The sequence below is a fragment of the Diabrotica virgifera genome, chromosome 2 (genome assembly GCF_917563875.1).
Source record: "Diabrotica virgifera virgifera chromosome 2, PGI_DIABVI_V3a".
NCBI classification, from domain to species: Eukaryota; Metazoa; Arthropoda; class Insecta; order Coleoptera; family Chrysomelidae; genus Diabrotica; species Diabrotica virgifera.
The window spans coordinates 2,889,231-3,137,553 of record NC_065444.1 but is presented as its reverse complement, the minus strand read 5'-3'; the positions used below and the strand labels follow the sequence as shown (position 1 = coordinate 3,137,553).

At 33.0% G+C, this 248,323-nt stretch overlaps 3 protein-coding genes across 5 annotated transcripts; 2 read left to right on the top strand and 1 right to left on the bottom strand.

Annotated features, from left to right (window-relative positions):
- Nucleotides 1-5,280: 5,280 nt before the first annotated feature.
- On the top strand, nt 5,281-140,602 carry LOC114328077 (mucin-22). Of its 3 annotated transcripts, none has more exons than XR_007696050.1 (4): nt 5,281-5,437; nt 11,807-12,000; nt 17,987-21,960; nt 140,478-140,602. XR_007696050.1 is itself a non-coding variant. In XM_050642373.1 (4 exons), the coding sequence occupies exons 2-3, from the start codon at nt 11,814-11,816 to the stop codon at nt 21,454-21,456; spliced, it is 3,657 nt and encodes a 1,218-aa protein (XP_050498330.1). In that variant the 5' UTR covers nt 5,281-5,437; nt 11,807-11,813; the 3' UTR covers nt 21,457-21,502; nt 140,068-140,216. The 3 variants fall into 3 exon arrangements, 2 of the variants coding, with proteins under 2 accessions (XP_050498330.1, XP_028132631.1); XM_050642373.1 differs by lacking the exon at nt 140,478-140,602 and adding an exon at nt 140,068-140,216 and having other exon boundaries at nt 17,987-21,502; XM_028276830.2 differs by lacking the exon at nt 140,478-140,602 and having other exon boundaries at nt 17,987-28,516.
- LOC114328078 (enhancer of split mbeta protein-like) lies at nt 33,789-34,909 on the bottom strand. The gene has a single exon (XM_028276831.2). The coding sequence runs from the start codon at nt 34,876-34,878 to the stop codon at nt 34,282-34,284; it is 597 nt and encodes a 198-aa protein (XP_028132632.2). The 5' UTR covers nt 34,879-34,909; the 3' UTR covers nt 33,789-34,281.
- Nucleotides 140,603-220,678: 80,076 nt separating the features above from the next.
- LOC114328079 (uncharacterized) lies at nt 220,679-223,555 on the top strand. Its single transcript, XM_028276832.1, has 2 exons — nt 220,679-220,903; nt 221,295-223,555. Exons 1-2 carry the CDS (start codon nt 220,826-220,828, stop codon nt 221,517-221,519), a joined length of 303 nt encoding a protein of 100 aa, XP_028132633.1. The 5' UTR covers nt 220,679-220,825; the 3' UTR covers nt 221,520-223,555.
- Nucleotides 223,556-248,323: the final 24,768 nt, after the last annotated feature.

Below are 248,323 nucleotides of genomic sequence, written 5' to 3'. Positions count from 1 at the left end.
CACAGGGCCCCCGCTACCATATGTGCAAAGTGTGCAATGCACACGAGCGCCACCCTTTAGGGGCGCCAAAAACCAGGGTCAAAAATTGCAAAAAATTTGCAAAAAAAAAACAAACAAAAATAATTTTAAAATAAAAATTGAGAAATTAAATAGGATTAGGTATAAATACACACGAAATGTTATTAATATATCATCCAGTTACTGCTGATTCCTATTTGCGAGAACATGTCAGAAGTCAGGCAATAGTTTCTTGATTTTTTCTGTTCAAACATGAATAATGCCTGGAACAATATAAAAGCGATGCATTTCCAGAGGAGTTTTTAAACCGGTTAGTTCACTGGACCATGCAACAAGTGCATAAAAACAAGTAATTAAGTAATCCAACCAATAATTTCAAGAAATTCGTGTTCAAGCGAAAGAAGTAGAAAAATTTAAAACAAAACTGTTTGATTATCAACTATAAACACCGGGATGATACTCCCTCATGATCCAAAAACCGTCATTAAAATTAGTTTTTTCTTAACAGTTACAGATCAAACTTTAAGCTTTCTAAAAAACCAATTTTGACTTATGTAGGTATTTACATATGCTAATATTTTCGGATTTTTTGGCGACATATACAAATTAAGTGACAGAGATCTTTTAAAACATTGTTAAAGTTGTTTTCATTACCTGATGATATGATACTGACTCCTTAAGAGTGTAGGCGCAAAATTTCGTGCCAATGTTTTTTAAATACATACATTCATTTTTTTCAAATTCTCAGAAAAATAAGTATTTTTGAAAAATTTAAACGCAGAATGAAAGATTACTTAATTACTGAGGGCCGAAAGTCCTTAAAAACTTCTATGTTTATTTTAATAAGTTACAGGAGTGACAAAAAAGAGAAGATTGAGTGTGGTTTTTAATTTCAAATATCTAATTCAAAAGAAACTTTTTGTTTATTCTGACTTAGTTTATTCTTTCGGCCTTCGGTAATAATGTAAATTCTGCGTTTAACTTTTCAAAAAAACTTATTAGTTTTTTCAGGATTCGACAAAAATGAATGCTAGATAAAAGGCATTATATTTAATTTTGATTCAGAGATCATTATTATCTTTCTATGGACCATTTCGAACTCTTTTGTTCTCATCAGGAAAGCAACTGTAATGATGCTCTACAGCAACAGTTGCTTTCCTGATGAGAACAAAAGAGTTGGACGAAATGGTCCATAGAAAGATGGTAATGATCTCTGAATCGAAATTAAATATAATGCCTTTTATCTACCCACCGTTTTTACTCACGTATCGAGTACTAGGAAGCAGATTTGTTGATCTTTACCTCGGTGAATTGATATGTTGTGGAGTGCAACTATGTAGACTCCCCATGTCTTTACATTCATCACCCTTTTCCTTGCAATTTTTAGAAGGATGGGAATAGGTATAAGAGAGAATCTGTTTCCGAACTAAGAAATCCAAAGATTTTATTATTTTTAAACATTTATTTGTTTGAAAATGGAGTCTTTTGCGTTTCGACATTTTGTTAAAAATGAATGCATTTAAAAATCATAGTCTCGAAATTTTTCGCCTAAGCTCTTTAGTATTTTACAATATATTATATTTGAAAACAATTTAATCTCCAACCTTCTAAATGTAACCATTTCACTAATAGACCCGGGCGGATCTGTAAAAATATTAGTACATTTGGACGTTAAGAGGTGACTCAAATTTTTTTGCAGAAATTGCTTGAAAATAAATCAATAATAATATTTGAGTTATCCTCCCTCTCAAAAAGGTCCGGAACATTGTTTAACTAATCAAAATGTCAAAAAATTAAGGAAAAATTCGATTTATTTCTTCGTTTTTTGATTATAACTTTAAAAGTATTCATTTCCAAGAAAACTTGTGCTGACATAAAAGTTGCGTAATTAAATTTCCTACAATATAGAATTGGTTAAAAATTCAAAAATTAGTCACCCTTGTTGTAAAATAGCAATAATTACGAAACAACCATACAAAAACAAGTATTAGCATTTTACGTTTTTCAACCATTTATGCTACACTTAGGGACCTTCATATTTCAACCAGAAAACCTTCATGATACAGTAAAACAATACTGTAAATTTCATTAAGATAGGTTCAATAGATTTTGCAAAATAAATTTTGAAATCCAGCTTTCACAAAAATAATTCATTTTTTCAGAATGTTACAGAACTGAAAGTAAAGCAGATAGCAAGTTGAAATTTTTTCTGCTTATAGAAGTGTACTGTACCTTTTATTTTCAATTTTGAAAAATTAAAATCGATTAACACCACAGCGTCAGGATTTTTTTTAAATAAACATTAATTATTGGTGCTACGCGCAGGACAGCGGATAGTTTGCTCTGATTGGGCATTCCAATGACCTTTGATAATGATTGATACATTTTAATTTTTATTACATTTCGATATAAATAAATAAATTTGTTTATTGCAAAATAAAAACACATACTTTATCCTTTGAAATAACACTTTTATTAGCAAAAACTTTCTTTGTTCATATATTTTGACTAAGAGAATAAAAGTTTATTATTTTTAAACATATGCAATTGTTTAAACAATATTTCACAAACAATAATAAAATTAGTTTGATTTCTGTGGAATTAAAATATTAAAATAAAACAAAATATAGAGTAAGAAAATAATATATTAGATAAAGATTGGAAGAAATTTTGGTGGAAATAAACTTGTGTGAATCGAACACCGCTGTCCTGCGCGTAGCTCCAAAAATTAATGTTTATTTAAAAAATTTCCTGACGCCGTTGTAATTAATCGATTTTAATTTTGAAAATTGCAAATGAAAGGTACGGTACACTTCTATAAGCAAAAAAATTTTCAACTTGCTATCTGCTTTATTTTCAGTCCTGTAACATTTTGAAAAAATGAATTTTTTTTGCGAAAGCTGGATTGCAAAATATTTATTTTGCAAAATCTATTAAACCGATCTTAATGAAATTTACAGTATTGTTTTATTGTATCATAAAGTTTTTCTGAGTAAAATATGAAGGTCCTAAGTGCAGCATAAATTGTTGAAAAACGTAAAATGCGAATACTTGTTTTTGTATGGTTTTTTTTGCAATTATTGCTATTTTGCAACAAGGGTGACTATTTTTTAAATTTTTAACCAATTCTATATTATAGTAAATTTAATTACGCAACTTTTATGTCAGTACAACTTTTCTCGGAAATGAATATTTTTAAAGTTATAATCAAGAAACCAAGAAAAAAATCGAATTTTTCCTTCATTTTTTTGACATTTTGATTATTTAAACAATGTTCCGGACCTTTTTAAGAGGGAGGATAACTCAAATATTATTATTTGATTTATTTTCAAGCAATTTCTGCAAAAAAATTTGATTCACCTCTCAACGTCCATCTCAAAACAGATCCGCCCTGGACTATAAGAATTCTTTTGACATTGTCTGTATCTGTAGCTTCTGGCAAGCGATGTTTTTCAAAGTATAATCATTAAAAATTATTTAAGATCGACAATGTTTCAAGAAAGTTTGTCTGGGCTAGCCATATTAGCAATTGAACAAGAAATTTTTTATGGTAAAAATATTAGCTACGAAATTAATGAATTTTCAACAGCAAAGTCTCGGAAAGTATCGCTACTACAGTAGTTATTTTTTAGCTATCGTTTTGATTTTATGAGGAAGTTAGCTAGGTATTTTTTATCAGAAGTATCTGCATATTTTTTTAAATATCTAAGTATATATAGAAAGTCTACTTATACAGTGCTAGTCAAAAGTCCGTACCCCCCTCGTATCTTTTGAACGGTTATACCTATAATAGTAAAATTTGAAGGGAGGAAATAAGCAGACGTAAGCTTCTTAACTAGTCATGACAGGTGACGTAATAGTGACAGATGACTTTACAGCGCCACTGTGACAGATAATTTTAAATGAGACCTTATGGCAAGTAATACCTCGTTTGAAAGGTATTGAAAATACCTATTCAGTCATACTAATTTTGTTTGAGTTTAAGCTAATTTTGATGAATAAATGAAATAATATAAGATTGTAGTTTTGCATTTAATTAATAAAAAATCAAAATTCCGCCTATGATTACTTGTCAAAAAGGTTGACGTTGACGTAGAAACTACTAGAGAATTGAAAAACTTCAACTTTTTTGACAAAAAATCCATAGGCGGACATTTGAATTTTTATTGATTAAATGCGAAACTACAATATTATATTGATTTAATTGATCCACCAAAATCAAAATCAACTTAAGCCCAAAAAAATTAGTATGACTGAATAGGTATTTTGAATACCTTTCAAACGATGTATCACTTGCCATAAGGTCCCATTTAAAATTATCGGTCACAGTGGCTCTGTAACGTCATCTGTCACTATTACGTCACCTGTCATGACTAGTTAAGAAGCTTACGTCCGTTTATTTCCCCCCTCCAAATTTCACTATTATAGGTATAACCGTTCAAAAAATAAGAGGGGGGGGTACGGACTTTTGACTAGCACTGTATTATGTAGGTAGACATTACGCAATATTTCTGTTCCTAAAAAAGTCTACTAATGTGATTTGTAGTTTTCGTTTATTTTCTAGTATTTATAAACAACGCAAACATGTCCGTACCCCATTTGTTTAGTAAATGCTTTAAAATGGGTGTGAACAAGAATTTATTTTGTTATGATTTTATTCTGTTTGTTTCATTTTGATATTTTATTCTACAAATAATTATGACTTATATTCAAAAAAAATAAATAAAAAATCATGAACCAAAATGCATTAAGGGGCGCCAAAATCCTTTTTTGCACACAGGCGCCAACAGCCCTTACGAGGGCCCTGGTCCGACACGTATAACATGACATGTCAAATGACAGAAGTTATGTTGGCGATAAATAGGAGTCGGATTTTTGCATGAGAGTTTAATGAAAGCGTAACAAATCAATTGGAAGTTCTGTCCGACAAAATACATGGGACGTTTTCGCAGTATGACGTTCGAAACCTGTAACCTGTTCCATAATTAAAACTTCCCCTGTTCCAGTGTTCTTTTACATCAAAGTTTGTCCGACTAGACACCGTTAAGCTATTAATAAACTTTTTTTGTTGTACGCGGAATCTAGGCCTATTATCGAAAAATAAATATCAAAAGATTTTTTAAAATACACTAAGTTGTTTAAATAAAAACGAATTATACAATAAGTACACTCTTCTAAAACGATGAATTATCTTTTTAGGTAAGGCCGGCTTCCCTTTTTTCAAGGTTCAAATAACAAGAAAAATCGATAAGAATACTTTTAAGTAAACATTGCATGGAAGGCCAAATGCGAATACACAGAACTGTTTCTTTCTAGTTTGGAAATTTCTATTTTATTACCTAGCTTAATCTCCAAATAGATTAATTTTGTGAAATAAACTTATTTAACTAGTGACAGTTTATGTGAATGGAAGGTTCTGGTAAGTCTTTGTTTTTACACACCTTTTTTTGAACTGGTTTGTCCTTTTTTTAGGACAATGTGTGGTTTTTGTTTTTAATGGATGAAAACTACCCTCTTCTACCTAAAATAAAAAATTGCAGATTTATGCTAAATTTTAATCACGTTTAAGTATGTTAAATAAAGTCTTATTTATAATATATAATTAGTTTGCAACCCTTAAAAAACTACCCTTTAATCATCTAATAATGCATCTAATAATGCATAAATAAAAACTTGCGTGCATTAAGTTCCCTTAATTTTCCTAAATAGTGGTTTTATTGGGTTAATTTGTTTGTATGTGGTTTAAGTTTCATCTCAACTAATATATTTTTATGTTTTAACAATTTTTTCTTTAATTTTGGACTTTGTTAGGGGGAGAAATAATCCTTCTCCCTTCCCGTAGATCCGCTACTGATTGAAATTAATTTAATTTCCACAGTTTAATTTAGCAACGGTTACATATTTTCAACTCTTATAAACTACCCCTAGATTGAAATTTTAAATGCATTTATTCATTCATGAAAAACCACCCTTCATAGAGTAGCTAATGCAGGGGTCACCAATTAGGGCACCGCGGTCTGCATCCGGACCGTGAGCTAGTTTTGTGCGGACCGTCAATAAATTCAGAATATACCTAGTGTTTGGCAATTTTGAAAATTTTTGGCCATGAAATTGTGTACTATGTTTGGCTAAACTTATGTGTGCGAATCCGCTTTATCAAGAATGAACTTTATTAAAACTCAGTAGTATCTTAACAGATCAATATCTCAACTCCCTAATGAGACTCAGTTGCACTAAACTCACTCCAAACTTCAGACAGGTTGTACCTAAAAAAATGTCATTTTTCTCTCTGATAATTTAATTTTGTAAAAATGTTTCCCCCTTATTGTTATACTTACTAATCATTAATTTTGAAATTAAGTAAGCTGTAATATAAAATTGTCATGTGAATTTTTTTATATTCATTTCCTCTCTACTATATGTTAAGTAGGAGTACTTTTCAGATGTCAATTTAATTAAAATAATTTTCAGATTTAATAAGTTTGCAACAAACACCTTGCATTGAAACTAATGTAGAAAAGATAACATGTTAATTAGCATTTTGTACTATGATTATTTATTTTAAATTCCTCAGTTTCATTTCTACAAAATTGAAGATGTCTAAAAACTTCATTAGCATTGAAAATATAATTTCCTAATTTTTAAAATATTCTCAGTAACAATTTACGACACTGCTGTTTTCAAAAGATACTGATAATAACATCAAAACAATACACAATGAATTTATATTTTATTTATTGTACCAGGAAAACTTACAGAAAAGTATGCAGTAACCAAAAAACAATCAAATAGTATTAGTTTTCCTTTCCAAATTAGTCCATGTGTGAGGCCACTTTCGTATAAAAAATGTTTCTGACTCGATTTCTTGCAAAAATGTCCCCTTTAAACAAATCGGAAGGGTGCCGGGTGAAACAATTTTTTAAGCAAATTCAAAATTACTTGTTTGCCTCGGAAAAATGTATTTTTAGGTTTCTTGGGTAATTATAAATAATAAAGGCCTATTGTCATATTTCTGAAAAGTTGATATTTTTCGAGTTATAAGCGATTTAAAATCTGAAAAATGCGAAAATATGCATTTGCGATGCTTGAAAACGCAAAAATTTCGCCCGGCACCCTTCTGATTTGTTGATAGGGGATATTTTTTAACAAGAATCCACAAAGAAACCGAATCAGAACAGTCAGACACAGGCAGCATAAATCCGGACCCCGGAAGTGTCATAGGTTTTCGAAACGGACCCTCAGGGAAACTAATTGGTGACCCCTGACCTATAAAAATTGTTTCCTATAATTTCAAATTGAACAATGTTGTTAGTACAATCATTCAAAATCTCCTGATTTTTAATAATATTATTCCTCAAATATTTCGTTCTTTCAACCCCTAAAAAAATCCCCTTTCTTATAAAATATGGTAGAAAAAAAATTTAATCTACTACAGTAGATAAAATTCAAAAATGTATATTTTGTGTACCTATCATTATTAAAAACCAAATAGAGACGTATTTATTTCGACGTCTTTTTCTTGATGTGTGACGAATGTTGGCGATCATCATCGCCAGCAGAGCGAAAAAGCTGCGCAGATGTGTTGAACCAGGCTCTGAGATTTTTCAACCAGTATGTCCTTCTTCTTCCTGGGCCCCGCTTTTTTCTTGAAGGATGGCTTGTTGCAAAGCTTTTACCCTTAATTTTACCTTGCATTATGAACCTTAATATCTCATATTTCGCACCTCTGATAATGTGGCCTAAATATTCCGGCTTTCTTGTTTTTATGTTCTTTATCATCTCGCACCTCTCTTATTTAGCATCTCTGCATTTGTAACTCGTTGGATCCGTGCTATTTTCAAAATCCTTATATAGTACCAGATCTCAAATGCTTCCAACTTTATATTGTCTACTTTCCATTCCATACAACAAAGTCAAGAACACGTATCATCTTAAGGCTCTTTTCCTCAGCTCCAGAGGAATGTCTCGATTAACAAACATGTTTTCATTTTTATAAATGCTTGTCTTGCAATTTCAATGCGTGTCCTGATTTCTCTACCCTGGTCATTGTTTTCATTTACCCAGGTTTCCAGATATTTGTAGTTATTCACTCTTTCTACTTGTTTTCACTCGATATCTAGCCTTCGCTGTGCAGATTGAATAACAATGGAGACAACACGCAACCCTGTCTAACACCTCTTCTGATTTCTGTCGTTTCTGTTTCGACATTTTCGATTTTAATCATTTATTACAGTCGAGATATTATTTCGACTATCCACATTCTTTTCTTTTAAATGTTCTATGAGTTTCTGATGTCGTACTCTATCAAAAGCCTTTTGATAATCGATAAAGCAGACATAGAGATCCTGGTTCATATCTAGTCGTCTTTCATTTGCATTTGAAATGCATTTGAAGAATTTAAATTAATGGATCTGGTAATGGGATTACGATTACTTGAATTATGTAGTTAGAGACACAACATACTCTACCAGACTACCAGAGTTTGTTTTTGTTAGTTTTAAGAGATCTAGCGTTATACTAAAGAAGCTTAAGATTTCGATTAAAAGTCTTTTTATCGATTTATTATATTTATTTATTTTAATAAATATTGGCGATATCATTTTAAAGCCTTCTACTTTAAAATGTATAATATACGTCTGAATTGCCAATATAAATGAGTCAGATTAAATAAATTATTAAAAGAATTTTTTTTACCTAGCAACATTTTTGTTTATTTTAGTAGTATTTTGTATTTTGACAACGAAACCCGATTTGGGCTTCGAAACGTTAATAAAATTATTTTTTCAATTTAATTGTGGCTTATTTCCCATCTAAATAGTTAATTATAAAAATGCCACAAGGAAATTGCTTCAGAACAACTTTATAGATATTAGGTCTGGATCCCGCGTATGAAAAAAAAGTTGATTAATAGCAAGCTGAAAATTTGTTAATAGCTTATGGGTGTCTAGTCGGACAAACTTTGATATATGGGAACACTTGAACAGGAGAAGTTTTTATTGTGGAACAGGTTAAAAATTTGGAACGGTCACACCACGAAAACGGCACATTTATTTTGTCCGACCGAACAGACTTAAACTCTTCGAACAGATATTAAACTCTCATGCAAAAATCAGACTGCTATTTATCACCAAATGGGCGTTTTAATGAGTGGAACATGTAGAATATGTAAAATGACAGGAATTATGACAGGTGATAAATAGCAGTCTGATTTTTGTGTGAGAGTTTAATCTCTGTTCGGAGAGTATAAGTCTGTTCTGTCGGACAAAATAAATGTGCCGTTGCCGTGGTGTGACCGTTCCAAATTTTTAACCTGTTCCACAATTAAAACTGCCCCTGTTCCATTGTTCCCATATATCAAAGTTTATCCGACTAGACACCATTAAGCTATTAACAAATTTTCAGCTTGCTATTAATCAACTTTTTTTTCATACGCGGGATCCAGACCTATATACTTTCAGACTCTATTCCTTCAAAATTTACTTGATAATAAAATCAAAAAACAAAAAAAAACAAGATAATTATACCACTTTTATTATGAATCTAAATTTTATTTTTATATGTACTTGGTTTATAGATACATATACTGCAGTCACTGAAGGTTTTCAGCTCCGATTTCGTTTAACCTCCATCGATTTTCATGAAAATTGGTCAGTAATTAGAGGATACCTCATGGAACAAAGGTGACATGATGCCAACTTGCGCTTTTACCCTGGGGGTGGATGCCACCCCTTCTCGGGGGTGAAAATTATTTTATTAAAAATAATACCATGTCATTAAAGGGACAAATTGTAAGCAATATTTGTTATATAAAGTTAAAATAAATCAACACTTTTTGAGTTATTAACCCGGGAGTAGTCGCGCTCACTTCTGTAACGTGAATAGTCGCGTGTTAGATTATATCTCACAATATGAATTTAAATACGAATTTACAACAAATTTTTATTTTATAGTATTTTTATTTACTTGTTATGTTAGAAATATCATTTCTAACAATTATTAAAGCTAATTGGCACTTCCCAAAGCTATAAATTCCACAAAAAGAAGAATAAAAACAAATTAAAAAAAATAAAAAAAAATCCTACTCATTACTACACCCTTCCTCGAGGCACTTTTTTAAAAATTGCATCAAATTATCGCGAAAAAGGATAAAATGTAATATTCTATCTAACGGCGCAACTACACGCGGGTTAAAGACCAAAAATTTTATTTTTTCGTAAAAAAAATGCATGTTTTGAATCGGTTTTTCACGTATACATCAAAAACTATAAGCTTTTACAAAAAAGGTATTATTACTGAAATTGAACATAATAAAAAACTGAATATATTCCTACACATAAAGAACTAAACTAATGTTAGTTCAAAGTGAGTTATTGGCAATTGAATGTGTATTTTTTTCGACGAGTACTCAAATCTAAGTATTCAAGCTTAAATAACGGGAAAACGATGCAATGTATAAAATATTCCTGCTAAACATTTGTCAAAGTACTTCAGAATACCTATCAAATGAGCTTCAGAACAAGGTAATAGCGTCAAAATTAAGCAAGTTATAAGACAATAAAAGAACCGTTTCGAATTTTTTAGGAAAAAGTGAAAAATTAAACATACGCCATTTCCACAAGAATTAAAATGTGTTGTAATCCTTACAAGAACTTCTTTATATTAGTATAAGTAATGTTTTTGATAATTTTGACCTGTTTAGAATGCATATTGTTGAAAAAAAGATATAATTTAAAAAAATCATACTTTTTAAAATTATTGTAATTTTCATATTCTCTTGATAATAACTTTAAAAATACTCAATATACGTAAAAAATTATATATAACCAAATTTTAGTTTTTTCTATGCCAAATATTTTACCTGGTATAATATTTCTATAGGGTAAAAAATAACCGAGATAGAAACGATTAAATCTTAAATTTTGCTGTGAGAACCATGCAACCGGGGTCATTTAACCTTTTAATTTTAAAAAAGTAAGGGGTTTAAAAGATTAGCTTCAACGTGCTTAATTAGCATTTGAAATTAACTTTCAAATAGTTTTTAGATAAACCTGATATCGCAAACACGAACGGAGTTATTAAAAAAAAACAATAACATTTTTTGGAAAAATTTTTAAAAGATAAATTTTGAAAAAAATTTGGTGCACAAATTTTAACGCTATCAACATGTTCGGGGGCTCATTTGATAGACATTTTTAAGTACTTTGACAAATGTTCAATAAGTTTATGTTATAAAATGCATCAATTTCCCGTTATTTCAGCTTGAATACTTAGAGTTTTTTACTCACCGAAAAAAATATACATTCAATTACCTGTAACTCACTTTTAGTTAACATTAAAAGGTTTTTCTAGTAAGGGGTTTATTTCGTTTTTTATTAGCTTCAATTTTGATAATTATAACTTTTACTTAGAAACTTACACTTTTTGAGTTATTGATGAAAAATTGGTTAAAAACATGCATTTTTCTCAAGAAAAATTAAAATCTTTGATCTTTAATAACTCAAAAAGTTTTGATTTATTTTAATAATTGTATATAACAAATTTTGCTTGAAATTTGTCCCTCTATCGAATTATTGGGTTATGTTTAATAAAATAATTTTCACCCCTTAGAAGAGGTGGCATCCACCTCCAGGGTAAAAGCACAAGTTGGGACCATGTCACCTTTGTTCCTTGAGATATCCTCTAACCACTCACCAATTTTCATGCAAATCGATGGAGGTTCAACGAAAGCGGAGGTAATAGCTCATATGCACCTTCAGTGACTCCACTAATATATTTTTTTATTTTTTAGATCTGAAATGGAAACGATGATTAAAACAATATATTTCTTTCTACTATTCGTTTTTGTTAATACACAATGGCAGCAGTATTATTATAAATGGAATGGAGATCACTTTGATATTATTGCCTCGGATAAATATGTAAAGAATTATCGAAAGATTCAAGCTCCAAAGTCTTATAGAATAGGACACAATCAACGTGGAGGTAAGTAGAACTTTATACACTGTAGAAACCACTTAGTTTTTGAAGTTATACTTCTTAAGGCACGAGGGTGAAATTTTACATTCCCTGGCGCATGCGCACACCGCAGTATGTTGTTTGTTGCTAAATCATCCAATTTATGTATGTATCAGTGCAACTAAGGTTTAAAAATAATATAAATTAGTGTTTTTAGTAAATATATTTATTATAATTTTTGTGTCTTTGGATTTGTCTTCCTTGGGAGTAAGATAATAAGTATTTTAAACATTTTTATATTTAATACTTCACTTGATCTATTTGTATCGTCGTTTGTAATTACGTCCCAGAAGCCGTAAAAACAAAACCCTGATGGGTTATTGGTAGAGCATTTGACTACTAACGCGTCGGTCCCGGGTTCAAATCCTGACACAGACGATTGTTATCCTTTTTTTATTTTTTTTTTTTTGGTGTTGTTTTAATAAAAAATTATTTTTTGAAGGTGGTAATATCAAAATTAGTATAGTGGTAATATAAAAATAAAATACAAATAAACTATTATAGTATATTGTGCAACAAGTGCAGAAAGGTACTAATTTCTCACGAGTTTAAAAAGTTGCGGTACGAGCGCAAGCGATTGCCGCAATTCAAACGAGTGAGAAATTACCTTTCTGCACGTGTTTCACACTATACTTTTTCTACAAGCACAGTTTTTCCTAAAAATAAAAATCACAATTTCCAAACGACGATTAATTATAATAGGTACCTATGTGATAAATTTTAAACTGTATTTAATTAATACCTACTAATCAATTTAAATTCCTTATACCTAAATAAATTGCACAGAAATCAGTTAAAAAATTAATGCACTGCCTTAATTTGTTTAAATTTAAACAATTATTACACATTATTGACATTTTATTTATGCAGTCACGGATTTACACAAAACCTACTTCATTCGACGTCTCTTGCACAGGTTGCTAAATCCTTATTGGTTATTTGATAATTATAAAATGTTTAATAAGAATAAAATTGTAAAATAAAACAGTTGTAACATCCATAATTTAGTTTATATGCTATAGTTAAATATAATAATTGTCTTATAGGTTATATATTTGTCTAAAGTTTAACCACGGATGTAAACAGAATATAACGTTACTCAGAATGCGGTAGTCCACGGATGTAAACAGAATATAACGTTACTCAGAATGAGGTAGTCAACTGTGCAGAAAAGAACTTTGCGGCACAGATACGTCACTTTGCGGCACAGAAACGTCACTTTTCTGCACACTAATGTCAAATATCTTATACTGTGAGAAAATATCAAGTTTGCTAACATAAAACCGTGCAGAAAAGTGCACTTTGAATAGTGGTTGTAGAAAAAGTATATTTATTTTATTGAAATCATATAATAGAAGTATAACTTCTTACGTGTGTACAAAGTACACACACATCCTTTCTTTTATAACTATGTTTATTTATAATCCACATCATAACAGAATATTAAGAAAATGAAGAGACATCCAATGATCATCATCATCAGCAATGGCGTTACAACTCTTCGTGAGTCTTTGCTGTGTTTACTATTGCCTTCTATGTTTGTTGGTCCTGTGCCACTAATTCCCATTGTCGCACTCCCATTTTCTCTAGATCTTCTTTGACTGCATATTTCCACCTTTTTCTAGGCCGCCCTACAGACCTTCTTCCATCTGGCCTTTCCCAGAACACATTGTTTATAAGGCGTTTGTCGTTACTGCGTATCACATGCCCTGCCCATCTAAGTCTATTAGCCTTTATATCTGACTAGATTTCCCTTTCCGAATAGAGACTTTAACTCGTTATTGTATGTATTTGCACCTCCATTCGTTTGTCACGCTGTCTCTGCAAGTGCGATATATTATTTGAAGGATTTTACGTTCCCACACCAGCAATTTATTTACTTCTCTTTTTGTTAGCGTCCATGTTTTGCTTCCATACGCGACTGCTGGTAGTATTATGGTCTTATATATCTGGGTTTTTGCACCTCGTTAAAGAGGTTTTGACTTCATTAGATGTTGCATTGCAAAGAAAGATCTGTTTCTTGCGATTATTCGCATTTTAACTTATCGCTCTATTTTGTTGTCATTTATGATTGTTGCTCCTAGATATTTAAATTCTTAAACCACTTCGAAGTTATGATCGTTTGAGACGACCATATATTTTGTTTTGTCTTCATTTATTTTTAGACCGATGTTTAATGCAGCTTCTTCAAAGCTCGAGAAAATATCCTTAACTTCCAATGTTGATAGTGCCACTGCGTCGACGTCATCGGCAAAGGCGTGTATGATTTTTGCTCCCCGAGCAGTTATGTCTGGTTTGATTTTTGGATAAATTTTTCGCATGACATCTTCTAAGGCTAGGTTGAACAACTATGGGAACAACAGATCTCCCTGTCAGTCCAGAATTTACGCAGAAAGCATATGATATTTTCCCCTCTATTCTAAGTTGAGCAAAGTACCTACACATATTTGTGTTACCGCATGCGCAGTTAGTTTCTTAGGTACGCCTAGCACGATCATTTCCTTCTATAATGTTGCACGATTAATTTAATCATATGAACCACGATACAACAATGGAATGGAGACCATGGACAGGAAAGAGAGCAAGAGGACGACCCCAGATGAGATGGGGAGACGACATTAAAAAGATCGGAGGAACGCACTGGAAACAGAAAGCACTAAACAGAAGCGAATGGAGGAAACTGGGGGAAGCCTATGTTCAAAACTGGACGAATTAAAGGGCAAAAGAAGAAGAAACCTGTTTGAAATCTATAAAGTGGTGAGACATCCAATGATGTCTCATCTGAATCCACTTTGGTTTAGTTTTGAAACAGATCTTCCAGGGTCAGGTTCTATCCAGTCTCCTTGTAGCAGGACCATTGCTGAATGGTTCCCTTACTAACTCATTTTCGTGGTGAATGGTACGTTCATTTTGTGACTACATGGCTCGATGGATTTCTTCTCTCTGAAAATTGTAGTGTAGTAAGTTGTAGTGAAGTGTTTGATTACTTACTTACCATGGTACATCCACTATTGATCTTAGCACTTTAAACTAAAATCTTCGGATGATATTCAGCGACGTTGATTTTTCACAGCTCCATAGGTGTAGTTCCTAGTGCCAGATAGGTTTGAGTATGGTTTGTATAAAAGAATTTTGTTTTGAATGTTGAGTTTTGATATTGGTTTCGCCAATACATTTGCCGGAACTTTGAGTTGTCTTATTTTGGTGTGGATATATGTCTTTCAAGTGAGACGTTGGTCAAAATGGAGGCCAAGATACCTAGGCGTTTGTTACTGTTGGTATTCGTACATTGTCCATTCTTAAAGGTGGGCATGTGTTGAAGCGGTTGATTAATGTTAGTTGAATTGATTTTATATTAATGTTAGTTGAATATTAGTCTCTGGTATATCGGCCGTGTAGAATGCAGTGGCGGCTCGTGGTTTTAGGGACAGAGTCGGCAAGGTTTTGTCTCCTCAGATAGGTATGTCATCTAATTAAAAGGCTTCAATTTCATAGGAGATTTTTGGTTTTTGTTTATTTTTATTTTTTTTTTATTTTTTTTGCTTTTTTTTTTGTTTTTTCCTATAAATTTAGAACCTAAACCTGTTTATAAATTAACTTTAGTCTATGTTGTTTCGAAGTAGCAAAATGGGTTATAACGTCATTGTAAAATAATTTATTATTGTTTTGGAGAGGTTTTAAAAGTCTTTTTCTATTGACATTTGAGACAAGCTTGACATTATCTCTTGTTTCATGGTGTTTCGACAATACGTTTTGACTCTTTTGAGACAAGAGAAATCCCGTTCATTTGATGCAGAATTTGCCCACATTTGAGAACAATAATTTAATAATTTCGGGAACAGTTTGTTATACCTAACGAATTGCAGTACCTATATAAAATTATATATATTTTGTAACTTATCCCACCTTCCGAAAGTATTTGAATCAGCATATAAAATTTCATTTTCTTATTTTATTTGATTAAAGAATGATGGATAACTTTAATGAACTTGTCTAATAAATATTTTGAAAATTCTTTGGCGTAACTTTTAAATTTTGAATCCTCAGAGAGGTGAGTAAATAGGGTGTAATAGTTTTAACTTTTGCCTGGAGTCCATACAATTCACCGGATATCAAGGCAGCGCCGTCATAACTTTGCCTTACCAATTTATTTTTGATATCAAAAAATTTTAATCTGTCCTTTAAAACACCAAAAATATATTCTGTCTTATGGCATCTACTCACGTTTGAAAACCTAAAAATTTCTAATAAATATTACACGTAACGCGTATCGAAGAACAATTGATAATTGTGAATGACATGTTACCTCTATCAGTAGTTTCGTCTACTTCTACAGAAAAGGATCATAATGTAACTACTAATTGATTCTTTCATTCTGCGCTGTTTTAGGTACGCCGCTAAATCTCTTCGAGACAGAAAGTAAATTAGAAAATTCCAGATCGGATTTGTTAAACAATTTTATTTGTTCTCAATAATTAACTTGATTTAACGAATGCTCCGATTCATTCTGTCCCCTAAATGGCAATTCCTGGCAACTTAAAAAAACTACAATATCAATAATTAAACGACGTAAAACTACTTAATTTCATAGTTTCACCCCGGGCGCGCTAGCAAGGTACGTGGCTAGGTACGTGCCTTGCTGCCGTTTGCAGATTAGTATCTGCCGGACTTATCGGCCAATATTCCATAGCTTCTTATTACAAGCAAATCGTCAATCTGGGGACGGCTTGCCGAAGCGGGCCTATCGCAATAGGGTGCATGGCTATAGGATCATTAATTTGAAAAGTATCTTACGCACAGCGCACAGGGTTCACTTAAATTATCGGAACGATCGAATTCCTTTAAAAACAATGAATAGAATTTAGTGTATTATCTCACAGATATTTTTTTTATTTCACAGAAACGAATATCATCAACTCTGATTAAATTAAATATTTAAAAAAATCTATAATGTGTCCATAAATGTGTGCTGCCACTGGTAGAATGAGAAAAGCAGCGGCCCGAAAACAATACCCTGTTGAGATTGGAAGTCGATAGTACAGAGGTTGGATGGTTGGTCATTGATTTTTACAGAGAAATGTCTTTGATATGAAGGATTTGAGTAGGAGGGAATAGTTACTGGATAGTGATATTTTTACTTTGTAAAGCAGGCCTCTGTGCCAGACTTTGTCAAATACTTGTGAGATGTCTAGGAATAAAGCGTTGCAGTATTTCTTTTCTTTAAGACTTTTTGATATTTACGAAACAACTTACGGAATACAATTTTTTAAGTCCTTATTTTAAAGAATTATAAGAAACGTTTAGACCCATCAACTTTGGCGACTAATATCATAAATTTTGCCTTAGGAGCATCCATTTCTCTTCCTCTCGTGTTGAAGCAATTAACTCTTGAATGCCCTGGAGATATTGCATAGGATATCAGTTGTCACTGTATCTGATTTTCAGTCCAAAGTCTTTATCGTGAAAACTCTGTTTGAAGAAGAGATCAAGCATTCTCCTCAGCTGATATAGAATGCATATCTGTCTGACGCATTTTTAAACGTACCTTTCGTCGCTAAATCTCCCATCGACTTGTATAACTGCTTGCTGCTTCTAATACATGTATTCTATGATACTTAGGTCTATACATACCATCAACACATTAATAAAATCTACCATAAATGCTTTTGATTCTTAATATGTTTCAAAGTATTCCATGCTGTACCCTATCAAAAGCATTTTCGTAATCGATGAAAGCCATATCTATTAAATCTTTACGGTGGTCGCGGCATTTTTGGACAAGTAGATTTAAACCAAAAAGTGCCTATCACTATGTACTTAGCGCATTACTAAATCAAAACTGGGTTTCATGTAGGTCTTTTTTGCAATGACTTATACATAAACGATCATTTTTATAATTATAAATATATTATTCGCTTTATAAATATTATTAAACTATTTTATAAATTTTTAGATCGCCCCGGTAGATGTATAGCTGCTCAATTCTACTGCAGTCAACCATACTCCTTACAAGATACTAACCAGTTCGAATGTGAGACAGACTATCAGTGCCCAACACCCTTTAAATGTTGCAAAGTCAAGTGTTTTCTACATAAAATTTGTCAACCCAGTATTGAAGAACAAGAAACTCCTGATCCTAATTCACCGGCATCTCCAGAAGAAATAAAGAAAACAACAGAAATTACAACAGCGCAATCAACGACATCAACATTCACATCCTTTAATACCGAAGATATAACTGCAACGTCAACAATCACAGAAGAAATATCTACAGACACAACGAGAACTGAAGTAACAACACAACAAACTGATTCGACAACTTCCTCAACAGAGGGTGAAGAAACAACTACAGTTTCTACTACTTTAAGTCGTGAAACTTCTACCGAAACTATGAAAACCGAAGTAACAACCAAACAAACTGATTCGTCAACTTCCCCAACAGAGACTGAAGAAACCACTACACATTCTACCACTTCAAGTCCTGAAACTTTCACCAAAACTATGAAAAGTTCAACTCCAACAGTGGAAATAACAACTATCACAGTGACAACACAACAAAATGACATTAAAACTTCACCAGAAAAGGAAGAAACTTCGTCAGTTTCTGATACTCCAAGTACTGAAACGTCTTCGGATACTTCGGAAATACAAACTTCTTTGACAGTGATAACAACTACCACAACCACACAGGAACCTGATCTTAAAACGACGTCAGAAAAAGTACATTCTACATATTCTAATACTGTAAGTAGCGAAATTGCTACTGAAAAGTCCGAAACGCAAACTTCGTCGATAACTCCTACAGCAACACAGCAACCTAGTCTTACAACATCAGAAAAAGAAGATAACTCTACAGATTCTAATACTGAAACGACTACTCAAAATTTGGAAACAAACAGTGCTTCAACGAAAATAACAGAGCAAACTTCTTCTAAAGATTTGGAAACAGATTCGTCAACAGTCGGCAGTACAGATAGAGTCACTAAACAGACTGAAGCCACAACAACAACTGATAAAACTAGTTCAACTTCGAGTGTTCATACAAGCCCTGAGCAACTGGAAACAGACACTACTCAACACCAAGAGCAGTCAACCGTGACAACAGAAAATAAGGACATATTGACTTCAATCACTACTAGCAATAATGGTGAAGCAACAGATCTCCCACCAGTACAAATGAGACGCACCACAAAACAAGATGAAATTACTACTACAAAGAGTTCAACAGAGTCTGTTATTTCAGAGAGTCTGAAGACAAGAGAACCTCCTGAGGAATTAAATCAAAAAGACTATAAAACAAAAGCACCAACAACAACTATTACACAAAGACCATCTAAAGGACAAACGGTGACAACTTCTACAACAGAGATAAGTTTAACCGAGGCAAAAACAACTGAATCTAAAGCAATAACAAAATCCACCAGCAGAATTATTGATAACGAAGAAGGTAGTGGAGGTATTGACGAGCATAATGGTAGTGGAGACAGTGATTATGAGGAAAGTGACAAAACAGACACTGGTAACGAAAAAAACAAAGTTAAGGGTAGCGGCGATGAAAATCGTGATGGCAATGAAAATGGCACTTCCGAATTTTCTTTCAGTGAAGAAGAGGACGGTAACGATTCTAACAAGGAATCATCCAGCACACAAACAAATACAGAACATGCTAAAGACACGACCACAACTTTTACAGCAGGCGTAACGCCAGACTTAAGCTCAACAGAGAAGAAAACAACCGGATCTAAAGCAACAACAGACGCCACCAGCGAAAATAATATTGATAACGAAGAAGGAGATATTGACGAAGAAAATGGTAGTGGAGACATTGATAATGAAGAAAGAGACAAAACAAATACTGACAACGGGACCAATAAAATTGAGAGTAGAGGTGATAAAAATGCTGACGACGAAAATGACAGTTATGAATATCCTTTTAGTGAAGAGGAGGACGGTGATGATTCTAACGAAGAATTATCTAGCACGAAGAAAACAGAAAATCCTAAAGAAAATACTAGTACCAAACCTTCAACAACACAGCCTACAACTACTACAAATAAATCACAAGCAAGCTCAGACGCAAAGAAATTTACTAAACAAAGTGCGGAAGTAACTAAACAATCTACGCAAGCGACTACACCAACTACAAAGGCAACCACTATAAACATTGAAGCAACACAAAAGGTTAAAATTGATGAAATTAATGGGGATAGTAAAAAAGAGGGAAACCTTGATGAATCTGAAGAAGAATCATCTAAAAAAGGTACGGAAGGAGATACAGGAAAAAAAGTAATGGAAAGTAGTAGATCCTCTACAGAAAAACAAGCTGCTCAACCTGCTAGTGCAGACACTACTGAAGCAACTCTACAAACTATTGGAGGAACTATACAATCTACTAAAGAATCGACACAAACTGTGGAAGAAATTGTACAAAGTACGAAAGCTACTACACAGACTCAGACTAGTATAGCAACCCCTATAGAACATAAACCAACAGAAACGAATGCTCCGAATAGTGATAAAACGGTAAGCAATGGAGAAAGCAAAGAAACCAACAAAGAATATAGTTATGATAAGGAACGTGAAAATATAAAAATGGATAACCAAAACAAAGAAATTGACCGTAGTGGTGACGATAATGGTGAAGACAAGAAAAATGATAGCTCGGATGGAAAACGTGGCGACTTTGAAAAGGAATTTTCTAAAAAAGAAGTAGAAGAAGATAATACAGGAAAAAATATATCCTTAAACAAAACAACAGGAAATCTTGAAAAAATTACTGAGACTAAACCCTCAACCATAGAACCTATAACAGAGACCATTAATAATAAGTCCCAGACAAGCTCAGAAGCAAATAGATTGACACAAGAAGATACGGAAGTAACCAGACAAACTGCTAAGGTGACTATACAAACTACAAAATTAACTACAGAAATTGAGGAGATAAGGAAGACAACTATGCAAACTATGAAAACAACCTCCGCAGACAGTGATGCAACACAGGCGAGTACTGTTAATGTTGCTAAAGATTCGACAAAAAAACCTACAGCAGAAAGTAGTAGTCACACGCCAATAACAATGGCTAACAAAGTTAGAGTAACTCCAAAATCTACAAAAGCAGAATCCACTGAAAGCCAAAAAGAAGCTGTTACTGAGAATGCACTCAATAGTGACGATGAAGATGGCAGTGGAGATCATGCATATGACGATGATGAAGATAATGATTATGAAGATAATGATGATGATGAGGATGATGAAGATAACGATGATGAAAATAATGATGAAGATAATGGCGATGAAGATGATTATGAAGATAATGATGATGAAGATACAGACGACAAAGAATACGAAAATTATGAACATGATGAGGACGATACTGAGGAAGATTCTAAAAATGAAGATTATAATAGTATATTACATACCTAGCGGGAAAGTACTCTATTTCAGCCGAGCGGCAAGGTAGTTTACCGAGGTGCGAAGCAACGAGGTAAACTACAGACGCGAGGGTAGAATGAGTTCCCGCGAGGTTTATATACTATTTTACTCACAATCGGTTAGTAGTTTATGGATTTCTAATACTCACAATCTACCAATAATAATTTCGTTTCAAATATCTGTATCCATTTTCATTATGTGATAAGATGAATTATTTTAAGTAACCTGTGAGATCGTTGCTAGGTAACAAAACAAGTTTGTTGAATCTGACATTTAGGCGATACACGACGCCATTAATTGTACATATAATCAAATTGTGTTTATTTTACAAAAATGTCTGATAGTGAATTTGAATGTACGCCACCAGAACTGCGGGTAGCTGCAGAGAGAGCTACTGAAGGAATAATTCCTGAAAAAAATGTTATTACGAAGTCTGTCACTATTTACATTCTTTCTAAACCATCTTTTAATCAAAAATGACATTGACATTTGCAGGTAGAAAAGTGACAGTTGCTAGCCGGGAAAGTACTTGCCCGCCTAGCTGGGAAAGTAAAGTAAGTAATAAGTCGCTTCCTGATTACTTCAAAGGTTAGAAATCCATAAATTACTAACCGATTGTGAGTAAAGATAGTTTACCAAATAAAAATAAGAAAGAAGGAAAAAAAGCCAATCAAAAAGGATAATATCATTTGAGTAAATTTTTGGAATTTTTTTAGTGTTCCTTGCCAGATTTAACCTGACAAGACTATATAGATAAAATGATTTTAGAATCCAAAATACTAATTTTCGAAATTATTTCTTCTTGTTTACGTTATTCTCCTATCGTAGATTGGGTATCAACAAGGCTATTCAATCTTTGTTTACAGCTGTCTATAAAATAGTTTGTTTGTGATGCAACCAAACCGCTCAGATTTCTCATACAGAATCATTCTTCTGCAGCCCGGATTCCTTCGTCCTTTAATCTTTTCCTGCATTATATTTTGCTGAAATCTCTATTTTTGTCCCCGCATTAGATGGCTCCAGTATTTTAATTGGCTCTAAGTATTACTCCTGGCCTTTTGTCCTTTCGCTGTACCTAATATTTCTTTATTTTTGACTCGGTCAAAACTTATTCTTAATATTCGTCGGTAACACCACATCTCATAACTCTCACTGTTATTTATATTGTTCTGTTTCTGTACAAGGGAACAAATCCTGAACCTGAGACAACTCATTGAAAAGTCTAGAGAATTTCAAGTACCTATGATTATATGCTTCGTTGACTACCAAAGGGTGTTTGATTGTGTAAGCTGGATAAATCTGTGGTCAATTTTAATAGAAATGGGCGCACCAATGCACCTGGACACACTTATTAAAAATCTGTACCAGTCCAACATAGCGACAGTACGACTAGATCATAAGTTCTCAAACCAATTCAAGACCGAGAGGGGTGTGAGACAAGGATGCGTGTTGTCTCCTAACTTATTTAACATTTATGGTGAACATGGCATGAGGATGGTTTTAAAAGGATGGGCCGGTGGAGTAACAGTAGCTGGTAGGAAAATCTCCAATTTAAGATTTGCTGATGACACTACACTTATAGCAGCAAATGAGCAAGAAATGTTTGATCTCCTGCGAAGAGTTGAGTACGAAAGCAATAAAGTTAATCTAAAAATCAATAAAGCTAAGACAAAAATAATGGTGGTCGACAGATTCGACACTATTCAATTGACTAACATGTTACAAGAATACCAGATAATAAACACCTTTGGCTATCTCGGGTCTAGTATAACTAAAGATGGTAACTGTGAAGCAGAAGTTCGGAGACGTATTGGTATGGCAAAAAATGCGATGAGTCGCCTAACTAAAGTTTGGAAAGACAGATCTATCTCTCAAAATATCAAGATGAGACTGGTGAATGCCCTTGTATTCTCAATATTTCTATACGGAACAGAGACTTGGACTCTTCGCGCATGCGAGCGCCAAAAAATTGATGCCTTTGAGATGTGGTGCTGGAGACGAATGCTGCGCATACCTTGGACAGCTCATAGGACAAACAGTTCCATTCTAAACCAACTCAAGATTAAAATAAGGCTGTCCACGATATGTCTGCAACGAATACTGCAATTCTTTGGTCACGTGGTTCACAGAGGTGACGACAGTTTGGAGAGATTAATTGTTTCTGGAAACGTTCCGGGGAGAAGATCAAGAGGACGATCACCAACTAGATGGTCCGACCAAATAAATAATTCAGCTGAAAACTCATTCTGCGAAGCTCTTAGAGCAGCTGAAGATAGAGACCAATGGAGAAACATTGTTAGGAATATTGGAAGGAATCACGATCCTCAGTAATGGGGAAACGACAAGAGAGAGAGTTTGAGAGTCCATGCTTCCACGCCAGACACATGTTTAGAATACATCTTGGTTTAATATGTCATTTGAGGTTATTCTCTTCTTTCTGGGCTGCCTTGTTTTTTCTTCTTCTTATTATGATGCCTATCCCTATCCACTAGGGATTTTGGTGACTATTAAAGCTATTTTCGCTTTATTTGCCGCTGCTCTGAATAGTGCAATGGTAGATAATGAAAACCACTTTTCATACTCTCCACATTAACAGTTTATAATTTTTTACTCCTCCACTGTATGCTGTTTATAAGTTGGATCATAAAACTTAGATTTTCATTTTAAGAATCCGTTCGATTTTCAGCTCTTGTTAATAAAAAATAAAAATACGGTTTAAAAAAAATGATATCTTATTTTTCCTATTGGTGATAGACGGTTCTGTTGTTTTTTGGAAAGGATGTGTTTTCAGCAGATTTTCATTGAGCCTACTTACAGGCGTGTGAAATAAAGAATATTACAGTTATTATAAATGTTTATAAGCTAAAAAGTCAGCTCTTTCATCTTTCAAAAAGTCATCTTTCAAACTGTTTTTTTAATAACAAATTTTTAAAAAATGATTTTTTTAAAATACCTAAACAATGAAACCTGGAATCGCTTTCCGGGATAAACAAATTGAATATCTTGTAAACTAGTTTATTTTAAAATTTAGCACACTGTAATGTAGACCTTATATTCACAACTTAAAAAATATATTACCTCCCTCATGAGACTTATTTATTCAGTTATTCATATTCATGTCGAATAGGATAGCTTTTCGGATAATTCGGGAGGGGGTGTTTCGTAAATAGGGGAGGTTTCTAAACTTTGGTGCGTCCGACAACTACTGAAGTACCCTTAAAAATATGTCGGACAATATTAGTAGTAAATTGTAAGTATTTTTTATCAAACAATCTTGCAAAAAAAATCATCATTTATGACTCTATAGTGCGGCCCCCATATGGGCGCAAAAATCAACTGATGACAGAGTCATAAAATTTATACCCTTACAGCTGATCTTTGTACGATTGTATGATAAAAATATTAACAATAACTGGTAATATTGTTCGACTAATTTTTAATGGTACTCCAGTGTCAGTTGTCAGACGCGGCGTTATCGAAATGCCTCCCACTTTTTCAGGTAAATATTTTCATACATTTTTTTTTAACTCCTTTATTCTGCAATCTATCAGTAATGACAATAAGCGTCTTTGTTGATAAATGATTATGACATGTACAGGATGCTCCATTAAGCACCCTGTTTTATAATGTAGCTATTGCTAACTTTGTGGCATTACCTCTAATATTTACAATATGTTATTATTTACAAAGATATGTACATTACTAATTACTTAAACCTATTAATTAAGTCTCTTGGTTTGAATTTTTTTAATCTTCTTTCTTCATGTTCATGTAAGTCTTCAAACAACCGCTTGGCTAACTCGTTAGGATGTTCAGACACTCTTTCGCGATATGTTGCACTATATTCACTTATCACCTCTTGTACTGTTGGAACTGCTAAGTCTCGTTGCATCACGTAGTTGGGTACGTAGTATGGAGCATGAAGAATCAGCCTTATCGTCTTGTTTTGGAACCTCTGTATTATATTTAGGTTGCTATTAGAAGCTGCTCCTCAGAGCTGGATACCGTAGGTCCAAATGGGCTTTATAATGGCTTTGTAGACCAGTAGTTTGTTTTCTAGAGACAACTTCGAGTTTCTGCCGATAATCCAATATAGACGGCTTAGTTTTAGTCCTAACTGTTTGCGTTTAGTGAAAATATGTTTTAGCCATGTTAGTCTTCTGTCTAGGTGGATTCCCAAGTATTTTACATCTTCGGCTTGAGGTAAATTGTTGTTGTTAAGTTGTACTGGTGGGCAAGTTTCTTTACGGAGTGTAAATGTTACATGTGTTGATTTTAGTTCGTTAGCTTTCATGCGCCATTTCGACAGCCATTTTTGTATCTTGTTAAGGCAGATTTGAAGTTGTCTTGATGCCATCTTTGGGTCTTCGTGTGAAGAAAGAGCTGCTATATCGTCCGCAAATGTGGCTATTGTAACCATCGGTGTATTAGGAAGATCACTTGTGTACAACAAATAGGTCCGAGTACACTGCCCTGTGGTACCCCTGATTTTATGGCGTTCAGAGAAGAGTATTCTTGGTTTTGTCTAACAAGGCAGTGTCTATTGGTTAGGTATGATTTTAGTAACAGGAAGTGGGGATATGGAAGTAGCTTCTTAATTTTGTAGAAGAGTCCAATATGCCAAACTTTATCGAATGCTTGTGACATATCAATAAATGCAGCAGAACAATAACGTTTTTGTTGGAAGTCATCGTTAATCTTGTTAACTATTCTATGTACTTGTTCGATAGTGCCATGTTTGTTTCGGAATCCAAATTGGTAGTCTGGAATTAAGTGCGTCATTTCTGTTATCGACTTCAGCTTTTTGACGTATATTTTCTCGAAAATTTTGGAGATAGTTGGTAGCAAGCTAATAGGTCGATAACTTCTTCTAATTTTTTGCCTGGTTTAGGGATCATTATTATTTGTGCTACTTTCCAGATCTTTGGGTAGTACCCTAGTTTGAGGACGGCATTGAAGATATATGTTAGTAATTTAAAGCATTTGGGTGTTGATTCCTGAAGCACTTTTCCTGTGATAAGATCATATCCTGGTGCTTTTTTAATGTCAAGTTCATTCATTATTATATTTCTGGTTTCACTTACTAGAATTTTTTTACAGGCAGGTCCATTTGGAAAATTTTTCATACATGAAATGCGTCCGTTTCGTTAATCATTTAGGCTGATATTTTGTCTATTTAATCTCTGTATAATGACACAATGTTGCCAAATCATAATTTAAATAGGTACTATCTACCTATTTTTATAATTGGTAGTTGGTAGTTATACCAAAGAATATTATATACTCTCAGGTCTCAGAAGGTCTATATTCTTTCTTTTTACATTTTATTTTAAAAAAATGTTGGCCAAAGATACGGTAAAACGGTGGACATGTACTAAAAAACCTGCAAAACATTTGTGAAAACACAGGGATGTGAAAATACGATAGTTGAATCAATATTAGGTCATAACCACGAGAAGTTTACAATAGAAAAGCCGTAAGCAATTCAATAAAAAGAGCAGCCGTGAAAGATCTCAACGAAAAACCAATGAAGCTCATCTGTAAAGAACTTATGAAGCCAAATATAGAGACATTTACTAACAATGATATCAATAGGGTGAGACAAAATTTGTATTATGCTAGAACCACTTATTCTTTAATTAAGCCTCCCAAATATATATCTGAATTTCATAAAGCTCTTGATCCATCTTCTATTATTACAAATAGAAACGAAAATTTTATAATTAAAAATGACAAAGATAAATCGTATTGTTATATTAATGTTTTTCAAATCTTTGTTTTCTTTCGCCTGTTTCCAATTGGTATGTTGACGGAACTTTTGAATACTGTCCTCGTTTTTTCACTCAATTGTTTAGTATACATGGCTTAAAAAATGGACAAAATATAACCTCGCTTTTAGATATATCATAGAAGAATGTTTTAAAATTAATTGTCCTGTATCCGCTACTAAAGTAATAACTTCAGACTTTGAAATTTCCATTCATAATAGTGTGCTGTAATTGTCTTTTTACGCGGTTGACTCTACTATTTTATTTATTTATATTTTTAGGCACTAATTTTAATTTAAATAAAGGAAGACTTACTTATATTATTTTATTTACATCACTTATTTATTTTAATAATTACAAATAACACCAACTAACACATCTAATTTATTTACAAACTCAAATTTATGATTTAATTAACTAAACATAATAATTCCGATAACTAATAAATACATTTCATATCTTCGATTCGAATACATTAACTTACGCGACGCGCTTCGATGAATGAATGACTGGCCTGTGCTCGAATCTCGGTTCTATATATACTTCGGCAGCGGTCGTCTTGAATTCCATGGTCGAGGCTCGTAACGCCGAGAAGCTTCGGGAAGAAATAGGCCAATTCGTGAGCGGACTAAATAGTGTCACAATAGTATCTATCCGTATGACATTTCCTGAAGCAGATCTTATTGGATGTCGTTTTCATTTGGGTCAGGCATGGTATAGAAAGGTTCAATCACTGGGCTTAGCTTCAGAATACCAGAAAAGTGGTGTTGGCTTAACTGAAATTACGCATTTTCTAATTTATATTTTTGCTCTTTGATTCTGACATCCTCAAGATGTTAGCGATTTTTTTGCTATAGATTTGGCAGAAATTAAACTAGTCGATGCAAGGGTGACCCAGTTTTGTGATTATCTTATTGATAATTACATATCTGAAAATTCGACATTTCCTCCACATCTTTGGGCTGAGCACTCTCTTCATCCTTACAAAGAACCACAAACGTATGCGAAAGTTTTCATTCCAAGTATAATTTTTCTTGTTACTGCCGTCATCCTAACATTAATAATTTTGTTGATATAATTTTACAATTTCAAATATACCTATACCTACATTAAAATGAATAATTGTGTTTTGACACCAAAAAAAATGTTGCGGAAAGTACAGCAAAAATAAATTTTCTAAATAAAAAAATTTTAGATTTAAGAAAATAAAAAATAAATAGATTAGAATTTGTCAAAGTAGTATGTTTTGTGATGTTACTTTTAATAAATCTATAAAATACTTATTATGTTTTTGTATTTTTTGTCAAATTATTAATAGTGCAGTCACTGAAGGTTTTCACCTCCGATTTCGTTGAACCTCCATCGATTTTCATGAAAATTGGTGAGTAATTAGAGGATACCTCAAGGAACAAAGGTGACATGATGCCAATTTGCGTTTTTACCCTGGGGGTGGATGCTACCCCTTCTCGGGGGTGAAAATTATTTTATTAAAAATAATACCATAAGTCGATAGAGGGACAAATTATGCAAAATTTGTTATATAAAGTTATTAAAATAAATCAACACTTTTTGAGTTATTAAAGACCAAAAATTTTATTTTTTCGTAAAAAAATGCATGTTTTAAATCGGTTTTTCACGTATAAATCAAAAACTATAAGCTTTTACAAAAAAGTTTTTATTACTGAAATAAATTGAAGATACTAAAAAATTTAATACACTCCTCATATAAAGAACTAAACTAATAATAGTTCAAAGTGAGTTATTGGCAATTGAATGTATATTTTTTTCGACGAGTACTCAAATCTAAGTATTCAAGCTTAAATAACGGGAAAACTTTGCAATGTATAAAATATTCCTGCTAAACATTTGCCGAAGTACTTCGGAATACCTATCAAATGAGCTTCAGAACAAGGAATAGCGTCAAAATTAAGCAAGTTATAATGAAAATAAAAGAACCGTTTCGAATTTTTTAGGAAAAAGTGAAACATAAAACATACGCCATTTCCACAAAAATTAAAATTTATAGTAATCCTTACAAGAACTTCTTTATATTAGCATAAGTAATGTTTTCGATGATTTTGACCGGTTTAGAATGCATATTTTTGAAAAAAGATATAATTTAAAAAAATCATGATTTTTAAAATTATTGTAATTCTCATATTCTTTTGACTATTTCACTCATCTTAAAATTTTCACATAATCTGACCAATCACAAACCAAATTCTGATTGGTCTATCAGCTTCGTGTTTTCAACGACGTAACCATGGATACCGATCGCAAAACAAAGTTTGACGTTTGCCAAAAAAATTATTGTAGCTGTATACGTCAAAATGAGTCGTTTCGGTGGTACTTCAAACGAAGTTATAAACCAAAACATTGAAGAAAATATACCGAGTAACACAAGAAAATCTAAATCTTATATATGGAGACAATTTATGATGTTCTGTGTGGATCGCAACTACAAATTAGATGCAGAAAATAACAACGAAAGACTAGCATTCATTCTAAAAGACTGGGCCTTCAACATGCGAAAAATTGATGGTAGTGATTACAAGGAGAGTGTTATTAAAACCATATGGAACACTACTGCAAAATTGGTACAAGAAAAATATTTCTGTGAGTATCAGAGACATATTGATCCCTTCAAAGATATAACCTTCAAGGAAGCGAGAGCGGCTCGTGATAGTAATAGAAAATTGTTGCAAACTGTACCCGATAAAAGGAAAATGAGTTCTGTCGCTATGACTTCGGATGAATATAAAAATATGTGCTTACAATGGGACGAAGACACGCCAGAGGGACTCCAAAAGAAGTTTTTTCATATAACTGCCGTAGAATTAGCTTGGAGAGGTAACGAAGCAAGTTTTTCCATGTTACATTTTTTCAATGAAGAGACTAACAACAAAAGCTTTTTAACAAACAGAATTGCATATAACCCGATATTCTCCAAAACCCGCCAAGGTGGTGATAAAAACTGTGCAGATAATAAATGGCTTACTCAAAATTTGAAGAATCCTGAAATGTGTCCTGTGAGATTATACCGGAAACTTATATCGAAAAGGGAAACTATTACCAATAATGATAGACTTTTTCTGACTGTGAATGGCAAGTGGAATAAATATAATGATAGTAATTAGTACAAGAATTGTCCTATTGGTATTAGTACAATATCCAAATGGACAAAAATGTCTGCAGAAAAGATAGGATTAGACACAAAAAAGTGAAAATAACGAATCACTCTAATCGTGCCACTGCAGTTAGTCAGTTACTACAATCTGGCGTTAGTGAACAACAAGCTATGAAAATTACTGGACATGGAAGTTCGAACTCGATGAAACCGTATTTACATCTTAGTGCCGAACATCATCAGAACATAGTGAATACTTTTAGGAATACTCCAAGTACATCAAGTAATAATAGCAACAATACATTGTATCCACCTAATAACGGTCATACTATTCAAAATTTTTACCATTGCACCGTTTATAATAATTATAGTCGAGAATAATGTATTTTTTCGTGTACAAATTATTTATTGTTATAGGTAAAAAATAATTATAACAAATTATTTATAGTTATAATAAATAGAAAGAAGACTAAGTTTTCACTCTAATGGCATATAAAACAACATAATGCTTACATACCACCAAACATGGTTATTCATTTTTGATTTATAATAAATATTTCATGATTATGACTAATTGTGAATTAATTAAAAAATGGGTAGATTTAGGTTACCTAGATCAAATGTATTATTATTAAATTCCTTCCTCTCATTCTACTGAATTTTTGACCTATCACTTTGTTCGTGAAATAGTCTAATAAAATACCACTCGTGATTTAATTTATCTTATAAGTCTGTTTTTTATTTCTAAACTTAACTGAGTTGCTGAAAGAAAACACCACTCGTCCTACGGACTCGTGGTGTTTTCAAGCAACTCAGTTTCGTTTAGAAGTAAATCGACAGACTTATCGCGAAAATTGAATCACTAGTGGTATTACTATTTACTCCAAAAATACTTATTATACGTAAAAAATTATATTTAACCAAATTTTAGTTTTTTCTGTGCCAAATATTTTACCTGTTTTGCTAATTCTATAGTGTAAAAAATAACCGAGACAGAAACGTTTAAATCTTAATTTTGCTGTGGGGACCATTCATGTTGTGGGGGCAACCGGGGTTATTTAACCTTTTATTTTTAAAAAAGTAAGGGGTTTAAAAGATTAGGTTCAACGTGCTTAAATAGCACTTGGAATTAACTTTCAAACAGTTTTTAGACGAACCTGATATCGTAAACAAAAATGGAGTTATTGAAAAAAACAATAACATTTTTTGGAAAAATTTTTAAAAGATAAATTTTGAAAAAATTTTAGAGCATAAATTTTAACGCTATCAACATGTTCGGGGCTCATTTAATATATATTTTTAAGTACTTTGACAAATGTTTAATAAGTTTATGTTATAAAATGCATAAATTTCCCGTTATTTCAGCTTGAATACTTAAGAGTTTTTTACTCGCTGAAAAAAATATACATTCAATTACCTATAACTCACTTTTAGTCAACACTAAAAGGTTTTTGTAGTAAGGAGTTTATTTCGTTTTTTATTAGCTTCAATTTTGATAATAATAACTTTTTTGTAAAAACTTACACTTTTTGATTTATTGATGAAAAATTGGTTAAAAACATGCATTTTTCTCAAGAAAAATTAAAATCGTTGATCTTTAATAACTCAAAAAGTTTTGATTTATTTTAATAACTTTATATAACAAATTTTGCTAGAAATTTGTCCCTCTATCGAATTTTGGGGTTATTTTTAATAAAATAATTTTCTCCCCCAAGAAGGGGTGGCATTCACCCCCAAGAAGGGGTGGCATTCACCCCCAAGAAGGGGTGGCATCCACCCCAGGGTAAAAGCGCAAGTTGGCACCATGTCACCTTTGTTCCTTGAGATATCCTCTAACCACTCACCAATTTTCATGCAAATCGATGGAGGTTCAACAAAATCGGAGGTAATAGCTCATATCCACCTTCAGTGACTCCACTATAATAACAAAAAATAATGGTTATAACCTATATATAATGGTTATAAAACTAATTATATTGTACAAGTTAGTTGAAATTTATAAATACTGCCTAGTGTCAATAATGTTTAATACATAGAGGTTGAAAATAAAATAAATTAAATAACAAAATACCAATTTTCACAAAAATTTAAAAAAGGACGAAGATGTGGCAACGTCGCACCTTCACATAGAGATTAGATGCATGTAATTTATTTAGAGCTCGGGAGGCAATTCGTATGTAACCATTTTAGCGACAGGTAAGAAACCCCTCTTCGGGAGGCATTTCTTATGTGGCCGTCAGACGCACCAAAGTTTAGAAACCTCTATATTTACGAAAAGCTCCCCTGCCGAAAATTTTCCGTATTAGCAAAGTTTTCCGACTCGAATAGTTTATGAATAACTTAATAGAAAAAGTCTCATAAGGGACTTAAAATTTTTTTTTAATGGGGTAGGCGCAAAATCTTGTTTTAATGCTATTTAAATGCATTTATTTTTTTCGAATATAGAGAAAACTAATAGTATTTTTGAAAATTTTAACGCAGAATGGAAGATTACATTATTACCGAAGGCCGAAAGTCCCGGAAAACTTCTGTATGTTGATTTTTTGAGTTAAAGGGTTGAAAAAAAAATTAGTATGATTTTTAACTTCAAATATTTCATTCAAAAGAAACTTTTTTTTTATTCTAAGGGACTTTTAGCCCTCGGTAATAAAGTAATTTTTCATTCTTCGTTTACATTTTTCAAAAATATTTATTAATTTTCTCAGGATTCGAAAAAAATTAATCCATTTAAATAACATTGGACCAAGATTTTGCGCCTATTCCCTTAAGTGTGGGCCCAAGAGCTAATAGCTCAGTAACTGCCATAATTTGGAGTAGATATATTACATGTCATTATGCAAAAAAAAACAACGTTATTAACATTTATAAATTACTACAAAATAAGGTTTTTTTTGCAATTATCGTCAAATGTTTATGTAAATATTTTAATTTGGAAATTTTCAAAATTAAAGAACTTTTGATGATCTACAACTTTTATTTGAACCATTTTCTATAAAATGTATAAGAAATATAGGCAAAAAATATTTTTTTAGTTTTTAAGATTGTTAAAAAAACAAAGCAAAATTAGGTGTACGTCTTCACCGATTTTACATCAGCTACCCTCATATATTGTACCTTTTATAAACTTCAAATACCTGTAAAGATTTTTATAGTTTTTTTTTCGTCCTTGACTGGGGTAAACTGTTAAAGGACGTTCTATGATGACTTGATGACCACTATCCTCTGATGTGCTAAGGAATGGTCAGCCGTATTATATTCCGTTTAAAAAAGATTGATAGCACAGCTTTTATGATACAGTTCATTTGCATTTTATGCTGTGTGTCATAAAAACTATGCTATCAATAATTTTCAAACGGAGTATAGACAGAAAACTCCCTGTAGATATTATGTATAAATAAATTAAGAAGGAGGAAGTAAAAAAGCAGATGTTTAAGTAAAAATTATTTTATTTTAATCAAATACAACTACTACAAATTGGATTTAGTTCTACAGAGTTTATTTAAACTAATATTGCCACTTTTTTAAAATAATTTGCTTTTTCTCTAATCTAAATCCAACTTTAACAATTATTGTATGTCAACTGAGATATGTAACAATATAACCTGGCTTCTTCTTACTACTATTATCACAGAATTAAAGCTAGAAGTACAATACTCATCAAAGCAAATATTCAAACAAAAAAAATCAGTATTTCTGTTTGTATTCAAGAACAAAATTTGATGGTGCTATTATTACGAAAAAAAGGAAGACAAATAGATATAAAGGCTATCTGGAAATATTTGTTAAAATATCGTTATTGTAAGTTAATATTGTAACAAATTTTCTATTGATAAAAGAATTATTTTTAAGAATTAAGAAACTACTAAGCTACTTACAAAAAATCACAAACGTCACTACACTAACATAAACATAACAGTCTTTTCACCAGGGCCTCCACATTGAAGCTTGCGAAGGTGTAGAACACTTCAACTTTGAGGTAGGAGAGCCTTGGGGGGATCCACACTTCTGGGAATACTGGATATTGAAGTTATGAGACACGTAATCCAGTTGCCTCACACAAGCTCCCAGATGTTGTAGCAATTTTCTCCCAGCTGAAGGATCTATGATATCAGAAGGTGTTGTGATAAATTGAGTAACTTCCTGAGCACATTGAGTAAAGCCAGCTCTAAATCGATCAGCGTAAGACTGTTCAGGTGGTAGTACTAGCTGGTGGTGGCTCTTGAGGTTGTGTAAATGCCTCACTGTTAGTTCTAAGATATCAGCTTTTTCTAACTTTGAAACATTTTCTCCGTCGTTTTGAAGCGCTGTCACCATCAACTCTTTCAACTCGTCTAAACATCGGTTAATCCTGGCTCTTCTTTTTCGCTCTAACATCGGTTTCATCACTTTGCGGTACTGGTACGTTCTTGAGATGGGTTCTTCGTTTAACTCACTGGTGGTATATGCCACCGGCGCCATTGTGTGTAACACGTTTCGCGAGCACTCTGTAAAAAAACGACTGTCGAACCTCGATGGCATCAAACTTAAGAATGAAGTTTTGTTTTGAAGCTTTAGTTTTATAAGGATGTTCCTGGTTAGGAGAATGAGAGTGGGGCAGGTTGCATTGTATGAATGAATGGCTAGAGTTTGACCGCAGGGCCGGTCTTACGCTAGAGAATATATTTTACTGAACGTGTACATAAACAGAAAATTTAAAGTTGCTTATTTCTGTTAATATCTTTATTAATCTTAAATAATTACATAAATGTGAAACAGTAGAATGTAAGCAAAAACCTTTATAAAAGTTAACATAATATTTCTTGAAAAAATAAAAGGTTTAAAAAGTTCAAAAAAGTTCAAAAATTTGAAAAATTGTAGGATATCGGAAATGGTAGGTTAGTGTTTATAGACTTCCACAAAGTGTTTGACTCGGTAGAACTAGATAATTAGGCCTGGATCCCGCGTACCAAAAAAAAGTTGATTACTAGCAAGCTGAAAATTTATTAATAGCTTAACGGTGTCTAATCGGACAAACTTTGATATACGGGAACACTGGAACAGGAGAAGTTTTAATTGTGGAACAGTTTAAAAATTTGGAACGTCAGATTACGAAAACGCCCCATGTATTTTGTCGGATAGAACTTCCAATTGATGTGTTACCGTTTCATTAAACTATCATGCAAAAATCAGACTGCTATTTATCACCAATATAATTCCTGTCATTTGACATGTTCTTCGTGTTGAACTCATTAAAATTCCCAGTTGGTGATGGTGATAAACACCGGTCTGATTTTTGCATGAGAGTTTAATGAAATGGTAACAAATCAATTGAAAGTTATGTCCGACAAAATACATGGAACGTTTTCGTAGTCTGACGTTCCAAAGTTCCACAATTAAAACTTCCCCTGTTCCAGTGTTCCCATACATCAAAGTTTGTCCGAATAGGCACCGTTAAGCTATTAACAAAATTTCATCTTGCTATTACAGTAGAACGTCGATAATCCGGACGTCAAAAATCCGGACCGTCAATAATCCGGATTTGTATCTAGCAAAAATATCTGATTCCTTTAAAATAAATTAAGAACTTAGGTGCGAAAACGAACCTCTACCGCAGTTCAAAAATATTTTACACATTTTTTAAAAGCCCAAATAATGTCTGATGTGTTTTACTGTACACATGCTGCTATTATAAATTAATTACAATACAGTGTTTAAACATAAAAAAAATGTTTTGATTAATTTCACCTCTATTTTTAGACACTTTACTGTACAAGAGAAAACATACAATTTTAAAACGTTTGTTGTACTTTAATGTGTATACTGGCTTTTTTTAGGTAATTTCGATATTCCGGATAATTTGATAATCCGGATGGGGTCCGGTCCCAACTAATCCGGATTATTGACGTTCTACTGTACTTTCTTTTGGTACGTGGGATACAGGTCTAATACAGTCGGAAAAATGAAAGAATACCCATGAACGAACATATAAAACACGCTGTATTTTCCTGTCACCGTGTCACAAAGAAAATTGCCCAGCGCAAGTACATGTAATAATAATTATTACATAATGTACTTGCGCTGGCCAATTTGTTGTATGACACGGTGACAGGAAAATACAGCGTGTTTTATATGTTCGTTCATGGGTATTCTTTCATTTTTTCTGCTGTAGTTATTTATGTACCAAGTAGGGCTTACAATACCGGGATTCCGGGATCCCGTATACCGGGATACCGGACGATTTTTGTCCGGTATTCGATACCGGTATTTAAAATAAAAATACCGGTATTTCGGTATTAGCTTAATTTATAAAAAGTGAATTGATGCACAATAAACTTAAACTCTAAAATATTTTCTGCTATTACAAGAAATTATTTTTGAAGATTAACAAACAATATCATTGTAAAAAATATTTATTAAACACGTTTATTACACATACAAGTCAAGTAGAGCGCTTTCTAAAAGCGTTAATGTCGTTAATTTAAGGCGAAGGGTTATATCAGTTTTACAACCAAATTATTAAATCTCGTCAACAAATGAGTTACATAAAAATTCTTAAATATTTAAAATTAGACTACTTTATTTTATAAAAGCTGTAAGATTTATTAATCAGAATGGTTTTTACATTTTCAGATCTATTTTTCATTTATTTTTTGTGTATTGTGGTGTATAAATTAGGCTCACTTATTTTCTGAATTATTTATAATAATTGAAAATATATAGCGGTCTAGATACATAGTAATCTATATTAAATATACAAATACTGTATGTCACAGTAAGTTAATCTTTGTAATTAATATACAGGGTGTCCCGGAAAATAGTGCGTTCCTTAAAGGTATAGGTAGAGGGCATCGTGTAGAACAAAAAACTCTTATAACATTTTTTTCTAAATTCAACCGTTTGACCAAAAAACTATAAAACATTTTGGAACGCAAATTCAAATCTGGCAACTCTGTGAAGTACAAAAATCTAAACGTAAATAGTCCCATGTTTAGTAAACAGATAATTTGGAAGAATCCTGTTTAGTGTCAACGCCGAAAATGTTTTTGAATCGTGTGTTCATGAGTAATATTATGATATTATGTTGTTTATTTATGGCAGATCAATAAATGGAGAGGCATAAGTAATACCTACTAAAATTCTTTCAAAATGTTTTGCTGGAAGTGCATGTTACCTACTCTATGAGTTCATGTGTTCGGAAAAGTGGTGGTTCAGTTAAAATATGTGTTTTCATCTTAAAATATGTAAGTATAATTCGTTTAAAATTATGCCATATTTCAACTACATTTTAAAAAAAATTATAGTAAACAAAAATAGTAAGTATTAGGTTGGATTATTTTAAATACTGTAAGACACAAACGAGTTCTTATTCACCAGTGCGTAACATGTTGCCAGATTATTTAATTTTCTGAAGATTAAAATTCAGGTATATGGAAACCAATGTAATCTTTTTTTTTGGAAACAGTTAACTTTAGAAAAAAATGGTATAGGACTTTTTTGTTCTAAATTGTGTATTCTATATATACCTTAAAGGAACGCACTATTTTCCGGGACACCCTGTATTTTAAAGTTAAATTAATTTACAAAGAGCAAATTTTATTAGTAAAAGTACTACCCTATCATATGCTAAATTCATCCTAGAATCAAATATATAGTTTTTCTATTTGCACATTTTTTTGTATCCATCTATTCCTACTCTCTATGTAATCTTATAAACAACATTTACTCATTTCAAAACAAAATTTAATAGGTTTCATAAATATTATTTAATAACAAGTCAATATACCAACTGTGGATAGTATAAACATAACGTGTATATTTTTTATTCATAATACCGGGTTTTAATACCGGGACCCCGGTATTTGAAATTTTAAATACCAAATAACGGTATTGAGATTTTGGCTCGGTATTGTAAGCCCTAGTACCAAGTCAGTAAAGTTACTCTTTATCGAACGAGTCTGATATTATGAGCCGAGCGAGCGTAGCGAGCAAGGCGAATAACAGACGAGTTTGATAAAGAATCTTTACTGTCGTGGTGCATAAAAAATTTTATCACATTTTATATTGCTTTTAACACTTAGGTACTTACAATTTACAATTTAAGAACTTTTTAAATTTTAAACGTCATAATAATTTCATGACAGTGATAACAGATAACTTTTGCAAGATGGTTGCTTTCGATTTTTAATCGATAGTAATTAATATTGAATAATTACTAAATCGGTAGTTTTAATTTACTTTATATGAATATAATTGCAAAATTCTACATAATTTCACTTTTTGACATAAATTTAATTGATAATATCGCAAATTGTGTACAATATTTTTAAATAACTAAAGTAAATAAATTGTAAGTTACTCAAATAAATAATCGATTACTGCCATCGACCACTTACATTCAATCTCGATTAATCGCGGCAGGTAAAGTAAAATTTTTCTTTCAGTACAATAAAGTGTTACTTTACTGCCGCAAATGAGGGCAGATGAGCACAATAATGAATGACTTTAGTGATGGTTGGCGATAAATGTAATTATTAAAACATTAAATGAAAGTTGCATTGATAGCCGTTATTCCAGAATACTATTATAGAAATCCTACACACGTCATTAAAGTTATACGAACAATCTTCTTTTGGTACCTATTCGTTTCGAATATTGGCGATCATTCTGGCTACAATTATTTTATTAACTGATGCTTTAAATAATAGATTAGTTGTTGTTCTGGAAAACCAGTTCCTTAGGTTTTTTAACCACGATATTCTTCTTCTTCCAAGTCCCCGCTTTCCGAATACTTTACCTTGAAGGATTATTTTTAGTAATAGTAATCTGTATTTAGTGCCATTTCTCATTATGTGTCCGAGGTATTCTAACTTTCTCCTTTTATTCGTATACATCACTTCTCTTTCTTTACCCATTCTTTGTAGTACAGTCTCGTTAGTTATCTTGTCCGTCCTCCGTCCATGATATCCTTAGGATTCGCCTATATAGCCACATCTCGAAGGCTTCAAGTTGTTAATTTTTTACGTAATCTTAAGTCGTGATGAATCTTTGTAGTTTTTTTTATTTCTGTATATTTATCACTGTAGTTTTGTGTCTGTCCACATTCCTATTTTTGTATGGGCTTCATTTCTCCATTAGCTATAGCAGCTCAGCCGTCATTCATGTCGTCTTAGTTTTGTCGGTATTATGTTTATTCAAAGACTCTTGAGTTGGAATCGTTATGTTACACTGTTTTCTTTTGTGGTAAGCTGTTTTTTCTTCAGCCGTTAATACTCATTATTGTAGAGAGTTTTATAAGAAAACGAATTTTTTGTGTATTTGGAGGGGGGATTCCATTTTACTTAAACGGACTGCAAATTAATGGATTATACTCTGATCTGATACCATGTGTTAACCCAGATATATTTTTGCCAAGTTGATGGAATTACGGAATCTCTTGTTGACTGTTATAATATATTCTATTTGATTTCTCATAAACATTCCTTTAGTACCTGCAGCGCATACACGAGTAACTGGTAATCAGATTGATGATAGTTTTGCTAAAAATTCAGTTAATACTCTTTGATAGGGAGAGCACCATTTTGCGGTATAACACAAAATAGCATAATGGACGATGTTAAAAAATAGGCGTTTGTATGATTACACATGGAGTTGGACGTTTGGCATTAAAATTGGGCAAGATTTTAGAAGCAGCAGAGATACTAACATTGCGAAAAAATATGAGGAAGAAATACTGTAAGCCAAACTATTGCCGAGTATCAGAGAATTATTTGAAAAGACTTCTCAACAATGCTTTCTACTAGCAGGATGCAGTGCCCTTTCATGCAACCAAGACTGTTACGTTATGGTTGAGAAACAATGGGATCACTATTTTGCCTTGACCTGGAAATAGTCTCGATTTAAATCCAATAGAAATATGATCACACTAATGTTCTAGTATCACGATGGAAGCCACTATTCAAAACTGATTTTAAGTTATTACACCAAAAAATTTCGTATCATAAATTCCATGCCTTGCAGAATCGAGTATTTATCCCAGTAGATACTAATTTTAGACAAAGAAATGGGATATGTGCTTGTCGTCCTTTTGGGCTCTCTGATTCATTTATTGCGGAGAATCAGTCCGCTGTTGTTTTTTTTATTATTATAGCAGCGTGTGTGACTTGGCCCTGTCTACAATTTTCCTCCATTCTTTCCGGTCCTTACAGCGCTCCTTCCAATTGTAGATTCTTATCTTCTTTATGTCTCCCAAGACTTGATCTCTCCATCTTGTTTTGAGTCTTTCCTTTGGTCTCTTTGTTGTTGGTCTCCAGCCAGTTATTCGCTTTAGCGTAGAGTCTGGGTTAGCTCTTTCTGTGTGTCCCAGCCACCTGAGCCTTTGCGCGTTCACGAACTTGATTATGTCTTCGCCCTGGATGACTTCTTTAATTTCTTCATTGGTTAATCTTCTAAATTCGCCTACACTTAATCCTCACCGGTCCCATTATTCGTCGAATTATCTTTTTCTCTAAGATTTCTAACCTCATTTCATCTTTTTGTGTTAGGCACATCGTCTCTGCACCAAAGGTGATCACTGGCCTGATTGCAGTATTATAAATTTTTAATTTGGTTGTCTTACTAATGTGCTTTTTTTTCAAGAATTTTTGGTAGTTCTAGTAGGTTTTATTACCCAGTAGGATGCGTTCATTTATTTCATCCGTTCTATCATTTCTGCCATTCACCATCACTCCCAAGTATTTGAAACGGTGTGCTCTTTCAAATGCATATGCACCACGCTTAATTTCTTTCTCGATGTTCGTATTCTCTCTTGAACACTTGAGGTATTTCGTTTTGCTTTGGTTTATTACTAGCCCTCTCTTCTTTGCTTCTTTATCTAGTATTAATATTATATTCTGCAGGGTTTTTAAATCTCTAGTAATCAGTGCAATATCGTCTGCATACGCTATCAGTTGGGCTAAAGATTCGATAATCGTTCCCATAATTTTGGCTGCTCTTACTGCCCCCTCTATGGCAATGTTAAATAATGTTGTTGACAGGGAGTCTCCCTGTCTGACACCTACCTCCATTTGTACTTCATCTGACGGGCCTTCCCTTGTTAAGATTCGTGCCTTGGATTCTTTCAGTGTCATTTTCGTGAGACTTACTAGTTTTTCTTGAATGCGTAGTTGACTCATATCCTTAATTAGCTCCTCCCTTATTACACTGTCAAATGCTTGCTTGTAGTCAATAAACAGTATATGTAGATCTATTCCGTGCTCGTAACCTTTTTCGATGATTTGCGTTACAATGTGTATTGCATCTATTGTTGACTTACCTTCTCTGAATCCATGTTGGTATTCACCTATTTTTGTTCTCGTTTCTTTTTCTATTCTTTGTCTGATCAAATTAGTTAATTTGTGTAATAATTTTGTACATTGTATTTAATAGCGTACATTTTTAGCGTATTTAAAAGCTTTTTTAATTTAACAAAAAGCAAATAGACTGACAAAATAATACTTATGGCGACTTAATAACACGGTATGGCGAAACCGACAAATTAACACTAAGATGAAGTCAAGAATTTATAAGGTCAATGTAAGATCAATAATGACAAATGCATCAGAATCAAGACCCGATACAGCTACAACACAACGACTACTAGAAACGGCAGGGATGAGATGGAAAGATAAATGAAGAAATTAAAAGACAATGTAACGTACAGTGTATAAACTGATAGACACTAAATAGAAAAAATAATGGAATAACCATATAACTAGAATGGGCGATTGAAGTATCGGCAACAAGAGATAAATCACCAATCGGTAGAAATATCGGCCGACGATGAAAGAGCAAGAAGAAGAAGAAATGCTAATTTTCTTCATAATAACCAGTGTTATTGAATTTTTTTAACATCTACTAAAAGCTAATGGTTGATGTTTGATTTTAACATTTTTAGAGGGAATAATCTTGTATCTAAATAAAATTGTTTATGTGAAAAAGAGGAATGCTGCTAACTAAAACTAAAAATTTTGCAAGTTTCCAGAATTGTGGCCGCTAGTTTATTTTATAAATAATTGCTCCATTGGCTCGTGCTTCAAATCGTATCCAAAACCGGCTCTGTAGCTTGATGCAATTTGAAGTTTGTCCCTCTGTGTTGAATGTAGAGGACTTTTATGAAATGAAAAGGGTGCACTGCTTTATTATGTAGCGATACGGGTGCTGAGCGTGTGACTCGTACTATGGGAATTTTATTTTTTTTTCCCATGCCCATGAAGAGAATGAAGGCAGGTTGCTTGGAGCGCGTAACTGTTTTGGGGGTTTTTTATAGAATGGTCGAATCGAATAATAAAAATTTACGGTTTCCTGTTGCCACTTAAGTAGGTATACGTTTAATTTTTGTTGGCAATTTTTTTATTTGACTTTTTATATATCGCACCCTCAGTGCAAGACTGCGGTAACTCAAAATTTTATGAAAATTAAGTAATCATGGAATTCGATTGTAAACATGCATATACATCCCATGTAAAACTTTAGTAACTTTCAAATGCTTAATGGGCTAAATATTACAACAACAACAACAACAGTTTAACTATTTTGCGTTTTTGAACATAAGTTCCGTGCAAAACTGTTGTAACTCTAATGTAACAGAGTTACAACAGTGTTGCACGGAACATTGCAACGGATTCGAGAACAAGCAATAACAAGCAATGAAAAAAGTAAGATATTTGTTATTTTAATATCTATATCTGTGGTGTTTAATTTTAATATACAACGCGTCTACGTAATCCATTAACGGCTGAGACAATAAACAAAGATTTTCGAGACCAATCTATTCATGTAAATTTTATGTCCTTTGTGTGATATTATATTTATTTTCCATAAGATGTGTGCGATGTCGTTTGACCATAATGTATTTGTTAGATTGGATTAAAACCACATAAATTAAGACTAATTATTTACGACCAAAAAGTATTTTTTCTCATGAAAGGAAAAACAGTTATCTTAAAACTTGTGTATTGACAATACTGAGAGGTCAAAAATATCTATTCTCAGAAAACTTGCCAAAGAACAGCCAAACATTCAAATGGTCAAAAAGAAAGATTTGGTATACTTATGCCATTCGGGTATGATACCAGAAGCCCACCATAGTTTTTATAAAAATATTTTGGCACACAATGATGTACGAGAAGAGGACAACAACTACGGTAAAACCTGTCAGCAACGGCCACTAAAAATGCAAGAACTATTGACCGATATAGAAAGGTGGCCGGTATTGCCAGTTTTTGTAGTCTAGATATACATAATTGTTTTGGGGAATTTTTAAACTGGCCGTTAGTACAGGTGGCCGATGTTGGCAGGTGGCCGGTAACACAGGTTTTACTGTAAAAGTAAATGTGCCTACACTTTTTACAATTTTCTCCGTGCAAAACTGTTGTAACTTTGAAATTCTAATACTAAATGTGTAGTGATTAACAATTTTTTCCGTGCAAAAGTGTTGTAACTTTGAAATTCCTAATTTTTTTTGCATTAATATTATTTTATTTAAATTTCTATTTTTGGTTAATGTAATATAGGCTGAAAATCATGCAAAATCATAATCAAATGTTAATTTTTCTTAAAACTTGTGTGTTATTTCACCGATATTAGCACGAAAATAAACAAAATCGTCTTTATCTCGAAACTTACTTATTTTGACTTACTGCAGTCTTGCACTGAGGGTGCGATATGTTACAGTTCAAGTTGATTCTCAGTTAGAGTTGACTCAACTTTTATTAGTTGAAGTACACTCTTCCTAATTCTTGTTAGTGAAAGTAGATCGCGGGAAAAAGAGAATCAACTCTTACTAGCTTGAGTTGACTATTCCTGGATCGATTCAGTAAATGTAGAATCTCACCTACTTTTTTGATATGAGTGTGCATCTCTTTTGACTGTTTTGACTGTTTCAACTACTTATCACGATTTGAACATACCCAATAACATTTTATTTCTAGAATCGATTGTTTTTGTTTCTGTTGTGAAAGAATACACTCTTACTAAATAGAGATGTTGAAAAAGTATGTATTCGTTACAAAGTAGTCGTTACTTACGAATACCGAAAGTAATGATTACTATACAGAGAGGCAAATCGTTACTTTGATTACTTTGATTACTCTGATTACTTCGTTACTTCGTATTAATCGTATCAGAGCGAGTACCGACTATTATATCTACTTTGATTATTTCGTACCAATCGTATCGAAGCGAGTTACGGACAGGACCAGTATTTTACGAGTGTTATCGAATATCTTTATCGGTATGAAGCGTTTTAAAGGTGTGAGAGTGAGGACTGAGAAATACGATTCTGGATAGGATTACCGGTACTCAAATACACAAGTAACAAAGGTAATAATAGTAATTAAAGTAACGAATACTGTAAATGATTACTTTATACAAAAGTAACGATTTGTAACGAATACTCGAAAATAACTATAATCAACATCACTATTACTAAATAGCATTAGGAAGAGTATACATTTTCTAGTTGGAGTTTACTTTAACTCACACCGAAAGGTAGACGAGTTATGGATTAAGTAAGTAAGGAAATGTTGAATAAAAATCTTCATGTTATATTTAAAATCAACTTTTACTAAAACCAGCCGATTAAGTTGAGACGAACTAGGAATAGTCAACTCCAGCAGGATAAGGGACCGTTCAAGTATTACATAACGCAGGTTGGGGGGGGGGGTCAAAAATCTTAAAAAATTGCGTTACGTAATAGTTAAACGCTCATTACAGTGCGTTACGTAGGGGAGTAGGTGGGTCAAAAATCTTCAAAAATCGCGTTACGTAATACTTGAACGCTCCCTAATCAACTTAAACTGTAACATATCGATGGTGAAAGTTTCCAACCTCCTATGTCAATTTTTGGATATTTTGTTCTGTTACCCTCCTCTGCGATTTTAGGATCCCGACTACAAATAATGACAAAATTAAAAGTGCGAATTTTGTGCTGGAATTTGGTATGTGGGGTTAGAATATTATTTGGAACAACTTGTTCAAATAACTTTTTGCGATATCTCTAACGCGAAGCAAAATAGAAAAGTAAATAAAACAGTGTAGCGTGAGTAAAAAATTTATGGGGAGGTCTGACCTCCTCTGACGAGCCGCCACTGCATCTATAAGCCGATTAATGAAATAACGACATAGGAGCTTGTAAACAGTAAAAATACATATTTCTCTTTAATTTAGGGTAACAAAACAAAATAGCCAAAAATTGGCATAGGAGGTTGGGAAATTTCACCATCGATATATACCATTTTAACTATTACTCCAGGGAAATAAACAAATAAAGACCCTATTCCGGACTTTCAATTATCCGGGTATCTGACAATCTTTTTAGTTATTGTAAACCTATAAGAACAAACCCACCCGTTTCCTGCCAAGCGTTCGGAATCGTTTTTTAATTATTAATAATTTCGTGCAAAACACGCGATTTTTTCGATTTTTTGTACCCCATAAAACGGCTAAATAGTTGATATAAAATTACAAAATTAGATTCGTACTACATTGAAAAAGTTTCAAAATGGAGACTTTTGAAAAGTTAAAAAATCAATTTGTTGTTCCGCAAACCACCAATAATGTAAAATCGTTATTTGTTCATGTACATTTTAACTATTATTAAAATGAACCTATAACTTTGATATTTCACCCAAAGTTGGTTACTCAACAAACCCTCAAAATTTCAGAACAATCCACTAATTAGTTTAAATGTTATTCTATTTGTTTATCCCAGTGACCTTATTTTTGCAATAAATTATTTGAAAATAATGAAGATACGGTAAATCTACGCACATCAAATGAAAGTTTACCAGACGTATTATCCAAGAAAAGCTAGGAATGGCCAAAAATCACGAAGAAGATCCCCAACAAGAAGCTAGATCGACCAAATTACAGGATTATACAAAAGGCCTATGCATGAGTTAAAAGAAATGACCAGAAACAGAGATCTTTGGACTTGAAAACGGACAATACATGACATCACGTCGACCACTACACTCCCTCCGGGGGGTCAGGACTGAAGAGAGAGATATATCCATTATATCACTACAACAACAGACCTCGAATTCCCCAGACTTTTTGTCCATCAGAACTTGTTTCCGTTTATTCTCATTTTCTTTCTCTTTAATTCGCCAGTCTCCTATCATTACTTTAACTGCATCATACTATCGTTTATTCTTATTTCGACGCCCCCATCGAACAAGATTGTAACTCATTTTTAACGAGTTTACAGGAGAGGCAAAAAACGAAAACATGAATTTTTAAAAATTTGTAGCGAAATGATTAAACTCTTTAACTACACTAATGTGCAGTGGCGCACCCAGGGGGGTTTTGGGGGTTAAAACTTCTCCCAGAGCATATAACAAAGATATATAGGGTGTCCCAAAAGTAGTGGAACGGTCGAATATTTCGCGAACTAAATATCGGATCGAAAAACTGAAAAATACGTGTCCAATCATTTTCAAAAATCTATCCAATGACATCAAACACCAACCCCCGTTACACCCCCTGGAGGTGGGGTCGGGGGTAACTTTAAAATCTCAAATGGAAACCCCTAGTTTTTCTTGCAGATTTTAATTCGTTACGTAAAAGTAAGTAACTTTTATTCAAGACATTTTTTCGAACTGTGGATAGATGGCGCTATAATTGGAAAAAACGATTTATCCTGATACCATAGGTAAATTATAGAAACTGTCTAATATCTCGAGAAATACACTTCCAAATGAGAAACTAAAATAGAGGTTTTTAATATTTTTCGAAAACCTATCGATAAACGCCACCATGGCCCTCCAAGCCACCCCCTGGAGGTGGGCTGGGGGGTAAATTTAAAATCTTAAATAGCAACCCCCACTTTTTATTGCAGATTCGATTTCGTCATGAAAAATTAAGCAACATTTATTCGAAACATTTTTTAAAATTGCTGATAGATGGCGCTAATAAATCGTATTTTGCCAATTAAAGCGCCATCTATCAACAATTCTAAAAAATGTTTCGAATAAATGTTGCTTAATTTTTCATGACAAATCCGAATCTGTAATAAAAAGTGGGGGTTGCTATTTAAGATTTTAAAGTTACCCCCAACCCCACCTCCAGTGGGTGGGTTGGAGGGTCATGTTTGGTGTTTGTCGATAGGTTTTCAAAAAATATTAAAAACCTCTTTTTTAGTTTCTCATTTGGAAGTGTATTTCTCGAGATATTAGACCGTTTCTATAATTTACCTATGGTATCAGGATAAATCGTTTTTCCCAATTATAGCGCAATCTATCCACAGTCTGAAAAAATGTCTTGAATAAAAGTTGCTTACTTTTACGTAACGAATCCCAATCTGCAAGAAAAACTAGGGGTTTCCATTTGAGATTTTAAAGTTACCCCCACCCCACCTCCAGGGGGTGTAGTGGAGGTTGGTGTTTAATGTCATTGGATAGATTTTTGAAAATGATTAAATACGTATTTTTCAGTTTTTCGATCCGATGTTTAGTTCGCGAAATATTCGACCGTTCCACTACTTTTGGGACACTCTGTATAAAGAATAGTAATAAACCACTAAAACCGCCTAAACCTTTAACTTTTTTAAAATAAGACGGATCGTTATGAAACCTTTTGCATTCGATTCGGGAGAGCTTTAGGGAAATTCTTTAATACTTGGCATGAATAATTACAAATGTGAATTGCATTCTTGTAGGCGGAAAATCCATTTTCCAAAGTGCATTTCAAAGTGTTTACACAATAAAAATTCAAAACTTGGAAAATAATCATGAGAATGAGTTTAATTTTCATATTCGGAGGATATTGAGGTCGCTAAACAGGAATATAGGGTCGGCGAAGCTGTAAGAGGTACCTGGTGCCAGGAATCTACGCCATCTCTAGGAGTTTTATAAAAATTCGTTATTGAAAATAATTTATTATCTCGGAGTTTTAAGATCGCTGAACAAGAATATTGCAATGAAGATGCTGTGTGCCCTGTATCTACGTGGTCTCTGGGAATTGTATGAAAATTCGTAATAAAATTTGTTGCAACTTGTTATTCCGGGGTTTTTAAGGTAACTAAGAGTTTTAATCATATACTCGAGGTTCTGGCATCTTTATATCTTAAAAAATTATTATTAATAGTGAAAAAAAATTTCGAATTATTTTTTTTTTCATAATTTTCGCTCTGAACTAAAATAGCTTACTGTTATTGTTATTCACAGTTGAATTTTATAACGAATTTCTATAAAACTCCAGAAGACGAAGTAGAGTCCGCGCACCAGGTAACTCATACTCATACAGCATCCTCCATGCAATATTTATTGCAAAACTCCAGGAGATAATATAGATATCGGGCACCAAGTACCTCGTACAGCATCGTCGAAGCAATATTCGGGTTCAGCGACCTCGAACACCTCGGAATAATAAGTTTCAATGATTTTCATAATGTATTTCCATAAAACTCCAGGAGACGACGTGCCTATTGGGATACCGGGCACCAGGTACCTCTTACAGGTTCGCCGAACCCATATTCCTGTTTAGCAACCTCAAAACCCCCGAGTATAAAAATATAACTCATTTCCATGATTATTTCATTCATAGGAGATTCTGACCAATAGGAAGCTACAGAAATAAAAATTAAAGTAATAATTTTTGATAATATCCCGCCGTCAAGTATATTACGTCAGATGCCCTTCGTTGCTATGAAAAAATACATTCAGTGACATTAATGACAATTATAAAAGTTATAAAAGTGATGACTTTCAACCGTCAAATATTTATAACAACTGTGTGTTTAACTGTAATAATTTGTACTTACATAAATAAATTACAATAAAATTTTGGTTTTGAACAGTTTTATTCATGAAATAATCGCAGCAAATTGCACTCGATCTCTAAAATTATTATCGAGTTGTTTCCCTCGTGCCACTTTGACATAATTTCACACCCCTTCGGGTCGTGAAATTAAAACTGTCAAAGTGTCACTCGAAAAAAATTCGATAATTTTAGAGCTCTTGTGCAATTACTACTGATTATTTTCTGAGTTGTAAATTTTTATTTTTTGACACTTTAAGAAGCACTTTGGAAATAGTTATTTGTGAAACAGTTCGTGAAGTATGCTTTTTGCGAACGCACGCGATGTTTAGAGCACGAGCGACAACGGAGCGAGTGCTATACATCGCGTAAGTTCGCAAAAAATACTTCACGTACTGCTATCTATAATAACAGTTTTCACTATACAATGTATTTATCTACTCTATGTCATATTATGTATAAGTTTTTAGTTTGTGAAAACTGTCATTATAGATAGCAGTGCGTGAAGTAACAATGTATTTTAAATGGGATTTACTTTTTCGCACTGGTTTTTGACACACTTTTATATAACAAAATACCCTTAACTTTCGCGTTGTCATGGTGATGACAATATGCGTTGTCATGGTAATGAGCAATAAATTACAACAAAAGTTTAACAACCATTTTACACTCTCCGTGTTAATTATTTTTCCCGTTTAACTCTTAAAAGGTTGTATGTTTTGAGTTATTTGCAATATAGCTAGAAGAAAATTAGTTTTTATGGTATATTTAAACAAAATATCAACTCACAGTTTACACAATTTTAATTGGAAATTATAAATTTTACAATAACATTAATATTCTATCACTATGAAAAATAATGGTATAAAATATCTCAAATTTTTTGCATTCTTATTGCGTATCTGTAAATATTTAATTTTAAACCATTTTACTTTATTACTTTACTCTTTTACTATCTACATACTTCAAACTTAACATGTGTGTCCTTAAATAGGTTAAAATTTAGAATCTGTTTCTGATTTATTTTAGTTACGGATTTAGGCTTGCCTGATGCTTTGGCATATCGTATCATGGTTATCCATAGGTGTGGAGCATATTATACGACTTAATATTTTTCGATTTTTCTATAAGGGCATGCATTCAATCACCCTCGTTTTGTGAATGTGCCATTTCAAAAAAATACTCAAAAAATGTTATGCTCAAAAAATGTGTAATGTTAATATTAAACTTTTTCACTGCATAGAAGTACGTAGCAAACAGTATATACTTATTATGTCCACCGCAACTATCAAAAAGGAAAAAAAGTCCGTAGATTCTTTTTTACTTTTATTTCGATAAATTGACTTATGAGATGCACCATATGTTTGAATCCTTTATAAATTTAACTGAACTGAAAACTGAACTATACTGAAAATACCGTGGACGGCTATGCTGACAAATGTGGCAGTCCTTAAGAGAGCAAATGCTACCCGCGAGCTGCTTGATAACATCAAATATAGAAAGATGGCCTATTTTGGACACGTAGTAGGGGGAGACCGGTATAATATTCTTCAACTTATTATGATGGGTAAAATCGAAGGACGCAGAGGAATTGGTAGAAAGCAGGCCTCTTGGTTGAAGAATATCCGGGAGTGGACAGGAATAAAGAAAGCAGAACACCTATTTAGAATAGCTCGAGACAGAGACAGTTTCGCCATGTTAATCGCCCACGTCAAGGGGACTTGATAGGGCACGTTAAGAAGAAGATAAATTTAACATACGTGCAACAAAGTTATAACTCATTTAAAAACCTTGGTAATCGTCAACTATAAAGAAGGTAAATATTTAAAATAGGGAGTATCCAGTGTTACTGCCTTTTTCACGCTAGAATGGCACACCTAAGTTAAAATACACCTTTTGTCAATAAAGTATTAGCCAAACTATTGAGAATTAAACTATGTCGGTTATATTGACGTGTGCGCAATTTTTTGCTGAATTCGCCTTTTGTGTTGAAATCTGAAAAAAGATGAAACTTGAGTTACAACCTTGTTCGATGGGAGTGTCGATTTATCCTACCCTTGTTTGTCTATCTCCTTCTCCCACTTTTGAGCTACCCTTGCTGTAACATTCTTATCGTGACGCATATATCTTATTCTTTTTCGCATAATATAATCTTTTGTCTAATTTTAGGTATTCGATATGAGTAGAGTATTCCTATCTTATAGCTTGTGTAACAAATAAGTAAGAAACTGCACCATTACCTATAATGCTACACTATAATATAATGATGGTCCTAAAGTGTAGACAAAAAGAAAATACCTTGAACCATTATTCATCCTTCTCTTCCTAAGTGCCTTCTCCATTGAGGTTGGTGATCAATATGGCAAATTCCTCTCTGTTCTGGGCTTGATGAATTAAGTCGTTTCTTGTTGTGTCATGTCGGTCCAATCTCTTATGTTTCGTTGCCAAGATTTTATATTTCTTCCTATACCCCTTTTACCTTTTGATCTTGCCTTCGAATATTAGCTGGAGCTGCTCAAATTCCCTATGGCGCATTATGTGTCCTAGGTATGACCATAATTCATAATAATTAAGATTTATTATAATTTTTTGCTCTTTATAATTTTTTATGCAAGACTAGGTAAATTAATACACATTTTTCTTACTGTCTTATCTCTATTAATAATATCGTGAGGTTTCTGTTGCAAAAAGATTGCCGACACATGGGAAGTGGATTCCGTGTATGATCCCATGAATATTAATTTACAGAACTGGATATTTTTAATGGCTTAACACGTCTTCTTTTTCAACAAAAGACGACAGGCTCCTAATAATATGTAATACATATTTAGTATTCTTATAAAATGATGACAAGAAATGTTTTTACTCACCTAAAAAAGAAGACATTATTATACCTAGCCGTTGATCCCAGGTCAAGAATTTTTTTGGTATATTACTTCTATTTTAAATATTATGTTTATGGTTTTAATTGGTTTACTCAAAGGAAACGAAATTAAAACGACTACTCCAAAAAAAATCAACTTTGTGCAAGAGAACTGAAAATAGACTTAAGAGTTAGGCGGACAAGGTGTTATATTTTCTCGACTCTGCTTTACGGGATAGAAGCATGGATACTTAACGCGTCGACTGTGGGTGTAGAAGAATCCTGAAGATATCATGGACCGAGCATGTAACCAACAACGAAGTCATGAGAAGAGTCAACAAAAGAATGGAAATATTGGAAACCATCAAGACACGAGAGCTGCAATTCCTTGGGCATGTTATGCGTAATGAGACTCTCATTATGAGAGATACTTCAGTTAATTATACAAGGGAAAATCCAGGGCAAGAGAAGTGTAGGAAGGACAAAAGTCTCATGGTTGCGTAACTTGAGTGAATGGTACGTATGCATATCAACTGAACTATTCAGTCAGAGCAGCAGCATCTAAGACCAGAATAGCCGTGATGATTGCCAATCTCCGTCGCGGAGATAGCACGTAGTGAAGAGAAGACAATAATTGGTATAATGAAAACCACATCTTTAATTACCTACGTTTGACAAGTGTGTGGTTGAAAAAATTGGTTGTGGGTGATGTTATTACATAGTTGTATGTATATCACATATATGTGTGTTCGAATATTGTGTGTTGCAATACATATAATGTATTGTGCATGAGATTATCGATGATTTGTTCTTCGCCTTACTTTAATCCGCTATTGTTGGTGTGTTCTTGCTGTTGACTTCTTCTTTAAGTATTACTTAAAGATACTAAGATACTAAGCCTGCAGCATTCTGCTGATGGGTTCTTTAAGTAGGGTAAGTGGTGCTTCTTTGACTTTTCTCTTTTTCATGTCTGTTTGTTTCATGATTATTGATGAATCCTACTGCTGTCATACGACCCGTAGTGATGTATGGTAGAGAAACGTGGACGAAAACAAATGCAAACGAAGAGCGACTACATATTAAGGAAAGAAGAATCCTAAAGAAGATCTTTGGGTCTATGTTTGATGAAGCAGCAGGACAATATAGGATAAGAACAATATAGAAAAAGACCTCGAAGGACCAGACGCTAACATAATAAAAGAAATAAATTCCAGAAGACTCCAATGGGCAGGACACCTCAGCAAACGCTCTGAAGAAAGAATAGTAAGACTGGTATGGGAACAAGTTCCAATTGGAAGAAAAGCAACGGGACCTTAAAGCTATGGGCGTGGAGAATTGGATGGAGATTACGCAAGACAGAGATCAATGTAGGCGTGTGGCCGAGTCGCCTAAAACCCAAGAAGGGTTGTAACGCCACGGAGTATTTTAATTACTTCACTTGCCACTGTCCGGTCCAGTGCAATGGTTGGAATCCGTTTAGTTCCGTTTCCTACCATGTGATTACCTTTCATGTTTCTCTCTTAACTCTTTGGATTGATACCCTACTAATTAGTGTTTGGGTCTTCGGCGGTTTTAGAATGGTTTCTTAGTTCGTTGGAGATTCCATACGATCCTTACCTCTTTGCTTTCTCAGTATAGGAACTTTTCGGATACAAATGTAGGGATGTTCGCAGTCCCCCTTATAATCTGTTAATCTAAGTGCAGAAAAATTACTTTTGTAACTTGCAGACGAGATTTTTTGGTACCTATCTTCTGCGCAAAACATACTCCGTTAAGTTACCAGTTGAAAGGAAATTAAATTCACCTTAAAGTGGTGTAATACTTGATTTACTTCCCATTTAAAAGTATAAGAGGAACCTTTATTCTTCCTAAGTGGAGATGGCGCCGAAGTAATACTTAAAACATCAATAGATATAAAAAAGCTAACTGGATAAGATGGGCAGGTCATTTATTAAGAACAAAGGAAGACACTATGTCATAGTGTTCAAGACTGTGTTTTTTGAGAGACCTTCTCCTCCTAAGTGCCTTCTCTTCTGAGGTTGGCGATCAATATGGCAAATTTCGTTCTGTTCTGGGCTTGATGAATTAAGTCCTTCACTGTTGTGTGGGTTCAATCTCTGATGTTTCAGAGCCAGGATTTTTTCTTTCTTCCTATACCCCTTTTACCTTCGATTTTGCCTTCTAACATTACCTGGAGCTGCTCAAATTCCCTATGGTGCATTATGTGTCCTAGATATGACGTCTTTCCAATTTTGATTGTATTGATCAGATGAGGACGTGTGTTCAATATTTCCAGTACTTCTTCATTCGCAGTTCTGCTGGTCCAGCCTATTCTTAGCATTCGGCGGTGCATCCACATTTCGAATGAATTCAGCTTGTTGACGTCATACTGTTTTAATGTCCAGGTCTCACAGCCATATAGTAATAGGGACCACACATAACACTTTAGTGTTCTCAATCTTATTGTGACTGAAAGCTTGGGGTTTGAGAGACCAGACAGTCGAATATCAGTAGGTTGTCCCAGAAAAAGATGAAAGAGAGGAAAAGAGGGGTTGAACCTTGATGACTAAAGAATATTCATTAAAAGTCTCGCCGTAGAAACAAAATTGACCTTTCCTTTTATGTTACCTACATTGTTCACCCTGTATATTTACAAACAGTCTCTTTAAGAGTGATCAATTAATGAATGCAAAACGTTGAAATTGATAATATCTGTCGTTGTGTCTGAGAAGAAAAGGCGGTCTCGATTTACATAAAAAAGATTCAGCGCTGGCTGGCTTGAAGAAGAAACAGAAAAGTCGAAGAGTATAATATAAGAGAGGAAGCGGCATACATTAGCATTATAATTAATTCGCATTTGAACCAACGATATAAATTAACGGCGACATATATGTTTATAATTGGAAAATCGTGGAATCGTAACATGGACACATCTTGTTCTCACGGTAAGATATGGAGGACATTGACGTACTTTGACGAAGTAAAAAATCATCGAAGAAGAGAAATTTTTACTTCTGTTTTAATAAAAAAAAATTATTTTTTTGGACGAAGATTGGGAAGTAGCACTGTAGTTTTCACTTTTAAGGAAGTCCCTCAGTAAAAATCAATAATTTAGATTTGATAGTATGTAGTCTTCTTCTTTTTCTTTAATCAGGCGAGACTCATTAGTCTCTAGTACTAGTACTTGATCGTAAGGCCTTTGTACCATATCTTGTTTCTTTCCTTAAATGTTAATTAGTTCTTTAGCCTCAACAAAAGCCAACAGTTTTCGTATTGGTGGATCTCTTCTGGTTCAAACCTTAGTTAGCCAGTGAATTCCTGACTCACATCACTTAGCATATTTATCATCAATGGCACTACAACTCTTCGTGAGTTTTTGCAGCGTTTACTATTGCCTTCCATGTTTGTCGGTCCTGTGCCACTAATTCCCATTGTTGCACTGTCATTTTCTCTAGATCTTCTTTGACTGCATCTTTCCACCTTTTTCTAGACCGCCCTACAGACCTTCTTCCATCTGGCCTTTCCCAGAACACATTGTTTATAAGGCGTTTGTCGTTACTGCGTATCACATGCCCTGCCCATCTGAGTCTATTGGCCTTTAATATGTCTGACTAGATTTTCTTTTCCGAATAGAGACTCTAGCTCGTTATTGTATCTGCGCCTCAAATCGTTTGTCACGCTGTCTCTGCAAGGGCCGTATATCATTCGAAGGATTTTACGTTCCCACACCAGCACCACTTAGCATATTGCAATGGCATAATATGTGTATTGCAGTCTCTCATTCACCTTATCTAGTTTGTATGGGTGGTTTCTTAAACGGCAATATCCAGTCAACATTTCAGTGACCGTTTTGATCTCTCGTTTATTGAGGTTCATCAAATTCTTCGAGTTTTTTTATCAATATCCTAGATTAAATTTTTTAGTCTGGATTTGCCCTTCAGTGGCTCTCCATTTCTTTTCCATTCCTGAATCTCGTTTTTCGTAGCATCTTTAGAGATGTCACAGAAAGGTTCTGGATCTTTAAAGGTTTCTTTCAAACCTTGTTTTGACAACATATCTGCTCGTTCATTCCCATGCTTCCCTTCATGATCCGGTACCCATAATAAAGACACTTTATTGTCGTTTGCTAAATCTTTGTAATCTTTTAAGGACATTGACGTACTTTGACGGAGTAAAAAATCTAAGAAGAGAAATTTTTGCTTCTCTTTTAATAAAAAAATTATTTTTTGGACGAAGATTGGAAACTAGCACTGTAGTTTTCACTTTTAAGGAAGCCCCTTGGTAGAAGTCGATCAGTTAGATGTGATAAAGCTTAGTTTAAAAGGTTGATTGCTTTTCTACCCCTTGGTACTACTTTGATGTTGGTTAGTTCGTTTTCAATCCATGGTATTCTAATTACTCTACCAAATGTTTGAATAATTATTTGATTTAGAAAGCACCTATCTCGAACGTCTATTCTCAAAATTGGAGAATATTGGAATTCTGAATGTCATATAAACTGTAGCAAACTGAACGTAGATACCAATGGTATAAACGAGCACTATGGTTGACTGAAACATTGTCTACTGGAACCATGAAAAGAGTAATGGATGAATGACGAGGTAAAGTTGTGCAAGCAAACTAAGAGAGTCGTTAATATTCAGCTCATCGGGGTACCTCCTATTGATGGAAATGTGTACTTTAAATAAACAAGGCATTATGGACATAAAGTAAAAATTGATGAAAGAGGGGACCTGGAAAACATTGAACTTCAGAAGAAATAATATTACAGATAATAGGATAGGATAGGATAAGATTTTCCTTCTGCTTCAATGATGTCTCTAGTCACTCTAATGGTATGTGGAGGTCCATTATTATGCACGAAAATTAAATTTTCTCCTGTTGCACCTCTCCAGAGCCTAACTACAGGTTATCAACATACCTGTGAGCAGTTAACGTTGATTGGATGAAAATTAAAGGAGTTTTTTTACGGATCACAATTCCTCTCCATAACATTACACTTCCCCTTTTATATTTATGAACAGATCTAACAGTTTTCGTTCTTGGTTGTCTTTCTCGACCTCTAAGTACACGATTTCGTGGGTCATCTGATTTTACACAATCCCTGACTTTTTCTGAAAATAGCACATTTTATCAATTGCTAATGTTACAGTTTTGGTGGTGAAGACACCAATTTAGACGATCAATCTTGTGCTGCCTAGATAACTCGGGAACCCATAACTGTCTCCTGCTGTATACTTCTTGGCACGAACTCTTCTTCTTATCGTTTCAACTGAAACAGTTACACCTGTAGCTTCCAAAAGCTACCTTTGGAGCTGCTGGTGAGAAATGATTGGGTGTCTTCCAGCTGATTGGACAATTAAACGATCGTGGCGAGCCGTTATTACTTTTTGGCCACTTCCCATTCTTTTTTGAGCTTTCCTATTTCCTGTTCCATAGGTTTTAGACAGAACGCCCTGTGTTACATCTAACTCTGCAGCTATGTCCCTCTGAGAACATTACTTGCTCTACAAGACCAATAGTCCTTCCCCGTTGTAGGTTCTATAACCCCACATGAGGCATATTTTTGTTTTTGGACGCAAAAGTTAGTTTATTTATTTTCGTTTAATTTGCAACTCAAGCAAATAACCTACATGGTACCGAGCTGTACTATCTGATTGTCTTATCGATTTGTTTATTTTCAATAAATACCTTTATTCTTCGCAATAATAACAAGTTTTTTTAAAAGAAATAAATATTGTTTTGAAAAACATGGTGATTCCATATAAGTTTGGGTGTGTGTGTGTGTATTATGTTATAGTCAAAGCCCGAATTTCAGGCACTCCTAGGTTTGACTAGGCAATCCTCAGGTCTGACTGACGGTCTTATTCAAAGCCAGAAATAAATTAAAGTTTCGGCCTTTGACTAGTCAAACATAGGAGAGACTAATTTGGTCAGGCAAAGGTCGAAATTTAATTTTATGAAATCGGAGTTTGACTAGTCAAACCCCGATCAGCTATTAAAATTTCGTAATTAGTTAGATTAGGTTTAGTAAAACGACATTTTTTAATTTTAATGTTTATTACTTTTATATTATCGTAATTAAAATACAAAATTTAGTATTTATTCTCACATGTTGAGGCATTATGGCATTTAGAAATGCACAATACGTTGGATCTTTTACACTTACATAATTTTGAAGAGCATTTCTTATTGCAATAGCAATTTATAAAGCCTTGTCCTCCAAATTTAGAATCTTTTGTACTAATTTCTCTTAGAGGCAGCTTAACGCCTGGCTGGAACATCTTTGAAATTCAGAAAATTCTCTGTGCATTCTCTTATTTGATTTCTTGAAAAAAAAATATTCATTGTTCCGTATTTCGTACCAATTCTATATAAACCGTCAATTGTTTTATCTTGTATGATACCCAAAATATTTCGAGCATCTCCTTTGGCTCTATCAAAGCTGGGTATGGGTATTGTTACAGTTTTTCCGATCGAAATTGGAGGTAATTTTTTTTTTTCACTTAATTGTTTCATAGACTTAGCCTGGGCATAAAGACCTTCAATCGCATTTCCTTTATTGGAGATGCTCGAAATCCGAGGAGATGCTCGAAATATTTTGGGTATCATACAAGATAAAGCAATTGACGGTTTATATAGTTATTACGAAATACGGAACAATAAACACACTTTTTTCAAGAAATCAAATAAAAGAATTCAATGGAAATTTTCTTAATTTCGAAGATGTTCCAGACGTTAAGCTGTCTCTAAGAGAAATTAGTACAAAAGAATCTAAATTTCGAGGACAAGGATTTATTACTGCAATAAAAAATGCTCTTCAAAATTATGTAAGTGTAAAAGGTCTAACATATTGTGCATGTCTAATTACCATAATGCCTCAACATGTGAGTGTAAACACTATTTTTTTTAATTTTAATTACGACAATATAAAAATAATATAAACTAATTTTAATAGGAAAGGAGCCACAACTTTACTAAAAAAAATATTTTATTAACGTTTAGGCGTCCACATCGGATGTCGTTGTTAAAATACAAAAAAAATAATAATGAAATAAACAAAAATGTTGTTGGTTAGTAAAAAATTCTTCTAATAATTTATTTAATCTGACTCATTTACATCGGCAATTCAGACATATTATATATACATTTTAAAGTAGAAGACTACAACTATAATTTTACTTGAATAATAGGAAACAACTAGTTAGAGCAAATGATACTGACTCTAATCTCAAAAACATTGTATGTGGAGTACCACAAGGTTCAGTATTGGGTCCTCTACTGTTCCTTATCTTTATAAATGACATCACTAACTTAAAAATCGATGGAAAAATTTTTCTTTTTGCTGCTGACACCAGTATCACTTGGAGCAACTCAACTATTGCATCTCTTCATGCAACTATAACTTCTGATTTGCTTACGATAAAAACCTGGTCTGACTCTAATTTACTCTCTTTTAACGTGGATAAGACAGTAGCATTATCCTATAAAAGTGCTCTTCAACCCCTGCTTGTTAATAACAGCCAGATCTCTACCGTTGATTCTGTAAAATTTCTTGGTATTTTTTTAGACAGCAACCTCAAATGGTCCCTTCATATCGATTTGTTAAGTAAGAAACTCGCCTCAGCCTGCTATGCTATAAGATCTGTTTCGAAAGAACTCAATTTAGCATCTTCTAAACTAACATATTTTTCATTGTTCGAGTCTCATCTTCGATATGGTCTTCCCTTTTGGGGTTCTAGTACAGCTGCCCAATTAGATGTTATTTTTAAATTACAAAAAAGAGCAATAAGGTATCTGTTTGGCCGCAGAAGAACAACACATTGCAGAAGTTACTTCAAAGATCACAGGATTCTAACACTACCTTCTTTATATATTTTAGAAACTGTTTGCTTAATTCGTAAACACATGCATGTCTTTCCAGCAAGGCTTCATCATGACTACACCAGAAATTCAAATTTTGATGTCTATTTACCGATCCCGTCCTCTGAGTTAGTAAAGAAATCTATATTATATTCCGCAAAAAAACTATACAACCATCTTGCTTTACAACTCAAATCTGCAACATCTTTCCCCAAGTTCCGTAAAATGACAAAAGCTCATCTATCTAAAAGACCATATTATTCAGTAGAAGAGTTTCTTAATGACTAACTAAAAAATTACAGTAATGTAGTAACCAAACTTATCTATTTGGGTGTCACATGCAACAGCTTAAACTTATTAGTTCCTATGTCTATAGTCTATAGTTTACTTTGTTGTATGTTCACTTTGCAATTTCTATAAATTATTGCAATATATCGACTTTGTTTTTTTTTTCTTTACTTTATTAACTTATATTTTGTATTTTTGTATTTTTTTATATTGACGATTTATCAAATTTCGGAAAATTGTATATGTTATTGTTATTGTTAGATATTATTTATTTATTTTTTATGACTTTATATTAAGCTTTGTCCATAAAATTTGTATAATTTTCAGTGACAATAAAGCATATTTCTATTCTATTCTATAGACCTGAGGATTGCCTAGTCAAACCTAGGAGTGCCTGAAATTCGGGCTTTGACTATAACATATATATCAAACAAATAAATTCAATCGAATTAAAGAAGAATTAACTACGCCGATGGCGGAAGCTCATGTCAGATGCAGAATAACGGTGGACGCGTAGGAGAACTAAAAGATTTAATCCTTGTAATCATTAACCATCGGAAAAATAAATATAACACATCTCCTCTTCCAAGTTACAACTTAAAACTGCTACGTTTTATTGCTCGAACATTAAGTTCGAGTTCCCATAGAAACTGGAAGCTACACTTAATTTTGATAAATTAATTGCATAATTGATTGCCATATGATTTTTTGGGAAAATAACTTGAACGTTTAGCAATAAAATATGCTATAAAATGAACCCAGAAGCCATAACTTATCATCGGACTAATTTACACTGTTAGTGATGTGTGTCGGTAACAAATTTTAGTAAATTTGTCTCGGTCATTGTGTTCTGCATGACAAAAAAATATATAGATGAACTAAAACTAAGATATTTTTCATGAAGATCAAGATAAAGGTAATGTTGGACGTCCGACCATCAAGTTTAATCATAAGAAAGTACCCTAGTGTATATACAGCATAATATATTATACAGATTGTAAGAAAGTCTTTGACAACATTGATCATTGCTGTTACTAGTTGCAATGGGAATATGAAGCTCTACATTTTGATTCCTAAAATCATATCTATTGGATTGGGTGTTGATGGTAAAGGTAAATAAATACTTCTAACAGATATACGGCTACTTCAGGAGTAGCACAATGTAGTAACTTTGGCCTTCTTCTATCTACATTGATTATAAACCCCCTCCAACTATCATTCTGATTCTGAATTATTAGATTTAGTGCAGTCACTGAAGGTGGATATGAGCTATTACCTCCGATTTCGTTGAACCTCCATCGATTTGCATGAAAATTGGTGAGTGATTAGAGGATATCTCAAGGAACAAAGGTGACATTGTGCAAACTTGCGCTTTTACCCTGAGGGTGGATGCCACCCCTCCTCGGGGGTGAAAATTATTTTATTAAAAATAACCCCACAATTCGATAACGGGACAAATTATAAGCAAAATTTGTTATATAAAGTTATTAAAATAAATAAAAACTTTTTGAGTTATTAAAGATCAAAAATTTTAATTTTTCGTGAGAAAAATGCATGTTTTTAACCGATTTTTCATAAATAACTCAAAAACTATAAGTTTTTACAAAAAAGTTATTATTGTCAAAATTGAGGCTAATAAAAAATCAAATAAATTCCTTACTAGAAAAACCTTTCTATGTTAACTAAAAGTAAGTTATAGGTAGTTGAAGGTATATTTCTTTCGTCGAGTACCCAAATCTAAGTATTCAAGCTTAAATACCGGCAAAATGATGCATTTTATAACATAAACTTATTAAACATTTGTCAAAGTTCATAGAAATATCTATCAAATAAGCCCTCGAACAAGTTGATAGCATTAAAATTTATGCACCAAAAATGTTTCAAAATGTATCGTTTAAAAATTTTTCCAAAAAATGTAATTGTTTTTTTTTTTTGTAAATAACTTCATTAATTTTTAAGATATCAGGTTTACCTATAATCTAATTAAAATTTGATTCCAAGAGCTATTAAAAAACGTCAAAATTAGTCTTTTAAACCTCTCACTTTTTTAACAATAAAGGTTAAATGGCCCCGGTTACATGGTTCTCGCAGCAAAATTGAAATTTTAAACGTTTCTATCTCGGTTATTTTTTACTCTACGGAAATAATAAAATTGGTGAAGTATTTGGAACAAAAAAACTAAATTTTAGTTATATACAGGGTGCTTCATCTTATTCGCCTCGGTCTCTGTACGGAAAACCACTTGATATTTTAAAAAAATTTCTTCACAGAAATATACAGGGCCTTTAATACTACAACCTAAAAATAATGTGAATTATACAGGGTGTTCCAAAAAAGAGTGGTATATCAAAGTTATATTTTTTCTTATGGAATGTCCTATATCTGATGACATTATTAAATTGACCTTAAAAAATAAGCTATACTTTCATAAGGGTTCCCTATACCTAAATACAGGGTGTTTTGATTTATTTCGATTTTTATAAAAATGTAAGGTTTTAGAGAAAAATAAATATCTACGAATCTAAGAAGCAGTAACAAATTCTTTCTTGGATCTTAATAATAGACTATTTAGCATACTTAAACAGATGCTTATTGCAACAAAATTTCTTACAGGGTGGTCAAAATATGAGATTGTTCTATTAACAAATTCAAGCTGTAATAACTTATTTATTTTAAATGGAACACCCTGTATCTTACTAGTCTATCGCGCAGAAAATTTACTTAGCTTTCAATTCTTATTAGGGTTTCCTATACCTATCTTTTTACAGGGTGGTCAAAATATTAGATTGTTCTATTAACAAATTTAAGCTGTAATAACTTACTTATTTTAAATGGAACACATCCGATTATGGATTTGCAGATTGAGAACATTTTGATTACTCAGAATTTTTGTATTCACCATTGGCGTGCATACGGGTAATATTATCGGTCATAATACCCGTGTCCGCGCCAATGGTGAATATAAAATTATTAATTGTATGTCACAAAATGTGCAATAACTACGTCTTAAAGCCCACCAAATTTGATTTGCATATCTCAACTGGTTTTAAAGCAATAAATAAATCGTCAGTTTGTTAAAAGAAATTGAACATCCCGTATCTCGGAAACGAAGCGTTTGCGGACATATGATTATAAAGCAAATTGTCATTATTTTATCATGTAAAATTATCCCTTAAAGTTTGTCGCACATATTTAGAAACACCCTGTACTGATGACGAACATGGCCAGTTGTTAAAGTACCTAACTGTTTTATTATCCAACATAAGCGAATCAATCGAAAGACAAAATGTTAAGAAAACCTGAGGCTATAGTTGGGTTTGAATTTCGGTATTTTATAAATGCTAGAATAGTCCAGAGAGTGATGCGAACTTTGAGAAAAAAAAAACACATTTTGATTGGTACACCCTGTATATAATGACAGTTTGACTGTCCAGCAACAACATTATTACAGCGATATTGTCAATGAATAAGGCTATAACGTGGTTAAAAAATCACTTAAATCGGACAACAGGTATAGGAAATTCGAAACATCAAAAATGACCAAATTTTTAGTGGATCGATTTTTTTGCACCGCAGTGTAGTTGAATTTGCTGATTTCTGAGTACTTATATAGTTTAGTTTGCCGAATGCTGCCCATGCTAACTTTCTTCTTCGTCTTTTTATTGCTTCCGTTTAAATTTCCCTATTTAGTATTATTTTTTGTCCTAAGTATATATGTATATTATAATATTCTTTAACTTTTTCTATAACTTTGTCGTTTATTATTGTCACGGTTTCTTCGGAGTGCATGACTTTTGTTTTGTTTAACAAACGACAAATCACGTATTAAAACAAATATAAAGAAAAAAGTTTTGGACGGAAAAGTGACCGTTAGGCTTTACTTTCAGACTTTTCGTCCTTCGTTGCCCACAAGAATCCTTATAAAGTCCAAACAATGAATGACAATCGAAAATTTGACACCGTTTCAAATCGTAGTGCCAACCCTTATAAAATCTAAAATCGTATATTATACCGTAAAAGCGTGTGACGTCACGTTTGAGCGGCGGCAGTTCTAGCGGGCGTCCGGCCCGCGCCAACAAGAAACAAAACACGAGCTTGGCCGTGAGCCGTGAGCCGAACCCGCACGGCACGGCACGGCTGACTTGGCGTGGCGTGGCGCGGCATAGGGTTCCCGTTCGTGGGACTCAAGATTGAGAACGTTCCCACGAGTGCTTCTATTTACAGAATAGATGCCTTTACACATACACACACGCACCACCTGGACAGAGTAGTAGTAGTAGAATACACCGAGAAACGAATCGCGATACCTATTATTCTTTTACTTACTTACAACTTGATGACAATATTAGGGTAAGCTGAAGACATAAAGAGGAGTTCAATTTTTATACGATAAAACATCACATTACAATAATTTCATTTATGAGTGTATATAATGTACCTATAATTATTATTAAACGCTTTTCTTTACTTCAATAGTTTGCATCAAATCTTTGGACGTTAATTTGACTGACTTTTCTTCAATGCAAATGAATGAAAATTTGCAGATACAGTCGACTCGCGTTAATTCAAACCTGCGATAATTCGAACTTCTCTATAATTCAAAGTTATCACGAGTTCCCTACAAAATCTCTTTATATTTCGAACTAAATCAATACATTTTGATGCACTTGGTAATTCGAACGAAAAAAAAAATCATTGCTATATAACAAAACGACGCGTTAATTCGAACTTATCGGCGTCCAGCACTCGACAATTCAAAGTTGCAGAGAGAAAGATGCGGAAAGATTGTAGTAAGTAGTTTTCTGCACTTTTTCTTCTGTACTTTCTTTTTCTGTACCTGCTTCAAAAAATCCGGTTTCTTAAAAGAAGATCAGGAAAATCTTCCAATACTTATGGATGATGAAGAACCAGCAATAGAACCATTAGTTGACATCAGCGGTGTGAGTTTTTCTGACTTTGTTCAAATAGATGAAGATGTTTTTGTCTCAGGTTCACTAACCGATGGCGAAATTTTATCTGCGACAGATACGAATGAAAAAAGTAACGATGAATATGAGTACGATACATAAGAACCTTTGGCAGAGGTGTCAGTTAAGGAAGCAAGATCCTCATTCGATACCTTACAAACCTTCTGTCTACAAAACGAAAGTGATGAAAAAGCATTTCAGGCACTTTTTTCTCTTAAAAAAATTATTGAGCACTCGGGAGCAGCAGCAATGTGCTTTGAAGCAAACCAGTATAATACAGTTCTTTCGAAAGATTGAATTCACATCATAAATACATACATGTATGTACACGAATGTACCTCTAAACTTTTGTCATCGTTATAGAATAGCAGTTAATAAATATTAATTGATCAACACTTAAGAGGAAACAGTAGCGATCAACAGGTAGCGAAAACGCGTTCCAAGATTGCGGCTGTAATTTTGAATATTTTTTCGAGATATTTGGCACACGTATTCGTAATATAATAAAGAATGGTGGTACAGAGCCCAATTTGAAAAATATATTAATATGTGGAAATTACTCTGTAATTAAATAAAATATTAAAAAAACAAGCCTGTACCGCCATTAAGAAGAACAAAAAAATACACTTTCTTCAAATAAACTTTTTTATCCGATGCCTAGATTTTGTGTCATTTTGGAACTACTAATGAAATAAAACATTTTAGTAGTTCCAAAATGACACAAAATCTAGGCATCGGATTTAAAAATTTATTTGAAGAAAGTGTATTTTTTTGTTCTTATTAATGGCGGTACAGGCTCGTTTTTTTAATATTGTATTTAATTAAAGAGTAATTTCCACATATTAATATGTTTTTCAAATTGGGCTCTGTACCGCCATTCTTTATTATATTACGAATACGTGTGCCAAATATCTCGAAAAAATATTCAAAATTACAGCTACAATCTTGGAACGCGTTTTTGCTACCTGTTGATCGCTACTGTATCACCTTAATAATTCGAAGATTTATTTATTTTCTCTCACAAATTTCGAACCATGTGATATTTCAAACACTCAATAATTCGTAATATTTTAAGAGTCCCTCGAGTTTCGAATTAACGAGAGTCGACTGTATATGCATTCGCGGGACCAATACACGAATAGTCAATAAAAAAATTTTATGTTTAATAATTGTTTAAACAAAAAAAAACGATTTTAATAGAAAATGCTTAAATTATCTTGTTTTTTTACAATGTAGAAACTTAATACTTTTGCCGATTGTAGCTAATGATATGAACTATACATAATTTCACTTTTTACGTTAATTGTTTACGTTATGCTTCATAAATAAACAATAAAGTTTCAAATTTTGAACGCTCATATATTTATAAAAAAGGCCCATTAAATATGTGATAAAGATACGGCTTTATAAAAGCGTAAACATCGTGAATACGAGGGGTGATACATAACTTTTGAAACTATGTGTATTTTCCTGAATCTTCTTTATAGGTCACACTTCACCCCCGTACATCAACACAGGCCTCACCATATCTTGTACATCTTTCCTTTCAGTCCTTCCCTGATTTTTCGATCACAGAGTACCCTGCTCATTCGCTTCCAGTTAAACCAACCAGCTGTAGCCTGTGGTCAATTTCTCGATCAAATGCGATGTTTTCAACTACCTACATATTCAGTCAGAAAAATGCATAGGCCGATTTTAACTTAATAACTTTTTTGAGTGTATACTAATAAGTTAGCTTCTTCTTGTGCATAAGGTACACCGGCAAGTGATTGGGCAAATATTAGGTTATATTTGTTTATGTGCCACTGATGCGATAGCAGTAAGATGATAATAAGGCATAAAAAAATGTTAAATATTTTTTGGAAATGGCGTGGGCCATATAGGTAGCTTTTAATATTACATACACAAACAAAGTAAGAAAAGTATGTTTTTAAAAATTCACGAGATATTATTGTAGGTAGTGTATCTATCATATTCTGCAAACCTGTCCAAATGGTAATAAATACCGGGGAAACCCAGTAAAACATAAAACCAGGTGGGCTTAAAAAAATATTAAATGAGACAAAAATTCCCCGCATATTAATACAGCACAAGTAGGCCAGGCCAATAAGACAAAAATATACAGTTATCACAAGGAAAAATTCCTGTACTGGCTGTATACCATAAATCACAAAAAATAAAAGCCTCCTTTTCGGAATCAATATTCCATCATCAGTGTTATCACAGGTTTACATGCTTTAAGCCACCAAAATGTTCAGGTAAAAACCCTTAAATTGATTTTAAACAGTTGGGGTTACATATGTTATCTGATTTTGAAGGATGTTAAGTGGATTAACCCCTGGCATCACATGACATCAACCATATTGGTTGGAAAATTGTAGGTAGAACCTTACATGGGAGAGTTGTCACCTAAACTCTGCCATGTAAGGTTCTACCTACAATTTTCCAACCAATATGGTTGATGTCATGTGATGCCAGGGGTTAATCCGGAAATATTTTTAACATCTTTCAAAATCAGATAACATAATGTAACCCCAAGTGTTTAAAATCAATTTAAGGGTTTTTACCCGTACATTTTGGTGGCTTAAAGCATGTAAACCTGTGATAACACTGATGATGGAATATTGATTCTGAAAACGTTTTGTGATACAGCCCTTTTTAGGGATTTTAAATACATATAATTTTTACAAAATAAGGTTTTTATTTTTTTTTAAATATACAGTGTTCTTGACACTTCAACAGCCAGGGTACTGAAGCATTTTTTCGACAGGTAATACCTATAAGAACAAACTGTAACTATTTCCTACGTAGGATCTGGCGGCCATTTTTCTTTATAAACAATTTAGTGCCAAAAAATGGCCTTTTCCCCTTTTTATTCAAATTACTGGAAAATAGTAAGACTTATGGTTTTCTTAGCACAGACATTTTCGAGAGAATAGAAAAAGTTTCAAAATGGCCTATTTCAAAAAAATTAATTTCGCAATAACTATTGTAAAAATAAGTATAGAGCTTTTAAAATTTTGACAAATGAGGGTTCTTTGGTGCTTAATATGTGACAAATTGTTAAAATGTTATTCAAATTGTTTATCCCAGTGAGCTTTTTTTGCAATAACATAAGTCAGAAAATAATAATGTTAGAACCATTCTACAGGTGTCAAATGAAAGAGCATGAACTAAACTTTGAAATTGGTTTAAAAAAAGTGAATAAGCAATGCATTTATTAGTAATAAATAAGTATGCAAAAGTATCGTCAATTTTTCCTTTTTTGAATCCTTTAAACTTTTTGAATAACTTTTTTCAAAAAAATATATTTTTTACCGTTTTTAGGTGCACAACTACCAAGTAATGTTATTTATATGATGATTGATAAGAAATTGTAATAAATATATATAATTTATTATATAAAAAAATACAAAACTTTATAAGGAAAAATTGAACATACTTTTGCGTAATTATTTATTAGTAATAAATGCATTTTATTTTCACTGTTTTTAAACTAATTTAAAAGTTTAGTTCGTACTCTTTCATTTGACACCTGTGGAATGGTTCTAACGTCATTTTCTTCTGACTTATGTTATTGCAATAAAAAGCTCTCTGGGATAAACAATTTAAATAAAATTTAAACAATTGAATGAATCGCTTTGAAATTTTTGTCACATATTAAGCACCAAAGAATCCTCATTTGACAAAAATTTCAAATTTCTATACTTATTTTTACAATAGTTATTGCAAAATTAATTTTTTTGAAATTTCGACTTTTTTCTCAATTATATTAACAATAAATAAGTGTATTAAACTTTGTAATACGCCATTTTAAAGCTTTTTCCATTCTCTCGAAGATGTTTGTACTAAGAAAACCAAAGTTAATTGTTTACATTAATTTTCAAAAAAAAAGGAAAAAGACCGTTTTTAGTAAATAAATTGTTTATAAATAAAAATGGCCGCCAGATCCTACGCAGGAAATAGTTACAATTTGTTCTTATAGGTATTACCTGTCGAACAAACGCTTCAGTACCCTGACTGTTGAAGTGTCATGGAAAAAACCTTATTACCCTGGACTAAAGATTTTATATCTTATATCTGCCGACGATAAATGCCAAATTCTGTCTGAAGTCGGGCTGATTGAGGCGGGAGTGCTGCATGGAACAGTGATCTCATGAGCATGGGCACAGATATGAAATTAAAAGAAAAGTCAAAGAAGTAGCTTTCATCCTATTTAATGAAGAAAAATGCGTAGCATGATCTCATCACCTAGCTCATCAGCAGAAAGCAGCAGCAGCAGGCTTTGGTTATCAATGATAAAAGAAGAAGGTCAATAACATACCAACAATCAACAATAGAGAATTAAGAAAGTCGCAGACAGCAACTACAATAATTATACACAACACCATATGCAATACACAATATACAAACATATTTTCTATGTAAATACACATTATACAAACAAAAAACACATAAAACCGAATTTTTTTTTGAAAAATGGCTTTGGCAGAGCCAATTAGCCAGACTTGTTTGTGATTGATTGTAGATTCATAGTCATAAATTTCTTATTTCATAACATAAGTACATACTACAATATTATTTTTAGATACATAGGTACACCTGGTTCCAAAAAAACTGATACGACTCTTGAAGCTTATTTTGTAGAAAATTGAGCAGTGTATTTTGAAGGATAAATACTTAATATTTACATACTTTCAATGTCACTGCCAAATCTTAAAATTTGTCAGATAGCTTATTCTGTTCCACGGTTATTAGACTTTGTTATTAATCTTTATTATATAAAATTTGACAACTGTCAGATTTAACTAAAATTACACGTTAGAATAAATGTCATAAATGTGTATTATCACGGACTTACCTTTTTTTCTATAATTTGTGACGCACTGAAAAATGTTCATGAAAAGGAGAATATTAATACTTTCTCCGCAACTGAGGGTATCTTATCAACTATATTGTTTTTAAACAATAGATGATACAATAAAAATATTGACAGTTCAAAAATGTGAACATTATTGCATTGTGTGTGGCCTAAGTTTGGGCTGAAAACTGAAATGTATTACATTTTTACAAAATTTTGGAATAAGTTTAATTACGTAGACCAATTTTTACGGTTGTTTTCAATACAGATTTCAATCCTCTACAAATAGTTTCCAATGTCTTTTGATGTCAAATAATTAGGGAAGCTGGAATTCAACAGTTTAGAATTTTACATTGAGTTAATGCAAAATTGTGACGCATGTCAAAATTCTCAATGTATTTTAATTGTATTCATTTTTTTCGAATTCTGAGAAAACTAATAAATATTTTTGAAAAATTTAAACTCAGAATGAAAGACTACATTATTACCGAGGGCTGAAAGCTGAAAGTCCCTGAAAACTTCTATAATATTTATTTTAATAAGTTACTTACAGGGCTGAAAATAAAAGAGAAGTGTGATATTTAATTTCAAATATTTGATTCAATAGAAACTGCTTGTTTATTCTAAGGGGCTTTCCGCCCTCGGTAATAATATAATCTTTTATCTTGCGTTTAAATTTTTCTAAAATACTTATTAATTTTTTCATGATTCGAAAAAAATATTACGATTCAAATGACAGTACTCTCGTAACGTAATCGCACCCTTAATGTTCATTGGTTAGTCGATCTGGGCAACCGGAGTAATAATGTCTAAGAACCGTAATTCTGTTCGACCCATACGAACTGTCAGTATTGACAGTTATGGTTCAACCTCAAAAAATATACTCTTTATAAAATAAATTATATACTCTTTATAAAATACAGGAATTCAAAATAATATAAACATTTAGACCTTAATAATTAGTACAATTTATGAATTAACATAATATGTAATCAGTTGTTTGTTGTTTGTTTATTTTATTATTTGTCTCTCATAATAAATATAATGTCAGATCAATCAAATACACTGTTCAACATGATCAAATCTTACATCAGTTTTTTTAGGAACCGGCTTTACATTGTGTTGCTTTTTTTTTATTTTGTTCTTTTTTATTATTTTACTGTGTTTTTTTAATATATATTTTAATTTGTGCTAAACACCTTTTTTTACTTTCTTTTTTTTATTTTTCTTTTCTCTTTTATTTTTGTTTCATTTTTTTAATTTTTTTTTGTTATTATTATTTTACTATGTGTTTTTTATATATTTTTTTTTTCTTTTTTTTTCTTTTTTTTTTATTTTTTCAAACCACATTAACAAATTATGCCTAGTTAGTAGGTATATATTACATTTACAACTTGTATTTACATAATTTAACATGTTTATAAATGAGATGAAGAATTTCCATATCATTTGTAAATATTAAAGTATTAAGGTTTATTGGGAAAATACATTTTAAATTTTTTAATTCCTTATAAAGGTCGTTTATATTATTTATTTGTAAATGACATTCTAATATGACATGTGTTAGATCTCCGATTTTGCCACAAGTACAATTAGGAGTACCTGACAAGCCGATTCTATGCATGTAAGATGGCGTAAAAGCATGATTGGCTCTCAGCCGATTAATGGTTTTTATAAAATGTCTATTATATTCTGTGTAAAACCATCTTCCTGAGAATATCCTAGGGTTCCAATGAGCAAAATTTGAGCCAGTATTACATTCTCTGTAATACATTTGCCAATTATTTTTAAGTTTTTGTCTGCTAAAAGTATCGATATCTGAAGCTGGAATTAAATTTTTGTTTATTTTTTCTCCGATCATATAAGCTGATTTAGCAAAATTGTCAACTATTTCATTGCCTTTTATTCCAGAATGGCCCTTAATCCAAGCAATTGTTACATTTACTCCCAGTTGTATAGTTTCAAACAGAGTTTTAAGAATATTCAATTCAATGTGGTTTATATGTTTGACTGTTTGAATGTTACTCAATCTGTCCACCACGCTTTTACTGTCAGTAAATATAACATAATTACTAGTTCGATTCAGTAGTACATACTGAACAGCAAACATTACTGCTACCATTTCGGCTGTGTATATTGAGCATTCAATAGGTAGGCTAAATTGATGATGGTAATTTTTATTTTCGTGGAACACTGCACTGCACTTCCATTTGCGTCTTTTGACCCATCGGTAAATATGTACTGAAAATTTGACCATTTCTGTTTAATAAGTATATCAAACATATTTAATTTAACAAAACCGAATTTAATACTACGAACAGAATTATTATTATTTTTGGCGATTTATTCTTTATTACTTCGGCGCATTCGCCAGTATTTATCATTTTTAATCCCAGATACACAAACATTCATTTGAAAAAATACTTTAGAAATAGCAAAATAGGGTAACTAGATTCACAGGAAAAAAAATCGAAAAATACATACACGATGTATGGTAGACTATACATTAGGGTGCATCGAAAAAATAAAAGTTAAAAATGTTATATCTAATAGCGTGAAAAAGTTGCTAGTGTTTCTTAAAAATAAATACACTTTAAACAGTTTGTTTTAATTTTTTTTAAACACCAAACTAATTTTGTGCTTACCGCTTTCAAAAAAATAAAAAAAAGTGTAGGATTGCACCGGATTCGAACTCAAGCCCTCCCGATCTCTAGCCGAATGCTATACCAAATACGCTACGAGGACTGTGTCTGTATCTATTCGGACGTACCTAATGACAATTCACGGTAACAAACAGACAAGGTGAAGTATCCTTTAATAAAAAAAAGAAATAACTCAAAAAACACAGTTTGTGGGAATTTGCAGTCAAAGTTTTTAAGTTTGGCACAGTACAGGTTAAAAATTATTTTCACAAAAATCATACGGGTTAGAGGAATTCTAAAGGTTGGCGTGGAGGGTTTAATTAGTAAGCTCTTAGATTTTAGTAAATGCTAATCCTCTCGTCTATTGTTAAGGGTGCAAATGTGTTGTTCTTTTGATAGTTTATAGTTATTTCACTTTATGATTAAACATATATTCTGCGCCGATGAAATAATTCTACATGATGCTCTTTTATTGCTAAATGAACTGTCATGTAAAATAAACAATTAGGTTTGTTGCAGTTTTGATGTAAAAACTTTGAGTTGACACTGAATTAATCCTAGTTGTTTCTATATTTTCTTAAACACAAAATGAATTTTCGTTTTCTTTATAATAAAATACTGATTATTCGTTTATTTATCTTTATTAACAAAATTGCCTGATTACAAAATAAAACTAAAACATAAGTAACACTATAATAATACAATGAAAAGATGTTAATACATTTTAAAAATAAACCGAAAATATAAAATAGATTGTTTCAAGAAACTTGTGTGGCTACTCTCAAATATGGCACAACGTTTACCTTAGAACTATGGATTAAAAAAAACGATTAAATTATTGAATTATAAAATTGGGAGTAAAAAAAAAAGGAATCAATCCTTTAGATGGCAATGCTTGCAAATCTTTCCGTTTGTTTGTACTCAATTTTTGTTTTTCTCTATAGGCGGGTTTGAGTGCTATTTCCGTTATTGATCCTATTTTTTTTCGTTTGTTCCTTACATCTACCTGTTTTTAAGTCTCATCCTTGTATGATGTCTTATAAAAAAATATGTAGGATTATCTTTGTTCACTTGTATTGCTTTGATTTCGTTTCAGTTAACATTTTCTCCCTCAGTATTAATCGTAAAGTTATACCCCAATTGTTCTTGCAAACCTTTTAAATCATAAAATGATTGGTAATTCATCTCGTGCACAATTAAAGGTGGGTTCGATTTTCTAGCATTCCATGATAAAGTTACATATTGGTCTGGAGTGTAAATTGATCCAGATTTCAAGCTCTTTTTAACTTCTTTCTCAATAAGACTGTGCACACTATCGGCTTCGTTCTGACTGTGGCCCCTTATTAAAAATGTATGTGTAATTCTCTTAATTTTTAACGTGGGCACAGCGAATAAATATAGCGACGTTATATACTTATTCTTGTTTTGGTCCACAGCAATTGTCTGAATAGAATATGACTTCTTTTTCACCATCGCCCTCTTCACTTATATTTTTTAAATAGGCCCATATGCAAGAACCGATTTCTATGGAGCCTCGTTTTGCATCACATTTAGATAAAAAATAACAGTGTAAATTTTTATATGCCTGCTTAGATTCTTTCTGTCAGTTCCGACACCGTTAAATTGTAACAGTTCAGTTTTGATTTATAATAAAATGAAGAAGACTGACCTGTATGACATTGCAGCACAGCTAGCTACTCTTACATTTTGGCTGACTTTGTTTCGGTCATTTAATTTCTCAGCCCTACGCCAGTGTTTTTTTCTTCTAAATTTGTTTTATATTTTTGCTCCAGGTCTTTATTTTCATTAACATTGGAATTGTTGTAGGTATTACACAGATTGTATTGATCTTTTTTTTTTGGTTGGAAGAGACCGATATTAAATTCAGTAGTAAATATTTTATAATAGGTAATATATGTACCAATTTCTTTATTGTTCCGCTCTTGTTCTAATTTAAAATCATTGTATAAATCTTTAATGGTTTTGCTGCCGTCTATGTATTCTCTTGAAGTAGAAATGCGTAGGCAGTGAGATTCAACCCTTGGTATAGAATTAATATGCCCCTTGATGTCGGTTATCAGTTCGGGATCATTTTTTCTGTGCTTGCCATGTTTTCCTCTTAAATCATCCAGTGCAAAACCATTTGCATCAATCTTAGTCTGTATTGTAAAAATCATGAGGTCAGAAATATCTAAAGTTGATTTAAAAAATGTTTTGCACACTCTAATTATGACATCATTTATAACAAAATGGAAAGCCTGGTTGCAGCGCCTAGGATTCTCAGCGTTTGTGTACCTGTACTTAGGTTGAATATCATCCATACAAGAATTTATGTATGCTCTTTGCTTTAGCAAACTGCCCAATTCCCAGAACTTGCAAAAAATACCATATCTGTTTGCTGTATTGATATTATCGGAGCACTTAAGTCTGCACTTTTCGGTACATGGCTCTTTCAGACAACGAGCGGGGATAGTATTTTTTTGTATTTTTTGACATAGATACGTAAGTTTACTATTATTACGTAAGATACTATTACTGTTTGATAGAAACAAGTAAAAGCCTTAGTTTATAATAAAAAATGTGTATTTATACATTTATTAAAGTAATACAAATTGAAACTTAATTCTTCCGTAGTTTCACATTTATTATTAAGGGGTTTTTCATTGATGGAATTATTATCCAATGAGGAATTTTTCGCTACTAATCCATGTATTTTTTTGCTCTAGACTAGAAGACGCCACTCTAAAACAAGAGTATAAATATTATACCGGTTAGTTAGACAAGAAGCTGATAGTCAACAAGAATCTAATTAAATTGAATTATCAAAAAATACGTACATAAGTGTCAATGCAAACATCAAACCATTGCATATTAAAAGTATTACTATTACAATAATTTTTGTTGATTTTATAATAAAGTGAAACAAGTCAAAAACGTGAAGGTTTCTAACTACCTATCTAATAAAATAATAGTAGAATATTGAAATAATACTTATTGTACTTTAGTAATTTTTAAAAATTTTAATTAGAAACTGCATAAAGTTGAAATAATACGGCACATAATAAGAAATAATTTCTACTAAAATGAACTAACTCATAAATGAACTAACAAATCTTCAACTAGTTTTCTAATAAAGTGAAATAAATCTGAAAGAATACACTTTTCTAAAAAGCGATAGCAAATAATATACTTACTCGTTAGTAAAACACAGAATTGTTTCGTATTGTATCACTTCTTTGAAAATACCGGATATCTTACCTCCAAACACAGCCGGAGTATAACTGAATTCCACCACTTTACGAGTACCGGTTTGTGCAAAGGCGTTAGTAAAAAAGAGCGGGAAAATCATTTTTCTCTCTCATTTTCATCATTTTAACCTGGCTGTTAAACGGAACAGGTTCTTCTCGTCTATTTATTTCACTTTATGATTAAATCTCGAAAATCATGAATTTTGAGTTATTTCGTTTTTTTATTAAAGGTGCGATATAATAAATATACAATAAAAGGTTTTAATAATTCTCATCTTACTCCTGAGGAAGACAAATCCAAAGTCATAAAAATTATAATAAATATATTTACTAAAAACACTAATATATTCTTTTCACGCCTTTTCTTGCACTGATATATTTATACATAACTTAAGAGATTCAGCAACTAAACGCCATACTGTCTGTGTGCGCATGCGCGCAGTATTATGAAATTTTACTCAATCGCGCCTAAAGAAGTATAACTTCAAAAAGAGGAGGAAGGAGTATAGAAAGAAGGAGAGTGTCATGGTTGAAGAATTTAAGCTCTTCAGGGCAGCAGTAGATAGAGTAAAGAAAATGATGATGATATCCAACCTCCAATTGGAAGACAACGCGACTCATCAATAAAGACTTTATACTTTTAACATGAATAAACAGTATTGAGTATTGAAAGTCGATATACAAGATTTTAATGTTAAATAGGAAAGATTTTATTGTAAACGCAACATCTCAATTTTGCCATTTAACATTTAAGATGCCCTAAGCGTTTTAATCGAAGTGTATCGTGGTATCGTGCTTTGAAGCCATCCAAAGTCAGTGGCGGCAGACTATAACCACCGCAAAAGTAAAAAGAAGAATCCTATCGGGTGTATAATAATCCGTTGTCGGCAAAGGCGAATGCATAATTCACGGGTAACTACAGTGAAGGATTTTTTTATGCATCGGGTTAATTTATAATTATCCGAACAGTGAATTCGTGACTTGTTCATCTCTTGAGTTGTTTCTGATCGTTTTCGATTCTGTTCTGTGTTGTGTGTACCACGCAACCTCGAAGAGAATGGCGGGGATCTACCGTGAGAAACTCAAAAAATACCTACAGCAATGTTGAAGGAAACTATTAAAATGGGTTGAGACTGTTTTATCTTGTTCGACAAGAACGTACTCATAGTTTTTGTAGGAAAGGAAGATATTTCAAATTAAGAGTGCAGCCGATATGTGAAACAATTGTGCATTTAATGATAGAAGTATATAGTTTAGACAACATATAAATAGTACACAAAGGTTCAAATTTAGATATGAGGCCATCTCAGATTTTGCCTTTTACAAAAATGGCGGGCATTCAAAATGGCGACTATACATATGTGACTAATAGCATGATAACTTTTGAACGAAACGTCAGATTTCAACCAAATTTGGTATATAGGTTCTTTTTTTGATGTATAAGATCGAGGTTCCGGAGAAACGGAAAAATCGGTTTACCAGAAGTTTTGTTTTTCCTGGTCTTTTATGTAAAAATATGTTGTTTTTTTTTCAATTCTTTCATCCTGTATGTACTAATTTTTCAAAAAGTTAATACCGCCATTGAAAAGATCGTAAATATATATTTTAGCAAATATTTTGAACTTTATAATTATGTTAATTACCATTTAATAAATGCATAACGTATCTTCACATGTACCTATGTGTGGCAGATTGGTGCAAATATTATAAGAATTATTGTTTATTTAATGGTAGAAGCATATAATTTGGACCACATATTATACTACACATAGAATTATTGTTCATTTAATGGTAGAAGCATATAATTTGGACCACATATACTACACATATAAAGGTTCAAATTTATGTATAAGACCTTCTCAGTTTTTGTTCCTTTTACAAAAATGGTGGGCAATCAAAATGGCGACAATACATCTGTGACTAATAGTACAATAACTTTTGAACGAGAAGTCAGATTTCAACCAAATTTGGTATATATGTTCTACTTTTGATGAATAAGATCGAGGTTTTGAACCGGAATAATCGGTTTACCAGATGTTGTGTTTTAACTGTTTTTTTATTTAAAAATATGTTGTTCCTTTTTCAATTCTTTTACCCTGTATATATACATTTTTCAAAAAGGTAATACTGCCATTGAAAAGAGTATAAAAATATTTTTTAGGAAATATTTTGAACTTTTTAATTATGTTACTTACCATTTAATAAATGCATAACGAATGTTCACATGTAAGTGCCCTACCTATGTTCGGCAGATTCATTTTGGATGCCCGCCATTTTTGTAAATAACAAAATCCGAGATGGCCTCATATCTAAATTTGAATCTTTGTATGTGTAGTATGTGTGGTCCAAATTATATGCTTCTACCATTAAATGTACAATAATTCTTATATTATTATTTGCAGGAATCTGCCGCACATAGGTACCTACATGTGAAGATGCGTTATGAATTTATTAAATGGTAATTAATATAACTGAAGAGTTCAAAATATTTCCTAAAAAATATGTCTATGCTCTTTTCAACACCGCTATTACCTTTCTGAAAAATTAATATATACAGGCTGAAAGAATTAAAAAAATAAGCAACATATGTTTACAAAAAAATCAGTAAAAACACAACTTCTGGTAAACCGATTCTTCCGGTTCAAGAGCTCGATCTTATACATCAAAAAAAGAACCTATATACCAACTTTGGTTGAAATAGGACATTTTTTTCAAAATTTATCGTGCTATTAGTCACATGTATAGTCGCCATTTTAAATGCCCGCCTTTTTTGTAAAAGGCAAAATCTGAGATGGTCTCATATCTAAATTTGAACCTTTGTATGTGTAGTATATGTGGTCCAAATTATATGCTTCTACCATTAAATGCACAATAATTCGTATAATATTTACACGAATCTGCCGCACATAGGTACATGTGAAGATAAGTTATGCATTTATTACATGGTAATTATTAACATAACTAAAAAGGTCAAAATATTTCCTAAAAAATATTTTTACGCTCTTTTCAATGCCGGTATTAACTTTTTGAAAAATGAATATATACAGGGTGAAAGAATTGAAAAAAAAAAGAATGTGTGTGTACTTTGTACGCACGTAAGAAGATATTCTTCTATTATATAGGTAATTTAAACGAAGTAAATATACTTAACAGGTTATTTGTATTTTATTTAAAAATTAAACTAACTTTCTTATCTACCACTTTCAAAAATTTTTTATTAAAATAACGAAAAATAAAAAAAAGTATGAATCGTCCAGGATTAGAACCCGCGACTTTCCGTGTGCTTCCGTTCTCTGTCCCACCGCTCTGCCAACTACGCCATCGAGCCACTTGAATTGACACGTCAGTTTCGGATATAACTACACAACACGGCGACAAACTGTAAAAATGTTATGCCTACATATTTTATTATTTTACTACAGGGAAACACAAATCCAAAAACACAAGAATTATAATAAATAATACATTTCCTAAAACCACTCATATATTCTTTTAATGACTTATTTGCACGGTTACAGATACATACATACCTATCTTGAAAGATTAGCAATGAACTACATACTGTCAGAACTACATACTGTCAGTGTGCGCAGGAGCGTGGTTGATGTACAATTTTACCTTCAATCGATTCGCCGCTAAAGAAGAATATCTTCAAAAAAACAACAAATTTTTACAGAAAAAAATCAGGAAAAAAACACAACTTCTGGTAAACTGATTCTTCCGGTTCAGAAGCTCGACCTTACACATAAAAAAAGTATCCATATACCAAATTTGGTTAAAGACGAACTTTTCGTTTAAAAGTTATCGTGCTATTAGTTATACATGTATCGTCGCCATTTTGAATGCCCGCCATTTTTGGAAAAAGTTAAATCTAAGATGGCCTCATATCGAATTTTAAACCTTTGTATGTGTAGTATATGTGGTTCAAATTATATATTTCTATCATTAAATACACAATTCTTATAATATGTATTTGCACGAATCTGCCGCAATAATATGAATATTCATAAATTATTTCTGTTAAATTTAATTTCAAAACTACAAGTATTTACTAAGTATGAGAGGAGCTGATAGTGATAATCATCATTTTCTGCTAAAATCTAAGTTGAGAACACGAATATAAGTTCAGACGCTGGAGCAGAACGGAGAAAAATATGGGACATAGAAGCTCTTCAAACACAAAATAAAGAACTAGATTATCAAGTAGCCATAAGCTACAGACTTCTATTGCTGGGAGAGGAAGAGCATCATGTAGACTTAGGACAAGCATGACAGCGAGTGGCATCAGTTAAAGGGCAGGCAGCGAAGGAAACCATTATAAAAAAAGGGACTCGCCCAAAAAGGAAATGGTTTCACAAAGAAGGCGAGGAAATACTGGAAATAAACACTCACAAAATATTGAAAATGCTACAAAACCCAACAGATGAGAACAAAACAGATTTTCACATAATAAAACCACTCACAAGGAGACTACTCAGAACTAAAAACAGGAGCTACATAGAACAGCAAACGCGAGAAATGGTATAAAAGGCGAGATAAATGAAGTAAGGAATTTCTTTAGGGAACTGAAGACAGTCAGAAAAGGTGGAACTGTTGGGGTAACATAAGCTATGAGAAATGATGCAGGTGAACTAATAATAATAGAAACAGAATTTGTCGAACGATGGAAGGAATACTTTCGGAATTTACCAAAAATATTGAAAGTGACATGGAGGAAGCAGATATGACATTCCATTCTACAGATGTGTAAATACCAGCACCAGTATTTCAAGAAGTAAAGAATGCGATAGCATCTCTTAAAAACCACAAAGCATCAAGAAATTATGGCATAATTAGAGAATTGATAAACAAAGAGGAAACGTTTTACAACAAAAATTGTGTGACTATTCTGAAAGTATGGCAATAGCAGAAAATGTCAAGTAAATGAAATAGAAGCGTAGCAATACCCATATATAAGAAAGGAGATAAATAACCATTTTGAAACTATAGCTATAGAGGCATATCGCTTATTAGCACAGCTTATAAAGTTCTGGCTAAATGTTGCTACAGATATTCTATACAACTACCAACGCGGCTCGTGCTAGAAGGTCAACAATAGATCAAATATTTACGATCCGTCAAATATTAGAAAAAAAGTGGTCTGGCAAACTGAGATACTATGGCTAGCAATTCTGACATGGGAATACCAAGAAAATTAGGAAGTACATAAGTGAAGTAGGTATATACGTACAAGTACCTCTATCTTACGCTAATCCAACCTGTTCAGGTGCTATTTTGCAACTTAGTTACACACGTTCATTAGAGGAAGTTAATTATTTTGCATTATTTATGTATTTGAATCACGTCGTAGACCAACAGAGAAATGAATTATTTTTTTAATAATTTCCCCTTGTAACCCCCTATGGACTGCCTTTGTCCGATCGTGCTCTCTCCTATACGGCTAAGTATTTGACCACATCCTTTTATTATAATAATTGTGAGATGCTACTGGAGGAGTTACTTATCTGGTATTAGGTTCTCAATATATGTTCTTTAATTTCTTTAATGTTTTCACGTTATATACCGCTGTTATAATACTTCTTTCTTACGTGTATCAGCGTCATTATACGTGAACTACCTTACATTATAGTTAAGTGTTGGCTGTGGGAAAGCCGAATAAAATAGACTTAGACTACGAAATGAGCGAACCATGATTAGGGGCTTGCTTGTATCGTTAAACTTGATGATTCACAGTTTACCTATAGTAGTTAGGTATGATGTGTGTAGTTATCTAAAAGTAGATATAATCCACTAACATGCCTGTTGTTAATAATATATCAGCTACACTATCATGGGCTAACTTTGCCACATAAATACATAAAATAAGCAGAAATTAGTTTTACATAATGTCATTCAAAAGAAGAAAAATGTGTAGCAAACCCATCAGCAGAATTCAGCAGGCTTTGGCTGTCAATAGTAAAAGAAGAAGTGAACATCAAGAATATACCATCTGATCAAAAAGTAAACTTTCAGGCTCATCAAACCGCCTACTTTTTTAAACTTATTTAACATGTTAGCCATAATAGTACCATATTCTGGGTCTTTTTGAATTTCCTAAGAATTCTGTAATAAGTACTTGCTTGAATGATACATGATACTCATGCGTCTTTCTCATTTATGGTCATTTTGGTTTCTAAGTTAACATCAAACATCATTTCTCGAATGTAAGGACCTACATAGACCTAGTAGGAAATTGAAAAGGAATTCCACACGAGAAAAACAAATGACAATGGCCACAGAATCTGTCAATTGGCAGCAACATTAAATATGACCTTCCTATCGACCAAAGAGCATTCAAGAAAACGTAACGTAACCTGAAGACACCCATCTGGCAGTGAAAATCAAATCGACCAAGTCCTAGCAACCAAAGGGTTGGTACAAAAAACACTGGATGCTAGATCTTACAGAGAGGCATATGCGGACACAGACCACTTTTTGGTAACAATAAAAATTAGTGTGAGCTCAGATGGAAAAAATACATCAAACTCTAATAAATGGAACTTAGAAACATTGGAAGAGACTAAATTCAGAGAAAAATTTGAATAATAGTTGAATGAAAACCTTATTTATCAGTCAACACACAAACATATGAGAAAGAGTACACGAATTAAAAAGCAAAATAAATGAAACAACATATGAAGACAGTGGCGGATCCAGAAATTTGGGGGGGGGGGTCATGGGTCTTGAGGGTGATTTAATTACTTCTCTCTGATGCAAGATCACTTAGTCTTACCAACCCTAGGATAAGGTAGTTTATAATTATGGGGGGGTCATGACCCCCGTGACACCCCCCCTGGATCCGCCAGTGAATGAAGAAATAACAAAAATAAAGACTGGTACGATCAAGATTGCGAAACAGAGAGAACACTAAAAACTCGTCCGGAGTGACATGGATAAACAACCCATCAGAACAAAACAGGAAAGAATACAAAATAGTATGAAAAATGAAAAACTAGATGAGCAATTTTACAAAAAGTCAGAACAACAAAAGATACAGAATACACCCAGCAATAAAACAAAGTGACTAAAAACCAAAAACGAGAAAACGTATTTGAAGATAAACAGATTAACAGAATCTAGGAAGAACATTACGAAACAAAGCTACCCACTACGGATTAAACAAAATGCGGTAAAGAAAGTAAGCCCAATAGTACAATTTTCACGAAAGAAGAAGTACAAAAAGAATTTAAAAGCCTCTTAAACGGAAAGCAGCAGGCGAAGATGGCAATGAAATTAATAAAATACAGAGGAAGAGAATTACACAAAGATATAAACAAGCTAAAATAACAAATATGGATACAAAACACATTACCAGATGATTGGAACGGAAGTGTTCTATAATTCCGACCTATAAAAAAGGAGATCGAGAGGAGTGAGAATTACAGAGCGATATTCCCATTAAAAATATAGAAAAAGCTATAAACAACAACTGTAGCTATAAACATTCCAGATACAGAATGCTAATACATAATATATCTAAGAAAGCAACAATGACATTACAATTTGAAGAAACCACAAAATCTATACCAATCAACAGAGGAGTACGACAGGGAGATGTTATTTCCCCTAAACTATTGACATTAGCACTGGAAGATGTTTTCAAAACAATGGAATGGACAAACATGGGAATAAACATAAATGAAAAGAAACTAAACCACCTAACATATGCAGACGATGTAGTAATAATAGCATCAAGTTTTGAAGAACTACAAACCATGCTAACCGAACTAGCAAATGGATCCTAACAAATATACCAAAACAAAAACAATGACAAACACACAAGATAATAGAAACGTAATACTAAACGAAACCGCAATAGAAGCGGTTAGTGATTATATATATTTGGGACAGATAATAAAAATAAATAAGGAAAACCAAACAGCGGAGGTAAAAAGAAGGGTCAGATTAGCCTGGGCAGGATTTGGAAAATTAAAATGGGTCTTAAAGAATAAAAAAATACAACAATACTTAAAAACAAAGAGTGTTTGACTAGTGCATACTCCCAATTCTTACATACGCATGTCAAACGTGGACCTTGACCAAGGCAAACATGGATAAAATAATGAAGACAAAAAGAGCCATGGAGAGAGCGATATTAGGAGTAAAATTAACAGACTGAAACCAAAACAACTGGGTAAGAAATAAAACAGAAGTCTAAGACGCAGGATAAGGATAAATATAGCCAGCCTAAAATGGAGCTTCGCAGGTCATAACGCCAGACAAACGGAAAATAGATGGAATAACACGATACAACAATGGAGACCATGGATAAGAAAGAGAGCAAGAGGACGACCCCAGATGAGATGGGGAGACGACATTAAAAAGATAGGAGAAACGCACTGGAAACAGAAAGCACTAAACAGATGCGAATGGAGGAAACTGGGAGAAGCCTATGTTCAAAATTGGACGAATTAAAGGGCAAAAGAAGAAGATCACCATTAAATACCATATATAAAATTGGGGGAACCGAACAACTTTTAAGGAGATTACAGTACAAAATTTTTTCTCCAGTTTTCACGATTTAGCTTTATTTTTATCTAAAAATGTTCGTGTTAAAATAGATACTGAAGGGAAAGGAACCATAAGATGATTTTTCAAATAGACGAGAAATAAAATCATCAGCCTTAAAATCTCATATTCAATAAATCTCGCCATTTTGTTTTTACCCTAAAAAAGATCCCCCTTTTACAATCCACCCTATACCGAACATTTCCCATCCAACCAAAACCAACCAACCGCAACCTCTTCGTCATGTTTACTCGTTGGGCCACGCGGCGGCGCTGCAATCTCGCTCGTGAAATCGAGAAGGCGTGGGGTGGCGTGGGGCTCGTGTATCGTGAGAATCGCAGCATGCCGTGAAGCGGCGGCGGCCTCCTTGATTACCGCTTCCGTTAACTGATTGAATGGTGTCCGGTCGAGGATGCGGCCGACTACACTATCATCAGCTCTAGCTCGGATCGGAATTGTCTTTCCGTCTATTGTGAGAGTCATAATCGTTTAGAAATGGCAATATAAAAAACAGAGATTGTGTTTGTGGAGGTATAGTTCTTCCACTCCAACTTTTCCCATGCATGAAATTATTCACGAATTATAGTTTAAGTAACCAATACAGTGAAACGGGTCAGATTTGTAAGTCCTGCTAGTTCCCCTTTAATATAGTTCGGAGGCTGGTTGTTTTTTCTGGTGATTAAATATGTAATTAAAAATATTTATTTTTTACTTAGATATACCGTTAAAGCAGGACATATCGTATGTACTAAAATTAATTATTAATTAATTAATTAATCTTAAATTAAACAACATTTTACACTCCATTATCGAGCTTTAAATCACACCTATACTCCAGTAAGACATACTATTGGACTAAAAGTTTTGTAAAACTTGTAAATGTCTGAGGGGACCGATTATGTGGGTGTGAAAAACAGATGTCATCAAACGAACCGCCTCTTAAAACATCTTTGACAAAGAATACCAAATTTTGCCGACCTTAAAGCTGTTTCACAATATAAATTTCTCGAACTATACTTTTTATACTGAGTCTCTTTTTTACTTACAGAAACCCTAATATCGCAAAATTAAGCCGCTTGTCCATAGAAACTACAATAAGTTAAACAAGGATAAACAATATGGCATGTTGTTGATACCTTGTTTACTATGAAGTTCCACGTTTATCATTTTAAGTGACAGTGACATCAGCGCATTTGTTGGTTATTATTTAAAATTATTGTTTATTTTGTTTTATAAATCAATAAAGTTCATTTGGTTTTATATTTATAAAAAAAATAAGAATATTTCAGTTAAATAAAGGAAGAGTTGCCCACGAGTATTAATAATATCGTGGTGTTGATATCTAACTCAATTTGTGAAAAATTTACACTTATGTCGCTGTTTTCCATAAAGGTGCGATATATTGAAAGTATTAATTGTTTTTTATGTACCTAAGTCACTCGATAATCTTGTATTTCTTAACTTTAGGTAATGTTAATTCTTCTTAACAATCAGTGGCGACGCCTGTAACCTCGCAAATACAATTTTTTGTTTATTTTATCTGGAAAAATGTTAATAACAGAATCGTAGAAAGAGGGCTCTGTCATTAATCCATTTAAAAAGCGTTACTCAATGAAAATTAAAGAAGATGACGACATTCGATCTTGCAATTGGGTATTTCATTCTAATCCGTTTGATTGCTGAAAAACTTCTTTCAACGGATGCACTTGTAACCGGAATTATTAAAAATAGGTTTGCCAATTTCAAGGGTTCCTGAAATGCATTATCAAGTTCTGAAGACGTTAAATATTGATGGAATTCTTGTACATTTTTTTTAATATAATCTGGATCATTATAAAGAACTGTCAGTTCTGTTTTTTAACTTTACTGTATTAAATTTTTGTCCATATACTGTACAAATTGATAAAATACCTTATCTGAAATTTTTTGCTTTAAATTAGGAAACCTATTTTTAAGTTGGATATACTCAGTTGCAAGAATTAAAAAAAAAAGTCGTCAACTACATTCATCCATATTTAATTGCACGCACACTTTAATAGGTAAGTAACCATTGTAACCATTCCAAAAAGTGGTAACAAGAATACCTACTAATATCCACAGCGCGCTTTTACGCCTTCTCCTTCAAAATTTTCAGACACGAGCCGTCTTCGACCGTCCGACCGATAGCCGATGGACCTTCATTTGTATCCACATTTAAAAGTGGTAACATTAACGTGCAACCGAGTCGCATAAATTCGCCAATATTTTCGTGCGTATAATTGGCTTTTTAGTGAATTACTATTAACATTCATATTTCTATTGAAAAAAAAAATAAAATGGAATTATTTCACAGTAGTCATAAAATATTTATTTGCAAGATTTTTAACTGTTACCAATAACAGTGGTGACATGGACGCTTCGCCAGTGATAACAATATTAACTTTGTTGTGACTTTTCTTAAATTTATTTATTACCGTTCTATGTATATTTATGTTTATACCAAAAATAGTCGGTGTGATGTTCAAGCTGTTTAATGATGAGTCCATCAATCTCCTCAATAGAAAAAAAGATTAAACACTTTAATAAAATAATAACTTTATACAATACGTCCACGGAATAATAGCCATTTCCTAATTATTACCAGTGACAGTAGGACAGTACGTATCAAATGATACTACACATCGACTCATCGACTTATGTTTCACTTTATGTTTTGATTTAACTCGTTTGAAAATGAATCCATACCGGTTGGGCAAAGATAAAATGGAACCAGCTATTCTAAATGGAAAATAAGCCACAATTTAACTAAAAAAATGATTTTATGTTTCGACGGCCAAATCGGACGTCGTAATATTATTAATATAAGATAATATTTTGACAGCCACATCCGATTTGGCCGTAGAAACGTTAATAAAATCATTTTTTTAGTTAAATTGTGCCTTATTTCCCATTTAGAATAGTTTATTACAAAAATGCCACAAGGAAATAGCTTCAGAACAACATAAAATGGAACAACTATAATTTAGGGTCGCGTAATATGTACTTCCTAGAATATAGGATGATAACCGAGCAGACTTCAACAGGAAGTCCATCAGTTTGTTATTAGTAGGTAACGGTGGTTTTATTTCACGCATTGAACAGAATTTAATTGTCACAGATAAGTCAAAAATTACTAGATGTATATGCGGATATATCCTCTATGATTTAACTGTGATATATTTGTAAATTATCATTTTTAAGATTTTTTCCTTAAAGTAACTTAAGTAAAATACATCCTCATCTATTCCTCCTAATTCCTTAAGTTCTTGTAAAGCATGGTGACACTCTAAATACTACTAGCTTGCTGTCTCCATTGGCAACGATTCTGTGTCTTCAGAATCTTCATTTGGTCTGCCCATTGTGTTGAGATCTTTCTCTTGGTGTTCGACCTTCTACCTTTCCTTCTATTACGAGTAATTTCATGGTCATCGTTCTTCTGACAATGTAGAATAATTTTTCTGTAGACTCAGCTCTTACTTCTATCGATTTTTTTGAGTTGAGAGTTCATGTTTTAGCTGATTATGAAGAGAAGGAAGGGGAAAAACAGAGGCATCGCATTCTCTATTCATGATCTCAATTTGGAACTTCGCATAAGAATGGTTCGATGTTATATATTCCCAGTACTACTTTACAGGGTTGAAGCATGGACTCTGACAGAATCGCTTTTAAAAAACCTAGAAGCATTTGAGATGTGGGTCTACCTCCGTATTCTGAAGATCAGTTGGGTAGAATGAGTCACAAACGAAAGGGTTTTGCAACGTTTAAACAAAAGTTGTGAAGTAGTGAGCACGGTTAAAAGGCGTAAATTGGTATAATTCATCACCCAAAAAAATATGACATACTTCACCTTGTCATGCAAGGTAATACAATAATGGGAAAAAGAAATGGTTTGGGAAAAACTAGCACTGGACTATTTCGTGCGGCTGTAAATAAGACAATGATTGTTAATATACTGGGCAACATGAGAGCCAACGATCGACAAGCGGTCTCGTACCTTAAGAAGAAGATCATCTATTCCATTCATCTCGGACTTTCCTGATTATGTATCCAGAATATTATATTATGTTGTAGAATAATCGTGACAGTATACAACCTTGTCCAGTTCTTTTATTTCTTTTGAATGCATTTGAATATTTCGTCTACCTTAACTTTGGCTGGGTATTTCTCATACAGATTTCTGTTTAAGATGGTTTAAGTTAACTAGGTTGTTAGGTACAATGTTTCAGTCACAGATAGAATGCAACAGGCTCTGACTGTAGTTACAGAATGGTCGTCAAATTTAGGACTTAACTGTAATAGACATGCGCCAACCAAGGGACTCCTGCATAAAATAGGATTCTTTCATGGAGTCTTGAGCTGCAGATCTGTAACTAAGTCACTTAACTTGAAACAGTCAACCACATATTTAATGACTACGAGGTATTAGATCGCAGGTGGCAAATACTTTTTGGACACAACCAAAATATATGGTACCCATCCACTGGACCTGTATAAGCTGGTACAGGGTACAGGGTTCCAGAATCCTGTAATGGGTTTCATGAGGGATTGGAAGATATACAAAAAGACGATTAGCCAATGTTTAACAGACGGCTTTCAGGGAAAAAATCCACTAACTGGGTAGAGGCGCCAGATGAGTGAATCTACCAAACACCTCACATAGAATTCTACTACTTCACCTTTAAGAGCCCGCGCAGACTGCAGACTTTTTAGTCGGCCGATAGTTTAGTCGGCTTCTTAATCAGTACAGAGAGGTATGCTGATATGGTATGCATCGGCGAATCGGTGTAATGTGCGCATTGCGCATCTGCACACCTCTCTGTACTGATTAACCTTCGGATGACCAAGCGGGGGAAATTGTGACCCCAGCGTATGTTTTTCTTTAATAAATTCAAAAGTATTTTCAATTTTCAACTCATTATTTTTTTATTTGACTTTAATATCATTCTACATAGATATCCTCATCCTCATATTTTGCAATAAAATTGTTTTTCTATATTTTACGAATAAAAAATATATTCTGAAGTTGATGTTTAGTAAAATACCGTCTATTATGTGAAATTCCAAGTAGTTTTACGCTAATGACGTCGACTTTGCAAAGTAGGAAGACACTTACTCAACATACACACTACACATGACACTAATACTCATTTTGTGACTGGCTGAATGACATAAAGTCCATGCCGAAAAAAATTTAAAATTTAAAAAAAAAACTTCATTTTTTTGTTAATTGTCATTTTTGACATTTTTGACCTGGGGTCATTTTCCCCCCCTTGGTCATCCGTGTAACTAAAAAAGGTTGGTCATCGGAAGGTTAAGAAGCCCACTAAACTATCGGCCGACTAAAAAGTCTGCAGTCTGCGCGGGCTCTAAGAATGATGTTTACTATTAGACTAGGACGCATCTGTAAAAATATTAGTACATTTGGCCGTTGAGAGCTGACTCAAATTTTTTTGCAGAAATTGCTTGAAAATAACTCAAATAATAATATTTGACTTATCCTCCCACTCAAAAAGGCCCGGAACATTATTTAAATAATCAAAATGTCAAAAAATTAAGGAAAAATTCGATTTTTTTCTTTGTTTTTTGATTATAGCTTTAAAAGTATTCATTTCTGAGAAAAGTTAGGACTTACTTAAATACTTAGGACCTTCGTATTTTATCCAGAAAAACTTTATGATATAATAAAAAAATACTGTGAATTCCATTAAGATCGGGTCAACAGATTTTGCAAAATAAATTTTGCAATCCAGCTTTCCCAAAAAAAATTCATTTTTTCAAAATGTTACAGGACTGAAAATAAAGCAGTCAACATTTTGAATTTTTTTTAAAATAGAAGAATACCGTACCTTTCATTTACAATTTGCAAAATTAAAATCGGTTAACCACTACGGAGTCAGGAATTTTTTTAAATAAACATTAATTTTTGGTGCTACGAGCAGGACAACGGATTGTTTGCTCTGATTGGGCATTCCAATGACCTTTGATAATGATTGATACATTTTAATTTTTAGTACATTTCCATATAAATAAATAAATTTGTTTATTGCAAAATAAAAACAAGTACACTGTCCTTTGAAATAACACTTTTTTAGCAATTGTTTAGGTTTTTTTTTTCTTTGTTCACATATTTTAACTTAGAGAATAAAAGTTTATTATTTTTAATCATATGCAATTGTTTAAACAATATTTCACAAACAATAATCAAATTAGTTTGATTTTTGTAGAATTAAAATATTAAAATACAACAAAATATAGAGTAAGAAAATAATATATTACATAAAGATTGAAAGAAATTTTGGTGGAAATCAACTTGTGTGAATCGAACACCGCTGTCCTGCGCGTAGCACCAAAAATTAATAATTATTTAAAAAAATCCTGACGCCGCGGTAGTTAATCGATTTTAATTCTGCAAATTGCAAATGAAAGGTACGGTACTCTTCTATATGTAAAAAAAATTCAAGTTGCTATCTGCTTTATTTTCAGTCCTGCAACATTTTGAAAAAATGAATTTTTTAGCTAAACCTGGATTGCAAAATTTATTTTGCAAAATCTGTTGAACCGATCTTAATAAACTTTACAGTATTGTTTTATTTTATTATATAGTTTTTCTGTGTAAAATATGAAGGTCCTAAGTGTAGCCATAAATGGTTGAAAAACGTAAAATGCAAATACTTGTTTTTTGATGGTTTTTTTGCAATTGTTATTATTTTGCAACAAGGGTGACAATTTTTAAAAATTTTAACCAATCCTTTAATATAGGAAATTTAATTATGCAACTTTTATGTCAGTCCAACTTTTCTCGGAAATGAATACTTTTAAAGTTATAATCAAAAAACGAAGAAAAAATTCGAATTTTTCCTTCATTTTTTAACATTTGATTATTTAAACAATGTTCCGGACCTTTTTGAGTGGGAGAATAACTCAATTATTAATATTTATTAAAATATTATTTTCTGCAAAAAAATATGAGTCACCCCTCAACGTCCATCTCAAAACAGATGCGCCCTGGACCATATGCTAATTCACCAATTCCGGAATACATAGATAGCTACACTTATTCAATAAAATTATAAATACATTAATAAAATATCTCCACAGACTTCTTCATCCGCATTTCTACAAGACATAATATATTATTTGAATGAATAATTCTATGGACCTTTTGCATTCAAATTGTTGACGTATTTATATTAGCCACGTACAAAAATAAAAAATCCCATCGTCACGTCACGCATACCAAATAAGTAAAAAACAAACCACACTTGACATGCATAAGACTTCTGGTTTAATACCATTGTTCACAAATGAATGGGTTAATTGTAAATGTATAACACAGTAGACAGAAAACAGACCTGATAGAATGCGTCCTTTGCAAGGACTTTTAATGTTTACTTAAGAAATACATGACAGAATGTTCTGGTGTCAGTTTCCGGCGGTCCCACGCTTCGAGTATGGGCAAATGGGCATTGCCTTTAACTGCTGTTCGAATTCGTTTGTTTTTACCTTAGCTCACGTTCGCTATTACACTTGAGGATTGGGTGCCATAAAAGACAAGGAGTTTTTTAATTATTACATCGTTAACTTTTTATGTACGTGATCATAAAGTAAAATGAAGTTGGAATATCTTATTACAGTTTCAGAAAGAAATGTGAGAAATTTAATTAACAAATGACTAATAAATGAACCAACTTGTAAGCAGCAAGGCAATGGCACTGCACTCATTCTTGCATCCTATCCTATCACTGTCCCTACCTAGCAAATAGAAACGAGTTCAGATACGACACGTGTCTCAGACTCAAGTCGGAATGATCGAGGCTGGAGTGCCACAGGTTGGAGTACTGTCATCATTTCCGTATACCATTCTCAGTCTAAAAAAAGTTTTTTTTTATATATATAACGATGGTGTTGTTCTTACAGCCCCCCGAAATGAATTTTCGCTGCCCCCCCCCATCTTCCGTGATCTTACGTTTCCGTATCCATTGTTGTACCCGAATCCTAGATGAATTGGCTTCCAACAATTTTCTTCTACCTTTTTCTAAGACGGTCTGCTGATCTTCTACCGCCTAGTATCTCAAAAAACACTGCCTTTAACACTCCGGTTATCTTATCCCGTTAACTTTTATATGTCTGACCATGTTTTCAGTAGGTACCATACAGGTCCCCAATTCATCTCTTTGGGGACCATATTATTCTGAGAACCTTCCTTTCAAATATACCAGCAGCTTATTAATTATTTCTCACTGGTGTAGAGTCCATGTTTCACTTCATTATGTAATAACTGGGTGAATAATTGACACATACTGTTTTAATTTAGAGGCCGAAGAGCAAGCCGGTTTCCGCGCTGGCAGATTCACCACTGACCACCTATATTGTGTAACACAGTTAATGGACAAACAAATAGCCTACAATCAAGAACTGCATTTAGTGTACATAGACTTAAAAAAAGCATACGATACTGTACCACAAAGTAAACTTTGGGAAGCCCTCGAAAAAACTAACATCAGTCTGAACCTCATTAAAGCTGTAAAAAATCTATACCACCGTAATATAGCAAAAGTTAAGCTAGGCAAGGAAATCTCGTCAGGATTTGAAGTGAATAAGGGTCTGCTGTCTACCGCCGACACTATTTAAAATATATGAGCAAGTTTTGAAATCCTGTAAAAGGAAATGTAAGAATATGGGTATACCGCTAAATGATGATAACATGCTATACACTCTATGTTTTGCGGATGATCAGATTCTTATGGCCCAGGATTATCACGATATTGAATATATGACCCGAAAAATCATAGAAGAGTACCGGAACTGGGGTTTAGAAGTGAATACCAAGAAAACGGAATATATGTGCGTTGGAGGTATACAGCAGGATCTAGCGTTGGAAAATGAAATAACTATTAATCACTGTCAGGAAAATAAATACTTGGGTCTTAAAATTACACAAGATGGAACATTGGACAACAATATCCAAGAAAGGTGCATACAAGGAAGAAAAGCTATCGCATTAATGAACAAAATCCTATGGGACCAAAGTATCTCCAAAGAAAATAAACATAATATCTATAACAGCATTGTTAAGAGCATTATAACATACAGCAGCGAAGTTTGGCCACTTAAAGAAAAATCCGAAAATATGCTCAGAACAACTGAAATGGACTTCTGGAGAAGATTTGCTGGTATATCAAGAATACAAAAAATCAGACATACAAGAATATTGGAGATAATGGATGTAAAGCATACAATAATGGACGATATAAAAACAAAGCAACTAAGATGGTTTGGCCACGTACAACGTATGGAAGACGACAGATTACCCAAGCAAGTGCTACGATGGGCACCAAAAGGACGGCGGAAAAGAGGAAGACCTAGGAAAAGCTGGATAGAAGGAATCCATAGGGAAATCAGAGAAAGAGGCTTGAACGAAGACATGTGCTAAGATCGAGAGCAATGGCGATTGGGAATCGGAAGACGTCGTAGAACGTTATGAACCGATTATATATATACTGTTTTAATTTAGATTCTTTTTAGCAGCATAGATCTTAATAATCATGATATTATAATGCTCTATTCCCCTTGCTATTAACGGAGTTTCTATTAACAACATTGGATATCCGGATGATACTGCTATCTTAGCCGAAAAAATTGAAGATCTTCAGAGACTGGTAAACAGAATAGCGATATATAGCCAAGAATACGGTCTAACAATGAACATCAAGAAGACGAAAGGTATGAGAATATCTAAAACTCAAAAACATAACGAGAATCTCCTCATAAACGGAACCAATGTCGAACGAGTAGACCAATATGCGTATCTTGGAACAATAATTCTTCTTGTTTATGTGCCGTCTTCTACCGAAAGTTGGCGACCATCAAACGATAGGTTTCTCTGTTTTGTGCCGCATGTATTATGTTCGCAGCTTTTGGTATTTGAAACCATTCTCTCAAGTTTCTCAGCCAGGATTTCTTCTTTCTGCACAAACCTCTTCTACCTTCAATTTTGCCTTCCACGATAAGCTGTAGCAGACTGTACTTATCATTACGGAACACATGGCCCAGGTATGACGCTTTCCTCCTTTTAACAGTTGTTAACAATTCCACCTCTTTACCCATTCGTCTCAATACCTCTGTGTTGGTCACTCTGTCTGTCCAAGGTATTCTCAGTATACGTCGATACAGCCACATTTCTAGAGCCGCTAACTTCTTTATAGTTGCTGCTGTTAACGTCCACCCTTCTACTCCGTAAAGTAGCGTAGACAGTACGTAGCATTTCGTGGAGCGCCATCGGAGGTTAACGCTTAGGTTGCGGTTGCTTAAGAGCTTTCTCATTTTTATGAATTTGGATCTTGCTATTTCAATTCGGATTATAATCTCTACGTCTGGGTCCCACTTATCATTTACTTTATATCCCAGATATTTAAATCGATGTACTCTTTCAATACGTTCGGCTTCAATATTCAGGTCGATATGTTGAATGTTCTTTTTACTAATCACCATAAATTTAGTTTTCTTTCGATTGATCTTCAGTCCAAATCGGTTGCCAGTTGTATTTACTCTATTTAGCATCATCTGTAAATCTTCGATGTTATCGGCCAGTATAACAGTATCATCTGCATATAACTAACAATAATTAACTCCACAAATGATTACTTCCAGGAGACTAAAATTAGAGGCTAGAGCGAATTTTAACAGAATGAGAAAAGTGCTCTTGCTCTGTACAATAGATCTTAAGTTAGAGCTAAGAGCAAGGTTGGATAGGTGCTACGTTTTCTCGACTTTGTTTTGCGAATTCGAAGCTTGGACCTTGAATGCGACATCAATGAACAAACCTGGAGTCATTCGAGTTGTGGGTGTATAGAAGAATTGTTAAAATAATATTAATAATATGATATTATCATAGACAGAACACGACACAAACAAAAAGATTCTGATAAAGTTGAATAAAGAAATGAAAGTCTTAGATACAATCAAACCCAGAAAATTGGAATATCTCAGACATATTACACGTGGAGACAACTCAGTATGCAAGGAAAGATTCAAGGAAAAAGAAGCATAGGGAGACGCAGAATATCGTGGCTGCGCAACGAGAGAGAATAATGGTATGGGTGTACAGTGAACATCAAATTAAATTTTTCAGAGCAGCCATCTCCAAATTCCAAATAGCTATGATGATTGCCGACCTTCGTCGCGTAGATGGCACTTTAAGAAGAAGATTCTTGCTGAACCTTCATCCATCCATTGGGATGTATTTACTTTGAGCTCTATACGCTTAACACCATACCTAGACAGAGACTCTCCAGTAGTTCATCTACTACATCCAGTAGTTCTAACCAGGATCATCCTGGTACACCGTTGTATGTAGTTGTCATCTGTGATAACCGCTCCCAGATATTTAAACTCTTTTACACTTTTACTATTTCGAAGTTGTGGTCATTAATAGTTATGTTCTGCCTAGTTCTTGGTCTTGGATTTTTGGTTAGTAGCATGCATTTTGCCTTCTCTTCATTTATTCGAAGACGCAGACTACCTGTTTCCTTCTCGAGTTGTGAAAACACCTCTTTCACTTCACGTCTTTAGTAGAAAGAGCAACTGCATCTTGATCATTAGCAAATTCCGACAATAGTTTTGATTCTCGATTCGCAAATCTCCATGTCAGCTCTGATGATCTTTTACTTCTTACATATTCTAAGGCTAAATTGAATAGCAATGGTGATAAGAGGTCTCCTCGTCTAAGTCCTGGTGTTATACTAATAAATGTACTTTATTAAAAAAGTTTTAAAAAAGTTTATTTAATTTTTCCTATTTTCCCACTATCATAAATCTTCAGTTATACACGGTGATCTTTATCGAATTAAAGCACTATTAAATTAATCAACATCCTTTGTCGAATCGAAAACGAGCACAGAAAAAAGAAGCCTTCTCTTTCACCTCTTTTATTGCATAACAAAATAATCTGAAATCTGTTTACTACCTTGAATTTTTTCCGGCTTAATAGATATTTAATTATTGCGTACAGTCGAGTTGACGTTACTCCGATCTTCTTCTTCTTCGTTAAACGCCTCGGCCAATCCAGTTATTACTCCCAGAGGTGGCTACGGATAATTGGACTTCCGGTGAACCGTGGGAAAGATGGGCAGGTGCTGCCTCTGCTGCGATCTCTACCTGTCTCTCTTTTTTATTTTAAGAGCATTCACGGATGCTGGCTATGCCCGATGATGTATGTATGTATATGGAAGCATTAATTTGCAACAGCGGCAATTGACTCGGCGGGATTTCGGTTGTTTTAATGCAATGTTTAATGTTTACACAGCCACTGGCGTCTTTTTACATACGGAGGAATAGAATTATTATATTGGACCACTGAAGAATAATTATCTGATTGTTTACTTCAGATTTCAGTATATAGCAGTAAAAGTTAGAAGATTTAGCACTGTTTAAATTTTAAATTAATTATAATAATAACAAAAACGCTGGACGGAAGTGCCGCCCGAGAACTTTATCGTACCGATCTATTATCGTTATCGTACTAGATATTATACTGGCACTCTATAAAAATAAAAAAGTTACTCGTTATTTTGATATTTTAGAAACACCTTGTATACTTGAAAATATTTTATGGTTCTACGCATCATTAATTCCTGCATTTGAGAAAATGTTCGGTGACACACTATAGATTATTGCATAAATCAATAGAATATTAGTCATACTTTCATTTCAAACTAGTTCATTTTTCTGAGAAATTAATAGTTTACAATATTTGCATTTTACTGCATGGATTTTAATGAAATTTTGGGAGTAGCCCAAAGCCCAATCTCCTAATTCAAAGTATATCCTATATACTACATATATACTATGGCGCTTTTATCATGGGGGCGGTTCCCACCACTTCTCGGGGATAGAACATTTTTATTTTCGAACTGCATGGAGCAAAAGGAAGAATTTTAAGAAAATTTAAAAATGCGCTCTATAATTTGATATTATTTTTTTCACCCGTCCAACTTTTTGAAAGTAGAAATAACACTATATTAAGAGGTATTGCAAAAGAAAAACAATGCATTTAAATTCTGGTGGATGATGGGTTAAATGTATGTACTTCTCATTTTTCCTTAAAGTACATTAGTAATATATTCTTTTGCACCATATCCCGCTTAGTTTGAATGTAACCGACATTTTAACGGTGCTCGTTTTAAATGCCTTTTCAAACACTACAAAAGCATGAGTACTTTGAGCATGCACCAAAAAACAAACTCTTTTTACCTACCATATCTCTTTTTGTATTATAAATAGAAAATTTACGAAGGAACGAAGCTCTTTGTTATTTATAATCTAAAAAAATTTTATATAGTGTTTTTAGTTTGATGCATAGTTTTTAAGGTATTCACAAAAAACCGTCCGAAAACGTGTCATTTTTAAATGAAAATGGCCAATTTTCAACTACGCATAACTCAAAAAGTATTGAGTTCTCAAAAAAAAGTATAGATCAGTTTTTGCTTAAAAATAGGTTCTCTAGCCACTTCCATGCTTATTTTGACCAACAAATTTTCCACCCCCTTGAAGGGGTGGGAATTGCCCCAAGATAAAAGCGCCATATTATATAGGGTAGATTTTGTTTCTCGAGCTATTCCCTACTTACTGTGAAAATATCAAGTACATCGATGTAGTAGGATGGAATTCGGAGCCAAATACCCTCATTGACTGCCCTATAATAATGCTCTGCTATGATCGCGTGAGAGGGGACACACACAAGATTCTAGCAAAATTTCTATTTTCTGTAACTTTTCGAGTTTTTGAGTTACAGCAACCAGTTTTATGTCATTGGAAAGGTTTTATGACATTCTTTCAAAATATGTAAAAATATACAGGGCGTATCTAAAAAATTAAGATTTTGTTTTCATTTCCGGTTCAAACGGAAGCCATATTGTAGGTAAAATTGTGCTAATAGATAATAAAGTACTCTATATGTCAGCCAAATTTCAAATTTTAGTTTCTATTACAGAGGAAGTTACGGGCACTTGAATATTTTTTTTATAAAAAATTCATAACTCCCCTCCTATGAGGAGTTAAGAAATCTGTCTAATGTTATTCAATTTACCGATAGGATATCAAAAATATGTCAAAAAATAAACAAATTCCTTGGAGCCATTTTTGAGAAAATCTAGTTCAAAGTTATGTCAAATTTTGACCCCTAAAATATAGGTAACCCATAACTTTTTCTGAAAAACGATAATATTCTTGTTATAGCCCCATCTTTAGGCTATATAAATGTTTTTTCAAATTAAATTTATCTTAAACAAGTTTTTCGATAGGTAGGGAAATGTGTCGGGTGGGCGGTCGGCCATGCTGGCCGCCATTTTGGATTTGGAAATGTCAAATTCAATATTTCTATTCACCTATCGATAAGCTAACTTTAAGTTAAATTTCATTTATTTCGGTCAAAATTTGCAAAAATGGGCCCCAAATAACCCCCCTATTTCGGCCCCCCTTTGAGAGGTTTTTTTCAAAAGCTTAGTTTCTCGACAAAATTCTCTTAAACTTACTCATACCGAATTTCATCGAAATCGGTCTAGTAGTTTTTGCTGGGCGGTGGCGACATTCGTACGTACGTACGTACATACGTACGTACATACTTCCGACATGTTTTTTTTATTTGCTTTTTAGACTCAGGGGGACTCAAAACGTCGAAAAAAAGTGAAATCTGAAAAATTTTTTTTGCACGATCCTATAACTTTATCTATTATACACATACTACGTATGTAGTAGTACGATAAAGTAAAACAGGTAGGATAACCAAACTCCCAAGCAAATTAAAAATGTATATAGTGTAATTAGAAAGAAAGAGGAGCCAAGGAAAAATGGTACCTGGTACTTATACTTAAACAAGTTTGAGGCAATATAAGTAGGTACTATTGGAAAGGCATGATGATTTTAATCTGCATAGGAAGGTAAAAGAATTGGCCAGCAGCAGAAAAACAAGCTACATTAGTATCCTAAGATATAAAAAAGGTAAAATTATCCCTGAAAACAACAAGAAAATAGAAACACGCAAACAATACATACAGGAATTATTTAAAAATGAAGAACAAACAGGAAACAGAAGAAATATGTAACACTAGAGAAACTGGGTCCAGTATAATAAAAGAAGAAGTCATGCATGCATTAAAATTGGCAAAATATGAAAAAGCTACAGATCCTGCCGAGATACCAGTGGAAATCAGAGGTGTAACCAGGATTATCCTAAGGGGGGGTTACATCTACTTGAAGGTCTCTGGGGGTATAGAATAATAATGGTGTTAAGCGTATAGAGCTCAAAGTACATCCAAAAGGGAGGGGGGTTATAACCCTCAAAACCACCCCCTGATTACGCCTCTGGTAGAAATATTAAATTAATCGCAGAAGATTAAATAGATATACTACATGACTTGTAAAACACATATAATATGATACAGGCGACGTTTGTAACCTTACCGAAAAAGCTAACGCTAGCGAATGCTGTGACCACCGAACCGTTAGCTTAATGGGCCACACTATAAAGACATTCTTGAAAATTATATGTACATCAAAGGGCTTTTAGAAAATTGGAGTAAGACATTAGTATAATATATTTATATAACACTCACTTTGGCTTCAGAAACCCAATGGGTAAAGGTAAAGGAGAGGTCTTCTTTGCCCTTAATGAATGTGGATGTTATCCAACTTCTTTTATATCCATTTTTCTGATTACAACAAGGGATTTGACAAAATCCTATATATTTATTCGCGTCCTACAGCTACTTCAAGATAAAAATCTGGATATGAAAGATAAGTATTAGAATAATATCAAACCTTTAAATCAATGTTGTTCTGAAGCTATTTTCTTGTGGCATTTTTATAATCAAGTATATTCAAATGGTAAATAAGCCACAATTTTACCTAAAAATGATTTTATTAACGTTTCGACGCCCAAGTCGGGTGTCGTTGTCAAAATACAAAATAATACTAAATAAACAAAAATGTTGTTGCTTAGTAAAAAATTCTTCTAATAATTTATTTAATCTGACTCATTTATATCGGCAATTCAGACACGTATTATACATTTTAAAGTAGACGACTTTAAATCAAGTTGCATCTGTAAAGGTTGGCAACGAACTATAAGAAGAAATAGAAATACCTACAATACGGGGTAAGGCAGGGATGCATACTTTCCATGGATATTATATAATCCTACTAGCCCATACTGTTTGCAGGATTTGTAGATACTATCAGACCTAAAAGAATCCTATATTAAATAGTATTTGGGAGCTTTCAAATTTAATAAAAATCTTTCTCTTTTCGTTCTGCCGCAAACAAGAAGAATGTGTCGTATGCAAGTAACAACATTCTTTAATATCTATATTGATTTCGAAACTGCTAAAAGGTAATTCTTGTTTGTCCCGTGCTAAAACTTTTTGTAATTTAAGTACAGTCGTACTTGTTAATTTTCATCACTAACAATGATTACTTAACACCTCAATACCTGATATTAGTTTGTTATTACTAACTCGATTTTTTTGTAACATCAAATAGTTAGGAAGCTTACCAACAGTTAGGTACGTTCCACTCGTTAGTTGTTTCGTAATCTTGATAACTTTCGTAGCAAATGGTGATATTTTTCTATCTTTGTCTACTGCAAAAGTCTGATTGACCCGGTGCTGGTAGTTGTGTAAATAACTGTTTTATGCAGTAGATATATTTTCTTCACACATTGACTCCAACGTAATCAAATGAAAAATAACAATATATGTCAGATAAATTATGAAAAGAAGCAGTACCTACTTCTTTTTCAGCTTGTTGATGAAGTTGACGCAATCATCCAATTGATGGAGAATCCGTCTTTGAAGAAGATAATGTTGAGTGCAATGAGCAGAAGATTGAAAATACCGACACTGAGGAAGACGGAGAAACGTTAGAAAATGAAGACTCTGAACATTCAGGAAGAGTATTTAGAGTAATATAATTTGTTGGAAATGATGACAAAACTGTTTGTAAGATACCACTAAAGAAATTCCATAACAAGGTGTAAGAAATATTATCATTAGAATTCCTGGTGGTAGGCATTCCGCGTAGCCTATTAAGGGTCAAAAATGGTAGAAAAATATGCTGGAACATGAAATGAATTGTGGAGGAATATTGTCAGCATAATTAGCAATACTGCTGTTAAAAGACTATGAGCAAACTCAGGATAGAAGTTTCAGAATAAAGAAATATGGTGATTGGTCATAATCAAACGAACTTCAAGAAAAAATAAAAGAGAAAAGAAAATTGGATACGCTAAAATGTTTAGCGTACAGACTATTTTATCTGTTTACATTTTTGTTACCTGGAAGAAAAAAACTAGTATTTTCAAAATAAGAGTTAATACTCGACTGGTAGAGTTGAGAATGCTAAATAATTGTTCTGTTTACACAATAATTAGAGTTAAAAGTGTAAATAAGGATGTGCTAATGCCAGATGGATAATGGTTTAATTGACTAATAAAAAGTTTAAGTATGTAAATATTTGTGGATATTTTCTATGTTATGTATTGGCAAATTAAGGAGTCACGATAAACGGCGACAACCTCAACCATCTGAGAATTGATGATGATGTTGCGCTAATAGCAAAAGACAGAGAACAATTTTGCAGGAAATGTTATTAGACCTAAATCAACTGACAATAATCAATGAATTTGTGGACTAGATATAACTGAGGACATAACTCTGGACAATAAAAATATAGAAAAGGTTGAGTCGTATAATATAAGGGCAACAAATCGAACTGTCAAAGCTTATAACCTACAGGCTGATTTCAAGACAAGATGTTCTCTAGCATGAGCATGGCATGAACAGCATTTGGTCGATTACAAATAATATTTAAATCAAACTGACCAAATACTTTAAGACAAAAACCTTCGATCAGTACGTATTGCCGGTTCTTCCACATGGGCTTTTTAACAACAATATCCACAAACTTCAAGTGACTCAGAGAGCTATGGAACGGAGAATGCTCAACATTAAGCTCAGTGATCGCAAGTCCAATGAAGAAATAAGAAAGCGATCAAAAGTAACAGATGTAATCCCAAAGCTTGCCATGTTAAAATGGAACTGAAACACATAGGAAGAATAGGAGGCAACCGTTGGAAGAAGCGAATTATTGAATGGCGACCAAGAGAAGAAGAGGCAGATCTCAAACCAGATGGGGAATGATGACATCAAGCGAATAGCTGACTACGAATGGAAATGGATGCAACAAACAACGAACATAGTGAATGGACACACATAAGAGAAGCTTACAGCTGATGGTGGATGGAATAGCTGTTGATGATTATATTGTAATGTTTTTACTATTAATAGGATACCAGACAGGAGCTCAATAAGACAGGATTTCAATTAGTGGACGATAGAAGACTCGAATTCAGTTATTCATACAGTCAAAATTGCCAAGAGCCATTTAATAAAAATTGCAGTCTCTTGATTCTTGATTGTTGAAAGTGAAACATAAACTCTGTTAAATTAAAGGGGACTCAGTGTGGAATGAATAGAGACGTATACAATTACAGAAAGAATAATACAACAAAAAAGAGGCGTCATATAATAAGCCTTTTATACAATTACAAGTGCGTGTTTCAAGAATATCATTCTAATTATAGTGGTAACCGTCGTCAGGCTTGATTTCAATCCCGGCATCGCTGTGTAAATTAAACAATATGGTTTAGAAAAAAAGTGTTCATGATCAACCATCCGTCCCAATCTCAAACATATAAATTTTCCTCATTGTCCATGTCCATGGCCATCGTCGAAATTACGTGAGTATCTTCGTTCTTAGAAGGAGGAGGAGGAGGCGGTGGGGCCGGAGGGCAGCAAAAGAAGCGAAGTGTGTTGGCACGGCGCTGCCGTTTTGGGAAGTTCCTCGAGTCGCGGTTCCCACGCTTCTGGGGCGTGCGAAGCGGGGGAAGGGGGGCGGGGAGCAGCCCGAGACTACTACCGTGCTGGCGTGCGAGCACCACCTGCTTCTCATCTCACAACCACGTGCTGACACTGTGAGAAGAACAACGAGAGAAACAAAGACAACAAAACAAATCTCAAGATAGCGGACGATGCATTTATTTCTATTAAACCCGCGGACATTGTATATAATGTGTATGATATTTTGAAATTAGCATTTTCATTGAAGTTGCGGGTATTTTAAATGCCTCTATCATAAATGATCATTTTATGAATGCAATTAGATTTTTTATTGTAAACTTTTTAGACAAAGTGTTGGTAGATGGAAAAGTAATAATTTTAAATGCGGAGATTAGGAATTATACCTATATTGACTTAAAATAGGATTTTCATCTTATACTCAGCTTTTAAATTAGATATATGTACCAGAAAACAATAGAATAGAGAGGGTTGTATATTTTTTTTAGAAAGAAATTCTTTTTTCTACAAAGAAATCAACATCTTGATACAAACATGAATACTAAAGTGTACAAGACATATTATATAAAAATCGCTGGTGTCACTGTTTACAATATACCAAAGATTGACTACAAAGATACCACTTTGCTCCAGAAGAATGAAAAAGAAGACCATAATTAATTGGATTTCAACGGAAAGATGTCGTAATAATCAAAATAGATTAATAAAGCAGATCCTGAATATGAGCCCATCCAGAAAATGATTCAATAAATAATAAATTTGTTCTTCCAAATTTATAAGCTTATTATTATTATTTTTGGCGATTTCCTTTTACTTCCCTCGGCGCATTCACCAGTATTTCTTCTTTCTCGAAACTCCTTATGTCGGAGGTTTTATTCATCCTCTATCCATATCTTCCATTTCTTGCGGTCACTTGCTAATTCTTTCATTTGTTGATGTGTTTTTCCTTTTTCCTGTCCAATTTCTATAAGCTGATCGATCCATCTCTTCCTTGGGCTCCCTTTCCTTCTTTTACCATATCTTTTTGATTCCATCACCTGCTTTGGTAGTTTTCCTTGGTCCATTCTGTTAATGTGTCCATACTATTTTAATTTTCTTTTTTGGATCTTGGTTATTATCGATTCCTGTTTCAGTCTTTGTCTAATATCTTCATTTCTTATTGTGTCCAATTTCGTTTTTCCTGCTATTTTTCTCAGCTGCTTCATCTCTGCTGCGTTTATTGTACTGTCCATTTTTGCATTGTTTACCCATGTCTCACTTGCATATATTAAAGTTGGTACAGATATTGCATTGTATACCTTCAGTTTTATTTCTTTATCTATGTCTTCCTTTCCAAATATTGTTTTATTTAGTGCATAGTAGATCTTATTTGCTTTTTTCGCCCTGTATGAGATTTCTTGATCTAGCTTTTCATCCTCTGATATTATTACTCCCAGGTATTCAAACGTCGAGACTGTTTCTATTATTTCGTTTTTGTACCTAAATATCGTTTGGTTTATTTCTTCCCTTTTCTTTTGGGCTACTATCATGGTCTTCGTTTTCTTTACATTTACCTCCATTTTCAAATTTTCTATTTCTTCCACCCAGATATCGATTAATTTTTGCATTTTCTCTTTATTATCTGCTATTATTACTAGGTCATCTGCATATAGCAATCCCTCCATTCTCACTGGTACTAAATTCCCGTACCCTATTGTTGACTGTAATTGCCTTGACCTTCTTTTAGCGCTCTTCATTACTCTATCCATTACTAATATAAACAAAACTGGGCTGAGACTGTCCCCTTGTTTTATTCCTCTAGGAATAACTCCTTTAGCGTTATTATTGGCGATCTGTTTCCGTTTATTTGAACTTTAGCAAGTACGTTTCTATTTGTACTTTTTACCACGCTTACTATCTTTTGCGGGATTTGCAGGTCTTCCATTACTGACCATATTACTTCTCTATTTATAGAATCAAAAGCAGCTTTAATATCTATAAACGTAATATACAAGTCTTCTCCTATTTCGTTTTTCCTTTCAGTTATATTTATCAGTATGTATATATTATCTGTTGTTCCTCTTTCCCTCCTAAAAGCAGCTTGTTCTTCTTCTAGTTTTCCTTCCAGTTCTTTCCTGAGCTTCCTTTCTATTATCCCGGTGTAGACTTTATATGCCACTGATGATAAGCATATAGACTTATAGTTATCACATTCCGCTTTAATAATTTTTTACTGGTTTTAAACTTCGGAAGCTAGGAATAACTAAAGGCACTTTTCACAACTAAACCTTTATCACAATAACACAAACTTTTGGTATTAAAGTAATTTTTTGTGTTGGATCGGACACAAGCCCTACTTTCCCGTTTTTTTTTATTCTTTTTTTTTATAACAACACCTTGGCAACGAACTTTTTTTGTTTTGAATATTGCGCCTTTGTGTAAACTTTGAATCATAAAACATAAAAACATAGAAAAAACTTTGTGAAGTGTACACAAGGCGCAAACCACTAAATAAAATATTGAAAATAAAATATTGAAACAAAGTACAGTCCTACCGAACATCAGTGTTGGGAATTTATTTCTCCAACACGCTTCATCTCCTTTCTTGTGTTGGACCTTCTCCATGTTCACCAGTATTTATCATCTTTAATCCCAGTTACAAAAACATTGCCTTGAAAAAATCGATCTGTGTGTTCTTTTTCTTTATAAGCAATTCCCCTTGTTCATTGGCGGATTGATACCTCTATGGAATGCTGCACTACTCTCATTTCTTCCGTTTCCAGTAGTCTGTAGTCTTTGTGTTGTAAATAGCTGTGTCGTGTCGGGTCTTATTTCTGATGCATGATATATATGTCATACACTGACTTTATCTAAGTGGTAATACGTGGGTTTCGCCATATAGTGTTATTACAATTTGTATTTTACATCTGATTGGTTCTTTTCTGATTACTATTGTTGTAGTTTTCTTAGTTGAGATAATCATATATATTAAGTAAATTCTTTTGCTCTTATGTCTTATGTTAAATCTATGGACTAGCCCTTGCAGATTATCTTCCACTTGGGCTATCAATATTGCGTCGTCTCCGTAACGGAGTATTTTTAGTTCTGTGTTTCCCATTCTATATCCTCTTCCTTTGTTGACACATTTGATGATTTCATCAATTATTAAATTGGAGAGCATAGGGCTCAATGCGAGTTTTATTAGCTTGATGGAGTAGCCCGATAGCACTGTTGGAGGGGGCGGGAACAAGCCCGTATAAAGGAGGAGGTCTACAGTCAGGTACACTGGTTACCGCTAGACTTGAAAGCCATGCCGCTCGTAGAATCGGATTTGCGCCACGGGATAGGAATGATTGTATCAGTGGCGCACCCAAGGAGGGGTTTTGGGGGTTAAAACCAGTGGCGTAACAAACTCCGTCGGGGCCCCTCCGCAGAATTTGAAATGGGGCCCCTTTTAACCCGGGAGCAGTCGCGCCGTTAGAAAAAATCCAACTTTTTATCATTTTCCGTGATAACTTAATGAAAAATTTTGCAACATAACTTTCCACTTGTAAGTGCCTCGAAGAAGATTGTAGTAATGCGTAGGATTTTTTTTAAATTTTTTAATTTCATTTTTATTTTTTTTGTGGAATTTATGGCTTTGGTGGGAACCAATTAGTTTTAAAATTGTTAGGAATAGATATTTTTAACATAACAAGCAAACGAAAATATTATAAAATTGAACTTTGTTTTAAATTCGTATTGTTAGATTTTGTTCTACGCGCGACTGCTTACGTGACAGAAGTAAGCGCGACTGCTCCCGCGTTAAACAATTACTAAATACGACTTATTTAACAAAAACTTTTTTTGTTAGCGTTATCATTCACTGTTCATAACAACTTACATTTCTCATCTTTATTGGTATACCGACCAATTCCAAATAAACAACTTCTTTTGTTGTTTTCTGTACAACTTACCTACAATACATTTAATAACCAGCTTTAAAAATAGTAAATGTTAAAACAATTCTTTCTTGATTTCTTATACAGTGTGTTTGCGTAGCTTGGAACCTATGGGAAACTTTTTTATTACATATCTATATTACGAAAAAAAAGTTATTCTTCATAAAATGCTCTGCATGGTATAAAACTTAAGTTGCAATAATCAGATATTAAATTTTATTGATTTTATACGAGGTATATCAAAAAATACTAATTTCGCCCAATAGTACCTATACCACCTTTATATTTTACAATACATATTGAAAAATTTTATTATAAAAAGTTGTTCGCAATTAAAACTATGTTTAAATATGCAATTATATCATTCCAGTTGAAATATTGTGAACTATAAAGGTACTTAACTCATTCATATTCGAGAGATGTTCATATTTTTCGACATACCTCGTATAAAGTTGGTAAAATGTGATATATTACGATTGAATCTTCGTTTTGAGATAATGCAGAGCTTTTTATAAAGAATCTGATAAGAATTTTATAAAGAATTTTTTCGTAAAATTAAAAATTTAATAATAAAATAGTCATTATAATTGTCATAAAATGATGTTGGTTATCGGTAATTTGAGAAATATTTGGAAAAATTAGTTTTTTATTTACAAGGATGTAATTATATATTAAAATTAAAATCATATATTGTTAAATATAAAAGTACTTTATCCTTGAGTTAAATTCCTATTTTTTGACTTACCTCGTATAAAATTGATAAGCTTTGATATCTGATGGTTTATCTGGCTTATTTTGTATCTCAGATTTAAGACCATTCAGAGCATTTCATGAAGAATAACTTTTTTCGTAAAATTGATAATAAAAATGTTTCCCATATGGTTCGAAGCCACGCAGACATACTGTATAAGTGCTCAAAAAAATTTATTTTTAATTTTCAAATTGTAATGTCTGACAGGGCCGTAACTACCATTGGGGCAACCGGGGCAGTGCCTCGGGGCCCCCGGCGAAGGGGACCCCGCGATTGTAATCGCGTTATACTGCCTTTAGGCAATATAACGCGATTAAAAACCTACATTATAGCCGAAGAATGTCAGTAACATTATATGTAGTATATTTTTTATGAAAACAGAAAAGATGTTATATTGATGGTGAATATTTAGCTTAAAATATTGTGATTTCAAATTTTTTTTGTGTTGGTCAACTAAAATAGCAATATGTGGGTAGGTACAGGAAACTTCAGTCATGGAGTACATTAAAATGCGTTTTCAAGTGGTTAAATATCAATTTTCCCGGACTCCTTCTGCTGGGTGATTAACCCCAGACCCCCTGGTAGGGGGCCCCCAGATCACGTTTGCCCCGGGGCCCCCAACATCGTACTTATGGCCCTGATTTAATGACATATTCGAATTCAGCATAATCAAAAAGCAAATAGAAACATTTTTGAACAAAGTAAAATGATGAATTCACCGATATCTTTTAAAATTATTTAATATAAAACAGTTTTATTGTTTAAAGAATTAATAAACAATTAGACGCATCTGTGAGTAGAACTTTTCACTTTAAGATAAGATATATAAACTAACAAAAAATGTTTTAAAAAAATATAAGCTTGTTTGATTTTTTCCGAAACCGAAACAATGCAAGTTTTTCTACATTGACTTACCTAAATCGTAAGTCTTATAATTTCCCTATCTTACCGTTTATCTGTTAGAGATTGTCCAATGATTACACAAAAAATTCGTCAATAATTGTTAAATAAATGCGTAATGCGTAACAAACTGATGCAACTATAACCGTAAAACAACACAAACATAAATAACAGTCAATGCAAACAACCAATATGAAATTACTGGCGATAATATTGTATCGAAATACTAAAAGTAGGCTAAGAACAGAGAGAAAGAAAACCCATTTTTAGATTTAAAAATATTGTTCTTAAATTCGGCAAATTGCAATTCTAATATCTTTCAATATTCACGTACAAAAATATATAGTTTATTGTCGCTGCCATAAAATTTCGGTAGGCCGGAAGGGATTAAGTTTCTAGATATTATGAGATGATTCACTTGGCAAATACGTCTAGTTAGAAATTTTTACGTTTTTAAATTTAAACAGACAACGTAAAAATAATATAACAATAACAGATTTTTACATAATATCAGATGACAAGATGGGGCCCTTAAGCGATTGGGGCCCCCCGCAAGCTTCATGCTGCGGGGCCCTCTGTTACGCCCCTGGTTAAAACCCCTCCCAGGGCATATAAAAAAGATATATAAAGAATAGTAGTAGGCGAGGAAAAAAAGCACTAAAATCGCCTAAACCTCTAACTTTTTTAAAGTAAGACGGATTATTATCGGTATATTAAACCTTTTGCATTCGATTCGGGAGAGCTCCAGGGAAATTCTTGAATACTTGGCATGAGGAACAAATGAAAATTGCATTCTTGTAGGCATAAAATGCATTTTTCAAAGTGCATCTCAAAGTGTTCACAAAATATAAATTCACAACTCAGAAAATAATCATGGAAATGAGTTCAATTTTCATACTCGGAGGATTTTGAGGTTGCTAAACAGGAATGTAGGGTCGGCGAAGCTGTAAGAGGTGTCTGGTGCCAGGAATCTAGGTAATCTCGTGGAATTTTATAGAAATTCCTATGAAAATAGTTGAATTTTATTATCTCGGGGTTTTGAGATCGCTGAACACGAATATTCCAACGAAGATGCTAAACGAGATACCTGGTGCCCTGTATCAACGTCGTCTCCGGGAATATTATGAAAATTCGTAATACAATTAGTTGAAACTTGTTATTGCGGGGTTTTTAAGGCAACTATAAAAATTATTATTAATAGTGAAAAAAAAATTCGATTTATTTTTTTTTTCATAATTTGCGCTCTGAACTAAAACAACTTACTGTTATTGTTACTCACCGTTGAATTTTTTAACGAATTTCTATAAAACTCCAGAAGACGAAGTCGAGTCCGGGCACCAGGTAATTCATACCAGTGGCGGCTCGTCAGAGGAGGCAAGGGAGGCTCAGCCTCCCCATAAATTTTTTACACACTCTACACTGTTTTGTTTATCATGAATCGCGAAAATAACAAGCACTCTCACTATTATACAACGTGTAAATTCCATATTATCACTAATTATCCATACGTACGGAGCATTAGCATTAGAATGCATGATCGCGCCTCAGTTTTATTACATATTATTGTAGGCAGGACCCTGGGTTATCCCGAGATGCATGAACAGAGCACGGAGCCGAGAAGCCCAGCAGTCTCCGTTGCTAATGCTCCGTGCAGCGCAGCAGGCGTTTAAGGAGACCCGGTCTCCTAACAGTGGCATCTACGGTGCCATCACACGCTGCCCGGAGATATACCAAGGGAGGCAGAATAGCTTCTCGGCTCCGTTGCGTGGTTGCGTGCGTCTCAGGACAACGAATTTTAGGGTCCTGACTAAAAATAATGAAAAATCTAAAAGTGCGAATTTTGTTATGAAATTTGGTATGTGGGGTTATAATAACATTTGGAACAACTCTAACTCAAAGCAACATATCGGTAATTTATGGTGTTTTTGAATTCGCAGTAGGCCGCGTTTAAAATTAAAAAATTCAGTTGAGTACCTATCTTAAAAAATTTGAAGCTTCATTTTGTATGGACTGCAAAACTTCAAATCTGTATTTATTTTGATATGCGAGGTATCTATTTACAAATAGATGAAATTGTTAACAAATAAACGACACAAACTTTGGTATTAAACTTTTACAATTAGACTAACTATTTTTAAAATGATATATCATGAAATTATGAATTAGGATGATATTATGAAATGTAAATAAAAAATAGTCAAAAAATGGGGCCTTAAATTACATTTTTTGGCTAGTGCAAATTTGTCTAGATATGGCAAATTTGTCTAGATGGCCCGCTCCCAGACTTACATTATGAACCCGTAAATCATAGTTCTATTACCTCAGTAGAATTTTCTCCTGATGATATTTTTAAAAAACTTAAAGAACTTGACACCAACAAATCTCCAGGACCAGATAATCTTTCTCCTACTTTCTTGAAATCATGTGCAAATGCTCTTAAATATCCACTCCATTTGCTTATGGAACAATCATTCCACTCTGCTACTCTACCACTTATTTGGAAAGAAGCACGGGTGAAACCAATCTTTAAGAAAGGAGATAAACTCGACCCCAAAAATTATAGGCCTGTTAGTCTCACTCCAGTTATATCCAAAGTTATGGAATCAATTATTGTGGATAATTTACACATATTTTTGAACCAGCATCAAATAATCCCGAACGAACAACATGGCTTTACCAGTGGAAGATCGGTTGCTACCAACTTGTTATGTTGCCTAAATGACTGGACTGCCGAAGTAGATATGGGACAGGATATTGATATTATCTACTTAGATTTTAGCAAGGCTTTCGATAAAGTTCCAAGGGAAAGGCTTTTGAAAAAATTAAACAGGATTGGAATTCGCGGGCAACTGTTAAACTGGATTTCAGCCTTCTTAAGTGAAAGAAAATTTTCAGTAAGAATACAGTCTTCAAGTAGCCCCCTATATGACGTGATAAGTGGAGTCCCCCAAGGATCTGTTTTAGGGCCACTACTGTTTAATATATTTACATCGGAGCTAAAATACATCATTTCATCAAAGTTTTCGGTTTATGCGGATGACACAAAGCTGTACAACAATCCTAAAATAAACTCTCAGTGTTTGCAAAAAGACTTGGACAGCATTTCTCGATGGTGTACTGACTGGTTGCTACCGCTTAATATAGAAAAATGTGTCGTTCTTCATCTCGGCAAGAATAACCCTCGGTTAAATTATTTTATTAACGGCACCGTTTTAAAAAAGACCGATTGTCACTCTGATCTCGGCGTGTTAATAGACTCACAATTGTCCTGGACTCCTCACACGTTGCAACAGTGTAATAAAGCCAATCGCATGGTATATCTTATTAGTAAAGTTTTTTCGTCCTGTGACAGTCGAACCTTAGCAAAATTGTATAAAACTTATGTGAGACCTATATTAGAATTTGCTAATTCAGTGTGGTGTCCGGTTCTTCAGCGTGATGTAAATATGCTGGAAAATGTACAGCGACGAGTAACACGGATCCCGTATTCATTGGTGCGTCCCTCATATGAAGATCGTTTAAGGATCATGGATTTAGTTCCATTATCCACCCGCAGACTTAGAGGCGACTTAATTACAACATTCAATTCATTTCATTACGAAACTTCTTCACTCAGAAATTTCTTTACAATAAATACAGATGAGCGGTTAAGAGGCCATCCCAGAAAGCTAAGAAGAGAACTCTGCAAAACCAACATCAGGTTAAACTTTTTATCAAATAGGGTTGTTAATGCTTGGAATTCATTACCAGCTTATGTCGCTATGGCTCCTAGTACAAATAGTTTTAAGAATAGACTCGATAATAATTGATTGTATTTTTAATTTAATTATATGTAAGTCAGCATAAGTGTAAAACAGCTAAGTACCAAAATTTGTTTAGCTTTTAGAGTATAATAGGATTCTAATCCTCTATTCTTATTGAATGTTAATAATAATAATAATAATAATAATAATAATATTTTACAGTTAGGTATAGCCTCCCCTATTGTAAAAATCACGAGCCGCCACTGATTCATACTCATACTCATACAGCATCTTCCATACAATATTTATTGCAAAACTCCAGGAGATAATATAGATACCTACCAGGTACCTCGTACAGCATCGCCGAAGCAATATTCGTGTTCAGCGATCTCGAACACCTCGGAATAATAAGTTTCAATGATTTTCATAATAAATTTCCATAAAACTCCAGGAGACGACGTTTCTACCGAGCACCAGGTACCTCTTACAGCTTCGCCGACCCCATATATCTGTTCAACGACCTCAAAACCCCCCAGTATAAAAATTGAACTCATTTCCATGATTATTTTCCGAGTTTTTAATTTTTATTTTTTGACACTTTAAGAAGCACTTTGGAAAATGCATTTTCCGTTTACAATAATGCAATTTTCATTTGTCTCTCATGCCGAGCATTCAAGAATTTTCCGAAAGTTCCCTCGAATAAAACGCAAAAGGTTACATAACGTAATGGTTTATATCCTCGTGTATAGGAAAATGTAACTTGTTTTTCACAAACAATACAAAAAAAATTCGGTGTCCAAGCCAACCCCTCCCAGAGGAAAATTCTAGGTGCGCCACTGCCATTACACATTAATTTACCTTTTATGATTTCTTTCAAATTCAATAATTATCTTTACTCTTTTTATCTAATAATAAAACACTGAAAACGTTTGTTTTCTATACTTCCACAGAATTTCTGTGGAAATTCTGTGGAAGTATAGAAAACAAACGTTTTCAGTGTTTTATTATTAGATAAAATGAACTTCCATCAAGTAATGGTCGAATCCATCATAATTATTATTTACTCTTTTTAACTGCGGCTTTGCTATAACTGTCGTATTATCGATTTTTTTACTTGAAGTAAATATTTATTCAATGAAAGACATTCTTTTTGTCTTTGTCGTAATAAAATTAAAGTATTTTTTCCGAATTACATATTAAGATTCTTTCCGACATTTCAAAACGGTATGCGTGTGCCATCTTTCGGTTAAGTCATCCACTAGAGAAGAGCTTCGATCTCGTTCATATAAAAGAAACCTGTCCTCGTGAAAGATGATTATATACATAATAAGGCTCCAAATCGCCATTTTAAAAATATTTATAAAATATATTTTTTAATTGTTTAAAAATGTATTATTTTTTACTTATTTGAAAATGTAGAATAAGGAAAAACAATAAAAATTAGTAGCATTAGTATCTACGACAAAAAAATATAGGATCTGCTTAAAACAGAACATTGCGAAACATGCACAAATGGGCAAATAATAAACGGTGATAAAATAGAAGGGGAAGGGTATATTTAAATTTTTTTCAAAATTTATCGTTAAAACCTCTCAAAGCTTAATAAAGTGCTTTTCATTTTGATACGTCGAAACAAGAGTTTTTTGTATTTTTTTTTAATTTCTCGTTCTGTATTTTTTTTGTTCTACTATACACTACAGAATATACAGGGTGTAGTAACAAATATGAAGGTAATAAATTAAATCACATATTCTGGGACCAAAAATAAACTCAGTACAAATGTGCACATAAAAAAGTTATAGCTGTGCCTTTGGAAGTTACAAAATGAAAATCGATTTTTCCCAATACATATATCGAAAACTATTATAGATGTTTTACTGAAAATAGACCTTTGGCATTCTTATGGCAGGAACATCTTAAGAAAAATTATAGTGAAATGTGTGCACCCCATAAAAATTGTGTGGGGGTTTGTTCGCTTAAACCACCTCAAACTTCTGTATTAAGTTATTATTGTGGTACCATTAATTAAAAACAATTTTTTAAAACTTTTTGGCCTCTTAATATGCGGCTTCTTTTTTAATATGTTTTCATACAAATTTTATGGGGGTTTTGTTCCTTTAAACCCTCCAAATGTTTGTGTACGTTCCAATTAAACTATTGTTGTAATGCCATTAGTTAAACACAGTGTTTTTAAAACTTTTTTGCCTCAAGTATTTTTTTGATAAGCGACCTTTTATCGAGATGTGGCTTCTTTTTTAATATGTTTCAAAATATACCTAAAAAGGTAAATTATAAATAAATTTTCATAATATTAATAGGTCTCTATAATCGTACAGCCATATACAAATATGTGGTGGATTTGACAATTATTCAAAGTACCTCGATAAACACTGGCTTATCGAAAAAGTAATAAGAGACAAAAAAGTTTTAAAAATACTGTGTTTAACTAATGGTGCCACAATAATAACTTAATTGGAGGTACAGAAAAGTTTGGGGGGAGGGGGTTAAGGGAACAAACCCCCATAAAATGTTTATGGGATGCACAAATTTCACTATATTTTTTTAAGATGTTTCTGCCATAAGAATGCCGAAGGTCTATTTTCATTAAAACTATATATGTAATAGTTTTCGATATATTGGAAAAAATCGATTTTCATTTTGTAACTTCAAAGGGCTATAACTTTCTTTATGTGCATATTTGTACCAAGGTATGTAAGTTAAGTTTAATTGAACTATTTTTGGTCCCAGAATATGTGGTTTAATTTATGACCTGAATTTTTGTTACACCCTGTATTCAGCATTAAATTCGCATTGATCATTTTTGGTAGTCCCACCTTGAAATATTTGATTTGAAGATTGCTCTCCCATTTTTGATTAAGTTGTTGAAGATTTCTTTTATGCAGTTCAGTAGCAATATATGTTGTGTAACTTGAAACCTACAAATGGTGAATCGTTGCAATGTATATATTTAGTTGTTGAGCAAGGCATTGTAATTCTTCTACTGTTCCCGCCAGAAGGACAATATCTTCAGCATATCTTATGTTATTAAGTGGCTCACCGTTTATTATTAGGCCTCACCGACTTCGGCCAATGCTAATTCTGAGATGGCTTCACCGCATAAATTTAACAAAAATGGTGATAAAATACACCCTTGGCGCACTCCACGGCGAATCTAGATATCGTCAGTCAGTTCTTTTTCAAGTTTCACTTTCACTGTTTGAATTCAATAGAGGTTACATATTATAATTCTAATGTCTCTACTGTCTATGTTTTTATTTATTTAAGATGATTCTGCTGTTTTCAGTCAAATGCTTTCTCAAAATTAATGAAACAGGCATATACGTCCTGATACATATCTAGGCTTCTCTTCGAAAGAATACCTACTCACTGCAAACAGTGCATCTCGTGTTCCCAGGACCTTTCCTAAATCCCATTTGTGTATTACTTATGCCTCCGGCCTCAGTTCAATTTCTTATTTATTCTATTGTAAATTACATACTTCTAAAAATAATTTCAAGCCACGACTCATTAAGGCTTATGGTGCGATGTCCCTTGTACTCCGTTGCATTGGCATTTTTGGGAAGTAGTATAAATTGGAAAAGACTGCAAGACTTGTACACACTTCTAAATAGGTCAAAACGGCAAACAGGTGTATGTTTTCGAAACACTTTTGATAGTGTGTAAAAAATATTTTATTATCAGCCAAGTACTTTCGACACATAACGTGCCATCATCAGAGCTTTCTAAAAGGACATATTTAAGATAAGATTTTTTTTATATAAAAAATGAGTGAAAAACTTACGTCCTCTGATAAAACCTTCATAGAAGAGCAATTGCTAAACGACACAATAAAAAACATGGATACTGGGCAAAAGCCACAGATATAGGGTATAATAACCCTTTAAAGTGAATAAAATCACATCTAAATTCTTTTATTAATTAATAAGACAACATGGCTGAGTCAAACCATTTTGAGCCCACGTGAACAGCAGATCAGCTGAGGAAGACTGACATTTATTAAAATGATAAAGAAGGAACTACAATCTTATGCGCCCTCTATGTTCATAAATATTAATTAAAAATTGAAAATAGCTAAAAAGCCATGTATAGGTTAAATGAATTTAAAGTTAAGATACTAAATTTTAAAGTTAAATTTTCAAAAAATTTCTATTATTACTGTTGAAGTGAAATGTTAACGTGTATATTAAAAGTTATCAAAATTCTTCCAAAAAACAAAACTGTTATAGTTTGACCAAGTGTAGAAGAAGTTAGATGAAATCATACCTAGGAGAAATATCATTTGACAAGCTCAGAGTTTGAAAGCTGTTATTAAAAATTAAAAATCTTATTGATTAATTCAGACAAACAACAAATATTTAGGTACTTGTTTACAAATATGTAAACAATGAACGAAAACTCAAGAATACCTAAAAGTAATGTTCAAAAAACTTTCATAAATTGTTGGGTATACTGTATACTAAACCAAAATTACTAAAGAAATTTCTTAAAAATAGGATCAAATTTACAATTTAATTGAATCTGGGTGTTAACACAGTTTTGAGGGTTTTTTTTCATTTCTCTACTTATTTCTAGATCTTCTAGTAGATTCATTTTGGTATAGTTATTATTAGGTATGCTGTGTAAGATCCTACTATCTTTTTGTGGACTAAAGCTGTGTTTCGATGCATGTAAATGATGACCAAAGCTAGATTTATCGATCTTTGACATATGCTCTTTGATACGAGTATCCAAAGGTCGCATCGTTCTACCCACGTAGGTCACAGGGCATTTACCACATGACAATTTATAAATGCCACTTTTTGAAGTTTTTTAAATTTTGTCTATAGTATGAGAAAAAATTGACTTATGTTATCTTTGCATTTAAGTGAAAGTTTTAAGTTAGGAATGTTATTTAAGATTTTTGCTATATTGTCTGAAGGATAACCTATGTATGATATAGATCTATACATAATTGCTGAGTTGGAGTTGTCCGGGGTCGCAATATAAGCTAGAGATCTGTTTCTTTTATTCCTTAATTTGTTGAGAATGTTATCAACCAAAGTAGGGGAGTAGTTAACCGTTACTATGTGCAAGTTGTTTAATAATATCCAATTCAGAAGTAAAATTTGTATCTGATAATGGTAAGCTAAGTAAACGATGGATATAGCAATAAAAAGAAGACATCTTCTGTTAAAAAGGATGATTCGAAGATCTAGGGATAGTATGGTCAGTCTGAGTTGGTTTTCTAATAAGTATAAATATAAGTAGTATAAATGTCGATTAAAGCCATTCTTTCGGTATTAATGATATTAAATAGATATACAAGAAGGTCCAGTGGCGGCTCGTCAGAGGAGGCAAGGGAGGCTTAGCCTCCCCATAAATTTTTTACACACGCTACACTGTTTTGTTTATCTTGAATCGCGAAAAACATCAAGCACTCTCACTATTATACAACGTGTAAATTCCATATTATCACTAAATATCCATACGCACGGAGCATTATCATTAGAACGCATGATTGCGTCTCAGTTTTTTATTATTATTGTAGGCAGGACCCTGAGTTGTCCCGAGACGCATGGACGGAGCCGAGAAGCCGGCCAGCCTCCGTTGCTAATGCTCCGCGCAGCTCAGCAGGCGTTTAAGGAGACCCGGTCTCCTAATGCCATCACACTCTGCCCGGAGATTTACCAACGGAGGCTAACTAGCTTCTCAGCTCCGTTGCCGTTGCGTGCATCTTGGGACAACGAATTTTAGGGTCCTGACTAAAAATAACGAAAAAACTAAAAGTGCGAATTTTGTTATGAAATTTGGTATTTGGGGTTAGAATAATATTTGGAACAACTTGTTCAAATAACTTTTTCCGATATTTGTAACGCAAAGCAAAATATCGGTAATTTATCATGTTTTTGGATTCGCAGTAGGCCGCGTTTAGAATTCAAAAAATTCAGTTGAGTATCTTAAAAAATGTGAACCTTCAACCTATATGGACTGCAAAACTTCAAATATGTATTTATTTTGATATGCATATCTACTTACAAAGATCGATGGAATTGTTAACAAATAAACGACACAAACTTTGGTATTAAACTTTTACAATTAGACTAATTATTTTTAAAATGATATGATATTATGAAATTATGAACTAGGATGATATTATAAAATGTAAATAAAATTTTTGAAGTTATACTTCTTTAGGCGCGATAGGGAGTGAATTTTTATTATTCTGCGCGCATGCGCACAGAGACAGTATGTTGTTCGTTGCTAAATCTTTTAAGTTACATGTATCAGTCCAAAAAAGGTGTGGAAAAAATATATTAGTGTATTTAGTAAATATATTTATTATAATTTTTGTGTTTTTGGATTTGTCTTCCTCGGGAGTTAGGTAATACGTATTATTACAACATTTTTATTTAACACTTCACTTCGTCTATTTGTTACCGTGGTTTGTCATAATGTCCGAGAAACCGTCAAAACAATGCCTTCGTAGCCTCATTGGTACAGCATTCGACTACGGATCGGGAGATCCCGGGTTCAAATGTGGACAATTGCTGTCTTTTTTTTTAATTTTTGGATTTTTGGAAAGTGGTAAGTAACTATTAAAATCAGTTTAACCTTTACCTACACGCGCTATCGTATTTTGTACGCCAGATATAAAAATTCTACTGCAAATATATTTAAAAATTTAATTTTTGACCTTGTTTATCTCTCTAACCTATCACTGGAATGTGCTTTAAAATTTGGTTTTAGTTTCGTTATAATCGGCGTTCTGGGAAGATCGTAATTTACAGTTTACTCTTTGTTGTTTCCGGTGGTGGACAATATACGCCACAATTATATTAATATAAGTCGTAATATAAGTACATATTTCAATTGTTTTTTAGTCATTATAGCACAAAATATATTTTTCTTTATAAACAATACTTTTTCTCCTGTAAAAAATCACATTTCAAAAAATTTTTTATTAGTTATTTTACTTATCATGGAATCCAGTTACTCCATAATTCCAGTTATAAATCCCAATTGGCTTATTGAGAAGGAATTCCAAGTATTCACTGATGTCGAATAAGGTTTATAGCAAACAACTAAGTGTTTTTTTCAAAAAAAAAAATAAACAAATCCGCTGTTTTTAAGTGTATTTTCTTGTGGCGTATAAAGTACGCCACGCGTGTAGTTATGTTATAACTTGATGCGCGGGTAGTTAAAGGTTAATATTTAATAAAGTAAAAACAAACTGTTAAAAGTATTTTATTTCGCTGAAATCATATAATAGAAGTATAACTTTTTACGTGCGTACAAAGTACACACACATTCTTTTTTTTATTTATTTATTTGCACTAGCAAAAAATGCGCCATTTTCTGGCGCATTTTTTTGCTAGTGCAAATTTGTCTAGATATTTTAGAGCTAGGTATAGCCTCCCCTATTGTAAAAATCACGAGCCGCGACTGAGGTCAATTTAATATCTACAATTTTGAGTATATAATGCAATAAGAATTTCATCAGGCTCTGGAGATTTACTACTTTTAGCTTATTTCATTGCATATTCGATTTGCAATGTTACGAATATGTACAGTTCTTCATCATAACTCACCCTTTCTATAAACGTAAACGAATGTTTTTTATCCCACTACCAATGATCTCTTCCAAAACTAACCGATCATTTATCAATACCGATGCATGTAGAGCTTTATCTCGTCCTAATCAATATGTACCCAACAGTAAAACAGATTAGTATCAACCAAAGAAACAAATAACCATAATTTCGCCAATGATCCCGAGACCCATACTGTTTCTTCGAAAATTAAGACGTAAAATATAGCGAAGCGTATCGATAAATAAGATCTTTCCTTTATAATTTAATTAAAGATATACCGAGGCTTATAATCATACGATCCATGCGGACTATTATTTCAATTATAGTTCCGATATTAATATAGATACATGTGGTCGCTGATTTTTTTGTTTTAAAAAGTAATCAACATGAATTATCCACGTGGGAGTGGCAATCTTGCGAGATGGACAATTATGTTGGATCGCCAAAGAAGCCAAATCAAAGCTTTAATAAAGGAATTGTAAATTTGGACAAGGCTTATAATGTCATAGTTTATAGTCTAAGATACGATATAAAGTCGATTTGTACCGATCTGTTTAATGGATAAAAATTATTGGATATGTAATTTAGTATGTTAACAATTACAAAAAACAAGGGTTGCCCGATCTAATCTTGTTCTAACTTTTTTCTAACTTTTTCGTTTTTCTGTGGGGGTCCATTAGTCCATTCTTCTAACACTTTTTTGGGATTTTTCTTTCTTCCTTTCGTTTAATGTGTCCTACCACACTAACTGTTCTTTTTCGATGTCATCTCTTATTGTTCTTTCTATTTCCATTGGTTGTCTAATGTCGTCGTTTCTTATGGTGTTCTAATCTAGATCTTCTTGCTGACCTTCTCCAAAAATCCATCCCAGTGGATAGTAATTTATCTTTGTACTTTTTTGGTTAATTGCTAGACTTCAGCTCCATAGGTTAACACTGTTTAAAAATTGTGTTGTAAATTCGTTTTTTATTTTTTCTTCAATACCGTCTTTTTGCGACAATACCGAATTCAGGGCTACTATCACCTGATTTCCCTTTACTATCTTTTCTTTAATATTTTCTTCGTTTCGTGATTCGTCCTGTGCTCGTTAGTTTTATTCCCAGATATATGCCTTATATTCATTGCATTATTTAAAAAAATAATCACTTCCTATAACAAAAATGTATATTCCCACGTGAAAAACCAAAAACTCACATGTGAATTCTCGGAAGGACCCGTTCTCAATTAACCTCACCCCTAGTATCTTTCACCCTCTTGAATTTGTAATCGATCGAATACAATGTTCAATGAAAATACATATATTGTTTATGATGGTTCCCAGCTCGAACATCTGCCCTTAGGGCACGTGCCCCATGTTACTTCCTTGTTCCGGTCTCCTCATTGGCCGAATGGAAGATAATGACAAAAATGAGGGGTTAAATAATATAAATCCGATGGGACCTAGATTCTACAGTTAGTTTGATAAATATTTTTGTAAGTGGTGGTTGCAATGGAAAAAAAATTGTGCTTATGAGTGTATTCGACATCATGTCAAAATTAGTAGTGATAAAGAAGAAGTTACTTCACAGTAATTGTTCATCTCCTGAGAGAAAACAGATTAGTTTGATAAACATTTTTGTAACAGCAGTGAAATAAAGAATGGTGCTTGATTAGTAGTATTCGACATAATGTCAAAGTAAGTAGTGACAAACAAGAAATTTCTTCACAGTAATTGTTCAATCTCCTGATAGAAAATAGGTTTCAAGATTGGTTTGATAAAAGTTGTTGTGACCAGTCATTGCAACAAAGTAAAAGAGTGGACATGTTGGAGATTTGTGTCCAGATAGAAGTTCATATTTTTTTTTATATAGAAGAAGAAACAAGTAGGTTATAATTGTTCTACCAAACAACAGAAAGGCCTTAAATCCATAGCAAGTGTTTAAGTGTAGTAACCAGGCCAATATATTGTTTCCTGAAAGAAATATTTTAAACGAAAGTTGAAGAGTCTTAGTTTTATATACGACACAATGTGTTATTGGCCAATTACGAATAAACTGTACTACATCTTAGGACTAAATCTAAAACAAAATAGTTCAAGATAATATTCGCAATTCATCTGGATGTTAGTCCCATATAATATCGCTAAGGCATTTATGGGTTCATTTGTGGTATAGTATACGGTGAGGAGTGATTGTTGTGTTTGTTAGTCCATGGAAATAAACAAAAGAAGACTCTGTTCGAGAATTTGTATAATTCAGGTATTTGACAACTTTTTTAGCTATTTTAAAGCTATTGGAAAAAAACCTATCTGTTTTCTGCCAAGATTTCCGAGACCCTTTTTATTCGTTGGGAATTTAGTGCAAAAATCACGATTTTTTCTATTTTTGGCAGCCTATTAAAAAGCTAAATAGTTGATATAAAATTACAAAATTTAAGTTTTTTAGAAAAAGCTTCAAAATGGCTATTTATGAAAGTTAAAACGTCAATTTGTTGCTTTACAAGCTGCAAAATAAGGTAAAATTATTATTTTTTAATAACTATTGTTATTAGTAACCTAGAACTTTGGTATTTTACCGAAAGTTGGGTACTAAGGGACTTAACAAACCCTCAAAATTTGAAACCCATCCATTAATTAGTTTAAAAGTTATTCTATTTGTTTATCCCAAAGACCTTTTCTTTGCAATAACTTTTAAACTATCAATACCTACATATTAAAAAAGATAAAAAAATTATTATACTCGAAAATCCTAATGCCAAATTAATATAAGGTCATTTTTAGTTTATAACCATTTAGAATAACTTTAAAAATATTATCTGTAGTGTCTTTAAAAATGTCAATAATTTGGTATCTTTTTTATTTAATATATATATTTTTACAGTATCTACAGTGCGTCCATAAAGTAACGCATAAATTCGTAATTTCGTAAACCGACGACTTTAAGGAAAAATCCCGAAACAGGTCGATTTTTATTTTTAAATTACGATTTTTTGGCATATATAACTTGCTAGTGACGTCATCCATCTGGGCGTGATGACGTAATCGATGATTTTTTTAAACGGAAATAGGGGTCATATGATAGCTCATTTGAAAGGGTATTCAATTATCTATCCAATAATATAAACATTAACATACGTACTCATACAGGGTGTTCAAAAAACATTTTTTAAATTAAAATAAATGAGACAAAAAGAAGAATATATGTAATTTATTTTAATTCAAAATGCATTTTACTACTGTCAGTAAAGAGAAAAAATTTTGTTTGACAAATAAACATTGATTTTCGTTTAAACGAAATGTTCAAACTGCCAAGAGACAGGTGGGTGGCAGCTTTAACATTTAATTTAAGCGAAAAACAATATTTATTTGTCAAATAAACATTTATTTCCTGTTTTCTGACAACAGTAAAACGTATTTTGATTTAAATAAATTACATACATTCTTCTTTTTGTCTCAATTATTTTAATTAAAAAAATGTTTTTTTGAACACCTTGTATAAATAAATATGTTAATGTTTATATTAGTGAATAGAGAATTGAATACCCTTTCAAATGAGCCATCACATGACCCCTATTCTAATTTAAAAAAAGCATCGATTACGTCATCATGCCCAGATGGATGATGTCACTAGTATGATATATATGCCAAAAAATCGGAATTTAAAAATAAAAATCGACCTGTTTCGGGATTTTTCCTTAATATCGCCGGTTTACGAAATAATGAATTTATGCGTTACTTTATGGACGCACTGTATAATATAAGTACTCTATTTTTCATTTGACACTCGCAGAATTGTGCTATCTTCATTATTTTCTGTCTTCTGTTATTGCAAAAAGGTCTCTGGGATAAACAAATAATATTATGATGGACTATTGGATGGATACCTTTAAAACTAATAAATTGATGGACTATTCTGAAATTTTGAGGGTTCGTTAAGTACCCCAACATTCACCAAGATTGGGTAAAACAACGAAGTTGTAGGTTAATTTTAATAATAGTTGTTAATAGAAGTAGCAGGGGAGCCTTGAATGCTAAATTTGCAGTTACTAAAGCATCATGGGACCTATTGGGTTGTGAAGGTTAGGTCTTAAATCCCAAAAGACTAAGTTTTCCATTTTAGTGGGGATTTTTAATTTTTTTAATATAATTTTCCATTCCAGAAATCGTTTTTTTGAAAAATATTGAATACGTATAGTTTGCAGTTTTTCGATCTGGTGTTTATTTTGCGAAATATTAGCTTTTTTTGTGAAACTTTATAACTAGCCCATTTCCTTAAGCCTCGCTCAAATCGTCAGATTTTAAAATTTTCAAAAATCGCCATTTGGAAGCTTTTTCAATGTTTTAAAAACTCAAATTTTGTAATTTTATGTCAACTATTTAGCTTTTTAACGAGCTACAAAAAATCGAAAAAAATCGCAATTAAATTGTTAATAATTTAAAAACGGCTTCAAACTCTTGACAGGAAAAGGTAGATTTTTTTCTATATATTTACAAAAGTTAAAGAGTAAAGAGTATGAGTTTTATACAAAACACATATTGCTATTTACCAATAATTAAGAACAAGCTGAATATGATGAATATTCGCAATTCATTTGGTAATAACCCACAAGGATTAGGGGGTTCGTGTGGTGATGGTGTAAAGTGAAGAATGACCATCAAAATTAGTGGTGTGGCTGTGTTGCGGTTGTTCTTTTTCGAAAGGAATGTTTCAAACAACGCAGATATGCCAAATGTGTGGTAATTGGAATAATTTGGTAATAATTTGGTTCGGATTCGGATGTTAGAAGTGGCGAGTTAAAAAAATTGGTTATCGGATGATGGTGTTTGGTGTTACATTCCTGATAAATTAGTGTGGTTAAGTTTGAAAACGTTGGTGAAATTAGTGGAAAAGATCAACATGCAAAGTGTTTCGTTAAATTTGTAAGTCAGTAGATTTATTTTTTGCCCATTTTACGCTAGTTTTTCATGTTTTATTTTATGGGTAATAAAACAGACCGACCATTTGGCTATTTTTCAGTATCAATTACATTAACATTCTTCTTCTTCTTTTTCTTTTTGTATAGATATGACTCTGTCTGTTTTTTTAATATGCTTCCAGTAAGTTGTCGTTCCATCGTTTTCGTGGTCTTCGCACTGGTCGTCTTCCTATTTGGGAAAAGTCTCTCGCCATCCTTACTGCTCTATTTGTTGCCATTCGCCTTATGTGGTCGTTCCATTCAATTTTTCTGTTTCTTACCCAGTATTATTAATTTTGTCCACCTTGCATCTCCGCCATATATCTGTACTGTTAGCTCTAACTCATAGTGCCATCTTCACATCGATTTTTCGAAGGGTTTTCATCTCTGTTGTTTCTAGCATTCTTTTTGTCACGTCTGTGTCAGATTGTATTTCTGCCATGTATTGGTCTGTTGACTCTGATGTTATTATTGGTCTGATGATTGTTTTATAAATTCTGCCTTTCAATAATTGAAAGAATTATTCTTTTCTGATATTTTTATTTCTTCACATTGTTTCATTAGGCAACCTGCGGCTGTATTTGCTCTATTCACTCGATTTTCCAGTTCTGTTTCGAGCATTCCGTAGCTAGATAGTGTGATGCCAAGGTATTTAAACTCTTATCACTTTTATTATCTTTTATTTCTATTCTATTTCTGTTCTTAGTAGATTTATTGTAATCACCATCCGTTTCGTCATTTTTGGGGAAAGAAACATGTTAAATTTTCTGGCGGGGTTATATTAAATTAGTGCAGCATACGTTGTAGCATACCTTAACTTTGAGAGATTAGTATTATAGACTGCATAGCAGATTATTTTAAGTGATTTTATCCCATTTGCTAGTTCCTACTTTTTGAAGTTATACTTCTTTACCGGCGATAAGAGGGTGAATTTTTATATGTTAAAACCTATGATCCCGGCGCATGCGCATTATAACTTTGTTCTGATTGGATGTTCAAATGACATGTCAAAAATTATTCAATATGGCGGCTGTGGTACAGCTGTAGTTTGATTATTTATGGTTGTTGCGTTTTAAAATTTGTTTGAAAAGAAACAACAAACAAAAGTTAGTTAATAGTTATACTGCCTTTTTAAATAGTTTTCATATACCTATATTTTTGGACTTTTGGACTATTTTGGACAAGGAAAACTCATTCTAATTTGGTAAGTAGTTTTTATTATAATCATATTGTAATTATACATTTGGATTAGGTTGAAATACAGTAAAGCGTCGATTATCCGAACTAATTGGGGGACATATGTGTTCGGAAAACCGATTTGTTCGGATAATCGAACTACAATATATTGATACATATTTATAGTCATACATATTTATCCACAAGTGAATAAAAGCCATATTTATATACCTACATATTTATTTATATCTTGATAATGACAACTAGCAACTAAACAAAAAAGGGCAGTCTTTGCAACAACATGATTATTTTTGGATACAATATTGAAGAAAATTGAAGATATTTTAAGCGTCAATTACTAACGCTTGCTCGGTATTCGAGTGCGGGACGCGGGAGTCGATAGTTCGAATAAGCGGTCGTTCGGTTTATCGACGTTCGGATAATCGACGCCCTACTGTACATTTATTTTCTCAAGAATGGGGATTTTAGAGAGAAATCCCAAATTAGGTCCGATTTTTATTTTTAAATTATGATTTTTTGGCGTAGATTTATTTATCTAGTAGGTATGTAATGCTTTGATTTACATACTTAATTTGATTACCAACAAAAGTTCTACCAATCTTCATCTAATATATTGTTTTCTTACTGTTTTGTTATATTTTAATATTTTCTTCCACAAAATTTAAACTACATAATTTAATTATATTCAAAACAACTGTCAAACAGTAAAACGTTCAGTTACCCTATTTTTCCACATGACAAATAATGTGGAATTGGACGAGTGAGTCTAGGCTGCGATTACGAATCAAAGCGCCCCGAAAGTCACGGGTTCGATTCCCGATGCAAGTTTTTATTTTTTTATGCATTTTATGATTGTAAGTATATTTGATATATAATTTTCTTTTCAGAAAATGCGTATTTAAAATTTTTGCCAACAATTATTATCGTTCAGAAATCATTTTTTCTTTGTGGCATTTTTCAATGTGTTTGTGTGCGTTTTATTCTTTTATTTTTTTAAATTTTTGGTATTGCCTTAAAAATCACATAATATGTAGTAGAAGTATAACTTCTTACGTGCCTACAAAGTACACACACATTCTTTTTTTTATTATTTCATCCATGATCAGGTTAAATAATAGAGAAATTAGTACCCTAAGTCTTCCTGTCTTATCCCATTGCCAGCTTCACTTGGGTCATGATTATTCTTCCATTTTTCTTTTATTGTGTACATTTATGTAACAATAGAGGACTCCGGGGGTAATTTACCCCAGGAAAACATTGCCTGGGGTAATTTCGGGATGGATCGAGTAGCTCTACGGGGATATAATAAATAAAAATAAAATAAAAATAAAAACGTTTATTGCCCTAATAATATATACATTTCATTAACTTAAGATATTCCATTTTCTTCTAAGTGTTCCGCGAGTGCACCACTTCCTTTGAACTCCATCCTTGCGGCGTTGATTCTTCACTTGTAGTATCCTGGACATCTTCTTCTGTAGGTACTTTTTCTGGCATCGTACCTACTTTCCTGACCGGTCTCTACGGGGAGCGTTCAAGTATTACGTAACACGATTTTTGAAGATTTTTGACCCCTCCCCCCTTCGTAACGCACTCTAATGGGCGTTTAACTATTGCGTAACGCAATTTTTGAAGATTTTTGACCCCCCAACCTGCGTTACGTTTTAAGCTCATACGGTTTATTGTTAATACTTAAAAATATCAGCTTTGCAATCAAATAATGACAGAATTTTTTTCAGGATCTTGAAGGAGGGATTTTAAACTTTGATTTAGTCACTTTCTGACTTTCATTATAATAATTTTTAACCGAGTTGTTAAGTCTGAAAAATGGCCATTTTTGCGTTTTTCAAATTTTAAATTGCTTATAACTCGAAAACCATCAACTTTAGAGAAAAATTACAAGATACCTTTTTTGTCCAGAATGGTCTAAAAAACCTAAAAAAAATTATCTAGACAAATAATAATAATTTTTGCAATTTGATTAAAAAAAAATGTTAAAAAAAATTTGAACCACTTTTCTCGTGGGCGACTTCTTGAACCTTATTCTGGGTTACAAATGTGATTATGCAAAAAAATCTCATGGGAATATTTTTTCCAACCAACCCGCCGTTTTCGCCTTGTCTATGCAGTATTAGACGGTACTTATCGTGTCTCAATATACAGCCTAGATACTCAATCCTCTTTTTTTAATTGTGTTCACGATTTCTTTCTCTTTTCCGATTCTGTGGATTACCTCTATGTTCGTGACATATATTCGGTCCAAGATGTACAAAGAATGCGCCGGTACACCCACATCTCGAATGCTTCTAGTTGTTTCATGAGCGTCTCTTTTAGCGTCCAAGTCTCCACACCATTTACCCCCATATGAATAATTTAGCTACAGTTTTTTCACAATATTGAATTGAACGAAAAAATTCGCTTTTTTGTTTAATTTTTTCCGATTTTTAAATGCCTGGGGTAATTGCCTACACTGTCCGTTTATTGTAAACCACTTTTAACACAAAATTAGTTTTGATCACTTCTCTTTCATTATCGAATGGCTTATAATTGGATTATAATTAATGTTCAGTATCAGAATACGCGTATGCAGTACACATTCTCGATTTCTAAAATTATACAGGCGGAGTAGATCACGCTCTTAAAATGAAAAGTAAGAAGAAGAAGTGAATACTTTTGAAATTATGATGTTGGTACTCATAAGTAGCGTGTGTCCGTAATAGCCTCCTCATTCGTTTAAAATTATACCTTACAGATTTTTAAGATTAACCGATGGTTATCTGTGTTCTGATTGGCTTATGTTATAATTTTCATTCGTATTGCACTTTCTTTTTTGTGCCTTAGTTACCTTAATTTAAATCTAAAGGAAAAGTAATTAAAGTTAGAATGAGATCGACTTTTAATAAGATAAGATTAAAGACAAAATATATACTAAATTATATCTCTTATTTATATCAGCCATTTCTGTATTATTCTTTTTTTCTAAAGTATATAGAAACTTCAACGAAAGACAAAAAAAAAACATTTATGAAGAAGAAACAATGACGATGACTAAAAAAGATGAAAAAAACTTAAGCATAGTGGAGAGAAAGATCATGAAAACGATACGGGGACCAATCGGAACAGAGCAAAATAAAATGAATATTGAAGCTGTGAGATTAACGAGGAACAAGGTGGACAAAGAAAAGAAGGCAAAGCCCTAAAGTTGGGTGCCATAAATATGTGTGGCAATAAAATGGAAAGAAGAAGAAGTTGTCAACACATATGGGATGAACGAAGGCTCCGTTGCTCAGAATCGGTTAGAGATGTGGGTGTGGTTCTTTACATTTTCTTATTAGCTGGGAAATGCAGACAAAAAATAGACAAACAAAAAAAGGGCAAATAGCTACTAGAGCTAAACTAGGACACAATGGACAGAAAAAATTAAATTAAAAAATTAATCAATATAAAGCCGAAAGGGCGCCACTTTGATCTTTCAGTTTTGAAAGGGAAGACAAAGAAAACTCTTTAAATAAACCAAACAAATTAAAAGGTAACTAAATAAAAATAATAATTTCAGGATAAATATAAATTCATATAAAGATATGTAATAAAAATAAAAAAGATAAATAAAACCTACCTTATTATTTCTTACTCAGTTGACCTGAGAGAAGGGAGATGGATAATTAGTAACAAGCCAACATTATTAAAAATTAATACTATTTATTAAACAAAAAAAAAATATTAAAAAAAAGAAATTAAGGTTGACCTCTTTCTGGTTTTACATTTTTTATTTTAAGAGGTATTGTCCACAAATACAAAAAAAGAATGTGTGTGTACTTTGTACGCACGTAAGAAGTTACACTTCTATTATATGATTTAAACGAAATTAATATACATTTTATTTATATTATGTTTAAATATTAAACTAATTTATACTTACTACTTCTCAAACATTTTTATTAGAACAGTGCCAAAAATTAAAATAATAAAAGAATAAAACACACACAAACACATTAAACAAGCCACAAATGATGTCTGAACATTAATTATCGAAATTTTTTTTAACTAAATACGTATTTTCTGAAAATACAATTATATAATAAATATACTTACAATCATAAAATGTATTAAAAAAAACAAAAAAGAAAGTTTCTATTGGGACTCGAACCAGCGCTGATAAGAGCGGTTGGTATTGGAATTCATTCGCCTTCTCCGCTTAGCCACGGACACTATGTGTCATTATTTACGAAGATCGACTAACTAAACGGATTAAACTTGTGATATTTTGATATTTTGAAAATTGATCAAATTATTTTAATTTTGAATTGAAATGATTTAGAATTGAAAAAATACAACAAAACATAGAGTAAAAAAACAATATATTAGGTGAATATTGATAGAAATTTTGATGATAAACAAATTATATAAATAAAAGTATTACATACTATGTATTTTGGCAGATCAAATAGGTAGGTTTATACCCATGATACATTAACAATTATTACGTACCTGTTGCTTTTAAAAACTATTTAAAAGTCACTACAATATTATAAACTTTTCTGTTTCTGTCCTCACAACAATAAAACTAATATATTATACATTTGTTTACCTTTACCTTTACCTCCAAACCACAGCTGCCATATCGGATAATTTTTGACATGTCATTTGAACATCCAATCAGAACAAAGTTATAATGCGCATGCGCCGGGCTGATAGGTTTTAACATATAAAAAAATCACCCTCTATCGCCGGTAAAGAAGTATAACTTCAATAAATACAACATCAAGTAGGTACCTTTGTGTCTCTGCTTTAATGTCCTGCAGCTTCCAACGCAAAGTCCAGATATACGGTCGTAGCACGTTTCACTTCACTACCACAAAAATACAATACTGATGTGGTACAATTTCGAATTTACAAGAGTATTTAGTTTGAAAAGTTCAGCAATGCTTTACTGGTTTTAGTAACTTCTGTAACTTGTTGTGACGTAAATACACGATTTCATTTCACCATGATTATTAATAAGAACTGCTTGACTAATATGAATTGCGTTCCAAAAGAACAGGAGGTGTCACAGGAGTGTGAACAAAAGTAATTGATTACCGACCATCCAACCCTGTAGCCAAATCGACGATCTCCATACTTCTTCCCAGTGTTTTACGAAGACATCCACCGGACACTACACAGTCAGAAGTTCGACCTCTCTACATCGTTGGCTGATCGATAATGATCATCTTAGCTACCTCCTCATCGCTCCTACCCCACAAAACATACCACCTTTCCTCCAGCTCACACCTCATGATCCGACCAACCAATCAAGAAAATATTATCCTTTTCATAACAAAATAATTGACGAATCCAAAACCAATTACAGAAACAAGAACAGCCCCGAAAAGCACCATTTCTCCCAAATATATCACAAAACGTTAGTCCAGCCAATCAAAAATGAGATACCGTGATTCCAGATGACAAATATTAACCAATCCTAGCAAAATGCTAAGCCCTGCTCTTTTGCATGACACAATATTTAGCGAATTAAAAACCAATACACTAACTCTGCGTTAAAATGCCAATAAATTATAGCCATTAGTTAGAAAAATAAACGATGTAATTTGGACGATCTTTGGTGTTTATACGTCGCAATTAGATGATTCAATTCCATTTCGGCTTAACAAAAAATAGCCAATTAATAATTCCAATTGGGACTGACTTAAGTAAGAAGAACAACAGTCCACTTATTTCACTACTTTTAATTTCTCAATGTTTATTCTGGATATTAGTTGGCATGGAAAAGAGATTAACTTTATAGCGAACGTTGAAGTTACCCAAATTTATGGTGAACAATAATTAACCACTCAACGTTCACTTGCGTTCTTTAAGAAACAGACACTTGTGTAAATACCAAAATATATCTATCTACGCTAAAGCGTAGAAACATTAGGATTCTACTAAGAAGACATTGTAACCAAAATAAAGTTATGTAGAGTTAGATGGTTAGGTTACATCTGGTGAGCAGGAGATGATGCAGTGATATATTATATAGAATGGAATCCAGGAGGAAGAAAGAAAAGAGGAGCACCAAGATCAAAGTGGTTGCAACAAGTTGAAGAAGACTTTAAAAACGCAAGAGTCAGAGAATGGCTGGGAAAAACTAGATATAAGAAAAAATGGAGAGAAATCGTTAAGAAGATAACATAAGCAAAAGGAACTGATCCTCCCCATAAATAGGATCTAGAGAGCTTTCGCGACTTACCCCCACATCGGGGTGGTGTAGTCACTATATTAGCCAATTATTAGTTTTGGAGGTTATGATAGATCAAAGTTGACCGACATACAGGGTGAGTCATGAGGAACTGTACATACTCCTACCTCGTATAGAGGCTCCTATGGGGAATAACAAATGATCATTAAAAAGTGTCTGCTCCCATTGTTTAATAATATACAGGGCGAGTTTCGCATTTTGACAGAAATTTGTATTTGTCATAATTTTTGAACGGTCAGATCGATGTGTCTCTTATTTTGGCCAATCGTTACACTATTACCACCTAATCAACTAATTTATTCAAACTAGAAAAAAATCAGGTCCGGCTTTAAAAAAATTAGTTCGTTTGGCTCTTAGAAAAAATTTCACCCTGTATACGCTTTTTGAAAACTCTAATATGAATTTTACAAATTAGACAAATAGGCAATTAAAATGGCATATTTATTTTTTCCGCACACGAATACTTAATTTTTTATAAAAAAATCAAATTTCACTATGAATGAAAAGTTTCGTAAAGTGAACCATAGATTTAAAAAAAAATAACTTTTATTACAAAAATTAATTTTTTTTGCACAAATAAGTAATTTATGTTACCATCCAATCAACTGATTTATTCAAACTAGAGAAAAATCAGGTCCGGATTAAAAAAATTTGTTCGTTTTGGTCTTAGAAAAAATTTCACCTTGTATACGCTTTTTGAAAACTCTAATATGAATTTTACAAATAAGACAAATAGGCAATTAAAATGGCATATTTATTTTTTCCCCACACGATAACTTAATTTTTTTATTAAAAAATCAAATTTGTCAAAATCGGAGTTTTAACCAAAAAATGAAAAAAAAAATGAACTCACGGTTTAACTCGCTACAACTCTGTTACATTTTAATATTTTTTTCTGAAATTTTTACAGCACATACATCTTACCATTGTGAAGACTATGAAAATTGTTGCAGACTTTCAGTCTTCTTCTTGTAAAAGTTGCAAACTTGTAAATCGCATAAATTAGGTGGAAAAATTTAAAATTTATCAATTTGATCACGTCTATGTTAAACTATAGAGTCCAAAAGAAGTGTTATGGGAAGTTTTAGATCTAGACGTGTTATAGAAAAAAAAAATGGTAAAACTTTTAATTGTAAGAAAAACGTTGTTTTTGTAAATTAATTTTTGTAAAAAGAGGTAATTTTTTAAAATCTATGCAAAAACTTTGCCAAACTTTTTATGCATAGTCAAATTTGATTTTTTAATAAAAAAATAAGTAATCGTGTGGGGAAAAAATGAATATGCCATTTTAATTGCTTATTTGTCTAATTTGTAAAAATCATATTAGAGTTTTCAAAAAGCGTATACAGGGTGAAATTTTTTCTAAGACCAAAACGAACTTATTTTTTAAATCCGGACCTGATTTTTTTCTTGTTTGAATAAATCAGTTGATTGGTGGTAACATAAATTAAATATTTGTTCAAAAAAAATTAATTTTGGTAATAAAAGTTAATTTTGTTAAATCTGTGGTTCACTTTACCAAACTTTTAATTCATAATCAAATTTGATTTTTTTATAAAAAAATAAGCAATCGTGTGCGGAAAAAAATAAATATGTTATTTTAATTTCCTATTTGTTTAATTTGTAAAATTCATATTATAGTTTTCAAAAAGCTGATACAGGGTGAATTTTTTTCTAAAACCCAAACAAACTAATTTTTTTAAAGCCGGACCTGATTTTTTTCTAGTTTGAATAAATCAGTTGATTAGGTGGCAATAGTGTAACGATTGACCAAAATAAGAGACACATCGATCTGATCGTTCAAAAATTATGACGAATAAAAATTTCTGTCAAAATGCGAAACTCGCCCTGTATATTATTAAACAATGGGAGCAGACACTTTTTAATGGTCATTTGTTATTCCCCATAGGGGCCTCTATACGAGGTAGGAGTATGTACAGTTCCTCATGACTCACTGTATACAACAATAGTATGGTCTGTTTTGTAAACAAATGCCTTTATTGTTTGAGCCTTCTTTCTAACCCAGTATCGAGTTGCTGAATGGCTTCTGCCTATCTTCTTCTTGATAGCTACATCTTCAATTTCAAGGCCCTTGAGGTGGTATACATTTCTGATATACCAAGGAGCATCAAGTATGTTCCTTAACACTTCATTGTGGAATCTCTGGACGATCTGGATATTACTTGAATTGGCACAGCTACAGAGTTAGCAACTGTGCGTCCATGCTGGTCTCAGTAAGTGATTGAATAGCAATTGTTGTTATGTATGGACAATGCTGAGTTTCTTGCAATCAGCCAATACATTTTTTTGTAACGGATACCTAGTTCAGTCCTTTCATTTTCTTTTTAATATGGATTTTCCAGAGAAGTCTTGCACCAAGCGTGATATGTGATATCTAAGTATTTTGTGGAAGATGCATATGGTATTTGGGTATCACTTTTTGGCCTGTTTTGGATTTTTTTATTTGTAAAATTAATGTGATTTGATTTAGATTCATTTAGTTTGATTTTTCATTTTTTGGTCTAATTATGAATTTTATTTATTGACAACTGTAATTTTTCTGCTGCTTCTTCGATGTCTCAGAGATCAGAAACATCTGCAAATGTTGCTATAATATCATTTTCTAGTTCAGGTATGTCGATATGTAGTATGTGTATAATGTGTAGAGGATTGGATCTAATGCGCTTCCTTGAGGGACTTCTGCTTTTATTTCTTTTAGATCTGTGTACAGTCTTCTTGCTCAATTCTCAATTCTGAAATATTTGTAAGATATATATGACTTCAAAATTTTTTAATATTGCTTAGGCATAAGAATTTTGAGTTTGTAGATCAAACCTTCATGTCAGAATTTGTCGAAGGCCTTAGCTACGTCTAAAAAGATTGTAGAACAGACTTTCTTTTCTTTAATGATTTTTAATTATGTTGGTAATACGGTAATGCTGTGTATCTGATCAAACGTAGAATGTTTATTTCTAAAGCTAAATTGGCGGTTTGGAATCATTTTTTTCTCTTCTATCATTGGCTTCACTATTTTTAGCAGGAGTTTCTGACAGAGCTTCGACATTACTGGTAAATATGAGCCACATGTGTAATAATGGCCTATATGAAGAGACCTCATTTGGTGATTTCCCTGGTGTATCATTATAACCTCAGCTATTTTCCATAAATTTGAAACATATCTCAAGCTTAATGCAGCATTGATGATGTTGGTCAAACTATGGCTTTACGAGGCAGGTTTTTCAGTAATTCTACGGTAATTACATCATATCCTGGTGCTTTCATAGGATGTATGTTGTCTTTTTATTTTAGCAGCTACTTCCTTCGGGGATATTGGTCTTATTCTCTCTTCTGTCTGATTACAAATGGGCTCTGGCTCTAACGCTATTTGATCAACTAATTTTCGGTTAATGTAATGCAGTTTCAATGTATTTTCTAAATATGAGGCAAATCTCTCTGCCTTTTGCTCATGCTTCAATGCGATAATTCATAAAGATTTTCACGTAATGATCCAGACCAGACGACAGGACAATTTATAATAACAAAACAAGAAACTTAAAAACAGCTCTAGAACAGATGAGAAACAACTCATTTGAAAACTATGTATCAAACCTTTCGCGTCAAGATAACTCTATCTGGAAACCAATCAAAAACAAAAATAAACCAATAAATACTTCACCTCCAATTCGGAAAAACTCATTACCACCAGGACCATGGGCAAAAAGCAACAAAGAAAAAGCTGATTTATTTGCTGAACATCTAACTGAAGTCTTCAAGCCACACGACAATGACCAAGTACAAGAAGTAGAGCAGGAACTAGCCTTACCAATTAATCAACGAGAGCGACTAACTTTAATTACACCGAACGAGATCAAAGATGAAATTAATCATTTGAATGAAAAGAAGGCACCAGGCACTGATCTCATAACAGCAACAATGCTAAAACAACTTCCTAAAAAAGGTATAATGAAGTTATTGTACATATTAAATGCAATCTTAAGACTTAATTATTGGCCTATATCACTAAAAATTGCCCAAGTAATTATGATACCGAAACCTGGTAAAGCTTTAACGGATGTTTCATCATACCGCCCAATAAGTCTACTGCCAATAATGTCAAAACTTCTTGAAAAGCTGTTACTTAAAAGAATTATAAGCGACCTAGAATTCCAAAACTGGATCCCAGAACACCAATTTGGATTCCGGCAAGGTCATTCTACAGTGCAACAATGCCATCGCATATCAAATGTAATTAATAGAGCTTTGGACAATAAACAGTATTGCACAGCAGCCTTTCTGGACATTAGTCAAGCATTTGATAAGGTATGGCACCCAGGATTACTTTATAAAATCAAAAAATCCCTACCCAACAAATACTTTGACTTATTAAAATCATATCTAAATCACAGAGAATTTGAAACTAAAGTGGAGGATGAACTATCAAACCGTAACAAAATTCAATCAGGAGTCCCACAAGGTAGTATATTGGGTCCACTTCTTTATGTACTGTACACATCCGATTTACCAACCTCTCCACAAACCACCATTGGAACTTTCGCTGATGACACAGCAATATTTGCAACTGAAGAGGATCCAAGAGCTGCAGTATTAAAACTTCAAGAACACCTAGACCAAATTGGACAGTGGTTAAAGAACTGGAAGATAAAAGCTAACGAAACTAAGTCAACACATATAACTTTCACACTAAGGAAAGACCAATGCCCAAATATTAGCCTTAATCAAGTCAACATACCACAACAGAACATCGTCAAATACCTGGGGCTTCATCTTGATTCTAAATTAAACTGGAAACAACACATTTTAAAGAAAAAGAAACAAATTGAGTTGAGAGTGAAAGAAATAAATTGGCTTATAGGTAGAAAATCTCGACTCTCAATTGAGAACAAACTGCTGATTTATAAAACAGTCATCAAACCTATATGGACGTACGGTATAGAACTATGGAGTTGTGCCAGCAAATCAAACACAAAAATTATCCAAAGAACTCAATCAAAAATTCTACGCACCATCGCAAATGCCCCGTGGTACATTTCCAACCAAACCCTTCATACAGACCTAAACATCCCGTTAGTCAGCACAGTAATTCAAGAAAGAGCCAACAGACATCACGAGAAATTGGAAGACCACCCCAACCAATTAATATTACCATTACTGCAGCCACTAAACAACAGAAGATTGCGAAGATTATGGCCCATAGATCTTCGCTGAAACTGAGGTGAAACCGCTGGGTGATGTACCTCATAACGCCATTTTAGTGTACAATAATACATTGATATATGTTATTGTACTTGTTATCAAATTAGCTTATAGAATATGTAATTCTAATTGCTAATAAATGCTTACAAAAAAAAAAAAAGAAACGTAATGATCCGTGAAAGCTCTCTTAAAAAATACTGAAAATCTCTAGACGGTTCACTTAAAAAAATAACTTCTCTAAAGTTATCACGCTCTATTACTTTATGGCAGTTATAGAATACAAAAAAGCAAACTTATAACAGGTAAAGCTCCAAATCTGATTAAATCTTCTCATATTCCCAAATATAACCGTGAACCGTTGCTCTCTACTACAATACGCTATAAAAACAACCGCTTTGAAAAGAAAAAGCTCTTCCCAGTCTCCCAGTCAACGTTTACAACCTCATAAAAAAGTATCCAAAATCCGAGGTAGGTACAATAAATTCACTCGAATCCAGACAAAAACTACATAATGGTCAAATTAATCTCACATATATCTAGTGAAATAATTACGACTCGGCTATGGGAAAATAAAAAAACATACAAAAGAACCGAGAAATAATGCTTGTACCCAAATCCGTAGGTAATCTTGGCCATTGAAATTGCCTCCTCTACGAGTAACAAATCTGAATGTGGGTAGTGGGTAGATGAGGCACAGGTGTCACAGTTATATAATATCACTTTGTCATGGAAAAAAAGGGAACCCCTAAACAGGTTAATTCTTTTGATGTTATGTGGGAAAGTTTGGGAACGGTTTCACTTTTTGTGATGTCGCTTTTTAGATTTAAATTGTCAAAAAAATCATTTACCCTCTAGGTCTGACTGTAACGAACGTCTCGGCCAGAACTAAGGTAAAGTAGAAAACACTTTAGGTAGAAGAATATATGCTAAAAATGAGATGGTTTAAGAATATTATAATACATATTACGAAGTGCCGTCAGAGAATAGCTATTTGTATAACAAAGGAAGAAAGTGCTACTTTTCCTCCCGAAAATGAAGTTTACTGCCCGACGTGTAGCGGAGGGCAGTAATCATTCAAGGGAGTAAAAGGCACTTGACTCCCATGTTATACATATGGTTTTTCCACCTCCCTCAATTAACAAGTCATTTTTACATTTTTAAATCATTTATTATGTAACTATTTAACTAACAAAATTTATTAGTGAACTAAACTAACAAGTAGGTACAGTATAACTGTCAACTGTCAAATGTAAGTCAAATTATTAATGTAAACATTCTTAAATCAAAATAACAATTTACTGTTTTTTACCATTCTGCAAAATACGGGGTGTTTTATAAATAAACGTTAAAATGTATAGATACTTACGTAATAGAAAATAGATATTGTACAGGGCGTCAATAAGTTATATTTCATGAATGAAATATCATTGCGTCATTTCCTCCCTAGGGAGAAAAAGTACTTTTACGTATGGTTTTTCCACCTCCCTCAATTCATGTCATTTTACATTTTTAAATCATTTATTATGTAACTAACTAACAAAATTTATTAGAGAACTAAAACTAACAAGTAGGTACAGTATAACTGTCAACCGTCAAATATAAGTCAAATTATTAATGTAAACATTGTTAAATCAAAATAACAATTTACTCTTTTTTACCAGTCTGCAAAATACAGGGTGTTTTATAAATAAACATATAAATATTTATGAAACAGTTCGTGAAGTATGCTTTTTGCGAACGCACGCGATGTTTAGAGCACGAGCGACAGCGGAGCGAGTGCTATACATCGCGCAAAAAGTACTTTTCGCACAGTTCCATACAATATTTTATCTACGATAAACAAATAAAAAAACTGTAACTCTTCGTCACTGGAATTCATTTCTATTCTAAATTTTTCAGAACTTTGACATTTAAAAATTTAAAACTTCTTTCAAACCACAAAAGTGTCATAATTTTTGTTGTAATTTATTGCTCATTATGTCATCACCATGACAACGCGACAGTTAAGGATATTTGATTATATGAAAGTGTGCCAAAAAACAGTGCGAAAAGTAAATCCTATTTAAAATATATTGTTACTTCACGCACACTTTAAACCCTTTACGCACTGCTATCTATAATGACAGTTTTCACAAACTAAAAACTTATACATAATATGACATAGAGTAGATAATAGTATATTACATACCTAGCGGAAAAGTACTCTATTTCAGCCGAGCGGCAAGGTAGTTTACCGAGGTGCGAAGCACCGAGGTAAACTACAGACGCGAGGCTAGAATGAGTTCCCGCGAGGTTTGTATACTATTTTACTCACAATCGGTTAGTAGTTTATGGATTTCTAATACTCACAATCTACCAATAATAATTTCGTTTCAAATATCTGTATCCATTTTCATTATGTGATAAAACAGTAAAAAATCCAGAAACGTCGGCGTCATCATCTATTTCTGAAACTCATAATTTTGAGCAACACGGTCTTACTTTAACCGTTAATAGTAATCATAATTCCAATGTAACTATTAATATTTATAATTCCAAATAGTTTTCTTTTTGTTATTGTTGTTGTTGTTTCTTAATTAAATAAATGTTGAGTGGATTCTATTCTTTCTAAACCATCTTTTAATCAAAAATGACATTGACATTTGCAGGTAGAAAAGTGACAGATGCTAGCCGGGAAAGTACTTTCCCGGCTAGCTGGGAAAGTAAAGTAAGTAATAAGTCGCTTTCTGATTACTTCAAAGGTTAGAAATCCATAAATTACTAACCGATTGTGGACTTAAAAGTAGAATAACAAGACAACAACAATAGAAGTTATGGACTAAGAAGAACTCGTTCAACAGGTGGACATATTATTTACTGGGATACAGCTGCAACAACGGGAAAACAACGAATATACGCAAGAAATAAAACTAAATATAGAAAAAGCCCTTAAACTTAAATAATTTCAAGCTCTTTGTTTGATTTGTCTATGTTTTCTTCAATTAGTTTTTACTTACTTTCTTATTTCGTTTAATTCCTTTTTCCTTGTTATATCAACTCTTAAGTTAGACCATCTAGAATGTTCGTTGGATATTTTTGATTGCCTGGTCAATTTTGAAAATCTGGTCTTGGTTTTTTTGGAAAAGTCTACCTAATAACTTCGAGATTGAACCTTCCACGTAAGCTCTTTGCCAGTAGCTTTCTTCGTCTAATGCAAAGAACCGTACATTTGCCGAGCTGTCACACTGGCATATAATGTGCTCAGTTATTTGTAGTGGAGTCACTGAAGATGGATATGAGCTATTAACCTCCGATTTCGTTGAACCTCCATCGATTTGCATGAAAATTGGTGAGTGGTTAGAGGATATCTCAAGAAACAAAGGTGACATGGTGCCAACTTGCGCTTTTACCCTGGTGGTGGATGCCACCCCTCCTCGGGGTGAAAATTATTTTATTAAAAATAACCCCAGAATAGGGGGACAAATTCTAAGCAAAATTTGTTATATAAAGTTATTAAAATAAATCAAGACTTTTTGAGTTATTAAAGATCAAAAATTTTAATTTTTCGTAAGAAAAATGCATGTTTTTAACCGATTTTTCATAGATAACGCAAAAACTATAAGTTTTTACAAAAAAGTTATTATTACCAAAATTGAAGCTAATAAAACTCTGAATAAAAACTTCTTACTAAAAAAACCTTTTATTATTGACTAAAAGTGAGTTATAGGTAATTGAATGCATATTTTTCTCGGTGAGTACCCAAATCTAAGTATTCAAGCTTAAATTACGGGAAAATGATGCATTTTATAACATAAACGTATGAAACATTTGTGAAAGAACTTAGAAAAATTTATCAAATGAGATACAGAACAAGTTAATAGCATTAAAATTTATGCTCCAAAAATTTTTCAAATCTTTTAAAAATTTTTCCAAAAAATGTTATCGTTTTTTTTAATATCTCCGTTAATTTTTAAGATATCAGGTCCACCTAAAAACTCTTTGAAAGGTAATTCTAAAGGCTATTAAAACGCGGTAAATTTAATCTGTTAAACCGCTTACTTTTTTAAAAGATCAAAGTTTAAATGGCCACGGTTACATGGTTGTCGCAGCAAAATTTAAGCTTTAAACGTTTCTATCTCGGTTATTTTTCACCCTACAGAAATGGTAAAAAAGGTATAATATGTTATATAGAAAAAACTAATATTTGGTTATTTACCATTTTTTACGTATATTGAGTATTTTTATAGTTATTATCAAAAGAAAATGAAAATGACGATAATTTTAAAAATTCTGATTATTTTAAATTATATCTTTTTTTCAAAAATACGCATTCTAAACCGGTGAAAATTGTTAAAATCATTACTTATGCTAATATAAAGAAATTGTTGTAAGGATTACTATAAATTTTAATTTTGTTGAAATGGCGTATGTTTTATTTTTCACTTTTTCCTACAAAATTCGAAAGGGTTCTCTTAGTTTCATCATAACTTGCTTAATTTTGTTGCTATTAACTTCTTCTGGAGCTCATTTGTTAGGTATTCTAAAGTACTTTAATAAGTTTTTAGCAGGTATATTTTATAAAAGTATCGTTTTCCCGTTATTTAAGCTTGAATACTTAGATTTAAATACTCATTGAAAAAAATATACATTCAATTATCCATAACTCACTTTGAATTAACATTAGTTTTGTACTTTGAGTGAATACTGTATTCGATTTTTTATTTTCTTCAATTTTGGTAAGAATAACTTTTTTGTAAAAGCTAATAGTTTTTGAGTTATATGTGAAAAACAGCTTTAAAACATGCATTTGCTTTACGAAAAAATAAAATCTTTGATCTTTAATAACTCAAAAAGTATTGATTTATGTTAATAACTTAATATAACAAATTTTGCTTAGAATTTGTTCCTCTATCGATTTATGGTATTATTTTCAATAAAATAATTTTCACCCCAGAAAAGGGGTGGCATCCACCCCCAGGTAAAAGCGCAAGTTGGCATCATGTGACCTTTGTTTCTTGAGGTATCCTCTAACTACTCACCAATTTTCATGAAAATCGATGGAGGTTCAACGAAATCGGAGGTGAAAACCTTCAGTGACTGCACTATTGTTGTTATAGGTGAATCTACATAGGTCATCATCTGCCAATCCCATCAGCTTCAACTGCGTATTAAGCTTACAGTGCCCTGTTAGAAGACCTATGGCTTTGACTGTTTTCCTGTCTTTGCTTATTAGATCTGCCGTAAATTTTGGCGAATATTCTGTAACTGTTTCGCCTGTCTTTGTCCTGGTGAATGCCTCTACCATTCCAGAGATTTATGGGCTATCCACTTTCTTGCAGTCGTTCTAGTTACCTTTTCAACGAAACAGAAAGGTGTGAGTTCAACAAATAGCATTGAGAGCTTTGTTTAGCTATTTCATCTGCTTGTTCATTGCACTTATGACCCTGGTGCCCCAGTACTCAGGCTACCGTAACCTTGATATGGTATTATTTACTGGGAAATGTATCCTTCTTTTGTTCTTACTACACTGAAATTTACTAAACTCAACAGCAAGTCACTTACTGTCACTTGCTGTTGCGCTTAGTAAATTTCAATTTCCGACTTATCATCGACTTATTTCGTATGCTTTAAACGATGACGCATGGGTAAAGATTCAGGGGCTCAACTGTAGTTTTCTATTGTCAGCACTATACGCTTGGCTTATGTGTTGCTATGTGTTGGCTAACCTTTGTGTATTACTAAGTAGCCTTATTGCTCTCACTTTCTGTGTCTTTGTCCACCACATTACAGACCCATAGGTTATCAATGGTGTAATTACACGTATGTATAACCATATAGCTATTTTGTCTCCAATTCTTATCGCACATTCTTCTACATCTGTCCAAGTACATAGTATGTGTGCAGTATTTCAGTTATCAACTATATTTATGGCTGCTTGCATTCTCCCAGAGACGACTTGGGTAAATTTTGCCACTGAGGACGATGGAAATATCGTCAGCGTATCCTAGACAGTAAAAGTCTTTTGTGGACAGATACTTGAGAAGACCATCTTATCAGATTGCCCAAAGTAGAGGTGACAGAACTCCTTCTTATGTACAGCCTCCATCCGCTCTTGCTTTGATGGTTGCAGAGTGGATATTACTATCCTATTCTCCATGGATACCCTTAATCATCTGCATCTTACCGCAGGCGTGCACCGTCTACTGATAACCTCTGTCAAAAAGTTGGTAGCAATATTATTAGTTGCCCCTTCAATATCTAAAAACTGGCTATCACTTTGTTCTTCATCGACTTAGAGATAAGCTTATTTAGATCATCCACCTCTGACTCGGTAGGTTTACCAGGTTGGTATGCATATTAATGATTGCTTAAAAAATTATCTTTTATCCCTTCGTCTCTGATGTATCTATCAAGAAGTCTTTCCAGCGATTTTAATAGAAAATACAGTAGGCTTATTGGTCTATATGACTTTTGTGTTAGGTCTGATACTTTACTTACCCTGGGCAAGTATATTTATTTACTAGGTTATTTTGATGTTAAAGTGGTAGTAGTATTTTGTTGTAGTAGTACAATAAACTAATCATAATTAGTTTTATATACTAATTCTATTCCTAACAAATTTTGCTATATTTTCTATAATGTATTTTATATCACTTAAAACTTTTTAGACTTTTTAAAAAATATTTTATTTTGAAAAATAGAAAAATTAAGTTACATGTACTAAATCTAAATTATTACGAACAAATATTAAACACCGGCAAATGGTTTTATATGATTTACAAAATGCTGAGGTTGTGAGAAAGCCTGGACGTAGTAGTTCTCGCTGACATTGGCATTGAAACTGGATGCGTCGATTCAGATGGCTGACACCTGATATATCCTGATGGGAAATAAGTAGGTACTTCATTATTAAGGTTAGTTGGTAAAAACGGATATAACAGCTCCCCTTGTTAGAAGGAAGTTGACGCGTGGCAGCAACTTCCAGAGTGTCTGTTTATTGGTATTCAGTGTGATTTGCTCTTCTTCGTCTATGGAGTCGCTTAGGTGGATACTGGGTCTTTGTCTTGGAAAGATTTTGTCTGAGAAGTGATTGCAGCAACTGAATGGTATTTCAACTGGATGACTTTAGTACGTAACATTGTCGTAAGCGTCGATCAATTTCTGGGAGTGTACTCTTGTACTACCGATAAGGGCATCGCACGTGGGTTGTAGTTTGAGCACGTGGTTAGTTTTGATGATTTCTGACTTGACTTCTCTGAATTAGCATTTGATTGTATTGGGCAGTGGGTCAGAAACTGAGTCAAAAATTCAAGCTGATCTTCTGAACGGTGTAGTCTTTGGCAAATATTACGGAAGTCTGGCATGTTCTAGGAAGGCGTTCTTGTCGCTTCAGAAGTTGGGCTTCGCATATGGCGTCGCTGTCGATTGGATAACAGATCTTGGTTCTGGCTCGAAGTGTTTTGCATGACTCAAGGCTATCTATTTATTGTAAGGTATAACAAAGAATCATCGTTTCGCGCAATATATTTATGAGTTGTTGTTAATATCGAATTTAAACCTGTTCGATTATCCAGTATCGTTATTGGATAGAGATAATATAAAGTATATTGTTCTACATCAGTTAAACAGTTAAAGGAATATTTAAGAAGAACACAATTCTTGTGTCTAATTGATAGGCATGTAATTCGATAATATCGAGATATTGAGGGAGGTTTGAAGTATAGATAGATAGGGAAGATTATTTTTCTGTAATGATTGTGATATATGCCTAAGCGATTCAATTAAATCAAACGGGGTAATGATTGAACTATGTAATAAGGTTAATCTAGCAAAAGTTATAGCATTTACTATATCATTTAACGAATCTTCGATAAATGAATAGCTTTCCATTAGCAATTCACAAAAGTTCAGCATATCGATTTGAGATTTATAGAATTTTAATTGGTCAGAGATATTCATTATTGATTTTCTAATTTCTTTAATATTATTGTTGAAGGTTTCCTCATCTATTTGTAATTTTCGGATTGTCGCGTTGAAACTCTTAATGAAAGAAGTGGTAACCGATATTTGAATTTTTAATAGGTTTTCGATTTGATACTCATCGTGGGGTATCTTATTAAATTTATACATTCATTGAAATATTCGCCATCTGACGAATCTAAGTTTCCGGTTATTGTTATTGATTTCCATATTGAACCTATTCCGTTAATAAGTTCATGTTTTATTCTCGTAAAGCGTATTGTTTCGTATCAGCGATTATTTCTGTATATTTGACATTAACGGAACTAGAGATTTGTTTGAGGAGACGTATGTGAGTTTGGACTTCAGATTTGAATGATAGTATTCAAACTACATTTTATTCAGTGGTATCTAATGAATTGTCTAAGATTCTGTCGTTTTGTCGATAAAATCTCTGATTGGTTACATGTCTTTGTATACCAGGAGGGTCCATTTGTCGTTTGAAATTTTGATTTAAAAGATTTAGTGAAAACATACAGGAAGCAGTGTTAAACATTAGTAAAGTTACCTTAGTTAAATTAATTAGTTAATAGTTAAAAATGGAAAACAAAAATAAAGGAATGGTGTGATGGGGGAAATGCTGAAATTGGTAGAAGCAATTAGAAAAATAAGAATTAAAAGTTAACCAATAATAGTGACTGTAATAGATAAGAATTCAGAGAATTGAGGACAATGATTAAAATAATGTGTAAAACAAAAGAAAATACAATGAAGATAAACTCAAAGAGGTCGAAGAAAGATTCCAAACAAAAGGCATTAAATCCTTTTACCAGGAAACAAGAACAATGGAAAGAGGATATAAGAAAAATATCCCATATACGAAAAATGATGAAGGTGGGTACATTAATAAATAAATCAGGGAGTTAATGAGAAATTGGCAAACTTACTTTTTGCAACTGCTAAACAAAAATGAAGAAGGAAGGAGAATAATCCCTGAAAGCGAATATGACCTTATATTAATAGAAACTTGTACAATGGAAGAAATAAAAAATATAATATAAAGACGAAAACAATAAAAGTCTAGGAATAACAGAAATATCGGCGGAAATGATAATAGCCGAAGAAAAAAGGCTACCCAAAGAGATACATAACTTGATAAAAGCACATGGGAAACAGAAAAACGTCAACAGAGTGTGCGATAGCAGGGGTATGTCCTATACACAAAATTTGACGAAATGAAAGGTGAAAACTATTATAGTAGAGACAACTATAATAGAGATATCGCGCTGTTATAAGTAGTTAGTTTAGACAATCTTGACACAAATCATAAGAAAAAGCTAAATCAATATAAGGAAAATATATTGGTCGAATATCATGCAGAATTTAGAAATAATAGGTCGACCACAGACCAAAAGTTTGCGCTAAAAGGAATCCGCACTACGTGCTACGAATATAAACATCAGTATTATGTCCTGTTCGTTGACTTTTCAAGTACGACTAAGATAAGGTAAAGTGGCAACAGATATACGATCTAATGAAAGAGATAAGCCTACTAATTAAAATCGTCATGATGAAAACAAAATGCCTATGGATAACACAATAAGGAAATAGTAAACAAGGGCAAGGGCATAAAGCAAGCAATTTTGAAAGAAACGAAGGATGACAGTAAGGGTACAAATTATCAATGTCTCTTTTTTTTTTAATCTAATACTAGAAGGAATAATCAGAAAAAGTAAAATAAAGATGCAGGAAATATTTTCAACACGGCCATCAAATTATGGCAATGTATAGATTTAACACTATTAATGACAAGTAAGAAAGAACTAAAAGGATTAATGAACAATAATATAATAATAGAAAAGAAAAGGGGTAAAAGATTTAGTCTTCTAATAAATAAGGAAAAGACAAAATGCATGATAATGGGAGAAAGACATAAAGAAAAAGAAGATAATTTCGCCTTAGATAGAATGAAAAAATTTCTGTTCGAATGAGTTTCCGAGTTTACTCAGGTGAGTCTGAAATTATGTGAAAATGGACACGGGGAAGGAAAGATAAAGACAAAAATAGTAAAAGGAAACAAAAAGTATACAGTGTTGTGATCATTAGTGAAATTCGAATATATCTCGAGAAAAACAGAAATTATAATCTACAAAACAGTTATCAGACGTACAGCTACATACGCATGTGAAACATGGGTACAAAAATCAGAAATATATTTTTTAGAGAGATGGGAGAGAAAATACAGGAGCGATATAGAGAGGTGTGAAAATAAATAATAATAGAGTAGAAAGAATAATAAGAGACTTTTTATTTTATAATGGCTTTGGCTTAGTCAACTAGCCAGACTATTTGTTTTTTTTTTTGTATGGAATAATAGACTTAAATAACGAGTCAAAAATATTTATTTAAATTAGAGCATATGGAATATGATATTTAGAACAAATTGAAAGAATGGGAAAGGAAAGAATGTTGAAAATGGTACTCTCACGAAAATCAATACATCAAGAAGGAAAGATAGACCAGGAAGGATATTAAATGTTACAGTATATGAAGACTTACGAAAAAGTAATAAATATCGAGAATTGGAAAGAAAAAGCTTTAGACAGAAAACAATGGAAACAAGTAGTTAAGAAAAATGTATGGAAAGACTATAATAAAATTTGTATATTGTAAATATTTAATATTAAGTGTGGTATTAAGTGTTTAATAAAAATAAATGTAATATTGTCTATATTAGGTATAGTAGTAGGAGTAGGTACAGTGTAGTATTATTATGTACTTAATAATAATTGTGAGGAAAAATAAATTTCTCAGCTCTAAGGATTAGAGGGCTCTTGAGCTTAATAAATAAAATGAATTCTTCATGAAAGAAGATTCCAATAGTGTTGTTAACTGGGGTTAACATATATTGGGAGTGGATGACTGAAATGAGTCTAAGGACTTTGAAAGGGAATTCATGATAGATAATTTATTAAAATTTACTTTGATTGTTCTATTGGATTGGATTTTTAATAAAGTAACAGAATTTACGCGAGTTTCTTGGGTTTCGAAAGGGCTAATAAACTTATTTTGGGGTTGGATGCAAAGTGCTCAAAATATAGCACAATGGACAAAAATGAGGAAGGCCTATGTCCAGCAATGGACGCAAAGAGCTGGAGGATGAATAAACTTATGTTGGGTTTTGGCTTTAGGATTACTTAAGTCCCTAAAGTACTTTGATAAAGAGTTTTCTCATTATAAAGTGTTTCGGGTGGTCTAACAGAAGTATATCCAAAAATTAGGGCGTAAGGTATAAATCCATGAGTTTTTGCATTATAAAATAATTCGGGTGGTCTAATGAAGTATATCCAAAAATGAGTTCGTATGGCATAAATCTGTGAGTTTTCGCATTATAAAATATTTCGGGTGGTCTAATAGAAGTATATCCAAAAATGGGTTTGTACGGTGTAAATTCGTTAGTTTTGTTTTTTGTGTTATTAGGACAAATAATTGCATAAGGCAGGATATTGAAAGGATGTTCATCGAAATGTTCAGATTGATTGGCTCTTTTGTTTTTATATTTTAAGAAAAGGTTTTTTACTAGTTCTCGTTCTTCCTTGTTAATATGTTGTATTAGAAGTCGAGACTTGATGTTGTCGTTTCGGTATATTTTATCAGAGCAATAATTTATTATGTTATCGTTTGACTGGAAATTTAGAATCGGGTAGTTTGAATAGGGTTCAATTATTGCGGTATCGGGAAAATCAATAATTTTGGAGATTGTGTTTGAGTTTACTATAGATGTCAGAAATTTTTCTTTTTCATTCACGTGTACTAATTCGTTGGGGGTATGGACTTTATCATTTTCATTTTTGTGCAAAATTGCATCTGTATTCGACAGATGACATGTTAGATTAAATATTTGCTCGGATCTGGGATCTATTTTAATTTGATTAGGAGATTCATGGTTAAGCGAATTAGTTTCTACTTTATAGAGAGGTAATGTTTGAAAATTTGTGATTAGTTGTTTGTTCTTGAAATCTATTGTACATTCGTAATGTTCAAAAAAATCGAGGCCTAAGATTCCATCAAAATCAATATCTAAATTATAGATAAATACTTTATGGGCGTTTCCCATTTGGAAAGGGAATAAAGTGGATTCGGTGATAAGAAGTTTTTGGTCTGTACTACCTTGTATGGTAATACTTTCGGGAAAACGCGGTTTGAAATTTTTCGCGGTATTTTCTTTAAAAATAGAGATACCAACACCGGTATCGATAAGTAGTCTAAACTTGTTTGATGCGTCTGTTATATAATAAAGATTTTCATTGTTTAGAGCAAAAGGAGGGCTCAGAGAAATTTCTGTTCTGGAAAATTCAGAGGCGGGTTCATGTCGTCCAAATTTAGAGTTTGGATCTGATTTTCTATTTGAGACAAAGGTTCGCTGATTGAAATGGCATTGTCTGGTGGGTGGTTTTGATTTGGAACTGTGAGAAAATCCTGATAGTCTTGGCTATCAATTAAATCGGTCTGTTCATCGAATGAATTGTAATAATCAGGAGGTGAATAATAATTATTATCGGAGAAATCTTCGTAATGATAGTTTTCAATTGGAACTGGGGTATAATCATTAACATAGTCAGGTTCATAGTTAACGAAATGAGCTCTCTGTCTATCGCTCGAAAAATTTGGATTCTTATGAATTACAGAAGGGCGTATTTGTGGGTTATTTTGATTGAATTGAGGTCTTTGTTGGTCGTTAGGTCTAGTGTTTTGATAGTTATTATTCGGGCTGAAGTTTTGCCTCTGAAAGCCATTATTTTGGGCATTATTGAAGTTTTGATAGCTACTGAAATTTCGAGTATCGTTAAAATTCTGGGAATTATTTTGGGAATTTTGTCTAGAGCGACATTCGTTGTTTGAGTGGCCAATGCGTCCACAAAAGGTGCATCTAGGTGGTTGAAAGTTTGGTCTTCTAATCGGTTGATTATTTTGATTGGGTCTGGGAGGATTGGGGCAATTGGTTTTTTGTATTTCGAAATAGGATAATTGTAGCTCTCGTCTGATGCGGACCTGAGCTTGAAGAAGGTCTTTCGGATTACTAGCACGAACAATATGTGCAATTTTTGGATCGAGGCCGGTCAATAATGTATTGAGCGCCATTGATTCGATTAGTACGATTTGGGCTTGTTTCTCTTCAGGAGTGAGGCCAGATTTCTGGATATTGGCATGCATTTTTGCATTAAGGACTTGGACACGATTGAGGAATGTAAGAGCCGATTCATTTGAAAGTTGTTTGACTCTCTGTAAATCTTGTATGAGAGAAGATAGGTCTCTAGTGTCTCCAAAGTGGGAATTAAGAAGTTGTTTGATTTCAAGATACGATAATGGATTTCTAGAGCTTATGAGCTGCGCTGCTCTTCCGCGAAGTTTATTTTTTATGTGAATTACTAATAGTTGTTTTTGATCACGCGTAGACATATTGTAGGCATAGTCACAAGCATTTAGAAAAGTTTGTAAAAATATTTGATCACCTTCAAATTCGGGTACGATCGAAAATATTTCGGATAGTTTATAAGGTTCTACTTCGGGTTCATTCTCGATATGAGATACGGGGACTGCGGGGCGAGAAATGTTACTACTGTCAGTCATGATGATCAAATAAATTTAAATAAAATAGGTAATCAATATATCAAAAAATATAAAAAAAATGGTCAAATAAAACAATTTAAATATGGAATAATCAATATATCAAATAGTAAAAATAAAAATGGTCAAATAAAACAATTTAAATGTGGAATAGTCAATATATCAAATAGTAAAAATAAAAATGGTCAAATAAATCAATTTAAATATCAAATAATAGTCAGAAATAATAAAAAATATATCAGAAAATGTTTTTATAACAACTGTCCGATTAGCGAAATGTGCGTGTTTCAGACGTGTATATAAGAACAATAGTGAAAATAAAGGAATGACGATTAACAGAATAAACGTCAAATAGTTAAAAGATAATCAGAAAAATATTTAGTGGTTGTATTTAGTATTAAAAAAAATGTTCTTATAATAACTGCCCGATGAGCGAAAAGTGCGTGTTTCAGGCGTTTTATAATAACAATAAATAATAAAAAAAAAAATTGACGATTTACAGTATAAACGTCAAATAATGAGAATAAATATGTACTTGTTTTTATTGATTTTCAGTATAATCAATATTGGAATATCGAACAGTATTCAATAATAATAATATTAATAATAATATTGTAACATAATGTAATAATAATATACGAGATGATTCAATATTAGACTTACACTAAATCCAAAAACATCTAGTCGTCTTGTTCTCGACAGCGTCTCTACCAGGGGCTTCACCAGGTGTTCCTAATCCGTAGATATCTGCAAAGTGATGACGGCTCTGCCTTTTGGATGGTTCGTTTCTGAATCAAAGGATTGGAATCCACCGTTGTTAGTTAGGCCTTTCCGTGTTCTAACAACGTTTCCAGATCCTACTGACTGCGCCAATTTTTATATCACTTAAAACTTTTTAGACTTTTTAAAAAATATTTTATTTTGAAAAATAGAAAAATTAAGTTACATGTACTAAATCTAAATTATTACGAACAAATATTAAACACCGGCAAATGGTTTTATATGATTTACAAAATGCTGAGGTTGTGAGAAAGCCTGGACGTAGTAGTTCTCGCTGACATTGGCATTGAAACTGGATGCGTCGATTCAGATGGCTGACACCTGATATATCCTGATGGGAAATAAGTAGGTACTTCATTATTAAGGTTAGTTGGTAAAAACGGATATAACATGTATATAAAAATATATAAACAATTCTATTCTATGATCAAAACGCCTAATGTCAAAGGTACAGAGAAAGTTAAGCTCACGTTTCTACCGCACCTCATTTTCGTCGATTGCCAAGATGACCCTCACCCTAAAGTCTGAAAGAAAACTTAAGATGTGTGTGTGCCTTCTTGGTTTTATTTTCTTTCTTTTTCGAGGGGGAGCAAGGCAAAATAAGGCAACAACTGTAAAGATTCTCTTCATGTTGTAGTAAACCGTGAGAACTCGAGACAGGTGTTTTGAAAGCAATCATTTATCTGGGCTCCACAATTAAGCTACCGTATTACGACTGTGAGGATTTTTTATTTCGTTTTTAGTGATTATAATATTATGTATAGGTGGATGGATTTATTCCTGATTTCAGGTGTAGTGGAAAGTCCCCAGATATTATATGAGTTATGACACTTTTTCAGTTCAGAGTAATGACAGTTTTATTGGGAATGTGGCTTAAAAGTACATATTATTAAATTATTATTTACCGAGACAAATGGGAGCTGTATAGTCTTTATATTGTATGTGTATACCGACAAAATATTATTAATATACAAGAACATACATAAAAATCTCCTTTATTTAACTCTATCGTTTACTATAAATTTAAATCATCTGGACTCATACAATACAAAAGAATTTTTTTTAAATTATTTTAGATCTTAGTTACCTTTTTTTAGTTCATAACCCTTTTAAAACAAACCCAAATATGCAAAATTTTAGAAAATATGCGTAATATATGCAAATATGCAGACATTAATTATTATACCTAGTATTGTTCATAGATTTTGCATTTAAGTGCGTAGGCGCAAAATTTCGGTTCCAGTGTTTTTTAAATGCATTCATTTTTTTCGAATCCTGAGAAAACTAACAAATATTTTTGAAAAATTTAAACGCAGAATGAAAGACTACATTATTAACGAGGGCCCAAAGTCCCTTAGAATAAACAAAAAGTTTCTTTTGAATGAGATATTTGATATTACATATCACTAAAATTTCCTGTATTTTTCACCCGTGAAACTTATTAAAATAAATATTACAGAAGTTTTCAGGGACTTGCTGCTCTTGGTAATAACGTAATCTTTCATTCTGCGTTTAAATTTTTCAAAAATACTTATTACTTTTCTTAGGATTCGATAAAAATTAATTTATTTAAAAAGCATTGGGGTCGAAATTTTACGCCTACTTCTTTAAGAACCTTAAAAATTCATAATAATTTATTTAATTCATAATTCATAATAATAATCTATTTTGCCTTCCTGCTAGGATTTAAAAAGTTGTATTTTTATACAGATTAAAACTGCAGTAAAATATAATTTTGACATTTATTTATTTCTTCTTCTTTCTCATAATCCTTTGTGCCCTTCAGGGTATAGGATGTAGGGTTCCGGCTCTTACTCATTTTTTTCATGCGCTTCTATTGGTGGCCAGGTTCTTCATTCTCTATTCGTCTATCCTTTCACCTATATTATGGATCTGGTCCATCCATGTCTTTCTCGGCCTTGACCACTGTCTCTCTGTCACTGTCTCAGACTATTTTTTCTGTTTTCCTCCCTGATCTTCTTAGTAGATAGACAACCTGCGTTCTGGCACATCCCCTAAATCGCAACCCTTAAATATTAATAAATGCCAAACGGCTTAACGTAGGATGACGTGTGACGTATCGTTGGAAAGGGGATGAAAAGGGGGGTTGAACGCAGTATGTGGCGTGCGCATCGGAATATGCCAAAAGGGCATTACGTCATATCTTCTTTTCTATTGGTCCGATTTTGACGTAAGAGGGCTCGTCGGAACGGGGAGGGGGGTAACGAATAAGTTGAGACAAAAAAAACAAAGATGGCGCCAGTGCCAAAAGGGCATTACGTCATATCTTCTTTTCTATTGGTCCGATTTTGACGTAAGAGGGCTCGTCGGAACGGGGAGGGGGGTAACGAATAAGTTGAGACAAAAAAACAAAGATGGCGCCAGTGCTAAAAGGGCATTACGTCATATCTTCTTTTCTATTGGTCCGATTTTGACGTAAGAGGGCTCGTCGGAACGTGGAGGGGGTAACGAATAAGTTGAGACAAAAAACAAAGATGGCGGCAGTGCCAAAACAGCATTACAGCATATCTTTGTTGCTATTGGTCCGATTGTGACGTATGGAGTGTCAAATGAAAGCGGCGGTGACACAGAAGCCAACTGTCAATTCTTCTTCTTCTTTTCGTTTGTCAATTCTTCTTCTTTTCCGTATAGTGCCTAACAGAACGTGACATTCGACATCTTTGTTGTCATTGGTCCGATTTTGACGTATGGGGTGTCAAATGAAAGCGGTAACGACACAGAAGCCAACTGTCAATTCTTCTTCTGTCAACGTTCAATATTAACTGTCAATTCTTCTTCTTTTCCGTATAGTGCCTAACAGAACGTGACATTTGACGTATGACGTGACATTTATATGACATTGTTCAGTTTTCCGTCCGACATTTGACGCAGAACGTGACGTAGGACGTGAATGACGTGAAATTCGACGCAGAACGTGACATTTGACGTAGATATGTGACATTCGACGTAGGACGTGAATGACGTGAAATTCGACGCAGAACGTGAATGACGTGACGTGAATGACGTGACATGTGACGTAGGACGTAAATGACGTGACGTGAATGACGTTAAGTTCGAAGCAGAACGTGACATTTGAACGTGAATGACGTGACATTCGACTTGCTATCCTCTGCTGCGCTCTGCTACCGTCTGCTAATCTCTATTACCTTCTGCTCCGCTCTGCTACACTCTGCTGACCCCTTATACCGCTCTGTGATCGTCTGTGCCTTCTGTTAGCTTGTCTCTGATGACGTCTGTACGTCTCTGGTACCCTCTGCTAGCCTCTGTTATCCTCTGTGACCCTCTGCTAGCCTCTGTTATCCTCTGTGACCCTCTGCTACCCTCTGTTACCCTCTGCTGCGCTCTGCTACCCTCTGCTGACCTCTGATAACCTCTGTTACACTCTCTAAAGTCAAAAAATAAAAGACAACATTTTATTAATATTATTTATTAACAATTATCCAAATCATTTACAACTTTATTGCTATAATACCATACATATTCATTCAAAGCTTGACTTAACAAAGTATCTGGAAAAATTCCACAAAACGCAGTTAAAGCGTGAAGTCGACTATATAAACTGTTACTCTTATGACAATTTTGCTGAATAAAGTATACAACATTTCTATAATACGAAAAAAACTGTAAATTGTCCAATAACGACACTCGTTGAGACACTAAATCAATGTTTGCTCTCAGGATCTGGCTTACATCATCATCACATAAATAATATTCGATTCCATGTTTCTCGATAGTCAGGAACTTTACATTTTCCATTACCAATTGCCTTAGTTTGCAGAAATCACCACACTCAAATTCGATTGGATCATACTCATCGGAACAGGCGGGCAAAGGTGGTATGAAAAATTCTTCCATAATTTGTATAAACATCTCAATTAGGGTAGTCCACTCGAATGTGTTTAAACTGATTCTTGTACATTTACCATGTTGGTACAGAATAATGGATGGAGAAAACTGTCGAGCTGGAGATAGACCAATTTTTATGTGAAAACATCCTATTGGATATGTAGTTTCCAATAGATAATATGGCTCATCTTTGGCAGCTTCTTCATATTTTTCCAGTACTCGATCTAATTCAGCGTCGTAGATAATTGTCTCTTCACTTTCGTATCCGCTATCTTGAGAAGCCATATTACTGCTGTTGCAACTGAATACACAAGTCGGTTGGAGAAACTCAAACTGAATGTGACGGATGGTTGCTGAGAGAATTTATACTTTTTCAATCCCCCACTCTTTGCGTGTAATTGTCAGAATTTTCTAAAAAATGTATGTCTACGTGGCGTATCGAAATATAGATCCTTAAACTACATCTGAACTAGTAATCCAGCTGTTGTGTTTGCTATCCAATCCTAACCATTTAACATACATCTTATTGCCTTTTCGTCTAAGTACTTTTTCAACCAAGTAAATGTCGGGATTTTTTGTTTTCTGTAATTCTTCTTCGTAAAACCCGCCGCTAATCGGTGTACCTTGCATGTCTTCGAGCAAATACGTTATAGGATTCGTTATCTTAACTTGTACAATTCTAAATAATTCTGTAGTCCAATTGGGCGTGTAGGCCTTTTCAAAGAAATGTTTTGCCTTTGATATACGTACAATGTCGCCAACTTTAAATCTTCGTGGACCAGCAATCTTTAAATGACTATAACTTTTGTTTAAAATGGCTTTTTCGTTGGATTTGTTGACATGAGATGGCTTGTATCCTGTTTTACTGTGCTTTGTATTGTTGTATTCCTCAGTGACTGTAGGTAGTGCATCTAGCCATTTGTATGATCCATGTAAACTGAAATACTTGTACAACTTTGCTTTCAACGTTCTAATAACTCTTTCACAAATGGCAGCCTTCTTAACCGTGTAGGTACTGTAATGATTAATTTCGTGTTTTTTCATTAAATTTTGAAATTTTCTGTTGTAAAATTCGGTTCCCTGATCAGATTGTAGGTTTTTCGGAACTCGTTGAGTATGGGCGAGAATATCCGAAAATGCCCGAGTAATTTCCTCACCTGTTTTGTTCTTTAGAGGGCGTGTCCAAACAAATTTTGAAAAACAATCAATTACAACTAGTATTAGTTTGTAATTTTTATTTTGGTGCGCATAAGGACGCATTTCAGCCAAATCCATCTGCCACAAGTCATCGATTCCTTTGATTATTGTTCGTCGACAAGGATAATTTTTTCGTGCTGGTTTATGCAACTCATACACCACCTGTTCCTTTTCTTTAGACATTTTTATAAACGACTTTCAATTGCTGTTAGGCGGGTATCTATATTCATCGAATGAAGGTTGTCTACTACATCCTGCAATGCCGCGTTCATTTCTTTTATCTTCTTTTCCATCTTCATATCGTATATCGCATGATGTGCAATGGTTTCTGCAGCCGATTTTATATTCTTATCCGTATCCTTTTTTAGTGTATTCAAATCATCTTTGAATATTTTTTGCAACTTTTGCTCGAGAAGTGGAACTGTGGTTTTATGAAGCTCTTTTCTTACTTCGTTTAGTTCCATGGTTAAATTCTTTATATCACGAGTTTTTTGCTGCAACAACTTATTTACATTATTCTCCGTATCCTTTTTTAGTGTATTCAAATCATTTTTCATTATTTTCTGCAACTTTTGCTCGAGAAGTGGAACTGTGGTTTTATGGAGCTCTTCTCTTACTTCATTTAGTCCGATGGCTAAGCCTTCTATCTCCCCAGTTTTTTTCATCAACAACTCACCATGTGTTTGAATTAATGGTGACTGTATGTTACGCAACTCATTTATTTGTGCATCGACGTATTTTTTCGTTGCAGCATCACCATTTTCTGATGGGTCCTTGACATTGCAAATTTTCACATTTTCAGCATTAATATTTCCGTCAGAAGTATGTGGAAATGTAACTCGCGTCACCTTTTGAGCGCTACCACCACCACCATACGTTCTTTATAGCTGGAACAAAACTACAAAAACGTCTTGCACGTGGAGATCCAGGCATTAATCCATTAGACGCAGCTTGTAAACAACACGATATCGCTTACTCGCAACATTCATCTCTCGAAGAACGTCACAAGGCCGATAAGGAATTGGAAAATAGAGCCTGGGAGCGATTCAAGTCGAAAGACGCTAGCTTTGGTGAAAAAACTGCTGCCTTACTTGTAACCGGTGGAATGAAGACGAAAAGAAAATTGGGAATGGGATGTCAGTTACGTCGTGGAAGAAAGGGGCGTTACTCTTTCAATCGCGATGTTGTCTCAAAAATTGCAAAGTCCATGAAGAGAGGAGCATCGTTACACAATACTGCTTTGACTGCTGTACGAATTGCAAAATCCATAATCAAAAGACTTGGCGGCCGAAAAGAAATTGACGTTCCTCGCGTATTACCACTAAAATCTGGAGGTTTCCTACCACTCATACCTCTCTTTGCTGGTCTTTCGGCATTGGGGGCTTTAGCGGGTGGTGCTGCGGGGGTGGCAAAAACTGTGGTCGACGCAAAAAATGCCCAAAAGAAATTGGAAGAGGATATACGTCATAATAAGGCAATGGAACATATCGGTTCAGGCCTGTACTTACGTAAGAAACCCAGAGGCGGATTCGGCTTGTATTTGAAAAAAAACTTCCAATAAAGCTGCCCAATCGTCCGCTGTATGACTTGGACATTGCACATTACGCGAAAATACTTAACATACCACATTTTCGAGGAGTTTTCATGAATGACGCTCTGCCTAGAGACGGTCCTCGACAACGAGAATGTGCAATAGTTAACTTGGATGTGTCCGCGCATAACGGAACACATTGGGTAGCATATAGAAAGATAAACAACGACGTGGAATATTTCGATTCATTTGGTAATTTGAAGCCGACCAAAGAACTTGTGAAATATCTGGGTGCACGTGCCAGAATTTTCTACAATAATCACCAGTATCAAACTTACAATCAAATCGTTTGTGGGCATTTATGCTTAAAGTTTTTATATAATGGACAGTAGTAGATTGCTTATGTCCCATATGTTTCGCGAAAAATGTTTTACAGAATATAGTGAAGAAGAACTAAAACACATACCGCTAGAGTATATTATACGGACTGTTAGACCTTCAGAATTGTTAAGTGTATGGCATAAATTGCCTGGGGAATATCGAGGAGAATTTAACTTGCAGATACTACTTCCGTGCTTCGTACATTACAACAGACCAGATTGGAGGACTCACTGGGATGGACCACCCGATTCTCAAGCATCTTGTCATTTATGTAAACTTGCTTTAGAACAAATAAAAAATATGTGAAAAAAAAAATGGTGTTTATTCACCTATATATATATATATATATATATATATATATATATATATATATATATATATATATATATATATATATATATATATATATATATATATATATATATATATAAATCTATTAATCTATCGACTTGAATCAGTCATCATGTCGCAGTTGTTGAGAGTAGTTAGTACCACTTATACATTTTCATTTCAACCACCCACACCATTCGTGTTGGATCCGAAAAAAAATTACGAAATAGCTCTTCGTGCCTTCCATTCCTACAACAGTATACCAAACATTGAAAATAACAAGTTTTATTACTGCAATGACAAAAACAAATGGCAAAACTTTGCTTTTCCCGATGGATGTTATGAAATTGCCGATATTGAAGAATACATACAAAAGAAACTGGGTGCTGACAATGAGCTTAAACCAGAATCGATATTTAGTCTAAAACCTAACCACAACACGTTGCAGTGTCAAATATTTAGCAAATATAGGATTTCGTTTAAGCAACCTGATAGCCTTGGTACAGTATTGGGATTTTCTCCGGCAATACTCAATCCTGGACGGATACATACTTCGAATCTACCTGTTAGGATTATTAAAGTATCTAGCATACGCTTTGAATGTAACATTAGTACTGGAGCCTTCGACGGTAACAGACCTGCTCATACGATCTACGAATTTGTCATACAATCAAATCCTGGGTACGCAATTGACGAAACTCCTCACAATTTGTTGTATTTACCCGTTGTGTCGCAGCGTGAACTTACCAATATCACTGTCTTGGCTCTCGATCAAGAAGGACGACCTGTAAACTTTAGAGGAGAAGAGAGCACATTGGTGCTGGAACTTAGATCAAGAGGGAAATGGGACTAGTAATAAGGTCATCTACTGCTCAAAGGACACCATTAGTTGTGCGGCCGTCCAAGCGACAACATCATATTAAAAGAACACCATTAGTTGTGTCGAAGCGGAAACCTCTTACGTTCGCAAAAAAATTGTTTTTACAATCACTTGGTTTTAAACTAAAAAATTACAACAATGTATGAAAAACAAGAATGTTCAGACAACATCGTAATGCCTCCAATATTTGATATTTATCGTAAGCCAATGTTTGATGAGTCGATTCGAAAGGCCGAATACCGAACTTATGCACCATTCATCAAATCATTCAACTGTAATGATATTGTAGAATTTAGCATTAATCAAGTTGACTCGTTTTTTGCAATGAGCGAAACCTTGTTGTGCATTAAAGGATCACTCGTCGATAAAGAAGGATCTGGCGTAGTCAAACTAGCCAACAATGTGGGTGCTTTTCTTTTCGATTCGTGTACGTACAGCGAAAGCGCACGGGAGATGGAAACAGTGCGGGATCCTGGTATCGTAAGTGCTGTACGTGCCATGACGTGTTACAATCAAGAAAATTCCCATTATATGGTTATGGCGGGTTGGAATTACCCTAATGATCCAATTCTACACGATGCAGATAATTCATTCAACATACAGATACCTCTTAAGCATATTTTTAACATTTTCAACGATTATCCAATGATTACGTGTGGTCGTCAAACAATAAGACTAGTTCGAGCTCGAAACGACAACGATTGTTTAATTATTACTGATGAAACTACAAAAGCAAAGATTAACATCACCAACATTGAACTCAGAGTGAAGCACATATTTCCAAATGACGAAATTAAACTAGAACTAATGAAGTCCATTCAACAAGATCAACCTATAGTTATTCCATTTAGAAAGTGGGAATTGCACGAATTGCCTACCATTACCAAAGGGGCTAGGCGTGAAGTTTGGGCCGTTAAAACTAGCACATCAGTTGAAAGACCACGTTATGTCATTGTTTTCTTTCAAACAGGCAAACGTAACACGATTACAGCTGATCCTACCTTATTTGACAATGTTAGCATCCAAAGTATTAGATTATCCTTAAATGGAGAATATTGGCCAAACGAGAGAATGCAGTTGGATTTCAGCAAAACTGACTACAACGAGGCCTATTTCAACTATACCGAATTTTATCCCAGCTACGTACATTCCCAACAAAAGCGACCTCTACTCGATTTCTCAGCTTTTAAGAATCGTGCATTGTTCGTCATCGACTGTTCAAAACAAGAAGAAAGCATGAAAGCATCCACTGTTGACGTAAAACTCGATATTGAAGCACATAATGGTTTTCCCGAAAATACCAAGGCCTACTGCATTATAATTCACGACTGCGTAATGGAGTACTACCCACTTACCGAAATTGTAAAAAGTCTAAATTAGACGCATAAAGTGTCAGTAGTACAAGAGCAGTCATCATGAGAGTAGCATTCGTAGATATTCAGGGATTCGCTGTGGACGGGTGGTTTGTTCCCAAAGAACTTACCATCGAAATAGGTTTTAAACGAAGTCATTATATCTTTTTACCTCCGAAACCATTCGATGCGCTAAGTAATGATGATAAGAAAACAGCATCATACGTGGAGAAAAAACTGCTTGGCATTCGATATTCTGATGGAGCAGTAGAATTGTCCAAAATAAATGAAATACTAGAAACCAAGTTGTTGTATGCAGCCGATTACATATACGTTCGAGGAGAACAAAAAGCAGAATTTTTAAGCAAGAAATGTCACATTTTTGGAGTTTTTCCCCTTATTATTGATGTTTGCAAGTTTGATGGCACGCCTCTTGCTACTGGAAACGTTGGTCCTGCTACAAACCCCTGTCACGCCGTTGGACTATTTTCGTGTACAGAAAGAAATGTGGATCGTCTACGTCACTGGTTTTCTTATACAATATTACCATTGTAATTTTTCTATGTATAAATAAATATTTTTAGAGAGAGATTTTTGCTTTTTTATTTAAACACCTTATTTACTGATCAAGTCTTATATTACATGAAGATTCAAATTTTCTCTTTACAATTTCAAACATAATTTTTATAATTAAGATAAATATAGATGCTAATATTACACAAGACATTGCAAAGACATTGTCTATTTCACTTTTCACATACTCGCTGGTGTTGTTGCTGGCACCCATGGTGTAGGCTGAATACGTCTCAATGGATATGTAGCTTGTGGTAGTTTTCTAAAAGCGTAAAGACCTTGCTGCTGCTGCTGTAAATTCAACTCTTCAGGCTTCCACGTTTTGTCCTCAATATGCAGACTATCGAAATGTCTTTTAATTTGTTTTATATCCTCATATGATTTAATATCTTTATTTAACTGATTAAGTTTAGTTTGAAATTCCATAATCCTATGTATGTACTCGGTGGGATTCATATCAATACTGAACATGTTCAGTGTCACAATGTCTCATAAATGCCACGTTCTGCGTCAAATGTCGGACGGAAAACTGAACAATGTCACATATCTACGTCAAATGTCACGTTCTGCGTCGAATTTCACGTCATTCACGTCCTACGTCAAATGTCACGTTCTGCGTCAAATGTCGGACGGAAAACTGAACAATGTCATATAAATGTCACGTCATACGTCAAATGTCACGTTCTGTTAGGCACTATACGGAAAAGAAGAAGAATTGACAGTTAATATTGAACGTTGACAGAAGAAGAATTGACAGTTGGCTTCTGTGTCGTTACCGCTTATATTTGACACCCCATACGTCAAAATCGGACCAATGACAACAAAGATGTCGAATGTCACGTTCTGTTAGGCACTATACGGAAAAGAAGAAGAATTGACAAACGAAAAGAAGAAGAAGTGACAATAGCTCAACACAATGAAGAATAATTGACAAACGAAAAGAAGAAGAAGAATTGACAGTTGGCTTCTGTGTCACCGCCGCTTTCATTTGACACTCCATACGTCACAATCGTACCAATAGCAACAAAGATATGCTGTAATGCCGTTTTGGCACTGCCGCCATCTTTGTTTTTTGTCTCAACTTATTCGTTACCCCCTCCACGTTCCGACGAGCCCTCTTACGTCAAAATCGGACCAATAGAAAAGAAGATATGACGTAATGCCCTTTTGGCACTGGCGCCATCTTTGTTTTTTTGTCTCAACTTATTCGTTACCCCCCTCCCCGTTCCGACGAGCCCTCTTACGTCAAAATCGGACCAATAGAAAAGAAGATATGACGTAATGCCCTTTTGGCATATTCCGATGCGCACGCCACATACTGCGTTCAACCCCCCTTTTCATCCCCTTTCCAACGATACGTCACACGTCATCCTACGTTAAGCCGTTTGGCATTTATTAATATTTAAGGGTTGCGATTTAGGGGATGTGCCAGAACGCAGGTTGTCTATCTACTCTTCTTTATATGTATTTCCCTTCACTTATTGTACATAGTCACCCATTCCTTTACCATTAAATTGATTGGTACAGCATACAGCTGCTCCACGTGTATAGCAATTGTTAAGGTTGTCCTATATGTGCTTACCGCTCATATCCATGTACCTACTTTTTTCTTTACCACCTCCTCCCAGACTGGTACTGTGTATACAACTGTAGATTGTGTACTATTTCTAAATACATCTTCCTTTTATATGAACTAGGCCCTTATATTTGGCAGTATCTTTGCTAAAGCGGCGATCTTTTCCTCGCTTCTCTTGACGACCCTCTCTATATGTTTTGTAAAATTAAATTGGTCATCGAGTTGAACCCCCCAACTAACAAACGTTGTGTCAAATTTTTTACTAGTTACTTTTAGTTTTCTGTTGGATAGATAGTCAAAGATAATGTTTGTTAGATATGTAGGTACTTACATATTATTAATGTCTTTCATTATTTCTATTATAAGTTGGATGAAAGATGAAAAGTTGCATTTAATGGATGAAAGAAGAAAAAAATTGACGTGGAAAACAAATATGGCAACTTCAGTTTGTATAAAAAATATTTATAGCAGAGATTGCATTTAAAGAACATATTAAGCTTTGTGCCATTAACTTATTTCAGTTATTTATCAGAGAAACATAAAAATATAATAAATTATTTACTATTTAATGTCTTTAAAAACATATTCTAATAGAAGTACAGAATCAGAATCCAAGAAACTGGACCTTGAAGATTTAAAACAGTGTATTTAACATTAACATATTATATGCACATAGTTGAGTCCATTTTACTACCTTCTCTTAGATTGTATCGGTATTTTATCTCTATCATCGTTATTCCTTTAAAGAAAAAAAAACAAAGCATGCCAATTAAAGTCGTACACGCTTTAAAAAATCTTTAAAGTACTCTTTGAAATCCCTGGAGGTACTGCTATCATTAAGTACTGACCTTCGTAGTTAAAGACTTTTGCTGTGCTCGTACTGTATCCGGCTATAAATTCTTCTTCCCGACGCGGCGATGTACAATGAATTTTAATGGTAAAAAATCGGAGTAATACATGAAAAAATAAGCCGTGACATTAGAAACAATGTTCAATTAAATACTTAGGTAGACATTGACTGAAGCGACAGGTACGGTGTTCGGCTCAAGTACTTCTTGTTGCACTTTTGCAACTTTATTTTAAATACGTATTAAATGCCAAGATGCCAAGTATGTCTAATTCATACCTTGCCAACCCATTTAGCGCTGACCAGATTCCGAAAGTACGAATTAGATTGGAAGAACGCATCACAATTGCTTAAGCAATCAATCATCATCAGGGCTTTTCATTCCGGGTGGAATGTTTGTCGCTCTTACTTAGAGCTCTCGGATTCGCTTATTGCGGTGAATCACTCCGCATTCCACTTGTATGTTGTCAAAGTTTGTTGTATGACATGGCTTTCGTTACAATTTTCTTCCACTCATTTCGATATGTGCATAGTTTCCTCCAGTTTCTCACTTCCAGAATTTTGATATCTCTCATGACCTGGTCCTGCCATCTCTCTCTGGGTCTTCCCCTTGGTCTTTCAGTTTCTGGTTTCCATCTGGTGATCTTCTTAATCAGCAGGTCGTTTTTCCTTCTCTCTATGTGTCCCAGCCATCTCAGTCTCTGTGCTTTAATAAATCTAACTATATCTTCTCACTTCATTATGTCTCTTAGTTCATTGTTCATTCTTCTTCTCAATTCTCCGTTGTCCATTCTTATCGGGCTCATAATTCGTCTGAGGATTTTCCTTTCTAATATTCTCAATTTTTCTTCATCTTTTTCCGTGAGGCACATTGTCTCAGCTGCGTACGTAACTACTGGTCTGATTTCAACTCTGCGTATATTTTCAGTTTTGTATTTCTGGATAAGTTCTTGTCCTTCAGAAGCCTATGATATCTCCAGTATGTTTTGTTGCCTGCTAGTATTCGTTCCGTTACTTCTTCACTTCTTTTGTTTTGGCCATTCACTATTACTCCCAAATATTTAAATTGTTCGACTCTTTCAAAAGTTTAGTTTTCTATTTTGATTTCTCTCTTCCTGGTATCTTCTCTTCTAGATCAAAGTAGATATTTTGTTTTTGCTTCGTTAATTTCTAGACCTCTTTTCCGTGCTTCTTTTGCCAGGATTGTTACTGCTTCTTTTAATCTTTCCTTGTCTCTTCCCATAAGAACTAAATCATCTGTATATGCAACTATTTGCAATCTATGCAATGCAATATTGGCGCTAATAGCCTTCCCTAAGTATATTTCTAGTATGCGGTCATTCACACAATCTCAACTCATCACTTTGTTCCTGGTCTGCCGAAGAAGACAGTCGTGTCTTCGGTACAGGGTAGCAATCGCTATCTACCATCATGATCATCCCACGTGAATAATCAAGGTTTCATTAAACACCTGTACTATTACTATGTTTTCTCTGAAAAGCAATGTCTATATTTATATTAGAATCAAGCATTTTCTGAGTATTTCGTAAACCGCAGGTTTTTAAACTATTCTTTTATTTGAGTTTGATGATGGCCAGAATAAAACTGGAAGATGCAGTGACAGAGAAGTATTATCATTTAACAAACATTGATACGAGTCTTTTTAATTTGTGCTTCAATTCACTTTTCTGAATGAAATTATAACACTAACAGAAGAACAACAACGTTTTTGCAAGGTCTTTAAAATCATGCACCGACGCTATATTTATAATAAGGCAAGTGCAAGGGAAATCATTAGAATACAATAAAACCGGCATATTTATGTTTCGTGGACCTTAAGAACACATTTGACAGGGTCACATTAAAGGCTGTTATCCACTTATTATACTCAACAGAGATGCATCTAAGAATAATCAAATCGATCGAAAAAATATCAAGAGATAACACAATAAAAGTAACAGTAGAAGACAAAATTAACTAACCCAATTATTGAAGCTGACAATGGGATAAGATAGAGCGATTGAATGTGTCTGTGTCCTCTATTGTTCAACCTATTCATAGATTAAATAATATTGCAGCAAATAATATAGGCCTAACGACAAAAGAAAATAAAACTTACGGCATCACGCATAGACTACAGAATTAGAAACATGTGACAAAAAAACTTTAAGATTGGTAACTATAAGTTTGATATGTAAGTATTTTAAAAGTTGTCCTACATGGGAAGGATGGTAAACACCACAAACATATAATTTTGGAAAGATAAATCGTAGAAGGAGGATTGTAGACAAGGTGTAAGATGGATTTTTCAATCACCTTGGACATTAAGAAAATCAATGTAAAAACTGCCTCCAAGCTCCATAGAAGAATATCCATGGAGAAATTAGCTGAGAAAGGTCGATACTCAACTAGGACCATAGCATCAATGATGATGATGAGAGTTCATTACAAAACTATGAAGAAAAAATTAGTGCTTTCGACAATACGAACAAAATGCTAGAAAACTGATCAAAATTCCTGAAATATGATTTGTAGGGTCTGTTCTGTTTCTTTTTCATTCTGTGTTGTTTTTGATATCTGGTTTCATTATGATAATTTTCATTGCGATGTTTTGTTACAGCACTGTATGTCTTATTTCTAGTAACTTTATATAATATTTAGAAATGTATACACTGTTACAATTTTGTCTGCTTTACATTTATACTGGTATACATATGTGTATATCTTACAAGGTTTAAGAAGCAGCTTGTTGAGCATCGTTCGTAAAACGTTCCCGGCCCTATACGAAACGTCAATAACATCAAGACAAAATACCAACAAATTATTGGGTACGCATGCCCCGGGCACCAAAACTACCTGCTCGCTTACGCCGGCCCTGTAACTTTGTACACACATTCACATTAAAGAGTTTGCAGAGTTACACCTGCCCGATTTTCCCACGAGAGATCGCAGTTGGCGTGGCGGCGCCTCGCGCAAAACAACTGACAATCGACCCCGCATGTTAATGAGCTCGCGACGATTAAGAATGGCAATTTGTTAATTAATTCGAATTTTATACGATGCCCATTGAAAAGGCTTTATTTTATCGACACTGCGGGATTTAATAACACCCTTAACTGAAATTGTTTTTGCTTCAATTTAAAGCACTTATAAGTATGAATATGTATATCATTCTTCTTCTTGGTTTTTTTGAAAACATCAAAAAATGACAGTTTTATAGGATGCACATTGATAGGCTTTATCGACACTGTAGGAGTTAATAACACCCTTAATCGAAGTTGTTTTTGTCGCAATTTAAAGCAGATATGTATCTGAATATATCATCCTTGGTCTTATTTTTTTTCTTTAGATATATGTATAGACGTCGAGCTGCAAGGCTATTATGGTAAATTCAGATACAAAGTCACTAATTGATTTCAGTAGTACGTAGGCTATTAAAGATTTTTTTATTTAGCGAATGGACTTTTACAGTACGATTACACAAATATAATATTATTCAAACACTGCACTATTATATTGAATGAATTGAATGAACCTAAATATTAATGTCCAATTTACAGATATCTACATTCTACATGGGTCTTATTTACCACAACCCCAAAAGCATTTTAAGTCTTTTTCTTCTTCGTGGGACTAGGATTAATCCTGTTTGTATGCCTCTTATTTTGTTTCAGTTGTTGTTGACTGTACATTGTCTTTCCACCTTTTCGGCGGTCTTCCAACGGGTCTTCTGCTATACGGCTTGTTGCTTTTACAGATGTTCGCTAATCTATCTGGTTCCATTCGGTTTACACGTTCGTTCCAGTTTTTCTTTCTTGTTTTTATCCACCTGTTAATATTTTGAATTTTGCAACGTTCTCGTATACTTCTGTTCCTTTGTCTGTCTCTTAATGATATGCCCGCTATTGATCTTAATAGTTTCATTTCGATATTGTTGATTTGTTGTTTTGTCTTTCTTGTATCGGTCCTTGTCTCCGCTGCATATATGTTAGGATTGGTCTTACTGTTGTCTTTTATACTTTCATTTTGCTTTCTGTGGTCAGATATTTGTTTCTCTAGGTACATGGTTTCTCGGAGGCAACCACTTACTCTTGCTACTTTTGCTGCTTGCCTTGTCATGGTCTCTTTTCTTATATCCCTGTCACTAGTGATCTCTACTCCAGGGTAATTGAATTTCGTTACTTGTTCTACAATTTTGCCGCCTATTCCTAGTTTGCATCTACGCGGCTCTTTACTGATCACTAAACATTTAGTTTTTTCTACTGATGTTCTCATTATTAAATTTGTTTACTATGATTTAGAAGATGTGAAGCTGTCTTTGTAGGTCATCCTCGTTATCAGCAATTAGTACTGCCTTATCGGCAATACTATCGTGATTTTATGCGCTCCCATGTAGTATTCATGTCGTTTAAGTAATTTGTTTAATAGATATGAAGATTAAAAAAGCATTTATTTTAAATAATCAATCCAGCATCTTTTCCGCTGAAGCATGACCTATATTATAATATAATACTTGAAAAGGTTTCAAATCAAGGCCGAAAAACAAAGCAAAAAAAAAGAAGTTATTTTACAATATTATTCTCATTTAATTTAAAAGTGTCAAAATGCAGATAAACATCTGCCAGAACTGGTAAATTATATCGAAATAGGCAGGTACATCTACAAAACAACCATAAGAGAAATTTCAAAATAACCCTTTTCTATCATCATTCATCGTAGCCGCAGAATATAATGACATATTCGATAATGGCAAAATCTACCTGTTTGCACACGACCAACACACTTTAGATTGGTAGAGGTATTTTGGAGCGAAAATTGGTTCTATTTACCCATTGTATCTTTTTGAAAAGATACTTATTGTAAGTTTAGTAAAAAAATTATTTAAAAGTCTATAGCAGCAGCAGCTTAGGAATTTTAATTTAGGTCAACCACGTCCGACACAATATATTACCGACTACATAATTAAATATCAAACGTCACTAAAATTTATAAAAATGTATAGCAGTAATAAATGTAATAAAATAATCTTCTACTGAATGTTATCTTACAAAACAAAATTTCGAGTAAATGTTTTTTAAATGCATTAATTTTTTCAAATCCTGAAAAACTAATAAATATTTTTAAAAAATTTAAACGCAGAATGAAAGATTACATTATTACCGAGGGTCGAACGGCCCTAAAAACTAAAATGTTTATTTTAATAAGTTACAGGGGAGAAAAAAATTAGGTCTTATTTTTAATTTCAAATATCTTATCCAAAAGAAACTTTTTGTTTATTCTAAGAGACTTTCGGCCCACGGTAATAATGTAATCTTTCGTTCTGCGTTTATATATTTTAAAAATATTTATTAGTTTTTTTAGGATTCGAAAAAAATGAATGCAATTAAAAAGCATTGGCCCGAAATATTGCGTCTTTAAAATAGAATTGCATTAAAATGAATAACAAAATACGACAAAACCGCGATTGCAAAAATTTCTCATCTCTCGTAAATAATTTCGCCTAAAATATGTATTTTTCATTTTCTCTTAATTGACACGTTTGATTATGTTTTTCTCAACTAATGTTTCATTTATGTAGAATCTCTTCCTATTTTTCCATCTTTTCTATCCATCTCTTCATATGTTAAGAATATTTTCTGTCGCGTTACAAAAAGAAGAAGAAGAAGACCAAGACAATGCACGAAGTGCCACAAATAGATAAAAACGCTGGTAGAAATGCACTGATTTAGCTTTGAATTGCTTCCATACCCTTCGTGTAGTACAGATCTGACCCCGAGCGATTACCACCTTTTTCGGATCTAAAAAGAAAGCGAGCAGACGCGGATCTAGAAATTCATAATAGTGGGGCCAGACTTAGCTTAGATTCAAATATTATATTTTTCAGATTTAGCCATACGACTCACACTTACTCTAATGATAAAATACACTATATTATAATCCCAGATACCTACGGTATCAAAAGGATTGATAGACAATTCACGACTATTAATCTCACTGGTCGTTCTTTACCATAAAGATGAACCTTTTTACCATCAATGGGTAGGTAGGCATAAATTATCTAGTAAAATACAAATTTTTATATCTTTATTGTATCGCAAATTTGAAACGTGACTTTTCATGAGGTAAGGTTTATACCCAGTGTAATGTATTTACATTTTAAAATATCATTTTTGTTATTCTTTGAATTGAGAAAAATATTTCCGTTGTTTATGGTTCCACCGGTACCCAAGGAAATGCGCCTGCAGATTATTTTTCAGAGAAGGGTGTTTTATTAGATTTTATGGCTTCTTTCAATTCTTTAGAAGCGTTGGAAGATTGTCGTGTAATTTAGTGTTGTACTGATGGCATAGAGTTAACAGAAAAAAATAATAAATAATAAAAAAATACTTATAGGCTAAATACAATAGGGGGTCCATGGACCCGTTGACCCCCCCCCCCGTATACGCGCCTGCTAGCGAGAGATATTGATCCGATGAGGAAGTAATCGCCGAAACTGAAGAATATTTTGAAGGCAAAGTTAAGTTATTTTACAAGGGTGGAATCGAAAAATTAGAAAAGCGTTGGAATGATTGTATCGCTGCTAAAGGATATTATTTTTATGAATAAAGAATATTTTTTACTAAAAAATGTTGTACTAGTTAAGCTCTAGGCTTATTTTATGCTGCTCCATGATCTTTATTTTATATATTAATTAAACATTTCAATTTTTTAATCAAAAATTGATATTGGTTAACTTTTAGTACACCCTATATAAAATCGTTTCCAAATTTCTGTACTATTCACTTTATTATCGAGGTCAACCGCTCGCATAACGTTTTTCCGTTATACCCTCTACTTTATCCCGGTGTTTATGTGCCACCCTTCTACCACGTGCAAGTCATGACATCGACATCTCAGTGGGTTGGTTTTTTAAATCGCGTCGTCCTCTACAAGCGTCCTCGTCGTATGCCAGGTGCGTGCGATCAGTGTGGGAACTCTGCTGAAACTCAGTTTCCCAGGGTCTCAGTTTAAAGAGCCACCTGCCATCTTGCTCCTCCGTCATCAAGAGTGCCACAAGGATGGCAGTGGTGCATGGCGCGAATACTGATCGGCCAGCACCAGCCCTCTCGTCTCCCTATTAACCATATTATAATGTTTTTATTATATTGAGCGTGTCATATGCCTTGATCCTTTTTTGTAGGCGAATAAAAAAATAATAAAAAACGTGTTTCACGACTTTATTAAAATTTTATTCTGGTTTTTTATTATGTCGTTGATTTGATCAATAAATTATTTTTTTAAAAGTCTCTTGGTTATATTTAATGCTAATCTCTTATAGTCCACAGTACATCGTCCTTTTTGAAAGATGATTACAAAAGTCTTAAAAATGGTCGTAACTGCTTCGTTTGAGCGAGTCTACTACTTTCTGAAAAATTTTAGAGTGCAGGTTGGACGCGTTTCCGCGTCATGAACATATTATTATTTACGTTGTCGGAGTAACGAAACGCGGCTGTAAAGGACACCGCACACATCTTATGGAAAATATAATCTCACTCAAATTCAATAAAATTTATACGAATAGATTCGTTTTAAATTAACGGTCAATTCTTATCATTGCGCCAACTCTTAATTATGATTAATTACGGCGCAAATTGCAATTAAAGGTTATCGAAATCACATTTTTGGAGTCAATAAAAGTGTCAGTTACAATCACTATTGCTCTGGGTGCAATTCAAAAAAACCTCCGCTAAGCGGATTAGTGAAACTATTATAATAAGATGCTTAATAGCCCGAGAAGACTTATAAAGTACCTACGGATAATTTGGGTATTTTAAAATATTTTTTCTCTCGTTAACTTATGTACGTACCCATTTGATTTCAGATTTATTTATATCAATTTCTGCTCTTATTATTGAAAATTCGGAGTTGGCGCAATGATAAGAATTGACCGTTAATTTAAAACGAATCTATTCATATAAATTTTATTGAATTTGAGTGACATTATATTTTCCATAAGATGTGTGCGGTGTTCTTTTGTCGGACAAGAGATTGAAAATCTTTATTAATTTAATATAAGTACTTTAACCCTTAACTACAGAGATCCGGTATTTTTTACCGGCGGGCATTCCCAAAATGTGGATTTCGTGGTAACCTCACCACTTACAAGTTCATGTGTCTCTGTACCTCTCGGGCAGTTTGTATAACAATGCTAGTCAAAGCGTGTAGTGTGTATTGTCAATATTTTCTTTTCTAGCACCAAAAATCTTAACCGGTAAAAGTTACCGGACATCTGTTTTAAGTAAGTATTTTTATATGAGTACTATAGGTATTTGTAAATCTGGAATGTTTATATTATTTTTTTGTGTTTTTATGAAAAAAGTAAAGAAATGAACTGTGGAAATCATTCTGGACCTTCAATGAAGGTTAATTTTGAAGATAAAAATTTTGGGGCCACTTTGCAAAAATGAAATTGCCATTTAATTCTGTGATAACTTTACCCCTTGTAGATTTTTTCTCATGGATGTAAAAATTTTCGTAAATGCTATTTTATGTTTCCTTTGTCATTCTATGTTACGTTTATTTGTTAAAAAAAAGTCTAAATTTTGTCTATAGCATTTATGGCCGTTTGTTTCGATAGACCAAAAATATCACCAAAATTGTCGTTTAACCCTCGTAAGGCGGTGCGGGGTGCACGTGCACCCCAGACCTCGTTTTTCTTACCTATCTAATAAATTTTTTTGATTTTTGTCCATTTTTTTATTCGCATTAAATTCAATTCTAAACACATTACACCCATTGCAGCTTCTAAAACGCTTTACGTTTTCGTGATTTTTTGGAAAATTGACTGTATTGTGCAAATGATGGAAATTTCATATCCTGAATTGGACGTTTCTGGTGTTCCCCTTGGAGCTAACAGAGCTACGGGACAAGGTCGGTGTTACTTATGTCAGAGAAAAAAGACCGAAACTCCTGACATAACTGTCTTATGTGTAAAAACTTTGTGTTGCTCACTCTGTGAAAAATTTCATGTATTTATCTTGCAACAATAATAATTTTTTTTAAGAAATGGGTACTTTGTAAAATTATGTTTCATACTATAATAAACAAGTCCTAATTATCTTTCAAATTAATTTCCCCGACGCACAGTGGTTCCAAATGCTGAAAACGTGGTCATGAGGCGAAAAAAGGAGTCCCTATTTAGGGATTTTCATGTTTACAGTTATTTTCTCATACTATCGTAGAGCCCTAATACGCAGGTATGAGGATCAGACTGGATGTATTCTGGTTCACAACTCAGGAACAAGTGGACCATGTCCGGGGTTATTTTGGCCGGCAGAGAAAGTGAAAAAGAACTCGTATATTGAAAACGCTGTAAAACGTTTTGTAGTTTATCAATTTTATCGCTGTAAAGCACATTCTTCTTTTTTAAGTATGTAGTAATGTAAGATGTAACTTAAATCAACATTTATTAACAATAAATTCCTTAAATTTGTTAATGCATAAATAGTGAAAATATACTTGAAATAATTAAAAATTTGTAAAGATGCATTCCAAAAGTAGAAAATTCTGCATAATTCTGCGACTAATGTTTATTAATCTTAAAATATATAGTAAGAAGATACAGAATCACTTTGGTTTAGCTGCCTCTAACTGCCTATGCATTGCTGGCAGTTGTTTGAATACAAAAGTGGGAAATGACGCATATTACATGATTCTGGCGATTGTTGAGTATGTATGGGCAATTGTACATAAATAATAGCTTCTGAATATTGTACTTCATAAAGAAAATGTATTGGTAATCAGCAGTTTCAAAAGTCCGTTATAGTATAACATTTTAAACAAAAATGCGGCTAAAATAAAATTTTCGAACTTCTTTCGTCCATATTGGATCCGCCATTTTGTTTTAAAAAAAAGTAATGTTAGATTTGTAATCAGCTACCTTACCCTACAAAATTTGACAAAAAATTTTCCTTTTTGATTGATATTTTCAATTTCTTTCCGCCATGTTGGATCCGCCATTTTGTTTTTCAGAAAAAATAATGCCAGATTCGTAATCAGCGATGCCAAAAACCCTTCAGCACGAAAGTAATTCCAATATGTATAAACAATATACGCTTTTAAAGGTCCATGACCACGTTTTCGGCATTTGGAACCACTGTGCGACGTTCACATATAAAAAAATGGATATACAGATAGGGTGCAAATGCACCCCGCACCGTTGTTTACGTAAGAATCTAAACACCGCTTTACGAGGGTTAAAAGATTATTCGTATATAATATCACAAGAGAGAAAATTTTGCCGGCAATATTTTCGACTGGTATGAAAGTTTGTTGCCTGGCAATTTTCGCGAATTAAATTTTGACTTAAATCACGAGACGTCAGTCGAGCGATTTTGTCAAAATTTCATAAGCGAAAATTACCAAAAGGCAACGAACTTGAATGAAACCAGGAGAAAATTTTGCCGGAAATAATTTTCTCTCGAATGATATTCGACAAGACTATTTCACGAGACAATTAATGCACCATATCAACGAAATATAATCTTTATTTCTTTATTTATTTATTTATCTTTATTTATTATCTGTCATAATTTTGTCGCTGAGATTTCACGTCGTTAAGGAGTTTTGTCAGTTAAAAACAGTCTAGTGAAATAGTCTTTAAAAATCGTGTACTATATATTATATTATTAAAATCACTCAGTTTACCATTTTCCCATATCTGTAGACTCCAGAAAAACACATAATGCATATTTTTTTGTTTTTTATTATTCACTTTATATTTTGACTCTATTTTATAATGACCGGTAAAAAATACCGGGGATCTGTAGTTACGTGGTAATATTGGGATGTCTGTAGTTAAGGGTTAAATTGAAAAATAAGAGTTTTGAAATAAAATAGTAATTCCAAAATAATTCTAATATGGCAAGAGAAAAAAAAGGTGATTCTTCTTCTTATTTTTGTTTTTATGGCTGCCTTGCCGTGGTGATATGCCAGATCATTTGTGACTCAGTGAGTCCATGTATAAACCAATCTTTCCTGTATTAACAATCTATGTAAATTCTCAATATAAATATGTCTCAGATATTGTAATTTCCCTATTTTTTTACTGTCCAATATTTCACATTCTTTATAATACTTCTCGTATAACATCCCTGTCTGTTTTCTATTGCATCCAAGATCCAAGCTAACACCAATGTCACCAATAGTCATTCTGTAACACCTGTATAGTGTTTCTATATTTATTAATACTAAATACACAATTAATATTCAGTGTGTACTAAGTAGAGCCCTTATAATTATTATAATATGTCGTGCTGCAATAATTAGGAGTCGAAACAATTTCAAAGTAATAATTGACTATTAGTCGAGAGAAAAATAACGAATATTAAAAATAAATCATTTCAAAATGAATGGTTTTGTCAAATTGCCTTCAGTTAAAATTAGTATTTATAATAAAACCAAATACCTATGTATGTTAACTGATCTGTCTAAAGATGCGGCAATGCGGGTAACAATTACTATAAAAGCAGAGATGGACTCAACCAGTTACTTTGAATAGGTACTAGAAATATCGTGAAATTACCAATATCATACAGTAATGAAATGTGGATAGTGGATAGGTCAAACTGTGCTGAGAAAGAAAACTAAACCAAGTTTCTAACTTCCTTCTTTCACCTGGTTTTTGGCCTACTTTTCTTCTTCTTTTCCACTTTTTCTTTCACTTGGTTTTTGGCCTACTTTTCTTCTTCTACTTTTTGGCATCCATTGGATATGTCCCAACCACATCAGTATTTGTAATTTTATGATCCCTACGATATGCGGTTCTATACAGGGTGTTTCATTGGGAAAGTAACATACGTTAACTGTAGAAAGAGGACACTTAGGCGGTCTCAAAAATACCATACTTAATGGGACTTACTCCAATAATAACAGAGATACTGGGTGTTTTATCTATTTTGCCATTTTCTTATTTGGTTCATAACTTTTTAACCACACCGTATATTTATTTTATATTTGGCACGCAAATATCCTTTCAGGTGTACAGTACAATAAATTAATTTATTTACGAATGTAAAAAATCCAGGTCTGGATTAAAAAATATTGTAAAAATGTTCCGACCCAAAAAAACACCCTGTATATTAATTTTTTTAAAATGGATTTTGCATTTGAAAAGAGGATGAAAAACTAAATTTAGTGATGTACTTTGAATTTTCGGCAAAATGATTTTTCTGATAAAATTTTGAATTTGAATTCTGAAATTATGTCAATTGCGAGAGCTCTAATTAATACCATTATTTAATCTAAATTGGTAAAATGTTAAAACATTTCAGTGTTTTTTTATTATCTGTGACAAATAGTTTATGGCGAATATTCATCTTTAAATAATGAATAAATAATAAAGAGTCACTGTATTCTCCGATTATAGTGACAAGTTGTTGAAGATCTGCTATGTTGTCACAAATTAAGACAGCATCATCAGCATATCGTATGTTGTTGATCAATACTCCATTCACTTTGATTCCCATCTCTGCATCTTCCAAAGACTCTTGAAATATGGCTTCCGAATAAATGTTAAATAAAAGAGGGGAAAGCACACATCCCTGCCGAACACCCCTTCTTATATGTATGGGTTTGGATATAGAATTGTCTATTTTTAATTGTATTGCCTCATACCAGTATAAGTTTTCAATGCATCTTATGTCTTTTTGGTCTATATCAAGCTTCTTGAGGATCTGCATTAACTTGTGATGTTGGACACGATCAAACGCTTTCTCGTAATCTAAAAAGCACAGGAATACGTCCTTCCTCTAATCGTAACAATTTTGGACCAACACGTGTTGCTACTACTTAATTAAAAAATACAGATATAATATTGTGACTTGTGACAATTTGAGACAAACAACTCCCCACTCTTCAACCTATTCAGTAAAAGACTTAAGGGCACCCGAAGTCCCATTTAACGACAATGTTAACATTATGTCACATATGTAACCAAAGCACATAGAGACCTTATTTTTTGTTTATTTTGAAACTAGATGCATTGTTTCGTCCCGCGTAGATTTCTGTAAAGTTATACTGAAAGAAACATTTTTGTTTTATTTTTTTTAAATACTCTTACAAATAAAACCAAAAAGTTTGGATTTTATTTTTTTATTTTACTTGTTTTTGAACATTTTTCAATAAAACTTTACGCGGGACTTGATATTATCTATCTACAACTACTGTAAAAATTTGGTCCTTCTATCATCATCTTAGGCAAGGATCCAGAGATATTTGACATCAAAAGTTAAAAACCGAGTATTCCGGAAATCGCAAAAACATAAACACTCTAATAGGCTGTAAAGCTACCGGTACACGGTAAGTTGAGTGCAGACGTTCAAAAAACAAATAATTTTGTAACCATGGATATTTTCTGCTATAATGTGTTATATATCGTTAGAAAGAGATTATAACCGAAAAACTCAATTTTCGGACTTTGGGTACCCTTAAAGGTCGCCTCATATTATAATGCACGTCGCGTTTTCGTCATGTAGCGTTTCGTTTGCGAAAAATATAATTTAATGGTTTTTAAATTGAACCATTCATATTGTGCGTATAAGACACGTAACGTAGCGTATAAGACACGTTACGTCTGCGTTCGGTTCATTCGAAAACAATATTTTTCGGATGTTGACAGATACGGGTCGTTTTCCCCTTGTTGTTTATGTAGGTATTTCTTTGAATTTGATACCGAGTATTTAGACCGGTCAGTATCGTCGCCCTCGCTAGCGAAATTATTCCGATTCGATTTTTTGCACAAATTTACTCAAAGAGAGGTTCTTATAACATATCCACAGGGTGCCAGGCGGTGTCGTGGTCGAAAAATTGTTTAAATAATCTTTTTTAAACAAATTCACAAAAATATTTTTTCATTCGAGCAATATTTTTTTTAGATAATTTGGGTAATTCTGAGCAAAAAAGGCTTCTTGTCATTTTTCTCTAAAATTGCGAAAAATCAAGGCTTAATAACTCGATTAAAAATTATTATTATGAATTTCAATAAGTGACCAAATCAAGTTTCAAACAACTTCTTCAAGGTCCTGAAGAGATTTTTGTCATTATTTTATTACAAAGCTGTTATTTTTAACTATTAACAATTACCGCTATAGTCCAACTGTATCGTCGCCCCCGTTAGCGAAATTAGATTTTTTTGCACAAACTTACTCAAAAAGAGGTCCTTATAACACATCAACAGGGTTCCGGGCGGTGCCGTGGTCTAAAAATTGTTTAAACAATTTTTGTTAAACAAATTCACAAAAATAATTTTTTATTAATAATTTAATTAAACCCAAATTAATAATAATTTGAGTTATTCTGGGCAAAAAAGGTCTCTTGTGATTTTTCTCTAAAATTGATTGTTGTCGAGTTATATGGCCATTTCCGCATTTTTGCAAGATATGTTTGTTGCTAAGAATAACCCAAATTATCTAAAAAAAATCGTTCGTAATGAAAAAATTATTTTTGTGAATTTGTTTAATAAGAATTGTTAAACAATTTTTTGACAACGGCACCGCCCGGCACCCTGTGGATGTGTTTGTTATAAGGACTCTTTTTGAGTAAGTTTGTGCAAAAACATCTAATCGAAATAGTTTCACTAACGGGGGCGACGATACAGTTGGACTATAGCGCTAATTGTTAATAACTAAAAATAACAGCTTTGTAGTAAAATAATGACAAAAATCTCTTTGGGACCTTGAAGAAGGGGTTTGAAACTTGATTTGGTCACTCATTGAAATTCATAATAATACTTTTAATCGAGTTATTAAGCCTTGAAAATGGCCTTTTCGCATTTTTCAAATTTTTAATCGCATGTAACTCGACAACAATCAATTTTAGAGAAAAATGACAAGAGACCTTTTTTGCCCAGAATGACCCAAATTATCTAAAAAAAAATTGCTCGAAATGAAAAAAATATTTTTGTGAATTTGTTTAAAAAAAATGTTTAAACAATTTTTAGACCACGGTACCGCCCGGCACCCTGTGGATATGTTATAAGGACTTCTTTTTGAGTAAGTTTGTTTAAAAATATCGAATCGGAATAATTTCGCTAGCCGGGGCGACGATACTGCGCGGTCTAATTTAAAAAGTAGTTTTCGAGGCAATTTGTCATGTAAACATGTGTTGTGACAATAAACACATCTGCACCACACCAAACTGAAACCAACGTAAACGTTCTATGTATGATAATGTGAATGGGCAGTCCGATTGACCGTCTGCAAACGCTACGTGCCGAAAACGCGACGTGCATTATAATACGACGCGACCTTAACAGTGCAGCTACATAGTACCTAAAATACATCACTTGAGAAAGGCACTCTGTCAGTGGCGTACTGAGCATGGTTCTGCGGGTTCCGCGGAACCAGGGCCGGGCCACGCAGGGGCCCGCTCTGCTTGTACCTAAGTATTTAACTTACTTATAAATGTATCTTATGCAATTTGAGAATCTATTTTGTTGACATTTTCATTCCAATGTTTATTTTTTAAAAGCTGTTTTAGTTTTCCGATATTAAGGTTTTTAATAATGACTGGAGATTTAGATGCAGAAAATTTTTGAGTTTCATTATTTATAAAAACGGCTGTAGTAAATTGATCAGTAATGTCAGTATGAAAAACGATAGGATTAAAATTAACTGTTTTCATAGTCCTTGTTTTTAAAAAAAGTTTCTAACATCAAAAGTAATTAAGTTACGATCAAAATAATGTTGGTAGATATCTTTTTTTGGTTGGTAAACAAAAATCGTGAAAATCACCCTCCAATTATCATTCGAAATGAAATTAATCGTTACGGCTTCACAAATTACTTTACTTATGTATTGTTTATAAGATATGTAAGGTTCGTTGGTTCAGTGCTTATTTTTGAAAAGGCTGTAGTTAAATGGGCTTAAACGAGTCACTAATTCGAAGTATATTCAAATTTTCAACAGCCATATCTTATATAAACAATTTTTGTATTCAGGAAAACAAAAAGTCCAAAATATAGTACAAAAAGTAAAACCTATATTTTTTTACTAGTTGAGGTTTTTGGTATCACCAAAATCATCATTTTTTACACTTTTTTATAGGCTATATATTTACTACAAATATTTTTTTCGATAAAATACTTATTAGTTATTTGCGAAAAACCGTCTCAGAAACGTCTGCGTGTTTCTTTTTTGTTGAAAATGAACATATTCACTCACAAATAACTCGAAAAGTTGTTCTGAAGCTATTTTCTTGTGGCATTTTTACAATTTTAACTATTTATAATGGGAAATAAGCCACAATATCATTAAAAAATGATTTTTAAAAAATATTAAAAAAAATTCCCAGGAACGCAACTCATAAATATTGGCAATATCATTTTAAAGTCTTCTACTTTAAAATGTATAATATGTATCTGAATTGCCGATATAAATGAGTCAAATTAAATAAATTATTAGAAGAATTTTTTTACTAAGCAACAACATTTTTGTTTATGTTAATAGTATTTTGTATTTTGACAACGGCACCCGATTTGGGCGTCGAAACGTTAATAAAAATCATTTTTTAATAATATTGTGGCTTATTTCCCATTATAAATAGTTAAAACTCGAAAAGTATTGACTTGTGAAAAAACTCTATAGAACTAGAGTTGCTTATAATTAGTCAGTTTATCCAATTCCGGACTTTCTTGAACGTATGTTTTTCACTCACATCGGGCACTCACCCCAAGGGCAAAAACACACATCAGCACAATAGGGATCACTTGATATGATATACATATTATGATTCATATTTAATGTTTATTAAAAACTTTCACTAAACGCTAAGAAAACCAAATGTATGATGATCTCTAAGAATGAACAGCAATTTGGACGAATCAGTGTGAATGGTCAACAAATAGAAAGAGTAAAAACATACACCTACCTTGGTACGAACGTCAATGAAAATTGGGACCATTCTATAGAAATCAAATGTAGGATAGAGAAAGCAAGATCTGCATTTCAAAAAATGGCAAAGTTGTTCAAATGTCATGATTTGTCGATACCCATAAAAGTCAGATTACTACGATGTTATATATTTCCTATACTGTTATACGGAGTTGAGTCGTGGACTCTCACAGACGCCACCTGCAAGAAAATTGAGGCTTTTGAGATGTGGCTTTATCGTCGAATCCTGAAGATATCTTATACCGACCTCATTACTAATGAGGGTGTTTTGCTGAGAATGAAAAAAGAAAAAGAGCTGTTAATCAAAATAAAAACAGCCAAAATCGAATACCTCGGTCACATCATGAGGAACAGTGAGAGATATGGACTGCTGCAACTGGTCTTGCAGGGAAAAGTAGAGGGAAAGCGAGGACCAGGAAGGCGAAGGATTTCCTGGCTGAAAAATCTACGAACGTGGTTCAACACAACCACTACAAATCTTTTCAGAGCAGCAGTGTGCAAAGTGCAGATTGCCATGATGGTCACCAACATCCGAAACGGATAGGCACTACAAGAAGAAGAAGAAAAACTTTTGATATACAATGTGTGTTTTTACTGGGCGGGCGGGCCCGCATCCAAACTGGAACCAGGGCCCGCTGATCTATCAGTACGTTACTGCACTCTGTCGAAACAGCTGTAGTGACATTAACGTTTGTAACTTCATGTATGACTTCTTCGCCCTCTACATGTAGCTTATAATCTTCCCTTCCCACCTTTGCAAAATCCACCCATTATTATTAAGATGTCATTTCTGGGGGTATTTCCACAGGTTTCTTCTAGGATATTAAATTGGTACCTACCTTACAGCCAGAAGATAAAAAATAGACAGCAAAAATTGCTCAATTTATTATATTTGCTTATATGTAGTGAAATAAGTAAAATAAAAATCTGACGACAGCAATTATAGATATTATTAAAATAATTGCGAGCCTTTAGTACTAACGGGTAGGTCAGAAAATTGCCTAAGTTGTTTAAATTCTTTAGTTGTACAAATATAATAATGGATAATTGTATATGGTGGCTTGTAAAATAATTGTATTATTATATTCCACTTGAATTAATAAAGATGGAATTGTTACTTGTGAGAATAACGGTTAATACCATTTTTGGTCAAAGAGATTCGTTTGCTTCCATTGATATGGGTCTTGTACTACACAGTCTATTCTGATTTTTGAAGTTATACTTCTTTACCGGCGATAGAGGGTGAATTTTTATATGTTAAAAGCTATCAGCCGGGCGCATGCGCATTATAACTTTGTTCTGATTGGATGTTCAAATGACATGTCAAAAATTATCCAATATGACAGCTGTAGGACAGCTGTGGTTTGGAGGTAAAGGTAAATGTAAACAAATGTATAATATATTAGTTTTATTGTTGTGAGGACAGAAACAAAAAAGTTTATAATATTGTAGTGACTTAAATAGTTTTTAAAAGCAACAGGTACGTAATAATTGTTAATGTATCATGGGTATAAACCTACCTATTTGATCTGCCAAAATACATAGTATACTTTTATTTATATAATTTGATTACCATCAAAATTTCTATCAATATTCACCTAATATATTGTTTTCTTACTCTATGTTTTGTTGTATTTTTTCAATTCTAAATCATTTCAATTCAAAATTAAAATAATTTGATCAATTTTCAAAATATCAAAATATCACAAGTTTAATCCGTTTAGTTAGTCGATCTTCGTAAATAATGACACATAATGTCCGTGGCTAAGCGTTGAAGGCGAATGAATTCCAATACCAACCGCGCTTATCAGCGCTGGTTCGAGTCCCAATAGAAACTTTCTTTTTTGTTTTTTTTTTAATACATTTTATGATTGTAAGTTTATTTATTATATAATTTTATTTTCAGAAAATTTTCGACAATTAATGTTCAGAAATCATTTGTGGCTTGTTTAATGTGTTTGTGTGTGTTTTATTCTTTTATTATTTTAATTTTTGGCACTGTTCTAATAAAAATGTTTGAGAAGTAGTAAGTATAAATTAGTTTAATATTTAAACAAAATATAAATAAAAAGTATATTAATTTCGTTTAAATCATATAATAGAAGTATAACTTCTTACGTGCGTACAAAGTACACACACATTCTTTTTTTACTATTTGAGTATACGCCAGTCAATGGGAGCAAAAATAGGATATTACCTCCGAATTCTATCCTACTACATGGATTTTAATGAAATTTTGGGAATAGCCTCTACTTATCTCCTAATTCAAAGTCTACCCTATGCCGATGTGTGCTTTTATCGTGGGGGTGGTTCCCACCCCTTCTCGGAGGTAGAAAATTTCTTGGTTAAAATAACCACGAAAGTGGCTAGAGAACTTAATTGTAGGCAAAAACTGTTCTATAATTTTTTTTGAAAACTCAATATTCCCAATATTGATTCCCAAAACCCAATAAAGTCAATGGAATAATAACCGAACCCATAGAAGCAAACACAGGAATCAGGCAAGGAGATTCAATAAGCCCTCTACTGTTTAACATAATGTTGGATGCAATTATAAAACAAGTGAAGAAAAAAAGAAGGTACAAAATGAGCGATAGAGAGATAAAAATACTCTGTTACGCTGATGACACCGTGTTAGTAGCAGAGTGCGAAGACGACCTACAAAGATTACTGCACGAATTAACGCAACAATAACGCAAAGAAATGAAGATGAAAATATCAGCCCAAAAAACAAAAAGCTTATTAATATCCAAAGAACCAATAAGATACAAATTGGAGCTAGACAATCAAATTATACAACAAGTAATGACTTTCAAATACCTGGGAATTAATCTATTAGCCGACAACAATATCGAAGAAGAGGTAAAAGACCAAATAATTAAAGCCAGTAGAACGGCCGGATGCCTAAACGACACAATTTGAAAAAACAAACACCAAAAAGTGGAAACAAAGGTCCCAATATATAACTCAGTGTTATTAGACCAGTTATGACTTGCACGACCGAAACAAGACCAAACCAAATACAAGAAAAACACAAAGACATCTGGAGACCAACGAAATGAAGATCTTAAGAAGGATTGCTGGAAAAGGACTACAGGATAGGGCGTAACAGAGGCCCCCGCAGCATGAAGCTTGCGGGGGCCCCAATATATCAGGGGCCCCATCTTGTCGTCTAATAAATGTAAAATGTGGTATTATTATATTATTTTACGCACATATGAAAAATGTAAGTTGCCATAAAAAGTGCATGAATACACTAGTAGCCCAGTAAATGGCCGTTTTGGAGTGTAATTATCAGCGTCAAGACGGATTTGCTCGACAATTTGGATTTAGGTTCTACTTAAACTTCAACTTTAAAGTTGGACTTGTGTCGTTGGTTGTTTTTACTTGGGGGCGAAAGGGATGACTCTCGGGGGTGAAAAACATACGTTTAAAATAAGTTCGGAAATGGAGAAATTTACTAATTCTAATAAATTTTTGTTCTATAGAGTTTATATAAGTCAATACTTTTCAAGTTATTTAAGAGTGAAAATGTTTATTTTTCAAGAAATAAAACACGTTTTCAAGCAGTTTTTAGCAAAAATGTAGCTTATAAAAAAACAAAAAAAAATGGTGTATTCAAGAAGTAGGTACATCGACACAATAAAAGCAAAGTTGTAGCTCATGAAAAATTGTTCTTATTCGTCCAATTCCAAATCGAATATTTCAACGTGAAATAACCAAAAACTGAAGCACTTTTTGGGAAATCCTCATTAAAACTTTTTTAAATGTTTAATAAAGAGCTTTATTCTTATTTTTTTATAAAAGTTTATAGCATCAAAACTAGGCGAGTTACGTTCAAAATAAAGTTGGCCCCCTTTTTTGGTAAAAAAAATATTCGTGAAAATCTCCTCCTATTTGGCACCCCAAATAAAATTAATCGTTAGCGCTTTACCCTTTACTTTATATATGTATTCTTTATATGATCTGTAACTTTGGTCAAAGTTCTTATTTTTGAAAAAAATTGGTTTTATAGTAAAAAATTCTTTATTTTGGAAAAATGCCATTTTTCAACATAACTTGTAAAGTATTAGTGATACGAAAAAACTCAAACAGTAAAGAAATGTAGGTTTTGCTTTTGTAAATATTTTGTTTTATTTTGTTTTTCTGTAAGACAAAAATTGGTCAAAGATGTGGCTGTTTAAAATTGGCATACACTCGTGATTACTGACTCGTCCAAGCATTTTGAACCGGTGAAACTTACTAATCATATAAAAAAAAGTTAGGTATAGTCGGTTTGCTAAACTCAGACACAATTGGCTAGTGATTTTAGTCTGTATTTTTTTTGTTTTTTGCCAAAATTGGCAAAATTAATAACTATTTAGTAATTATTAAGTATTTAGTAATTATTTTTTGTCAATTTTACTAAATTGGCAAAATTATTTACTAAAATCGCTAGCCAGTTGTGTCTGAGTTTAGCGAACCGACTATAATTTGTAAAGCGGTAATGATTAGTTTCATTTAGGGTGCTATAGAGAGATTTTCACAATTTTTTTCAACCAAAAAAGGTTTTAGCTGTATTTTGAGCACAGCTCGGTTAGTTTTGATGCTAGAAACTTTTATAAAAAATGAAGTTTTTTTAAACACTATAAAAAAGTTTTAATAAGCTTTCCCCGAGAAATGCTTCTATTTTTGGGTGTTTCATGTTAAATATTCGATTTGGAATTTGACCAATAAGAGTAATTATTTTTTATAAGCTACAACTTTGCTTTTACTGGGTCTAGAGACTTCATTTTTTCATTTTTTTATAAGCTACATTTTTGCTGAGAAGAATTTTTGCGATCAAATACATACTTACTTTTTGAGTTATTTGCGAAAAACCGCCTGAAAACGTTTTTATTTTTACAATAAACATTTTTACTCCTAAACTCGAAAAGTATTGACCACTTCGGTGGTGACACTGAAAATTATACGGTATTGCCGTATTTCATGTACATTTTCTGGGCTAAATTAGTTTTTGTTACACTAGTCGCATGTAGTAATTTTTTAAAGGGGGGCCCATTTCCAATTCTGCGGGAGGGCCCCGACGGAGTTTGTTACGCCACTGGGATAGGGTAAGAAATGAGGAAATCAGACGCATATGTGGAGTAGACAATATAAATACCTGGGTAAAGAACAGAAAAGAAGAGTGGAATCAACACATAAGCAGGATGTCTGTATCAAGGATAATAAGAATAGCCAGGGACAAGTCACCGTTAGGCAGAAGAAGTATAGGGCGCCCAAGGAAAAGATGGAATGACGCCCAATTTAGGGACAGAATGAAAGCATCGTTGAAGGAAAACAGAGAGTACTGCCTATATAAAAGAAAAAGAAGAAGAAGAAGATTTTTCGCCATTATTTTAATTTTACATTATGTTTACTATTGTTGGCAATTAGTTCTTACGTCTATAATTAATTCAGTAACAACTATTATATCTTTTATATTCAAACAGACTGAAGCAAAAAATTGAAACATGCGAAATACATCGCAATTTTTTAAAGGGCCGAATTTCTTTCTTGCGTACATCATTAAATTCGTTCGAATCGTATAAGAAATGTGCTGCAAAAGATGACTTCGTTTTAAAATTGAAATGGCATGAATGGTACATTTATTCATTTGGATGGTTGTTGATTGTCAACTTGTTATGTTGGATGAGAACGAATGAACGAAAGGCTTTCATTGATTTCTGCTGAACAGCCTGCAGATAATTCAATAATGCATTAGCTGAGGTGTTCTTTTGCTGAGAAGGGTGAATAAAACAGACTTGTTTTCGTTGAATAATGCGTCAATGCGTCTTTTATGGTCTGGAAGATTCAATAAAGGTGAATGTACCAGCAAAATCAACATAGGCGAGACGACAAAAAATATTTTTGTTTATTTAAGTGAATAATGTGTGAGGAATATTTTTACTTTTCGACCACTTTTGTAGGGTGAGAGATCCCCAGATTATTATTAAATTTAGTATATTATTTTCCTTTAAAAATATGACCTAGAGCTATTTTTTAACCCTCTAGGTGCCTCAGGCCCTGAGGTATGCCCCTCGAAAGGGTTAAAAATAGCCCTTTTTACCTTATAAGAACTACCACATATCTGAGCTTAGTGGACCGATGTTGATATATCAGTCTCATTTTTCTTGCTATAATGTAAACTTTTTAATGATATAATTTGCAAAATCGCAAGAAGTTTTATTTTATAGGTAAAGAAGAACGAAAAGCAAAGTTGGAAAATTTTATGATTTTCAACTATCTGCCAAAATCTACTAACGGAGAAAAAAAAATCCGACAAATCAAAGGGTCTTTAAATACCTTTTAAACTAAAAAACATAAAAATCGCATTATTTTGTCAATTATAAATTAATAGTACTTTTGCCTGACAATCTCACATTAACTAGAAATTTAGATGAAGATAGTTCTGTACGTATAAAATAATCTCTACTTATTGGATTTCTTGGCCAGTCTTTTTTTTGGAACTATTTTTTTGGCACCTAAATATTGATTTTTTTTTTTGCTTACAAGTAAGCCAATGTAATTGATAGTGACGACTCGGTCACATCTGATCTAAAAAGTCAGTTAGGTCTGCCAAGGAATCCTACCTCCTATGTTCACAATATATGGCGCGCTAAGCGAGTACGTTATTAAACAAAGCATTAAACTTTTTAAATCCATGGTTGAAGGGTTAAACTTTTTATGCATCTTCTTCTTCTTTGAGTGCCTCTCCTATCGGAGATTGGATATCATTAGGGCGATTCTAATTTTATTTACTGCTGTTTTGAACAATTCGTTAGTGGTACAGCCAAACCACTCTCTCAAATTTCTCATCCAGGCCATTCTTCTACGGCCTGGATTTCTTCGTCCTTGGATTTTTCCTTGCATTATGTTTTGTAGGAATGTGTACTTTTGTCCCCTCATCAGGTGGCCTAAGTATTCAAGTTTTCTCTTTTTTATATTCAGTAGAACTTATGGCTTGTTATTTATTCTGCGTATTACTTCTTCATTTGTAATTTTATCCACCCAACTTATTCTTAGTATACGGCGGTAGCACCACATCTCAAAGCTTTCAAGATTTTTAATATTCCTCTGTTTAAGAGTCCATGACTCAACACCGTAGATCAAAGTACTGAATACATAGCATTTTAACATTCTAGTTCGTAGATGAATACTAATATCACGATTACAAAATAATTTTTTCATTTTTATAAAAGTAGACCTGGCAATTTCAATACGTCTTTTTATCTCGTGATTTTGGTCACCTGTTTCATTGATAAGGGTTCCCAAGTATTTGTATTCGTTTACTTTTTCAAGTTGGGTACCGTTTATTGTGATACTAGTGTCATTTATTGGATTCTTACTGAAGGTCATATATTTGGTTTTTTTGACGTTCATCCTTATGCCGTAGTTATTACATATCTCATTCATACTTTCAACTAGATGTTGTAGATCTTCCGCTGTTCTTGCCATTATCACAGTATCGTCAGCATATCGAATGTTATTGATAACTTCTCCATTGACTATTATTCCTTCGTTTGCATATGAGAGAGCTTCTTGGCATATTTGTTCGCTGTAGATATTAAACAAGAGCGGTGACAATATACAACCCTGTCGTACCCCTCTACGTATTTCTATTTCGTCCGATGTTTGGTCTTCTATTTTTATATTAGCTCGCTGATTCCAGTACAGATTTAATATTATTTGTATGTCTCTGGTGTGACTTTGACTTTGTCAAAGGCCTTTTCAAAGTCTATAAAGCAGGCGTGTACCTCTTGGTTAACATCTAGGCATCTCTGTGTTAGAACGTTCAGGGCAAAGAGAGCATCCCTTGTACCTACTCCTTTTCTGAATCCCATCTGTGTATCATTAATATCGATGTCTAGTTTTTGATAGATTCGGTTGTGGATGACTCTAAGAAATATTTTAAGCAGGTGACTCATCAAGGAGATTGTTCGATGATCTGAACATTGCACTGCCTTAGTTTTCTTCGGTATGGTGACAAACGTAGACAGCAACCATTCTTGTGGTATTATACCAGTACTGTATATTGTATTGAATATATGCAATATTATGGTTACGGATTGAACATTCAAAAGCTTCAGCAGTTCTGTAGGGATTTCATCAGGTCCGTTTGCTTTTCCATTTTTAGCGTTTCTTATTGCGTATTCTACTTCTTCTTTCAATATGTCTGGCCCAGTTGCATTGATTATCTGAGTTAAGTTGTTTCTATCGTCTTCAAATAATTCATTCATCACTCATTCTATGCATCATTTTATGCATCACTTTGATCAAATTGACAGCTGCAATTCCTGTAAGTTACTCTACAATTTTTCTCTATTTTTGTAAGCTTATTGACTTACTTTTATATTAGCTCGATCAGGGAACACAAAATTTTACGAAAACCTCAAAAAAAAATAAAGGAAGGATAAAAATTTGGGAATAGGTAGTTGAAATTGTCTATTATTATATAAGAAAAAGTTTACAATTCTACATCCCCTCCATTTTACAAACATTGGGAAATAAGGGGTGAAAAATATTTTCTCGGGAGTGAAAAATATACCTTTAAACTAGGCCCGGAATTGGATAAAATCACTAATTCTAAGCAACTTTTGTTTTATAGAGTTTCTTCACTAAGTCAATACTTTTCGAGTTATTTGCGAGTGAATATTCATTTTTAACAAGAAAAAAAAATGTTTTTGGACGGTTTTTCGCAGATAACTCAAAAAGTAAGTATTGTAGCGAAAAAATATTCTTAGAAAAAATATGGATTATAAAAAATTGAAAAAAAATGGTGTACGCTTGAAGTCTGCAGACCCAGTAGAAGCAGAGTTGTAGCTAATGAAAAGTAGGTTCTTCTTCGTCAAATTCCAAATCGAATATTTAAATGTGAAATAACCAAAAAACAGAGCACTTTTCGGCGAAAATTCATTACAACTTTTTTAAAGCGATTAAAAAACGGTTTATTTTGTTTTTTTTTTAACTTCTAACATTAAAAATAAGTGAGTTACGATCAAAATATTCTTGGTCCCTTTTATTTTTTGGTACAAAAATCGCGAAAATCACCCCCTAATTAGCTTCCCAAATAAAATCAATCGTTACCGCTTCACAAGTTACTTTACTTATGTATTGTTTATATTATCTTTAAGTTTCAATAGTTCAAAGTGCACATTTTTGAATAAAATTGGGTTAAAAATAAAACATTTTTTTTAATTTTGAAAAAAAAATGGAATTATTCATGGAATTAACTTAAAAGTTATTAGGAATACCAAAAATCTTAAAGAGTAATAAAATGTACGTTTTGCTTTTCTGGATATTTTTGCTGATTTGTTTTCTTGTTAGACAAAAATTGGTTATGATGTGGCTGTTCAAAATTTGCCAAAACTTGTGATTAGTTACTCGTTCAAGTCATTTTAACTACAGCTTTTCCAAAAGTAAGCACTTTGAACCGATGAAACTTACAGATCATATAAAATAGACATAAGCAAAGTAACTTGTGAAGTGGTAATGATAAAATTTATTTGTGATGCTAATTAGGGGGTGATTTTCGCGATTTTTGTAACAAAAAATAAAAGGTACCAACAATCTTTTGAGCGTAACTCACTTACTTTTAATGTTACAAGTTTTTTTAAAAAACAAGAATAAACCTTTATTTAAACACTTTAAAAAAGTTGAAATGAATTTTCCAAAAATGTGCTCCGTTTTTAGGTTATTTCACATTGAAATATTCGATTTGGAATTTGATGAAGAAGAACCTACTTTTCATTAGCTACAACTCTGTTTCTACTGGGTTTACAGACCTCAAGCATACACCTTTTCTTTCGGTTTTTTATAAGCTATATTTTTACTAATAATATTTTTTTCGCTCAAATACTTCCTTTTTGAGTTATCTCCGAAAAACCGTCCAAAAACATGTTTTTTCTGTTAAAAATGAACATATTCACTTGCAAATAACTCGAAAAGTATTGACTTAGGGAAAAAACTCTATAGAACATAAGTTGCTTAGAATTAGTCATTATATCCAATTCCGGACTAATTTTGAATGTATATTTTTCACCTTCGAGGGGGGATGTAGAATTGTAAACTTTTTCTTATATAATAATAGAAAATTTCAATTACCTATTCCCAAATTTTCATCCTTCTTTTATTTTTTTTGGGGTCAGATTGTTCTTTGATCGGGCTATATGAACTGATGATGTGTACTAATTCATGTACGAAACCGATAAAGCTTCTAAACTAAAACACTTATTGCTGCCTACTCTACGGTATGCTTCTACAGGGTGTCCAGAAACTCTACCGACAAACGAAGTCCGGAGATTCTTCAGGTACTTTTAAGGCAATTTAACCAAATTCACCTAGTCCAAAAATGCTTCCTACAGTTCTTTGAAAATGGCGTCTTGTAATTATTTTTTCTTAAATACCTCCAGAACGCTTCTAGTTAGAAAAACAAAAATTTGTACGCATATTTATCTTCTAGAGGTAAATCCATTCCATCCATTGTGAATTTATAGTACCGGTCATAGGCGTCCGTTTTGGGTAGGGTAACGGTTATTTTATGGCATAACTTTTTTGTCTTTAAATTTTAAGGATTTTTCACTTTGGATTATTAAATTGTGAGGCATGCTGGTATTAAAAGGTACTCTTGATTTAAGTCGATAGGACACACCATTTTCTAGAAAAATCGATTTGAAAATATTTCGTCTCTTGAATTTGAAAAAAAAAAATTTTTTTAAATTTTCAAAAAAAAACTGTGTATTTTACCAACTTCAAGCAAGAGTAACTTTTACTACTAGAATACCTCATAATTTAATAATCTAGTGTCAAAAATGCTTAAAAATTAAAAACAAAAAAAGTTATGCTATAAAATAACCGTTAACCTACCCAAAACCGACGCATATGACTGACACTAGAAATTCCCAATTAATGAAATCGATTCATCTCTGGAATATAATTAAACGTACAAGTTTTCGTTTTTCTGAAAAAACAAATAGTTTTTTTTTAAATTTTGTTTTGACATTTAAAAAACGAAAAATTTTCAAATCGATCTTCCTAGAAAACGATGTATCCTCCCGACTTAAAACAAGAGTACCTTTTAGTACAAGAATACCTCACAATTTAATAATCCAGAGTCAAAAATGCTTAAAAGTTAAAGACAAAAAAGTTATGCGATAAAGTATCCGTTGTCCTACCCAAAATGAACGCCTATGACCGGTACTAGAAATTTGCAATGAATGAAATCAATTTATCTCTGGAAGTTAAATTAATACGCACACCAATTTTTGTTTTTCTAAATAGAAGCGATCCGGAGGTATTTAAGAAAAACTAATTACAAGACGCCATCTTCAAAGAGTTCTAGCTCCCTTAGGCAGGCCTCACATCAAAGAAACATGAAACGTAAATTACGTTTCATGGAAATAAACCAATGCTAAACAAATATATGTCCGGCCATTTATGAAACTCTCCGAAAATAAAAATGTATCATGAGCATGAATCACACTCGTTTCATTGGTAGGCGGACTTTGAGATTTGTTTAGCAGTGTTTTCTTGTCATGAAACATGTTTTTCGTTTCATGTTTCATTTTTTTACGTTTCATGTTTCTTTGGTGTGCGGCTTGGCTTAGGAAGTGTTTTCAGACTAAGTGAATTGGCTTAAATTGTCTTAAAATTATTTGAGGAATCTCCTGTATTCGTTTGTCGGTAGAGTTTCTGGACACACTGTATAGTTACTTAACAAAAAGCAACGGATTATTGAATATAAAAGCTACATAACAAGGGAAAGAAGAAAATAAAAAGAATCGTTCAAATTATATTACAATCAATAACATTGGTTTTAACTTTCAGCTTGTTCGGAAGCACGAGCAAAAAAACCAAAAAATCCACCGCAATTTATCTTGTTTCATGTATAAGAAAACAATAAATTAAAGCCTGAACTCAAAACACTAATCATCCTTCTTTGATATTCTTTTGATGATGGTTGTTCATGCTGCATGAGGCTCCGCTGTTTCTTTTGGATGTGACAGAAGAAGAGAGAAATGATCGAACGGGTCAATACTCTTTTACTAACGATCGCCACTGGTGTTAAAGTGCTCCACTTTTCGTGGCTTTTATAATGTGCTTAAATAAAACAAAAGTGCAGTAGCTACAGCTTGTTTTTATTTCTTTTTATGACTATAATTTGTGTTTATGCACGGATTATTCAGAATACGTGTGACAGTATACTGGAGCTGGAGACACTACTAGGTCTGGATCCCGCGTATGAAAAAAAGTTGATTAATAGCAAGCTGAAAATTTGTTATGATATATGGGAATACTGGAACAGGGGAAGTTTTAATTGTGGAACAGGTTAAAAATTTGGAACGGTCAGACCACGAAAACGTCACATGTATTTTGTCCGACAGAACTTCCAATTGATTTGTTACCCTTTCATTAAACTCTTATGCAAAAATCAGACTGCTATTTATCACCTGTCAAAATTTATGTCATTTGACATGTTCTACGTGTTCCACTCATTCAAATGCCCATTTGGTGATAAATAGCAGTTTGATTTTTGCATGAGAGTTTAACAAAAGGGTAACAAATCAATTGGAAGTTCTGTCGGACAAAATACATGTGACGTTTTCGTGGTCTGACCGTTCCAAATTTTTAACCTGTTCCACAATATTAAAACTTCCCCTGTTAAAGTGTTCCCATATATCAAAGTTTGTCCGACTAGACACCCTTAAGCTATTAACAAATTTTCAGCTTGCTATTAATCAACTTTTTTTTCATACACGGGATCCAGACCTATACCATTTAGACGTTTTTTTTATACATATGAGTGTATGAAGATAATAAAAGTATTAGACATTTAGACAAATAGCTATTTGTATAACAAGGGAGGAAAGTGCTACTTTTCCTCCCGAGAATGAAGTTTACTGCCCGACGCGTAGCGGAGGGCAGTAATCATTCAAGAGAGGAAAAGGCACTTTACTCCCATGTTATACATATGGTTTTTCCACCTTCCTCAAATAACAAGTTATTTTTTCATTTTTACTTAATTTATTTATGTTACTTACCAACAAAATTTATTAGAACTAAAACTAACAAGTGGGTACAATATAACTGTCAACTGTCAAATATAAGTCAAATTATTAATGTAAACATTGTTAAATCAGAATAACAATTTACTGTTTTTTACCATTCTGCAAAATACAGAGTGTTTTTAAATAAACGTTAAAATGTATAGATACTTACGTAATAGAAAATAGATATTGTACAGGGCGTCAATAAGTTATATTTCATGAATGAAATACCATGACGTCACTTTTACTTTTCCTCCCTAGGGAGGAAAAGTACAACTTTGCTCCCTACAATCAGGTCCGGAAAAGTATACTTTCGGTAAAGGTAGGTGGAAATAATAATTATTTTGCGATATAAATTGGTTTTGACTAAGTTTATTAATCGATTGTAGAACCAATTCGGTCTCCCTACAGTAGGGGAGGAAAGTATGCTAAATTTGCAGTTACTCGAGCGCAGTGGCGACCTATTGGGTTGTGAAGATTAGGTCCTAAAACAAAAGTTAAGTAAAGTTTTCCATTTTAGTGGGGACTTTCCATTTTTAATTTAATTTTCCATTTCCAACAATTGTTTTTTTTTTAATTATAGCGCCATTTATCTTTAATTCGAAAAAATATCTCGAATAAAAGTTACTTATTTTTGCGTAAGGAATCCAAATCTGCAATAAAAAATGAGAGCTCCCATTTAAGATTTTAAAGTAACCCCTCACCCCACCTCCGTGGGGGTCGTGTTTGGTGCCATTCGATAGATTTTTCAAAATATTGAATAAGTGTATTTTTCAGTTTTTCGTTCTGATGTTCATTTCGCGAAATATCGCGGGATTCATATTTAAAATTTTAAATTTACCCCCACCCCTCTCCGTGGGAAGTCGTGTTTGGTATCATTCGATAAATTTTTTAGAAATATTGAGCACGTATTTTTTAGTTTTTTGATCAGTCATTCATTTCGCGAAATATTCGCTTTTGCTTGTGAAACTTTGGGACTAACGTCAGATTTTTGAATTATACACTGTTTTGCATGTACTTAACTTACCTTATCTTAAGACCATGGGTACATAATTCGCAAATATTTTACGGCTATCCCTACCTTTTCTGTCTTTACATGGCAAATTACGTGTAGTAAAATTCACACTGGTATGGATATGTAAATATTACTAGAATGTCATTCTACTTGACAATATCATAATTAACTTAAAGATATGGCTTTTGAATGTTCTCGGATCAACTGTTATTTGTATAATTGCAAATTATTAATTCAGTTAATAAATGTGATAATTTTTCACTAACTATGTATTCAGTGATTGTAATAATTTATATGTACAACAAAAACTAATATTCACTCGAGAAAGGAGGACAAGTGTTTGCTCTTATGGAACTTACAACGCTTGGAACGCTTACAATAATTTTGAACATCTTTAACAATAAAATACTTGGATTACAGAATATATTATCCTGAGGTATTCTCTGCTTGGATCTTCCACAAATAATGCACAATAAATAACTTTTTATTAAGTTCACGCTCTAAATCAATTATTTATCAAATACACTATATATCGACATTATTTAATCAACAACTCAAAATATTCACGATTCCATGTCAAATATTTAAAATTGTCACTGATTGTTACTGTCTGACTGACAATATGCTGACAATAGTCTATTCGACTGAGTGCTTTGTAAGACAAAGATAGATTTGGAAAATATTACCACGGACATTGTGGTCATTTTTTTCGAATCCTGAAAAAAACCAATACATATTTTTGAAAAATTTAAACGCAGAATGAAAGACTAAATTATTACCGAGGGCCGAAAGTCCCTTAAAATAAATAAAAAGTTTATTTTGAATGAGATATTTGAAATTAAAAATCACACTAAATTTTTTCTTAGTTTTTCACCCCTGTAACTTATTAAAATAAACATTATAGAAGTTTTCAGGGACTTTCGGCCCTCGCTAATAACGTAATCTTTCATTCTGCGTTTAAATTTGTCAAAAATACTTATTAGTTTTCTCAGGATTCGAAAAAAATGAATCCACATTTGAATAGCATTGCAGCCGAAAATACCTACCCATCCTATTAATCTGACGATTTCGAGTTTTTCTCAGGATAGATTTTTTTCGGCCCCTTTTTAACGAACTCCCCTGCATTAAGAGCCACTATATGTTAGATGTACATTTTCAGGGTACAAGGTTTCTCCCCATGTAATAATCTGACGCGCTCGAGTAACTGCAAAAATCCCCGCTTGGGCTATCCTACTATTAGACGTATATGAGTGTATGAAGATAATAACAGTATTAGACATTTAGACAAATAATAATTATTTTGCCATATAAATTTGTTTTAACTACGTTTATTAATCGATTGTAGAACCAATTCGATCTCCCTATGATTGTATTTCATGGTCTACGGCAGGGGTCACCAATTAGTGGACCGCGGTCCGCATCCGCACCGTGGACTAGTTTTGTGCGGACCGCGATTGAATTCAGAATATAGTGTTTTGCAATTTTGAAATTTTTGGCTATGAAATTGTGTACTACGTTTGGCTCAACTTATGTGTGCGTAGCCGCTTTATCAAGAATGAACTTTATTAAAAATCGGTACAGATCTCAGCTAACAGATGAATATCTTAACTCTTAACTCCCTAATAAGAATCAGTTGCACTAAAGTCACTCAAAACTTCAGACAGGTTGTACATAATAAAAAATGTCATTAACATTTACAATATAAATTCTTAGCTTTTAAAATATTACTGTGTTGCTGTGTCCAAAATAAAATTTTTCTGATTCGATTTTTTTTTGCGGATTCTTGTTCAAATATGTCCCCTTTAAACAAATCAGAAGGGTGCCGGGCGAAACAATTTTTTAAACAAATTCAAAATTACCTTTCTGCCTTTTTTGGGTAATTTTAAAAAAAAGTTCTGAAAATTTCTGAAAAGTTGATAGTTTTCGAGTTATCAACGACTAAAATCTGAAAAATGCGAAAATAAGCATTTTCGATACTTGAAAACTCATATATAAATTATTAGTTTTCAGGTGGCCAAGTACCTAAATTAAAGTTTATTCATTCAATTTCAAGATCCTAATGAGAAATCGAAGCTTATTTCGCGCGAAATATCGCGCATATTTAACAATTAAAAACATCGGTCTAAAATTTAGACTCTCAATAATTGAAATAAGCCCCGATTACCCATTAGAATCTTGAAATTGAATGTTTAAACTTCAATTTAGGCACTTGACCACCGCAAAAATAATAATTTAAACATGAGTTTTCAAGCTTCAAACATGCTTATCTTCGCATTTTTCAAATTTTAAATCGCTTAAAACCCGAAATCTGTCAAGTTTTGGGAAAATCACAGATCATTTTTGTTAAGGATGACCCAAAAATTCTAAAAAAGGTGATGTTTTGAATTTGTTAAAAAATTGTTAAACAATTTCTGCCCAAAAATTTCGCCCAGCACCCTTCTGATTTGTTTATAGGGTATATTTTTTAACAAGAATCCGCAAGGAAACCGAATCAGAACAACCAGACACAGGTGGCATTAAATCCGGACCCCGGAAGTATCATCATAAGTTTTCGAAACGGACCCTCAGAGAAACTAATTGGTGACCCCTGGTCTACGGTTTTATTTAGTGCAACATTGACGTACATTTTAAAAAGATTTGGTGGCATGAAGTCGATGAAATATTAAAGCGGGACCATAGCTCTGAAGATGACTTTTGTAGGCTGAAAGCGCTTAGCTAAGAATTTAATAAAAATATTATTTTCACACACTTCACAAAAATACTGTTCTTTTCCCAATCAATCATTAATAACGTAATAATCTTACCGTTAATGTAAGATTTAATAATGTGGTTTAGAAAAACTGAAAATTAAAGGCTGGAGTGCGGCAAGGGTGTATATTATCCCCCATTTTATTCTATATAATAACGCGTCAACTTTTTGAGGAATGGCAGTGTGGAGCAACTATTGGAGGAAGAAAAATTAAAAACCTACGATATACTGACATGGTTCCATCGGATCCTTCACCAGAAGAACTGAAACAAGTTATGAATTAGCTGGACACGGTGAGTACGGAATATGGGTTGAAAAATAAATATACAGAAAACCAAAGTAATGATCATCGATATACCTAATTAGAATCATCCAAGCAGAGATGAGAAACATGACAGGTTAAGAAGTGGTCAGACAATTTAATTACTTGGGCTCCGTCATCTACTTTCTTTACCCTGCAAACTAAAAACTGCGATGAATGCAAATATTAAAGGGTTAAAAATAACTATATGGAGCACTAGGCAAAGCAATAAAATAATAAAACACTCGAGGCAGACGGCAATGAGGTTAATGAATGGCCATTTTACATAATATTGTATCTCTTCCTTGAAAAATAAGGACATATATAAGTGTGACGAGGAGTAATAACCCTTTGAAATTGAAAAACCGTTGCAAGTCTGAGGTTTACGTGTATATCCGAAGATCAATGTACATGACAATAATTATCATCTCTTTTTGCGCCATACCAGCTAACTAGCAGCATCCTGTAATTTTAATTTATCTCCGTTACCCGCTAATTAACTCAAAAAGAAAAATGCCAGTAGCAGTTCGTCAACAAAATTGTGCAATTACGCAATATTGCTTAACTGCAAATCTTTTTTTCATCCCTAATTATTTAAAATAGTTGTCGTAACGGTATAAGCCACTGTACGCCTAATCAACTATGGCAATTTTACATTTCATTAGTACCTACCGAATTTACACCTGGTAAAATAAAAACCGACAGATTCCCAAAAAAAATAAACTCGCAACCGAAAAATATTTAACCAGATCGACCATGAAACAAAAATAAGAGAAGGACATTTGACAACAGAAGACATAGTTATAAACACAGGAATCCGTCAAGGCGATTCACTGAGCCCTTTCATATTTAATTTAATGATGGACAAAATAATAGAAAACCTTCCCAGTACAGCTGGATTTAAGATGGGTAACACATTCTTTAGAGTCGTTTGCTACGCTGACGATGCTGTCCTTATCGCCGATTCTGAAGACAATCTCCAAATGGCTACTGCATGCATTTAGTACTAAAGCTAAAGAACTAAATATGCTCATCAACACCGAGACGACTAAGTGCCTAGTAATTTCCAAAGAACCGATAAGATGCAAATTAGAAATTGACTCCAAAACTGTAGATCAGGCGAATCACTTCAAATATCTTGGGAAATCTCTCAAAAGAGGTCAGAGAACAAACAATGAAAGCAGCTAGAATCTCGGGATGCCTGAAAGAAATCGTATGGAAGAACAAATATCTAAATTCTAAAAGCAAAGTCAAAATATATAAGACAACAATAAGACCTATTATAACATATGCAGCAGAAACAAGACCAGACACAAATAGAACGTTAAAAATGACGAGAACAGTTTGTTGAAATGAGAACACTAAGAAGTATACAAGGCAAAACTCTACGTGACAGAATAAGAAGTGAAGACATCAGACAAAACTGTGGAATACACAACATAGGAAGGTGGGTCAGATAGAGACGAATATATTGGAACAAACATACAAAGAGAATGGAAGACAGCAGACTCGTTAAAAGTGCAAAAACGAATATCCCAGTAGGTAAAAGACCACAGGGTAGACCACCAAAACGATGGCAAGAATGCTGGACCTCATCGTCCGGGGAAGACTTGATGGCAATGAACAGGCAGTAGCCTACTAGCATGATCGATCATGCTAGAAAGAAGAAGTAGAAGAAGAAGAATATCATGTACTGATTGAGAAGGATGAAGAAATAGCTACTTATATAACAAGGGAGGAAAGTGCTACTTTTCCTCCCGAGAGGCAGTAATCATTCGAGGGAGGAAAAGGCACTTTAATCCCATGTTATACATATGGTTTTTCCACCTCCCTCAAATAACAAGTCATTTTTTTATTTTTAAATAATTTATTTATGTAACTAACTAACACAATTTATAATATTAGAAAACTAAAACTAACAAGTAGGTACAGCAGAACTGTCAACTGTCAAATATAAGCCAAATTATTAATGTAAACATTGTTAAATCAAAACAACACTTTACTGTTTTTTTCATTCTGCAAAATACAGGGTGTTTTATAAATAAACGTTAAAACGTATAGATACTTACGTAATAGATAATAGAATATTGTATAGGGCGTCAATAAGTTATTTTATCAATGACATACCATGACGTCACTTTTACTTTTTCTTCCTAGTGAGGAAAAGTACTTTTACTCCCTAGGGAGGAAAAGTACGACTTTGCTCCCTACAATCAGGTCCGGAAAAGTATACTTTCTGTAGAGGTAGGTGGAAAACATTGTTAAATCAAAATAACAATTTACTGTTTTTTACCATTCTGCAAAATACAGGGTGTTTTATAAATAAACGTTAAAATGTATAGATACTTACGTAATAGAGAATAGATATTGTACAGAGCGCCAATAAATTATATTTCATGAATAAAATACCATGACGTCACTTTTACTTTTTCTCCCTAGGGAGGAAAAGTACAACTTTGCACACTACAATCAGGTCCGGAAAAGTATACTTTCGATAGAGGTAGGTGGAAAAATGTATTACATACCAACATATAACACTTTGAGATGTAAAAATGGACAAAGACAATAGAAGCTACCACCTCATAAAAGCAGGAGGCAGGAGTACCCCAAGGCAGTGGTTTAGGGCCAGTTTTGTACTTATTATACACTACTGATATACCAACTACGGATAAAGCAATTATCGCCGCTTTTGCCGATGATACAACAATATGTAATTGAAGACCTCGGTGTAAGAACGGGGCAAGTCCACTTTTCTGAATAGTTGGGAAGTCGACAAAAACTTATTATTTTTTAGAAAATACGAATAAATTATGCTTAATTAAATTAAGCTATACAAGTCTTGTCTAATATTCTTCTAGGAGGATTAATTAAATTAAGCATAATTTATTCATATTTTCTAAAAATATTAAGTTTTTATCGACTTCCCAAATATTCAGAAAAGTGGACTTGCCCCGTTCTTGCACCGAGGTCTTCAATTGCACTTGACCATGATCCAGATCCAGTAGTGGCCTCAGCCTCAAACAAGCTATACACATGCACACATTTAGATCGATTACAAAACTGACTCCAAAAATTGGAAAATCAAAGTAAAAAACGAAAAATCAGCTCACATTGCATTTAAGAACAAACATGTAAATTGTCCTCATGTCACAGTAAACCACCAAGTTATTCCAATGAAAACCGAAGTTAAATATTTATTTGGGTATTCACCTCGATTAGAAACAAACATGGAAAGCACACATTAAAGCCAAAAAACAACAACTTCAATTAAAAACCAGACAAATGAATTGGTTTCTTTGTATAAGATCACAATTATCCATAAAAAACAAACTGGCAATATATCAAATAATACTAAAGCCTATATGGACCTACGGGATTGAATTATGGGGATGTAAAAAACCGTCAAACACCAAAATTCTGCAGACATCTTCTTCTTCTTCTTCTTCTTCTTAGCCTTCTATCGTCCACGTTTGGACATAGGCCTCTCCCAACTCCTTCCATCGGTCTCTATCCTGAGCAACATATTTCCAATTCGTTCCGGCTACTCTTTTAATATCATCAACCCATCTCATCTGTGGTCTTCCTCTCGGTCGTTTACTTTGGTAAGATCTCCAATGTTGTATCGTGGCATTCCAACGTTGGTCTTTTTGTCTAACAGTGTGGCCTGCAAAGCTCCATTTAAGTTTGGCAACTTTTGTTGTTATGTCCTCGACTTTTGTTTTTGATCTTACCCAGTCGCTCCTCTTTTTATCTGACAGTCGTATACCTAACATTGCTCTTTCCATAGCTCTTTCTGTTGTAGCTAGTTTATTCATATTTGCCTTGGTTAGGGTCCAGGTTGGACACCCATATGTCATGATAGGAAGGATGCACTGGTTGAACACTTTGGTCCTCAAATATTGAGGTATTTTGCGGTTCTTAAGTATCCAACCAAGTTTTCCAAATCCTGCCCATGCTAGTCTTGCTCTCCTATTAATTTCCGCACTTTGGTTTTCTTTGTCAAGTTTCAGGATTTGGCCTAGGTAGATATATTCCTGGACTTTTTCTATCTCACTGCCATTTATAGTTATGCGTCTGGGGTCATCTGTGTTTGTCATTATTTTTGTTTTCTTCATGTTCATTTTTAGGCCGACGTATTGGGAGCTGCCTGCGAGTTCCTCTATCATAATTTGCAGTTCCTCGAATGAGCTCGCTATAATCACAATGTCGTCAGCGAATCTGAGGTGATTTAGCTTCTTGCCATTAACGTTAATGCCATAGGTTGACCAATTTGTCGTTTTGAAGACGTCTTCTAGTGCTAGGTTGAAAAGCTTTGGCGATATTACGTCTCCTTGTCTCACGCCTCTCTTAATAGGGATGGGATTTGTATTTTCGTCTAGTTGTACTATCATAGTTGCATTTTCATATATATTATGTATTAGTTGTCTATATCTCGAATCTTTCTACAATTATTAATAGCTTGTTCTATGGCCCACATCTCGATACTATCAAACGCCTTTTCATAGTCTACGAAGGCAAGAAATACGGGTAGTTGGTATTCATTTGCCTTCTCTATCAATGTTCTCATTGTCAGCAGATGGTCTGATGTACTATATCCTTTGCGGAAGCCAGCCTGTTCCACTGGTTGGTAATTGTCCATTTTGTAGGTCAACCGGTTGTTAATAATTCTCATGAATAGTTTGTATACTTGACTGAGCAACGATATCGGTCTATAATTCTGTAGGTCACATTTGTCCCCTTTTTTGTGTAAAAGTATTACTAGACTTTCGTTCCAGTCTTTAGGGATCTTGCTATTATGGAGACATTTATTAAATAGCTCTGTTAGTATAGGGATTGTTACTGTCTTGCTTGTTTTCAAGAGCTCGGCAATTATACCGTCCTGTCCTGGAGCTTTATTATTTTTTAGTTCTTTTAAAGCTCTTTCTATTTCGAATCCCTTTATATTTGGTATTACTTCTGATCCCACGTTTTTTATTTTTCTTTAGACGTTCTCCTTTGTTGATTCATTAGGCTGGCTTTGCGAGCTGTACAAGCTTTTGTAGAAGTCTTCGACTATTTTTGTTATTTTATATTTGACCTTCTCTTCCTTACTATTGGCGTCTTTAATTTTAATGATTTTTTGAACACCCAATGCGGGTCTTAGACATTTTAAGCCTCTGTTGTTTTCAATGACTCGCTCTATTAAGTTCTCGTTCCATTTTTGTAAGTCGCGTTTTAGTTCTTTTCTAATTGTTTTATTAAGTTCTATGTATTCTTGAGTATGGCGTTTGTTTTGCGTTAGTAGTTGTCGTCTTTCCGTCATTAGTTGTTTAGTTTCGTTGCTTATTTTGTCTTCTTTAGTACTTGTTTTCTTTGCGACCTGTAGTCCGGCTTCGAGAAGGTTCTTATTGATGTTTTTGTTAATTTCGTCAATTTCATCTTGATTATGTGAAGGATCATATTTGAACTTATCCGCTAAGACCTCTCGGAATTGCTCTTCATTTGTTTTTACTTTAAAGGCATCTATTCGCGTTGTTTTTTTAAATATTCTTTTCCTCTCTTCTTTCATGTTAATATTTATTTTTGCTCTAACTATACGATGGTCACTACCCGTTGTTACGTTGTTTATTGTTGTTACGTCTTCGAATATTCTTTTGTTGTTTGAGAGAAAATAGTCTATTTCATTTTTGGTGGTTCCGTTAGGTGCAACCCATGTCCACTTTCTGTTAGGTTTCTTTTTGTAGAAGGTATTCATAATATACATGTTTTCTTGTTCCAGAAATTCCATAAGTTTTTCTCCCCTTGTGTTTCTTGTGCCGAATCCAAAATTTCCAATCTTGCTTTCAGAGTCTTCAATCTTACTTCCAATTTTGGCGTTAAAATCTCCCATTATTATTATTTTGGATTCTCTGTTGGTGTCTATAGCTTTTTTAAGATCTTCGTAAAAAGTATTTATTTCTTCATCAGTTGCCTTTTCAGTTGGAGCATAAACTTGCACAATCTTTAATTTGGTTTTTGGATTTAGTTTTAAAATCATGTATGTAACCCTGTCTGAGATGCTGTCAATTATTTGAATTTGTGATTTTCTCTTCTTGTTGATTAAGAAACCTACTCCACCGTATGTATAGTCTTCATTGTCTTTATAATAGAGCCTGTTGCCTGAATGTAAGTCCACATACCCTTCACCTCTTCTTTTAACTTCTGATAGTCCCATTATATCCCAATTCATATTCCCTAATTCCTCTTCTAGTTCGTAGAGTTTTTCGTCTTTTGCCATGGAACGGATGTTGTAAGTTGCTATATGGAGTTGTTTGTTGTTCTTCTTTTTCAATGTCGACTTGCCTCCCCCAGAATCCTCGAGGCAGACCGTTATTTCGGTGTGGGACTGTGGAATAAACTTCCTACCCACCTGGGGTATCTTCCGTATATCTGTTGAAACCGACATTTTTGATTTGTGGAGGTTTTTGGCCATAACCCACCACGCTGGCCAGACGGGTTGGTGGGTGGGAGGGGATATTAGGGAAGGAATTTGGGGTTTGGATAGGATAATACTGAGGTTGGGGCCTGGTTACCTCTAAATAGGAAATGGAGGAAAAAGCCAGGAGCTCGCGTGGGCAGGGGCGCTAAATCCCTGAAGTAAGTCTGCTCTCTATCGGGATCATAGAGGGGTACCTACCCGCTACCACAAAAATTCTGCAGACATACCAGTCAAAAACTCTAAGAATCATTGCAAATGTACCCTGATATATTTCAAACCAAACATTAGGTACATGAGGTCTTAAAAAAACCATTCATAAAAGACGTAATAGGACTACATGCGACCAAACATAGAAAAAGAAGCATCAATCGTAACAACGAGCTGATTTCTGCGCTCACCAATCGTCTATTACTAGTTCGAAGACTCAAGAGACAGTGACGAGAAGACTTAGGTGAATAAGGTGAACCGGCACTGGCCGGCAACACACTACAAAGACATTACATAATTCATCAGTTTTACTTAGTACTCTTTTGTACGGAGTAAATTGTATACAAGTTTCAAATAAAGGAAAAACATACTAATATCAGGACACACTAATATCAGGACAATTCACTGTAATCAATATGGCTTTAGAAAAAAGTGCAGCACTACAAAAGCTATACAGAAAATTGTGAGAGATATAGTCGACGGCATGGAGGAAGGTCATTTCGTGTCTTTGACATTGCGTGATTTATCCAAAGCTTTTGACTGTGTTTCGCATAAATTAATGTTGGAAAAAATGCATAAATATGGTATAAGGGGAACCACTCTCAATCTATTTAGATCTTATTTAACAAATAGAAAACAGGCAGTTTTTCTTAATAATAGCTATTCTGATTTCAACACGGTCGAATACGGGGTTCTTCAAGGTTCAATACTAGGATCCACTTTGTTTCTTATTTTTATCTGAACGATCTATTTCACTACACTTTTCCCATAAAATGTGTGTGCTTTGCAGATGATACCACTCTCATAAATACTGACATTAATTATCATAATTTGAAAATTAAAATAGATAGTGATACTCAGAAAGCAAAAAACTGGTTTTTGCACAATGGTCTGAAGCTAAATGAAGACAAAAATCAGAATTTGATGTTTAGTTCTGACCGGAAGTATGTCTTAGGAAATAGTGTTAAACTCTTAGGAATTTTCCTAGATGATAATTTGGACTGGAGTGCTCATACAGACTACTTAAGCTCTAAACTTGCTACAACTATATTTTTGATACGCAACTTAGTTTTTATGATCCCTAAAAGTACCCTTAAAATGATCTACTTTGCACTGTTCCATAGCCATTTAAAGTACGGAATAACTGTTTGGGGTGACTCTTGTCACGCAGAAAGAATTTTTAAGTTACAAAAGAAAGTAGTGAGGATACTTGCAGGAGCAGAGTATAGGGAACACTGTAAACCTTTATTTCAGAAGTTAGGTATTATGTCACTACCTTCACTCTATATATATGAGACGCTGATTGAAATTCATTCCAACAAAAGTAAGTTTAACATAAACTCCAACTTCCATGATCACCATACAAGATCGAGTGATGCTATTAGAGCACAACGTTTTAGGTTGACGAAAAGTATAAAAAACTCAACTGATGTTAGTTTGTACAATTTTTTGCCAGATGAAGTAAAAAGTCTTCATTTACAGTCGTTTAAAAATAAAATAAAATCACATTTTTTAAAACATTGTATTTACACAAAGACAGAGTACTTAGGTACCGCTTATAATACATTATAATAAGTACATTAGTTTGGTCAGGGTATTTTTGCCGATTATGACGATATTTCATGTTATTAAGTTTATTTCATGTCTTTAGGTTTTTACATAGTGTGTTAAATTGTTTAAATTTGTTAGTACCTGTTTGTATATCTGTTCATTATAATTTATAATATTTATCTTTTTAATTTTGTCAAAATTTTATAATGTAGGTACGTACTCTTTTGACTTGTCAAAAACAAAAGAAATTTTGTATATTTGATGAAATAAATTCTATTCTATTCTATTCTATTCTATTCTATTCTATTCTATTCTATTCTATTCTATTCTATTCTATTCTATTCTATTCTATTCTATTCTATTCTATTCTATTCTATTCTATTCTATTCTATTCTATTCTATTCTATTCTATTCTATTCTATTCTATTCTATTCTATTCTATTCATACAGAGGGTCAGACGCAAACTCTGACCACTTTATGGTAGGAGCAAGAATGAAACAGACCAGTTCTGAAGAACTTAAACACAGAAAAACGAAGAATTAATGAGGCTACAAGGTTAATGACCGAAAATGAAAAAAGAAAATACGAACAATAATTTAACGAGGAGATAAACAAAACCAAAAAAAGAAATGTGGGAAAGAAATAGGAGAAGTATGGTAAAATCAAGAAATCTGGAATGTATTATTGTGTATCAATTTGTCAATCAAAGATAGAATAAAAATTTAATTTTTTAATATAACGCAGGCACATAAATTTGATACACCCTGTATATTGATTTGTAACTATTTATTAGAAGTTAGCTTTTAAGCAGTGGGTTTATCCTTAATGAGTTTTTCCCTGAAGAATTAAAGACATTAGTAAATAAAGTGATGTGAGTGGACAATTTATTTCGGGATTATAATTTTAAAACGGTTGCTTTGTTACGTGCGAGGCCAAAAGCCACAGGTAATTATTATATTTAGAAAAATAAGGTAGAGAAAGTTGGAATTTTAAGGCTCTTTGTTTAAGCCCCAAGTAATTATCATGAGTAGAAGTATTTGTTTGGAAGGATGCATGGGTTTTTCGAATGAAAAAAGTGGAATGGGGATGAGAGAAGATTGAATGTGCTTGTGAAGTTTGGAAAAGGAGATTATTATGTGACCGGCATCGCGGAGCAGCAGTCAAAAGTTTTCGTGAATAGTTCAGAAGCAAGTACCAGTGGTTGTTTGATAGTGAAGAGTGTAGCTGAAAAGTGGAACGAGAGACAGATCAAATTGAGAAAAAATACCTCTTTGATTCTGTAAAGTCCAAGAGAGAGAATGTTATTGTGAGAAAGAGAGGAGAGAATTTTAGAGTTTTTTTTTGAACGAGTACTGGTCAAAAGAGGCCTGGCTCGTGTTTTGGAGAATTAGTTGCTGGTATGCTGCTGGATTGATGCTGAGAATAGAGAGGGCTTAGATGGGTAGCCTAACATAATCAACAAGGAAGAGCTGTTTGGGTCAAGAGGAGACATCATTGTGTGTGAATCAAAAGGTCAGTCAATAATTTATGTGATAGATTTTCTTTATGTTCAGAAGTTATTTTTTTTTTTAGTAAAAGCATATGAACTAAGATTCCAATATTTCAAAAATTTAATAGGAAGTATAAGTAGTTTTGCGAATACCTAAATTTGTTTGTTTAGCTTGTTTTATCAATGTTATCAAGAACAAACCGATAAATATTTGTTGAATTAAAATTCATTTATGTAGTAAAAGTTTCATTGGGACAGTTATGCCCACAGGATTTAATTGATACATTTTCAGAGTATTGGTTTTGATAATAAAATATATTTGTATGTGCTTATTTATGGAATTTCTATTTCTATCTAAAGAGATACTGAAACCACGAGAAAGGATAAGTATAACCTGAGATAATTTAGTTTTTTTTTTGTATGATAAAAAGGCACCCTGAGTTTTTTTTTAATTTTATGTATGATTTGCGACAATTGACTAATTAATTAAATAAATACTAATTATTATAAAAGTAAGAGAAAGCAGATCATAACAGTATATACCAAGAATATGTGAGGTAAGCAATAGTTATTTTCCTAACAAGTGCAGAAAGTCATTCTTTTCCGCACGCGACTGAAGTTTGCCGAACGACGCGAAGCGGGAGTTCGGCAAGCAGTCGAGTGCGGAAAAGAGACTTTCTGCAAGAGTTAGGAACAATATTTTTTCTAAGAGTCTTTAAAAAATTACCAAATCTTACTCAAATAATTTAATTAATATGAAAATACATACACAAATTAATTCTTTGACAAGGTTGTCAAAACAAAACTTTCAATATAATTAGTTAGCATGACGACGATCTTGCTTTCCATGACGATGATTCAAAACGACTCGACTGTTATTGTCTACCGATTTGACTTTCGAATATTATGTCAAAATAATTTTATTTCATCGAATTGTCGCGTTAATTTCATTAAAACAGGAACACAATAAGATATATTTAAAATAAATTAGTAAATAATATCTAAATATTAATTGATTGCATGTATTATAATTACTTTAAGGCCATATTAACATATCTAAATTAACACGCGTGCGGAAAAGTAAAAACCGCGTGCGGAAAAGTAACACGCGTGCGGAAAAGTAACACGCGTGCGAAAAAGTGAAACTTTCTAAACTAAAATGCGTGCGCGAAAGTAGACATTTTTGCACGCTCGTAGAAAAAATATTTAACAGTACAGACAAATAATAATAATGTACATAGAGATTCAAGGAAGTTGAGAGGTTCAAATATCAGGAACAATTAATTCTAACACGAAAACCAAACAACATGGCAGTACCAGAGAAATGGAGAGAGAGTATAACAATACCCTTCTACAAGAAAGGCGTAAAGACAGATCCTACGAACTACCGAGGAATTACACTACTCAATTCTACATCAAAACTGTTGACAAAATTCTATCTCAAAAAATATACAAGAAAGTGGAGTATCGGAAGAACAACAGGGTTTCCGCCTAAACAGATCTACAATAGACGCTATTTTCATCATGCGACAATTAGTTGAGAAATCAATAAAATTAAACAAGCCCATGTTCACATGCTTTGTAGATCTGAAACAGGCATTCGACAGAGTACGATTGAAGGACGTGCTCACTCTCCTTGGAAAGAAAAACATAGGTCAGAGGTATAGAAACATAACATAAGCAAATAGATAAGCTCAATAGATCCAACAAAACACGAATAAAAACCACACCCGGGTCACGGAAGAAATCAAAATCAATGTCGGCATTAGACAAGGTGACAGCCTCAGTCCATGCCTATTTAATTTAATAATGGATGAAGTTATAGGTAGTGTTAACCAGTGTTGCCAATCAGCGGATAATTATCAGATTTGCGTACCTTTTTGAGAGTTGTCGTATCTTCTTCGTATCTTTAAATAAATCGGATATTTGCGGATATTTTTCAGTGTATCTACCATCGACTAAAACTTTCTCATCCATATATTCCCAACATCAACAACACATTAATTTTGTTTGGTTCCACCCAAATTTTTATAAATAGCCTATACTGGATGAATGTTAGTGACATCTGATACTTTTCATCTTTTGACAAAAGAAACATGTGCCGATTCTTTTGTTTAGAATTTAAATGCACAAGTGCATCCACTTAAGGCATACTAATCCAATTCAAATTTCAAAAACTGTCTGCCGTCCGATATTATTTATGAGTTTTTAGTTTTTAGTCTTTAAACTTATGAAAGCTAATTCACGCACGATTTAGTTTTATTTTCATTTTATGTAGTGCAGTGCTTAAGTAAACGTTTCCAGATTTCTCGGACATGAGATGTAGTTAAATCTAGTTCTTTTTTGTAAAGTTCTATCAAATCTAATATCTTAAACAAACCATTTCATCAAAACATGTTATACTTACCTAATTATATTTATGATTTCTTTGAGGAATGTAATGGTGCTATGCAGAAAAGAACTTTCCGGCACAGAAACGTCACTTTTCTGCACACTACTGTCAGTTATTCTGTGAGAAAATATTAAGTTTGTTAACATAAAATTGTACAGAAAAATGCATTTGGAATAGTGGTTGTAGAAAAATCTACTTATTTGAAACTAGTAATATCTAGATATCCACTAATTAACTCAAAAATCCTTCAAAATGTTTGCCTATAAAAATTATTTAGTCGGGCATTAACGTTGAACGCACCACGGGTACTATGAATAATAACTTTGATACCTTAATAACTACAAGACTGTCAAATACATTTCTGTTGTTTTAGTTGTAATAAATCTTTAGTTGTTAAAAGAGCGTAGACGCAAAATTTCGGACCAATAATCTTTAAAAGTATTCATTTTTTTCGAATCCTGAAAAAACTACTAAATATTTTTGAAAAATTTGAACGCAGAATGAAAGATTACATTATTACCGAGGGCTGAAAGTCCCTTAGAATAAACAAAATGTTTCTTTTGAATGAGATATTTGAAATTAAAAATCACACTTAATATTCTCTTTTCCTTTAACCCTTGTAACATATTAGAATAAAAATTATACAAGTCTTCAGGGACTTTCGGCCCTCGGTAATAATAGGTTTGTTCGTAGAACGATCAGCAACCGTTGCCAACCGTCAGACGCAAGCGCGTTCGTAGTCTACGAACTCGAACTGTTAACTGCGCAGCGCTAACTGTTAACTGCGCATGCGTCTGATGGTTGGCAACGGTTGCTGATCGATTGGATCGTACTACGAACAAACCTAATGTAATCTTTCATTCTGCGTTTAAATTTTTAAATAATACTTATTAGCTTTCTCAGGTTTTGAAAAAAAATATGCATTTTAAAAGCATTTACCAGAAATTTTGCGCCTATGCTATTAATGTAGCTGTAGTTTATTTTGTATTGATTTATTTATTATTTATTTTTCCAGTACCTAGTTTTAGGTAGTTATTACGTTTTAATAAAATACTATTTAAAAGTGTTTTTTTTACTTAAATAATTATAATAAATTAATATAACGATCCCAATAATGAAATATTTAGATTTATTTATTTATTTAGAATTTAACACTTACGATAATACAAAATACGAATAATATACTAATAGTAAGTAAATAGTATTTACATACATGAATTAGGTAATAATCAGCTAGGATACGAGATTTTCATCTATAAACGAAAATTTTAAACTGTGAAATAGGGCTTTTCATTCACAGTCATTTGTTTCGAGCTCCTGTCATATGTCGTATAATCCGTGTATATTAATATTATACACAGTTTATTCAACATATGACAGAAGCTCGAAACAAATGACAACTGATGAAAAGCCCTGTCAATGTCAACTTTCATTGGGTTGCTGAAAACATAATTGATTACAATTATGAGAATAATTGATTAATTAATTAATCAATTGATTAATTAATCAATTATGTTAATAATTGTTACGTTAATTGATAATTAATTAATCAATCAATTATGTTAATTATCATAATGATAATTGATTACAATCAACTGATTGGCGTACGAACAACGGATTTTGTTATTTGATGGTTGTTAAGGGGACTAAAAGAATAACATTGGCAACATTGATTTTATAACAGAATAATTTTTGACCTTGCGTACCTTTTCGTGACAAATCGGATATTTTTCGAGCGATCATCGGATAATCTAGAGAAATGCGATTGGCAACACTGGTGTTAACAAAATGAATCAGGGATACAAAATGGGTAACCGAACCATGAGAATACTTTGCTACGCAGATGATGCAATCTTAATAGTCGAAAATGAAGATGACTTACAACGCCTACTACAAAAATTTAAAATAACCGCCGAAAAGTATAACCTAACACTATCCACAGAGAAAACCCAATTGATGGTAATATCCAAGAACCCAATTAGATGTAAATTAGTAGTGGACGACCATATAATCGAACAGGTAATGGATTGTAGATACTTGGGTGTGGAAATATCTAGAGACAGGCATCTGTGGCAAGAAACAAAACAGCAGGCAATGAAAGCAGCGAGAATATCTGGTTTCCTGAGGGATATAATCTGGCGAAATAAATATATGAGGACCGAAAGTAAAGTCCGCATTTATAAGACATGTGTTAGACCCGTACTGACATACGCAGCTGAGACAAGGGCCGAGACAACAAAGACCAAACAAATAATGAGAACAACAGAGATGAAAACCCTAAGATCCATAAGAGGTATTACGCTTAGAGATAGAATACGAAACGAAGACACACTGAGAGAGCTGGGCGTCCAAGACGTAGTGAGATGGACAAGAGCACGACGAAGCATGTGGAGAGACCACGTAGATCGGATGAACCCTGAACGTATGGCGCAATGGGCGAAGACACAGAAGCCCAATACCAAGCGACCAAGCGAAAAAGCCGGATCACAGCACAGACTGTAACAGAAGAAACAGGACATAGTCCTATTACAAGAAGAAGAAGAAGAAGAGGAAAGACGACGAAAACCAAATATAGAAGAAGAATTCCAAAATAGACTAATGAAAGCGAACAAGTATATTTATGCATTAAATAGGTTAATAAGAAATAAATGCATTCAAGAGGTGACAAATAGGATGCCACTAAGGAAAATATTTGGAGGAAAAATGGAGGACGGTGTTTGGATCAGAAAGACAAATGAAGATCTGAGCGAGTTATATGGAGAGCTCAGCATACTAGGAGTAATACGAACCTAACAACTAAGATGGCTAGGACACATCCAGAGCATGCCAGAGGGAAGGCTACCGAAGATGTTACTGTTAAATACAATTGAAGGACGTCAGAGAAGAGGTAGATCCAGAATAAGATGGAAAGTGGATGTAGAAGATGATCTAAAAAGACTCAACGTCACAAATTGGAGGATGAAAGCAAAGGACAAGAACGGTTGGAGAAGAATGGCCAATCAAGCCATGGGCCAACTAGGCTCGACGCCATAGTTATGTTACTATTATCCCAGATTTAGCCATATGGCTCACACTCCCTCTAAGGCAGTGATCCTCAACGTGCGACCCGCGGGCCGCATGCGGCCCTCTAGCGTTTTTTATGCGGCCCGAAGGCTAACTAAAGGGCCCTGTAATCAAATTATTTGTCAAACACGTGTTTTCTCTAATTATTTGATATTGTGTCGATTTGTTTGAGGCGTGTTTGGGAGCGAGGCAGACAATTTATTGACTTAAATTTTAAACTATATTTTAATTTTTAAGAACTCTGATTAAAAGCAAGGTATTATTAACTTTTAATAATAAATTATTAAAGTTAATGAACAAATACTTATTTTAAAAATAATCAATACTTATTTACTACATTGCAACGACCCATTTAGTAATCACAAGTAATCACAAAAAAAATTAAAATAATTGTGACCTTGAAACAATACCCTGTATATTAAAATTTTCAAAATTCGTCTGCACATTTAAAAAGAGCATAAATACTTAATTTAATTGCTCGCTTCAAGTTTTTGGGCAGACACTTTAATGACAAATGAATTTAAAGACATTAATTTTGAAATAATTATATAGAAATTTTTATTTTAAAAGTACGAGTTCTTAAAAAATTTTGACATAATTTCAAAATTAAAATCATTGAATAGTGTGCGCAAAAAATGGAAGCTCCATTAAAGCTCTTTTCAAATGTGCAAACGGGTTTTGAAAATTTCAATATACAGGATGTTGTTTCAAGGTCACAATGGATTTATAATTTTGTTTAATCCGGACCTGGATTTTTCTTGTGATTAGTAGTTGGGTGGTTTGGATTCTAAATGTGTTTGATTTCTAAATTGGACATATGTGTACCAAATATCAAAAAAATATACAAGGTGGTTCTTAAGTTATGGGTCCAGAAAGAAATGGGTAAAATCGATAAAACACCCTGTAACTTGGTTATAAAGTCGGTGGATCAATAAATTTAGTATGTCTAGAACCGCCTCATTTACCTCTATTCACGATTCAAGTATTTTCGTTTCCCATGAAACACCCTGTACACTACTTCATCTTGATTGCGGCCCGCAAGCTGTGGCAATAGATACTATGTGGCCCAGGAAAGAAAAAGGTTGAATATCGCTGCTCTAAGGGGAACATTGACTCATCCCAGATACCTACGGTATCAAAAGGATTAAGCTCTGGGGGGGCTCTTTCCATGTTTTCGAGCCCTAGGTGACTTCGTATGCTGGAGTATCTCCTAAAAATGTTCGTACACATCTGGCCGTCGAGAGTAGTAAGTACAGCTTTGTGCATGGTCTTATAAAGATGTAAGATGTTCATTTAGACCCAGCTTTTTTATGTTTTTAAGTAGGTTCTTCGGAATGACTCCAGTAGTAAACATAATAATAGGTATTGTCTGGGTACTTTGCATTCTCCATTGTCTTCGTATTTGAATTTTGAGACCATGTACTTGGCGATCTTTTCAGCAAATTTAGTACGTAGATTATTGTTGTTAGGTATCGCCACATCAATAACATTAGTGTTCTTTGTCTTGTTAATTAATAACTATGTAGTACGAGATCTGGTGTATTATGTGCCACTGTTTGATCTGTAAGTACCGTGCGATTCCAGTATAGCTTGTAGTTGCCATTCTTAAGCATAGTCTCAGGAAAGTATTGATAATATGGGAGATGGTCCGTGTGGAGAAGTCCCAGCTTGATAGGAATCTCTTGATGAATGGATGGTTTCTTGGGTTTATTATTATTATTATTATTAATTATTTGCCCCATGGTTTAGAGAGGAAGTGAATATAAAATGTGAAGAAAAGAATAAAGACATAAAATCCTTTATAAAAGGTATATAAAGGCAAATATACCTTTTATAAAGGATTTTATGTTTTTGTAATGGTATACAGCCAACTACAGGAAATTTTTCCTCGTGGAAAAGTATAAAGCTTTTTTACAATCAGAAACAAAACGAGCACAAAGACAAATAAAAATGGAACACTGGAAGAACTTATCAAAATAGATGGAACGCGACTTCTACGGAACATAAAAGGAAATATGAAGAGTTACACATATGTACAGGGTGTAACGAAAATACAGGTCATAAATTTAATCACATATTCTGGGACCAAAAATAGTTTGATTGAACCTAACTTACCTTAGTACAAATGTGCATATAAAAAAAGTTACAACCCTTTGAAGTTACGAAATGAAAATCGATTTTTTCCAATATATCGAAAACTATTAAATGTAAACTAAATATTAAATATGAAAATGGACATATGTCATTCTTATGACAGTAGCATCTTAAGAAAAAATTATAGTGAAATTTGGACAACCTATAAAAATTTTATGGGGGTTTAGTTCCTTTAAACCCCCCCAAACTTTTGTGTCCAATTAAATTATTATTGTAGTACCATTACTTAAACACAATATTTTTAAAACTTTTTTGGCTCTTAGTACTTTTTCGAAAAGTCAGTTTTTATCGAGATATTTTCAATATTTGTTAAATCCACCACATATTTGTATATGGTTAGGTACGATTATGGAGACTTGGTAATAATATGAAAATTCATGTATGATTTACATTTTTAGGTATATTTTGAACTGTATTAAAAAAGAAGCCATATCTCGATAAAAGGTGCCTTCTCGAAAAAATACAAAGAGGCAAAAAAGTTTTAAAAACATTTTGTTTAACTAATATTATCGCAGTAATAGTTTAATTGGAGCGTACACAAACATTTGGGGGGTTTAAATCAACGAAACCCCCATAAAATTTTTATGTAAACATATTAAAAAGAAGCCGCAACTCGATAAAAACTGCCTTATCGAAAAAATACTAAGAGCTAAAAAAGTTAAAAATGGTACCACAATATTAATTTAATTGAAACGTACAGAAAAGTTTGGGGGGGGGGGGTTTAAGGAAACAAAACCCCCCATAAAATTTTTATGGGGAGCATAAATTTCACTATAATTTTTCTTTAAGATGCTCCTGCCATAAGAATGCCACATATCCATTTTCAATAAAAAATCTCTAATAGTTTTCGATATATTCGAAAAAATCGATTTTCATTTTGTAACTTCAAAGGGCTATAACTTTTTTTATGTACATACTTGTACTAAGGTAAGTTAGGTTCATTCGAACTATTTTTGGTCCCAGAATATGTGACTTAATTTATGACCTGTATTTTTGTTACACCCTGTATAAGGTACCTACACATTCAAAAGTCAAAAGTAAATATGGGCGGACTTGCTAAAGGTGATGATAATGAACCACAAACACCGGAACTGACAACAAAGGAAGAAATAAACATTGAAGAAGAAGGGGTAAGGAAATTAAAAAATAGATAATAGCAAGACGATCAGTGAGATGACCACGAAAATACGAAAATTATGGAATGATATCTTACTGGAAGCAAAATGAAAAAACAGGAGTCATGTCTACACAAAAAGAAGAAAAAGAATTATTTAAAATAGGTGTTGTAACGGTATAATCTACTATCTGACTAATCAACTATGGCAATTTACCATTTTATCATATACATATGTAATTATCCTACCGAATTTACACCCGTAAAATAAAAACCAAAAGATTCAAATAAAAATAAACCCGCAACCGAAAAGTTCGTTACAACATCCAGAGGCAACAAAAAAAGATGAAACAAATTTTGATCTCAGACCAAAGAATCAGCACAAAGAGTATAATGCGACAAGAACTGACACGGCCCTAAAGACGTGGATGGATGGTGTGACGAGGTGACTAATACACCAATGCTTAGAAGAGAATATGGGATGCGAAACACCATCCCAAGGATGCCAAAGTCTTTTAGGCTTGGTATTGAATATCATTTATAGTTCAGGAATATTAGTACCACTATTTGAAAAAAAAATGCATTTGTCATAAATATGTATTTTTTGTGTTCAGTATACGAGTAAGTTAACACATCAATGTAAATTTTTTGTATTATATACCTATTGTTTATTTTTTTAACCTTATTTTTTTTCTTAAAAATCTGCTTTAAAATGTCTCAAAACAGCCAATTTTAAACATACCTGCTGCCCATGCACCGACAAAGAAAAAGGAAGAGAAAAAGACAACTTTTTTGAGAAACTAGAGGAACTGACAAAATAATCTCCCCAAATAAATAGGAGATGTCGTATAATATTACTATCTTGGGAGATTTCAATGCAAGGTTGAGAAGGAAGCAGCATATAGACTAACAATACATAGGTAGATAACCATACTCTCCTTGATGTTAGTAACGGTATGGAATAAGATTCATCATCATCATCATCATCATCATCATCATCACACAGCCACATTTGTCCACTGTCGGACATAGGTCTCCTCAAGGTGTCTCCACCCTTCTCTATCCTACGCAGCTGCAATCCAGTTTGTCGCTATTCTTTTAATGTCGTCCGTCCATCTGGTAGGTGATCTTCCACGACTTGGAAGACTTGTCTGCCTTTGACCGCTACCCGCCACTCTAAAATCTTCTTTGTCCATCTGTTGTCTCTCTGTCTTGCGACGTGTCCTGACCATTTCCACTTCAACTTCGTAATGCGTTTTATGATGTCTTCCACTCCAGTTCTTCGCGGTATCTCATCATTCCATATTCTGTCTCTCAAAGTTAGTCCAAGCATGGATCTTTCCATTTTTCGTTGTGCTACTTGTAATTTTCTTATTGATGCTTTAGTCAATGTCAGTGTTTCAGCTCCATAAGTGAGCACCGGAAGTACGCACTGGTTAAATGCTTTTCTTTTTAGCTTTATTGGGATGTTTTCCTTGAACACGTCTCTTAGTTTGCCATACGCTGCCCATCCTAAATCTATTCTTCTGGATAATTCGCATGTTTGGTTGTTTCTACCTATTTGTATTTCGTGGCCCACATAGATGTATTTGTCAACTGTTTCGATATGTCAGTTTTCTAGTTTCAATGGTCCGCTAGGTACTAAATTGGTCATCATTTGAGTTTTCCCAAAGTTTATTTCCAACCCTACTTTTTGGTAAACTCATTGTAGTTCTTGCAAGGGTAATTGGCAAATTTAAAGAATATTTAAGTATTTTTGAGAATGTTATATCTCGAACACTAGGGCTGATAAAAAGAAAAGCTTTGTTTGAAATCATCATCATTATCATAACTGGCTCAACAATCCGTTTTAGATCTTAGCCTGCTCGCAAGAAGTCGCCACTCCTGTCGATTCTTGGCAACTTCCCTCCATCTTCTGACCCCTAGAATCTTTAGGTCTTCTTCCACATCATCAATCCATCTTCTTCGCGGTCGTCATCTACTTCTTGTGTTGTTTGGAATCAGCACAGTTGAATTAATCAAAAGCATTTGCTTTTTTAATGAGTTAACCGAATGAGTAATGAGTTAACCGAGTAATGAGTTAACCGTTAATAAGTATTGAGTTAACCGAAGAAATTCAGATTCGTCGAGGTGTGCGTCAGGGTTGTGTGCTTTCTCCACTGTCCACTACTATTCAATATATATAGCGAAACAATATGTCAGGAAGCGCTCCTAGAGCAAAACATTGGTGTGAACATTAACGGAGAGATAATTAACAATATACGATACGCTGATGACACGCTAATAGTAAGAGATAACCTAGCAAATTTACAGTATTTGATGGAAAATATAAACACTCATACCAATAAGTATGGTCTGAAACTGAACATCAAAAAGACTAAATTTATGATTGTAACAAAGAAGCTATACACCAATGTGAATTTAACTATAAATAATCAGCCAGTTGAAAGAGTTACGTCCTACAAATATTTAGGGGTTTGCTTCACTGATACTAATGACCAGACACGAGAAATCAAGAGGCGAATTGAGATAGCGAGACAATCGTTTGTCAAAATGAAAAAGTTCCTATGCAGCCGGGACATAAATATAAACTTAAGAACGAGAATGCTAAGGTGCTATGTTTTCTCCGTTCTACTGTACGGCATGGAAGCTTGGACACTGAAAAAGATAAACATCAAAAATATTGAGGCATTCGAGATGTGGTGTTACAGGAGAATGTGGAAAATACAATGGACAGAAAGAGTAACAAATCAAGATGTTTTGCTGAAGATGGGGAAGGAATGCGAAGTCATAAAAACCATACAAACGAAAAAACTGGAGTATCTAGGTCACATAATGAGAGGAGAAAAGTACTCTCTGCTAAGACTCATAATCCAAGAAAAAATCTCGGGAAAGAGAAATGTGGGACGTAGGAGGATTTCCTGGTTGCGAAATTTAAGAGAGTGGTATGGGTGCAGTTCAATACAGTTGTTCAGTGTTGCTGAAGATGGGGAAGGAATGCGAAGTCATAAAAATCATACAAACGAAAAAACTAGAATATCTAGGCCACATAATGAGAGGACAAAAGTACTCTCTGCTAAGACTCATAATCCAAGGAAAAATCTCGGGAAAGAGAAATGTGGGACGTAGGAGGATTTCCTGGTTGCGAAATTTAAGGGAGTGGTATGGGTGCAGTTCAATACAGTTGTTCAGAGCTGCAGCCAACAAAGTTAAGATTGCTGTGATGGTAGTCAACCTCCGATAGGAGACGGTACTGCAAGAAGAAGAAGATTTGCTTTTTTGTCATCGAGACATTTTTTTTGTTGGGCTGTGTTATTCTTTAAATTTCAAAGTTTTTCTCAACGTTATTCGACCTGTACTATAACCGTTGGCGAACGTGACAGATAGAGACGGCGATAGGTTGGCTTGGGCTCAGCGCACGCCGTTGGTCGCGTGTTTAACGCGCGCTGAAAATCGTACATGCGCCGACTGAAATCAGGTACGAGACTCGTCTGTATAAAATAGGGAGCGGTACTGATATCGGGCACATTCACCCTCAGATAACACTTCAAGTAGGTAGTAGTACCGTGAGTTCAGTTGTTGACTACGCGTACGTATTTTGACAATCAGCTGATTTTTGTTTTGTTGGGCAATGTGTCTTTGCAACAAAGGAGCAGATATGAACAAGACCAGATCTCCTAGGTCCCCATATCGGAGGCAACATAGAGAGGTAAATATTTCTGATAGTACTATTTTGTTAGTTTCAAATATTTGTTTTCATTTTGCAATTAGTTTATTATTGTTGTGTCAGCTGTTTTTTACATTTTCTTTAAACTTTCATATTGTTTTATTTATTTCAATGACTTTCACTAAATTTCTTCTTCTATTTAAATCGTTTTTTATAGTTTTGTTACATTTGATATGAGTTCCTCCTTTAAATCAATAATTACCACATTTATATTCATATTTTTATCATCCAATGTTTGTTATTTCTTTTCCAATAGATACAATAGAACATTCAGGTTCTTTCTAGCTGTATTTTTTTATGCTAATTCAATGCTTTGCCATATTAAATTCTTCTAAACAAGTTCACATGACTAATTTCTTTATTTTGTTTTCAGATCATCAAACCCAGACTCTCAAGAAGGATCGTTCCCAGTGCCAGAGTCAATTTGAACAACTACTGGCTCAAATTTGAGGAACTGCACAACGAATCTGCATCTTGTGCTACCTTTGATTCTCCAAGTACTGCAGAACTGTTAAGAAACTCTCAGTACTCCACCTTCCAGGACAATGAAATCAACGAAAACTTGGTTAACGAACTTCTAGAGCTTGCTAAGCTCTAAAGACAATAAAGTTTTAGTGTACAGGTATTTTAGTTTTAAGCTTTTTTTTTAAGTTTATGCAATAATATTCTATCTTTTGTATTGGTATCTTTTGTAATGGTTCTTAATATTGTTGCATAAGCTTTTAGAATGTAGATATGTTTGTCTTCCATTATTTTAAGAGTAAAATTAGGTTTTCCGAGCATTTTATCATTAATTTTGGTTAAGCTGACTTTTTGAAAGTGCAATTAACTGGATTTGTGCAATAACTTTTTAGTGCAATATCAAAATTTGTAGCCTTTATCGATTACTTTTAATCGTGTGATCAAATATCTTAAGAAAAATCATTGAATCAATTAACTATAGTACTACAAGCTTTCTAAGAGATTAAATTAATATTCAGCTCAGCAGGGTGCTCTTTTTGGATGTGTGAAATTTCATAAACAAGGATCTGTCAGTCTCTTTTTTCTGAAATGATCCCTTGTTTATGTAATTTCACACCTCGAACAATACTATCCCTCTGAATTAAGCAGTTTCTTATAAAGCTTGTACTACTATACATTTTATTTTGCTTTTTAAGTTACTTAATGTAATTGATTGCAAGATGTATGTTCAGTGATCTCTATTGATAATCACAGTATATATTTTATCATACTCCCTCTGTGATATTCTTACAGGTGGTCTTCTAAATTTATTTAGTTCAAGTGATCTTTATCTTGTCTAAATCAAAATTTCCATATAATTTAATTCATACCTTACATAATCCAATCAGATATATCTAAAAAACTCAATAATATTCAACTCAGCAAGGTGCTAATTTTCGAGGTGTGAAATTTCATAAACAAGGGATATATCTGTTTTATGGAATGATCCGTTGTTTATGTAAGTACACATTTCGAACAATTAGCACCTTGCTTAGTTGAATATTATTGAGTCTCTTGATGATTGTTGGACTATAAGTTTTTTGCTTGCTGTGTTTTTTGGACCAACTAGCTCACATTTGAATCCTACACCACCTGTTAGGTTAGGCTAACTTCCACTGTGATTTAGTGACGTAATGGCTTATTTTTTTTTCATTTTCTCTCTCGTATGCTTTATGTTCTGTACATACTTTTCCAACACCTTCGATTTTTGCTCAAGCTTTAAATGATGCTTTGAAAATTTTAGCAGCAATTCATAAAGTTTTTGGAGATACAGCTTTAACTAGTTTTAGGGAAACTGTCTGTGATAACAAAGCTTTAATTTTGTTTAGTTTTAGTGCTTTTTTGTACCAACACTTAAAATGATACTCCCGTATCGTTTTTCTTGTGGTAGTTTTGAAAAACATAGGCCGAAAAGTGTCAATTTTTTTGTAAATAAGACTGAAAAACTGCTTTATTGGTAATTTAGGACGATTAGTTTAGTCTGCACTCGATTTTTAGGTTAAGTTCGCACTATTTTGAGCACATCACTAAGCTTCAAATTTGAGAGTAATTTTTTAAAATAATGCTCAAGCAGGCTATGTGATCGAAGTAATTTTTTGTATATTTTTCTGTGATATCAGCTTAACAAATGATTTCTCTATTAGATTATTAAAGACCTAAGTGGGAGTAGGAGGTATGTGACATTCTCAAAATTTTGTGTTGTCTAGTGAATGAAGGCTATATGTGACTTATATAATTATCATATTTTATGAAACTTACACTGTACCTCTAAAAAGGTCAATAACAATGTTGTTAAGCTTTTTAGAGGTAGAGTGTAAGTCTTACATGATAGATAAGTCACATATAGCCTTCATTCACTAGGCAACTCAGAATTTTAGAGAATGTCACATACCCCCTTCTTCCACTTCTTAGGTCTACAATTATTGTATTGTTTAAAACATGATAGCTTTAAGTTTTTTTGTATAACTTTAAATTTAAATAGGTTTGTAGTAAACAACTCTTCCATGGATCTTTCATTAGCTTTAAGATTTTTTTTGTAGACATGTACTAGATTTTTAAAAATGTTGTGTTAGAATTGTATTTCATTTTGTAATAATTGATTTAGATAATAAAAATAAATGTGTGTTTTGAATATATCTGCTTTTTATTTCTATAGTAAATAACTATGGTACCAACTATAGTAGTACCAACTGTCTAACAGACTCGTTAATAATATGCTCATCGGGGAGCTATTGTTGGAGGTGTGAAATTACATCAACAAGGGATCATTTCATAAAATAGGTAGATCCCTTGTTTATGAAATTCCACACCTCGAGCAATAAAATCCTTCTTAGCTAAATATTAACGAATCTTTTAGATAGTTGGTATTACTATGTCGCTTCCGAGATAATTTCTGTGGCTTGGTTCTAAAATGTCAATATTTCACTTTTTTGTACAGCTTTAATATTGAAAAAACAAAACGCAAAAAATTGACATTGGCCATTTTAACACCAAGCCACAGTATGTAACTTTGTGTTAAAATGGCCAATGTCAATATTTTGCGTTTTGTTTTGTCAATATTAAGGTTTAAATAAAGCTGTACAAAAAAGTGAAATATTGACATTGGGACTTTTAGAACCTAGCCACAGATTTATAGTATTACCAGCTATCTAGAGACTCGATAATATTGAGCTCAACGGTGTGTTACCTATTGTTTGACGTGTAGAACTACATAGAAGGGATCTATCTGTTTTATGAAATGATCCCTTATTTTATGTAATTTCACTTAATGAGCCTCTTAGATAGCTGGTACTACTATAATCAAAGATCATCTTCCATATTTTTAGATTCTGTCGTTTCCGTGTGACAATGACATGATAGAAATATAGAAGATGACTGGTGACTTAATGTAATATTAAATTCATTAGGTTAATATTGGGTATAAACCTCACCTAATTTCTTATATTTGTCCATCTCTAGTTCTTAATATTACCTGTTACAAATAATTTTGTCACTAAGATCACGGTGTTCTACATTTCTTACCTGAAAAGAAAAAAAATATGTTAATATTGTTGATTTGGCGGGAAAACATATTGTTTGGATTATTTAAATATATGTAGTAAGTATAAAGAATTTATATTACTTAGAACTTTTGGAAAACACTTTAGGATAATATAAATATTTTCAGAATATGATCAAATCGGCTTGTTCAGATTATTTCTACAGTACTTAAGAGGGTAGGCGCGAAATCTTGGTCCAGTGCTATTTAAATGCATTTATTTTTTTCGAATCCTGAGAAAACTAATAAATATTTTTGAAACTTTTAAACGCAGAAGGAAAGCTTACCTTATCAGCGATGGCCGAAAGTCCTTTAAAATAAACAAAAAGTTTCTTTTGAATGAAATATTTGAAATTAAATATCACAATAAATTTTCTCTTAGTTTTTCACCCCTGTAACTTAAATAGTATTTATTGTACCAAGATTTTGCGCCTATCCCCTTTATTTTATGTAGATTGTAGACATTACGACTGTCAGTTAGATATAGGTAAAAATTCAAGCCTATTACAAAAAAATCTTAACCAATTTATTTTTTTATGAAAGTGTTTGAAACAATCACCCAAGCAGATATTATTAATACCTGGTATGTCTGGGCAATACACACACTCATAAATTATGTTTTTTTCTTCTTATTTTCAAGATAGAACACACTCTATACATTTTTCTTTTAGTTTCGCTTTACCTAGCAATGGTTTTAGGTAAAAATGTTCGTGTGCAGTATTCTATCTTTCTTTGCCTTCACGAATTAGTTCTAACCAGAAAAATCTTTTAAAGACAGTTAAGTTTGGTCTCAGAATATTTATTGTACAGAAACAAGGCATTGAGCAGCATTAATTAAAGAAAGTGAAGCCCTAGTTTGTTATAACACCTCAAAGTTTTTCTGGAACATGGGTAATACGACAAAATTTGATCCTGTCAATCGATATCAACCATAGACTTATTAAATTTTAATATTGACAACGTTTCATCTTCTTTTCGTTCTATATTCCGTCATAGTATGGGGAAACTTCGTGGATATATAAATACATCTTCTTTGTCATGCCATTTACCAACCATCCAAATCTTGGGCTTTCGTTTTTCCTTTGGCTAATCGAGCAATCGAGCACTGGTTACCCCTACTGGATTTCTGGAATAATAAGTTTTTAGTGCAGGATATGCTTCACTAACATAAAACTGTTATAAAAGTTATCTATATAGATAGCATGTTCCGGGTTAAGCAATTGTTTCGCAATTTCTACAACCATACAGAATATAGACATTGATAAGACTCCTTAGCACGAAAGACATCAAGAGGTTTTAAAAAAAGCTTCGATAAAGTCCAAATCAGTATATATTAAGCCTAACTGGCAATTCATAAGCAAGCAGTATTATTTCAAGTTTGAAGGTGTAAGGAATGCCACTTACTGAATCTTTAGAAATGGTTGAGATTTAAAAATGAAATACACAGAGCTAATGAGATCCGAAAGTATGCACCAATAATATCGGTAGATGTAAAAAGGTAAAAAAAATAATTTCTTGATAGACAATATTGAATATTCTTGATTCGTATTATCAAGAACATTAAATTTAAAATTGCATTTAACTATACATTTTCATTTTATAATCAATAATTTAAAGGCCCCTTTAACTCAAAACTTTTATTTCCAAGATATTGATGAATTTAATGACATAGAAATTGATGAATAAGTACATGAATCTTTCATGAATTTATTGTTCTTGCAATGCGGCTTTTATAAAAATATATATATTCATCATTAACGCCATAGAATTTTAAAAACTGAGAACGAAAAATACTATCCTTTTCATTGATAATAATAATGATTGTACATAATTAGCATTCAATTTTAACTCAATTTATATCCGTATTTAGTACATATTTATACCGAATACCTTTTTATTCAACAAACCCTTTAAATTTGCTCTTCAAAAGAGAACCTGCCATTTGGGACACACAGCCCCAGGGCAGAGCTGTAAAACAGGTTAACAACCCCTAAAAAGGTTTGAGGCCTTTCCGATAGATGGCACTGGTAGTGTTATAGTTAAGGAATAACCGAATAAATTTCAATTTTGTTTCTAAAATGATGGCTGTTTAGTTTCGTTTAGGATATTTTAAATTTTTACAGCAGCATAGAATAATAAGTTATTATGAGTTGTTTATTTCCATTAAACATGCGTTATATTATAAGAAAAAAGAAAAGAACTCAATCAAACATAGAAATATAGATAAATAATAAATATGTATAATATCAGGGTGAATGGCGTTGATCTTGTTAGTTATTTAATAGGTATATAGACCAGAGCGGATCTGTTTTAAAGAGATTTTTGCAAAAAACTTGGGTGGTAACTTCAATAATCATAATTGATTTTCCTCCCTCTGAACCAGAGGGAGGAAAAACATGAAAATTTGAGAGCTAACGAAGAGAATGAGATCAAAAAAGTCTTCTAAATGGCTACAAATCTCCTGTACAGCCGTTTGAAAATTAACTTTTTTTCTCAAATAAGATAAACAAATAGAATTGTTTGAAAACTACTTGACCGATCGTGCTCATCTTTTGCAATATGGTAACTACGTAAAAGCTCATATGGTGAAATGTTTTTATTGTTTATTTTAATAATTATAAACAATTGAAAAAATATTTACTTTTGGGTTGAATTTGCAATAACCTGTCCTGTTTGTTTAAGTCAAGAAAGGTAGGTACCTCTAGGAATAATTAAAATTATCGAAAACATCTACCAGAACAACACAATAAAAGTAAAAGTAGAAGATAAGCTGATCCAATTAAAGCTAGCAATGGGATAAGACAGGGGGATTCCTTGAGTCCTTTATTGTTTAACCTGATCATGGATGAAATAATAAAAAAGTAACAACTAAAAAGGATACCAAAATGGGAGAAAAACAAGTTAAAATAATCTGCTATGCAGACGGTGCAATACTCATCTCTCAAAGTGAAGATGATTTACAACGTATGCTGCACCAATTTAACATAACCGCCAGAAAATTTAACATGTTAATTTTAATTTCCCCAAAAAAGACAAAATGCATATCTAATAACAGCAAATCCAATAAGATGTAAATTGTAGCTGGAGGGTCAGATAATAAAACAAGTGATGGAATTTAAATATCTAGGCATCACACTATCTAGCTACGAAAGGCTCGAAAAGAAGTGGAAGATCAAATGAATAGAGCAAACAGAGCCGCAGGTTCGTTGCCTGAATGACACAATATGGAGAAATAAAAATATCGAAAAAGAAATGAAAGGCAGAATTTACAAAACAGTCAGTCACCAGACAAATAATGACATACGCGGCAGAAACACGACCCGACACAGAGAGGACAAAAAGATTGCTCGAAACAGCGGTGATGAAAAACCCTTCGAAAAATCCATGGTAAGACTCTATGGAACAGAGCTAGAAGTACAGATATACGACGGGGATGCAAGGTGGACAACATTAATAACTGGGTAAGAAACAGAAGCATGTAATGGAATGACCACATAAGTCGAATGACAACAAAGTAGTAAGGACAGCGACAGACGGTTCCCCAATAGGAAGACGATCAGTGGAAGACCACGAAAACGATGAAAAGACAGACAAAATCATGTCTATACAAAAAGAAGATGAAGAAGAAGAAGAACGGTTTGTTTATAGACATTTTTTAATTTAGAAAATCTCATTTTAAACAGCAAGTATTTTCAATAAAGCCGTCTGTTGAACATTTTGAACATGTTGAAGTGAATGAAAAAGTCGCTTTTTTGATTAAATGTTAATAAAAACCCATGACGCAGTAAAAAATTCGATACCCACGAGATAGTATAATTTTTCCATTGACTTCCCACAGGCCAGTAATTTTTAGATTTTTTCAAGTGCTTTCCTTTTCCTGGGATATTTGGTGAAAATTAGGTACTTATTGTTTAATTTAGTTGTCAATTACAGTTATGTCGCTAATAACTGTAGAGTGGATGCGATTTAAACCTTTAAATAAAAAAAATTACTCTTGTACATGTTTGCTTATCCATTCAAGCAATTATCCTTTCTGACAATTGACCACAAGTGTCATTATCTTTCACCTTGTAGATAGAACAACAATCGGGACCACCCTGCCTAAATTTTGAAGGGACAAAAGTAGAATACGCCCATTGTTCCACCGGTCCTATAAAAATAACAAATGTTAACAATGTCATTTCATTGTATTGATATGTTGCAACTGACTTCTACCTTCATGAATTTTCTATTATTTTCTGGTAGTAGACACCACAAACAAAGACACGAAAAATAAAGAGACCAACGTTGTGTCGACAAAATTCCAAATAAATGCAAACATGGTGCCAGTTAGCAAAGCTAACAAAAGAAATTGGGCAGATGGTTTAACCGCTTTATAAGTTTAGTTACGATACAATAGAAAATTTCAGGCCTTAATAGCCATCTAATCTAAGGAGATGGACTACTTCAGTTAGACGTCAAATGTCCTTTACGTTATTAAGTTCAGTATTGATGTATCAGATATCTGTCAGGTAACGTCCTTTAAGATAAACAGATTTTACAGACCGCAAGAGTTTTTCAGAAATATAAGTAGGGGGATTTTTGTGAAACTATATTACAATCAGCAACAGTACGAAAATCATCTTCTAAATATTTCAAAACTTGTATCAAGTGGAGTGGCTTCTTATCCAATCATGCTCCTTACCTACTAATTTGACTTATATTCTTCTCCATTCGTCCCTGTTTGTTGCGCTTTCTTCCCAACCATTAATTTTTTTCTTTTCTGAGATCTTCCTGTGCGCTATCAAACCATCTTTGTCTGGGTCGTTTTCCTCCTTCTCGTGATTTCATCCCTTCTTAGAATCATCCTTGGCATCCTCTTCCTTTCCATTTTTATCACATGTCCTTACGTTTTTTTTTTGAAGCTACTGATGTTTGGTTCGTTATACAGATCCTCTAGTTCCCTGTTTGTTCGTTGCACCCAACCTTCCGCCATGTTTTTGCCAGCATATGTAGCTCTGAGCATTTTCCTTTCCTATCTTTCCAATTTCTCCGTATTTCCTTTTTTCATTGTCCATACTTCGCTACCATACGTCTCGACCTACCATACCTTAACTTTGTCTTTCTCGACACATATTTGGATTTCGTCATATAAATCTCCTTTTTCTCATTCTTCTTAGTTCTATATAAACATGATTATTTCATTCATAGATATTCTGACCAATAGAAAGCTACAGAAATAAAAATTACAGCGATTATTTCATTCATAGGAGATTCTGACCAATAGAAAGCTACAGAAATAAAAATTACAGCGATTATTTTTTAATGATTGTAACTTCCAGTCGTATTAAAAAATAATCTTACGAATATCACACGACAGTAAGAATAAATAAGAAAATAATGCTTCATTTTTACTCAAATTTGTTGTCATTGGGCAATAGCCACTAGAGCCCTGCAGGCTCTCGTGTCTATTGCAAGACAACAAATTTTCGAAAAACTGTCGCATTATTTTCAATTTATTCTCACTCTCTTGTGATATTATACCCGATTATTTCATTCATAGGAGATTCTGACCAATAGAAAGCTACATAAATCTAAATTAAATCGATAATTTTTGATAATTTCCCGTCGTCAAATATATTAAGCCAGATGCCCTTCGTTGCTACGAAAAAATACATTCAGTGACATTAATGACAATTAATGTTTTAAAAATTATAAAAGTGACGACTTTCAACCGTAAAATATTTATAACAACTGTGTGTTTAATTGTACTAATTTGTACTTACATAAATAAATTACAATAAAATTTTGGTTTTGAACAGTTTTATTTATGAAATAATCGCAACCAATTGCACTCGATCTCTAAAATTAATATAGAATTTTTGCCCTCGTGACACTTTTGACATAATTTCACTCGCCTTTGGCTCGTGAAATTAAAACTGTCAAAGTGTCCCTCGGGAAAAATTCAATCATTTTAGAGCTCTTGTGCAATTACTACTGATAATATCCCTTCGTCAAGCATTACGTCAGATGCCCTTCATTACTACGCAAAAATGAACATTCAGTGACATTAATGACAATAATTATGTTTTACAACTTGACACATTATGTTTTAAAACTGTCAAAGTGTCACTCGGGAAACAAATCGATAATTTAAGAGCTCTCGTGCAATTACTACTGAAATTGTGAAATTAAAACAGTCAAAGTGTTACTCGGGATACAAATAGTGACTGTTCTTCAATGTGCCTTCAGTAAATTGTCGTTCAGTCGAAATAGTATTTAGACAAGGCGAAAACGGCGGGTTCGAAGGGAAAAATATTCCCATGAGATTTTTTTGCATAATCACATTCGTGAGACATCCCAGAATAAGGTTCAAGAAGTCGCCCACGTGAAAAGTGGGCCAATTTTTTTTTAACAATTATTTTTTAAACAAATTGCAAAAATCAATATTTTTGGCCCGAACAATTTTTTCTTTAATTTTTTGGACCATTCTGGACGAAAAAGATCTCTTATAATTTTTCTCTAAAGTTGATCGTTTTCGACTTATAAGCAATTTAAAATTGAAAAAAACGAAAAATGGCGATTTTCAAGGCTTAATAACTAAGTTAAAAGTTATTATTATGAAAGTCAATATATGACTAAATCAAAGTTTAAAGTCCCCCCTACAAGATCCTGAAGAAATTTTTGTCATTATTTTATTACTAAGCTGTTATTTTTAAGTAATAATAATAAGCGCCATGCACATGTGCGACGTATTTAAATGCTGAGTGCGAGAGAGAAGCCATTCCAGCAGTCCAATTGTGCATCTTACTCGCACTCACATTTACAACCGCGTCAATACGATCTAATCGCTTATTGATATTAATTAAAAATAACAGCTTAGTAGTAAATTAATGACACAGATTTCTTCGGGATCATGTAGCAGAGACTTTAAACTTTGATTTAGTTACTTTCTGACTTTCATAATAATAATTTTTAACCGAGTTATTAAGTCTTAAAAATGGCCATTTTCGCGTTTTTCAAATTTTAAATTGCTTATAACTCGAAAAAGATCAACTTTGGAGAAAAATTATAAGAGACCTTTTTTGTCCAGAATGATCCAAAAAACCTAAAAAAATTAGTCTGGGCCAAAAATATTGATTTTTTGCAATTTGATTAAAAAAAATTGGCCCACTTTTCACGTGGGCGACTTCTTGAACCTTATTCTGGGATGTCTCACGAATGTGATTATGCAAAAATATCTCATGGGAATATTTTTCCGAACGAACCCGCCGTTTCCGCCTTGTCTAATTTTGATGGTTTCCATTCCGTATCGGTAGTGAAGGTATAATTTAAAAAGGTTAGTTTTAGATTTTACATTTTTTATATATTTTGTCTTGTATTTCTGTTCGCACCTACTATAATCCGGTCAACTTAGACATCAAAATGATTGGCAAATAACAAAAATTGCCGGAGAGCCAAATTTTGGTGGAGAGCTAGGGTATACCATAACAAATAAAGTTTAAAAATTCCCCATCGATTCCATGTGTGCGTCAAAAGTTATTCGGGGTCAAAGGTCAAAATTTGAGATTTTTTGGATTTTTTTCGAAAACGGTAAGTTTTGTCAAAAAAAACCTCAAACCAAAGTTGTAGATCTTAATATTCTCTACAAAAATTGTCCTTACAATTTTTTTCCTAAGAGTTACCACTCCTGAGATATCGCGATTTTAAAAGTTACTTTATACATTATATGCACATATAAGCCACGTACAGGGCCGTCTTAACCCGGGGGTGCAAGGGGTGCGAGGCACCCGGGCGCCAAGTTCAAGGGGCGCCAGACGAACACTTGCTAGGCTCAAACTTGCACCTGTCCTTAAAGAACTACAAATAACAAACATGTACAAGTGCACTTTCAGTATTTTTTACAAACGCTATTAATGCTTAGTACACCTACGATATACAAATAGAATATGAAACCCATTTAGATTATGTATTCCGACATAATTTCAAGAAGGTGATGCCGTACACTATTTTAAGGAATACCAGATAAATTAAGATTATTATTAACAGAAGATGGACCAGTGCAAATTAAAAGATCTAAGTATCCTGTAGATAGCAATAACAGGTCCTTTGCAGATACCTATTATACAAAAAGTTTAAAAAATAAACGAAATTATCAAACGAGATTGTCTTATATATTCTGTATCTAATAGTGGTTCTGTATTTTGTTTTTACTGTAAGCTTTTCAATGCCAATGTTACTGCTTTTAATACCCACATTGGTTTTAAAGACTGGATACATTTCGAGAAATTTAAAAGACACGAGAAAAGTTCTGGTCACTTAATTTCTGTAAAAAAATATTTAGGTCTAAAAAAGGCTTACCTACTATTAGACAGAAATACAATAGACTCTGTCAATCAAGCAGCAGTTGAACGCAAAAGTAAAAGGTGGACAGCGGTTTTAGAAAGAATTATCGAAATAATAACATTTTTAGCACACCAAATTTAGCATTAAGAGGAACCAGTCAAAGGTTGTATGAATCGGATAACTGTAACTTTTAATTAATAGAATGTATTTCCAATTTTGATAATACGCGGTCAGAACACATTGCAAAGTGTTCAGCATCGTATGCCCCATTATCTTCAACATAGTATTCAAAATGACTTGATAAAAAGTAATTGGTGAAACAATTAAATGCACAATTATTGTTGATTTTTTAAAACAATCTAAATATTATTCTATAATTTTAGATTGCACACCTGATACTACACTCAAGGAACAACTTACTATTGTGTTTAAGTTTAGGTTCGTTTATCTCAATTCGTCAACAAAGCTTGCCGAAGTTAAATTTGCATTTTCTAGGTTTTTACTGGTTACTGATGGTTGATACTACCGGACAAGGATTAACAAATTATTTGTTAGAATTTTAGAAATGAATGAATATTGATTTAGATGATTTACGAGGCCAAGGGTATGATAATGGGGCAAATACGAGAGAGAGAGAGAAATACTAGCCTTCAAAAAAAAATTACAAAAAAAAACTAGTGCATGGAAATAGACCTGATATAGATGGTGAATATCTATTCCATGAGTTAGAATTGTTACCGATATTTTTTATAAATAAAGACACAACTCCACTTGATATTTTAAGTTACATATATTATACTCTTATAATTTACTTCCGTTTTCCCAAATCTTTTTACATGTCTAAGGATATATTTAACACTTCCAGTACCTAATACTAGCTGAAGGAGAACAATCTTTTTCTAAACTTAAATTGACCAAAAATTATCTGCGCTCAACATTGGATCAATATTAACAAACCTGTCTTTAATAAGTAGGTTAGATATAACCGAAGTAATAAAAACTTTTGGCAACTCAAAAGCTAGAAAAGTTGACTAGCCTTCAAAAAAAAATTACAAAAAAAAACTAGTGCATGGAAATAGACCTGATATAGATGGTGAAGATCTATTCCATGAGTTAGAATTGTTACCAATATTTTTTATAAATAAAGACACAACTCCACTTGATATTTTAAGTTACATATATTATACTCTAATAATTTACTTCCGTTTTCCCAAATCTTTTTACATGTCTAAGGATATATTTAACACTTCCAGTACCTAATACTAGCTGAAGGAGAACAATCTTTTTCTAAACTTAAATTGACCAAAAATTATCTGCGCTCAACATTGGATCAATATTAACAAACCTGTCTTTAATAAGTAGGTTAGATATAACCGAAGTAATAAAAACTTTTGGCAACTCAAAAGCTAGAAAAGTTGACTTTGATAAATAGAGTTAAAAGATTTATCTTGTTTGAAAACTGAAACCATGTTTTTTTAATATATAAATAAAAAAAGCAAACATACTCAGTTTTAATTTTAGCATACTTTTATAACCTATATTCCTAAGATATAATCTTCTGACAAAAGGGGCGCAAAGTTGAGTCTTGCACCCCGGCGCCGTGTATGCTTAAGACGGCCCTGGCCACGTATATACATATGTGGCCCTTAAGACAAATATAAATGCCTATTTGTGTCTCTTTTATATAGTATATTATACTTTTCTGAAAATATTTCTTCAAAAGGTAATCAGTCCCAAACTGAATTTCCTCTATCCACGTGGCCTTGAAAAACATGTGGCTATACCTTTGTTTAAAAAAGAACAGATTGTCTATTATAGGCAATGGCTACAGTATTGTCCGTAGGTCTGGTTCATAATATTATCTGTTTCTTTTAGTGCTAAAGGTTCAGTTTAAGTGAATATAAGTACTTATTACAAGCGTTTACCATTTAGTACCGTTACCGTTATTTGTACAATTTTATAGTTTTAAAAATGTCTCAGTTTTGCTTTATTTGCAATAAACTTTTAAGTGAAACTAAAACAGTTGTGGTTGATCGTGGAATGCCAAATTTAATCGAGGCTAGTGTCGAGAGAGGTGATGAGTTTATTGAGTATTTAAGAACTCAAAAATTCGTTACAATACACGTGAATTGCAGAAAATCATACATTCGGAAAACTTCAATCGCTGCAGTGAAAAGACAACGTGAGGAGGAACAGGCTAGTACCTACTTCAAAAGTAAGTCCACCTCATACTAGAACGCGAGTAAGTAAATCACATCTTTGTTTTAAAAAATACTGTTTATTTTGTGGCAATGAAGCCAATGAAGAATCTGAGATAAAGAAAGCACAGCATCTTCGAAAAATAATTTGTAACGTGACTACACTAAAATTCAAAGAATCCCTGTTGAAATTAGCTAAAGATCGTTCTGATGATGTTTCGAAGGCTGTTCTTGAACGTATTAATTTTGAGTATGATTTAGTCGCTGCTCATGCAAAATACGATGACAGTTGCTACAAAACTTTCTTAAAACCTAATACTGGTCGTAAAATTGGCCGTCCACAAGATGAAACTGTAAACTCTGCGATGGAGAAAATGTTTCAATTCATAGAAACGAGTGATGATTGCCAGTTTTCGTTGGATGAATTAAAGAATGTTCGTCAAGATGTAGTTTTAGATGACAGAACTATAAAAATACGATTGAAATTGAAGTATGGTAGTAGAATTATTATTACAGAAAAGCCTGGACAATTAACATTTATTTGTTTTATTGACAATTACCAAGATATTTTAAGTCAAGTCTGGTCTGATAAAAAAGACAAGCGGTTAAAAACTTTGAAAGCCGCAGCAGAAATTGTTCGTGAAGATATTCAATCTTGTGTTTTCGATAATACTATGTACCCACCACCAGGTAGAATGTTCGAGGATATAAATAACGATATTCCCCAATCATTGTCATATTTTTTGGAACAAGTCATCTTAAAAAACAAGCGTCATAATTTAGAGCATCTAAAATTAGTTTGTACGAATATTAGCCACTGCATCATGACAGCTGTTCGGTCTAGAACCTTTAAATCGAAACTACAGCTAGGTCTTTCACTTTTTTTTCATCGGCGGTTTGCTTCGAAACGTCTCATACAAATTTTTTGGTCTCTTGGTTTATGCGCCTCTTACAGTGAACTATGAAGCAGCAGCAGTTTTCAGTCATCCACCTCACATTTTACCACCAGAAAGAGGCACATTCATCCAATATGTTGCAGACAATGCTGACATTAATGTAAATACTTTGGACGGCAATGATACGCTTCATATAATGGGTATTATCCAAGTTGTGACTCCCAAAACTATCTAAAGAAATCAAAACAATAGTTAACCTAATAATCAATAGCAATATCAATAATCAATATCAATAATAAGGTAATATCTAGAACTTGACCGGTATTGTTTTCTTAAATTATCCTAAAATTGTCAAAACAGTTAGTGGAGTAGGCCTACAGGGGAAACCACGGTAAAAAAAACGCGCCGAGTACACTATCTCACAGGTGGTGTGGAAACGTGTGCATATCATGTATAATGTGACTCTTTGAATCTCGATATCTCAGGAATGGCAACTCTTAGGAAAAAAATAGTAAGGACTATTTTTGTAGAGAATTTTAAGAACTACAACTTTGGTTTAAGGTTTTTTTTTTGATAAAACTTACCGTTTTCGAAAAAAATCCAAAAAATCTCAAATTTTGACCTTTGACCCCGAATAACTTTTGACGCACACGTGGGATCAATGGGGACTTTTTAAACTTTATTTGTTATGGTATACCCTAGCTCTCCACCAAAATTTGGCTCTCCGGCAATTTTTGTTATTTGAAATGTCTATATAGACCGGGTTACTATTCTTATTCACAGTTTATCACATATATCTGGAAATATATGGTTTAAGTTCATTCGAAAACATGTTCGACACCTTTGCTTTGAGTCATATTTCGTTTTGCAACCGTTCCCCAATATATTCTTTTCTAAACAATTGTCCACGCAAATTGGACCAGATTGCCCCTTTACTTGACTTCTCTGAGTATTGTTAACTGTTTTCAAAGTTTACCAATCGACTTATCAGATCATTATTTTCCGAACAATTTGTATTATTTAGCATGGCGCATATTGCAAACGCACTCTTGCAAAAATCAGATTGCAATCACGGTAGGCATTGAACCAACAGACGACTGGCTGATTCCTGCAATCAGATAAACCATAAACAAACTCTTGAAACGAAAATAAAATCACCACAATCTAATACCAGCCCGAGCCCGTATAGAAACCTCAACGGTGATTTGTGATAACGAAGCGTGTAATGAAAAGACCCTGTAGATGTAGAGAAATGAATAAATAATTCACTTGGTCGGTTGGTAGTGCCTACTTGTGTTTTGTACTGCCTTGGGGTTTGTACTCAATTACGATTGTCGCTGGATACAATCATTGGTGGAGATTGTATAAGTCTAAATTTTTGTTTATTATTTTTAATAATAAACCCATTATTACATTGAGATACATATTTTGTAAAATGCCAACAAATATAATAGTCAACGTTTACATCTGCTCTCCGTATGTCATACTATGAACGCAGTAGTATATTGATTTTAGTTTCTTTCTTCGCGCATCTTTTATTTTTTACTTTTCGTAAATACATAACGAACATGAAATTAGATGATCCTCTTGTAACTGACTATCAGTTGTAACAAACAATAATGTGTGTGTACTTTGTACGCACGTAAGAAGTTATACCTACTTCTACTACATATTATGTGATTTTTAAGACAATACCAAAAATTTAAAAAAATAAAAGAATAAAACGCACACAAACACATTGAAAAATGCCACAAAGAAAAAATGATTTCTGAACGATAATAATTGTTGGCAAAAATTTTAAATACGCATTTTCTGAAAAAAAATTATATAAAAAAATATACTTACAATCATAACATGCATAAAAAAATAAAAAAATAAAACTTGCATCGGGAATTGAACCCGTGAATTTCGTGGCACTTTGATTCGTAATCGAAGCGTAGACTCACTCGTCCAATCCCACATTATTTATCATGTGGAAAAATACGGTAACTGAACGTTTTACTGTTTGACAGTTGTTTTGAAAATTAAATTATGTAGTTTAAATTTTGTGGAAGAAAATATAAAAATATAACAAAACAGTAAGAAAACAATATATTAGATGAAGATTGGTAGAACTTTTGTTGGTAATCAAATTAAGTATGTAAATCAAAGCATTACATACCTACTAGATAAATAAATCTACGCCAAAAAATCATAATTTAAAAATAAAAATCGAACCTAATTTGGGATTTCTCTCTAAAATCCACATTCTTGAGAAAATAAATGTATGTATTTCAACCTAATCCAAATGTATAATTACAATATGATTATAATAATAATAATAATAATAATAAATTGCCTTTATTTAGTCTGTAAAAATTTACAAACACGAGATACATGAGGCGAAGTCTAGCTAGAGCTACTCCACTTAACCTCAAGTTTACAATGTTAGTTTGAAATAATTAGAATGTAAGGTAATTTATAATTCGACATAAAAATAATAATATAATACTGAAATGATAGAAATAGTCATGTGGCAACTAGAAAAATAATATAAATAAAATAATTTGTGATGTTATGTGATAAATGATAAGAATGATAAATAAAAACAAAAATAATGGTAACAATAACGACAACAATATACTATATAATAATAATAACGTTACTGCGATTGTAGTAAAAATTTCTTATAATGCTGCTTCATGAATTCAAGAGATTTACCTCTTAAATTTATTGTTAAACTGTTAAACACTAAAACAGCATTGTAAGTAAACGATCTCTGGAAAATAGCTAGTCTATATCTTGGCAGCATAAGACTATGAGGATATCTCAGATCCAGATTATGAGCCTCTCCACGAAATACTAATTTGTTCCTTAAATAGATAGGATTTGACGACGAAATAATTCGATATATCAAAGAGGCGAGGTGATATTTGTATAAATTATCTAAGGTTAACCATTTAAGTTCTTTTATTTTGCATGATACACGATCGTATTTTCTTATGCCAAAGACAAATCTGCAACAATTATTTTGAATTTTTTGCAACCTTAGTTTCGTAACTTGATCTAAGCAAGGATAAAATACCAAGAGCCCATAATTAAGAATTGACATTACCATAGTTTCACAAAGTAACTTACGCAATTTAAAGTTTAAAATACCTTTACTTATATACAGTTGACGCATAACCAAATAGCACTTTTTTACTAAAAGGGTGACATGCTCTTGAAATCGTAGCGTACAGTCATATATGACTCCTAAGTTCCTGCAACTATTAACATGTTTTAGAGGTTCATTTTTTATAATTAGTTTTAAGTTATCCTGAACAGTGGCTTTATAATTTTTTGAACAATATATCAAAGAGTTACATTTTTTTGCATTTAGTTTAAGATTATGTCTAGTGGAATAAGTACAAATAGATTCCAAATCCTGATTTATTTTTTGTGACGCTTGATTAACAGAGTTAGGTTCAAAAGAGAAATAAAGTTGTGTGTCGTGTGTCGTCTGCAAAAGAGTGCAACTTCAAATTATTTAAAGATTTATACAGGTCGGAAATATATAGTGAAAAAAGAAGAGGACCAAGAACCGAACCTTGTGGCACCCCTGAAGTGACAGATGCAAATTCTGATGAATTATTATCGATTATGACCTTTTGATAACGATTTACCAAATAAAATTTGAAAAACTGTAAGGAGGTATCATCAAATCCAAAATATTTCAATTTAGCACACAGAAGAGCGTGATCAATAGTGTCAAAGGCTTTAGAAAAATCAAGCAAGATGACTGAGGTTGCTTTTCCTTCATCAAATGATCGAAGTATATTATCTGTTAAGTCAAGAAGCAGGGTCGTTGTACTAAACTCTTTTCTAAAGCCTGATTGTATACACGTAACTACATTATTTTTAAAAATATAATCGTATATCTGTTTATAAATAACCTTTTCTAAAATTTTTGACAGTCCCGGTAGAATGCTTATTGGGCGAAGATCATTAAGTGATTCAGGTTTATTTAATTTGGGTAGTGGTTTTACCAAAGCGTATTTCCAAATGTCTGGAAAATAACCTACCTCCAAACAACAGTTTATAATGTGCGTAATATAAGGAGCAGTAATGGAAAGGGAGAGTTGTAGCATTTTTGCAGAAATATTATCACATCCAACAGCGTCCGATTTTAACCCTAATATTAGTGATTTAATTTCATCAATAGTGGCCATTTTAAACGAGAAAATAATATCTGGGTTGAAAATATTTGACTGATACCATTGGGTTGTCTCAGGACAACAATTTACAGGGCTAAAAACAGATGTAAAATAATTATTTATAGAGATAGGGTCTTTAAGTTCCTGAGGGATCTCTATAACTGGTTTATTCACAATTTTGAATATCCTCATCGTTTTCCAAAGATTTTCCTTTTTTATTCGAAGAAGAAGACCGATAATTTAAATAACCACACTTCTCCAGACGGACTGCGTTAGTAACCGCGTTTCGAAGGTCTTTATAGTAACTATAGTCTAAGACGTTTCTAGTTTTCTTATATTTGGCTAAAGCAGCATTACGAGTTTTCATCATATTCTGTATTGTGGGTGTTAGCCACGGAGCAGGTGGTTTTGTAATTCTTGATTCAACATAGGGAGCATGTTTGTCAAACAGCGAAACTAACATGTCATTGAAAATTCGAACTTTATTATCTATAAAATTTTCGTACAGTATATTATCCCATGACATTTTTGCCAGATCTGCGTTAAAACAAGATATTGAAAAGTTTTTGTAATTTCTATATATCTTTAAAAAGTTCGTTTTGTAATTAATATCTAAATCAAATTCACAGTACACTGCTCTATGGTCAGATAGTTCATGATCTAAAACGCCTGAATGTCTAATGAGTTCACTTTTATTTGTATAAATAACATCAAGCAATGTTTGTGAACTGTTAGTTATGCGCGTAGGTTCCGCTACTAATTGAACAAAATTATAAGACTGAAAACAGTAATTTATTTGATTATCTACTAGCTGATCAACATTGATATCACCAGTTAAAATAATATTATTAAATTGAGGTACTATGTGAGAAAGGGTATCATCACAATACTGTATAAAATTTAACATCCTGCACGCCTCAGTTCTATATATAACACCGACTAACAATGTTGTTTTCTGTATTTTCACAGAAATCCACATTTGTTCGATACCTAATGGACAAGGAAAGTCAGCAAGTTCAGACTTTGAAATTATTGAATCACGTACATAAACAGCGACTCCACCACCTCTTGAACCACGGTCTTTACGAATTATTTTAAAACCCGGAATGTATACACTCTGATCTGAGATATCCGAAGTCAACCAAGTTTCGGACAGGCAAACAATATCAAAGTTGTGATCATTTACTAGATCAAGGAAAACGTTAAATTTTGGAAACAAAGAACGTGTATTAATAAAAACTACTTACCAAATTAGAATGAGTTTTCCTTGTCCAAAATAGTCCAAAAGTCCAAAAATATAGGGTATATGAAAACTATTTAAAAAGGCAGTATAACTATTAACTAACTTTTGTTTGTTTTTTCTTTTCACACAAATTTTAAAACGCAACAACCATAAATAATCTAACTACAGCTGTGCCACAGCCGCCATATTGAATAATTTTTGACATGTCATTTGAACATCCAATCAGAACAAAGTTATAATGCGCATGCGCCCGGTCGCTAGGTTTTACCATATAAAAAATTCACCCTCTATCGCCGGTAAAGAAGTATAACTTCAAAAAATTAAATCAGCATCCCGATAACTAAGAAACGTAAGACATTTGACCAATGAGTTCTTGCTATTATGACATACGGAGCAGAATACGCTCACAAAAACAACAGCAACAAAAATGCGAGTGGCACAAAGGCGCATGGAAAGATCGATTCTCGACGTGACAAAAAAAAAACAAAATAAAGAACCAAGGAAAAGAAGAGGTATCGGTGATGTCGTTGAACGTATAACCAAGCTGAAATGGAATTGGGCAGGTCACGTAGCAAGACTAAAAGACTCAAGATGGGCAAGAAAACTAATTGACTGGCGCCCAAGAGAATACAAACGCAGCAGAGGATAACTGCCAACACGCTGGATGTACGACACCCTTAAGCTCCTAGCGTTACATATATGTAACGCAGAAACCGCTAAAATCCTAAGCCTTAAATTCGGGAAGTGATTCTAATTTTAACTAGATGAGGTTATTTCACAAGACTTTCAAGGGACACTTGTTTACTAGTTATCAGCAGTTGGTTCGAGGATTTGATCTAACCTGTTTATTTAGTTGAGTGTTTTATGTGACGGTGTTTATTATTTTTGGTAAAAATGGATCCCAAGTTTGAGAAAGTATATTTTTACCTTTCATTTGTTATTATATTTTGTTTAAAGTGTTTTCAATTGAGAATAAATTAATGAATTTTCTTATTGATAGTATAAATTTTTAGAAATTTTATCCTGGTTTTGTAAAAAATGCCTTTAATTTTTGGTGTTACATATATGTAACGCTAGGAACATATGGGAGCAACAATCGGAACTTTTGGAATTGTTACGTATTGTTTGTTCCAGAAAAGGGTTTTCTCTTCAAGAAGCGGTGGAGATAATTGATTAATTGACGTTGATAAATATAGGTACTGAAACCCCAGAATTGAATGTGCTTACAGACGAAGAGTTTGGTGATGACGAATATAATGATTTTAACAGGCTGTCCGAGAGAATTCTAAGAGCACCTGTTGAACTTGTTTTACTTAATGGTGAAAGAGATTTCAAAATATATGATGATATTGACGAGGCTCAGCCTTCCAGATTATCAGCAAAAGCTAAAAAACTAGTGAAAGGAAAGTTGAAGTTAATCTTATGGACCAGAATGTAGCTAGATACCAAGTAGGAATATGCTCTAAAACATCATGGTGGTGTCTATTTACATTGATGCTGGACATAACTATGGACATAATGGTCTATTTACATTGTTGCTGGACATAACTGAACATAATAGATCCTATGATTCTATGCCAGAACTAGAATTTCGAATATATCTAGTAACATCGGATCTTACGAAATATGGTACCAAACCAAAAGATGCAGGCAGGCCATCTTCGTCCAAAGTAGTCGTAGATATAAGATATGATAAGATTGATCATCTACTGACCTATATTCCTGATAAGAAAAGGAGATGATTTGCAGATGAATGGTGTAGTTCATATGTGCTCACCACGGGTTGCAAGTGCAATGTGGGAGTGTGTATCAAGTGCAACATAGATTTTCATCTACAATAACTTGATTATGATTTTTCATTTATCTAGTTTTGTATTTGTTTGTTAGTTTGAAATTTATAATCAGAAATATTTTAAATATGTTTGCTCCTATATCATCCTAGCGTTACATATATGTAACGGCAATTTTCTAAATAATCAAAAATAATTAAGAAAATAATGTATGTTTTAAAACCTTCTCCTGAATACATCAAAATAAAAAAAAAATTAAAATTTTCTAAATAAATGAATTCAGAATCTTAAGGGTTTTAAACGAGCGTCCAAGAAATGGCAACAAGACGCACAGAACCGTGGAGAGTGGTGAAAAATGGGAGAGACCTATGTCCAGCGGTGGATGGAACAGATTGAATGATGATGAAGACGTCTGCTCTATAATATATTCTTTTCAATTTTTTTGTACCTAGTACTATTTGAGTTCTTTTTATTCTTTTATTTGAACTAGGTAAATTTTAATTTTAAAATTCCTTCTTCTTCTTGATTGGCTTAACAACTCGGGGTAAGCCTTCACAGCATCCTACATATTAATGCTGAAAGTTACTATAAACATTGCGATGAAATCAAACTTTATGTTCAGGTATATGACCCACACATTTTATGTTTAACGGAAACTTGTATCACTAGCGATTTTTCAGATTCTGAGCTACAGATCCCTGAATATGTAATGGCGCGTTGTAATTCTAGTAGTCGTCATACAGGAGGAGTTCTAATTTATACGAAAGAATACATAAAAGTCAATAATATCAAAACATTTATTATTGACAAGAGTTTGTGGGTTTTGTCTTTGGATGTTGTAATTAATGGATCATATTATGGAATAGTGGGTATTTATAGATCGCTAAGTGGTAGTATAAGTGAATTCATTGATGTATTTTTCAAGTGGATGGATGATTATTATGAATCACATAGTAGTTGTAGTATAGTCATTGCTGGAGATTTCAACATACATTATGATAATAATTGTCAGGGTAAAAGTAAATTGAAAGAATATATAGAAAATAATGGAATGCAGCAACTTGTAAATGAATATACAAGAATTTTTAAAGATTCAAAATCTATGATTGATCTTGTCATAAGTAATGACTATACGTTAACTGCTCATGTAGAAAAAAATTACATAATATCTGATCACTGTATTGTCCATGTGCTCAATAATAAATTAACTAAAAGTGAAGTCATTGAAACAAAACAAATTCGTTCTAAAATAATATATGATAATATGGTAAACATGTTGATTGAAAAAGATTGGGCATATTCTTCGGTAAACATCGATGAAGTTACTGATACTTTCGTCAATAATATCGTAGATGTTTTGAATAGAGTGTCATTAGTTAAAACTGTGGAAGTTAAGAACTTTGGTAATAAATGGTTTGACAACACTTGTAAATTGGCAGTTAAGAATAAAAATATTGCTTATAAAAGATTTTTGTTTACAAACGATTGCGTAGATTGGAATAACTATAAAATTGAAAGAAATAACTGTGTTAGAATTTTAAAACAAGTTAAAATTAGATTTTATGAGTCAAATATTGATAGAAATAGGGGTAATTCTAAACAAATGTGGAAACATCTCAAACAGTTAGTAGGAACTAATAAAACTATATCACAATTTCAAAGTCTTGAACATGAAGGTGTAACATATAGTGTAAATTTGGCAAACATATTAAATCAATATTATGTTGATAGTATTAAAGATATTATTGTAAGTTTTGACCAAAATAGTGATATTAATTTAAATTTGCAGACAGTTGTTTCATCTGATGTAAATTGTGAAACTTTTGAGAGCATATCACTAAACCAACTACATATATGATATAATCAAATTACAATATAAAAAAAATAGTACGGATGAAGTAGGTCTTGATATTATCAAAAATCTATTTCATGGGTTAGGTTATCCTTTATTAAATTTAATTAATATGAGTTTAGAGAAGGGCCTGGTGCCCAAGCAATTTAAAATATCAACTATAGTTCCTGTTCCAAAAGTTCCTAATACTAATAAACTTGATCAATTACGTCCAATAAATATGCTCCCATTTTGTGAAAAAGTTTTAGAAATTGTGGTGTACAATCAGCTGATTAAATTTATTACTTCAAATAATATCCTGTATAATTACCAGTCTGGATTTAGAAATTCTCATTCATGTGAGACCGCATTACAGTTAGTTGTCTCAGATATGAAAAGTATTTTAGATACGACAGGGGTCGGTATATGCGCAGTTTTTATAGATCTCAAAAGAGCATTTGAAACAATAGATCGTCATATACTTCTTTTGAAATTAAAGAAATATGGTTTTAACGAAACAGTTTTTAATTAGCTGGAAAATTATCTGTCAAATAGGTACCAAAGGACTAAATTAAATAGTGAAATGTCAAATCCACAGTTAAATGATATTGGTGTGCCGCAAGGCAGTGTACTTGGACCTCTACTTTTCATATTATACATTAATGATTTGGGAAACGTATTAAGCAAATGTAAAATTCATCTTTTTGCTGATGACACATTAATATATTTTTATGGGGAAGATTTTGTTAATGTAGTGGACACGATGAATCGTGAATTGCATTTATTAACTGAAAGATTTAAGTTAAACAAATTGAAAGTCAATGAGTTAAAATCCAAATACATGTTTATTGGTAATAATACTCTTTTCGGGAAATTCTTAAGTTTGGATGTTCACATTAAATTAAATAATGAAAAAATTGAAATGGTTCAAGAAATAAAGTATTTGGGATTCATATTGGATAGGGAACTAACTTTTAGTAAACATGTTGATTACATTTGCAGAAAGATAGGGAAAAAAATAGGTTTTTTTCGAAGAGTATCACCATTTTTGACATTTCAAACTAAATTAACAATTTATAATTCGTTAATATTACCTCACTTTTTATATTGTTGTTCATTGATTTATACAGGATGTTCTAATTATGACAGGCTTCAAATTCTCCAAAATAAGGCTATGCGAGTAATATTGAGATGCAATCGATATACTCGAATTCAAGATATGCTGAAAACTTTAAATTGGTTAAAAGTTGAACATTTTATGTATGTCCAATCTATGACATTCTTATTTAAGATGGTAAACCATTTATTGCCTGAGTATTTGAACAGTCAGTTGGTCCCGATAGCAAATGTTCATGAGCATAGCACTAGAGCTGCAAATTCAATAAATTTTTATGTTAGAACAACCAACAAGTCCAGTTCAATGAAAAGCTTGTTTCATAAAGGAATTGTACAGTTCAATAATATACCTTATCACATTAAAAATAGCCATAATGCAACTATCTTTAAGAGATTATTAGTCCATTATATTAAAACTAAGACCTAGAAACCAATTGGCAATGTTTGTTGTACTTCCAGTGTTTTTATTTTTATTTTATTTTTTCTTTTTTTATTTATATATTGAATGTTTCTGATTAATTTAATTTGACAATGCTTATTTCTTTATTTGTTTAGTCTCATGTTTTTAATTTTTGTAAAAATTTTTGTAATACTTTATGATAATTATACAGCGCTCCTTGCCTTGACAATTCTTATGTAATTTGTACAGGTGTGGAGTGCAATGTTTCTGTTTTGTGTATTATCTACTATGATAAATAAATAAATATCTATCTATAGCCCTCCATCTTCCACCATCTTTCACTTCAATTTCCCTTTGTTGTACCCCAAGCCTGGTCTCTCGAAAAGACACTGTCTTTAACACTCTGCTTACCTCTGATCTTACCACATGACCATCTTATCCGGTTAGCTTTATGCCTGACGATGTGTTCAGTGTCATACAGAGTCACCAATTCAGCATTGCGGCGACTTCTCCACTTTCCTACCAATATTATCATTCTGAGAACCTTATTTTTAATAGCAGCAGCTTATTGTTTTCCTGCTGATGTAGAGTCCATGCTTCACTTCCATATGTAACAAGTACGGTCTTATTTTACATTGTGTGACGCTCTTGTGTAACCGCCGAAAATTCCGGCCTATTTATTGTAATTCGACGTAAACAAAGTTTTTATGGGCTGTTTGATGATTTATGATTTATTGCAGAACTTTTGCCGATTGTACTAATAAATTATTTTAAAGTTGTTTATTTGATATTATGTAAATACTCATTTAGTCCATTAAAATGTTACATTTAGGTTGCATTTCTTAGAGGAGTCAATTTTATTTTTTTTAATGTGTAGGGGGGTTTAGTAGAAGCTTCAGTTCAAGTTTTGGGATCGCCACCCTTGTCCCCCGGCCGCCATATTGGAAAAAGGGATGCAAAGGGTTTTCGCGCTGTATCTTCTAAACTAGCAATCCTACAGAAAATTTAATTACACATAAAATGTAGCAAATTAAATTTTCTATAATTTTTTATCTATTACTTTTTATCGTCAAGTGACCAACAAAAAAGTTATAAATAAAAATATGAGAAAATTTTGTAAGAAGTTTCCTTTTGGAGGTTATATCTTTTTTTCCGTTCATTTCACAATTAAATAACATCATAGCGATTTTGTAGAGGATTTTTAAATAAACAATTTTCGCTATAAAGTTGTTTAATTTTATTTATTATCTAGGTTTTACAGCGCTCCAATCTTGACCAGATTCTCGAATTCTCATAGGAATACAATAAAAAAAATACTTTTCTATCTATATATAGTCGAGAGGCAGCAATCTTTATGCCGACCACGAAAATCAAATTTAAGGTGAATGACCAATTTTGGTCTATTTTTATGTTTTCGAGGTCTCTGAATCCGAATATGAAGTTTATTTTTATCTAGATTTGGTGGAACATGTTTAAAAATCAAATTTTATACAAAAATGCCGAAAATCAATTTTGATGATTTTTCAAATTTACCTCGCTGTTTCTTTGGTCGCTGTAAATGTGTAAATATTTCCTTTTAAAAATTTTACCGTTTAATCTCTGAAGTATGTAGATAACAATGGGATTTGTCCTAAATATTTAAACACATTAAAAAAGGAGTTGTTAGTTTTTAAACATTTTGTCATCATATTTCGTTAGTTTCATGTTTACTTAAAATAGTTGTATGACAAACTTTTTAGTTTATAATTTTAACCAATACAACAATAAAATATTATTCATGAAGAAGTTTTTTGGAAAATTTTAAGTCAAAATATACAATAGGAAAAAAGTTATGTTACTTCACAAACAAGCGGCACACCCCAAAAAACGCTTATATCTCGAGATCCTGAC

Bases quoted from the DNA above. Each gene is read 5' to 3' on its own strand.
- LOC114328078 (XM_028276831.2), bottom strand. From the start codon at position 34,878: ATGCCATCGAGGTTCGACAGTCGTTTTTTTACAGAGTGCTCGCGAAAC.
- LOC114328077 (XM_050642373.1), top strand. From the start codon at position 11,814: ATGGAAACGATGATTAAAACAATATATTTCTTTCTACTATTCGTTTTT. The intron at 12,001-17,986 runs GTAAGTAGAACT...ATAAATTTTTAG, and splicing joins AGGACACAATCAACGTGGAG to ATCGCCCCGGTAGATGTATA.
- LOC114328079 (XM_028276832.1), top strand. From the start codon at position 220,826: ATGTGTCTTTGCAACAAAGGAGCAGATATGAACAAGACCAGATCTCCT. The intron at 220,904-221,294 runs GTAAATATTTCT...TTTTGTTTTCAG, and splicing joins ATCGGAGGCAACATAGAGAG to ATCATCAAACCCAGACTCTC.